At 40.8% G+C, this 288,358-nt stretch overlaps 2 protein-coding genes across 4 annotated transcripts; both read left to right on the top strand.

Annotated features, from left to right (window-relative positions):
* The first annotated feature begins 49,901 nt into the window (after positions 1-49,901).
* On the top strand, positions 49,902-180,607 carry MAMDC2 (MAM domain containing 2). Of its 2 annotated transcripts, XM_079790313.1 has the most exons (14): positions 49,903-50,552; positions 50,928-51,041; positions 116,927-117,198; positions 118,694-118,778; positions 121,932-122,069; positions 132,529-132,785; positions 135,507-135,600; positions 141,321-141,464; positions 144,182-144,447; positions 163,752-163,845; positions 165,844-165,996; positions 174,025-174,284; positions 178,889-178,973; positions 179,112-180,607. In XM_079790313.1, exons 1-14 carry the CDS (start codon positions 50,519-50,521, stop codon positions 179,174-179,176), a joined length of 2,061 nt encoding a protein of 686 aa, XP_079646439.1. In that variant the 5' UTR covers positions 49,903-50,518; the 3' UTR covers positions 179,177-180,607. The 2 variants fall into 2 exon arrangements, 1 of the variants encoding a protein (XP_079646439.1); XR_013814506.1 differs by lacking the exon at positions 179,112-180,607 and having other exon boundaries at positions 49,902-50,552; positions 165,844-165,992.
* Positions 180,608-194,315: 13,708 nt separating this feature from the next.
* SMC5 (structural maintenance of chromosomes 5) lies at positions 194,316-275,510 on the top strand. 2 transcript variants are annotated; one of them, XM_079790086.1, is made up of 25 exons: positions 194,316-194,591; positions 201,789-201,930; positions 205,922-205,974; positions 217,523-217,685; positions 220,744-220,878; positions 222,424-222,564; positions 224,485-224,646; positions 225,210-225,281; positions 236,564-236,819; positions 239,124-239,278; positions 243,273-243,386; positions 247,439-247,533; positions 248,147-248,279; positions 249,919-250,092; positions 250,194-250,363; positions 252,451-252,574; positions 252,983-253,105; positions 264,487-264,612; positions 267,362-267,406; positions 267,848-267,943; positions 268,370-268,474; positions 268,689-268,808; positions 271,567-271,746; positions 271,835-271,930; positions 273,010-275,510. In XM_079790086.1, the coding sequence occupies exons 1-25, from the start codon at positions 194,416-194,418 to the stop codon at positions 273,151-273,153; spliced, it is 3,300 nt and encodes a 1,099-aa protein (XP_079646212.1). In that variant the 5' UTR covers positions 194,316-194,415; the 3' UTR covers positions 273,154-275,510. The 2 variants fall into 2 exon arrangements, with proteins under 2 accessions (XP_079646212.1, XP_079646213.1); XM_079790087.1 differs by lacking the exon at positions 267,362-267,406.
* The last annotated feature ends 12,848 nt before the right edge of the window (positions 275,511-288,358 follow it).

Here is a 288,358-nt window from a genome sequence, read left to right as displayed (position 1 = left end):
GCAATTCAGTGATGTCATCAAGAACTTGATTTCTTTCATTTTGTCTATTTCTCCTTCCATGGTGTCAACTTCATGGAGTTGAGGCCCCAAGATGGCTAGAGCAGCATCTTGACCTAAAAACTTTCTGGGTCATCTCTACAGGCAAGAGAAAGCTCATCCCCACATCCCCAGCCAGAGTCCTGAGGTTTACTTTATTGGTCTGTTCACTTCTGACCAATCACTTTGGTTATGGAGTGAAATGTTATGTTGCCATAGCCTCAGTCACATGTTCTATCTATTCCTGCAGCTGGAGTGGAATTTTCTTTCCTGAAACCACATAACTATCCTAAACTAAAGCAGAGTGTTTGCCTTTTGCTTGTGTGCTTGCAGGGTCTATAGATTGGTTTGGACCTCACTTACTGACCCATCCCTAAATCTATGTCTGGTAGGTGCTCTAACCTCTCTTAAGCTCCAGCCCTCCCACTTAAGTCAGAGCACTAGCTGTTAACAAAATACCATGTGGAAAACTCCGGAACTATGTGTAGAACTCTGTGGGCAGAGATGAAAGGATGCAGAAAAGTGGTGAGGGGGTAGGAACCTCTTGGCCCTATAATAGTTATGTGGTGATGTCATGTCTTTAACTCTCCAAACATCTGTTGGGAGGCTCCTATTGCTAAAAGTGGAATAGCTGATTAGAGGACAAAGTGAATAGAACATCCACTGAATTCTGACCAGAAAGGAAAAGCCAGTTGGTGAAACAGAAGGTGTGGGAAACATGGGAGGAAGTGACTGAGTCACCTCGGAATTCATAATGGCAGAGAAAGGAACAAATGGGCATGTTCAGGCACATCCATTGGTTTGCTTGTGTTTTAATTATAGAAGGGTAAAATGAGGTCAGAGTCAATTCTAAAAGGGACTATCACTTAAGAAGAGTAGCTTTGAAAAAAGGAACACCTACTCTGTAATTTGGGGTTTTCCTAATGAGGACACTAAGGAGACATTAAAGAAAAGAGAATGTGCTCAAGGAATAATCCAAGTCTAGATTTAGAAAGAACATAAACAGAATCTTGGAGGCAGAACATGTAGTCAAAGATGAGTATAAAATGATGGCTGTGGCACAAATCTGCGCAAATGAAACATCTTGAAGACTAACTGAATAAACTGACATTGGGGGACATGTTAAGACCATCACGTTTGCAGGGCATTGTCTGCCTAGGACTGTACGTGGTTGCCGTGCTGCCTCAGGTCTTCCCATTAGTCCACACCATTTTGTTCTTACGTTGTACTTCCTTAATTACCTCTCCATATGCACACAAGTTCATATATAACCTTAATGGGGTCAGGAACTGTTTTATGTATTTCTTTTTATCTCCCACAACACCTAGTACAGTCTCTTGCATGTAGTGCATGCTCCAAAATGGAATATTATTGATAAAGAAATAGGTTAAGTTAATGAAAATTTCAATGTTGAAGCATTTGTAATGGTAAAAATGGTGTTGCCTGTGATGAAGCACAATAAGAAACTCAATTAGCTTCAGAAGTCAATGGGTTCATTCTTGGAGGTCTAGTAAGGTTGCAAAGTACTTGGGGTAAGGTTGCAAAGTACTTGGGATTAGGTTCCAACATCACTAAGGCAGAAATCTAGTGCAGACAAAATTGCCATTTAAATCTCTTAAATTCAGTGTTTCTCTAGAAGTGGTTTCAGTTACATGGGAACTTGTCAGTCTTAGGTTGAACACAGATGAAGATCTTGGTTTCTGTTTGGGGGACATGCTGCACCAAAAATTATGCTTTTCTGGGTGTATGAGGTGGTAATGATGATGCTGCCTGCATTTTTCCCAAGTGGGTATTGTGAAGTATGCATATTCACAGTATATATGATTGACCAATGTAATTATGTAGTATTCAGATATTGATGCCTAATGAATTTAGGTGAGTGATTTAATCCTTCATGGCTCCATAGCTGATAACCTTTTGGGGAAATTGCTTATCATTTGGCAAATTTAAACAAATGACATTGAAGATGCCTTTCACTAGGAGTTGGACTTGGAAGTCAGTGTGAAGACAGAGGGGAGAATGAGTCCCCTACACGCTTTATAATATTTCCTCTTCTTCTCCATAGTGGTGTCTCCACTTTCTACACTATCCAAAATACTCAGGCAGGCATATTTTGGAACTGCTCTTCATTCCTTTAACAGATGTGGACTACTGCATCAACCAACAGATAGGTAGACTGTTTGGGATGAAAACACTACTATCAGCCTAACTCTGTGTCATAATTCAGAGGTGACATTTAAAAACATTAGTTAGTTTTAGAGGGAAAAGTGCAATGTTTAACTTTGCTAGACTCAAGAAACAATTTTAATGATCCTGATGAATGTGGACACCAACAGTTGAATAAAACAACCCATTAGGCAGAAAATATAAGTCTCATCATAGGAACAATCTAGCCATTCAGTGATGGTCAATATGCAATAGTTGACTGAGAAATGAGCCGTGAGGTCAGCCTACATATGAACACCATGAGTTATTCACCTCAATTGCACAAGAAAGGTTGTCTTGTTTTGTTGATATTGCTGTTATGGAAAAAGAAAATCATGAATCTGGATATCCTCCCTCGTAATATTAACCATCTGCCCAAATGTAATCTACTTATTTCCTGGCTGACATTTGACTTTTGTGGTTCTTTCTTTTCATAGTGATTCTGAAAAGTGCCTAACAGTGACTGATGTTCACTTACATAACATAAGACAGTCATTGGAAGGCTGGCTTCCAAGTTCTTCAACTACAAGCCCCCTTCCTCCCTAATTCCTTAAATTCTAATATTAAAGCTCCAAGAGGGTGGCAAGGAAAACCCATGTTGCTTGTGAAAACCTCCCAAGGGAAATACGTTTTGAAATTCTTTTTAGGAGTTAACCTTCTAAGGGTAGAAGAAAGATGTAAGCCAAAGGATGCAAGGCCAAGGCCAACTAACTCAATTGAAGGGGAAGGGATGAAAGCCTGTTTTTCAGGGTCTCCCCAGGTGCAGAGAGGAATAGTTTCTCTGCTAATGGTGAGCAGCTGTTCAAACAGAGGTGTTAACCTCAACTATCATAACCACAAGTAGTTGGGAAAAAAATAGTGTTTAAAACAAGTGACAAGATGCTATCTATAAATTTGAAGGATTATACAGCAAAGGTTGGGTTAAAAAAATGGGAGACTCTCAAAGATACTCCTTAAACTTTAGCTATTTTCCTCAAACTTTGACTTTTATCTGGTCTATTGACTATATGGGGTTAGTCCCATTAGAGAGAGATAAGACCTGGCTTCCATGAGATCAAGTTTGTGCTACATAGCTAATTCTGGGGGAGACTCCATAATAATTTGGAGTGATACCCATAACTAATTACACACTTGGAAGTCTTCTCATCAGCCTGAAATCTGACTGAGCTTTAAATCATTGAACAGAAGGGAAGAAGAAGAGTTAATTTCTGTTGAGCCTTGTTTCCATATGTAAGAAAATTAAAAACAACAGCAATGAGAAGCCTGGTGAGGGTCCAGACAGAGATACATTCAGTTTGCCCCTACTTATCAATTAGTATTTTTCAGTTTCCTATCACCCTTTTTATTAATTCAGAATGCTCAGTTGGAGGCTTCTGGGGACAGAGATAGTGTTGCATCCTCTTTTGCACACACCCTGCACCCCCCCCCCCCCCCCGCCCCCGCCGCTACCTTTCCTTCAGTAGGTGGTTCATGTTGACCTGGGAGGATCTTGCGGACCTTTAAAAGCCCCACTGAGTCGAGAGTAAATGTAAGCAGAGGAAATGGAGAGACTAGCTTCGTCTCTCACTTGGCGGGTGATGACCTCTTGGAGATGGATGTGAAAGCCAATCGTCAGCAGAGAAAGGTGGAGCTGGAGCTGGAATTTCAGACTCTTCCACTGCAACCTCTGGGTGATGTTCAGGGTTGCTCCCGAAGGCGGAAAATGGTTCCGCTCCAAGTTCTCTGGCTTGTATTCTCAAGTGTGGACCATAATTTCAAGCCAGTTGAGATGGATGCCATATTAGTGGAATTTACATTGCATCACTTTAAAAATGTTTCTCTTTCCCTTGCCCTGAGCAGTGTGTTTCTCTCTTTTATTTCTTCCTCCTGCAGAGAGAAAATGCTGTGTGAGGGGTTAATGATTTTATGACCATGCAGCCGGCAATGGTAGATCACAGAGATCACAGTGCAGAAATCCAATTATTTCCTTTGAGATGAAAACCAATACTTGGGAGAAGGACCTCTGTGCTTCAGGGTTGCTTGATTTAAGATTTTGTTCTAGAAAAGATGGGTTCTCTGCTGCAGCTTGGCTCCTGAGTCATAGAAGCTTGCCTTTCTCTCCTGCTTGATGCTGGCCACCTGAATACACTTGGGGTGCAGGAGCTAGGACAAAAAGAACCATTAGTTTCAGTTTCTGGCTACTTTAGGGCATAGGATAAGTGTTAAACTAGCATTAAATACTGTAGGCTGATGATGGTGATTCCAGCAACTTACTATCAATGCAAGAAATACTTGGGGAGTAATTTGAAAAGAGAAGCTGCCACTGAGAACTAAATCTTGGTGAGCAAATGTAGAAAAAAAAATATAAACACACAGAGAGATAAGAGAGATAGCTAGAAAGGCCTGGGATTTTTCATTAGCTTAAAGTGGATAGGAGAATTTCAAACTCCAAACCAAAGATAGAATGTTTGTACTTATTTTCTTTTTTTAAAGTAGCAATTGCAAAATGCAAAAAGAATAGAAATAGCTGCATGGTTTCCCAGTTATCAGTAACCACTCTGGAACCTAACCCAATATTCTCATCTATTTCCCATCTACCTTGTCTTAGAAATCTTGTGGAAAGATAGAACGATGTACCTACAGAGAAGCCCAGAGAAGGGAGAGAATTAACCAAGGACACAAAAGACTTAGAGTTGGAAATTGAATCAGAAACCAGGCAGAAGGGGATAGGCCAGAGTGTGGACCTTGAAGTCAAAGAGATCTGGGTTTAATCCCAGTGCTGCAGCGTCAGAGTGCTGGCCTCCTATCTGAGCTTGCATTCTTCATCTATAAAATGGGAAAATAATGCTTACCTAGGTAATATGTTAAGAGGATTAGTGATCCTGTACACAAACATATTTTCCCCTAATAATCCTGTAGAGTAGGTGAAAGGGAACAGCAGGTAGTAAGACAGAAAGGAAGTGGGACTCAGATTATGGAGCAAGCAGAATTCACCAGCTGTGCCTATCAAGATGTTTGGTCACAGGGGAAGGAGATGGACTTCTTAACCAACAGTGATATGGTGTGGCCGAGCCTATTAGAGGCTCAGTGGAAGCCTATGGAATGATAACGCTGTGAAGTAGCAAAGCTTTTCTTGTACAGCCATAGTCAGACTCTTGAATACTGACTTGATCCTTACTCCAACATAAAGGTATATAAGACGGGATTCTCACTTCACATGGGATGTCCTGTCCTCTGAACCTCAGCAGTGCCTCTATGAAGGACCAGGACCCACTCACTCAAATGCATCCTTTCCTGGCATATACCATTTGCACTGCTTCTTGGCTGGTTTGGTGGTAAACTGAAGTGAAAGCATGCTAAAACCTTGTCCCAGGCATTGTTCTTGTCAATCCTAAACATGCGATCTAGTCTAGCTTACTGACTTAAGCCAAAGAATAATGAATTAAAAGGATACAATCAGGGTAGCTCAGGTGATGAAAGGAATTGATGAGCAACCAGACCTCAGCAGATGGGAGTCCAGGCTTGTTTGGAGATCTGTAGGAGGCAGGAATAAATGAGCAGTCTTTTGGGGGTGCCACTATTGGGATTGATTAGTTTCAATGATTTTCCCAAACTTGGGTCACTCCCCTGAAAATTAAAATTCCTAGAGGAAAGAATCTGACTGGTCCAGCTCAGGCCACATATTCATAGTCCCACCCAGACTCTATCAAATGGAGGAGAACATTTTCTTCAAGGAGAAGGAAGAAGGGAAGCTTAGTAGGTGAAAACATCAGCTGTCTCCCCTCTGGTTAGGACTCTTATAGAAAAGTTACGATCTCCTGATATTGTAGACCCACAGTCTCTCAGAGGGAAGCTGCCTTTGCAGAATACAGTGAGGAATTACTAACCAAGGTGAAGCCACATTTTGTATGTCACTCCTGAGCTAAGTACATCTATGGCAGTCGGTGAACAAGCTTCAGTATAAAGCTTGTTAATAAAACTGCTGCTGAACATCACAAGGTCCAAAATCGCAGGGCTGTGTTTTGAGCAAGAAGTCAGTATTTTAGAAATACACCTCCTACTGTGTGCCTAAGGAGCTTCTTCAATTCTAGGTCTTGTTGTTTAGAAAGGTGTATCTCCTAAACAGCCAGAAGATAGGGACTGCTTGGGATTGCAGCAAGTGTCACAGAAGGGCTGGTGTCTTGGTGCTCCAGGGCTGAGTTGAGCATGGCCATCTGAAATGGTTCTCTGGGGAATAGCGGACAAATCTCAGATGTTCTATCTGCAGCACAATGTGCAGGTTCATCCTGATTCAAAGCATTTAGAAACAGCTCTCCAACCCCCAACCCACCTCCCTGGCAAGGTGGCTTCATTCTGAGGCATGGATCTCCATCCCTGCCCCTCTCCCCACTCTCTCTGCCCCCAGGAGACTGACTTTCTATGAACCTAACAATGGGCTTCCTTGCCCATTGACTTCTTCTTGGGTTTGGCCAGTGCGGGTACCAGCAGGACAGAGGAGGGTGAGAAGAGAGGATGATCAAGGCTTTCTCTCTGGTGGACCAGGGATTGACAGTGTCTGTGTTTCACTTGGAAGGCCACAACTCCTGCTTATAGCCCTTTCTATAGCTACAGGTATAGCTTTCTCCTGTTTGTGAGAACTCTTATTTCTCCTTGTGCCTTCAGTTCTAGCAGTGATAAAGGACTCCCTGCTTTACCTCTCCCGAGTGCTTCAACATGACTTGTTAGTTTCTCTGAACCCTGAACTCAGCTTTGCACATTGTCCCTCATTAAACCCTCCTCAATTACCCTGTTTGAGTATATTTTGTATCTGCTGCTAGGACTCTCCCTATTATGGCTGTATTACTGTCCCTGTTTTATAGGTGAGAAAACGGTGGCCCAACAGAGCATGTTGAACCCTCATTGTCCATCTATAAAACTCAGGCTCTCTCTATAACCTAGTCTATTCAACCATCTTCATATTTAAGAGAGCTCTTGCCTTCAGCTAAAGAATTACACTCTGGCCTTTCAGACATTAACTTACATGTGGGGATGTATCTCTGGAACAGTGACCCTTCTTCCCATCAGGCGTAGGTCCCACTCTGTCCCACCCACCAAATGTGATCTGGGTCCTTGTTTTCAATTTTGAAGAACCTTTCTTTCTTTAGTTTAAAAAGAATTGCTCTGAATACTGTCTTTTCACCCAGGAATACCTCCTGAGAGTTTGATATTTGCAATCCTATTGAGTAGAACTCTTAAACTTATTTGAAAACAACCTTAATAAAATTTGACTCAAGGCATGTCCTGAAATACCAGATCAGAGAGGAACCCAATTAGCTATTTTTTCCTACTCAAAGCACATTTGAGCTAGAAAGGACCTTAGAGATTATCCAGGTTCTTAATCTCATTTTGATAACATAGACCCTCTTAAAATTTGAAAAAGCTATGAACCCTTACCCCAGAAAAATAAAAATTCTCTCTCTCTCTCTCTCTCTCTCTCTCTCTCTCTCTCTCTCTTTGCAATAATTGTGGGAATTCATTGTCATTTTGAAGCCCACTCCTCATGGACCCCCAGATTAAGCCTCCCTGCTCTAGGTTAATCCCTTAGATTTACACATAAGGAAGCTAATACCCAGCCAGGTAAAATGACCAGTTCTCATAGCTCATTAGTTGATATATCAATCAGATTGGGCTGAGTTATGCTACAGTAACAATCAACACATCTCAGTGGCTAAAACAACATATTTATTTTTTATTCATGCTGTGTTTCTATTGTGGGTGCTCTGCTCCATGTCATTTTTACTTAGGAATGCAGGGTGACGAATGCCTTCGAGAACATCATCAGTCATGGTGACAGAAGAGGAGAGAACATCTGTCATCATGACAGAAAAAGAGAACGGTGCAAACTACTCACTGATTCTAACACTTTTGCCTGTAAGGGGCACATCACTGCTGGTCATACTTCACTGGCCAAGCACGTCCTATGGCCATGCCTAACCTCGGGTGGCAGAAAAACATTTGGTGGTAGCATACATGACTAAGAAAGCTGGGAAAGCCGGAAGTAGGACCCAGCACTTTTATTTTTGTCTAGTGCTTGCTACTCTTCCAAAGCTACCATATCATAATCTAATTCATGTGGGTGTATCTCTAGAAGATTTGCCATCAGTTTAGGAAGTCTGTTTCATACTGGGTAGGTTGGTAGTAATTTTATACACACTCATTTTTCAAACCAAAATCTTTTTTTCCCTGCTGTCTGTATTGCTCTTCTGTTTTCAGTCCTCATTTACTTTTTTCTGGCTCTCCATAGCTTGGGACCACGGTGTTGCCAGTGCAAACACAGAGGGGTTTCTGGGTGTGTGTTTTGTTTTGTTTTGTTTTTGTTTTTTACTTTAGCAATTAGTGATAGGCATGGCTCTGTTTTTATCTTCAGTTGTTCATTTATTCCACAATTTACTGAAAACCTGCTTTGCTTGGTGGGTTGTAGTGAGGATTAAATTAGAAAATTCACAGAGCCCAGTGCAGAGTAGTTGCTCAAAACATGTTGGCTGAGGTGTGTATGTGTACGTGTGTTTATATTTTGAAATCAATATAGGATAATGATTGAGAGCACACATTTGCTATGAGGTTTAGATAATTTTATTAATCTCTCTGTGCCTCAGTTTTCTTTATTTGTTAAACAGGAATAATAATAATATTACCAAATTCTTAGGCTGTAGTGAGTATTAATTATAACACATGTAAAGCATCTACCCAGCACCTGGATCATAGAAACTTGTTGATGAAATTAACTACTATTCGTGTTATCGGCATAATTACTGGAAAATACGATGGCTGTTTGCCAGGTACACAGGGAGGAGGAAGGAGCACATGCTTGGGAATTAGGTCGACTTGGGTTTCAATCTTAGCCTTCGTGGTGCAGACGGAGGCCAGTCACTGCTCTGAGCTTCAGCCTCTTCTTGGGTGTGACATGCTAGCCCTACTCATTTTGCGGGGTGTTTGGGAGGATCCCATAAGGACACAACATTACAATGTCTCACGCAGAGCATGGCATTTTAGACAGTCAATTAATATTAGTTCTTTTGGATGTTGTGGGACACACAAAGATGAACAAAGGAAACAAGTCCTCTCTGTCACCTTCAGGGTGTGGTTCATATCTCACTGTGGAAATAAGGTGTGCCCACACATCACTACCTAAACGGTGAGCGCCTTGACAGAGCTACAGCTAATGGGCTGCAGAAGTTTACATTAGGTGCGTTCCCGTAAGGGGCATTTGAGCTGGGCTGTTGGCTTTGACTGAGAAGAAGCGCTCTTTACTAAAGCAATATTTTAATCTGCAGATCCTATTTGTCTTCCTTTCTCATCATCACCCCCTCCTTACCTCCTACTCCCTTATGCACCACTGGTAATTGTGTATGGAGAGGGGATTCATTACCGCCAGGCACTGCCAGCACAGTTTACTAATGCGCTCTGTTTTCTGGCTGTGATATTTACAGCAGCCAGTTAAGACTTAATTTTCTATTATTCCCTGAACTTTGCAGCCTTCATTTTTCATTTTCTGTCCGAGATTCATTGCACTAGCACCCTGGAACCACGGCCGGAAAGACTCACTTACCATCAGAATCGATGAGCAAATAGGAAAAACATTTTTACCAGAGATAGGCCATAAGTGATATGAGTTTATTTTTTATTCTTAGCAATAGTTTCATTCTCTCCTTTCTGCTTCCTGTGGCCAACTGCACTTCTCTACCAAATTATATTTTTAAAAAATGTCTTGGAGGTACCTGAACTTGGGTGTTCTTGCCTGGAAATGCTGCAGTCCAGGATCTGTCTGGGTATTATTATTATTTCCCTTTAATCTTGGCCTCTGGACTTGTTTGATATTGTAGGAATCCTTTTATTTTTTTCCCTCTCATGAGTCACTTGCTAGAATTGCCCTATGACACAACAACTTGTCTAAAGATATCTCAAGGCTAGCAGACCTTTTTCCTGCTCATTATCTGTGGATTCATTGGTTGGTCAGACAGGATTTTGATGAAAGTATTTTTCCGCTCGGAGCTCTCTGCTCCCTACACAACCCCACCCCCCTAACCTCATGAGAGCATAGATCAGGGATGGGGTGGTTGAATACTTTCTCATCCCATTGTCTTTCACTCTGCAGCCCGTTACTAAGGTGTTAGCAGGCTTACTGTCATCCTGGACCTATAACTGCCTGCCCTTCTCCAACACATTTACCAGTAGTCGCATCATTGTGCTGGGACCAGCCATTTTATACAATTTGGCTATGCCTTCCGAGCCTTATTTCATCTGCGGGATGGGAACTTAACAAAAATGTTCTTCCCTGGGACTTTGGATTTGGGACTGAGAGATAGTTAAGCCAGTCTCTTGATAGGGGCTGGAGCCACAGGTGTGAAGGTGAGGGGCATTAGATGCCAGTTTTCTCCCCCGTGAAGCCAGCACACAGGGGAAAAATGGAGGCAGGAGAGTGTGGGGGCCTAGAGATGGAGGTCCTGAGGGCCACTTGTTCCTACAGCCCAGTACTGCCTTCTTCACGTGAGGCCTAGACTGCACTGTGGAGGGTTTCCTGTGGGTTATGTTAGAGACAGGTAGCATCTCCTTCTGTGTGTTCGTTCTGTGGGCCCCTGCCTCTCAAGAGACTGTTAGACAAATAACCTGGGAGATGTTCCACACTCTGTCCCCTTCTTCAGTAGTTTGGGTACCCCTCACCATACAAAAGATTAGAACAATCCCAGCCTTTTCCAAATTTCTCTGACCATAGAACTTTCTTTGGTGTGTCCTTTAGTGGCAGGCCTACATTTTAAAGCATCACTTTGGAAAGTCTATGTTAAGGTTGAGACCCTGAAATATAGGACCCTGGAATATGGGTTTGTTATTAAGATGAGGGAATTTTACTGGGAGATGATCTCACATTCTTTGAGTATGTTCAAGACTCTATTTCCTTAACTGCCTTCCTCTGCTAACTCACAGATGGGGAGATGGCATGTAGGAGAAGGCTGTGATGTAAGGGGCAGCTGGACTTGGCATCCATGTACAAGTTCTGCCCCAGAGGAGTGCTTTACTTCCTCCTACAGAAGCAGGTCTCCGAGATGAGGGTTTAGGTGCAAGTAATTTATTTAGGAAGTGATCCCAGGAAACATTCATGGTGGAATGCAAAACTGAAGCAGGGAAGGTAAGACAGCCGATATGTAATGTGTTATCAAGCAATTTCCTACTGGGGCAACTGAGGCTTTGAGGGAGCTCTGAGAGGCAGTGTGGACTCTGCACCTCCAAGTTAGGTGAAGGACACAGGCATTTATCTATCAGCTCCTGCCGGTGATTGGTTAATGGCTGCTCTTTTTCATTCCCTGGCACTGCTGTCTGTCACACACAAGAGCAGAGCAGACTCTAGGGATAAGAGAAAGTCCACAGATGGAGGAGGCATGCAGGGACTGGTGTCTGAAGTCAGACTGACTGGCCAGGGCCCAGGGCAGTGATTCTCAACTGGTGTGCCACTAGGATTTCTAAAACATGCAACACCTGATGATTTAGTCAAGGACACTGAGCTCTTTTCCCTTAGATTGTCAAATGAAAAATAAATGACAACAGCCAACACAACAATAGCCATCCAGTGTGAATGAATCAAAATTATACCTATTTTTTTTGTCAGATTGGCAAAATATATATTTTTGGTATGCTGCAGAATTTTAGTAATTAGTTTATGTGTGCCTTGAGATGAAAAGGTTTGAAAATCGCTGGTCTAGGGGTAGGGGTAGGGGTGGGCACTGGAAGTGTTTGGTGTCACCTCAAAGCTAGAGAAGTGGGAGAGAGCATTACTATTTTAATCTCCTGTTTTTGTAGTGAAGGAGGAATTCCTGATAGTGTGGCAAGTTTCTGTTCATTGTTTCAAGATTCTAGACTTTTATCTGCAGTTTTTCTTTCTGACTTTTTAAAATTCTAGGTCCCAGATTTTTTTATTTGTGTGATTATTATTCCAAATCATATTAGCCCTTCTGAAGAGACCTGTGGGTACCGTCCAGCTATTGCTTTTGTTTTGGGCTGGAATCTCCTCTCTAAATTGCCTTTAACTTTGTCTGAAGCAAGGTTCGTCATACTCGCCTCTCTGGCTGTTGAATGGAAGATTAGGTAGGCCACTTTAGACTATGTCCCTAGATCAGTCCTTTCAGTTTGCTCTCAGCCCCAGACGAATCCACTTGGACATTCCAATCTCTGGACGTATCTTCATCATTAACCAACTCATGCTTCATTCCTATGGGTGTGTCATTGTTCATTCAACAAGAATTCATGGAACACCTATAGTGTGCAACAGGCACCACTGCAGATGATCTGGGAGTAGGTGAGAGGTGAGGACTCAGGGGACAGAGGCTCCAGTGAACAGATGTGGAATGAGAAGGACTTGAGTGTAAGGCTCATTTTGTCCTTGGGCAAGTCACTTGGCCTTTCTGAGGCTCAGATAACTCATCTATTAAATGAGACCTCTGTTATGGGCTGAATTGTGTCCCCCCAAATTCATATGTTAAAGTCTCAGTCTTTTTGTTTTGGGCTGGACTCTCCCAAAACATATTAGCCTTTTATTATATATGAAATCCATGGTCGTCAGAGGAGAAAGAGCTGGGAGGCTGAAGTGGTTTGATAAAGGGGTAGCTTTTGACCCAAGGTGGATAGACTTGGTACATGTAGACAGCAGTGCTAGTATGATAATTACATATATGTGAGTGTTTAATTATGTATAGTAGACATTAATATATGTGCATAAATATCTATGCTTAATTGACCTGAAAGAATATTCACTCATTATTCATTCCATCAATAGATATTTATTGGATGCGTACACGAAGGTACTGTTGTAGATGCTAAGGAAACAGCAAAACAAGCAAAGTCTTTACCCTCATCAAATTTATATTCGAGGGGGTGATGTTCATGACTGATAAGAATAGAAAGATTCTGAAATGGTATGTGCAGTATGATCCTATTTTAATCATAAATATGAAAATATAAATTTATATTTTATAAAAATGAGATCATGTGCATATAGTTATAAATAAAGAGAAAGTGAGGGAACTAGAGCAACAGAAATTTGGAAAGATGGTTACAAAACTGTTAGCTGGAATTACCTTTTCTCATTTTTCTTTATCTGTATTTTCCAAATTTGGGGGTAATAAACTTGTGCTTTATATATAATACTCGTTTTAAATTTTATTTTATTTCTTAAATTGTAGTTGACATTCAGTATTATTTTATATTTATTTCAGATGTACAGCATAGCAGTTACACATTTATATAATTTACAAAGTCATCCCCCCAGTAAGTTTAGTACCCACCTGGCATCATACATTGTTATTACAATACTAGAGACCCGGTGCACAAATTCGTGCACACGTGGGGTCTGGCCCACCCTGATCCATTGGGGCGATTGGGGTGATCGGAGTGGGGCTGGCTGGGGGGAGGGGCCAAGGGTGGTTGGCCATCCTCCTCCCCTGGTCGAACTTCTGGTTGAACTCCCTATTGAACTTCCAAGGGGACAATTTGCATATTAGCCTTTTATTATATAGGATGATTGACTACATTCCCTATGCTGTACTTTACATCCCCAGGACTATTTTGTGACTACCATTTTGTATTTCTGAATCCCTTCACCTTTTTCACCCATTCCCCAATGCCCCTGCCATCTGGCAACCATCAGTCTGTTCTCTGTATCTGTGAGTCTGTTTCTCTTTTGTTATTTTGTTCTTTAGATTCCACATATAAGTGAATTCCTATGGTATTTGTCTTTCTCTCTCTGACTTGTTTCACTTAGCATAGTACCATCTAGGTCCATCCATGTTGCAAATGGTAAGATTTCATTCTTTTTTATGAATAAGTAATATTCTACTGTATAGATGTACCTCCTCTTCTTTGTCTATTGATGGGCACTTGGATTACTTCCATATATTGGCTATTGTCAATAATGTTACAATGAACATAGGGGTGCATATGTCTTTCAAATTAGTAGTTTGGATTTTTTTGGAATAAATACCCAGAAGTGAAAATTCTGGGTCATAAGGCAGTTCCATTTTTAATTTTTGGAGGAGACCCATACTGTTTTCCATAGTGGCTGTACCGATTTGCAATCCCATCAACAAGGTATGAGGGTTTTCTTTTCTCCACATCCTTGCCAACACTTATTGTTTGTTGATTTATAGATAGCCATTATGACATGCTGTTTAATTTGTATTTCTCTGGTGATTAGTGATGTTGATCATCTTTTCATAGATATCTGTATTGGCCATCTGTATGTCCTCTTTTGATAAATGTTTATTCAGGTGCTCTGCCCATTTTTAAGGGATTGTTTATTTTTATAAATAATGTTTTAAATGGTGTGTATTATATATGCAATTAAACAACTAAGTGCTAAAAGTTAGAATTTAACAGAAGTTGCAAAGAGCCCTTGCCTACTGTCCTTATTCCCACCTCCCAGACAGTTGTCACATTTCTAACCCGAAGGATTCTTTTTGTTATTATTTTTCACATTTCCACTTGAACGCTTCTGGTGATCAGCTCTTTCCCCCACAGCTGCTACCATCCCCCTTGTTTGTGGTCCATCAGTTTTTGTATTTGAGTAAATGAAATATTTAGCTTGAAGGGAGTGCTTTTCCCAGAGAACATTGTGTCAACTTCTGAAGCTTTGAGCTTTTAAAAGGAAATATGCCCCATAACTGCAAGTGGTTGCTGTTCCTGTTTGTTTTATAGTTCTTAAGTGTGCAGACCATGTTCGAATAAAGCTGGCCAGAAATTAGTTCATGGGCTTTACAATGACAAAAAAACCAACGGAATTTGGCATTGCCTTGCTGATGTGTGTCTCTGGGTCACAGGAGGGTTTCTGATGTAAAAGCCCTGCCTGGCCTCAAAGAGCACAGGCGATGGGCCCTGACTCACCAGCCCTGGGACAGAACCTCAGCTGTTGGGTGCATTGGCAGAGCCAGATTCTAGGCTGAGGTTCAGGAAAAGTTTGCTGGTCATGGTATCACTTCTGGCAAACACAGTTTATCCTTTTTCCACCAAGGCCCCGTGTGCTGGGCATGACCCGGTTTATCTGGCAAAGCTCATCAGTGGTGCCCCAGCTTTCCAAAGCATTCCGCATCTTGCGAATAGACCGGGCTTGGTGGTTTTAATAGGCTCACGGTTTAGAGCATGATATTTTCACATTTCTTTTTGTTTGTTTGTTTATTTACTCTGGTTTCTTATCCTGGTCCTTCCTGTCTTTTCTTCTGAATTCAAATGCTGGAAATTTTTAAAACTTTGCAGTGCATGTATTTATTTCACAAATATTTTTTCAGCCCTACTGGTCACTTGTGATTGTGGGCCGTCCTGTCACTTTGACTAGAATTAGTCAACTTGCCTATGTAACTTTTAAAAAAATGAAGGTCCAGTGGGGTGGTTATAATTTGACTAATGATTTACATGGATGATGAACAAAAGAGAATGAGTTATTTAAAAACTGACATGAACATACATTGGTATGTTCATGCCGCTAAAAAAATTCAAAGTTAAGAAAAAACTCTGATGCCTCTTTGGAAAAGCCATTTATATTACTGTTTCACTTTGTAATTTAAAATTTTTCAGTTTTCTATTGCTGTTAGGATAAGTACATTAAACTGGCCTATCAGATCTGGCCTCAGCCTCTTCTACAGCCTCAAGCTGCATTCTAACCAGGGCATAATCAATTTCCTTCATTTCCCCCAGGGCATCAAACTCCTTTACCTCTAACTCTCACATTATATTTTTCTTCTTGGACCATTTCACCCATTGCTCTCAGTCTGGGTCACTCCTGCTTCTCTCTCAGGTCTCAGCTCCCAAGTGGCTTCCTCTGGAGAATCTTCCCCAGTCCTCTTGGTCTAGGTCAAGGTCCCCTCCTCTGTGTTTTGCGTCAGAACAGGTCATTGCCTGTCAACTTCTCTGTGTCTTCCATTAGTCTGTATAATTGCCGAGAGTAGAGACCCTGTCTTTATGCTACTCTTTTATCCCTTGTACCTAGCACAGTGTCTGGTGGGCACATGGTAGATGTTCAATAAATATTTCTTGACTGAATGGGTCCACTGGAATAATATTTTCCAGATAAGGCATCAGATTTAAAGTGGTTTTATGAGTCCTGTGCTGCCATTTACTTGGGTGCCTGGATTAGCCAGTCAATTCAGATTGAACAATTTTTTCCCTTTATTGATTAAGGTATTACATATGTGTCCTTATCTCCCCATTGCTCCCCCACCCCACTCCCGTTCATGCCCTCACCCCCCTGGTGTCTGTGTCCATTGGTTATGCTTATAAGATTGAACAATTATTGAACACCGTTCTGTGTCGCTGCTTCCACCTACACTATTTCATTGATCTTCTCCTTACCTTTCTGTTTTACAGAGGAGGACACTCAGGCTCAGCGAGGCTGAAAACTTCATCATGGCACCTGATGGTGAACAGAAAAAAACCCTCGGCTTCGGAGACCTAACTCATTGCTCTTGGCCCAGTATCAGGATGCTGCTGCCTCTTTAAACTTTTGACCTTTACTATGCTTTTTTGCTGCAACCATCTGGTAGGCCATTGCATTAGAACCCAGGAAGCCTTGAATTAACTATATAGAAGGTACAGCTTAGGCAGAAATCAAACTGGGACCCTAAAGGAGAATTGGGGGAGGAAGCCCTGGCCTGTGGGTCCAGACACCTGGGCTCTCTCCTTACCTTCGTTGCTAACTAGCTGTGTGACATGGGGCATGTCACTCAGTCTTTCTGGTCCTTAATTTTCTCATCCACGCAATGACCGGGAGGGACGGGATAATTTTTTGGGGCCCTCCAGCTTGAAATTCTACCATCTTAACCTTGAAAGCCGGTGTGAGGCAGCAGACGTGCACGATGATGAGTGCTGAAGGTATCAGCAAGTCTACCCGAAAGAGCTTACCTCTCAGGGGCTTTCCCGAAACTGCCTTCTGAGGTAAGCAATAAAGAGAATAAACAATTTCATATTGCCCTCTTATTTATGTTTTTGAACATACCAGATAACAAAATAATAACCACGAGTCATGGGGGGAATTGAATGAAAAGAATGAATCACTGGCAATCAGCCACCTGATCATCATCTGTCATGATTGGCCTTTGAATAAACCAGAATAAATGCTGGCCGTCTTCTGCACACCTTCTGGCATTCACAGAACAGGCTTCTTCTAACCCACACTTTTATGAAAATGGTTTATAGCTTTGTGCCTGTTGAAACTGTCTATGTATTTAAGCAATTAGCAATCAGACTTCACATCACATTGCAGCACAAGCAAATCTGAAATGCAGAAATGCAAATTGTAGGGAATGAAAATAGATTTTAAGTTGTTTGCATATAAGTTGATTTCCATGAACAATGAAAACTTATCACATTTGCAGTGATTTTTTTAGAGGTGCTAAAGTAAATAAAGTAATTATATTACCCACGTGTGAACTTAGTAAAAGCACAGGTAAACTGTTATTCTGAATTTTAGAAGAGCCAATTTTGGCTTTAATGTAGCTGAAAACAGCAGAGTAAATTTAAAATATATGTAACTTTAAAACTTCGAAGTTATCATAGAATGTATATCAGTAAGTAAGTTAAAACTCCTATTAAAAAATTGAAATAGTGGAGAGGGAAACAGAAAAGAAATTAAGACTAACAAGAGATTTGAATTTGAGGGTTCATCTGCATTAAAACAGCAGCCACAACCAAAATGATAGAAAGTTAAATGGAATATATTTACTTCTGTTTTCTCTGATTTATGTAACTTTGAAACTACATTTAAAAATTAGGAAATTCATTTTTTCCCTGTCACCAGCTGTCAATTTAGGCAAGTCACTTTATCTCCTTGGAGAGAAATTTTGCTGTGCATGGAGCTAACATTTCATAAAAACTGTTAAACCATAGCAACTTCAGGAAAATGCTAAAATGTCCTACTAGGTATGATACCACAGATTACAGCCTTATTACAAGTTAAATAAATTCTGGAAGTGGGTGTCTACTCTTCTTGGGAAAAATGATAAATGATGTATTTTGCTTTCATACTGAATCAACTTTCTGTCTTCAAATGGGATTTCCACTAAAACACACACACACACACACACACACACACACACACACACACACACACACAGAGGCCTGATCATTGACATTGTGGTATAGTCATGTAAAAGCCAGACCCCACAGGTCATAGGTGGGAAAATTCCTGAGATTATTAACCTGTGTGGCAAAAGGTAGAATATACTCCATTAAAAGCCAGATTTAGAATTGAGAGATTTATGTTGAGCAGGATTTTTGAAGCATTGCAACACCTCATGGAAAATGGAACTCTTTTCTTTCATAGGAATGCTGCACATTTTTGAGAAGTTAATTACAAACAGTATTGCTTTCTCGTTGACCAACAAATGAAGAACATCCTAGAGATTTACGGCACCTTTTTCAAAAGAATGTATTTTACTCCGGTGAGAAATTCTATTTTTCTTGTTCATAAAATTCCTAATTTGATTTGCCTCAGTGAAAATTAAAAATGCGTATCACTGGTGGATCATAGAGAGTGTTTATTTTATCGGTTGAAACTCAGAAGCAAGGAATAGGGTGAGCTTCTGTGTTAAATGGTGGTTTTGAAACCAATTGCATTTCAAAACAACTGAAACCACAACAATGTTGATTTAGGGAGCAGAGCTCATTTTATTTTATTTTTTATAATTTATGTGTTTAATTTTAGTTTGCAAAAGCATAGCTTATTAAATTTAAAGTTTGAGGTATATTAGGAAGAAAAAGGAAGGGTCTTTCTCATTGTTTTCATCAGACTATTGAATATTAAAAGATAAATAACCTGTGAAATAAATAACCATAACTAAATATCCCTCATCAATTTATTCTGTCCATGAAATTAACTCTGCTGCTGCTGGATTTTGGGATAGCAGTCTGCATCCTTAAATTCATCTACTTTTGAACTAAAAAGACTGCTGAGACTCCCTTCTCAATCTCATGGTACCATCTCACAATTGGCTAAGCATTGTGAAACCCATACTCAGGAATTTCTCCTCCTTGAAACATCAGTAGTTACAAGTCGTTGGTAGAATCTTCTGCATGAGGCTCCGAGATTGTCCTTTGCTGAACATAAAGTCTGTGGGCCTTCAAGTAAGCATCAGAGGAAAGCAGAAAATATTTGTGGATAAATTTAAATTATTCATGGCTTGTGTTGTTTTCATGTTGAGCTAGAAGGAGCTTGAACCAGGTATTCCAGAGTGAACTCTGTAGAATTCCAGGATGAGCTACAAGAGTCAGCTGACTCAGCTGAAGCAGGGGGGAAAGGTGATGAGCAATCCTATGTAATAAAACCCTAATATGCAAATCGACTGAACGGCAGAAAGACTGGTCGCTATGATGTGCACTGACCACCAGGGGGCAGATGCTCAACACAGGAGCTGCCCCCTGGTGGTCAGTGTGCTCCCACAGGGCGAGTGCCGCTCAGCCAGAAGCTGGGTTCACCGCTGGCGAGCGCAGTGGCTGTGGCAGGAGCCTCTCCTGCCTCTGCAGCAGCACTAAGGACCCATTGGGGGATGTCTGCCTGCCGGCTTAGGCCCACTCCCCAGAGCAGGCCAGGCTGAGGGACACCCCCCTAGTGCACGAATGCAAGAAAGAATGGTGCTGAGCTGTGTAGCTCAGAGGAAAGAATAGGGCTTACGAGGATTTGTGGATAATACATAATGATGGTGAGAGATTGCTAAGGCTAATAAACACGTCAGTGGGAGAGGCATAACAAACTTGACTGAGGTGACTATTGAGGGATACATTTGACTTTTCATCAAACATGGATTACTAAAAAGTCTTGTGAAAATCTAATTGTCATAAAGTAAAAATATATTACTAGTTAGCTATTTAAAGAAAATATATGCCTCTAAGGGAAAAGGGCACTTTTATAATACTAATATCAATACCCTAACTTCTTTGAAAATTCAAGGTTTTTGTTTATATTGAGTTTTCTTAAAGCAATGGATTCAGTTGAGAGAAAGATACATATTATTTTAGCTTTGGGTATGGCATCAAAAAAGGACAGAATGGTATGGCTGGTGTTGTTCAGTGGTTGATCGTTGACCTATGAACCAGGAGGTCACAGTTAGACTGTAGGTCAGGGCACATGCCGGGTTGCGGGCTGGATCCCTAGTGGGGGCCATGCAGGAGGCAGCTGATCAATGATTCTCTCTCATCATTGATGTTTCTATCTTTCCCTCTCCTTTACTCTCTCTGGAATCAATAAAAAACTATTTTTTTTTAAAAGACAATGTTTCCAACTGAAAGAGGCTCTTGCAATTATCTCATTCAACTTCATTCTCCAGATGAGAAAACTGAAGCTTAAATGCTTCCCTCAAGGTCAACCAGGAGTTCACTGAGAGTTAACCAAGTGTTAACTGATTTGTTTAGGGTCCTTTGCTAGCTGGCTAAAAAAATGAGAGCTAGACCCCAGAAGTCCTGCGTCCCCTTCAGGCCTCATTCTCTACATCACACTTGAGTTGGATAGATTACTCTGTACAAAGAAGGAGGCAGAGCCACAGTGCAGCTGCACACTTTTGTCCTTGGGGTCTCTTTCCAGCTTCCAAATTCTATGATTCTATATCATCACTGCATCTCTTATTTTTTAAGACCTATACCTAAAAGAATTCATTGTAAGATCAGGGACTGCTAAAAGAAGGAAGAAAGGAAATGAAAGGAAATGAAAGGAAAGGAAAGGAAAGGAAAGGAAAGGAAAGGAAAGGAAAGGAAAGGAAAGGAAAAAGAAAAGAAAAGAAAAGAAAAGAAAAGAAAAGAAAAGAAAAGAAAAGAAAAGAAAAGAAAAGAAGAGAAAAGGGGAGGGGAGGGGAGGGGAGGGGAGGGGAGGGGAGGGGAGGGGAGGGGAGGGGAGGGGAGGAGAAAGAGCTGTTATATTAGCTCCCAAATGTCCAGGGAGTATAGTAATATATCTTATAGAAGGAGAAAGATAATGTGAAAAGAATAAATTTATCTTCCAGAAAGCAATAAAGCTTTAAAAAATACCAACCCAGTTTCCCTTCTGTTCCCAGAATTTATCAAATATAGCACCTTAAATTGGTCCAGGTTTCACAGATCCCAGAAGACCACAAGTGTGATGTTTTTGGAGATGCCATACATCTCCCAAACCAAGTCACTTGGTTCCAGCTTTTCTTCTGTGCACACCATTTAACTTAGCTCCTTGTCATTTCTTCTTGGAGGTTCTGCATGTATCTGTAGTGCCATAAGTGAGCTCTTTATTTTCAACTGCAGAAAATGGATTATGTGAGAATTTGAGGGAGCGAGGGAGAGGGAGAGGGAGAGGGAGAGGAAGAGCGAGAGAGAGAGAGAGAGAGAGAGAGAGAGAGAGAGAGAGAGAGAGAACACCATTCTCAAGCACCCACTTTTCTATTCTCTGCAAACCACCAGAGATGATCCACAGATTAAGGACTCTAATTTTAATTTCAGGATTTGAAAAATATTTTATTTCTAAGTAGCAGCCTTACATCACCTATTTCTTATTTTGATATATATTTTTTTCTTATCTAACATGCACATTTCTTGCTAAAAATATTTTAGATCATTATGCATTCATATGAAGTGTTTAATGTAGCAACATTTTTAGTTGGATAACCCAAAGAAGAATAGGTATGAGCTGCAAAAGATATTAGAATTTCTGGGGAAGTTTCCTCATTTTACAGATGAGAAAACTGAAGCCTAACCCAAGTATATTAGAAGAGGGATAGCCAGGCATTGCCTCAGCTGCCAACCTATAAAGAATCCTAACACGTCATTAGGATAAATGAGAGATCAGAGCTAGATAACTCAGATTTTCATATAGAGCTAACAGTCTTCTAAAACATCTGGAACTGAAGAATGCGTGGCGTAGTATGTTAACCAAGAGTACGTGATTTATTTTTATTATCTAAATTTTAATTTCCTCAACATGCCTCCAAGCACACTAATTTTTAAAGTCACACAAAAAAAGAGAAGAAATACATAAGAGTGGGTGATATAGTCTTAGAGTTTTTAAAAACATTGATACTATTTTGGCCAATAGAAAATATATGTTACTTAAATTTATTTGTGAAAATAAACACTTTGTTATTCAAATTATCTCTGTTCCTACAAAATAATAAGAGTGAAAAAATAATGGTTGCTGGGATGCCAAAGCATTAGCTCATTTCAGATACTGCAATTTTTAAGAGAGGCAGACTTTACCAAGATCATGGAGCCATGGCAACATTCCTATCAGTGGATATAATTTAACAAATATTGATGCTGTGCCTGTGCCAGAAGGCTGGGACTACACAAAATGAAATAGTAACCCAGTCTCTTCCCCCAGGATCTGACATTCTAATCATGAGAAAGACTTGCAGACATAAACAATACCCCAACTAGCTTGCTGAGAGAGCAGGAGGTCCCTGGGAACATGAGTATGGAGAGCCTGTATCCACTCATGGAAACTGAAAGGCTTCACGGAGGAGGCCACATCTGGACTGATAATTGAGGGGTGAGTAGTAATTTGCCAAATGGAAGAAGGCAGGAGAGGGGAACCAAGGAATCACCTGGTCACTGGCAGCGTCAGCCTATGCAACAAGAGCCTAGAAGTCTGGGGAAATTATTTTGGCAAAAATGTTCAGCTAAAACATTAATGTTGTTCTTTAAAAGCATTAGCAAAAAAGTGGGGAGGTGTAATGGTTGTAATGATGCACACCCCAGGTCCCTGGACGTACAGGCTCTTCCTCCGACTCCTGAGAGCAACGCCGAGATGGCCCTGGGCTGTCAGGCTTCTCCAGGAAGACTCATCTGAAGAGTGTCCTCGCCTACGATCTCCTCTGCTTTGTGGGCACATCCAAGGACTGGCCAAGGTGGAGGTGCCCCAACCTGAGACAGTGCTGAAGGGCTCCCTCCTACTTCAGAGCTCCCCAAGGGACTGGCTGAGTCCATCTGCACCATAGTCCACTCCTCCCCTCCCCCCTGCCCAGTCTTGCTTCCATCTTTTTCTCTCCACGACTATCCATAATACATTTCCTGCATACTAATCTCCATCTCAGGAGACAGGGACGAGGGATGACTAAGTATTTTAATAGCACATTTCAACAAGCAAGAGCCACTGGTCTTACACTCCCTGAGGGTTTTGGGAATGAGAAACCAGATCGGTCACCAGCCTGTGGCTATCACATTTGAACTTTCCTCCTAGCACTCTTGTCTTAGAACAACCCTGCCCTTTAGGTCCCCTTTTCGACAGCCTCCAAACCCTTCTCCCATTTCTACTTTTGAGGTTCTAGGGGTTTCTTGGACTCCTGGTTCCAAATGACTTTTCTGTAAGCTTCTAGCCCAGCTGTATTTCCAGGAATCCTCCAGAAATTTCTTCCCCCACATGGAACGCTCTGATCAGTATTTCTCAAAATGTGGTCCTCAACCTGCCTTGAATCAGGTGCTTGTTTAAAATACAGATAATAGTCTCCACTCTAGTTCTACTGACCCAGTGAAGTTGGGCGATGGGGGTGCGATCTATATTAGAAATAAGCTCGGAAGAGTCTTGCGCCTACTGAAGTTTGAGAATCTCTTCCTCAGAATCCGGGGGATGTATGAAAAGGAAGCAATGAAAAGTGTTTCTGAACTGCCTGCTGAATCTGTTGCTATATGTAATTTAGTCAGCTTTGTAGTCCGGTGATGAAAACAGTGTTGACACTGGGTTTACTTTTGTTGGTGATGATATTGGGACTCCAGTTTGCTGTCCATAGGAAGGACAGAGCTGTCTAAATCTAACGAGGCTTCAGAAGCCAGACACCTCTGACTACATCTGGGATAGTTTGGGATATTGTTTGGATCTAGGGTGGGTTGTGGGGAGGTGTTTTTCAGAAAACATAGCAGCTTGCTGAAAGAGAGCTGGGTGGCTATCAGTAAGTTTTCCAAGATTTGGTTCCAGCTCATTCACAAGTTCTTCTTTTGCGGGATGATACAGAGATGAGTTTTAACTAAGGTGAAGCGACCAAGGATTTTCCAACGTATACTGAAATTTAGAGAGTGCTACAGTTATTGGAAGTATTTTCTTAAAACCAGCTTAATTCTTAATTGTGGTGTAAGTTAATTAAACAATTATTGAGTGTACAGTTCAATAATTTCCTGAGAAATATACAGCTGTGCAGCCATGACCATGACCAAGGTGAAGAGCATCTCCATCACTGGCAGGGATTCCATTGTACTTGCCTGGGACCCCCCTCCAGGCTGCTTTGCAGAAAATAATTCCAGACAGAAAGCCAGCACAATCATAAGACTCGCCTCATTGTTTCCTTTTCCCCAAAGATCACAGTCCTGTCCTGCCTGTTGTCCAATATCTAGAAATATTAGTTGGTATATTTTGCTAAATTTACAAGTTATGACGGGAGTATTAAGTCTAGTTCCAATTACTTCATCGTGGTTAGAAACAAAGTTTCCACTATTAAATCTTTTTCAATTTTGCAATCTTTCTCCCGCTGTGGTTGAGAGCTAATTCTAGTTGTGAGCCAGGCCCTTTGATAACTGGTGAGACACCTGGTCTGTGTTCTGGAACCTACACTTTAGAGGAACACAGAAACTCGTGCACAAATGAGTTTATTAGGGGCCCGTGGGCAGCTGACAGCTGACGTTCAGCACCGAAACAGCCGGATCCATAACCAAAACCATGTTCTTGTGACTTCCACTGTTCAGGCCCCACGGGACTGCTTCTTTGCTTCTCTTGGTTCTTGAATCAAAATGTCCCAAAATGTGGCTACATGTGAATGCCAGGAAGCTTTCTTGGTTGTGTCCCTGATGATGTCAGAAGCAGACTCTGTGTTGGGGTGCTAGGAAGATTTGAATGGCAGAAGCACTCAGTGAGAGGAAAGAGAGATGAACTTGTCAAATTCTTCCTCTCAGCTGAATACGATCAATTCTTATTTATCTTGCCAGTAGTGCCAAATGTTCATTTTCTTGCTTCTCTTTGTGTTTCAGTTTATTGTGCCAGAGATACACATTACTGTGAATATTTGCAACAGTTGCACCTGGCAGCTGAAGAATGCCTGGAAATAGTAAGAAAATGAATATTTCTGTTAAATTCGTATGAAGGTAGATGAAGACAGCATTGTGAATTGTGATGCTGATTCTTTACCTTACTGATCTGATATTGAATTCTATAATTTTAAATAGGTTAAATTTTATTAAAATATTTATTAAAATTTAAATAAAGTTTCAAAAAGGCAAATTTTGTAAATTCGGCCTTATTTTAAAACTTTTAGTTCAACATTTTCCTATCCTTTTTTTATAATTTGTATTTTGCCTTTTAATTTTGATAAATAACTGAATGTCAGGAGAAATAAAATTTCAAAAACATTAAATACTGAAATTTTAACATTTAATTTAAATGTTTGATAAAATATATTAAGATTGTGCACTTTTAATAAATTACGTTTTAATATTTTACACCATTGGGAATGAGTACAGGTTGAAATCATGATAAATGTAGAAAATACAAAAATTTAGTTCAGTTATACAGCTGAAGAGGTAAGAGTAAACACTGTCATAATGAAGGTGTATATTTATCAAGGCAGAAGGATAGAATGTATTTTATTTAGAAGTTAGTTAACTTGATTTGGAACTTTTAAATAGTTACACTGAGGATATGAGAGCCATCAATTGTATTTCTGCTCCGGACCCGTGAATATTAGGGGTGGGCCTGGATGAGGGATGGAGACAAAGGTCTGTCCCCAACTGAGAGGGGGCTGGGCGTGGCCATGTGTCCAGCCCGGGTGGGGTGAGGTGGGGCGTACAGGAAGATGGGTTTGAGAACATTTGTCCCCAGACTTGTTAGTTATGGCTCTGGCCTGGGGTTTGCTTTCACTCACCGGTTGTTCTGTGGTGGGGGCCGAGGGCAAAGTAAGCTGGGTTTGGGGGCAGCATCCCAGCCAGCAGAGAACTTAAGTGCAAACAGGGCCAGCGAGGTGGGCATCCATCCGTTCATATAGACAAGGTCAGAGGTGGTGGTTGGGCAGAGGGGACAGCAGGCAGGAAAGCCCTCCCCCCCTCCCTCCGGGGGTCCCGTGGCTACCAGCCTCCCTCGGCTCCAGACTCCCGTTGGCCAGTGGTGCCAAGACTCCCGAGATGCTGCCTGCACTGGTCACGCTTCGCCGTTCTCGGAGCTGGTGGGACACGTCGTTACCTCCTGCTCCAAGGGGTAGAAGGAGACAAAAAAGCAGAGGGCCGTTTTTATCTACCCCGGGTGACTAAGAATAGTATTTGCGGTGATGTTTTATAAACAGTTTAGTCATAACCACCTCACTCGGCATGCCTCCTGCGACAAAATTTATGTCCTGCGATCGCCTCTGCGGGCTTCCTCTGACGGAGCCAGACGGATGGTGTGTAGTCTGCGCGCCAGTTTCCGGGCTCGGCAGGGGAGACTTTGGGCAGGAGGGAAGGACTCTCGGTGTTTCATGGACTGCATCTGCCGGGAGAGGAGATTGTGCCTGTGAGAAAAGTCACTGGAACAAACCAGAGACATAGCAGACAGTGCCTATCGCTCACGACAGCGGCCTCTGTCCCGCACACACAGTGTCAGCAAAGCCCAAAACGATGGCCATACCCACGGTGAGACGTGAGTGCCTGTCACACATCAGCCAAACTCACGGGATGTGTTAGAGGGAGAGACTGTGCCACATTCGAGTCTGTACCTCGTGTACCCAGCTGGAGGGTGCTCCATCCTGGCTGCACATCGCCCACACCAGGGAGCGCTTACCAGCCCCGCCGCCCAATCCCGCTGCAGACCCAGGAAAGCGGAATCTCTCAGCAACTGGGCGCCGGCACGGGCTGGTTTCTAAAGCTCCCCGGGTCACCGCGCTGCGCAGTGGCGGCTGGTGTTTGCTAAGTTAGCTGTCGAGCAGGACGTACAGTAATTACTCGTGAACTGAACTTGGAGCAAGTGCCTTTTGCAGATACCACTTCAACTGAGAGAGAGAAAAGAATGAGGGAAGGGCTGTACCTTTCCTGTTAGCAAACTGCAAAAGCTGGAACAGTTTCTTGAGAGGTGCAGTCTCCTGGCTCTTAACAAGGTGTGTGTGTGTGTGTGTGTGTGTGTGTGTGTGTGTGTGTGTGTGTGTAGGGGGGGTAAATGGGGTGACTTCAGGCTCTTTTGGGAAGCAGTGAGGCGACAGCCTTTCTAAGACTGCCTCTTCTGGCCACAAGTCCAGGGATGTGGTGAAATCATCAGGATTTTAACGTTTTCCCACATCTGCTGCTTTCTGTGGAATAAATGACCTCTGTTTAGATTTTCCCATTTGCTCATGTGTCTAAGAGATGCAGCTTCCTCAGTACACGGTGGAAAATTTGGCCATTTGACCCTGGCAAAGGGACCAGAACGGCCATTCTCTGTGAGTATGAGATGTGCAGCCCCGAGCCACTCACTCCCGCGAGCTTTCCATTTGTGCCAAAATGGGAGTCTGGGCCCAAGGGGGTCCCTAGCCCATATATTTTGGAATTTGCCAAGCCCACAGAATGATGTACAAATTTCTGTACAACACAAATATTAAAACATGGAGCTAACATTTCTAATGAGAGAATTCATGAATATACTGAGGATTCATGAATATAACACAATAGTCCTCACTCTTTTTTTTTCTCTTCCTCCCTAGGAAGGGGGATTGTGGGTACCCAGGCACAGTAGACCACTTTAAGTAGGATTTTTATTTATACCTGGTTCTTTATGGGCATTTCCTCTGCCTTGACTTTTGACTACATATGGCTGGGTTCCCAGGCAGGCCGAGTGATGCCTGTCCAAAAGAAAGAAAGTGTACTAGTGTTGCAATGCTTTCCATTGTTACTTATATCTTCTGGTAACAGGTCTTCATAGCAAAGGACGTGCTTGGACATTTTGGGGGATTGCTTAATAACTTAGATAAGCGACCTTAAGTTATCAAAAAAGGGAAAAATGAATGAAAAGATGCATAAGCGGGTAGATAAATGAAGGCCCAACAGCAGCAACCTCTGAGATCCGTGGCTGCCCCGTGATTGCTCTGGGATGCAAAACTAGTGCGTTCAGGTTTGACTGTAGAGGAGCTGCATGTGCCAATTGACAATGAACCCAATGTTGATTTCACTTCAGGCCACGTTTTATGTTCTGCTGGTTACCAACCCACAGATCAGATGTGTCCTGTGTCCTCACGTCTGTAATTGATAGTGAGGGTATAATAAAATGAAATGTTTAGGGTACATCACAAGAAAAGAATTGGCTCTTTAAAATATGTCACTTTATCTTTTATTCTATTTATAACCTTATACATCGAATAAACAATGACAAGTTTCTTTGGAAGCTTGCTGCCACTTGTAAGATCAGAAAAAATGTTACTAAATCTTGGGAATTTTATAGCGAGCCCATTTTATAGATGAAGAAACTGAGACTCAGGGAGATTGATTTGTCTTAGATCACAAACAGCACATCCAGAACCAGGACCCAGATGAGATGTAACTGGTCAAACTGGGGGGGGGGGAAGCACCATCTTCCTGGGACCTGACGCCTGTAGACTTCACTGAGCATGCTCGTCACTGATCCACTTCTAAGACCTTCAAAGCCTTTCTTCCCAGCCATCGCCGCTCCACCCTCTAGCAAGGCAGAGTCCGGGTCAGTGATTCTCCCTTTCTGTGCTAAGCACCTAACACTAGCCTGTGGATGAAGCTGCAAAAGGAAATAGGTCACTCAGAGACCTGTTAATACAGCCTAATGAGATAAGCCGTACGTTTCTTTGGTGATGTGGGGATCGGAACCACAAAGGATAACTTTAAAAATACTCTTGAACTTTGGATGTCACTGTGGATTCCAAAAAGTATCAGCCACATGGGAATCTTTACTTGTGGAAGTGTCCCACATGTGATCAGCTATATTTCTGTTGATCTTTACTCCCTGTCGTTGGTTGAGCTTTCTTTGTAATGGGAGTTAATACACGGACATTCGTGGGTCCTAGAGGAAGCATTTTGCCCAGGAAATGAAAGTCTGCTGTTTTCTCCGACAACCTTTGTGTTTCTTTGGGATGGTTTCCTGAGTCATGTAAGCAGTGAACGATGCCAAGTTCTTTTATTAAAACCTCACTGAAGTCTGTGTGATCAACAAAGGATCAGAGCGTTAGAACATCATTTGACCTAAAAGAAACTGAATATTATCAAATCCGATTCTCTGTGTTTCCAAATAAGGAAAAAGGCTCAGAGAGGTGAAGGAACTTGTCTGAGGTCACACCACTTACAAGTAACACAGAATGAGAACTAGAACTTAGGTCTTCTAATTTCTGGCATAAATATTGAGGGGTGGGGTGTAGTAAATGAAACAAATATAGTCACCTTTTTGGTAACTTACTGTCTTAAGGAAGCCCATTTTTTAATTTTGTATTTTAAAGTTTTATCACTAAATTTGACATTTAAAATTTTCCCCCCAACATTATAAAATAACCATGATACTAATACACATTAGAAGAATATCTTTCTAGACCAGGTAGTAAATTCAAATGCCTCAGCAAACAGGCAGGTAATGGGGGACAAAGCCAATAGGATGGCAGGGTTTCTGGCAAACTGAAGCTACAAGCCCTGCCTCTAGGCCTTCAAGTCCTCTGTCCCTCCTCCCCCACCCTTTCCTCCACCTCCACCTCTTGGTCCCATTCTCCTCTGACATTTACAAAGCGTTGGACCAACAAAACAGCGCAGCCCAGGTGGCCAGTCTCCTCCCCTGGTGGAAGCTGTAGTTCCCTTACGGGAACATGAGCAGGGATTCGGTTTCCCTCACCATTTACTCTCCGGCACAGCATCTGTCATAGGGTAGGCAGTCCATCACTTCTTTTCAGTGGGTTAAGGATTAATATGTATTGAGATTTCGGTTTTAAATTCAATGTCATGATCTGCTTTGTAAAGATAAACTGATTCAGAGCCTGATGAAATTTTTTCTAACATTTACCATTTAGAGCAGGGGTGGGGGATGTCGGCCCGTGGGCTGTATGTATAAGGCCAGCGGAATCATTTGGTCTGGCCCTGCCAAGGCATTAGGGGTGAGTTAATACAGCAGGCTAATTTTTAAGTTGATAATTTTGTATGGCCCGTGAATGATGTTATAAATATCTAAATAGAGCTTAGCAGAAAAAAGGTTCCCCACCCCTCATACAGAGCATACTAGTTCTTAAACAGTGAGTATTTGGGGAAGGCCATCGGTCATTCACAACTGAATATGAATTAATGCCACTGAGTTTGCCTTTCTCCTGACTCTGGATTGAGATCAGTCATGTTTGGAGGGAGGATGAGGCAGAGGAAAAGAAGCATCATACGCCAGAGGGTGGGGCTGGGAGGTTGACCTCATTGTACAGTGAGGACAGGGAGATGGGGCTTCAGAGGTCAGAGCAAGAAGTAAAAAGTTGATGAAAGTAGCAATCAGTGCCTATCTCACAATTTTATTTAAGGCTGGTACTGTTATATTCCAATATGGAGGAAATGTGCTCACTTTTAGATGCATATGACTCATAAACAAACTCATCATAAATTCTTTGGAAGAAATTTGGCTCTGTATTCCGTTTATATGAGAATTCTCTCTCTCTCTCTCTCTCTCTCTCTCTCTCTCTCTCTCTCTCCTCTCTTTCTTCCCCCCTCTCTCTTTCTTCCCTCCCTATCTCTCCCTCCCTCCTTCCCACGCACCCTCTCCAAACCATTACACTGTATAGAAACATATTCTTCTGTCTTGGGGCCAGGTATTATCAGTTAAACTCTGATCATTTCAACAACAACATAGCCTGTAGCTCAACACACACCATGGGGCCTTCAGGCAACACGCCAAACACATGTCGTTGTTTAGGGGGAATCAGGAGCAGAAGTGCTCTAACTTGCACTTTTCAAAACCTGTTTACACTCATGCCAACAGAATGAGGAAAGTTTCCTTTCAGAGCTGCCATGAAGAGCATCCAGATGTTTTTACTGAGCTGAAGTGCACCTGCACCAGAGGCTGCTTGTTATAGCAGCTGCCAGGATCCTTCGGGAAAGCAAGCCATGTTTAGCTTCAAGTGGCGTCATGAATAACGTGGGGCCAAGAACTTTGCTGGGCTTAGCTGTTCTGAGTTTAGCTCCTAGGTCTGCCCTTTCTGCAGGTGATCCCGGGTGAGCCCTCCCCCCACCTCCCCAAGCTTCACCCTGCTTGTCTGTACACAAACTCCAGCCCCTGCTCTGTCCACCAATAGAGCTGTCACGTCTGTAGCTTCCACGTGATGCTGGGCACTCTTGTGCATCCAGAAGTGAATGTATTCCTCATTACAGCCCCGGGGGTGGTTAGACTCCGTTATTACCCTCACTTTAGAGATGCTAAAACCCCAGCTCGGAGTGTTTAAGAAAACTAAGGTAGCACGGCTAGGAAGGGGGAAAACTGAGGATTGAAACCAGGCTTGCTTCCAGAGTTATTGAAAAAAAACAAATGTTATGTTATTTATGGAAGGGCTTTGCAAATCATCACCTAGCATGTGCAAACAAGAGTGATTTAAGATATTGAATTTTACAGTAATAGATGGCCCTGGCTGTGGGCATTAGGAAAATTAGTCACCCTGTCCAAGCCTCAGTTTCCTCATCTGTGAAACGGAGATGAAATCAGTACCTACCTCTGGGCTTATAGTGGGGATGGAAGGAAAATTGTGCATGTAAAACACTGAGTTCAGCATTCCTTGTGTTTGCTGCTGTTACTGTTGTTGGAGGATGATATTAAGGTATTGATTACAAATTAGAGAATCATGTTCACAGCCTTTTTCTCCTCTTATACGTGTCATCTTCGATTCACTTCCTATTCCTGCTGAAAAGCCAAAGCTAAAAGGAAAGCTGATTACTAAATCAACTTTGAGCAAGAACATTTTTTAGAATGAGTAACACATGTGTTTAAATGCCTCTCTGTTCCTTAGCCTGCACTTGGTAGATAAACAATTAATGTCCAGCACCTTCCCCAGCATGTCCACCCCTGCTAGCCTTCAACAGTGTTCTTAGGACGCTCCCTCCCACCTCTCATCCCAACCGGCTCTTGCTTCTGGTCTGTTCTGGGCTCTGACCTCTCAACTCCTCTCCCACCCCTGCTCCTCTGGGCTGTTCATCCCCTTCCTCTCTCCCCTGGGCCCCAGCGCCCCCTTATCCCCTCGAGCAGCACCTCTGGCTCCCCGGTCACTGTGCACTCAGACCCTGACTTCGGATCCCCCCCAGCCACGGCCCTTGGAGCCTCACCCAGTCGTAACTGATGAGGGGGAGACCGGCTTTCCTCGGGCTGCGTTGCTTTGCCTTCTGTTACACCCTGTTTTAGCTCTCATGATTCATGCAGGGCACGTACCAAGCAAAATAGCAATTGAGGCTCAGACTGTTGTCTCTCAATGTCAGACCTCCAGATGTTTCCCAGAACCCAGAAGTTTTATCGTGTCGCTAAATTCCAGTTCCTGCGTGGATTGTTAACCCTTCCTCCTGGTGTGGCATCACGCAGGCGCAGCCTGGGACTCATGTGCGTCAAAAGCTTGTCTCTCAGTGCTCAGACCCCGGAACTGCCTCTGATGAATTACACCTTTGCTGAATAAGCAGCCAAAGAGGTCTTTTCAGGCTGACATCAAAACTGGGCCACGTAAGTTAGGTTTTAGTAATAGAGAAAGGTGGTGTAGGTTAATCTCTTCCATGCCAGCAAAGCTTTTTCGGATTCCTTCTTCCTCAGTGGCCCCTAAGATATCTCCAAGTTTTACTACTGCCCACTCCTCCCCAACTCACGTGGTTGAGTGGAAATTGCATGATCGGCAGAGGAGTTCCCAGACCTGGGACGGGAGCCCCGCTCAGTCACTGACACCCGTGTATGTCGAGCAAGTTCGTTAGCGTCTACAACTTCTGACAACAGAGGTGATAAAACCTAAAACCTATCTCTTGGGGGAGTTAGAAGAGTTAATATTTGCAACGTATTAGCATAAAGTAAAGCTGTGAGTGTGTGAAGTGTGTGTGGGGAACCATTGGAATGGTATGTGTCCTTGTGTCTATGTAGGTCTACATATTGCTGTCGCTTTACATCCTCCTCATTTTGATATAAAAATCTTCCTTTGACCACAGGGATCATGTGGAATTTCGTGCTTATCCCAGGAGGAATTCTGGAGTAAGTTGTCCATTAAAATGTTCCTGAAAGTGGCTTTCTTGTTCAGACATCACAGGGTTATTATAATGTACGTGCATGGGTGTGTGTCTCCTCGTTCTCCAGTTCTTTCCACTGTCGCAGTCTGTCTCCTGCAAGCCTCTGTTGGAAGTGGTCTTGGTGCCTGTCCAGTGGGCTGGCTGGTGGACCTGCTCCAAGTCCCTGCTTCCAGAATTTCCGCTGGTGTCTAACAGCCGCTCTCCTTCAAAGATGTCCTCTCTAGTTGGTACTAGATGGGCTGTTTGCTCTAACAAACACATCCAAGTGATCTCTTTTGCAAGAAAAAGCTTTACTAAGATCCTACCCTGTCCCATCCCCACCGCCCCGGCCCCCCAATACATCTCCCTGGTGTCTGAGAGCTGGAACTGTATGACTGATGCGTCCATGAGTAAATTCTCTAGGAGGAAATAAAGCCCTTTGGGAGGGTTGGCATTAACCCTTTGAGGGTACCACTGTGTGACTTAGTCATAATTTGAGATGCCATACAAATTAAATAAACTTCAAAGATGTCAGATATAGCTAAGAATTTAAAACAAGAGTTCAGAGTAGCACCTGGCCTCATATAGTTGCTATGCAGATGGCCAGTTTTTGTCAGATCTTCCCAGTCACCAAATCAAAGAGGGATATGCATTTTTAAGATCTATCCTCTCTAATAAAGAGGGCATATGCTAATTGACCTTCACATCATTGCAAAGATGGCAGTGCCCACAGCCAATAAAGAGGGAATATGCTAATTGACTGCCACGCCCTCAAAGATGGCGGCACCCAGTCACCTCAGCCCCACTGGGGTGGCAGGCGTGCAGCAAGGCCGGGCCCGCCCCCAGATGGGCCCGGCCGCTCCGCCCGCCTGCCTCTGGAGTTCCCCAGTCCCCTCAGCCCCCCAGCCACCCAGGGCTGGACTGAGGCACAGGCAAGCCTCGGATGGCAGCCGCCCAGCCGCCCAGGGCCAGCCCGAGGCTCAGGTAACCAGGGCTGGCCGAGGCTTGCGCTGCCAGCAGTGGCAGCAGCAGAGGTGTGGTTTTATTTGTTTTTCATTTATCTTTATTGTTTAAAGTATTATAGATGTCCTCCCTTTTTTCCCATTGACTCCCTTCACACTGCACCTACCCCCACCCCCTCCAGGCCTTCAGCCCACTATTGTTTGTGTCCATGGGCTATGCACCAAGGCATTCATGACCCTCACCTCTGGGGTGGGATTAGCAAATCTCTTATCTTCTCCTTGAGATGATATCTAAATTTTTATAATGCATGTATGACTGATAGTTCTAAAATATTAAAGTAATGTGTTCAATATTGTCCATTTATAACTCTCTGTGGAATAAAGTGTATTATTTAGTTTTGGCTTTTAAAGGATTTGGGACAAAAACATAAAGGTTTTTATAGTACAACAATGAATACCAAAGCCATTCAGAATTAAGTAAAGAACAAAGTCCTTCCAGGGAGAAGAGCCCTGACAGGGGGTGCTCCCTGTTCCAGTCCTTTCCCAGTGTGTGCACATTGTGTCTGCATGGGCACGTGTGTTCCCATGCTCATGTGTGCATGTGTGCGTATCTGTATTCCCAAGCTCATGTGTGCATGTGTGGGTGCCTGTGCACCTTCACCACCAGGCTGTCACTACCTTAAAACAATTCACAGCTTAGGTTCACTGAATATGAACCTTTGAAGAATCTCTCTTAGGTCCATCCCCTGACATCAAGTTTTCAGGATATATTTTTGTTAATTTCAGAGAGGAAGGAAGAGGGAGAGAGAGAGATAGAAACATCAATGATGAGAGAGAAATCATTGATCGGCTGCCTCCTAGAGATCAAGCCCACAACCCGAGCATGTGCCTTGACCGGGAATTAAAATGTGACCTCCTGGTTCATAGGTTGATTAACCCCTGAGCCATACCAGCTGGGCTGATATTTTTCGTTTAGTCTCCCAGCCTCCCATGTTCCATGGTGTGCCATGAGTGAGTAGGGATGGGAGAGACAGTGGTGCATTTATGTCTGGTTCATACATACTCTAATTAATGTGTCCCTTTGAGATCATATTTGATTCCTCATCTTGGGTTTGACACCTGTTCCTGTTGCAGGTGAGGCTTACAAATCCAAAAGACAATTACCTGGATCAGTAAATGTCCTCAGCACAAACATGGCTAATGATTTCAAGTGTTCTACTTTCCCTTGGTGTTTTTTTTCTTCCAGCACTCTTTTTCCCTTAGGTTTTTAACCTGTTTATTTCTAGTCTCTTGACAGTTCAATGCTTTGAGTTAATTTTTTTTAACTTTAATATTCCAGTTGTTTTCCACATGGAAGATTAGATTGAACAATGTAGCCTACCATAACAGATATAGAAGTCTGAAGAGTTTCTTTAAGGATAAACCTATAACAGTACTATCTGAAATCTTCTCTTATTATATACTAGAGGCCCGGTGCATGAAATTTGTGAACTCACGGAGGGGGGGTTTCCCCTCAGTCTGGCTTGCCCCATGGGGAGCAGGCCTAAGCCGTCAGTTGGACATCCTTAGCTCTGCCGCGGAGGCAGGAGAGGCTTCTGCCACCGTCACTGCGCTTGCCAGCCGTGAGCCCGGCTTCTGACTGAGCAGCACTCCTCCCCCTGTGGGAGCACACTGACCACCAGGGGGCAGCTCCTGTGTTGAGCATCTGCCCCCTGGTGGTCAGTGCACGTCATAGTGACTAGTCGTTCCGCCATTTGGTTGATTTGCATATTAGCCTTTTATTATATAGGATTGTAAGAGACAAAAGATTAGATGGAAAATTAGAAAGACATTTTTTAGATTTTTGAATTAATCACGAAAAGTGGTATCTATTGAATCACTTTTATAAAAGATGGGATGCTAGAAGGATACAAATCACAAATATTTTCATTTGGCAGCTTTTTATTCTAGTAAATTTTCATTTTTTAAAAAATATATCTTTATTGATTTCAGAGAGGGAGAGGGAGAGAGAGAGAAACATGATGAGAGAGAGAATCATTGATCGGCTGCCTCCTGCACACCCCCCACTGGGGATCAAGCCTGCAACCAGGGCATGTGCCCTTGACCAGTATCAAACCTGGCACCTTCAGTCCACAGGCCAATGCTCTATCCACTGATCCAAACCAGCTAGTAAATTTTCAAATTGTAGTGTTCCTTTAAATTGCCTTTTATATTCTCAGGAAAAATTATGCTATCTAATTTCCTTAAGATCTCAATGTGCCGGGCCTATTCTTACATAGAGATTTATGGCATAGGATTGCATAATTATACTTATTTAAACAGATTATTTTATTTAACAGTAGGTTATTAAACAGTATTAATTAATTGTTAAGTGGTAATTTATTTAAACTACTAGAGGCCCAGTGCACAGTCCCTAGGCCTGGCCTGCAATCAGAGCCATCTTCCCCAGCTGCCCACAGCCAGCCCCACCCCCCGCCACCACCCACACCCGGTTCCCCATTCACCATCGGGTGATCGGTGTCTGATGGCCCGGGGAAGGGACTGAGAGGTCAGCTGTTCCCGCCTGCTTGCCGGCCCCACCCCTGCATGGGTGACCATCAGGCGATTGGAGCCTGCTGGCCAGGGAAAGGGACCAAGAGGTGGTCAGTGTGCCTCATAGTGACTGGTCCAGTGGTTGTTCTGGTTATTCTGCCGTTAGGGTCAATTTGCATATTATCGTTTTATTATATAGGCTAGAGGCCTGGTGCATGAGAGGGGGCTGGCTGGCCTGCCCTGAAGGGGGCCCCGGATGGGGTGGGGGGGTCCCCACTGTGGGGCGGGACCAGCCTGGGTGAGGGGCTGCGGGTGGTTTGCAGGCCAGCCTGCCCCCAATTGGGGTGGGGGTCCCTGCTGGGGGATGGGGCCGGCCTGGGCAAGGGGCCATAGGCAGTTTGCAGGCTGGCCACACCCCCGGCTTTGTCAGGAAGGACGTCCAGAATGACGTCTGGAAGACTTCCAGTCTATCCGGTCTAATTAGCATGTTACCCTTTTATTAGTATAAACATGACAGCATATTTTATTTGCAGAAAGTCATTCTTAACACATGGGATCAGAAAAAAAACTTGGCCAATAAATTAATAATGTTTCTTTGCTGTATCATTTCATAAATATAAGCAATAAGTTAGCAACTACTAAATTGGGTCTATGTGTTATATATATGTTTTTTATGCCAATCTCTTCCCCTTCTTTCATCCAGTCCTCCTTCCCACCTCCCATCTGACAGCTATCAGTCTGTTCCATGTATCCACGCCTCTGTTTATATGAATCATCTTATTTCATCCTAGGAGACAGTGACTGTTACTCTCTCTCCTTTGTAGAAGAAATGGAAGTTCAGAGAAGTTAAGGGACTTGTCTCAACACAAAGCTGCTAAGTGATGGGGCTGAAATTTGAGCCCAGGCAGTCTGACCAAACCCCACACTCTTGAAACTATCTATAATCATAAAAGCGTAATACGCTAACTAGACTGGATGACCTTCCAGACGAAGCCGGCGCTGCCAGGGAAGCCCGGGTCCCGGGTATCAGAGGGAAGCCAGTGCCAGAAGCCAGGGAAAGGAAGGCCTACTCTTGCACGAATTTCATGCATCGGGCCTCTAGTAGTAGAATAACATCACCACTGTAGCTCCTGGCATGAAGTCTGCACCCTCACCACCAGGCTGAGCCAGAGGCAGTTGGGTATAATGAGCAAAGACTTGTTAATCATGAAAATTAACCACGTATTTCTAATAGGAACAGACTGGGCATTCAGATGTCTCTTTGTTTTCCTTCATTTCAGTTTTGGAGTGGCACTTTTGAAAGATATTTGGAACTGCTGAATGAAAAATACTTGGAAATTTGGCTCCATTTTTAGGAGAAAAAAAAGCAGGGTATTTCCTTTCTGTCATTACTGTTCCAATTCCTTTGGTCTGGAGTTTCCCTATGCATTCATTACTCAGACAGTTTTTTTGAGTTTGTCAGCACATTATCATGTTAATTTTGCTCATTTTCCTCTACCACAAAGACTGAATTTGTTTGGTTTGCCATCAATGTAAAACAAGTTTCCCCTCAATAGGGTAATATAATAAAAAACCACTTGACTATGAGAAAGTATGTGAAAAGTTAGATGTAGTCAGCACTAAATTCCTTCTTTCTGATTAATATTTTTAAATTAACTGTAGCTAATATAAGAAAGGTAAATCATTAATATAACCCAACGTCTAAGCAAACACATTGCTTTACAGTGTATTTATTTATTTTTAATGCTCATGTCTGTTTTTAAAGAATGACTTTGTAAAAATATGTAAACTACTTAAAACATTAACTACATGGTCTGCTATTCTATCATCTTGAGTTAAATGCAGAACCTAACTGGAGCTGTTCATTGTCTTGTCTTGTCTCTAATGCAATTCATTAATGATGGTGTATGTATAGCTCACAGGGAAAAGGTCTTCTTTCATATATTGTCCTCTTTTAATTAACTTCAAATCCTTGAAAAAGAATTTAAGCTTAAAAGTCCTTCCAATAGATTTATTTTTTTTCTCTCAAAGTAATAACGTCACTTGTATGTAAAGGACCAGGATGGCTTGCTTTGGTTCCAAAGCAGTCTTTGTAAATCACGCACATGAGAGGTTCTTGAGAACATGGACTTGGATTTAGGGTTTGGACTTCATTGCAGTAGGGTGAGCAAGATAGGAAATGAAGGGAGTGCTGGGAAGAGAGGGAAAGATTGTCCTCTTGCCCCTTTGAGGAACTGCTCCTCTCTGCAGCATGTGAGATAGCAAGTCATCAGGACGAGAGGCAAGAGATGGGGGTGGAATTGCCTTGCACCTGGCAACCAGTGTGCTTTGACTTCTGAAAGCCGTAACAATGAAAACTAATAGTTACACATAAAGTTTCTATTCTGTAATTGGGACCACTTTCTGTGCCCAAATGAACACTTGATGATTCTTGCTCAATATGCAGTTTTATAGATTTTCTATACATTTGAAAGGAACAAAATGTCTCCCCTGGCCTTTTGCATGCCATGGATTACCTGACAATGTGAATTCAGGGAGTTTCCCAACACCTGTGTGGGGAAACTATAGTTTTCAGGGTAGAGTCAGGAAGGCAGAAGAGCAGAGAGCTTCAATGTCTTGCTCCAAACTTCCTGTGCTAATTATTATTGATTATGGGTTTGTTTATAATTGGCTTTTCTTTAAAGCTAGAGAAAATGAGTTTAAGACCTTTTACAAAAGGAAACTAGCTTTTGATATTTTTGTTGTCAATAAGCAAATTCTGCTCTTCCTGATTCCAAGCCTTTCACATTTCTTTTCATTGCCCAAGGTCTGTCAGAGCTGTGGACTACCTCCGAACTGGAGACATGTGAACGTAGCTGTGTGTTAAGCTCATGCTCAGTTTTTCAATATGCTGCATTGACTATTTGCTGCAAGAGTGCCATTGTGTTTGTTGTCTAAATCCTTAGGGCTTTAAGTCCTAACATACAGAATTCATAACCCTTGTGTGGCCTGCCTGTTACTGAGTAAAGGGTCTCACACAAAAGATACAATAAAAATCATTTTATCTCCTTTTATTTTCTATCTTATATGAGTAAATGCCAAAGTACATTTATAGTAGGTGTTTTAGGTTCTTGGCCCTCAGCTATAACCAGGGACCACGGTAATTTCCTGTAGCCTCTAAAAACATAATCCTGTCCATATAGTCCATTCCATCTTGTTTGCTCCACCTCAAGTGTCATCAAACAAATATTTTTATTTTAATCCTGAAACAATTTTCTGCATTGCTATTTTAATGTCCTAGTTGTTAGTACTTAAAATGGTATCCACTCAATAGTTTAGATTTTTCTTCTATTCTTGTAGTGCATCAAAGGTGCAGTTTACCAATTGTCCAATTTGCATTTCTAGTTTCTGCACTTCCCCAACCCCTAAAGGCAGGCCACTGTATGAAAGGCTGTTTTGATGAATAGACTCCATCATCAATTTCTTTTTTAAAATTCTTTATTATTGAAAGTATTACATATGTCTCCTTTTCCTCCCATTGACCTCTCCCTGCCCACTCTCTTTTCAGCACTTGTCCCTGCCCCCCTACTGTCTGTGTCCATTGGTTATGCTTATATGCATGCGTACAAATCCTTTGATTGATCTCTTACTCCCCCTCCCTCCCATCCTCCAGTGCCTTCCCTCCGAGGCTAGAGGATCTGTTCCATGCTTCTATGTCTATGGATCTATTTTAATTCATCAGTTTATGTTGTTCATTATATTCCACAAATGAGTGAAATCATGTGATATTTATCTTTCTATGACTGGCTTATTATGGTTAGCATAATGCTTTCCAGTTCCATCCATGCTGTTGCAAATGGTAAGAATTCCTTCTTTTTTACCGCAGCATAGTATTCCATTGTGTAGATGTACCACAGTTTTTTAATCCACTCATCTGCTGATGGACACTTAGACTGTTTCCAAACTTAACTATGGTGAATTGTGCTGCTATGGACATAGGGGTGGCATATATCCTTTCTGGTTGGTGTGTCTGATTTTTTGGGATATTTTCCTAGAAGTGGGATTACTGGGTCAAATAGGAGTTCCATTTTTAGTTTTTTGAGGAAACGCCATACTGTTTGCCACAGTGGCTGCACCAGACTGCATTCCCACCAGCAGTGCATGAGGGTTTCTTTTTCTCCGCATCCTCGCCAGCACTTGTCATTTGTTGATTTGTTGATGATAGCCATTCTGACAGGTGTGAGATGGTACCGCATTGTCATTTTGATTTGCATCTCTCGGATGATTAATGATTTTGAGCATTTTTTCATATGTCTCTTGGCCTTCTGTATGTCCACTTTCAAAAAGTGTCTATTTAGATCCTTTGCCCATTTTGATTGTATTATCTTCCTTTTGTTAAGTTGTATGAGTTCCTGATAAATTTTGGAGATTAAACCCTTATAGCTGATAACATTGGCAAATGGTATGTTCTTGCATGCAGTGGGCTCTCTTGTTGTTTTGTTGATGGTTTCTTTTGCTGTGTAGAAGCTTTTTATTTTGATGTAGTCCATTTGTTTATTTTCTCCTTAATTTCCATTGTCTTAGGGCAGTGGTCAGCAAACCGCGGCTCTCGAGCCACATGAGGCTCTTTGGCCCCTTGAGTGTGGCTCTTCCACAAAATATCATGTGCGGGCACACACATACAGTGCGATTGAAACTTTGTGGCCCATGCGCAGAAGTCGGTTTTCGGTCTGAATGAGTCTATTTTGAAGAAGTGGCGTTAGATCACTCAAGGGGCCAAAGAGCCGGATGTGGCTTGCGAGCCGCGGTTTACCGACCACTGTCTTAGGAGATGTATCTGTAAACATATTGCTATGAGGTATGTCTTATGTTTTGCTGCCTATGGATTCTTCTAAGATTTTTATGGTTTCCTGTTCTTTATCCATTTAAGTTCTTTATCCATTTTGAGTTTATTTTTGTGTATGGTATAAGTTGGTGGTCTAGTTTTTGTTTTGTTTTGTTTTATTTTTGCATGTATCTGTCCAATTTCCCCAACACCATTTATTGAAGAGACTGTCTTTACTCCATTGTATGCTCTTGCCTCCTTTGTCAAATATTAAATGAGCATAATGGCTTGGGTTAATTTCTGGGTTCTCTGTGCTGTTCCATTGGTCTATATGTTCTTGTGCCAGTACCAGGCAGTTTTGAGAACAGTGGCTTTGTAATATACATTGAAATCTGGTATTGTGATCCCTCTATCTTTGTTCTTCTTTCTCAGGATTGCTATGGCTATTCGGAGTCTTTTTGTATTCCATATAAATTTTTGGAGCATTTGCTCTAGTTCTTTGAAATATGCCATTGGTATTTTAATGGGGATTGCATTGAATCTATAGATTGCTTTGGGTAGTATGGACATTTTAATGATGTTGATTCTACCAATCCATGAACACGGTATATTCTTCCACCTGTTTGTACCTTCCTCTATCTCTTTTTTCAACGTCCTGTAGTTTTCTGAGTACAGGTCTTTTACCTCCTTAGTTAAGTTTATTCCTAGGTATCTTCCATCATCAATTTCAACTACAATCCTGGACCTATGAAAAACTTGAGTTGGCATAAAAATAACATTAATATTTATGTAGTGCTTACAATAGGGCTGTTTGTGGCCCAGTGTTTGTGGAGACTTAGGTGAACAGGTCTTTCTGATTTTTCCAACAGCCCAGACTGTCTCCTGAACCCAGACGGGAGGCCATGAGCCTGAGCTGGGACAGGCTCAGGTGGCAAGATCCAGGCTGTTTCATCATCTCTGTTTCTCTCCCACACCCAAGGCCTGGTGCCTCCTTCCAGGGCCCGGTTCTCTCCCTGTAGTCTCTGCTCTGGCTCTCGTGAAAGTGGTCTTCCGAGAGCCTCCTGGCCCTCCCTCCCTCCCCACAGTTCACTGAATGTGCTGCTCTGTCTCCCTGTTCAGACTGTTGCTCCTCTTCAGACTGGCTCTGTGTTCCCAGAGTGCATCTGTGCAGTTCACTGGTTTCCGTATGTGCCCCTGGGTGACTTACAGTTTAGATTTAGCTTTTTTTCTTTCTTCTAATCATAGAGTTGCAGCATAGGCAGGCCTCTGGGAGGTGTTTGTCAATGAGGCTATGCTGTTGTTTAGCCTTCCCTTCAAGGACCATTGACCGAGCGCCTACCATTAGCCACACACAGAGGGCACCTGAGCAGATACACAGACAAGGCAGACTTGTTCTCTGCTTGATATCTCAGCTTCCACTGTAGATAACTAAGTCTTTGTAACACAGTAATACATGCTGCAGCTTAGGAAGACAATGAGGCACGTACATTTGGGGGGGACATTTGAACTGGGTCTTGAGAAATGAACAGGAGTGCGTTCGTTTCCTAAGGCTGCATACAAAGCACCGCAAACTGGGGGGCTTAAACAGCAGAAATGTCCGTTCTGAAGGCTGGAAGTACAAAATCAAGGTGTCGGCAGGGCTGGTTTCTTCTGAGGGCAATGGGAGTAAATCAGTTCCAGGCCCCCCCCTCCCCCCGCCCCTGCCTCCCTCTCCCCCTGCCCCCAGCTCCAGTGGTTTGCTGGCTATCTTCTGCATTCCGTGGCTTGTAGACACATCACCTCGGTCTCTGCCCTCATGTTCACATTTTCCCTGTGTGGTCTGCGTACCAATTTCCCCTTTTGATAAGGACACCAGTCATATTGGATTAGGAGCCCACTCTCCTCCAGGGTGACCTCATCTTAACTAATTACATCTGCAGTGACCCTGTCTCCAAATAAGGTTACCTTCTGAGATACTGGGGGCTAGGACTTCAACATATGAATTTGGGGGTTAGGAGGGACACAGTTCAACACCTTAAAAAGAGTTTACCAACCAGAGAAAAGGAAAAAGGCATTCTGATTGTGAACAGAAAGAAGAGCACGTGAGAACACAGGAGGACATCATTGGGGAAGGCAAATGGGCAGCGGGGAAGTGGGTGTTAGGGTGGGATGGATGTGGGATGGAGAGGTCCCACTCTGATTCAAAAGACTATCCCCATAGGACGCTGGGTACAAAAACTTCATTGGGACAGGGAGAAACTAGCCTTCCTGGTCTCAGTCCACTCTAGGGGTAGAGGAAGGAGGCAGGAGGATCTGAGAACAGGACTTTTTTCCTTTTTTTAAAAATTGATCTTAGAGAGAAGAAGGGAGGGGGAGGGAGAGAGTGGGAAAGGGAGAGGAGAAAGAGAGAGAGAGAGAGAGAGAGAGAGAGAGAGAGAGAGAGAGAGAGGCTGCCTCCTGCATGTGCCCTGACCAGGGATTGTACATAAAACCTGAGTATGTGCTCTGACCAGGAATCGAACCCACAAACTTCTGGTGTATGGGACTATGCTCCAACCAACCGAGCCACACCAGCCAGGGCAGAACAGGACATTCCAAAGTGTCTGCTCAACCCGCCTCACCACCCCGTGTTGGAAGTACAGAAGTTAAGAGGACTTTGGTAGTAGCTATAGTTGGGTTCACACCCCTGCCCTGTACCCTTGGGCAGATTGCTTAAATTCTTTGGGCCTAGTTTCTTCCCCCAGTAATTGACCATGAAACCATCTGGCACAGCACAAACACTCAGCAAAGGTGCCAGTAGTATTTCTGTGATGAGCCATCCCAGGGGATTTTGATTTTAAAGAAATCAAAAGGTTGCATTCAAACCATATTGAAGGATGTCTGACTCCAAGTTAGGATTCACAGTGAGCTGATAGAGGAAAGAACAATGGTAGAAAGTACCTATTGAAGTATCTATTTCCTTTTAAATGCTCACTCTAAAAGAAGCATCTACTTTACTGGTTCAGGTCATTTGAGGGTGGCAATTTGAACAGTGGGTCATACATTTTGTAATAAAGGGAGATTTGTAAGAACTGGTTAACCATGGGCCTTGGTCCTTCACAGAGGACGATTCAGATCCACGGCGAGCATGTGACTGTCCCTCGGGGTGAGAGGCAGCTGGTGCTGGGCAGGAACCAAGGTACACCACCCGCCAGCCCCAGGGCAGCGCCCCCTTCACCCCCTGCTAGAGTGCCACAAAGGTCCCTGGCCAGACAGGCCACAGAGCCTGGGATTATTTTACCATCTCATTTCAACCTGATAGTAGGCAGTGAGCAGGGGCACGTCGGTGTGCATGTGTGGAGAGAGAGATGACACGAAAGCAACACAGAGCACAGGCAGAGTGAAGAGTGAGAGGCAGAGAAGCCCAGCCCGTGTGCAGCTCAGAGATCCAGAGACAGAGAGACAGGGACAGAGAGACAGGGAGGCAAGAATCCACAGCAGAGACCATCTTGGCACAGATTAGAGGTTATGTCATAGGTTATCATTTTAAAACTTATAATGTACAATAGAAAGAAACACAAGTATAATTACTATAAAGGGAATTATGAACAGCCTTACATTTGTACAGGTCCTAGAGTATTACAAAGTCCTCCCCACGTGCCCAGAAACTGGCCAATGAGGAGGCCAGCTAATGACTTCTCATTCTGTCCCTGGCACTTGGAGACATGTGACCTTGGTTAAAAGTCAGCTAGATTCTGTCTGCCTGTTTCTCTTCTCTAGACTGGCACTGGTTTCGTATGCCAGGCTACCGCCTCTGGAGGGCTGGCGGGAAGCCTTCCCATCCATCTCCTTTCGTCTATCTTGATGCTGCAAACTCCAGCTTAAGAAGATAGATTTAAATATATTGTTTTCATTAATTGCCAGCATTTGTAAGTCAAGAGCTACTGTGTAAATCGGGACATTGGGTTTTCTTTGAAAAATGGGCAGAATGGGCAATGCTGGGCCTCTGTCCCAACCTGGCAGCTCCGCCTCAAGCTGGTGCCAGCAATGCCCTTAAGCTCACCACAGTCCCCATTGCCTCCCTGGCCCCTGGATTTTGTTGTTTGCAGCCCTTGTTCTATCTCACCAACATATCTTATTGAAATGAAGTTTTCACGGGTCAGTCTCCTGTTCGCCCCTGGACTCCCAGCCCTGGGCCCAGTGCCTGGCACATCAGAGCACTCAGGCAGGTTTGCTGAACTTACCAATGCGTGGCACCATGTGAGGGTGACGAGCAAGGAGAGAGAGCAAACCCAAGGGAAAGTGGGCGGAGAAGACAGCCTCAGCCTCCGAGTCTGGCCTACCATCCACGACGCGTGCCAGGTGCGTCCTCAACGCTGCACTTCTTTATTTCCTCCCCCAGGTGAGCTGCTCCCTCCAATGCATCACCTGGCTATGAGAGAGAAAGTGAAAAGAGGGCGGTAGGCTCCTGCAAGTGTTCCATCTTCCTTTCTCTTGGATGCCGACAGAGACAGCGGCTAAGTTTGCTTGCATGTGGTCCAGGCAGTCCTTGTGAGGAGAGACAAGCCTTTGTGAAGAGGAAGCTCTTAGGGGCAATGTAGCATATGTGATCAAATTCTGGCGACACACTGGCTAGACATGTGACCTTGAACAAGTAATAGACCCTTCTGGGCCTGTCTCCCCATCTGTAAAATAGAGTTAGTAATGGTATTCGTCTCATAGGGATGATGCATACATTGAATGAGATAACACATGCAAAGTGCCTGGCACATGTTTGCTTGGTGCATAACACTCCCTAGATTACCTTCCTCCGGCTGCCAGAACAAATCACCACGAGCTGGATGACGTAAAACAACAGGGAGTTACTCTCTCGCAGTTCTGAAGCCAGAGGTCCCAAATCCAGGTGGCGGGCTACCCTCCTCGGGAGCTCCAGAGAGAATCTGTTCTTTGCTCTGGATGTGGTTTCTTCCAGGCATCCCTTGGCTTGGGGCTGTGTCCTCCAACCTCTGTCTTCCTCCTTTCATGTGTCTGTTGCTTCTCTCCTGCCTCCTGGAAGGACACTTGCCATTGGTTTAGGGCCCATCCATCCCATAATCCAGGATGATCTCATCTCAAAACCCCTAACTTAATTACCTCTACATAGCTACTTTTTCCAAATAAGGTCACATTCACAAATTCCAGGCTGCAGATATATCTTTTGGAGAGGATACCATTCAACCCACTATAATACCTAATGTTTTTTGAGTGCTTTCTGTAAACTGAACTACACGTGCATTATTTGATCATCCGATTAAGTTAGATCCCAAAGAAGAGAGTCCCAGGTGATTCCTACCCTGGGGCCTGATGCTGTCTGCCCAAGTGATGAGGCTGAGCACAGCTCTGTGGCTCCATGATTAGTGACCAAAGGGAGTGGGTTGACACACATAATTTGTAGATTTTTCTGGATTCGCTCTCGGACCTCTCCATGTGCATTATCCTTTCCTTTCTCTGCAAAATGCCTGTGGTGGGCACTGATGTGCTGTCCAGATCCTCCTTAAGGACTTGTCCCAGCTGCTGGGAGTGCTGTCATCAAACAGTCTTTAGCGGTCAGCCCCTTTGGGTCGGCCTCAAATACAGAGAGCCCCTCATTGGAGATCACCTGTCCTAAGGTGGGCCACATCCAGCGACTGATGAAAGCAGCAATACATAGAATTCGGCCATTTCAGCCTACTATGGGGCAACTTTAACTCCAGAGTTCCCGGTGGGGTCAGAGAGGCTGTGAGAGGACTGTGTCGTGTCACTTCCCCCTTGGCCCAGTCCTGCTTCCACAGGAGTTGATCCCAAAGGCACCCCCCGCTAAACATCCTACATGATAAACGCCAGTCAGTCTGCTTCCCAGACACATCCACCTGTGCCAATGTTGAAGGACCATCTGCTCTTGGGATTGAGCAATTATATGTGAGATAGAAAGTTTACTCCAAGTAACTGTGTATTTATGTGTAATGATTCTGTGTCCCATAGGTGACCATAAATAATGTCATCTTGAAGTTTAAATCACATTTTTAAATTTTTTGGAGAGCTCTTTAAAGCTCTGAAGTTTTTCTTTTTCCTAAGACTTAGAACATGCAAATGAATCTAAGGCAATCCTAAAACTTGGAAACACTCCGCAGGTACCTGGAAAAAAGGAGCACCAGTTTGATAGTTGCTGAAATTTTGTTTATTTGAAAATAATATTTTGAGGTTTCAACTGGACTTACTGGCCTTTGAATTCAACTGGCCTTTTAATTTTTAATTAATTTGATGAAATTCATCATATATTTAGCACCATTTGTGAGCAAGAAATCAGAAAAGAATATAAGACAAGGGAGACAGTCTACTGTTCTGGTTGAGAAAATAGGCTTTTGGAATAAATTGGGTCTGGGCTTGATCTTGTCTCTCCCACTCGCTGTCACTGAACTCTGTGCCTCAGTTTCCCCACCTATCAAATGAGAGTACTAATGATATCTATCCCAGAGACCTGTAAAAGTTAAATGAGATTCTCTATATAAAACATGTATAATAGTAAACACAATAAATGCTATTTATCATTATTAACTACTACCTGAGGCAAAGCAAATAAATACATACACACAAAGTTCAGATCATTTGATCCTTTGCTTACAGAAAATTCATGAAAATTTGTCCAAATTTATTTTTAAAAGATACAATGGGCTTTTCTTTTTTCTTATTAGAGAGAAAACTATTGAGTTTTCTAATACTGAAGGTGACATTTGAGTAAAGACCTGAAGGCAGTGTAGGCTCTCCTGGGAAGAGCATTTCAAACAGAGGGAACAGACAGTGCAAAGTTCTGAGAGGTCAGCTAGACGTGCTTGAGCTCTGACCAAGAGGCCCATGTGGCTGGAGTGGACTAAGCAGAGCAGATGAGGTCAGAGATATAAGGGGGTGGGGACAGGTCTTGTAGGACCTGGCAGGTCATTGTGAAGAGTCTGGATTTTGCTAAATGATTTGGGAAGCTACTAGGAGTCTTGAGCCATGGAGTGACATGGCCCAATTTATGCATGAAAAGGATCCCCTGACTCCACATGAGGGTGGAGTGGAGGTGGGTAAGGCAGAAGAAGCGGGGAGACCGCCATTGGACGGATGCTAGTGCTGCTGCAGTAACCCTGGCTGCAACAATCGTGTTTAGATCAGGGCAGTCGCAGTGGGCACGGAGCATTCAGCACCGGCTGTATTCTGAACCCTGAACTGACAGGATGGTAATGTCTTGAGAAGGAGAGTTAAGGATAACTGTCAGTGGTGTTTTGTTTTTGTGTGTGTTTTTTTTGTTTGTTGTTGTTTGTCTTGAGCAACTGAAGAAAAACGGCTCCTTTAACTAGGAAGAGTACGATGCAGAGAAAGGCAGGGTTGGGAAGGAATGGGAGGTGTTCGTGTTGGGCCCCCTTAAGCATGCAGTAGCTCCTTAGCATCCAAATGAACATGTTGAAGTGGCAGTGAGAAGAGTCTGGAGTTGGCTGGCAGTCTGGGCTACAAGTATAGAGTTAGGAGTCATTGGGCTATAGTTGGTGTTTCAAACTATAAGGCTGGATGAAATCACCGAGGAAGTGAGTAGAAATGGAAACAGGAGATGTTCAGGGGTCAGAGAGGTAACAAGAAATAGCCACAGAGCCTGGGAAGGAGCTGCCGATGAAGGACAAGGAAAACCAGGAGGGTCTGCAAACAGGTGATGCCTGTGAGCAGGGCTTTGATGGGTGACCAGGAGTCTGTAAGGCCCGTGGTCCTCCAAGCGTGGTTGCAGACTAGCAGCATCAGTATCCGCATCTGGAAGTTTGTTAGGAATGTGCAGAACCTCCGGCCCACCCCCATCTACTGGGTCACAAACTCCGATGGTGGGGCCCTCCAGGGGATTCTGATGCACCCTCAAGGGCGAGAACCACTACCCTAGGCACCAAAGTGCCTGCACAGCATTATAACGAGGATTGAGAAGGGGAAAAACAACAAATAAGCTTTTCTTTACTGGAAGAGAACAATTTTAAAGACCCACTTAGTGCTCAAAGCAAATGTGTAGCACATGAGTATCTCCCAGTAAACCCTGGTGCCCACGTCCCAATTTAGAAACCGTCTGTTAATTTATCATGGCTCTCTGGAGAGGAGGAATGCCCCATTCACTGGACAGAGGGAATGCAGAGCACCAGGCATGCCAGACATTCCACTGCTAAAAACGGGGGGCCGAGGGGTTGGTATTTCAAGGTTAGCGTTACTGGGCCACGAGTGCTGAAACCCGTGAGATGGGAAGCTGTTCCACCCTCCAGTTTCCAAAATTTCCTCTGGATTTTCCCAGGAGGATCCCACCGTCTTCCATTCCGGGGAGAAGTAGTTAAAAAATTAAGGCCAGCCCTGCAGGACTGCCATGCCAGATGCGGAGAGGCTGTCCCCAGAAAGAAGCTGGCTCCCACCGCGGCGGGGCGGGGCGGGGCGGAGCGCCTCCTGGAGCGCCAGTCCAAGTGCAAGGGATCTGGTCCCAAACTTTGAAATCTTGCGCGGAGGCGCTGCATCCCGACCTCTCCTTTCCCAGCCACTCCTGGCGAGCCTTTCAAAAAAAAAAAAAAAAAAAGTGTGCAGTTGTCTCCTCCCCGCCCAGCCCTACCCTCGCCCGGGACCAGCTGTGCGGCGGGGACGCGGTCAGACCCGCGGCTGCAGCAGACCAAGCTGCGCTCTCCATTTAGGCACCTTCAGCTTTCCGCCCGGCTCCGGGAGCACTGGGCAAAGTTGAGCAGCTCTTAAGTGCACGCTTGGCCTCTCGACTTCTCCCGCCCCGTCCCAGGCGCCCCCGCCTCCCACGCTCCCTCCCCTGGGAGCAGCTCGTCCCAGCCGCTGGCAGCTGACACCACTCTCCGGTCCTCCGCCCCGAAGCGCGACCATGCTGTTAAGGGGCATCCTGCTGGCAGTGCAAGGTAAGGCCTGGACCCGGTGTGTGTGTGAGTTTGGGGGAGCAGGGGGCCAGGGGACGCTCTCGTGACCCTCTCCCACTCCTGCTGCTCCCGTGGCCGGGCTCGCTGTCCTGGGCAGAGCCATCCAAGGGCGCCTCCGGATACTTCTCCGCAGCGGCTATCTCGCTCCCCTAGGCAAGCCTGGGGTGGTGATGAGGATGCGCGGAGGGTTCGCGGAACGGAAGCGCCGGTGTGGGAGTGCCCTAGTGCATCCCCTCACCTGCCCCCTCCGGCACGCCTTCCCCTCACTTCCACCAGGTAGTTTCCCAGGGGGCGCCCAGAGTCGGTGCAAAGGCTCCCCGGCTCGAGCCCGAACTGAAACTCGCTTTGTGCCCGCAGCCCTGCTGCTTGTGCGTGCCGTGGACCTGCCCGCTGGGTCCTGCGCCTTCGAAGAGAACACCTGTGGCTTTGACTCCGTGTTTGCGTTCCGGCCGTGGATTTTAAATGAGGAAGGTAAGGAGACTCGGTGCACCGGGGCCCGAGGTGAACTGCCCCGCTGGTTGGCTCTTTCACGTGGGAAATGCTCTCTTGGGGTTAAATCCCCTTGGAAGGAAAAGTGTGCGTCACGGATCCTCCTTCCAAACCTCAGCGGTGCTGCCTAGATGGCCAAGGAAGAGATGGGGGTGGAGCGGGGTGTCCTTTGTTTACCTGGCCTGGGGTAGAAGCGCTGAGATTTTGCCCCTCCCCCCAGCACTTAGTAATGGAAGGGAGAAAGGGGGCATAGCTGATGACTGGTCATCCTCTCTGTCCGCTGTGGACACCTTTGCGAGCTGGGGAAGTCAGATGGGGCATTCTCTTCCCACCCTGCTGGAGGGGTTCCATAATCCCGAGATGAGACTTCTGTGTTTTGCTGCGTGACATCACCATCGTATTCCTGTTGTATTTATAATCCAGCACTTGGCAAAAGAGGAAACCAAGTCCCTGACCTTGTGCCCGAGGTCACTAAGCTGGTGGGTGTTGGTCGTGGTCTCACCACTACATACCACTTGGGTTCTCACTAGTTTAAATGTGGGGTCTTCAGAGGTATCTTCTTACCCTTCATTTAGTGAAAATAGTAGTTCTCCAGTGCCCAAAGCAGGCACTGGGAGTCCCTGCTCCTTCCTCTCTCCCTCACTGTGTCACCCTTTAGAAGATTGATGCCCCGGCCATTGGGACTGGGAAAGAGCCTCCTTTAAAAAACACTGCAGCCTAAAGGAGGCCAGTGGACCTCCTTCCCCTTTCCAATTGTCCTCAGGTCTCCAATCACCCAACCTGGAGGAGGGTGGAGCCCAGAAGCTCTGGTTGGAACCTAGGAACTGTCAATCACAGTTTATTCTGCCCCAGGCGTCTATTTGGGGCTTTGCATACATTAGCTTCTCTGATACTCACTGGAGGGTGGTGTTAGCCCCATTTTCACAGAAGGGAATCTCAGTCTTCGAATATTCAAATGGATGGTCCAAGTCACATGGCATTGGCCAGCTCTGACCTGTCTAGTTAGGGGAGGGAACTCGCTCAGTAGTAATCTGGGCCTAAGGTCAAAGAGCCACTTGCATGACCTTGAGAGTGAAAACCTTCAATATTGCGCCCTAGGCACCTCTCTAGTCCTGGCCCTCAGAAAAGGAAGTGAGCATCACCCCTTAATCCAGGAGCCCCAGTCCTCTGGCAGGATGGTGGTCCCTCCACAGCAGGCTGCTGCCTGGGTCGGTGGCATGCCACAGCCTGCCCAACTCCACCGCCTCCCAGGCCCACAGGAAGTGCTCTCCGCTGAGTTGGCACCTCTGCACAGTGGCAGTTAAACCGTGCAAACAGGAAGATGCTTTAGGAAAAGGTGATTAAGGTTTAATAGTATAATGAAGGTACTGTTGCTTTCCCGTTTCCTTTCTTTCTAACTTCTAACGGCCACTGCTTTCTGGCTCAGTACTAGGACTTCTGGTTTGGCTGGGGGAAGTGAATTCATGCTCCTTCGAGCACTCCAGGTGGGGCAGGTTAGGCTTCCGTGGTTACAGATGGCGTTTTTCAAAGACCAGAACTTGGACTTAACAGTCCACTCCGGAGGGGTAAAGAGTTCGTTCGTTGTGTGCCAGCTGCTGTGGCTGCCTGCTGAGAAGCCATCGCTAAGAATTTCTGTTATAAACCCATTTCTAGGTTGGTAACTTACAGATAATAAAATCGCCCTGGGCTGAAATTTGGCAAGCTGTTCACAAGTTTCTCTGCAAATTTCCTTCATCTGGTTGCAAAAACCCTTTGAAGCTGATTCCATCAGTGCATTTGTATCCACCAAAGAAAAGTTGTAGGTTATAGAGACTTTTGCCCACAGTGTTTGGAACACAAATGGCATTTCTATATGTCCTTAGTCAGTAGATTGATTTCCAAGGGAAAGAACAATGCTAAAGGCCAGTGAAGGGAGAAATTGGAATTTCATCACAGGAGATTCAAATCTGGGATGATTGTCTTAAAATATCTCCCCAGCTGCCCGAAATTATATTTGAGGTCCAACGCTTTAGTTTATTTCAAGTATTAGTTCTCTACACATCTCCGGTTACAATTCCAATGTCTCTAGTTCATGGCCATTTTGAACTATGCTTGATCTCCACTGGACACAGGCTGGGCGAGTTCGGGCAGGGCAGTGTGCTGGCTTTGGTTGTGTACCTCCATGGGGGCACCCCGGGGACAGGGTGTGACACCAGTGCAGGGGGCCAGGCCCTGCAGTCTAGCCTCCTCTACTTTCTACTTTTGCCAATGGTGGCCTTGGTGGGTGTTTGGGGTTCCCCCCCCCCCCCCGCTCTATTTTTATTTTTAAATATATTTTATTGATTTTAGAGAGGAAGGGAAAGGGAGCGATAGAAACATTAATGATGAGAATCATTGATCGGCTGCCTCCTGCACGCCCCCTACTGGGGACCAAGCCCGTAACTTAGGCATGTGCCCTGGGCCGGAATCGAACCTGGAACCCTTCAGTCCGCAGGCTGACTATCCATTGAGCCAATCCAGCTAGGGCCCCTCTATTTTTTATTTTTTTATTTTTTTTTGGTAGAATTTTTTTATCTTCCCTAACTTGTCAAGGCAAGTGAGATTATGTCAGACTCAAATTTGAACTCATTTCTATGTTTTAGTTTTGAATTAAATCCAGGAAAGAAGAGATCTATTTTATCCTATAAAAATCTTTATTCATTTACTCCTTTACACAGTGGTCCTCAGCTGAAATCCAAACCATTGGTTCCATTTCCGCACGTCAGCCGTTCCTCGGAGGATTCTTAGAGAACAGAAAGTTGACCTTTCTTCCAGAGTCACAATTCAAATTAGTCATCAGGTGGATGTTGGCTTCACTCTGAGTTTTGGATATTTTGGCGCTTAGTACCTCTAACGGTTAGAGTCTAACCTAACGCCCTCAGAGGAACTGAGGAAGAGGGACGGGTAAAATCCAAATCCGGGCACTGCTCTTTAATTGGGAGTTTCAAAAACAAAGCCACCCAAGTAGGGGAAGACAGATACTGAAATGTGTCAGGTTAAGAGAAGGTAGAAAAATGAAATTCAAAGCATTTTTTTTTGTAGAAAAAGCATTTTTTATTTTTCTATAGCAGTGGGGGGTCAGGAGTCGAGAAATTGCCTAATCCAGGAAGAGTTTGGACGATATCCTGGAGCAAGTGCTGATATCCGAGGCAGGACCCGGCTAGAGGTTTGGTATAACAAGGGGTGGGCGTGGGGGTGGGGGTGTGACCACGGCAGAGGTGCCCAAATCCCATTGTGAGCACATGCATGGGTCTCTTTCTGACACCTCCTTTCTTCACCCAAACCCCTTCCTTCTATTTTGAGGACACTTCCGGTCACTTGGCCCTCTGAGTTTCAGTTCTGCACTCAGTCATGTGCCGGTTATTATAAATAGTGATAATCCGCCTGATATTTCTTGAAGCCCAGCTAGAGCCAAAAGTCTGGCAAGGGACCCAGAGGCCTTCCTGGAACAGGAGGAGCAGTCCTCCCTTACTGCAGATTACAGCTCTCTTTTCCTAACCCTGGGGGGCCCACTCTGCATCTCACCCTAAAATGAGGGGTTCACTAGGCAGTTCCTGCCCCCGGGCCTGCTTGAACCTGCATTTCCTCTGCTTATGGGTCTCCTGGTGCCCTCTAAGCAGAAACACAACCCCACGTTGTGTTGAGACCGGAGTGCAGCCCACATTCAGGGTGTCCCTTGGATGTCTCTCGGAGAGACGGTCAATGCCATAGTATCACCTGGCATTCTCCCGGCCGCCCTGGCTATGCTGCTGTTGAGTGTGGCTGTTGTGCCCTGTGCCTGCGCATGGCATTGGATCTGCTCTGGCTCTGCAAGGGCTCCTAGGTCCTAGCGGTGGGCCTTGGGGGTCATCCAGTGCAATGTCCTCATTTTATGGAGGAGCGCACTGGGCCCAGACAGGCTGCCAGTCATGGTCACGGCCCAGGCAGTGGCAACCTCTCATTTCCTCTGTTCTTCACCACTTCTTCCCTCCAGTATCACTGCCTCATCCCAGTCTCCACTGGGTCCTGGGCCCTGGAGCTTTGTGTTAATTACAACAGTTTGGGAACTCTTCATAAGAGATATAGTTACAGTTCATACATGTGATAGAACACAGGTTCCAAAGGTGTGGGCCTACCAGAGTCACACAACACTACACTCTTGGCCATACAGTGAATTTATTCACTCTTCCAGATGTCTGGGTATCCCACCTGTCGGCAATCTTCAGCATATAGAAAAGGGTCTGGCATGTAGTAGATGCTCAATAAAGATTAATTGAGTGAATTAATTTGCTGAATGAATAAATGAAGTATTGGATGATTAAAAAGTCCTTAAGCATGTTCATTTGTGCTCTTGGTTGATGCTGTACCTTCAAAGGTAATTCCTTATCATAAAAAACCACGTAAGCCTAGTGGTTAGTATAACCTCTAAGCTAGATAGCTTGAATCCAGGCTCTGCCCTTTCATACTGTGCGGCCTTGAACAAGTTATATATCCTTTCTGTGTCAGTTTCCTCAGCTGTAAAATGGAGATAATAAAAGTGCCTATCTCTTAAGATTGTTGTGAAGATTGAACACATTAATACATGTAACGCATAGTGAGCACTTTAGACATGTAACCTGTTGTTATTCTTACTCGCACTAGATTTGTATTTTATCAATCATGATTTCTTCTAATTCAAACAGCTTTCCAACACAGCTTCTGAGAAGCTACACAGAGTCTCATTTTCTTTTGATTATAGTTTTGCCATTTGCTCTATTTTTAGCACCCATGAGCCTCTCAGGCCATCTGACTTTTGTATATCTGAATGAGGTATGGAGATAAATTATTAAAACCAAGTTCACATTTGGCTGGTAGTCTCTCCAAATGACTTAACACCTTTTCTCCATAAATTTGTGGTTTGGGTCAGGAGACCTTTGCATCCTGCACCATCATTCTCCCCCCCCCCCCCCCCCCCCCTAGGCTGCTCTTCCCTACGTATCTATCCACAGAGCTGGTGCCTCAGCATCAGTCATGCTCCATGGTTGGTGGTGCTGGTGCCGTCCATGACATGCCTAGCCAAACTCATCTCTCATCTCCTCAGCTCTTTGGCAGGTCCCTAACCCTTGGCCTCCCTGTCAGTCAGTCTAGGGTCTTGAGTTCTCTTGTCTGCACCCTCCACTTGGGATTTTAACTGCCTGGACTAGTCATATCTGCCTGCTCTGCCTTGCCTGACTGACTTCTCTGGCCATAGGTTCTGTCTGGTCAAACTCCCTCTTATCAAGGCCAGCACCCAGTCTGAGTTCCTCCCTGCTCGAGTTAGAGTTGCTCAATGGGAAGCCACCACCCAGCTCCTGGTCTAATCCCCAACAAGGTGCCCTGGGATTTTTAGGAGGTTCCCTTTCTCATAATTGCAGAAGTCAGCTGTGGTCACAATGTATGGGGAGGAAAATGTAATTTCTTGTCATAGGACTTCCTGTCTTCATTGCCATTTTCAATCTCTTAGCCTGCAGTTAGCATGTTTTGTGAGTCGCCTCTTGGGCTACAGTACTCATGAAAGATCCTGGTTCTTAAAATAGCAGAATCTCTTTGGTAGGTCACCCAGCAGTAGTCCCACTTTTCTTACAAACAATATTTGATTTTTAAGAATTTGAGTGAAATCCAGTTTTGTTCAGAAGGGATGGATATCTCAAAAAGTAGGGCCAGCAGGTGGTGGAACATGTTTTAGGCATCTTGGCCGGTCAACCCTGATTTTCATATCTGCCAGTTTTCCCACTGCAGATAGAAGGAGTGCTTAACACAGAAAAATATATTACAAGTGATAAATGAAAAGGTTATTTAAGGGCAAGAAACTTTCACAGCATATCAGAAATGTCTATTATATCCATTAGGCCATACCTAAGTAAGCAAAGCATAATGTCATACTTAATGGCTGCAAAGCATTCCCGACCAAAACTAAAAATTTATAAATAAATTCTTATACCTATGCATTAGGCTAGTGGTACTTAACTTTGACTGGACATTAAAAACACCTAAGTAGTTATTTTAAAAGAGTCATGTCCAGGCCCTCCACCAAGAGATTCTGATTTATTTGGCCCAAAATGGAGCCAGACTTGGCATTGTTCACAAAAAAAGCCAACACGACAAATAAACTCCCTAGTTTTTCCAATATACAGCCAGGGTTGAGGACAGTGCCTTAGAATGACGGCCAACTCCCCACCCCTCCAGAAGTAAGAAAGAAGAAATGCCCTCTTGTCCAGGGGTTGTTAAAAATGCCTTGATAATTATCAGTTACCCTCAGGGTAAAGTGCAAAATGCCTAGCTTGGCACTCAAGATGCTTCATGATTTGCCCCAAATTATATTTCTACTCTGCCCTCTCATTAATTCCTAATGTGCGACTCACTCAACACACCCTTGACTTTAAGGCCTCCTTGCTCTAGTTGCATTGTTTTCAACACCTGTATTATTCTGCCCCATCTTAGCCTATTCAAATCCTATTCATGCTTTAAGATCCAGCTCTTTGTTAAAGCATTCCCTGAGTTGCCCAAGTCAATGAACCTCTCCCTTCTCTTACTTCTCTGCCTTCCCTTACTTCTCTGCCTTCCCTTGTCTCTCTTATTGGTAAATCTTATTGGTGTCTCCTTATCGGAGTCCCCACCCCTTTACTTCATCAGTGTGTTGCATCTTTCAGAATAGGAACCACCTCCTCCCCACCACCACACCTGACAAACAATATGTGGTATCAACAAACACTTTGGATTTAATCAATGTCTAAAGCTCTTGAAAAGCCTTGACATTTTTTCGCTGTAGTGAAAGAGGTTGTGTTTCATAATCCTTCCTACCATAGGACTTCAAAGACTTTGGAGGCTAATGTTGTAATTTCTAGATATAATGGTGAAGCAGTATTTCAGCTTGTCTCGCCAATATGTGGTCTGTGTCATCGCTGACATACCAGGGACAAATAGCCCTTGGGTTATTTAGCTGTGAGGCTTGCCTGAGTCCCTTGATCCTCTGCCATCACAAACAGTCACAAAGCAACCTCGAGAGTGACACTGCTTGATCTGAAAAGCATTTTTGGCAACAGACTATTACACTTTGAACTAGCTTTTGAGAGCTGTTAGTTTCCAAGAACTCGAGTGTGAGGCCTCAGCGGTACCCACCTTGATGGGTAAAAGCCAGTGGAGATATTTGTCTGCTCCTAAAAGAATCTCTTGCACACTCATGTGATTGATGCACAGACTAATGGATTGGGTTTGTGACTGAGTGAGATCGGCCAGAATATTTGCTTTCTCTACTTTGTGAAAAAGTTTTTTGTGTTTTTGGGTATTCTGAGGCTAAGAATAAGATGAGAAAGCAAAGCAAGTAATACCATGTCATAACTTCATAGAATCCAGAATGAATCACATCCTTTACAGAAAAAGCTCCTACTATTCATCTATCAACAAGCATTTGAGCGCTTGATATCCGTCAGGCACTATATTAGTGGTTGAAGTGAATAGGTAACAGGAAGTACATAGGTGGTCATGGTCCGTGTCCTTGGTGGCAGCAGAAGACCAATAAGAGGAAACACAAATCAGTAATTATGGTGGGAGCACATGGAACTGTATGCTACTCAAAGATCTTCACAGCAAACACCATAAGCTGGCTGTTCCAGCAGAAAAAGGAGTTTATAAGAAGGGTGCCAGTTAGCTTTCAGAATCAATAGGAAGTCCAGAGAGCTATACATTGGGCAATAATAAAGAGATGCAAAGTGTAGGCAAGATTCTACTGGAGGAACCATTTGTGTGACTTTGCCGCTGGACATTTGTCACTGAACTCCTGGACCTCCTGTTCATTATCTTGCAGACCATGAGTAGTATGTGGCCTGCTATCCAGACCAGCAGCTGTGAGGAGGGTCGGTGTGAGGGGGATGAGATTGGCACTGGGAGGCTAGTTAGGGGACTATCCAGTGAGAGATGATGAGGACTTAAAACAGGACGGATGAAATAGGAGGGGTGAAAGGGAGGGAGTAAATAAAACACCAAAAGGGAACTAAATTGGCAGGATTTGGTGACTGATTAGGTGGGAGCAATGAGTCAGTGAGTGGAGAGAGACTCCCAAATTTTTAATTTGAGTACCTGTTTGTTGCGTGGTGCCAAAAGTTGAGAAAATGTCAAATTTCTGTTACAGGAATAGTTCACAATGAGAAGTGTGAAGTGCAGCCTAATGAGATAGTTCCACAATCGCTTCCTACGCAGCCAGGGTCTGTGATCCACAGGTAGCCTTTCATGGTGCCTGCCACATACATTTACTGTCTTTTGTTAGGGTAGAAGATGTGTCCCGTTCTGAGTTGCCTGAGAAACGTCCAGGTGGAGGTGTCCAGCAGGCCTTTGATATAAGAATCTGAAGGTCAAATACAGTCGGGGTGGGACTATGGCTGCAGGAATCTTCAGCATAAAGACAGTGGTTGAAATTTTGAGCCGAGATAAGATCACCCAAGAGGAATGTATGAAGTGATAACAGTAGGAGGTTCAGGGCAGAGCCTTAAACTCACGTTTAAGGATTAGATAGAGGATGGGACTGGTGGAATGAGAGAAGCAGAAGGAACCAGACTTGTATGGGGAGAATTAGGAAAGTGCAGGGCCACAGCCCGAAAGCATGAGGAGTTTCCGAAGCAGGACGTGATCCACAGGATGCAGAGCAGCAGAGAGATGGACACCGTGAGCCTTGTTGGTTGGAAATGAATGAGTGCAGTTTCAGTGGAATGATGAGGGCAAATGTAGACAGTTGGCAAGGAATTCTCAGCAAAGAAGTTTGGATGTTCTTCCTTAGAGAGAGGTTCGACCTTATCTACAAAGAAACATGAGAAGAAGGGTTTCTGTTTTTATTTTGTTTTGCTTTGCTTTTTTTTTAAAAAAAAATTAAATTCTTTACTGTTGAAAGTATTACATATGTCTCCTTTTCCCCCCATTGACCTCTCCCCACCCGCTCCCGCCCCCCAGCACATACCCTCACCCTCCTACTGTCTGTGTCCATTGGTTATGCTTATATGCATGCATACAAGTCCTTTGGTTGATCTCTTACCACCCTCCCCACTTGCTTTGCTTTTTAAGAAGGGGAGACTTGAGCTAGTTTATAAAATGAGGGGAAGGGACCTGTAAAGAAAGGAAACTTAGTAGAGAAGGGGGCTTCCTCATGCACTCTGTCTTAGACCCAATTTCCACACTGGCAATTCAGAAACCCCTAGAACATGCAAATTTCTTTGGCCCACATAACCCAAGAGCTCTGCCCAAAATGGTTCAATAATACTTGAGTGTCATACAGATGGCCAAGAGACATATGAAAAAATGCTCAAAGTCACTGGTCATCAGAGAGATGCAAATTAAAATGACAATGAGGTATCACCTTACACCTGCAAGAATGGCTACTGTCAACAAATGACAAGTGCTGGCGAGGATGTGGAGAAGAGGGAACCCTAGTACACTGCTGGTGGGAATGCAGCCTGGTGCAACTATTATGGAAAACTAGGGGCCCAGTGCACGAATTCGTGCACCTTGAAAGGAACTGTGGACCATGAGGCTACGGGGGGCACAGGGGCGGGTCTCCCACCATGGCCCCCGTCTCCTGTCTGCCAGCAGCCCAGCTTCCGCCACCACTCCCACGTGCTGATGGCGCCGGACCCGCTCATACCCGCTGACAGCACAGAGCAATTGGGGCCGGCACCAGCAGCAGGTGCGAGTGCCCGGTGGGACTGTGGTGCATGGGAGCAAACAATTTTCAGTAACCACCAGAGGCTCGCCCTGGTGACAGTGACTGGCACCCACTTTGGTCTGGCGCCCCTGCTCACCTGCTCCACCATCCTGCAGTGGCCGATGCCCACCATGTTCTGCGCTCTGCCACCTGCTGCCAACACCCACCATGTTCCACACGCGCCCCCTTGTGATCAGCACACGTCATAGTGACCGGTTGTTCGGTTGTTCCGCCATTTGGTCTATTTGCATACTAGGGTTTTATATATATAGATAGTATGGACTGTCCTTAAAAAATTAAATATGGTCCTGCCATTTGACCCAGTGATCCCATTTCTAGGAATATATCCTAAGAAACATGAAACACCAATCAGAAAGAATGTATGCATCCCTATGTTCATTGCAGCACAATTTACAATAGCTAAGATCTGGAAACAGCCCAAGTGCCCATCAGTAGATGAGTGGATAAAAAGATGTGGTACATTTATACCATGGAATAATATGCAGAAATGCAAGTATCACATGATCTCAGTCATATGTGGAATCTAATGAACAAAATAAACTGATGAACAAAGATAGATCTAGAGGCATAGAAGCATGGAACAGACTGTAGAATCTCAGAGGGAAGGCGTGAGAGGGTGTGTGGGTGGGAAGTGGTCATCCAAAGATCTTGTATGCATGTATGCATAACCCATGGACACAGACAATAGTGTGGTGAAGCCTGGAGTGGGAGGCAGAGGCAGGCTAGGGGGGGTCAATGAAGGGAAAAAAACACTTGAGTGTCAACATCAAAATGTGCAAAATTTTATTTCTACTATAAATGCAGAAGATGTGGGAGATTGGGCTGAATCTGTGGTAATTATGATACATCCTGGAACATAGTTATTAAAAAACCTCTATAAGTTCTAGGAGAATGTTTGGGGTATAAGGAAATTGTAATAGCATTTCTGTTATAGGAATAGTTCCCAATGAGAAATGTGAAGTGAAACCTAATGAAATAGTAGCATAATAACTTCCTACGCAGCCAGGGTCTGTGCACCACAGGTAGCATTTTTTAAAATGTTTTTATTGATTTCAGAGAAGAAAAGAGAGGGAAGAGAGATAGGAACATCAATGATGAGAGAGAATCATTGATCGGCAGCCTCCTGCATGCCCCCTACTGGGGATTGAGCCCACAATCCGGGCATGTGCCCTTGACTGGAATCGAACCTGGGACCCTTCAGTCCGCAGGCCCACGCTCTATCCACTGAGCCAAACCAGCCAGGGCCACAGGTAGCCTTTTATGGTACCTGCCACCTATGTGTATTATCATCATGTCTAACCTTCACAGTGGTCCTGGAGGTGGTTATTCTCAGCATTTTACAGATGAGGAAGGATGAGACACACAGAGATGAAGATAGCATGCTCCAGGCAACACGGCGTCAGGGTTCCTACCCACGCCCACCTGGCTTCACAGACTTGAGCTGCACTTGGCCATAGACTCCCTCCTATCAGTGAGTAGGACGACCCTTTTGTTACTTCCAGAGGTCAACACCAAGGAAGACAGACCTGCAAGATTTATGCCACTGTAGGGTTAGTGGGAACCCGCTGCCAAATATTTGATGTCCCAACACTCCGGCTCCTTCCCTGTGTTCTAGGCCTCGGCTGCAACTAGTGTGCCTCCATGCGGTGCTGAGCCTTGGGAATCAAACAGGCATCACGCACAGACGGGGCAATGTAATTTTACTTATTTTTTTTCCATAACAGATTAAAGTTTACTCTTGGAAACATTGGAAGGATTCTCTCCTCAGTGTTCAGCGTAATTTTGGCAGAGAACTTCAGGGAAAATTTACAGTTTGACCCAACATACTTTGGCAGTCTTAAGGAATACTCCTAAACTTCGAATTCATCCATTCTTACTGTGAACCAATTAAAAGAGAAGTGAGATAAATGTGTTTTTGCAAGCTGGTTGCCCTACTAGACAAGCATTGCGGTACTTCTTTATTGTTACTCTTAACAGAATGGCAATATTGCTATACAGCAAAGAGATATGTAACTTAGCTTGATGCTGGGAGGAATTTCCAGTCCTTATTTGAAAAACTTTTGCCTGACTGCCAAGGAGAGCTGAAGTGTTATTTGGGGCCATGCTTATAACGAAGATGACTTTAATATGCTTTAACTCCACTGTAAAACTGCCTTCTTTGCTTACCAATATTTTCTGACTAAGACCATTTACTCTGAAACTATAACTTAAGAACTTTTTTTAAAGCTTCTACAGATTTCTTCTATTTTGTTACTTTATTAAAAATGGATAATAGACTGTTGGGGAATTTTCTTTTTTAAGTCTGCATTGACCCTGCATTAGCCATTTTAACAATATAAGCTTTATGGAAACTCTGGTTTTCCATTACAAATTTTGAAAATCTGGAATTAGCCTCTGAATGATATCATTGTTTCTGCAAACTTTTTTCCTTTTCCACAGATTCTGCTGAAGAAAATGTGAGTTGAACATGGGTATCTTTTTATTATTTTTTAAAGAATCAACATGGAAGAGCAGACTCCTTTTGAACTCACATTTAACACTTAGAAATAACTGGGGGGAAAACCCCCAATATATTCTGGGTTGTGTAGTATTAGCCCTACCGATTTCCATCTTTGTTGTCAACATAAAAACTCAACAAACTACCTGCACATAGTTCTCTACTAAATGTGGTCTAATAAAAGAGAACTGATGTCAGAGATGACTCATTCTTAATCTTGGGCTTGTGGACTGGGACTTATCTGCTTTCCATGCACAGATGCTTTAAAGAGGATTACACTCAAAAGGAAATTCTGTTAAATGTAGAACACAAATCTCAAGTGTTTAGATCACCCCCCACTTAAAGAACATATCAATAATTACCAACAGTGTCCTGCTCAAGTTTAATCCCAGTGGCCTTGTAGTTTGTCAAGCAGGCTATTGAGCCATTTTGGAGAGAGGAGGAGGGTGGCCGTTTTGTGTAACCATTGAGACAGCTGAAATGCTGAGACGTTTCTCTGTCCCTCCGCATATCCCTCCAGCCTCTTGCCTCTCCACAACTCAGCTACTCACAACAAAAACTGCTTGAAGATGAAAAGGGTGCAAAATGGTTTATATTTTAATTAACTCCATTTATTCCTCATTTTGATTATCAGGAAGTCATTCGTACTTTCTTGACTATATTCCTGTCATAAAATAAGTTTGGAGACATTTATGAGCGATCTCCTGCTGAGCATAATATTAGCCTAGTAGTCTAAGAATTCTTAGAAAATGTAACGGGTCTTGGAAAAATAGATAATATTCACCATCATTCTCTCCAAATGGGCAGTGAATCACGGTCATGCACCAAAGATGCTGCGTTTGAGACTCATGACTTAAGAACTTTTCCTTGGAAACATTTGATAAAAGGAGAAGGCTGCAGGGGGAACTGCAGGGTTTCTGTTTCTGTCTCCTTTTAGTCTCCATCACCAGCCGCCAGGTGCGTCTCAGAATGACACGCCATCAAAGTGCCCTCCGCTGGAAGCCGAGGCTGACGCCTGGCATGTTTTATTTAAATATCTCAAGAATAGACACATCAGTGATCATGTTTTATGTTCATCCTTTTATTGTTTTTTAATGAATCAAGATCTCATTTCAGATCTTGATTTTAAAGATCTCATTTCAGGGTTGCTAAAACAAACTCAAAGACCAGAGTGGCATTTGCAAGCTTTTATTGAACACTGTGTGATTATGTTGGCCCTGAGCCAGAAAAACTTGTAGAAAAATGAATAGTAACAATTCTTTTTATGTAACATTTATTGAGCAATTACTATATGCCAAGCACTGTGCTAGATACCTTGCATGTATAATCCTTACAGTGACCTAATGAGGTAGACGCTCATTACAGATGAAAAAGCTGAGGTTTAGAGATTTTTTTTAACAGTCCCAAAATGATGGAGCAAGTAATTAATGGAGCCTGGATTTTAACCTACATTTGTCTCCAAAGACTAAGAAAATAACCACTCTGTTATTTTACCTCTTTTTTCCTACTCTCCCTTAACACGGGGTCTCAAAGGATCTTTGTGATAGAAATAATAATAGCCGTTATAATAATAGCTAACTCTTATGGAGCGATTTCTCTGGTCTGCATACTGTTCTGTGTGTGTGATGTTATTAACTAATTTAATCCTCCCAGCAGCTTGGGGAGGTGATCCTATCTTCGTCCTCATTTGGGAGTTAAGGAAGGTGAGGCCTGCAGAGCTAGGTCACGGGGGTCCTAGGAGGCAGGACTGTCTTTTGTAAGAGGCTTCTGGCTCCCATCCGTGTTCCGTGAGGACGGGGGCAGTCCATTTGCTAGGCCTGGAACCCTCCTCCCCCACACCTTCCCGTAGCCGTCTCCTCCTCCTCATTTCAGGCTCCGCTGAAATGGTACCTCCTTCCCTGAACAGTTTGACCTTTCCCATGGTCACTACCACTTGGCCCAAGTTTCATTCTCTCCAGAGCACATTAGCTCTCTGGTATTTTTGTTTGTTTGTTTAAGTGGGTGTTTATTGTCTGTCACCTCTGTTAAACTGTAAGCTTCATGAGAACAAGGGGCCCGTCTCCCATGTGTCACTGTGGGTTCTCCCAGGTCCAGCACAGTGTCCTCACCTGACAGACACGGTCAGTGTTGGAAGGACAGATGACTAAATCTTAGTCCCTGTGGTGATGCTGACCTCAAAATGTATGAAGGCTGAAACATTGTTACATGAAAACAAATACCAGAGGAGCCGAGCATCACAGAGACGTTCTGGGTCAGTGTTGCGTTTCCCCGGGGGCGTGTGGGGCAGGAGCATCAGACAGGAACGGCGGATCTTCCAGTCACGCTGTGGTCCTGCTGTTAGGTGCGCCAGCTCTCCCTGTCTGCTGGTGTGAGCGAGCGGTCCGCTGGGGTAGCAGAGACTTATTACCCAGCGCAGGATAGTGTTTCCTTCTTTTGACAAATGTAGACAGCAATTCTACAGCAAAGGAAAGATGTATAATATTTAGAACCCAAGTTGTAAGACACTGCCTGGTGCTGAATAAGGAAGTGTGTGTGCGTGTGCTTGTGTGCCTGTGTGTCTGTGTGTGTGAAGGATAAATTTGGGGTCTGAGAGCGTTTTTGTTTGTTTGTTTGTTTTTCAGAAAACTGGCTAGTTCCTCCCAGTCCTGATGGCATGTGAATTGTTCAAACAATTGTCTTAATTTTCTTTTCTCTGCCCAAGATGAGCCAAGCTGATTCCTGAAATCCATCATAGTAATCAAACCCCAGATCATGTGGAAAACATTCTCCCTGGTCATGACAAGTGTTTAAGATCCCAGTGACATAGTGTGGAGCCTTAGAAGCAGTTTGAAAAGAAATGGTCAAGTACTAGGTGTCTGGCCACATTTCTCATGCATTCTTATAAAAATGTACATAGCGTGTTGCATTTCTATACCCTTCTCTCTATGGAGGTATTGATAGCCAGTATCATAACTGAGATTGTGGATCTGTGTTCTCTGGAACCACTTAGAACCACAACTACTAATCACTGCCACTGACCGTGGGCCCTGCATCTCACAGCCACCCTCTAAAGTGGGTGACAGTCCCTCGAGTTCACCAGTGAGGAAACGGAAGTCACTGGTGGTTAAGTGGTCTGCCTGATGTCACCACTAGAAGTGGCTGAGCTGGGGTGTGAAGGCTTGTCTTGCTATCTATCCTGCCTCATCACTCCCAGAGCACTGCCATTATTTCTGAACCTCTCCAAAAACACCACTCTTTTATTTTATTGGCCTTATTTAAGGACGTATCTTTTCCTTCCTATTATGCTGTTATGATTCTAGAAGTTAGCATCCACATCTCTTCCTTCTCTTAACCTTTTGCACTAGGATGTTGAGTGTGACTCAACACGGTTAGCATTAGAATAAAGGAATCGAGAAAAAGGCAAGAGTGCAAAGGGTTAATCCCTTATATGCCATAGTGAAATGCCTTTTTCAAAATAAACCAGGGCTGAGACTAGGGTAGGGCAAGTGAGGCACTCACCTTGGGTGGAAAATTTGAGGGGACACCAAAAAAATTCTCAGTGATCACGATACAGAATATTTGAATGCACTATTTAAAAACACAAACGAATGCCAAAATTCTGTGATGTCAAAATATCAAAATTTTAAATAAAGATAGGCTCTAACCCTGCACTTGGCCTCCCTTGCCTATTCCCGGTCTGTAAGAGCACTTAGAATGTGTTGAATGAATGGGCTGTAGAATTGGTGTTTGGCTCAAGGTGAGCTAAATGTGCCATTAATGATCCAGTGAAATGTTACCATTCAGTCGTCATTGATGAATCAGGTGGACTAATGCTCTTGGCCTTTTTTGCTGTCCGTCTGTCCATGACGATGTTGATTCAGCTGGTCACATCCACCCAAGGCTGGACAAGCCACCAGAGTCCAACTTCCCAACCAGCCTCAGCAGCAGTCTGCCCAACAGGGGCGTTTTCTTAGCAGAAGTTCAACTCTAAATTGAAAAATGACCTTTGATTGTCTAAGATCCTGACGTTTCTGGGATTGCTCTTTTATTTTGTTGTTTTTCCCATCTTTATTATTGCTATTTTAAGAAATCAGAATAATTGTTTGGATGCGTGAGATATATAAATGTGTACATATACCTACATATGTCACTCTCTCCCCCACTGTCCCCACCCCTCCACCAGGGCTAGGTAGATAGTAAGAAGCGCAGTAAATATTTGTGAAGGTATTAATTGGATGGTAGGAGATGGGCTGTAGGAACAAGAATAGTTGGATTTTGAGCATATTAAATTTATATCTAAAGTCAACATATGCTTTTTAGCCATAAAAAGCTTTATACCAAACTTAAAACACTAGCCCTTCCGTGTAAAAGGACTAGTGCTTTAAGTTAAGCTTTATTAAGTTAAGCCTACTTTTTCCATGCTGCTTTCACTGTTTGTATTTGGAAGAGAGCCAAATGAGGAATCTATAAGTGGAATGCCATTGCACCGCTGTTCGCAGTAACAATAAGACAGAAACCTGGGGCCTACGTGTGCATTGGGCAGCCCCTCCTTTCAGCAACCAGGCTCTGGGCATAGCCCTCTCATGGCAACTCTAGTTTCTCTCCAATGGCATGTCTCCCCAAAGGCAATAGAATTAGAATGTGGAAAGCAGGTTTCAAGTCTACAAATGGTCAGGCTGATTACAAGCTGAAATTTCGGAGGAAAGAGGCACCCTGCTACTGTGGCAACAGGGACTGGGCCACGGAGTCTTCTTTCCTACAGGCGAGGCCTTCTTCACTGGAGCACAGGTGTTGTTGCTGTGGGCCCACATGTTGAAAAGAATGAGCAGTTTCCATCAGCATAAATCTTTCTACTGCTTAGGTATAATCTACCTAGACAGGCCCAATCTAGAAAGACTTAGCAGTTTTTAGCAAGAACATGTTGTTCATTCATTCAACACATATCTACTGAGGACCTCCATATGCCAGGTGATGGGCATTCAACAGTGACCAAACTAATAGTCCATCTCTATGGACATGTGTGTGGAGAGTGGGTTAAGATAAATGATGTAACAAACAACAGTATGGCGTGACCGGTGGTATACGTGTGATGCAGAGAAATGGACAGAGGGGGCAGGCTGTTTGGCTCAGGTGGGCAGGAAAAGAATCTTTGGAGAGGAAACGTTTGACCAGAGGCTGGAATGAGAGGGAGGATGAGTGCTGCACGTGATGTGTTTGGGGAATGGCAGGGACGTCAGTGTGGTTGTAGCTGCGTGAGAGAGGGTGACAATGAGAGGAGAAGAGGTCCCTGGGGCCGGATCGAGTCAGCCCAGTGCAGGCCATGGGAAGCACTTTAGACATTGTTCTGGGAGAGATTGGAAGCCTCTGGCAGTCTTGAGCGAACACTGACCTGACATGACTTCTGTTTTGAAAAGGTCACTCTGACTTCTGTGTGTAGAAGGACTAGTGCTTTCAGCCTTGGGAACCCAGAAGACAGGTATAGCCCTGCCCTTGAGGAGCTTAAAATTTGGTGGGAAATTTTGGCAATGAACACAAACAAAGAAATAAAGTCAAATTCAGGTACATTATGAATAAAATGAAAAGAGGGTGATGGGAGAGGAAGAGAGATGGGACTGACTCTTAATGGTTGGAGAGTTTCTCTGGAGAGTTGACATTGAACTGAGAATGCAGTGAAGAGGAAGAGCAGCCATCCACCAGTGAGCCAGAGTGGAGAGTATTGCAGGTGGGCAGTAGGCAGTGCAAAGGCCCTGAGGTAGGGATGAGCTGCATGTGATGGAGAAACAACAGGAAGGCCAGTGTGGCCAGAGCATAGTGAGCTAAGGAGAGAGGTTGAGAGGCAGACAGGACCAGGCTTGGGGAGATGTTCAGGCCATGGTGAGGACTTGGTTTTTTAATCTAGTTAAAATGGGCAGCCATTGAAGGGATTTAAGTATGAATTCTATTTCAAAGGATCACCCTGCTGCTTTGTGGAGAATAAATTTGAACACGATTTCTGTGTGGAATTTCTTTTCAGACCTGGCATATGAAAATTTACTCCAAAAAGACATACTAGCCCGGCTGGCGTGGCTCAGTGGTTGAGCATCGACCTATGAACCAGGAGGTCGTGATTTGATTCCCGGTCAGGGCACATGCCCCGGTTGCGGGCTCCATCCCCAGTGTGGGGCGTGCAGGAGGTGGCTAATCAATGATATTCTCTCATCATTGATGTTTCTATCTCTCTCCCCCTCTCCCTGCCTCTCTGAAATTAAAAAAAAAAAAATGTTTTTTTTAAAAAACATACTAATAAATACTTCATTTTAAAAAAGAATAGAAGAGTGAATGAGGCTGGAAGTTAGGAAACCAGCCTTTGCAGTAGGTAGGCAAGAGATTTTTGTGGTTTTGATTCTGGTAGAGGTTGTGGACTTGAAGAATGGACTTGAGATACATTCTGGACGTAAGCCAAAAGGATTTACTAATGTAATGGGTATGGGAAGTAAGGAGAATCAAGAATGATTTCTAGGTAATTGATTCAGGCAACTGGATGGATAGTGGTGCCATTTAGAGGGATGGAGAAGACTGGGAGAGGAACAGAGGAAGGAGGGCCATTGTGGGGGCAGGGAAATCCAGTGTTCTGAATGGACATGTTAGGTGTGAGGCCATCGATAGAACTTTAAATGCAAATGTCCAGTAGAGGACTCAATATGGAGTTCAGAGTAGATGTCTGGGGGTGAGAGATAAATTTGGGGATTATCAGCAGGCAACTAGTATTTAATGTCCAGGTCTGGATGATCAGCTCGGAAGATAGTATAGATAAAGAAGAGAGAGAGGATAGCAGTACAAGCCCTGGGGATATTCCAGGAGTTAGAGTGGAGGAAGAGGCCAGGTAGGTAGAAGGCAAGTCAAGACAGAGGGATGCCGTAGAAGCCAAAAGAACAGAGTGTATTTAGGTGGGAGTGTCCATCTGTGTTGAATGCAGCTGAGAAATAAGATAAAGACAAAGAGAAACCAAAGGTTTTTGGTGATTTTGGCAAGAAAAGAGCATTTTGAGCAGTTTCCCTTTGGCTGAGGGAGCCAAGTTTCATGACTCTCCATGAAGTCATCTGTGAATGTTTATCTCTAGGAGCACAAAGTAATATGCCAATGTCCATCCGCTGCTGAGAAGACTGAAAACGGTTGCATTTTTGGGCATAGAATTAACCAATGTTTTTTGTATTCTCGGTTTCAGTAAAAACATACCAGAGTCCAGTTTCTTTTCTTGTATTTACTGCCTTGGTTTTTTTTGTTTATTACTTTTGAAATGTTTGAGATCATAGACTGGTCCAGATGGAGAGATGTTGGTGGTCATCTTTACAATCCCTTCATTTCTATGGATGAGGAGACAAAAGCCTGGGAATGTAGAGTTATAGAGGCAGGCTAAAATGCAGGAATCTTGTAACTATATCATATTTAGGGTTGATTACTCTTTCCCTCATCCCAAAATATATTCCCTTGAATAAGAAATGTGGTCCCAGGTGGCTTGAAGTAAAGGGGTTCTACCTTCCAGACTGCTTCTGGTCTGAGACTATACCTGTAAGATGGGATCAGCTTCATTGATTAGGTAACTTTTTAGGCTATTACAGAAGACACTATTTGTTGATAAAGGTCTGAAAACCCACATCCCTCATTGATGGCTTGCTCAGACACAGCCTCCAGCAGATTCCCGCGCACCTACCAACAATCATTTCCTGTGGTTGTGCAATGAAACCTATTTGCCTTACACGCTTTAGAAAGAAAATGCTCATGCCCCTAGCCTCAGCGAGCTTAGAACATACAGGGCAAAATCCGTACATAGAGCTAAGGAGTCAGAGATTCAGAGGGCTTTGATCCGACTAGACGTTCAGGTGTTCCTAGGGGCTAGTCATTGCCTGGTGTGGTCTTTATCTAAAGATAGAATCTTTCAGTTTGGAAAGTGATACAAGTGGAAAAGTCCAATGGGAGACAGCTCTTCTAGATAACTTAAGAAAATGACATTGTTTATGAGAAAATCACCTCTTAGACTCTTTTCTGTGGCTCTAATACACGTGCCTGGCTGTGTGGCTCATCAGTATGGTGTCACCATGGCAATAGCTCCTCAGCAAGAAGCTGGATCAGAGAACCAGATCTCAACCCATCACCATGCATGATCACACTGTCGCATCTGGGGTCTGAATGTGCTGAACTATGTGGTCTTACATAGTTCCGGGTTTATCCTAGGTCTCATTTTCAGCATCTGTAAAATGAGGAGAGTTCCCATAAAGAGTGCTGTGCGCTCTCATGAACTGCTTGAGTGGATGCACATTATAATCTGGAAAGCACTGTGCAATTGGGAGCCGTTACAAGACTTACAAAGTGAATTCGGAGCTGAGTTAAGCTTGACAGGTTGACATCTTAAAAGTATGAGAGACTATAAACCTAAGGAAAATATTTATTTTAGTTGACTTGTGAATTAGGCAAAGGGTTGTTTTATGAATATTCAGGGCACACATGCTACTTCTAAAAGGCACAACAATGACCCAGCATCTAGGGCAGCCTGTATTCCAAGGCCCCGCCTGGAGCTTTGGATCAAGCAAAACAGCATTAACTGTGCATCTCTTCTGCAGAGTGGGGAGCTGTGGACTGGGTAGGATTTGGATGGAGACAGCGATCTTTCCCTCGAGAGGTTTCAAGCCAATAGAGAAAAGGAGGCAAATGTCCAAATCCCAGGACAGAATGTAATGTGTGTAGCAGGAGAGATATCGAGGTCTCACAGTGTCCAAAGAGTGGAGGAGATTTATTAGGGGAGGAGGGGCGGGGGAAGAGGTTTCTTAAAGAGGTAGAATTTACAATTTGCTACAATCAATGGGTAGGATTCTGAGGTAGTTTACAAATTTTATTCCAGATAAAGAGTGGTCCAATGTGCCCTAGCCAGTTTGGCTCAGTGGATAGAGCGTCGGCCTGTGGACCGAAGGGTTCTGGGTTTGATTCCGGTCACGGGCATGTATCTCAATTGCAGGCTCCTCTCAGCCCAGGCAACCAATCAATGTGTTTCTCTCACATCGATAATAGTATTTCTCTCTGTCTTTCCCTCTCTCTTCCACTCTCTCTAAAAATCAATGGGAAAATACCCTCGGGTAAGGATTACCAACAAACAAACAAAACAAAACAAGACAGAGTGGTCAATGTGATTGGAGCAAAGGTCAAAGTGAGAAAATTATCATAGCTAACAACTTGTTGAGTGTTTACTGCCTACTAAGCACTGTCCTAAAGGATTATTGATGCCATTGTATGGATGGGCAAAGTGGGACACAGAGATGTTGACTAAATTCCACCAGGTCACCCAGCTAGTAAGTGATTGAGGCAAGAGTTGAACTGAGTGTTATTCAAGAGTCAGTACTTTAAAGTCTTGTGCTCTGTTGCATTCCCAGGGTCTAAGAGGCAACGAGCTGAGATGAGGTGAATTTCTCCTTTGGGACTACACTACTGTGGAGATGTTAAGGAGCAAATTCCAGTGTTCTCTTAATTCAGTAGACCAGTGTTCCCCCAAACTGGCTACCAGTGAGAGAGTAGGTATTTCTGATAATGTATTGACCACCAATTTTTTAAAGTTATCAATTTTAATATGTATTAGAAAATTTATATTTCACATATCAAACCCTTGAACTTGGAAATTTTAACATAAGATGCTGCTACATATTGAAATGTGTGTCAGATTAATTAAAACTTTAGTAAAGAAATTTGTTAAAGAAAAATGAAATCATAGTACATTTGGAATAAAAATTTGTCAACTACCATGAGAGTAGCCCTCGAATGCCTAAGTTTTAGAATGTACCAGATGGATAATGGAAAGCAATATTGTTGGTTAGAAAAGGGAGGGGCATGTTCAGACAGGGAAAATTAATCTTGTCTCAACATTTAGAATGGATTAGGGGGTCCTGCAGGGAGATAGGTATGGACTGTATTAGTCAATGTTCAACCCAGAAAACAGAAGTCCCTTTAAGTCTTTGTAACAAGGTGATTTAGTGGAGAAAATGCACAGGTTGTGTAGGTGATGGAAGAACTGAGGAGCCAGAGTGGGCATATTGAGGCAGCCAGGACGATGCTTCTGCCCCTAGGCTGGAGGGACAACGGGGAAAGGTCACGTTGGAGCCCAGGTGCGAAGGTCACTGGCAAAAGCAGGGATCACACTGGAGCTGTGGAGTCATGCTGGAGACATGCAGTTGCTAATACGGCAGAGAGGGATGGGGAGAAATAGTCAAGCTTCTCCCTCCATCCAGCTCCCCAAAACTCTTCCTCCAGCACCTCCCATTGTCTGAAGCCCACCTAGGAAATGCAGCCCCCTGCAATGCAGAGCAGGGAAGGGGGAGGGGCAACATATAGATCTGAGCCAGAGGCCCCCGGCCAGTCCTGGGGCTCTAGCCCTATCTGCCTAAAAGTAAGTATGGGGGGGCCAGTGGCACCAGGATGCCTCCTAGAGACAGCTATGGACTGAAAGGATGGGATAAGGGGCAGGGCGTGATAGAAGGATAGTGTGTGAGAGAGAAAGAGGGGTAAGCTTCAGTAGATCCAGGATTCAGCCTGTGGTTATGAGTCTCCTGCATATCATCTTCTCTCTTTTTCACATGTGTTTCATCCATCTCATTGGTGACATTTCATTTCTATGCACACTGGAAAAATCTTTATGCTTGTTCCTGTGGAGTCTTTTTTTTTTTTTCTTTTCTTTCTGTTACTGTAGTTGTTATTTTACTGGTCAAGTGAAAAACCCATATAATTACTGAATTACAGCCACAGGCGTTTTTAAAAAAAATCTTTATTGTTGAAAGTATTACATATGTCTCCCTTTCCCCCCATGGGCATTTTTTGTTTGTTTGTTGGTTGGTTTTTTGTCAATCCTCACCTGAGGATATTTTTCCATTGATTTTTAGAGAGACTGGAAGGAAGGGAAAGGGACAGAGAGAGAGAAACATCGATGTGAGAGAGACATTGTTTGGTTGCCTCCCGCATGTGCCTGACCAGAGCCAGGGTCGCACCTGCAACTGAGGTACATGCCCTTGACCGGAATGGAACCCAGGACCCTTCAGTCCTTGGGCTGACACTATCCACTGAGTCAAACCGGCTAGGGCTACCCACAGGCATTTTTAATGTGATTTTTCCAATTACAGCACAACTTTCTTGTGCAGCTATTATTCCAGCCTGCGTTGGTGGGTAATGTATGCTAACATAGCCTCAGAATCCTCAGTACTCTTGTAGGTCAAGCAGCCAGGGCTTGTCTTTGTAAACATTTCATACACGATGGGGTCAGAAACAAGTTGTAAATTTACACAGCCTCTCACAGTTTGTTTAGGATACCTGACCAGTTTTAAATTGAAAGCTACTTTGTACCCTATTGGCAGGCAGAGGCTGAAGTAAATCCAAACTTTTGTTTCAAGGAAGAAAACTGAGATGGGGAACTTTTTGAAGATGATCGAGCGTATTTAGCCTTCGCCCTGGTCCACACCACAGCACCTGCAAGGGAACTATTTTGCTTTCTGGAACTTCTTGTTCCTGTAGAGTTACAGGAAAAGTTGAAGCATTTCAGCCAGAAACATTTATTCTTTTGGTTGCTTTCCCCTCGTTTCCTAGTACATCATTTTCATATCAGCATGATCTTGGCTAAAGAAGTATTTATTCCTTTTAACATTTTATTCAACTAAGAATAACAGCCGTCATGGGCCTTTTCGAAGCCCTGTCTGAGCCTGTTGTGCTATCCCTCACAGGCAGAGTTGGTTTCAGAAGGGACTAGCTGAACTTTGAATGAGTGAAAGCTGCTGATAAGCTATATTTTCATTGTGTGTTGTTAGAAAAGGGCATACTATTTGGGAGGATCCACCAATACCCAAACCCTTCCTTGTTCAGTGACCCCTTAATTTCTTGAGGTTCCTGAGAAACATGCATCACAAAGTGGACATGGCCTTGCTGCTCCTTGGGAGGAGAGAAAGCAAAACCTAGCCTCATCCTCTGGAAGAGTGGGACTGGACTTCACCACGACAGGCATGTGGAAGAAAAAGAAGAAAGAATAAACCTGTATGGGTGTACGGACTTTGAAAAGCTCCACTGTTTAAAAAAAAAAAAAAAAATCTAGTCATTATCATCAATTTGAGGAGTTGCCCTCTTTTTTTTTTTTTTTTTTTTTGGAGAGTGGTTTATTTATCTTAATTTTAATTAAGCCTCTGGAATAAGTAAGGTAAGAGGTGGGAGATTGAGCATCAGATAGAAAACCCACTTACTGTTAGTGTAGTATACACTGAGTGGCCAAATTATTATGATCTCTGAATGCATAATAATCTGGCCACTCAGTGTATGTAGCTTAAGTGTTGAGTGATATTGAGGATTTGTGTCACTCAAAGTACAGGGCTGAGTATATAGATGTTCAGTGACTTTTGCCTGATTGAATATTTGATTCATTTGAGAGACAAGAAGATCTTATAGCAATATATTTCATAAATAACATGCTCTTGTGGTCAAAACTTGAGTAAATTATATTGAAACTGTAGACCATTCCTTGACCTTTTTAAAAAATATATATTTTTATTGATTTCAGACAGGAAGGGAGAGGGAGAGAGAGATAGAAACATCAATGATGAGAGAGACTCATTGATTGACTTCCTCTTGCATGCCCCACACTGGGGATTGAGCCCACAATCTAGGCATGTGACCTGTTAATTGAACCATGACCTCCTGGTTCGTAGGTCAATGCTCAACCACTGAGCCACGCCAGCTGGGCTCCTTGACCTTCTTTATAAGCATTTATTTGCCATAGATTCTTGACCAATATACTCCCTGTCATATCCCATTTTTTATTTTCCTATCTTAGCAGAATATACTCTTCTGCTATTTCTACACTCAATTGCCCTCGCCCCATTTTAAGGTAAATATTCTGAGATTTGATATGTAATGCCAATAAGAAATCCTATATAATAAAGGGGTAATATGCAAATTGACCATCACTCCAACACACAAGATGGCCGCCCCCATGTGGTCAAAGATGGCCACCACAAGATGGCTGGCAGGGGAGGGCAGTTGGGGGTGACCAGACCTGCAGGGGAAGGCAGTTGGGGGGGACCAGGCCTGCAGGGGAGGGCAGTTGGGGGGACCAGGCCTGCAGGGGAGGGCAGTTGGGGGGGACCAGGCCAGAAGGGGAGGGCAGTTAGGGGCAACCAGTCTGGCAAGGGAGGGCAATTAGGGATGACTGGGCCAGCAGGGGAGGACAGTTAGGGGTGAACAGGTTGGCAGGGGAGGGCAGTTAGGAGCAACTGGGCTGGCAGGGGAGCAGTTAGGCATTGATCAGGCTGGCAGGGGAGTGGTTAGGGGGTGATCAGGCTGGCAAGGATCGGGTCTAAACGGGCAGTTGGACATCCTTTGAGGGGTCCCAGATTGGAGAGGGTGCGGGCTGGGCTGAGGGACACACACACACACACACACACACACACACACACACGTGCATGAATTTCATGCACCGGGCCTCTAGTATTTTAATAAATAGTGATACTATATGCAAGGTGTTAAAAAAAATCATGATCAATTAAATATTTAAATATTAGTGGTCATTTCTGTTCACTTCTTAATGCCAAATATTCCAAGTCTAGAACTCTATAAAACTGCAGGTGGAATCCCAGGTAATTTTCAGAAGGTCAGAAGGAGATCACTGGTCTACCAGAGTGGAAGGGCCTTATTGGTGCTGGTTTTAATAGACTTAACTTGGGTTATGTTGGGTTGATAATGTGTGTTCTACCATACACTTTGAGCCATTTTTCCTTGTAAAGGAGACCAACTGTGAGATGAAGGAAGACTTGAAAGGAATACTTGATTTGCCTAATATGTCCGTTTGTTTTTATGAACCAGGCTACCTCCCAGGGTTCAAGAATTAAGAGATTACTCTATTTTTCTTTCCATTCAAGTAGAAATAGTTAACAAAGGAACCTAATGTGAGTCATAAGTCTAGGGGTTTTGGTGAAAATGTTCTTTTAATGATCTCAAATTTCATAAGATCAAAGTATCTGCCTGTTTAATTCTTCTGAGCTGAACTGTCATATTTCCTCCCTCCCTCCCAGGATTATTGTGAGATGGAGACAGTGGAAATATAAAATGTTTTGTAAATCTTAAAGGTCTATATACACTTAAAGGATTATTATTTCTGTGATAATAAAATAATAAAGAATTTGCAGCATACAGACTTTGGGTAATTTTTAGCTTTAGCTCTGGTTGAAAGAATTTCCACTTGGAAAGTGACTCATGGGGAGAGAACTAAGAGTCAGCAATTCTAGAAAGAAAGCAAAGTGATGATATTAAAAAAACTAATGACTTGGGGAGCAGAGAGGTAGCACCTGGACTTGATGAGATCAGTTACAAAGAGATGGACAAAGGCTGAAGGAAAGGGCCAAAATGAGACTGACATTTTACTTTCCCAAAAAGTTCTCGGGAATACATTACAAAGTGAACTTATGCAGTGTAAAGGAGGCACATTGGGAGGCTGAATTTAAAAGTATGAGTGTGGGATATTTAACAGAGCCCTCATTTTGTCTATTTTAGGAACTCCTCAAAGTTTATTAAAGATTGGTTGCCCATTAAGGAGGTGCCATCAATATTATGACTGATCATAACTTAAGAACCACTGATTATTAGACATTATTATTATTTAGTGGTTTGGTAAGGTCAGGAGGGTGAAGGTTGCTGAGCCTCACTGAGTTTATCTTGCTTTTAATTCTCTTATAAAGAACAAGGTATCAAGTTTTCCTGCACAGCAGCACCATTTCCATTTAAAACCCAGTCTCAAAGAAATGTGGTTCATAATTATACTGACTTGTGTGACTTGTCTGCATCGAGCCCAGGTTCCCAAGGAGTAAACATCTGGTTCCAGCTGTGGCCCCCTTTCCTCAGCATGAGTATTTAATAAGCCGTCCTGAATTCTAATCCCTTCCAAAGTAAATTATAAATCCTCTTAATTTTAGAAGTATGATACTGTATGTGGTAGAATCACAATAGTAGCTTCATACTCATCAGACATTTTCAATATACCAAACTCATTTAATTCTCACAACATATCTATGAGCTAGATATTGGTGCTATTATTATTCCCACTTTACAGATGAGGAAACTGAGGCACAGTGAAAACTTTTGTAACTTGCCCAAGTCATACTCAGCTGGATTTGAATCTGGGCAAACTAGGTTCTTAACCACTAGACTGTATTGTCTCTCTAAATACTTGCCTTTCAAAACTTTATAAAAATCAGAAGATTAATATATATTATCTCTATTTCTGCCATATTAAAGAGAAGTCTGAGATAAAGAAATACATCAAAAATTAAAGTCGAGAGAGGCACATTTGAAGAGGAAATATATTGTTATTACTTTCACTTAAGATGCAACAGAGATTTGTGTAAGGAAATGAAAAATAGGCTGCAAATGAATAAAGCTCTCATTTCCATGCTTAAGTATCTACAAATATGTGGTTTAAGAGGGAGAAGGCTTTCCCTTCTGAGCCTCCAAGTTTGTTTTAATGTGCAGTACTTGTACATCTTGTACCTGAAGAGTACTGAATATTTGTAATAAAGTGTCGGAGATGGTGTAAAAACCAAAATAAAACCAAGAGCTGGTATAAGGGCTGATTCCTCCCAAAGGGAAGGCTCCCATCCAGGCAACAGAAACGTCTCCAAATGTCAGTGTGGTCTCGACAGCTCAGATACCTCCCCTGGAGCCTAAAGGAGTATGAACTGGGTCTTTGGCCAAGGCCACTGAAGAGACTGGTTGGAGAGAACCACTGCTCTGTGGTGATTTATGGATGGTGTGCGCAGCTTTTGAATAATGTGAATTATATACAGGGTCCTAGCAGCTTTTGAATCATGATTAAGTATAGGTCCTTTATATTTCTTTTTAAAAAAATCTTTATTGTTGAAAGTATTACATAAGTCCTCTTTTCCCCCCATTGACCTCTCCCAGCCTGCTCCCGTCCCCCCACCCCCCCACCCCTCAGGTTCTCACCACCCCATTGTCTGTGTCCATGGGTTATGCATATATGCATATAAGTTTATTGGTTGATCTCTTCCCACCCACCCACCCCTGCCTTCAACAGTCTATTCATGCTTCTATGTCTCTGGGTCTATTTTTGTTCATCATTTTATTTTGTTCATTATGTTCCACATATAGTGACATCATGTGATACTTATCTTTCCTTGATTGGCTTATTTTGCTCAGCATGATACCCTCCTGTTCATCCATGCTGTTGGTTCTTTATATTGCTGATTTAAACCTTGAATCTCATCTCATCAAGACAGTGATTGGGAATGAAATGGTTTGAATCCCTCTCCTGGCCTGGCCTCGGTCCCCTTCTTGCATCATTCCAGCCGCTCATGTCTTATCCATGTTGTTTGCTTCTACATCTCACATTGCTCTGGTCAGTGCCTGATGTTACTGCAACATGTAAACAGCCAAGGAGAACTCTGTCTGCAGCTGCTTGAAGCTCAGTCCTTAAACTCTCAGGGTCAGGGACCCCTTTGAGAATGTGATGAAAGCCATGGATGCTCTCCTAGCAAAATATTCAGACACATAAGGGTTTGTCTACAGTGTCACGAACATCTGACACCAGCCTTGGTCCCAGGGTAAGAACCCCGGCCCTAAGAGCTTTAAGTGAAAGGATGTTGTTTGGGATCCAGGCTCCTTCTAGCTCCTGTTCCATTCCCTGGTGTGGCACTTACCTCCTGGTCTCAGATAGTGGCCAATACTCCAGCCATTACAGATGTGTTTCAGACAGGAGAATGGCAGGAAAAGATCATTGTTAAGGGGGTCTCCCAAAAGTTGCATGTAAAACTGATGCTGATGTGCGGGCCTGGCTCTGTGGGCATGCCACCCATGCAGTTACACCAGCCCTCTCACTTTGGGTTTAGTGCTCTGTAGTCACCATCTTGAAATTCTTCATAAATTCAGGTTTGAATTTGTGTTCTGTAAGTGAAGTTCAGTAGAACAATGTAGAATGTGCTGGGCTCATGCAGGGTGTGTTACCCCCCACACCCAGGACTAATTCACTGCTGGTCCTTCTCCCCTGACTCCTGGGGCCTTCCCAGCCTCCCCATCTCTATCCCCACCTAGCAGTTGCTATGACCTTCTACCCTGGGCATGTGGGCCTGGGCAGGTGGGCTCAGGGAGGGACCATGTCAGATGAGGTGTCCCAAGCTATTTGGGAGCTGGGCATGGCAATGGTGGTCCCCATCCTGAGCTTCCAGCATCAAAGTGCACAAGGCAGAGGGCAAGTGGCTCGCTCACTTTCTGTACACATGCCTGGATCATCCCAGGACGTGCAGGGTGTAATATATTTGGGGGTCACCCATCTGCAGTAGGTTGGGGCACCTGGACTATGGAAAGTGGAGATGCCTGGCTTGACTTTCCAGCCCTTGCCCAGGGCACACTGCCCACAGGTCTGGCATTTGGAAGGAGGGGCACCCAGTAGCCCTATGGGCTGTCCTCCTGGCATCTGCAAGTGTCTCCACTTCCCCATGAGTACCTATGTGCCCAGGGAAAAAATGTCAAACAGCAAATAAAAATCATCATAACAGGTCAAGAGAGAAATCCCAAAAGAAATGAAAAAGCTTTATATTTGACTCTTTTAATAGCACCTTTTTGCTTGTTTTTCAACAAGAGGCTCTGCATTTTCATTTTTCACCAAGCCCCACAAATTATGTAGTCAGTCCCACTCTGTCTCACTGGCCAGCCACAAGGAGAGACTGCAAAATACTTTATTCCGGAGCGGGGGAGGGGCTGTGCTCAGCCCCAAATCAGGAGTTCTGTTACCACGCAAGATGAAGACCATGGATGCTGGGGTCAATAACTAGCCTTTTCTACCATACTAGCGGCCAGTGCATTAAAATTCATGCACTTAGAGGGGAGGTTCCTCAGCCCAGCCTGCCCCCTCTCACAGTCTGGGAACCCTCAGGGGTGGGAGGTGACCTGGCAATCAGGGGAAGGCAATACCCCATTACACCTCTGCTGCTGCCACTGTTTATTGGCTGTGGGCGCTGACATCTTTGAGGGCAGGGCAGTCAATTAGCATATTCCCTCCTTATTGGCTGTGGGTGCTGCCATCTTTGCTATAGCATGAGGGTCAATTAGCATATTCCCTCTTTATTAGATAGGATTATTAGATAGGATAAGGTAACACTTTAAAAATAATTACAAGGGAGTAAGCATTATTGGAAGTGTTTAGAACTTTTAGCTCATTTAATCCTAAAAGCAATGGTATCATTAGCCCCAGTTGAGATAAAACAGCAGCATACAGAACACGCATCTCGCAGGCAATGAAGGCAGGATTCACACCTGAGCCATCTGGAGTTGGAGTCCAGGATACCTGCATGGCACCACCTTTGCAGCTCAGCCTGCAAAAGCTGTCGTCTGTGCTTCTAGCTCTCTAAGACAGTGTCTTAAAAAGCTGGGCCATGGGATCACCTGGATCGGAATGGCTGCGGTATTTGTTTGCAGTGCAGCTTCCTGGGCTCCAAGCCAGACTGCTGAATCTGCATGTCTGAGGGTGGGTCACAAGAACCTCCATTGTAAACAGATTCCTGCAGGTTTCTTAAGAACTTCGAGAAATATTGCTCCAAAGGTTTAAGGTTCAGGAGACTTCCTGGGATGAGTCTTGTGTGAGAAGCTGTGAGGAAGCTGATGCTCATATTAATGCATTGGTGGCAGGAAAGCAAACGGCTACACCCAGTGAAGGGGATCTGGCAGTGCCTGCCAAGGAAGGTTACAGATGTGTTGGCCCCATGAGGCAGCAGTCCCACTTCCAGAAACTTATCCTACCAATAGACCTGTACATGTATGAAATGGCACGTGTACAAGATTTTTCGTGGTGGCACTGTTGATAATAGCAAAATATTGGAGGCTGCCCAGGCACCCAGCAGTGGCCTGTTGTACTGTGTTCAGAGAACAAGGCGATCACAAAGTCCTGGTGTGGGGAAATCTCCAGGACATGCTGGGAAGTGAAGGAAGGAGGCACGCACAGTGTGCGTACCTAACAGTGTGCACAGTACAGGCAAGAGGATCACCTCTTACCAGGAATCACGAGCTCCCAAAATGCCTCTCTTTATGGACTCTGAGTCGCAGGGCTGGGATGGAGGGTGGGGCAGTGGAGTCAGCTCCGGCCCCTGCTAGGAAACCCTTGGCTGTTGAAAGCTCCCTGTCTTTAGAATGAATGGAGGTACTTGGGCCTTTTGCCCTAGGCCAGTGGTCGGCAAACTCATTAGTCAACAGAGCCAAATATCAACAGTACAACAATTGAAATTTCCTTTGAGAGCCAAATTTTTTAAACTTAAACTTCTTCTAACGCCACTTCTTCAAAATAGACTCGCCCAGGCCGTGGTATCTTGTGGAAGAGCCACACTCAAGGGGCCAAAGAGCCGCATGTGGCTCGCGAGCCGCAGTTTGCCGACCACGGCCCTAGGCTGTGGGCCCTGTTCACCAGTTCCACAGCAAAGAAAAACATCCCATTGCATCTCTTTGGAAAGAGTAAACCTGGCCCTTGCGAGTAGCATGGGTCTGAGGTTGCATTACCTTTCCGCTTGGAAGGCTGCTGCCTCAGGCCTGGCCTGGATTTGGAAGGACAGACTATGTAGGAGCATTTGGATGACTGTGCTCCTCCAGCTCCGTGCGATGCCTCTTGGATTGCATCTCTCGCTCCTGGTCGGGTGTTTTCTTCTGCATCTAAGAGAATGTTTACACTCTTGAGTGGAAGGAGTTGCAATAACAGATTGTTCTCTAAAAATAGGCCCTTCAGCTTGTCCCATTAAACTAGGTGTCGAGGCTCAGAGTGAGCAGAGTGGTTTGTTGGAGAAAAAGCAGCCCGAGCGTTCCCTGGGAGATTGTTGTATATGGCTGTAAACCCCAGGCTGGCACACCTTGGGATTCTTCTGAGCTAGAGGAGAGAAGCCCACATGTCTGGGCTTAAATAAGGATTGAAAAGTACTGTGGCATCAGGAAGTCGGTTAAATAGTAGATGATCTGTTAGCACAATAAAAATGTTGCCACTTCCTGTGTTTTGGTCCTGGAATAATTTATTCTGGGTTCTGTCGTGGTCGGTAGTTAGTAGTTGCAGAATGTAGGGTGGTGGGGCTTGAAGCTGCATTTTCATGGCCCTTTGTGTAAGATCGAAGGATTGTAAATTGACCATGTCCAAGAAGGAAGGGGTAGCTGATGCACAGTAGAGGGAAAGCTCTCCTCTCTACCCCCTCAGCCTCAGGTTGGCACTTTAATTGCTCTAACTTCATAGATGGTCCTCATAACAAAGGCCCGAGGTGATGGCCAGGGTAATCTGGACCAGCGATGTCCAATAGCACTTTCTGCAATGACGGGAATGTTGTGTACCTGTGCTCGCCAATAGCCACTGGTCAAATGTAGCTGTTGAGCAGTTGGAATGTAGCTAGCGGGACCGGGGAACTAAACTTGTAATTGTATTGATGTCAACTAAGTTAAACTTAAATAGCCACATTTAAATGGCTACCACCTACCATTTGAACAGCATGGCTCCCCACGCTTGGGATGTGAGTCAGAAATTATGATTTGCAAACTCTGTCATGTCAAATAAGATGACAGTAATGTCAGATTAGTGCTGTATGCTTAAATGCCCATCTTATAGCCCTAGCCGCTTTGGCTCAGTGGATAGAGCATCAGCCTGCAGACCAAATGGTCCCAGGTTCGATTCCAGTCAAGGGCATATTCCTCGGTTGCAGGCTCCTCCCCAGCCTGGGTTCTGGTCAGGACTTGTGCGGGAGGCAACCAAGCGATATGTTTTTCTCACATCAATGTTTCTCTCTGTCTTTCCCTCTCTCTTCCACTCACTCTCTAAAAATCAATGGGAAAATACCCTCGGGTAAGGGTAAAATAAATAAATTAAATAAATATCCATCTTACAGAACATAATTTATCCTTGCCTCCCCTTTGGATGTTCTGAGAGGTGTGGGCCATCCAGACTTCCTTATTGGGTTCCATGAACCAGGGATTCAGTCCCTAGAGAGGCAGGCCGGTGTGAAAGCCCTGCCCAAACAACAGGTGTGAAATCACAACTCTGCACTATGGATGAGAAAGGGGCCACAAACTCAACCTGACCAGCTCAAGGGAGGCCTGCATGGTGATCCCTACAAACTCTGAGGCCTAGAGTAACCACACAGGATGGTCTGAACATAAAAATTCCTAACTAAGAGCAGGTCAACGTGGGTAGTCATATCCTAGGCCAGTGATGGGCAACCTTTTGAGCTTGGTATGTCAAACTTCGCCAAAAAACCGAGCATAACTCGGGTAGTGTGTCACTTTGAGGAAAAAACATTATTTCATGATATTTATAGTTTAAATAACATAAATGTTTCATCCTCGGCATGTGGCTGCCTCAGCGGCCGCGTGTCATCAGAAATGGCACTGACACGCGTGTCAGAGGTTCGCCATCACTGTCCTAGGCCTTAGCTTCCTTGACAAAGATCAGTCTTTACCTTAAGTGAGCCTGTCTATTTTCTTTTTGCAGCTAAGATAACATACCTTTGGAATGTGAGGAATCTCCTTTTACAGACCCCTCGGTACACAATCTCCCACCAGAGTATGGAGACCACAGAACCCCTGCTTGTTATCTTGTTCCCCGAATACCATCTCCATGTTCTGTAAATGTTAATTGTTAGAAGAAATGTAGAAGAAATGTGTGTCTGTCCGTTCTACTCTTTATCCATTCTCAGAGATTTCTCCGCTTTGCTTTCTCCTGCCTCTCTAACCTACCACCAATGAACTTTATGAAATCCCCTTTACATCTCCTCCTTTGATTCTAATGTATAAAACACACTGTGAAATAGCCATTCTCAGGAGCAATTTTTCAATCCATTGGGATTCTGCTTCCTGGTAATTGTCATTAGTTTGGCTCAAATGAACTCATAAAAATTCTCTAAGGTTTAGAAATATCTTCTTTTGACAGCACCTGATATTCACAAGTAAGAAAACTTCGTGTGTGTGTGTGTGTTGGAGTTGATTGATTAATTTCAGGGACTTTACTCACATAAAACCCAACTGTTTATAATATTTACTAGAAAGTAGAAAAGACCTAATAGCTATAGTGCAATTTGTGGGATTGTGGCAATTATGGGCTAATTTATTCTTACAAAATCTTGAATTCGGTACAGATACCTAAGGCAGCTTTTACATTAGTCCCCTTCATTGCTGTTTTTCAAATCACCCCCTCCTAATATTTTATGTTGTTGATAGAGAAACAATGTATAGTTGAGCCTCCCATCATGCAACCCTGCCCAGAAAATTTCTCATCCCCAGCCCTCACACACTCACATCTCTAGGTCTGGGAGAGAGCTCCAGATCTTTAGGAGATGTGTCTAGTCCCCCTTTCTTTAGGAAGTCTACCTCCTTAGTTGGATGGCCCAGGGCAAGTCTAGCCTGCATCAGGCCCCCAGATCCAGTTGATCTTTACTCCTAAGACTGTCCAGCTGGGATTCCCAAGACTTTCAGGGTTAGCACTGAAGGAGCCATCTTCCAGAATAGTCTTCTCTCCAGCCTCCACTTAGCTGCTGTGCTTTGTGGTCAAGTCGTAGAGCTGGGTCACCATCTCTCCATTTCTGATGCATACCCATTAGTAATAACCCAGGCTTTGCTTGACCCCCTAAGGAGAAGCAAATGCCATAGACAGGTGACCGTTGGTCCACTCACCCTCCATTGTTTGCAAAACTCCTGAAAGAGTGACTTCTCTTGGCAAAGACTCATGGATCTAAGATGATTTCGTGATACTGGGACATAGAAGCTCTCCAAAGGACTTATTCACAAATTTATAACACATTACAAGTTGCTATAAGAATGACATGAATTACTCTTCTCCCCTATTGAGTGAGCCGCCCAGCAGAAGGCCATGAATATAAACAGCCCTGCAATTTCAGATCTTATTGTTTTGTTGATGAGCACACATAGTCCTTGAGCGTACAGTGTGGGTGGTCTACTGGGGGTTATGAATCAAAGCCAAGGGGTTTTGTTCTCTGGTCAGCCTCCGCATGTTATTTATGACCACTTGACTAATTGCTCCTAAACTGAACACTTAATGGCCACTTCTGGGTTTTTGTCAGGAAAATGGCTACTTGTTTATTCTCACATGTCATAGTACATCTGCCCTTTACAAGCCTGAGCCCCAGGATGGATACGTGAATGGGCTCTGGGCTGAGATTCAGAGAACCTCCCATGGGTCCACAGCCCTGAGCGACCTGAGAAAGTCCTTTGGCAGGTGTGCCTTCAGCCTACCGCCAACACAAGCAAAACACACCTGCCTTATCTGGCTGAGTGGGAAACGTGTGCAGCTGCAATAGATTAAAACCAATGGAAGTTTGCCTGCACACGGAGCTTCTTGGTGGTTAGATGTTATGTAACTACAAGTGTATTGCTCAATTGTATTCTTATTTACTTTGTATATGTTGAAGCATTTAAAATTTATCATTCATTTTGTAGGCCAGAATATTTCCCCAGTCTTCTGTTTTTTATTTACTACACTATTGATTATGTTAACTGACCAAAACATTCATGCTTTTATGACAATTCAAGTAATATAGGCATGTATAAATTACTATATAAGTCTTCTTCATCTGCTTATCCCATCCCTTCGAAGTAACCAGTGTTATCAATGTGGTACACTGCATGTACCTTTCCACCATTCCTGTGGGTGTGCAGAAACAAATTATTTTTATAGTTTATAAAAGCCTTTCACACACGCACATTTATACATATGTATTCAAACATATGACATTTTTTCAAGTTATTCTTTTTAAGAGTTGCCTACCAACCGATATTCTGAACCAGAGTCTATTCAGTCATTTCCCAAATGCTGGCTACTGTAGTTTTCCCTCTGTTTTTAAGAGATGAGAACAAAAGCAATGGTTGTTGCTTGGCTTTATGGTTTTGTTTACATATGATTAATCTTGACCTTCACTGTCTTTTCAGTGCTTCTCAATTAGATTTGTTGTCCTTCACATGTCAGGTGATTTTTAAATATATATTTATATATATTCATCTGAAGCCCTTTATTAAGAAAACAGGAAGAGAAAAGTGCCTTGCTTTATGGTGGTAGGGCTTGCAGGGGTGGTTGGTTTGGTTGCGTGAGCATTTGGGAGTATTATTTGTTTACATGGTTAGTTTCCTAGGTTTCCGAGTGTCACTGCCAATCTTTGTGACTTGGCAGCCAACAGCTCTTCCTAAACTGTGTCTTGTGGCCAAATGCAAGCTGAACGTCGAGGAATGGAAAATATTGCAAAGTTTCTAAACAGGAAAGTTTTAATTCCAAGATGGGTCTAGTTCCTAGTTTGTGCAAAAGTATGGAAACACCTAATTTTTAAAAATTCTCTTAAGTATTTACATTGCACACAAGGAATGAGAATTTTTTTTACTTGATATTTAATGAGGAGATTTGGGGTTACTGGTTTGATTAGGTACCCCGATGCTGGGCCTGCCTGTGACATGGTGCTTCTGCCCTGGACTGTGAGCTCCTGAGCTGCGCCTCTACCTATGTTTGTATTACGGCCGGCAGAAAATAGGTACTCGGTAAATGTTTACTGAGCCAAATGCATTTACATAGAGCTGAAGAGTACTGTATTTTTTATGAGTCTTACTGAAGAGAGATTATTGGATACTTGCAAAGAAGAGGGCTTGGGGAGACAGAGTGGGGGAAGGACTGAGTTTGGGAGTAGGAGGAGACCAGGAGAATGAGGTAATGTGGTTTGCCCTAGTGATAGATGCTAAGTCAGATCTTGAGGATGTTTATCTTGGGCTTGAGAGCAATGGAAAGCTGCAAGAACCTTTCTGTAGAGGGGAAAGAATGGCCAAATCAGTGAGTGGAGGAGCTGACTCAGACGTCTTATGTGTCATTGTGACTGATGACCTGGGAGGGACTGTCCTCTCCTGCCCCTCGCATGGGATGAGTTTGTTATACCTTATTTTTACAGTTTCTTCTGCCAGGTTTCTATGCATCAAAGAGTATTCGGAAAAACAGTAACAAAACTCCACTTTTTCATATTGGGGGTTTGTCAGTGGTATGATTTTTGTGTGTGTATACACACACCACACATTTCCACAGATCAGTCAACAAAAATATAATCGGGGGAACAATGCAAAAACCCTTCAAAAACACTGAAACTTCCTTTCTAGTCCTTAGTCCTCCCGAGTTCCTTGGTGGCCTCCAAGACTTCAGCCTGTAGAAGTTTGTGGATGTAAATTGGAGGTCCCATAGTCTCCTGAGCTGGCCCCAAGCCCAATCCACTCAAAAACAAAACAAACAAACAAAAAAACAAGTTTCCAAAGATCATCGTTTTGGGGAGGTCTTTAGATGGCAGAACTTCCTCCCAAGAATACCTAAATGGGTTGACCAACTAAAACTGATTCTCCTAACTTGCCTGTTGCTGATTGTGCCTGTGTTGGATGTTTTTATTTGTGTTGATCACATTTCCAAGCAAAATAAGAGATATCCTGCCAGGAAATACCAGACTGCCCCAGCTCTGGTGAGACCCATGGGATTGGTGTGGTTTAGGTCTAAGTGGTGGGGGAAAATGCAAAAGAGAAGGATAAATGGTTATAGGGACCATAAAGTGTTAAGTTATACCATGGAGTAATAATGCCAACTTCAAACAATTGTTGCAAAGCTCAAATAAGATAGTGTGGGTAGCAGCTCTATATAAACTGCAGCAAGTGCTATGAAGTAAAAGTTGTTATTTGTTCCAGAATGCAAAATTTATTAGGTAAAAAAATTATTTTAAACCTGTCTTCAACAGCTGAGCCTCAATCTATTGTCATTTTCCCATGGAAGTTAGTCTGTAATTCAGATATTAGACACATTGGTAAAAAGTATGTTTTTTCATCTAATGTCACTGGTTTTTTTATGCTTTTGCCTCAGTTGTTTGTGATTTGAAGTGTTACTATATTTTAACCTCAAAAAATATCAGGGCATATTTTTTTCTTTATATACTAGAAGCCTGGTGCACGAAATTCGTGCACGGCGGGGGGTTGTCCCTCAGCCCAGCCTGTACCCTCTCCAATATGGGACTCCTGGAGGGATGTCCGACTGCCCGTTTAGGCCCAATCCTGGTGGGATCGGGCCTAAACGGGCAGTCGGACATCCCTCTCACAATCCAGGACTGCTGGCTCCCAACTGCTTGCCTGCCTGCCTTCCTGATTGCCCCTAACCGCTTCTGCCTGCCAGCCTGATCACCCCCTAACCACTCCGCTGCCAGCCTGCTTGATGCTTAACTGCTCCCCTGCCAGCCTGTTTGCCCCCAACTTCCCTCCTCTGCCGGCCTGGTCACCCCTAACTGCCCTCTCCTGCAGGGTTGATCACCTCCAACTGCCCTCCCTTGCAAGCCTGGTCCCTCTCAACTGCCCTCCCTTGCAGGCCTGGTCCCTCACAACTGCCCTCCCTTGCAGGCCAGGTGCCTCCCAACTGCCCTCTCCTGCTGGCCGTCTTGTAGTGGCCATCTTGTGTCCACATGGGGGCAGGATCTTTGACCACATGGGGGCAGCTATATTGTGTATTGCAGTGATGATCAATCTGCATATTACTCTTTTATTAGATAGGATAGAGGCCTGGTACAGGGGCGGGGGCCAGCTGGTTTGCCCTGAAGGGTGTCCTGGGTCACGGTGGGGTTCCCTTGGGGTGTGGGGCAGCCTGAATGATGGGCCTGTGGTGGTTTGCAGGCCGGCCACGCCCCCTGGCAACCCAAGGGGAGGCCCTGGTATCTGGAATTTATTTTCCTTCTACAATTGAAACTTTGTAGCCTTAAGCGGGTGAGCCCAGCCAGGGTGTGCAGAAAGCTTTGCTTCCCCTGTTGCCGCCGGCAACCCTAGCCTGCTCTCTCAAGCTCCATTCTGCCGCCATTTGTTTGAATTTGTTTACCTTCTACAATTGAAACTTTGTAGCTTGAGTGGAGGCTTAGGCCTGCAACGGCTATGGAAAGCTTGGCTTCCTCTGTTACCTGGGAAACCTTGCTCACTGTGGCTGTAGCCATCTTGGATTGGGGTTAATTTGCATACTCGCCCTGATTGGCTGGTGGGCGTGGCTTGGCTGGTGGGCGTGGCTTGTGTAGCGGAGTGATGGTTAATTTGCATATTACCATTTTATTAGAGAGGATATCCTCTGTCTTTTAATCTAAGAATTCAAGTTGATGGCCGGGCTTCTCTTTCTCTGAAAGGCAAGCCAACAGCTCCTGCAGCCTTCCATCTAAAGAGCCTGCAACAGGTGGCTTAAGCCCAGGTGTGGGCCTGCCTCTGGCATGATTATTGTAGGAGAGCTGGATAGGAAACAGTGCCAATCAGGAAAGTTACTTTTCTTTGAAGAGTGGCAATTCCCTGTTCTTTCAGACCCACAAGCTTAAGAAACAATTTCCTTTACCTGATTCATTCTTGGCACTTAATATAGCCACCTGCAAATTGGAACTTACTAATAAATTCCAACTCCTCGTACTATAGGGAACACCAGCTGTCATCAGTGAAATTTCAAAGCATGTTTATGTTAGCTTGTAGTATCTCTCACCAAAGATGAAATTAATAAAAACAAGGAAACAACCCTGGCTGGATATGTTAGTTGGTTGGAGCATCATCCTGTGTACCAAAAGGTACATCCTGTGCCCTGATGACCTGGGTTCAATTCCAGGTCATCAGGGCACATACCTAGGTTGTGGATTTGAGCCCCACTTGGGGCATGTGCAGGAAGCAATTGATCAGTGTTTCTCTCTCTCTCTCTCTCTCTCTCTCTCTCTCTCTCTCTCTCTCTCCCCTCCCCATCCCCCTCTCCCTCCCTCCCTTCCCCCTTCTTCTCTTCCTCTGTGTCTAAAAATCAATAAACATATCCTTGGGTGAGAATAAATAAATAAGAAACATAGGACATTTTCTTTATATTATGAGTAAAATCAGAACAGAAATGGTCAACATGACCAAGCTTTGAAAACTGTGGACAGGAGCAGTGGCTTGTCTTTTTCCCAGAATGAGAGCAATTTTCAGAAATGAATGGGTCATTTGTCCACTATTACCCTCCCCCCTTTATATTCATGTTGCACCATTGATGATTTAGCAGTAAAGAATATGATTTAATATTTCCATCTTAAAATGTATATCTAAGAGATTCTCTAATTTTAGTTTACAGTTATATTTGTTTTGGACTAAATTTTGGAAAAGAGTTCACATTTCAGTATTTTGGGTTTGGGTTGTTCTATAATCAAAGCAGTAAAGGGCTTCACAGTTCAGTGAACTTTTTCGTGCATGGATATAATGTGTCTCCAAAGCCAAAGCAAAGTCCTGCCTGATCCATCACTGATGACAGGCTATTCTATTAAAGAGCAACAACAATCACCAGGCCAGGAGGGAGCTGTAACTGAAGATGAGGATGATATTTCTCACTGACAGAAGCCAGCGAGCACCAGGTCAGGCCTAGCATTCCATTTCCTTGGCTTCATTCCTCTTTCCCTCCTTACCCATGATTTCCTCTTTCTTATATCCCTCAGCACAAGCCAAAGCCTGGCCTCTCAGGGACCTGAAAAACATCTGGGACAGCTGCCCAGTAGTCCCTGGAGTTTATATGTATTAATAGGGATTCAGTTATTAAGGATATTCTTTAACCAGGCACATTTAAAGCGTGAAGTTGCACAGAGAAACATCTTGCTTCCATTCCTGTAATGATGACCATGTTTTTGCTTTTTATAGTAATTAGCTGACAGGCTTAAGAAGAGTTGAGAGGGGGTTGAACTCAATGAGTTCTCTAATATTAATATTTTGTGATCTCAATGAAACCGTACAGAGAAACCCAACTAGGTATCACCTAAGTTTCCTCCAATATGTCAAGTCCTCCTTGGCTTCAAAATACAACCAGAACTCTCTTCCCTTCTTCTGGCATGCTCTCAAGTTATCTCTCACTGAGGTCCTTCATGTGCCCTCACTGCTGTATCTGACATCCCACCACGTATTTGTCACCTCCTTGTGTTACATCTTAGCCATAGTCTTTGAAGAGTTACCATCCATGGTAACAGTTCTCACTCATGGTGACCTGACTTAAGGTCACCAGACAAGGAGTAAATAATGTCTGGTTTATTTATAGCTCTATCTCCAGAGCCTGAGGACAGTGCCTGGATATGGAGAAGATGCTTAATAAATGTTGTTGAACTCTGAGCTGGCACCATCTTCACATCTTGGACTCCCCACAGTCACAATCTCACACTGGATAGGTGTCCCCAGTTACTCTCTTCTCTGTTACCACCCCACCCCATGCCCAACCATTGCTCACAAGTTGCTTTTCTTTCTTCTGCCTGATTCCTTTCATAGGTTAATATATAAACAGTTCATATTCACTTAATTAATAATCTAAATGTCATGTTTTTACTTAGTGAATAAGCCATTTGGAATGAGGTTGGTTTTTCAATTATTCTCATGATTCACTGAAACCGTAAGGCAAATGCAGCCAAAGAACTTCGAGATAAATGATGTTGCTTATCTCTGACCCCAAGAAACTCTTGGCTCTACCAGTGAGTAGTCAACTGAAGCAAACTTTGCTCCACTATTAACAGTACTTAGTTGGAGGGAAATAAAGGCTGGCAACATGCCTGCATGGGAGTCACTCCCAGGGATTTTTATTATCTCTGAAGTTGTAATAATGGGAAAATAAACTTGTCTTAATGTAGGACTTTATTACATCTAGCGAATGCATAATTCACTCTATCCCATTTCCTCTAATTTACAAATATAGATACCCAAAGGGACACTATGAAATCAAAGGTGACCATTAACACATTAAACTGCACTTCAGAGTCCCTTATCATTCACAGCAATGTTCATCCTTGGATGAACCTCTGTTCTCAAATTAGGAAGAGTAAGCCTTTTGGAAAACAAATTATCTGAAGTTTGGAGAACAATACTCTTCCCCCCTCTTGCCTCCCACCACCATCACCAAATAATCTATTACCAAGGGGCATGGACATCATTCCTAGGGCTTTAGGTCAAACCCTCCAGTGGAATATTTCTCTTGGTTCCCATAGGCTCCAAGGACCAAGTTTATCCCATCAGGGGTAGTATTAAGTGGGAAGTCTGGGTCTTCACTGATAGATTGTTTCTTAGGGTCTTGATTTTGTCAGAACACCTCTTGCCCAAGGAGCTATCCAAGGTGCTGTCTGAAACTCCCTGTCATCCAGTAGATCTGAATCTTTGGTCCCAGTGTTGACATACATTTCTGCCTATTTTGAGTCTCACCCTTCTGCATTTGTCTAATCCTGAAGCCATTTGTTTTTCCCAATCTGGGTTCTTCCTGACCACCACTTGCTTCCAAATTCTGAGATGTTTGGTGACGCATTTGTAGATTGCCCTCAAATAACCCTTTGCCTGCATCTTGTTTCGACTCTGCCTAGTCTTATTTAACTCTTGTCCTCTCTTAGCCTGTCCCTCATCTGGGCTTTGTGTATCTATAGTACATGTCAGCAAAGGGATATAAATTAGAAGTTAATTAACAAGAGCAATTAAAGCTCAAGTTATATATAATTTTATTTTGTATTAATATAAATTGCATCTTATATACTGTTAAAAATAGTTCTCTAATGAGAAAACTTCTAATTATACAGAGACTAGAAGGACAAATAGAAAAATAATTCTAATGTATAATTTATTATCTTTGTTAAAGTAAATATTCAACTAAGGTTGGCAAGATCAATATTACTATTGGAACATACATTTGTTATACAGACTTTAGTCACATTCACAATCTTTACCTGAAATAACATAAAGAAAATTGTTTTGACTATAGTAGTAGATGACTCATTTTGGCAATTAGTGCTAAAATGTGTTTTTCAAGATAAATGTTTTAAAGGAATTGGAACACTCCAAATTTACATACAGTGTCAAATTTGCCTTGAAGTTAATATCTTTTTAATACAACCATAATAATTTATGTTCCCACAAAGTGCTTTTATGTGTCTTCATAAAAATTATCACCTCATCTAATTTCCATTCCAATGTGTATGTTGTCTCTATAAGGAAAAGCAAGTCTGTATTAGAGCACTGTGGATACACATCAGGTGTTGTGCAATTGATTGTGTAACAAGTGCTCTCAGTTTTTCAGCTTCTACAATAACCACACTGTCTTGAGAAAGGAAAACACACACACACAAAACAAACCTCCAAGCACATCACCCTCTGTCTTCTAACTATGTAGAAATTGCCTGCCTTGAGTCTTACCAGTGGTGTTCATATTGTCATTTAAGGCAGAGCTAGTGACTGTATGGGATCATCCTATTCCTTTTCCCAGCCCTTTGTATGACCAATGTCCCACATCTCTAAGACAGTTAGTTCTCAAGATTAGGGATGCGGATCATTGCCATTAACAAATTTTTTCTGTTTGTGGAAGGCTAATAAACTCTTCAGAGATTAAATTCTTGACCTTGGCTCCTGACCAACTGCTAGCATAGAGGCACCATGTTCTTACTGGCCCCAGCTGAGCCTTGATTCAATTTAGACTTCAGTATAAATAGAAATGGAGTGGTCAGCTAATCCATTTTAGCAGCAGAACCCATTCTTCCAACAAAACCTTGTAAAGAGTAATGGCAAATTATATAGATAAAAGAAGAGCAAGTCCCACAGAATGAAAGTCTAGGAACCTGGGTCCCCATTACCCTCCCATCGCCTGAGGCCTTCCAGGCTCCACAGAGCTCTGTTTAATTTCTTTACAGATGGGGAAACTGAGGCTTAGAGAAGTTGAGGCAAGACACTGGTCTTCTGACCACCTTCTACTGTCCAGTTCACAGCATCAGCCTTCTCTCTTTCTTTTTCCTTGTTTCCTCGTGACTGCAACCAACACACTGTGCACTCACTATGACTTCTATATTGATAAGGCTTTTTTTTGTCCCCAGGTAAAATATACTGTAATTCAAACTGGCTTAAACTAAAGGCCGTTATCACCTAATGTAAATAAAAAGTTCAGGATACCTGGCGTCAGGTGCAACGCAGTGCCTAAAACATGCCATCAGTTCAATCTCCCTCTCTTCATAGCTCTTCGTTCTGGCTTCTGTTGTGTTAGCTTCATTTTCAGGGAGTCTTCTCATGGACTCCAGCAGGTGGAGGCATCCAGCATTCACATAGCTGATCATTCCTAAGGAAAGAAGGCTTCTTTTTCCCAATAACGCTCATAAAATTCTCATAATTGAGCCTATATGCCTGTGTTAGACCATGTGCTCATCCCTGAACCAATCACTGTGGCCAAAGGGTTTGAATGATTGGATTGGTCAAGCCTGGGTCATGTGGCTGCCCCTGGAAGACGGGGTTGAGCTCAGTCCTACTCAAACCATTTGATTTGAAAATAAGGAAGGGTGGTTTACCCAAGGAAAAACCAGGGTATTGTTAACCAGAATTGTGAGGGAATGGATGCTGGGAAGGGAAAAAGGTGCATCTACACAGCATCCTTAACTCCTAGTTGGCCTTTGAGGCTATTACTTACAAACCGAGGAGAGAGGGCTCACCACAGAGCTGCCTGAACTCTTCTGGAGGCCCCCAGAGTCCTCTCTATTAGGGACTCTTTCATTTTATTATTGCTCAATTAGGAAGTACATAGGATTTCGTTATCTTTTTATTTAAAGCATTGAATTTAAACATATTCTATATTTTAGGGGTAATTTGTAGAAATTTCCAGATCAGATACATTAGAAAACTTGGTACATTTGAGAGTATTTGGTTGGGAGTAGATGAACTAAGGTCAGATAACTACAGAGAAGTCTTTAAATAGTACATAGTGTTGAAAACCCCAAATTGGCCCTAGCCAGTTTGGCTCAGCGGATAGAGCATCAGCCTGCAGACTGAAGGGTCCCAGGTTTAGATTCCAGTCAAGGGCATGTACTTCGGTTGCAGGCTCCTCCCTGGCCGAGGCCCTGGTTGGGACTCATGCAGGAGGCAACCAATTGATGTGCTTCTCTTATATCGATGTTTCTCTCTGTCTTTCCCTCTCTCTTCCACTCTCTCTAAAAATCAATTGAAAAATATCCTCGGGTAAGGATTAAAAAAAGAAAGAAAAGAGAATCCCAAATTGCTCTGTCCTCCTTCATTCCATTTCCCCCCGGGGTGGTGTACTTTTATATACGAAGCAAGGATGATAACTAGGTCAGTTCAGGTGTGGGCTCTCAGGCATGTTATGGAGGTGAAGGCTGCCTTTTAGGTTTCCTAGGTGAAGAAATAATAACAGCAGTGGCTGAAGAACAAGATTGGTTTAGGACAGCGGTCGGCAAACTCATTAGTCAACAGAGCCAAATATCAACAGTACAACGATTGAAATTTCTTTTGAGAGCCAAAAACCGACTTTTGCGCATGGGCCACGAAGTTTCAATCGCACTGTATGTGCGCGCCCGCATGTGGTATTTTGTGGAAGAGCCACACTCAAGGGGCCCAAGAGCCACATGTGGCTCGCAAGTCGTAGTTTGCCGACCACTGGCCTCTGGTTATCAGATAAAATACAGAAAGCCCAACCAATTTGTATTTCAGGTTAACAGCATATTTAGTATAAATATATCCCATGCAATATTTAGGACATACTTGAGTATTTTTCATTGCTTAATCTGGCAATCCAGTGGGATCCAGACCCCAGCTGCTCAGCAGGCAGCATGTACGCTGAAAGCCTGGCCTTCCCGATCTGTGAAGTGAAGGATAGTAACTCCCCAGCTTCATGGTGGGTTGCCATGAGGCTTCAGTACACCCTGCTGCTTTGTGAATCACACAGCTCTAAAATTGCGAGGAATGAACACAGTTACATTCCATGTTTTTGTGATCAAAACCCTAGTCTCTGTAGCAAACAATTGACTGAAATCCACTGTCTTGTTTTCTACCAACTTTGCTGTGATTTCTTATAATCCCTAGACACATAGTCATCCATTTGTTTTCATATTTAAGGAGGATTTCTAAAATATATTAACAGGGACTTCATTGTCAGTGTTTATTGTACTTGGACCTAAATTTGTTGCCTTTATTTTAAGCCATCTTTACCTTAGGTCAAGGAATGGCAGGGAATACTGCTCATTTAGTCTATAGTTATTGAACACCTAGTATGTACCCAGGCATTGGAGATAAAGGAGTGAGTAAAATGAACTCAGATCCTGCCATCCCTGAGTGCATGGTCTGGCTGAGATTCGGCAGTTATAGAACTGAAGCAGAGTAAACAGATATGAGTGCTTCTCAAGCCTGACTTGACTTTGAAATCATGTAGGGAGATTCTAAAAGTTCTGTTGTTAGAAGGGTGACCCACCAACCCAATGTGCCCAGGATGAAGAGGTTTCCCAGGAGGTGGACCGAAGTCTAGGCTGTTGAAGACCAGTGAGCCCTTCTTCGGTGATTCTCGGGGACACCTAAGGTTGAGAACTTCTGGATCAGTGTAGAGCATGTTGTCTCTCAAACTCAGTGAAGACTACTTAGCAAATGAGGACTTCTCAGCCAGTGTAATTGTGGTTACTTACACAGACATGTAGAGAGAGAGTCCATATACTAGACCAGTGGTCAGCAAACTCACTAGTCAACAGAGCCAAATATCAACAGTACAACGATAGAAATTTCTTTTGAGAGCCGAAAACCGACTTCTGCGCATGGGCCACGAAGTTTCAATTGCACTGTACGTGCGCACCTGCACGTGGTATTTTGTGGAAGAGCCACACTCAAGGGGCCAAAGAGCCGCAGGCGGCTCGCGAGCCACGGTTTGCTGACCACTGTACTAGACCAAGCACTCAGCTCATTAGGTACAACAGGCATGGAAGCAGCAGGAGTCCAGCTTGGAGTGTGCAGGACAGGGAATGGCTCTGGCTTGTATAACAGACTGCCACACTGGAGAGCCCCAAGGCCATCTAAGTCAGGGGCTTCCAAACCATCCCCGGATCCACAGGACAAGCCTCAGGGGACCCTGTAAAGGAAGTTGATTGGGAGAGAACAGACTTTGTAGGCAAAATTGCCCTGGATAACAAGTGGCTGAATAAAACTATTTAGAGAACGTGACAGTCACAGATACTCTTTTTGCTCTGTTAATAGATGAACTTCTGTGTTCAATTATGTTTGAAAAACAAAATGTTTTAAAACCATGAATCTAGATCAGATCACTCATTTTACAGATATTATGAAGTTTGTTTTCATTTAAACTCATCTTCCAGCCTGGCTGGTGTGGCTCAGCATTTGAGCATCAACCCATGAACCAAGAGGTTACCCATTTGATTCCAGGTCAGGGTACATGCCCGGGTTTTAGGCTTGATCCCTAGTAGGGGACATACAGGAGGCAGCCAATCGATGTTTCTCTCTCATTGATGTTTCTATCTCTCTATTCCTCTCCCTTCCTCTTTCTCTAAAAAAAGCAATAAAAAACATATTTTAAGAATAAATAAACAAAAGTAAACTCATCTTCTAATTATTATGCTTACACCATTGTAAGTTATATCTTCTCTAAGGCAACAAAATGAAATGTGTGTACCGCAATGGCAGTATTTTCTTTTGAAATTGAGTATTCTTGCCCCTACTTGCTTTTATACTTTATAATGAGCATAAAATGCAGAATTTAAAATGAGAAAGTACAAATAAAAGTAAATATATATCCATTTACATATAAAAGCATATATTTAAATTTAGATTTATGTACCTGTACCATGGTGAAATTTTCACAGGCACTCTTATTTTATTTTGGTTTGAATGAAGCTGAAGTGTGGATCACTCTTTTTTGTCTGACGAAATTGCCTTGCATAATGCATGAGCAAGAATCTTCAGCTGTGCTATCAGCAGTGGTACTAGCGAAACTGGTACTATAAAGAGTTAGTCTCTTGTAAGTCAAAATAAGAAAATGTCCTTGTAAGTGAGCACCTATTCCATGGAAGACTACTTTGTTCCTTCTAGGTCAGCAGTCACCAACCTTTTGGACATCACGGAGCACCAGTGGTCCATGGACCTCTGGTTGGCGACCACTGTTCTAGGTACACCCAGGGAGCCTAAACTGTGAATTCAGTCACCCATGATACTCTGATGTCACGCCGTCCACATTTCTTTTATCTTAAACTAGTGGCCTGGTGCACAAATTCATGCACATTGAAAGGAAATTAATTAAAGAAATATTTTAATATTGATATTCGCCATTTCTCTATAATAGAAGTGTCAACCAAATTCACGATCGACAATGACAGATGGAAACACACGCATGTGATTGGTGCCAGTGAGAGCTTTATATGTATCGCACATGTGTGAGTCAACTTAGCCTTTTATAGATAAAGAATAAACTTGTTTAATTAGATTTGTTTTCTGATGTAGCTAAACTTTTTCCAGCCCAGTGAAGCAACCCAACTTCTCTTTCAGGTAATTGTCAGCAACACAGCAGTAAATACCAACACGAAGCACATTATTATTGTAGATCACGCAGGGAGAACAAAGGGTAAAATATTTAACTGCAGCGGTGTTTGACTATATTCTGCACAGGGAGAAAACCTAAAGTCATTTTCAAAGTACACCTTTCTTTTTTTCAGTCATGTCATTTCTAAGCTTTCTAAATCTCCGTTTTCTGGCTAATGAAAAGAAAATAGGATTCCACAGAGTCTCCTATTGACCTACTTCAGAACTTCTGTGAGGATCAAATGAGATGAGGCAAGGGAAAACGCTTCACAGACATTTGTTTACAATGTGAAATGTTTCCACCTGGCTATAAAGCAAGTTGTGTTCCTGGGCTGAAGAAACTGCAAGGAGGCTAGTCACTAGGGAGTGGAAGCCGGGCGTTGCTACATGACGTCTTTACCCAGATGGTCGGACACTTAGCATATTAGCCTTTTATAAATATAGATAGAGAAACTTTCTAGTTTCTAAGGAAGATCTTCCCCACCTGACAAGCCATGTAGTGAAAATGTGTTCTGAGAACTGAACTTGGATAAAAAACAAACACTGCCTGTAATACAGCCTTTTCTTGTATTTTTATACTCCTTTGTTAAATACTATGGGAGGTGAAAGCGGCAGGAAAAGAGGAAGGCCACATATGAGATGGATGGACTCCATACAAGAGGCCATAGTCAGGAGTCTGCAGGAGCTGAGCAGGGCTGCTGAGGACAGGGTATTGTGGACATCACTCATTCATAGAGCCACCAGGAGTCAGAGACTCAACAGCACGAAACACACACGAGGTGAAGCTCCCTTTTAAATATCCCATGACCTCTCGTGGTGGGTTCATCCCTGGTGTTCTGTTGGGAGTTGATCCCTGGTGTTCTGTTGGGAGTTGCTGAGGTAAACTTCTCTTCCAAAACCACCACTGGGGCCGGCAGGGTTTAGAGCTACACCCTTCCTAGTTCCTATGAAAAGGGTAGAACAAACATCTGTGGCAGTGGTTCCAAATGTTGGCAGATTATTTACACTGGAGGTTGCTTCCTGGCTTTGTTTGCCTTTTGCCAGGCTTAAGGCTTTTTAATCTCCAAAGACTACTTCTGCAGACTTAGGCATGAAATGTGAATAATTTCCCTGTTGTCAGGGGGAACCAAGGGGGCATTCAAGACCTCTCAGCAATGCTGACCTCATCACTTCTCGATGTATTGCTGATCTCTGCACTTTGGAGCTCCTCAAAATTTGAGGCTGATGAAACTATAGCTCTCTTTAATCTAGAAATGCCACACGCTGAAACATTTTCTGAATGCTTCCCACAAACTCTGCATTCCAGAAAGGCGAAGAATTGTGCACTTTAACAGTCCCTTGTATATCCTGACATAATGGGAATTTGTGTTTCCATGTTAACAGTGGGAGAATATGTGAAAATACTAAGCGTGGTGTGAGTTACCAGTGGAGTTACAGCTCTCATTAAATGTATTTCCTAAATTAAGAGTATATTGAGTAATTGTATGAAATTTAAAACTAATGAGAACTCTTTATAGTAAAAGAATTTTCATGTATCCTTTATAGCAAACAGAAAGTAAATCTATCATCAGGAAGAAGTCTACTCATTTATTTTAAAACTAGAGGCCTGGTGCACGAAAATCATGCATGGATGGGGTCCCTAGGCCAGGTCTGCGATCAGGGCCAATCGGGGCCAGGCCGATCAGGACTGGGCCAGAGAGGAGGTAACAGTCGACAGCCTGGGCATGGAAGGAACAGATGCTGGCCGCCGCCGCCATCATTGGTGCTCTGCCACTGCGCGGTTCGCCACCTCTCCCGCTCCTCTTTCCCTTGCCGCGCCACCACTGCAGTGGGCGGGCAGCGGGCCAATCAGGGCCCGCCGGCCAGGGGGAAGGATGAGGCACAGGAGGTTGGACGCCGGCCCCAAGGTGGGAGCCAGCCCTCAGCCTCCCTGGGAAAGGAGCCGTGTCTGCCACCACCCACCCCGGGTTCCCTGTCCCAGCTCTGGGGCTGTGGGGAGGGACCAGGGGAGGTTGGCTGGCTGGGGGGAGGGACTGAGGGAGGTTGGCCGGCGGAGGGAGGTTGGCTGTCGGAGCACACTGACCACTAGGGGGCAGCTCCTGCATTGAGCATCTGCCCCCTGGTGGCCAGTGTGCATCATAATAACTGGTTGTTCCAGTTCCAGTCACTTAGGCTTTTATACTATATATAGATGTAGAATACCCCACCAGGTGGCAGGTAGATGTGAAGGGTGACCCACCAATCCAGTGTGCCCAGGATGAATCTGTGCCCTTATATGCTTAAAACCTAGTGAGAAACACTTCACGAATCCTGCCGGGAAAAAGCAGCATCTTAGCAGGACCACCTGTGTACAGCTGTCTAGGTTTTGCACTGCACAACTGTACTTAGTAGCTCTATTAAGCTAAGACCTTAATGAAGTGCAGGAGTGGAGGAGCTAGGAACGGAGGCAGGAGGTCACAGTGGAACATAGGAAGAAAAGGAGATGACAGAGTATCCTAGATCAGAGAAATAGCATGTGAGAAGGCTTGGACACGAGAGGGTGAGGTGCCATAGTTTAGAGGAACTAAAATTCTGTGGGTGCTGATTAGACTTTGAAAAGGGTGTGGTGGTTACAAATGACGGCCAGAACACCAGAGCCTTCTATTTTGAGGACAGTGGAGATCCCCTTAGTGGGGACCTCAAGTGTTTTAGGATGGGAAGTAATAGGATCAGTTTGGCATGGTAGGACTAACACTCTGGGTACAGTGTGGAGATCAGATTAGAGTGGGGCAAGACTACGGCGGAAAGACCTATTGTGAGACTATTACAGTAATCCTGACAAAAGATGGCGTTCTAAACTGGAGCAGTGGGGGGCACTTGGTGGAATGGATGGCTTTGAAAGAAATTTAGGACATTGAGGTATCAAGGTTGATAGAATTTTGGAGAAGGAGGGATCGATGAAGTTGTTGAGATTCCCTGAATGGTCATTAGACAGTCAGGGTCACATTCACTCAGATTGGAGCGCAGAGGACGAGCAGGATCTGGGGACAGAGAATGAGTTTAAGTGTCTACGGCATCCAAGTGAAGATGCCCAACAGGAAGTTAGATGCATGGGTCTGCAGGTTAATAGGGCATCAGGCCTGTGATTCAGAAGTGGGTCTCACCTGTATAAAAATGAGGCTGGAAGTCATAGACCCCTAAGTGAATCTGTACTAGAAAATACTGAATAGTGGTGGTTGAAACTGGGATTTGTTTTTCTCTTTTGTAATGAAAAATGCAGACGTGGAAATCCAGATTGGCCAGAAGACTTCACCACACAGGCAGGAATCCCGATCTGTCAGTGTTTCTGCCGTGCCCACAGTGATGCTTCCAATCCTTACCGTCACCTGCTAGGGTGACCAGCTGTGTCAGTTTGCTGGGGCTGAGGTGTTTCCCAGAACATGGGGTTTTCCATTTAAAACCAAAACATTCCAGGCTAACTGGGATGAGTTGGTTACCTTGTCACCTCCTGGTTTTAAGATGCAACTCCAGCCCATTACATCCACACCTCAGATGGGAAGAAAGAGGAAGGGAGAAGAACCAAAGAGGCATGCCCACTGAGTCAGGCATCTTTAAAGAGCTTTCTTAGAAGCCACATCCAACAACTTTCTCTTATATCTCTATCTAGACTTTAGCCATAGACCACCTCTACATGAAAGGGCGTCATGACAATGGCAGTATCTTTGCTGAGTACATCACCAGCCCCAATCAAATGATGGGGCGGGAAGAGCAAGAGAGAATGGATATTGGGTAGGCATTTAGCAGTTCTGCCTCAGTGAGGAAGACTGGTCAGATTAGAGAAACCAGACCCAGACCCAGTGAAATACAAACACCGAAGAGACAAAGTAGAAAATTTCACAGAGAAGACTGACAAGCAGCAGGTGGAAGGTTGGAGCAAAATCATGAGAGTGGGCCCAGCTGGTGTGGCTCGGTGGCTGAGTGTCGACCTATGAACCAGGAGGTCACAGTTCGATTCTCGAACAGGGCACATGCCCAGGATGCAGGCTCGATCCCCAGTGGGGGGAGTGCAGGAGGCAGCTGATCAATGATTCTCTCTCATCATTGATGTTTCTATCTCTCTCTCCCTCTCTCTTCCTCTGTGAAATCAGTAAAAATTAAAAATAAAAATAAACCCATGAGAGTGGGTGATCAAGGTGCCCAGAGAAAGAGCTCATTTTAAGATCAGGGGGTGGGTGGGTGGGAAGAGATCAACCAAAGAACTTGTATGCATATGTATAACCCTTGGACTCAGACAATAGGGTGGTGAAGGCCTGGGGCGGTCAGGGGTAGGGTAGAAGAGATCAACGGGAGAAAAAGGGGGACATATGTAATACTTTCAACAATAAAGATTTTTTTTTTGAAGATCAAGGGGGAGTCAGAGAGGTTAGTGTTGTTCCCGTGTGATTTTATAAATAAGGGCCACCTCTAAGGTGGAAAGTGCCACAGACTTCCTGTGAAAATTTCCCTCATTCCCCAAAGGCCAATACCTCAGATGTGGGAGAAGGTGCCAAGTCAATTAGAGCAGCGGTCGCCAACCTTTTGGACCTCACAAACCACCAGTGGTCCGCAGACCACCGGTTGGCAACCGCTGAATTAGAGGAAGGAGTTGGACCCTATCTGCCTGCATGGCCTTCTCCCAGGACCAGGACAGTGCTAATCAATGGTGACACTGTTCAGTGAATCTACTCTGGGCCCCACAATTTTCTCCAACTTTAATCTGAAGTGACACTAGAGGGAAAAACCTCCTCTGGCGCCATTGAACATCATGGTTCCTTCCCGCCCTGACATGTTTCTATGGAAGTTCTCCAGTCACAGGCAAAGCTCTGGCTCCATTGGTGAGAGGAGCAATGTCTTACCTATAAATGGACACAAGGACAACCGAACAATTGGTTCCCACCTGTGTGCTGGGTTGGCACTGAAGCTCCCACGTGGCCCTTTTATGCTGCTCTTTGGAGGCAGGCTTTCCTTTTTCCTTAAGCAAAGCTGCATTTTAAATTCTCCTCCAAACTAGAGCCTCTTTGCTAAACGAGGGAACGTTTCATTCTGGGAGGGGTTTCTTATCACTTGGGACAAAGGCAGGAATACAAATGCTGGCACTTCTCAATTAGAGATCGTTTTGCCATCACATATTTCAGAAGTGGGCCTTGACTATAAAGCACTGCAAATTAATCATTCTCGGTACATTGATTTCTGGGAGATTTAGATTTAAGCTCATCTCTTAAATCTCATCACCTCCTTCGCCAAGGAAGTTACCCATGAGTCAAGACTTTCATGCAATTTGATTGCATGGGAATGAGGAATTTCTTGAACTTGTTACTGAGGACTTCGTATGCAAGGAAAAGGAAGAAAAGCCATTTCTATCAAAAACATTTATTGAAAAGAGATGTGCCTTGAAGACCCCTTTCTAATCCAGCAGGGAGACTGGGAGGCTGGTGGGTGTGTTTATGTTGAATAGCAGGAAGCCTCCTGTTGTTTGTCAGCTAGAGGTCCAAATCCAGCCTAGAAATGGATCACTCATAGTGCCTCTGCTCAATGCACATGAGTAAATATTTATGAAGACCCTGGGCTGAAACTCTGGGTTGTGCCTTGCACAGTAGGCTGATACTCATGGATGTCTGTGCTGCCACTGTTGCCCTCATGCTGAGTGGCTCCATAACCCTTCAACTCCACAATGCCCTACTCTCCAGAAGTATCTACAGGGGACAATGCCTGGGATACTCTGAGCCCAAGACTGGGGATTGGGAGGGTAGGAGGGGGGTGGTCTCTCTGTCCACTGTCACTAACCAAAGTACAGGTGCAAATATGTTATTCTATATCGACTGGTTCTAACAATTTATTAACATCCTTTTGGAGGTTAGAGATACTTGTACTGCTCTAGATCAGTTATAAGGCATATCCTAATGTTAGAAAGCTTGATATGTTTAAAAACCTTTCAGATTGGAGGCAATGCAGTAGAAAAGTTAATCTTGTTCCTGTATTATCAACAGGAAAGATACCTGTAGAACAGCCTACGTGAATGAGCTTTCATATAGGAACTTGTAGTTCATCAGCTTCCCAGTATAAGGAGAAAGAAGACAACTTTGCTTTCCTGCTATAGGAAGGTAAATACAATTATGAAACGATAAATTAAGAGACATACAAGGAAATATTTGGAAGTAGCATGGTACAGGGGAAATGCATGGACTTGGAACCACACCTTGGTTAACTAGCTGTGACCTTGGATTGCTGAATTAACCTTCACGAGTCTCTGTTTCTTCCCTTGTAACATGGTAATCCCCACCTGATAGGATCATTCATCAGTTTTAAGAGGGGAGAACACATGTCAAAAATCCAGTGCCTGCAGCACAAGGAATGTTCATTCCCTTTGAATCTTTGTTTCTTAACAGATGATTTTAGATGAATTCTTAAAGTCTTTGTTTATTTTCATATGATTAAAATTATATTCATATAGAGATTTATTAATAAACCCAGAGGATAATAGTGAAGTTGGAAACTTCAAACAGAAGTTAAGAATACTTAATGCATGTCATAGAAATTTCAGAACAGAATATTCTTCTGCCAGAGGTAATCAGTACATTTATAAACAATCGTGAGTCTTATTGATTGAGAAAATAAAATCAGGTCTTTTCAGTCCCAAATGTTTAATACTGTTTTTGGCACATCAGGAATGCTACATCATTTATTCTCTAATAACTCAATCAACTGTTTTTGAGAATCTTTATGCCCATTGCATTTCTACATATATTTAGAAATTTGACATTTTAATTTTTGGAAAGTCTTTGATGTGCAAAGAAAGCACGATTTCTTCAAAACATAAGCTGATGGCTTATACATAATTGAGGATGCAGCTCCATGGAGACATCCTCTGGTTCTTTGCAAAAAAACCTTTATGAACATTTGCTAGTTGCTTCGCATGCATTATTGTGCAGGCTGATTTAATCACATGATTGATCCCAAATATGACTGTCATAGCTGAGAGCACAGTTGGACAATAGGATGGAACAGCCTATAAGGCTCTGGGGTTTAGAGAAAGATGTGCCCATAGCAGTAAAGGGGGCACTCAGGAGAACGGATTCTTATTCAGGGGCCAGAAGTTGGTGTCAGAAGGGCAGGGCAAAGGGCAACAAGTACAAGTAGCAGCTAGTATTGAGGAGGTCCAGTATGAATGAGATGATGAGATAGGCTAACCATCAGGAAGAGCATGTTGATGGGATAGAAGGAAAAATAAGAGCCAACATTTTTGTTTTGTTTTGTTTTTAACATATTTTTATTGATTTCAGAGAGGAGGGGAGAGGGAAAGAGGGATGGAAACATCAATGATGAGAGAGAAGCATTGATCGGCTGCCTCCTGCACACACCCCCCCACTGGGGACCGAGCCTGTAACCCGGGCATGTGCCCTTGACCCGAATTGAACCCGGGACCCTTCAGTCTGCAGGCCGACACTCTATCCACTAAGCCAAACCAGCTACGGCCATAAAGATTCTTTTTACTGAATTATATTCTAACACTTGGATAAGAGCCAACATTTATTAAGAGCTTACCCTGTGCCCTTGGGCACTGTGCAAAGTGCTCTCCTTACATGTTCTTATTTGATCTTTTTAAAAACTCTGCAGCATGAGTATTTAGCATCCCCATCTTACCAATGAAGAACCTGAGTCTCAGATAGTATAAGTAACTTGCCCTAAGTGACATGATTTGTAAATGTAAATGGTGTGACTGGGATTGGAACCAACATCTGGCTGACATAATACATGCACTTTTAACTATTCTACTGCACGGCTTCCACGGGCAGGACCCAATCCTGAGAGGCAGGCAGGAGGCATTCAGGAAATCTGGTGAGAAGACCCTCACCTGAGTTCAGGGGATGAACTTCACCCTGGGAAGGAAGCTGACCTGCCCCCCTAAAAGCAGTGTCATTGTCTTAGACATGTGAGGCACTAAAAGCTAAACAAAATAGAGACATAAGCATCATTATTAGACCTGGGTTATGAGGTTTCAGCTGGAATCACACCAAGGATAAAAATGCTGAATTCCACTTTAGATGATGATTAATCCTGGGTGAGAGCCAGGGGCTTAGCTGTGAGGAAGTAAACCACTGAGGAGGGGCAGCCAGGAGGAACCCAGCCCTAACAAGGATAAAGGTGTAGATTTCAGCACCACAGGGTCAGTTAAGAAATGAATGAAGACTGTTCTCACATCAGCATTGAAAATGTGCTGCTGATCTGCTACCTGAGCAAATAACAGCTCTGAACCCTATTGGAGAAAGAGGAAGGCAATATAAATTCCTTACTGTCTGTGGGACAACTAAAGGACTCCTCCGCCTGATGATGAGAAACAATTAACAATTAACATTACCATAACAAAGCATGTATGTATATACTAGAGGCCTGGTGCACAAAATTTGTGCAAGGGGCTCAGGCCTCACAGCCGCAGCAGCTGCCTCTGCCCTCGCAGCCCCAGCTTCGTCCGGAAGGTCGTTTGGCTGTCTGGTCTAATTAGCATATTACCCTTTTATTATTATAGATATATCTTCATTTTATTGGGTTCTCACAATAATCCCAGGTATATGAAGTCATATCTCACTTGAGCTTTACCTTCTAAATCCAGCACAAAAGGATACCATCAAAATTGCCATTGAAAGCTCCTAATTACACACTGTACAGCAAGCATGTTAAACGGCTGCGAGTTTGACATGCTTGTGTGTATAGTACACAGAATTTTCTACATATTATACTATTTCTATGTACAACACAGCCAATTTTCTTCTATGTGTTGAAATATATAAAGTAGATTTCATTTAGTGACTACTTATATGAAATTTTTTTCATATGTGTGTGTGTGTGTATATATACACACACACATATATATATATGTGTATATATATATACACATATATATATGTATGTGTGTGTGTCTATATATATATAGACACACACACATACATACATACTAGAGGCCTGTTGCACGAAGAGATTCGTGCAATAGGCCTTCCTTCCCTTGGCTTCCAGCACTGGTTTTCCTCCGGCACCCGGGACCCAGGCCTTCACTCCGGCCAGAGTCTGCCTTCTTCATCTTTGCTACAGACTCAAGCCAGAGTCTGTCATCTTCGTCTTCACTGCAGACTCCGGCTGGAGTCTGCCATCTTCGTCTTCGCTGCAGACTCTGGAGTCTGCATTCTTGCCTTCACTGCGGCACTCCGCTCCTGTAGATCCCTTCCCCGCCCTCCCTCTCATAGCAGGTGTCCTACCCTGCCTGGCCACTCTGCGCCTGGAATTGAGAGTGCAAAAATAAACTCTTCCACACCATCTTTGCCCTTCTAATTTGCATACTCACTCTGATTGGCTGTGGGCGTAGCGGAGGTACAGTCAATTTAAATGTTTGACTATTATTAGGTAAGATATATATATATATTGCAGAGGTCAGATTATTTTCAGTTGGTTTGTTTTTTACAATGAGTGACTTCCTAAATACTGAATGTATATATAACAGGACACCACTGTTTTATTATTCCTACTAGAAGCCCGGTGCACAAAATTCATGCACGGCGGGGGGTTGTCCCTCAGCCCAGCCTGTACCCTCTCCAATCTGGGACTCCTGGAGGGATGTCCGACTGCCCGTTTAGGCCCGATCCTGGTGGGATCGGGCCTAAACAGGCAGTCGGACATTCCTCTCACAATCCAGGACTGCTGGCTCCCAACTGCTTGCCTGCCTGCCTTCCTGATTGCCCCTAACCGCTTCTGCCTGCCAGCCTGATTACCCCTAACCACTCTGCTGCCAGCCTAATTGATGCCTAACTGCTCCCCTGCCAGCCTGTTTGCCCCTAACTTCCCTCCACTGCAGGCCTGGTCACCCCTAACTGCCCTCTCCTGCAGGGTTGATCACCTCCAACTGCCCTCCCTTGCAAGCCTGGTCCCTCTCAACTGCCCTCCTTTGCAGGCCTGGTCCCTCACAACTGCCCTCCCTTGCAGGCCAGGTGCCTCCCAACTGCCCTCTCCTGCTGGCCATCTTGTGTCCACATGGGGGCAGGATCTTTGACCACATGGGGGCAGCTATATTGTGTGTTGCAGTGATGATCAATCTGTATATTACTCTTTTATTAGATAGGATAGAGGCCTGGTGCACGGGTGGGGGCCAGCTGGTTTGCCCTGAAGGGTGTCCTGGGTCACGGTGGGGTTCCCTTGGGGTGTGGGGCAGCCTGAATGATGGGCCTGTGGTGGTTTGCAGGCCGGCCACGCCCCCTGGCAACCCAAGGGGAGGCCCTGGTATCTGGAATTTATTTTCCTTCTACAATTGAAACTTTGTAGCCTTAAGCAGAGGCCTGGGCCCGGCCAGGGTGTGCGGAAAGCTTTGCTTCCCCTGTTGCCGCCGGCAACCCTGGCCTGCTCTCTCAAGCTCCATTCTGCCACCATTTGTTTGAATTTGTTTACCTTCTACAATTGAAACTTTGTAGCTTGAGTGGAGGCTTAGGCCTGCAACGGCTATGGAAAGCTTGGCTTACTCTGTTACCTGGGAAACCTTGCTCTCTGTGGCTGTAGCCATCTTGGATTGGGGTTAATTTGCATACTCGCCCTGATTGGCTGGTGGGCGTGGCTTGGCTGGTGGGTGTGGCTTATGTAGCAGAGTGATGGTTAATTTGCATATTACCATTTTATTAGAGAGGATTTTGCAGGTAAGGAAATTGATCATACAGTTAGCCTATGCCTGATGAAGTTTTTTAAATATGTTTTTATTGAGTTGAGAGAGAGAGGGAGAGGGTGAGAGAGAGAGAGAGAAACATCAATCATTTGCCTCTTGCAGGCCCCCTACTGGGGTTGAAGCCTGCAACCTGGGCCTGTGCCCTGATGGAATCTAACCACTGACTCTTGGTGCATAGGATGTCACTCAAACAATCAAGCCATTCCAGCAGGGCTTGCATGATTATATTTTGCAAATCCTGAATGGGGTCCACTGCCCCACACAGTGAACCCACACAATCATCACACCTGAAGGACAGTACATTCATTAGCAAACAGAATTGCAGGGATGCCAAGAAGTCCCCCACGACTCATGCCCTGATCACACTGCCACAGTGACGGCTTGGGATTTAGAGCTGTCACGCTGTGCCTTGGCTACTGAAAGCCACTGATACATTGAGCTCTAGCTGTGCACATGTGTCCAGCAATTAAGTGTGACCTCAAAACTCACTTCTTTATGGCTGCCTTCATTAAACAGAAAAGCCTTGTCTGTTACTGTCTTCTCATGCCTGCATGTGACTAGCAGACATGTTCAGACCCTGAGGCACCTGGAGCCTGACCTTTTGGCAGGGTGGTTTAATTATTGGTTTTGATTGTCGACTTACTTAAAAAATATATCTGTTTGGAAGTTTATGGCTCTTTTCTGAACCCTTTAGAAAGATTTTATCTTTTCCAATAAATGTCTCTTAAATCAGTTCAAATTGCCTAAGCAGCAGTATCTGGAGAAGATTCTGTCCTCCCCCTGTCATCATGTCTCCAACACTGTGCCTAGTAAATCTCCCCAGACCCTTGGGCTGATGTGTCATAGAGAACAACCCATTCCACGTGTGATTTCTGCTATTCTTTGCCTTTATTTGTTTGTGTCTGCTTTAACATCTCTGAACCATTGTTTGCTGTTCTTACTGGTTTAAAAATATGTGGAAAGTGAGTGGTGTCAGCAGGAATGGTGGATTAAACACTTCAGGAAATTCTGTCCCCATAAAATCAATGAAAATACTGCCAACAGTTGTCAAAATCAACTTTTTAAGAACTTGAAATTAACCAAAGACTCACAACATTTGGGAGCATTTACTCAAGAAAAAGACTGAATACATTAAGAACAGTGAGCTTTGTGTTATTTTAACTTACCCTGTTCCCATCTTGATCTTTAAATTCATATGGAAATTAAAAGGACCCAGATAATGTAAACAGTCTTGAAAAAGACTATGATGTGGGAGAGCTCACATTTTCCAGTTTAAAAACTTACTAGAAAGCTATGGTAAGCAAGACGTGTAATACTGATGTAAAGACAGACCTGGAACTACGAAATAGAATTGAGAGTTCAAAAATAAACTCTTATATCTATGCTCAATTGATTTTAATCAAGGGTACCAAGAGAATTTAATGGACAAAAATTAACTCAAAATAGATCAAAAACCTAAATGTAAGAGCTAAAACTATAAAACTCTTAGAAGAAAACATAGGCATAAACCGTCATGACCTTAAATTAGATAATGGTTTCTTAGCTATTACACCAATAGACAATTGGACTTCATCAAAATTAAAAACTTATGTAATTTAGAGGACACACCATCAAGAAAGTGACAAGGCAACCAATAGAATGGGAACAAAAATAATTGCAAATCGTGTATCTATTAAGAATACATAGAATTTCTTATAACTCAAAAAGAGAAATAACCCAATTTTAAAATGCGCAATAGACTTATACATTTCTTCAAAGAAGATGACAAATGGCCAATAAGCACATGAAACAATGTTATACAGAATTAATCATTAAAGAAATGCAATCAAAAGCACAATTAGATACCACTTCACATCTACTAGGATGGCTCTAATTAAAAAGAAGATGGACAATAACAAGTGTCACTAAATGTGTAGAGTTATAGGAACTCTCATACATATGGACTAGTGGACATGTAAATGTGTTGCCACTTTAGAAAACAGTTTGGTAGCATCTCAAAAATGTAAATACAGAGTTACTGTATGATCTAACAATTCCACTCTTAGACATATACCTAAGAGAATGGAAACTTACGTCTGCATAAGAACTTTTACACAAATGGTTATAATAGAATTATTCATAATAGCCAAAAAGTGAAAACAACCCAAATGTCCATCAACTGATGAGTGGATAAATAAAAATAAAATCTGGCATAACCATAAAATGGAATATTATTTAGCCTCAAAAAAGAATGAAATTCTGATACATGCTACAACATGATGAACCTTGGGAGCATTGTGCTAAGTGAAAGAAGCCAGTAACAAAAGAGCACATCTATCTATCTATCTATCTATCTATCTATCTATCTATATATATATATATATAAGCCTAAGCAACTGAACAATTGAACAACTGGTCGACCAGTCGCTATGATGCGCACTGACCACCAGGGGGCAGATGCTCAACGCAGGAGCTACCCCCTGGTGGTCAGTGCACTCCCACAGCTGGAGCGCAGCTCAGTTGACTGACAGGCGCCAGATGCCGGGGCTCACGGCTGATGAGCACTGCTGCTGCTGCGGCAGTGTGAGCCTCTTGGTAGTGTGAGCCTCTCCCGATCAGGGCTGAGTGGGCGCGAGCCCACAGAAGGCTCAATGGGGCCGGAATGAGCAGGAGCAGCAGGCAGGAACAGCAGTTGGACTGCCAATTTTGGCCGATCCCCACAGGCCACGCTGAGGAACCCCACCAGTGCATGAATTCATGCACCGGGCCTCTAGTATTACATGATTCCATTCATATGAAATTTTCAGAATAGACAAATCCATATAGACAGAAAGTACATTCATGGTTTCCAGAGGCTAGAGGGAAGGAAAAATAAGGAATGACTAATAATGGATGTGGGATTTCCTTTTGGGATGATGAAAGATTCTAGAAATAGATAATGGTAATAGTTGCACAACTTTGTGACTGTGCTAGAAACTTGAGTTGTACTAAAAGGGTGAATTTTATTATATGTAAATTATGTCCAAGATTAACTTTCAGATATCATTCTCAATAGAATGGAATAAATGAAATATTTCACATACCAAGAAAACCTCATTAACTCACTCAGTGGTAAAATGATTCTTTAAAAAAAAATTTATTGTTGAAAGTATTACAGATGTCCCTTTTTACCCCCATTAGTCTCCTCCACATCACCCATGCTCCATCCTCCTTTCACCTTCACTACACTTTTGTCTGTGTCCATGGGTTATGCATATATGCATGTAAGTGGTTTGGTTAACCACTCTCCCCTTCCCACTCTTACCCCCTACCCCCTGCTTCCCCCTGAAATTCGTCAGTCTGTTCTATGCTTCTATGTCTCTGGATCTATTTTGCTCATCAGTTTATTTTGTTCCTTAGATTTCACATATGCATGAGAGCATGTGATACTTTATTTCTCTAATTGAAACAACTCCCCCAAAATGTTACTGATTAGTTCTAGAACAGCAATTTTATTAGTGACAGTCTAAGGTAAGGCACCATCCCTGATATCAATATCTCTCATTCTTTCTTCATTTTCTAAAACTTCTTTAAAACATACCATGTTCCTTCTGGTTCAATTCAGCTCTAACATGACCACAAAATATACTCTGACACGGAAGCTACAAGCAAGGGTAACAAAGAGTTTCAACTCAACTGCCAACTCAGATTGATTAGTTGAGTTTAGAGAGACCCTGAGGCTGTGTCCACACTGGGCAGAGAAGGAAATGTGATTAATAAAATCTGTCTTGAGCTTGGCAGTAGCAGTAGAGGTGCGCACCACTTGGGCTAGTCATTTTATCTAGGAAAAAGTGTTATTCTGCCGGTAGATGCAAAATCAGTTGGGCAGATAAATCTTTGGATGGATCATAATGCAGCTAGTAGGCACATTCACACAGCATGACCTAAAAATGAATTTGAGACCTGTAATTTACATGCAAAGTCCCAAAATTTGGAAATAGTCAACATTTGTGGCTGAGATGTCAAAAGCACTCAATAAATAGCACTAACTTTCTTATTGTATAATATCAAGGTATTTTAAATAACATGTTTTATACAGTGTTTGCTCTCAAAGGTTCTTAACATGAGAGCATTAGCATATCCTTATAATAAAATCTGATATAGTGAGAGAGAATGTCAAGAGAGTTTTTTTTATGTCATTCACTGAAAACTCAAGATAGTCACCAGAAGATGGACTCTGTAAGCCTGCTATAGCACACATTAACTTGAGCATTGCCTCCTGGTAGAACTGTCTCCTCCTTCCTTTACTTGCAATAGAAGCCTGCTCTTTCTTTGACAGGTAAGAGGTGTCTAGAAAATAGTTTGGCAGCTCCTCAAAAACGTAAATACAGAGTTACCGTATGAGCTAACAATTCCACTCTTAGACATATACCTATGAGTCCTGTTCCTCTGTCACATATGGTAAAACAATGGTTCTCAAATTGTGGTCCCAGACCAGCAGCATCTGCGTCACCTTCTCAGAAATGCAGTCTGTTAGAAATGCAGCATCACTGCACACCTGCACTCCAGCAGTGTGCCCAGCAATCTGTGTTTGTCCAGTGACTCTGGGCTCTAGCTTGAAAGCCGCTGCTGTGAGTTGTTCCCTTCTAGAATGGGAAAAGGCAGAAGGGAAGAGAACAAGAGAAGTTGGGGATGTGGGCCTCGGTTGGCAGCAAAGTTGGCATGTGATGTGAACCTCCAAGGACCTCTCCTATACCCCATGTACCAACTCCATATTTACTCAGTAAAGGTTTGAGGTGCTCCAAGGATCTCCCCTAATCCTCATCCCCACCCCACCCCACCACCAGACTGCTCAGAATCCCTTCTTTGGATTAGTAGGGGAGTGGGAAAGGAGGATGGCACTTCTACATTCCCTCATGTTAAAATGAAGCAGTATCATTCAAAAAAGGATTGGCATCAACACCCTGTAGCTAGTAAACACGTGTGAAGACACAGAACAGTACCTGGTTCCTAGTGACTGTTCACTGTATATAGGAGGTAATGGTGTTGGTGACGATTAGGGCAAGGGCCAAACTTCTCCACAGAGGGTGCCTGGGTTGGCATCTAGAAGTAGTTGCTATTTGCACCCAGTGGGTGGTTGTTACGTTAAGAAGACTGCCAGCTAGAGGTAGATCTTGATCTGGAAACCCTTCAGAGGCAAGTGAGGCTTCCTGAAGACAATGCCCTCACAGTGCTCCAACTGTGAGGATGGTCATTAGCTGAAGGGCTGCTGGCCTATTGGTCCTTGCCACAGAGACAAGGATCCTGGCTGGGATCAGCATTTTGGGCAACAAGCATTGTAGGAGGGACTGAAGAACATCAAGCGAAGCAATGAGACATTTCAGGGCCTTTGTAATAAGAGTTTAGTGTTATGAATCCCAAGGGGTGGAGTAGATGGTCACATGACAGCAGGCAGCAGTTTAGATGCTGACCACCAAATGTGGAACCTCTGAGTAAGCTTGGGAGTCTGCAGGCCAGAAAGGCAGTGGGTCCCTGAGACCCACAGGCAGATCAGATCACGGCTATAGGGAGCTGATGACCAGAGTTGGATTTGGAAGGTTCAAGTTAGGGTTCTTGGTTCCAGTCCTTTTTTTTTTTTTTTTTACCCCCCATGGAAATGCTGTTCAATATCCTGGTGTAGCCAGGAGAGCACCACTTGTCACTATTAGGAATATAGGGGGAGGAGGGAAGTGAGATGGAGAGTAGAAAGGGAAAGGTGAAGGGGGAGGAACGGGAAGAGGAAAAGGAAAGGAGAAGACAGAGAGAAGAGGAGACAGGGAAAAGGAAAAAGGAGGGAGTGAGGAAGGGGTAGAAGGGATGGAGGAGAAGGAAATAATGATCGCTAGTCCCAGAATGCCCACTGCTTTCCTTGCCGTGTCTTACATGTTTTACATGTGCTTCTCATTTGGTTATCAGAACTATGACACTGAGTAATGGAAAAGCCTAGAGACTCTTAAGGAGAGTCGTATTTCTAAAGAAAAATAGGTTACAATGAACTTTTTCTGCTCAGGCCCCAACACCTGAGGGAACCAAGTCCATTCAGTCTACGAAAACGATGCACGTTAAACGGAGTTGAATCATTAGGAACGAGGGGAAGCTATGGAAGAAGAAGGCTGAGTTTAAAATGGTCTTGGGTATTTTCCTTACTCGTGCTATTCCTCCTGATTCTGAAGCCCCTTTGCCTGGGTTCTCAAACTCATATGCATATGGGCACCAGGAAGATGAATGAAGTGTGTGAAGTGAGCCTGGTATAGGATGATTACAGGAAAAAGACACTTGGCCTAAATATCAGGAGGTAATAGGGAGTAGTAGGAATTACGACAAAATGGAGCCTATGTGTCACACTCTGTAGAGGCAGCACCACGCAGCTCCAGCCTGTTGCTGTCACGTGCCATGTGTAAGTGGGCACAGTGTTGCTGGACCTTCTAATTTTCACAAGAAGGCAGAGATCTGTGGACCAGGCAACATTCAGGGGGCTAAGGAAATGCACCTGAAGGCTATATCTGTCCTCAGATAGACTGGTCCACGGTTGTGTATTTTCCTGAGTTGGCAACAGAAGCTTGATCCCTTCCCTATGTTCCTTTCTCTTCTAGGCCATTACATTTATGTGGACACCTCCTTCGCCAAGCAGGGGGATAAAGCCCTGCTGCTAAGTTCTGACTTACAGGCTGAGGAATGGAGCTGCCTCCGGTTGGTCTACCAGATAGCCACGTCTTCAGGGTCTCCATCAGATCCCAGCCAGCTGAACCTCTACGTGAGATTTGAAGATGAAAGCTTTGATCGCTTGCTTTGGTCAGCTAATGAACCTTCGGACAGCTGGCTTATAGCCAGCCTGGATTTGCAAAACACTTCCAAGAAATTCAAGGCAGGTGGAATTGAGGAGGAAGGTGCAGGGCTTCTCCGTGGCTTCGTGCTATTCTGAGGTCTTCTGAAACTGCCACCATTGAACTTAGTTTTCTTCTGTGTCAGTATGTGATGTTTTATAGGAGATGCATCAGAGAAGAATGGTAGAAATGGAAATTAATGTTTTGTTTGTTCCTTAAAGGAGCTTCTTTCTAGATTTCTTTTCTATTTAAATGGGACTTCAGCCAAATATAAAGGAAGCTTAAACCAAGTTCTTTAATGGAAATTTGTCTTCTAATGGCCTTTAAGAGCACATTCTCATTTCTTATCATTTTGTTTCATTCTTCTAAGTTGAGTGTGGTATATGTTTATGTTTTCTTTCCCTAATGCTTTGTTTGCTATAAATTTTAAGCAAAGCATTAACCATCATAAAAGGAAAACTGAAAATACTTTGAAAGAGGAAAACTACTTAAAGGACATGTTCTGATTCCTTCTTAAAAATGTAAGTTATTCCATCAGAACAACTTGGAAAAGAGAAGTAAGTAGAAAATGTAAGATAAAGTTGGATGTGCATTGAAGTAGGGAAGGAGGATGGGATCTTGATTCACTTAGCCATAAAGTGTTCTGTTTGGTGAGAATATGTCATGGAGGATGCAAAGGAAGCTTCATGAAAATGCCCTCCATTTCTAATCCCCTTTTCAATGTCCTGTCCCTTCCACTTCTTCAAAGAGGTTTGAAATACTATGCTCTCCTCTACTCTCTGTCTGCTGGTGCCTCTCCATCGGGCAATAGGGCGGTCGAGGGAAGGAGTATTGAAGTTCTCAGTTCCCTATTTCACAACATCTTCCTAACAGTATATCAGACCCTAAATCTACCAACATAGTTGCAAAATATTGGCTAAAATCACCTAAGGAAAAGCAAATGTGAACCCATAACAGTGCTTAAAATCAGCCTCATAAATTGCCATGCTTTGTCTGTTCTTTGTGTGAAATTTTCAAGTTTTTCAGCAATAGAGAAATGACAAGTTCATTGATTTGAGCCTCCTCTATCTCATGCAGAGATCTCCCATCACTAAGCAGGTTATGCTTCCGACCTCCTTCTCCAGGGTCTTTTCTCCTCTGAATGACTCCCCTGGTCATTCTCAGAATGGAGTTCCCCGGAGACGTAAGCTCTCCTTTCCATCTACAGCCAGTTGGTGTAACCACAAGCACTGGCATGGGAAAACAGTGGGAGACAGCCAACTCTGAGGTTTTATTGGACATCTTGCTCCCCTCAAAGTTCTGAGTATATATGTACACATACACACACACGCACACACACACACACACACACACACACACACACACATACAGTTTTAATAAAGTCCATCATGAAATTGGTATCCAATATCAATTAGCTGAGACAAGCAATCTCATTTTGCCATGAATTGCTGAAAGCTTTCGACTAATAGCTGAAATACTGACCCAAGGGAACATGGCATTTTGAAGTCTAACTCCCTTTCCCCGTATGTTGTGCAGATTTTAATAGAAGGTGTGCTGGGACTGGGCAGCACAGCCAGCATTGCACTCTTTGAAATCAAGATGACAACTGGCTACTGTATTGGTAAGTGGGTTTCATTTTCATTGTATCAGAACGTGGATCTTTTCTAAAATCCCCTCTTGCCAGAGGGAATTGGATCCATCCTAAAGGCACTGAATTATGCATAGTAGTTAAAATTCTTTGCTAGTTCACTAGAATGGTCTATTTTGTTTCTCTGTCTTGAGCATGGGACAGCTCATTAGAGTTTGCCTGGACTGGCTGGATTAATGAAAGACAAGGAGATGCAGCAAATGTAACCTGAGTTGCTGCCTTAACCTCAACACGTTCTAAGAAAAATAATTTCCAGTTTGCTGCGAACTCAGCTTTTGTTGCATTTGCCAGAAAAGCAGGCATCGTATTACCTCCTTTCCTCACTTTACTCGGTTGCTCTTCCTGCACCCCATTGCCTGTCTTTATAATCACAATTGTCCCTTTGATTCCGCTTGAGCTGGGTTGGCTAGGTGCCTCTTATGTGCCAGTTCTGAGAGGGTGTAAAGAGAAGACATAGTCCATGTCCTGTGGTCGCCCACCTTCTACTTGCCTGCCCCTGAAGCTATTGCTACATTCGATAAGTACTGCCGGAGAAAGGCAAGCTGTGCTGCAGAGGTGCAGGGCGGAGGAGAGGAAATCTGAGAGGACTGAATTCAGTAGAGATGCATTTGAGCTGGGGTTTCAAGAAGAAGTGGAACTTAGTCAAGTAAAGGTGCTGGATAGGAAGACTCCAGTAGGAGAAAGCACAGGGCCTGCTCGGGCAGAGGCAGGAAACGAAGTAGGGCGTTTGAAGCGAGAATCAGGACTGCTAAGGGAGTTTGTTACGGAAGAGTCTGGATCCAGGCTGTGGAGTTTGGATTAATGAATTACGTGGTTGGGAGGTGCTAAATCTCAGTCTGCAGGGGAGGAGTCTCCAACTGTGGTTTGCAGATGATGACTCTGGCTGCCACATGGAAAATTGAGTTAGAAGCAAGGAAAATACAGAAGTAGGAAAACCCCTAAAAGTGATTGTGACATTACGGGGGCGGGAGGGGGGGGCATAACGAGGGTCTCAAATTGGGGTTGACAATGGAACAGGAAAACAATGGTAGATTTGAGCGATTTTTCAGCACTGACAATACTTGGAGGTTGATTGGCTGTGGAGAGGAAGAGAAAGGAAACTCAAAACCCATTTTGAACACAAAAGAGACTTTGCTAATTCTCTGAATCTTACTTCTCTTTTGACTTTCCAATGATGATGCTAATGCAAGTAAAGAAAACAAACTGAGAATGTTACCATTATCTGAAGACAGTACGTTTAGACCCAAGCTCCCTTCCTTGGACCTCCCTGTAGCTCTCATCTGGTGGCTGCATGGGTCTTAGACAGCCAGCTGGCTCCTCAGACACTCCTGGCGGAGCACCGCCTGCTGAGCCCCACAGCCTCTGTTTTATCACCTGTAAAATGGGGATAAAATGCTTCTCTCAGGATTATTGTGAGGACTAATGAGATCATGGATATGAAGGTGATTTGTGTTGGTGCTGGACACTCAAAAAATGTTCATTTACGTTCTTCAAGTCACTTGATGGCTTGTACTTTGTTTAAAACACAAAAGGAGAGCCAGTACTTTGATCTTGTTAAACTTATGCACACACTCTCACCTCTTGTTTCTTTTTATGCCCTCTCTTTGCTTCTCACAGTTCCTCATCTGGAAAATGAGGTTAATAATAGTGTCTACCTCATGGGCTTGTTTTGGGGATTCAATAAGTCAACTCATATAAAGTGCTTAGAAAAATGCCTGGCACATTGAGGAATATTTTGCTTTTTATTTTACTCTGCGTCAGTCTTTGGCACTGAATGTTGAGTGTTGGTTAGCAGATGCTGCAGTGGAAATGTTGCTAATGAAAATCTTAAATTTTTTCGTGCCTGCATATGTAAAAACACATTGATAACTATATCAGTCAAGGTCATGGCAGGAAAGTGGAAACAGACAGTATATTCAACCTGAGTAATTTGAGGAAAGTTCAGCAAGGAACTACAGAAGTATGAGTGGGTAAAGGAAACCAGCAAGGGAGGGTGCGGTAATCCAAGACCAGTAACAATGATGACTCAGGAGCTGTTACCAGCTTTAGATCTGAAGGGCTAGCAGCACCGGAAACAGTAGCTCTGTGGTGAGACCTGCTTGAGAAGAGCAGATCCTCCAGTAGAGGCCACAACCAACCCACGGAGGCCTGGCAGGCAGGGAGGGCACTGGAGAAATAAACAGTCCCAACCTCATTCTCCTCCTACCTTCCATTGGTTGAATCCAACAGGAAGCCAGAAGGCAGGGGATCCCATGGATACAATCCATACAAATCAACCTCTGGAGGCCGGAATAGAGTGCAAAAAAAGGGTGTGGATCTGAAGGAACCAATAGGAGGTGACCAGCACAATCACACTTCATATTTTTAATTGATGATTAGTGGAGTCAGTGGAAGCACTGGCTTGTGAGTTTCTTGTTCTTACTAAAGGAGTCTGTTGACTGGCAACAATGCAAACATGTCAGTGCCACTAAGAGGGGGGAGAGGGTCTCTTTATCTTGTGTCTCTTCTCAGTAGCTTCAGAAGGACACAAAGCCTCGGATATGCCTGTCCTGCCTGTTTTATCTGACTAGGTTCTTGTTTACAAAAAAAGAAGAGGATTTTAGCATTAGGAAAGATGCCCCTGAGCTCTGGGTATTTTGTCCACCATCATGAGAGAAGTAAATAGAAGATTGGGCTACCAGGTGCAAGAAAAAGTAGACAATAAAATTTCTGGAGCTAAGAGCATAGCCCTAAACAGTGCTTTGAAACAGGATGGCTGATATAAATGTCTGGCTTGTACCAAGCCCTAGCCAGGAGTGTGGCACTGTGCTGGGAGCTGTCCCACCTACAACAGCCCAATAAGGTGGGAACGCTGCTCCCCTTTCACATATGAAGAAACGTTGGCTAAGGGGGCAGTGAGTCACTTTGCATGCAAGAAGGTTAGTAAGTGGAAGAACCACAGTCCAAAGGGGCAATGATAAATGGCAGTCACAATTCATTACAGGATCTCTCTTCTTGACTGGTATTGTCCAGGGATCCTGATACAAAATTCCAGTAGACAAAGGGAGTGGGAAACATACTTTGATATCTAAGAGAAAAGTTTGCAGTACATCTCCATGAGGCATGTTTTTATTTCTCTTCTGCCAGAATGTGATTTTGAAGAAAATCATCTCTGTGGCTTTGTGAACCGCTGGAACCCCAACGTGAACTGGTTTGTTGGAGGAGGCACTAGTCGGAATTCCCACTCCGTTCTTCCCCAGGATCACACATTCAAGAATGAGCTGGGTGAGCTGGGGACATGGACTCCTTTCCCCATGATAACTTTCTGCCATCTCTTCCCACCCCCTGTATTGACCTAACTGTGGCTCTGTCAACAGAGGAGAGAGGAGAGAGGAAGGTGAGTAGGGTCCAGGAAACCTGGTAGAATAGTAGGGAAGCACAAGCTGTACGATAAAGACAAACTGCAGACATGAGAACTGTAGCTAAGAGGAAGGCCACCCAGTTAAAGGCTTTTCTTCACCTATGACCTGGTCTTGCTATTTTCACATTTCCATACATATTATGCTTTACGTTCTTATCTATTTGTTTGTTCCGTACTTCTTATTTCTAAAGACCATGTTGGAATAATCATAGGTGACTTTTCACTAAAAATAGATCGAGTAATGGGAGCAAGTCCTTAAGAACATTTCCAGTGGCAGTGAGATGAGCTAAGACCCATGATTAATCCTGAATGTGGTGTGCAGCAGGGCCCCCTAGTGGCCACGTTGACTGGTTCTCTGTAGGGAAAATTCGACCTTGAAGAGAAAGCTTCCACTGAAGGGAGTCAAGGTCAAGGTAGAACAATAGAACAGAAAAATGCCCCGGAAACTATTTATTTAGCTATATCTAGGATCACTTACATAAGGAGTTAAGATTAGAAAGAGACAAAATATTTTCACTTCCTTCTTTAATAGTAAGGCAAGTTTAGCACTTTTGGAAATGACAAAAGATTGGGGTTTCCATGTGTATCTGTAAATTGGCCCTGAAGATCCACAGCCCAGCTCCACTATGGCCATTGTAGGAACCACACTACTAGTATAAATGAGTGTTATGTGTAGAGTGAATAACTAGTTGTGAAACATTAATCCATGAATCTGCATGAGTATTTTAAAAGACAATTGAATTCAAAACAAGAAAATGCCACTGCCTCTTGACATCTTTGTTTAAATGAATAAAGCAACTAGCAATCTCTTGGAGTTTCAGAAAGAAACTTTTTCTTAATTTATGGGAGTATGCTAATTTTGAGGTTGTTTTCTGCCATATTTAGAATCTAGTACAAGGAATACAAAGAATCTTGAAGGACTGATGTTTTAAAATTGCAATAATTCTTGGTGTCCTTATCTCAGAGGTATGAACTTAAGTATGGGGAAGTGTTCAAGAACTTTTTCCAATCACTTAAAAATTAGTTCCAAGGTCAGATCATCTGGGTACCAATGTCATGATCTAATGATTATTTATTCAATGCATCATTTTTGAGGACTGCTGTCTGGGGAGCACACATATTTTTTGGGAGAGGCAACAGACCAGTAGACTAGTGTCAAATCACTTATTTGACTATGTTACCTGAATGTAATCCATCCTTTGAAGGCTACAGCACCCCTGGTCCTCGCTCACTCTCACTTGTGACCACAGACATTTTGACCATATTTGTGTCAACAGGGATAGAGGAGGAAGACGAGGCTAGGAGCCGTGACGCCTGTACTCCAGACCAGTTACCAGAGTGCTGCCTTACTCCGGGCATTACTGTTTTTCTGTTACCCTTCACTTCTCAGAGGCTTCATTGGCCTGTCTGCAAATGAGAAATTTGAATTCCATGATCTCGAAGATGTCTTTGAGGTCTAACAGTTTACTGTTCTCTCTTTACCTAATGCTATCCATCAAAATCTCCAAATTCATCATCCCCTGAGATCCATCTTAAAATGTTTTGGGTCCCTCCTGAATACTTATAAGCACACTGTATTTGACCTTAGAAAAAAGAAAAAAAAAAGAAAAAGAAAAAAGGAGGTTGAAGGGGCCTAAGGACTAAGAAAATAGGATCTGTCTTTTCTACTATCTAAACCAGAGATTTTTAAATAGTTATATCTAGAGATAAACATAATGATGTGGTCATCCCTGAGGAGACTAAGACTTGGTGGAAGGACACTGTCATCCCTGCCATAGGCACACGCCTCTCTCTCTTCTCTCCCATCCCATTTTTCCCTTTCCATTTTCTTATCTTTCATCTTTTTTCTTAGCTATCCTAAAACCCCTTCCCAAGACAGGCAACTGTGCCTACTATCATTGCTTAGTCCCCCAATGTCAATACAAAGGCCTAAAAAAATAGCTGACCCTGGGCCTGAAGGGAAGAAATCTATGGAGAACTTTTACCTCCCTTCAGCAATCCACCGGATTATATAGTCAGTCCAATTAGAGCCTGAACATCAGAATGAGGCTTCTTCATTCATCACTCATTCATTCACTTATTCAGTCATTCAGTTATTCAACAAACAAACACATAATAAGCACTTTTTATGTGTCAGGCATTCTTGCATACCCTGGTAATGAATTCGAGATCATGGAATTCAAATTTCCTCAAAAAGATCACAGGAAACAACTTTCCAAAATGCTGTTTCCTATACCAGTGATTGAGAAGAAGAATCTTTATATGAGGGAAGAAGGGCTATATATGGTCAAATAAACTGGGAGCTAAAGAAAAATAATCAGTTTTCTTTATGTTAGGACTTCTTAGAGCTTTAATATGGTTCTGTATTAATATATATTATAGCATTTCTCATATTATTCAAATACAAAAATTCCATGTAAACATGCAGTGATTCATGACTAACAGAGGTACAAAACAAGTGATAAGTGGCCAGAAAAGTGTGAAAGGCCGCCTTGAATTTGGGGTTCAGGGAAGGTTTTCTAAACGAAGTGGTTTCAGAACTAGAATTTGCCAGATGAATAGAAAATAAGTGCAACATATGCAGAGGTGTGTAGGTGTGAGAGTGGAGGGTGTATTAGATGGTCGGAGAGTATTTGAGAATGCTGGGATGTATGATGATGGCACAGTAGTCCCTAGCTCCAAGATTATGTTCCTGCTAATGTTAAGTAAGACGCCTGGATGCCTACATTCCACATACTTCTTCCAGCTCTTTTATGCTATTTCACTTCAGTTTCTCTTCAGCTTTTGGACTAATGTTTTGCCCAAACATTAGCCAAACTGCCCTCTCATTCCCACCCAATGCACACACATATGTGTGCACACACACACACACACACTCTCTCATACTCATTCACACTCCTTGCACCTGGACTCCTAGGTAAGACTTTCCCCTATATGTGATGGAGCTAAAAAAGATGAGTTCTATAGATTTTTAAATATTTTATTTGAAAAACACTCTGCCCCTGTGACTCAAAGGTTTGACCACAATCACTCTTGAAAACAAAAAACCCTCCAATGCTTTGCATAAGAGAGAGGTTGCCTTCCTTATTGCATTTACCTTCTACTGGGTTTATTGATTTCCCCTGATCTCTATCTATTTGGGTGGCAAAGTAAAGATTAAATGGTTCAGATCTGCCCGAGGCAGCAGATTTTGCAGTAGATAAATTCACCTCCTGTTCATTTGTATACTGGAAGCAGTTTTTACCTTTGCTTTCAGGTGAAAACTGGAGAGGCTAACAGCAAGGGGCCAGGGAAGCTGTGTGCCGGCTGGCTCAGAAACTTTAGTGCTTCAGGGGGGTTGAAGGACATCTTCCCAGGAGGATTCTGACCTTTATGTTGTAGAAAAGGGAACAGTGAATGTAATATCTGAAAAATATGATGTGGATATGAATTTTCCTATATTCGGCTGTGTGTTTATAACAGTGAGTCAGATTTTTCAAACGAGCACTGTGTCTCCGAATTCTTGTCTAGTGATGAAAATGGCTGAAGGGCGCAGTACGGATTGTGGTGGGACATCTTCGGAATACTGGAGGCGATGGGATATTGTCAGCTTTTCCTTATTCAATTCTGATTCATCACATATGGATTTTTTCTTTTTGAATATTTTATGAAGTGCAATAAAATCTTTCAGGAGGGAACCTACTGACATCTCAGATCATTACTGTTTTCCACCTGCCTTAGCAAAAAGAAGATAATTGCTGGAAAAATAAGGAGGGAAATCCATTTCTTTGCTGAGATTCGTTTAAATCCAATCTGCTTAGGGTGCCACTCTAGAAGGAACTGACCAAGGTTTCAAAACCTAAAATAAGGCCAGAATTATTGTGTTCCATCGAACACCCTGAGATGGAGGGATCACTCTTCCATAACTCATGACATTCTTTTCTCATTTCAGTTCAGATTGAGCTCAAGCGTCATCTTAACAGCACCTATTCATTTGCCCTCTGCATTGATCTGCCTGGTTCAGTGCTGAGCACTCAGTAGGGAGGCAGCCTTATTAATTTTCTTCCCTTTGCCTTTGTGCAAGCTCTGCTGGATCTCCTTTCCCTGTCCTTAGATGACTTACCATTTCCGGTATTCGCAGCTTCCTCTTAAATAATTAAGTTCCGTGAAGTCAAAATTCGAAAATCTCACTCAAGTGAAATCTTCCCCCAGTCAGAGCACAATCAAGCAGTAGAGAGAGCATTTGTGCTTTATTTCTTCATACTTCTCCCCTTTGCCCTTCTCCCATTGGATCTGCTGCTCCTGGCTTCTCCAGGGTTGGGGGAGGCGTGCTGAGGGTGGGGCAGAAAGGGAAGGGAAGCAGACTAAAAGTTTTATGTGATCAGAGCTGTTTAATCTGGACTTGATGCCCTTTATCCTGCAGGCAGCCAAATGCTGGCCATTTCTCTCATGGCCAACGGAGAATCCCGCTCCACTATTCCCAGACAGGGGTGATGCACTCTCTAGGAATCCCCTTTAGCATCTATAAGTAATGGTATACCCAGCCAGCCCTTTCTGCTGGAGTTACCACCACACATGCCATCCTTTTGAGAAGAGTCCTTTAAGGCCCTCTAGCCCAGCTACCATCTGAGTTGCCCACTTAAGCTAAGGGAAAACTGAAATCTTTGCCCCATCAAACTCCAGAGGTACAGCTCACTGGCAACAAAATGCTTTCTGTCCTCTCTGCCGCCACCGGTCCCTCCTACAGCCTTTAGATCTATGTAGTTAAGAGTCAGACACCAGTCTCTGTACCCCACAAACTCCAGTTATCACTCATCAAGTTCCCCTGGTAACTCTGGCCACCCTCCTCTCATGGCCCAAGGCAATCGCAGAACTCGGAATTGCTGCAAGCGTGGGTGGGGATGAGGTTAGATGGAGTTTCCCTCTCCCACCCTCTCTGCAAGTGGCTCCCTTAAGTCTCCTCCCTTGGATCAGGCAAGAATGGGGAAGCATTCCCTCCCTTTCCCTTGGCGGGGCAGGGGCGGTGGGGGCAAAAGGAAACACATGGCAGGTCAGCTCCATGACAACTCTCTTCAAAGAAACTCTGTCTCCAATCTCTCTGATCCCTCTCTGGCCTTGCCATATATATACAGGCTGGGTGGAGAGGTAAGCTAAATCTGGTGGAGCTGGCTTAGCTGCCAAGTCTGCCACAAAGTAGTGCGTTATACATTGATGGTCTGTACTACTCTTTAGAAAATAAACCTACTTATCACCCATTGTTTTTGACATTGAGGTCTTAGCAGAGACAAAATGTTCCACTTCACATTCATTTATACTTATGATATCCCTGCAAACTATTGTGGTCTATATGATCCCCAGTGATTGGTTGATTATAGGAATCTGACTCTATTATAGTAAAATTCACCCAAACCCACAGAACTAAAGATTCATGAAGGAAACTGTCTGATTCATAGACTAGGAGAGCAGGCATGATGACTGGCTATCTTTGGGTGCTGTCTCCTCACAATGCCAGCAGACCAGGGGGTGTTTCCAACTGGCACACGATTCTGCAGACCAAACTTGCTCCTCACCTGGGAGACAGCTTGTCCAGACAACCATGACACGGACGCAGGCGTCACAACCAGAGCACAACCGTGGCCAGCGGGGCGGAATCACAGCTGAGTCAGAGGACGCCTTTGGCCTGGCAGCCAAGCCAAGGGCAATCTTTGTGGAATGCTGGTTAGCCAGACTGTTTGAAAATCAAAGTTCAGGGACTTCCCTCAAAGTTCTTTTCCTAATTCAAGGGAAAATGGTGAACTAGCAGGGGCCATGGATTCCATATGAAAAGTTGAGCTAATCCACGGGCTGCTCTAGAAAGGGAGAAGTTCCTCTTCAGAGGCAAGCGCACATGCGTGGTCACTGCAGACATGGTCGGGGAGGGGCGGGGGGACCTTGGCTTTGGCTGGCACCGTTGAGAGTTTTTATCTTTCAACAGAACTGGGAATTGTTGGGGTTTTTCTCCCCCTTGAAACTGCAGGCTTTTAGCGTATAATCCAGAATGAGGAGGAAATAGACCAGCTCCCAGTCTGAGCATGGCAAAGCAGCTCAGACTTAGAGGAGTGGCAACAAACTTCTCACTTTTTAATCTTATCGGGCAACCCTTGTCCCCTTCATAGGTTCTTTTATTTCCAGTTTAAAATGTAATACTTACAAGTCTTTGTGGTCTACAGGATTCCCGATGATTCAGTTGATTATAGGATCCTGTCCACATAGGGTCCATCTATACCTAGTTTCATCCTATTCAAACTTAAAGGATCTGATAAAACTTGCCTCTCACAGAAATTTTGGAGGCTCTAGAACCAGATAAGAGGGTTGGCCTCATTGAACTGGGCAGGAAAAGTCTCATAATACCAGACACTAGACATAATTCCCCAAGAACTCCAGTACCTTCTCCATTCCCCTTGGCAAGGTACACAAAATGGTGCCGGCACCCACCCAGCCAATTGCTCAGAGCAGAGTGTGCCCAACAATGACACACACGCAGCCTGGGCAGACACCTGGGGATTTCTGAATCATCCCCACCCCTTCAACTGAGATGATAAACTTATGACGAGCTACCTTTTGTTTTCCAGTGAAAAACTTAGTCTTATTCAGACGCTCAGTAAATAGTACCCAACATTGGCAGCGAATGAATGATGTGGTCTAGTCTAGTGGTTCCATATGAGACTTGTCAGCAGTCCTGTTCTTATTCCCAGAAGCCTCTCTGACTCACTTTGGGCAGGTCACGTTGTGTTTGCTGGGTGCTTTTTTGGATCAGAAATGTGATTGTGGCTCAGTTGGCCTAGTGTCTTGAGCATGTGTTGATAATGAGGGACTTTAACTGCAAATTCAGGGATTAAAATATTATTCACACAGCAGGTGAGTAACTAGCCTCTAAAGAAGGTGGTCAGGAAGATAATTCAGAATGGGACAGGGTCTGAGACATTTCTCTAAGCACAGTTATCATGCACTCTAAGAGTAGAATGAATAATTTCAAGTGAATATGTGAGGTCTCCCCCAGACTCTCCCCCAGAGAGTCTCCGAGAGTCTTTGGAGGTATTCCTCAGCCTGGGTAGAATGGTCCTCCAAGAAGCAGACACTAAGATGGGATCGGGTGTGAAAGAAACTAATTGGGGGAAATGAATATGAAGGATAAAGGAGGAGAGAACTGGAGTAGCTGGGCCAGGTTAATATATCCATTAGGCATAGTGGTCACATGCCTAGTAGCCAGGACATTTTTCAGGATCTATGAGAATGTTTATTTTTTTATTTATTTATACTAATAAAAGGGTAATATGCTAATTAGGCCAAAAGTCTTCCTGATGTCCATCCAGAAATCCATCTGGACAAGGCCACAGCGGCTGCGAGGCCCAGGGCTCAGGCAGCTGTGAGCCCCAGCGGGTGTGGTGGCCGGCAGTGGCAGTAGCAGTGGGGTGATGGGGGCAGCGCCCGCAGAGGGAGGCCAGACTGCAGCTTAGGCCCGCTCCTGTGAGGAGCGGGCCTAAGCTGTCAGTAGGACATCCCCTGAGGGCTCCTGGACTATGAGAGGGGGCAGACCAGGCTGAGGGACCCCCCCCACCCCAATGCATGAATTTTTGTGCACCAGGCCTCTAGTTTTAAAAGAAAAAGAAAAAAATGAATGCAATAATAAATATATAAGTCCTGCATGGATTATATTAATCTTCATCCAATGCAGTCATAAAATATAATGTTAGTATGTTTTATGGAGAAAGGGGCCCATGGCGGTGAGAATGTCTTGGTTCCACACAAGTCATAATGCAACCATGGGAGAGCCTTCGGCACAGGCTGGAAGGCCGCCGCCTGTGAAAGAGGGGCCAGGCCGATGGGGAGTTGTTGAAGAGGCCGTGTCACACAGACTGGCCCTGCTCTGGTCCCCCTGCTGTGCTTGGTCACTGGCTGAGAACAGCCCAGTGTGGTGTGGCCATTGTAGACCCACACGTGAGATAGCTGGAGGCTGTCAGTCAGTTGTGGTCCATGAAGCAAATTCACTTGAAGGAAATGTCAGCAGCCCACCTCCATGGTAGCTCTTCTACCCAGTTTCCCCAGTGGCATGTCTTGAAAGAGATTGTTTCATTGGTAAGACATATTATTAGGAAGTGCATTAAAAACTTCCTCTCTGAAAACAAACAAACAAACAAAAAACTTGATCTCTGGAGAACTGGTAGTTGTCCAAGGGAAGGGGTTTGGGGGACTAAGTAAAGATGAGAGGGGGGGGTTGGAGGGATGGATGAAAAAGGTGAAGGAATTAATAAGCACAAATTGTAATTACAGAATAGTCACAGGGATATAAAGTACAGCACAGGGAATATAGTCAAAAATATTGTAATAACTATGTATGGTATCTTCTTCCCTGACCCAATCTACTTCAGTCATATACCTGACCTAGCTGGCTCCTCTGAGCAGCAGAATTTGTGATCTCCATGTATTCACAGTTGCATGGCTTGGCGAGATGACTTAAGAAATTATCTTTAAACAAGAAAGGTTATTCAGGAATTGGACAATTTGCTATCAGGAGAAAGAAAGCTTTGATTTGTCCATCTTTCTCCTCTTCCTTGTTGACATGAGGACCTTTCTGAGACCATATTTATGCTTTGAATAACTATTGGTTGAGGGCACACCACATACTGTGCAGTGTGGGAACCCCTTTCACATCCCGCGTGTTTCAGGGTTCCCGTTCAGGTCCGGTTTCTGGAGAAGGCCGCAATCAAAATGAAAAGAGACTGGAAAAGAGTTAATTTGGGTAAATGGGGGGCCAGGCGGGAGTCCACCTCTAGTGGGAGAACTACTCCCTGCTCTGGCCTTTGCTATCCCTTTTATTGAGGTTCTGAGATACACCCATATCCTTTAGGCAGGTAATTCCAGTAACAGGCAGATTATCTTATCAATAAGGATTTACATGATTATTTGGTAGGGAAGTTGCCTCAGTTACCATTGTCTCAATTAGATAGGGAGTGGTTGACTCTGACCTTTAGCTTCAAGGTTGACCAGCCTTCCCGGGTTCCCTTTTCACATAACTACCAAGTGATAATGTTCGGTTTCCGGCAGTGCAGTGTGCTAGATCAAAGTAAGTATCCAGTGTGTGAATGCACATATTCTTCCTAATATCCTTACCACTATTTTGCCAAGGATAAAAGGAATCGTTATTAAGCAGGCATAATGTAATAAAGACAAAGATATTATTAGGCTGTAGTTGTTCTGAGCTTGTAAATAGAAGGGCCATTCAGTGGAAGCTGCATTGCATAGCATTCCTTTGTCATTGCAGCTTAAATAAATTCAGACAGAATTGCTAATAATAATAGCTCCTCTTTACATAAAACATACCGTGGGGAAAGCATGGTGCTAGAATCATTAGTGACCTTATTTTCTTTCATTATAATTATGTTAGGCAATTACCATGTGCCAGGCACATGCCAAGGACTTCACATACATAATCTCATTTCATACTCATACCAATCCAATGAGAGAACTATTTGATTCTCATTCTAGAGATTAAGGAATTGAAGCCCAGAGAGATTCAGTAACTTGCTTGAGGTCACAGGGCTAGTAAGAGATAGAGCAGGATTCAAACTTAGTTCTTTCATTGCCAAATCCAGGCTCTCCCTATTCTGCCTCATCGTTTCTCAGTTTCACCAAAATGCCTCCCATGGAGGTCAGCCTCTGAGTCCAGAGCCCACCAAGGCCTTCCTAAGGGTGCATCACAAGTTCAACCTTCCAAATCCTAATCCTGTCTGCAGTGTTGAATGACCTACATGTTCTATTAAAGAGGTACAACTTGTCATCCAGTATGAATTGTGAATCTTAGTTTCTCCAAGAATATACAGTGACATTTGTACATATTGTAAAGACGTATAGGAGGGCCCCCTATGCCTTTTTAGAAACAGATGGTACGCTTGGCATGTTCTTAGAATCCTTATAACTCAAAGAAGGCTTTGGGGGGTGGGGGGCGGGTTTCCCCTGGGGTAATGTTCTGTTTTCTTTCCACAGCTGTGTTCAGCTTGGGAAAACTCAAACACTTTACCGATGATATATCTACCTTTCTATATGGATGTTTACTTCAGTCAAATGTAAGGAAAAGAAAAAGAATGATTCTTGTCTTGTATTTAGCAGAGCACAGTGAACTCCATGTATTTATCTCCCAGGTGCACCCTTCATCAACCCATAGCCAAACTTCTTGCATCGGTAACTCATTCACTTCCTCTCCATCACTCCCACTGGATGATTCCGAGTGAATCCCAGGATCCCACCATTTCATCTGAAAATCCCAGCCTGTCTGATGCCGTGTTTTCTTTTCTCTGTGGTCTCCAGGCCATTACATGTACGTGGACTCGGTTTACATCAAGCACTTCCAGGAGGTGGCACAGCTCATCTCGCCCATGACCACAGCCCCCATGTCTGGCTGCCTGTCGTTTTATTACCAACTCCAGCAGGGGAATGACAATGTCTTCTCCCTGTATTCTCGGGATGTGACCGGCCTTTATGAGGAGATCTGGAAAACCAATAGCCCAGGGAATCCTGCCTGGAACCTCGCTGAAGTGGAGTTCAGTGCCCCGTACCCCATGGAGGTAGGTGTTCCCCTGGGTCCTGTCCTGGCCACAATGCAGGGTACTGCCCACACAGAGATGGAGGTCAGGAGGTGCTACAGTCTCACACTCATTCTTCTCGGCTGTATCTCAGTCTTTTTTCTCTCTTCCCTTTCTCGGCCCCCTCCACTTCTCTCCCTTCTTTGTATTCCTGTCTGCCTTCCTCCTTTATCACCTTCATTTTCTAACACGACTATTTTTTCTAAGGATGGATATGGAAAAGTCTGTCACCAACTAGATTTGGGGGGGGGGGGGGAGGGATTATCCTCTGGGTGCTTTTTGGTGGTGCCATCTGCTCGCCTGATGTGGAGCTTCAGAGAGGGTGGGGTTGGGTCTTGGTTTCTGTCATGTCATGTCTACTGATGGCCTGCCACTCCCCTGACCCTCTTCAGGACCCCCTTTTCCCCCAATACAGCCCAGAAAGAGCACGGTGCCCCTCCCAAAGGCTGACCCGGCCGTGGTTTGCTCTTGCAGCTCAGTGGAAAGTGCTGTGTGAGCTTGGGTTACTTGGAGAAAGAGAAATGCACATACTGCTTCAGAAATAATTTTTCCTTCTGTTAAAATCAAATGAGTCACACACATGCTCTCTTTTACTCTCTCTCTCTCTCTCTCTCTCTCTCTCTCTCTCTCTCTCTCACACACACACACACACACACACACACACACACACACACAGCATTTTCTTTGTGAACTCTTTCCCTCCAACCATAAACTCCCTTAGGCAACATTTGTTGGATGCGATGTTGCCAATTTTTTAAAAAAATCAAAGCTGGGCATTACTAAACTTCACTATATATCCTTTTGATTCACATGTGTAATTTGCTCTAGTAGTCTGAACTCATTATGCTTGCATTATTTGCTCTCAGTAATTGCCAGGAAGAGAAACGTATCCTGCAGAAAACAGTGAATTTAATGTCACCGTATTAACCAATGAATTTTAAAGAGGAAAACAAGCATTTGAGACCTCTTTCTGAGCAAGAGAGTGGCACATGAGCTGTGATGAACATATGAGCATATTCTGATCTGAAATAATCATTCTCATTTGGCCTGCTCTGTAAGATAAGTTCTGCCATTCGCGTCCTTTATCGGCTTTCATGGACCAGTGCTAAGTGTGTAAACTTCATCTGCCTCTTCTCATTTGCCCACATCTGTCCCTTTGTCCTCAGTGCTTCTTGCCTTGCCAGAGATAAACTTCCAGGCCCCTCTTGGATTCTCCTGAGTCCAGGTCCCAGGCCTCTGCAGGACCGCTGTTGTTAAGCTGAAAGGGACCTTAGGAACCATCTTGTCCAAACTCTTTTTTTTTTTTTTTTCAAAAATGGAGAAACTGAGACCCAGAGGAGAGAAGGGGCCTGCTCAAGCTAATTAGTGGCTAACGGGGCTCAGGGTCAACCCAAGAAAAAGGCATGAGTTTAATTCAGAGCTCATTGTGCACCTGACTGCATGCTCTGATCTTTATGTACATCTTCTCATTAAATCTCAACAGCCATACAAGGTCGGTGTTAATTATGCTTATTTTATAAATAAGAAAAGTGAGGCCCCAGGAGGTTTAGCAATGTACCAAGGTCACCGAGCTTTTAACCAATGGAAATGGGATTTGAACTCTGGTCTTTCTGCCTCCAAGACACTATTCTGTTCAGAAGAGGCTGAAACTGGAAGCCTATGGGTCAAATCTAATCCACAATGATTTTCCTAGCTGCTGTAGAGGTGTTTGTTTTTGCTTGTTTGTTTTTTGCTTCTTTTGATTTTTAAATTAATTACCAACATTAAAAAATATCCAAAGATTTCAAGTAAAAATCTAGAGATCCGGGTCCTCTGACAGTTTGGTAGATCCAGACACATTAGGACTGAATTCCCACATGACAGCAACTGACAAAGTAGTAGCCAAAGCCTTTTCACCACCGTCTGCACCCTTTCTTACTCCATCACCCCCGGTCATGACCTGCCTGGTTTTTGTAGGCATTTGAGTTTCAGCTCGTACTCAACACTGTTATCAATTCACAAGAGTGGACTTCACACTTGGATGGTTTTCCCAATACAGGTGAATGCTGTACTCAGCACACCTGATCCCCCTGGTCACGGGCAGAATGTGGTTGATTGAACTCAGAGTTGGTGTCAAAGGGAAGAGCAAAATTAAAGGGGATAATGCATTAACCCCATGTTCTTTCTAGCCATTCAGACATTCCTGGAATTCTAACATCTATGTATAGAATTTCTGGGCCTTATCATGTCTTATCTATCAGGAGAATTGATTGCATCATCTTTGTCCAGGACCCTCACATAGAATTTCATGTATGAAAAAGGCAGAGGCCTTAGAGGGGCTTAGTTCTCTGTGAATTGCAGGGAGAGAACCTAACCTACTTTCTGCAAGTAGCCTGTTGGTCTTTAGCTGAAGTTCATAATGCAAACTGTCACTTCTGTAATTCTCTCGGAAAGTGACATCGGTACTTTAGCTGATGCTCAAGGGAGGGGGCAAAGTTCACCAATAAAATTCAACTTTGGGCTTAGGATTTACTCTTCTTAAAAGAGACTGTGGGTGAGGAGGGAGCTGCCCAAACTCCTCTATTTAGGGACATGATTCCTTAAGTACCTATAACTTGGCATCTCCTGGCTTATAGACACATCATTTTACATCATGGTTAAGAGCACTTAAACCTAAGAGAATATATGTGGAGCTGGAGCACACCCTGTCATTTTCCTCTGCAGCTAATTTTTGAAGTTGCTTTCAATGGTCCCAAAGGAGGATATGTTGCCCTGGATGATATTTCTTTCTCTCCCGTCCACTGCCAAAATCAGACAGGTAAGCATTCTTTTCCTTTACATTTGGAATTTTCCTTCTCAATAGATGCCTATGGTCAGGACTTGTCTTAATTCTTTCTCATTTCCTTACCTTTTCTATGATCTCATCCTTTAAAAAATTATTTAACTGAATAGTCACTTTACTGGTTATATTACTCTTTATTTCTTCTCACAGAGTGAATCTAATTTTTCTGACACCACAGGCCCTTGTCAGGTACTAAGGAGCTTTCATCTTCCTACCTATTAGGAAATGAAAAGTATATAATATTCATTCTTTCCACATCTTTCTCTTTAATGGATATCTGGAGTTCATAGACAGGTGGATGGATAGGTAGGAAATATCTCAAAATCTACTGAGTAGAATTATGGAAACTCTTTCCAGTGTTATGTATCCAAGACCTATAAATGTCCTCATGTTTAAAGATATTAGTATATGATGGTTTTTTGTTAAATATTATGTACTCAATTTAAATTCTCTTTCTAAGTGAACCCTCAGGTTACTTTCTCATGGCTAATTTTGTAATTTCTATAATCTTGGTGATTGGAAAAGAAGAAATGTTTACTTTTTGGAAAAATAGGTAAGCAAACCATTTCAATGTGAATTAGAAATGAGAATAGGTAAGCAAACCATTTCAATGTGAATTAGAATATGAAGTCTGACACTGTATTAATGATAACCCAGATAAATGCAATTGATCTTACATTTTAGTGATTTTGTTTCCTTGAGGGGCCCCAAGAAGATACTGTAGTCTTCCCATTTTATTTTTGAGTCCTTCTTTTGGGTTATGGACTATGGAAAGTAAATTTTTAAATTTAAGAATTTCCTAAAGATAGAGTTCATATCTAACTTAATATGGTTTCAGATATATTAAACAAGCAAGGGGACTTTCAAGAAAAATAATATTTTCTACTCAGGCTAAACTGTTATCCCCGAGTTAGAGAGAAACATATGAATTTGATGAAACCAAATATTATTTTTACTGATTCTAATTTTTAAATAAAAGCTAGTGAAATGGAAAGAACTAGACTGAATTTATGTATGTTCATTAAAATTATTGAATCTAAACTGTAATAAAAGGCTAAAAGAGTCTCTTAATTTAGCAGAACACAGAAGGCAAAATTGTTTACTTCTCTAAATCTGATTGCTCCCTAATCCCACCTCCAGCTAGTATCTCAATGATATTGATAGTAGTTTTACAACCTCATTATCATTATGTTTAGAAAATTTTTCTTTGTCACTAGGCATTTACATTGAACGTTTATATTTCCAAGTGCCATGTGTGCAAAAGGAGGTGTTTATTCATTATCTGTACTGGCTAGAGGGTGGAGTGAAGAGGCAGCTGGGAGGTCACAGAATCTACTGAGCCACTTTTGAAGTAATGTTTGGAAATACTTTCCCTTTTAAAAAGATACAGAATATACGTATGCGTGTTCCTTCCTACTGACTGGTGACCGGAAGAGAAAGATCCCAACATTATTTCAAATAAGGACCATGTATTAATAGGGCTGGTGGCCCCTCAGTCTGTAAAATCCAGCCCCCATAAAGACCCTTCCTCCACATTTTTATATACAGGGTATCCCGAATAAATGTATACACACTTTGAATAAGTATTAACTCCAATGGGTTAAATTTGAAAAGAAAGAAACATCAATTGAGCTATCCATTGATGTGTTCACATTTTGGAGGGACACCCTATAGTTAGGTTCACCAAGACTCCAAATTGGCCTTCAGAACCTCCCAACATACCAACTTTGCTTTAAAATGGTTTAAACACGTGATCATCGTGGTTATGCTCGAGAGCCAGGACTTTGGATTCACATCCCTACGCTGCCAATAACAAGCTGTGTGACCTTGGGCTTGTTAATTAACCTCTCTGCGACTCTTTCCACATTTATACGACGAGGATGAAAGAATCTGTTCCATAGTGTTGTCAGAAAGACTGCTGAGTTAATATCTATGAAGGCCTCAGCAGACGGTGGCACACAGAAACTGCTTGGTCATGAACCTTAATGTAATTTACTTAATTTTCAAAATACTCCCATCCATTCCCTAGAGAGCAGGGGCTCAGATTGAAACTGAAGAGAACCAGCAAAGGCCACGCTGCCTTGATGGATGTGGGAGCCGGAGCCTGCTTGTGCCTTTCATTAAGCAGCTGTGAGCCAGATTCCGAGTCTTAGAAGCTGAGCCCTTTAGTTTTCATACCTCATCTTACATTTTTCAAATAGTTTATGCCCTTCTGTTTCATAACAGGTGCCAACATTTTTTTTTCTTTATCTTGGTTAGCTCCAGACTTATTGTCTGTGCTTCTCCCAGCTGGATCTAGCATCTCCCCTCACCTCCCTAGTAGGCCGAGACAGGAATTAATTCCACACATGAAACGTCTGCTCTCCACCATCTGGTTGGGCTTAGATTTAATCCAGTTCCCCTGACCTGAAACCCATCGCAGAGTCACAGGGGTGACACACCAATGTCGTGTTGCTCCCCGAGTATTTCCGGGGTGCTCCAGAGGACAGTGAGACCACCCTACTCCTCCCACCGTGAGTTCCAGCACTTGCCTTTCCCACCCACGGACTCCCTCCCTTCCACCATTAGATCTAGAGTCTGGATCGTAGGAAGAAGCTCTCCTTTTAGGTCGTAAATCTTGAATGCCTGACAGGTGATTCCATTCACTTCTAGGAATCCTGCCTGAATGCTCAGCCTCAAACTGAACGTTTCACTATTCTGCCCCCTGCAGGCCCAGCCTCCTTTCTGAGGTTGGGTCCACCCCATACCAAGGCCAGGGTTTGGGAGGGGCCTAACTGGGCCTAACTCCCAATCGTGAGCAATCTTGTTATTCACCAATAACAACACACTACCCAGATCTCTTGTTCAATTGGAAACCTGGCTCCAGTTGTTGCCTTGGTTACAGCTGAAGTTGCCATGGCCATCCTTAGCTCAGAGGCCCTCGAGCGCATCCCCAGCCTGGTCACTGGCCCAGCCTCTGCTCTGTCATGATTCCTTGTTCTGGTGCCAGGTCCCACTCACTCTCTTCCCCAAGCCAGCTAAATAAAATTACTGAGCTAATTCAGCAGCCTAGAGAGCACATGGCACCCAAATCCCTCTAGCTGCACAGGGGCTGGCGAGCTTTTAAATCTCTAGGACTGTGTTCATCACCATGAACTCCAAGGAGCAGAGCAAAAGATGAGAAACACTCACACCAATTCTTCTCAAACTGCAGTAACCCTCCAACTGATTAGATTATCTTCAAAGCCTCTCATTTCTAAAACGTTCAAATGTCAGAAGGCAAGGGATTAACGAAAACTTACATTTTAATGCTTATTGGTGCCTTGCTAGGGACTTGGTTTTCTGATCAGCTACTGCTCGGGGGGCTTCCAGCTGCCTGATCCTTCCTATGCTTCAAATATGTCATGAACGCTCCCCAGCAGCTCAGTTGTGACCACCACCTGACCAGGTGCTTCTGAAACAAGCCTGAAGCAAAGGCGTTTGCCCACCTCAGAGCTCTGAGGAGCTCATGTTAGGCCACAAGCAGGCCCTCTGGCCCCATCTTCAGGAATTAGACACTATCTCGTGGTTGAAAAAGCATTCTGGGTGGAAAGGACTTAGGCTCTGAATTATGCTTTTGAGATTTTTGTTTTATCAGACCTTCTCAGGGTCCTGGACAAATCCATTTCTAGGACTAAATATTTAGCAAAAGAATATAATCTCATCCTCAGAAAAATATTTTCTGTATGACTCAGTTGGTGACCATGGAGAGAGGTGATCCTTACTTCCTTTGAAGTTTTAATACCACCTCCCACTCTCCCCTAAATACCGAATAAATGGGCTATGGTTCTCTTGTGGCCTCCCAGGGCATGTTCCGTGCTATATATTCCTGATGAGTAATTTCACTGACCTGCCGTTCTCATTGAGCATGGCTTTGCGGAATGCCATGCCATTTTCTGTAGATTTTACTTTATTTTATTTTTTTCATTACTAGGTAGCAGAGGGATGACTAAGACTGGAGACCATCATGGGGTTTCCCATGGCACCAAATCTCCATGGGGGGATGTCAAAGGGTCCTTGTTTGTATGACATCATTTTCATTTTTGGAAGACTGTCTTCATGGCCTAAAGATACTCCCTGATGCTGACAGGCAGGCCGAGCAGTGTGGGGTAACCTACCGGTCCCGGAGCGGAGGCCTCCCGTCACTTCCTTTTCTCCTGCCTGGCTCATCGGGCGCTCTTTCTCTGCACCTGTACAGTTCCAGAGACACTGTCAGGTTCCCGATGCAGGGGAACATTCCTATCCTTTTCTTTGTAATGTTTGTCACTGTGTTTTTTTTCTAATTTAGTGTTTTTAGAACTGGGTGTTCTTGTATCATTTCAAACTCAGACAAAATTTGCAAGAATACTATCAAGAACTCCTGTATACTCTTCACCCAGATCTACAGATTGTTAACATTTAGCCACATCTGCTTTATCAACCATTTAAGAGTAGGTTGTGGACATTATGCCCCTTTACCCTTAAATACTTCGATGTATGTTTTCTAAAACCAAACATGTTCTCCAACATGATTCACTTCAGGAAACTTAATGCTGATAGAATATTATCAACGAAACTATAGCCCATATAATAATTTGCCAATGGCCCCAATAATGTCATTTATAACTGTTGGTTTCCTGGACCAAGTTGTCCTGCCTCTTTTGTCCCTTTAATCTGGGCCAGTTCCTCAGTCCACTTGAATGTTTTCTTGCTTTGAAAATTGATAAATTGAGAGTATACTAGCCTTTGTCCCTAAACAGCTCCCTGTTTCATTAGATCACTGCTCCAAGAACTCCAGTGTTCCTCTAAGGGTGGTTTCCCAGGTGTTCAGAACAGTGCCCCCTCTCTCTTGCCCTAAAAGATTGGAACAGTACTGGGATGTCAGCATGCAGCACAGGATCCCGCTCAGCTGCATTGAATGTGTCCCAAAGTCTGCTTCACAGTGAGGTCTGCAATAATTTGTTGCTAGGACTAAGTTATTCTTAAAAGAACAGAAATAATTTATATGCCATTCCCTCCGGCAATCTGGAATGAGAGAGCATTTATAAACCAAGGTAAATGATACTGGAACTCAGAAAAAAAAAAAAAGAAGAAGAAGAAGAAGAAGAATAGCAGTATCAGTGACAGAATTGGTATATCTTTTTGCTCAGTGTGATTTATACTAAGTAATGATTTTCTCCCAGAAGATCAGCTTCTACTAAGAATGTCAATTATAAATAGACGGTGGCTGCGCTTCTGCCACAGGGATTCATCAACAAAAGAAAATTCTTTCTGGAAAATATTATTTCTAAAGTATCTGTCTTAAAGTGAAAGTAAGGATTTCCTAAAATCCCTGTCTTTTCTCTTTCCTTTTAATTTTGTATGAATGAATTTTGAATTGCAAAGAAGTGTATGAATAAATGTTCACACTCTTTACAGCATGAAAAGAAATGTCTCTTGAAGTCTGGCACTTCTCTATTTTTGTATAGAATGTGAAAGGAGCGTCTTCCTTCCATCCCTTTAGGGAGGAAAAGAGCAATTTTCCTGCCATGCTGACATGTTGATCCGATGCTAACCTGTCAGCGTGCCATTAGGTTAAAAACATTTTGATGTGTTTTACTTCTCCTGGTACAAATGTGTACGTATTTGTCAATCCGTTGGTGAAGTCCTTTGGAAGCCTTGGGTTAAGTGCACATTAACTTTGGTTCTGCTTTGCTTAGAGCTTCCTTTCAGTGCCATAGAAGCCAGCTGCAATTTTGAGGAGGATCTCTGCAACTTTTACCAAGATAAAGAAGGTCCGGGCTGGGCCCGAGTGAAAGTGAAGCCAAACATGTATCGGGCTGGTGACCACACTTCAGGCTTAGGTAAACCAGGAATCATCCCTGTGGGGACTTTTGGGGAGGGGGATGGAGGAGATGGGCAAGGTGGGGGTACTGTTCATGCTCCATTCTCCATTCTTAACCCACATCTACCAAGACTTCAAAAAAAGAAGAAGAAGAAGGCAGCTGTAAAGAGGCAAAGACAATTGCTAATCTTGCATTTGACCATTTTTTTTTAAACTGGAATTCAAGTTGCTGGGCTTGTGATACTTTTTGCCAATTAATTAATGCCAAACCTTTGGAAATTATCTTGCTCTTCACTTTAAATGGAGAAGTACCTCTAAAAAGCTACCAGAGTCCAATTATATGAAATATTCAGAATAGGCAAACTTATAGACAAAATGATTAGTGGTTGCCACGGGCTGAGAGGAGGAAATGGAGAGTTGCTGTTTCACGGGTATAGAATTTCCTTTGCGGGTGATGAAAATGTTCTGGGATTAAATAACGATGGTAGTTGTACAGCATAGGGAATGAACTAGATGCCACCAAATTGTACACTTGAAAATAATCGAAATGGTAAATTTTGTGCTATGGATATTTCACTGTGAGAAAAAATATATATTGTGGGGGAATAAAAGCTGTTGGAAATGTTGGTGGGCATTGATGGATTATCTACAAGGGACTCTTAGAAAGCAGTTGGAGCTCCCTGTATCGGGATTACATATCGCTTTAATGGCTCCCTTGTGAAGCTCACCCCAGTAGACACTGGTGGAAAGGGCTGGTTCTCAAGGGGTTAGTGTCTCAGTTATTTATTCGACAATGACTTGCACACTGGGCACTGGGGAGAATTGCCTTGAAGGGGGCCTTTGCAATATTATACTTGTAATTTTGTATTTTTTTCTCAGAGGTTGCTTAACTTGTACAAGCACAGGCTCTGCAAAAACCTATTCTGATCTTGGCCAGACTAACTCCTGGGGGATACAATAGTGAGCAAGTCAGGTATGAAGCTTGTCTATGTGGCTGACATTTCAATAGACAGGAGAAACATTAGACAAATATAGACACAGATAAACTCATAATTATAACCTGTGGTAAGTGCAATAAAAGAAATGAAGAGTGAGCCCTCAGAGAGAATAGAGGGGGAAAAACCTAATATTGGTTGGGGATTCAGGGAGTCCCTTTCTGAGGGAAGTGGGAATTAGCCAGGATAGTGGAGGTCACCCAGCAGAGGGGACAGCATCTGTGGGGACCTCGAGTTTGAAAAGAGCTGGACTCTCCAAGGTATTGGAGGTTAGTAAGGCGGCACCATAGGGAGGAGAATGAAGTTAGAGAGGGAGATGGATCGTGGGTGTAGCAGGCCAGAGTAAGCATTTGGGATTTTATTATAAAGGAAATGGGAAGCCTTTGAAAGGTGTTAAGCAGAGAAGAGAGTGATTAAATTCAGATTTCAAAAAGATTGCTGGCTATTGTGTGGTCCCCTGGATTAGTCTGCTTGGGTGGCCATTACAAAATACCACAGACTGAGTGACTTAAACAACATAAATGTATTTCTCACAGTTCTGGAGGCTGGAAGTCCAAGATCAAGGTGTTGTCAGGATTGGTTTCTTGTGGGCCCTCCCTTCCTGGCATGTAGATTGCATCTTCTCAGTGTGCCCTCGCGTGGCCTTTCCTCTGCGTGTACACGTGGAGAGAGATCTCTGGGGTCTCTTCCTCTTCTGATGACGTCAGTCCTCTAGGATTAAGGCCCCACCCTTGTAGCCTCATTTAACCTTAATTACCTCCTTAAAGGCCCTGTCTCCAAATACAGTCACCTTGGGGGTTAGAGCTTCGACATATGCATATACAATTCAGTTCATAATCTCACTCCTGTGAAATAGAACTTTTTCCCAAGCGAGTTAAATAATTTGGTAAAACTATATAGCAAAGACTGAGACACCCCTCTCCGCCCCCCCCCAAAAAAAAACCACCAAAAACAACAACAACATAATGGGAGAGGAGCAGAGAAGGAAAAGAAAAAATGTAGAGTACAGCAGGTCCTCAAGTGACTCATTTTATTCAATGCCTATTGTTTAATGTTGGTGAGATGCTGTAGGAACCTAATTCTTGTTGCATCAATTAGCCTTTGGTAAAATTGGTTTCATTATATGTCTTTTCACTTAAGTCGCAGAACCTATCAACGACTTTAGGTGAGGACTTTCTGTGTTATTTTTTACTATGGGGGTGGAGAAGCAGGTGGGAGGGAAGGTCCATCTGATTCAAAACCTGCTCGTCAGGGGCAGGTTTAACATATGAGCGAGAGAGTACTGGGCTCTGCCCAGACACACCAACCCTCCCTCGCCCAGGACTGCCAGGTCAGCCTGCAACCTCTCCATCTCCAATGCTCACTGCAGAGAGAATGGAAAATCGGCCCTGGGCTTTATGCTCACTGTGACTCAGCACTGGTGCTCAGTCTAAGGCAGCTGGTTGACCCGTGGTCAACAATTATAAATCCTAATTGATGACCAGAATCTGGGCATATGCAGTTGGAAATCTATACTTGCTTATGAAGTTTACTTAGAATTGGAGAAGGTTTATTGGCAATATAGTATAAGACTGTTCTTTCATCAAGCCAGATATTAGAAAATGCTTTACCATGTAAAGCCTGTGGAAATAGTCTCTTGACTAATTCCATGACTTTAACCAAATTTTCCCACTTCATAATCTGAGCTACATTATTTAAACTTGTCCTGGCTGATACACTGACTGCTTTGTCCCGTTCACAGGGTATTACTTGCTGGCCAACACAAAGTTTACATCTCAGCCTGGCTACATTGGAAGGCTCTACGGTCCCTCCCTGCCGGGAAACTTGCAGTATTGTCTGCGTTTTTATTACGCCATCTATGGGTTCTTAAAAATGAGTGACACTCTAGCTGTTTATATCTTTGAAGAGAACCACGTGGTTCAAGAGAAGATCTGGTCTGTACTGGAGACTCCAAGAGGCGTTTGGATGCAAGCGGAGATCGCCTTTAAGAAGCCCATGCCTACCAAGGTACAGGAATCTGCACAACCCTTTTTTCACTTGCTGTTCCTGGACTGCACAAGTGAATTTCTGTTTAATTATTTTCAACTGGTGATGTGTTATTTCCCTTCTGTTCCAGCTGACAGCCCACACTCACACGCGGTCCCCAGCCAGGGCCAATTATATCCTTCAGTTCTTTCCAGTTGTCTGTCTCTCAGAATCATGGCCACCTAGGGAGCTTGCTTGTCATTTATTTCTCAGGTTCCCTGAGAATAGTCAAAAGAAAGGGAATATGTTAACAGTCCAAGTTTAACAGCTAAACTTTAGTTTGAAGCCACAACACACACACACACACACACACACACACACACACACACACACACACACACAGACTTGCACCAGATTGACACAATCAGGGATGTACCAGAAATTAATGGAATTTTTGTTGTACTCCACACTCTGTTTTGCTATTGTTTTCAAAAGGGGCTATAGTAAGCATTTCATTCATTCATTCATTTGACTTTCATTCATTCATTCATTCATCCATTTGTTTATTTCTTGATTCAACCAGCATTTATTAAGTATATGCTCAGGACAGGGGATATAAAGATGAATGAGGTTCAGATTCACCCTTAAGGAGGTCACAGATGACAGAAAAGTGAGATACAGATATATAAGGAACTAACAGCATACTATCTCACTATCTCACAGAAAGGCAGTGGAGAAAAACAGGAGTGATTCTACCAGTTGGACATATGAAAAAGAGTGACAAATTGAGGCCCCACTGCGCTGGTATTTGGAGGGCTAAGGTTCAGACCATGCTGGATTCTAGTTCTTGCCCCCACACACCCAACTCCACCCTTTCCCCCCATATCCTGTACTCACATGGCTTGTTTAGGGACCTGCCCACCTCTTTAGAGCGAGCCCCGCTCTTACCCTCCAGCAAATAAGGATGCCCTCCAGCAAATAAGGATGCCTCAGAGGATCTTCCCGTGTCTTCTGAGGCTGACCTCCATCCCTCCCAGCAACAAATCCTCCCCAATCACTTAAGGAAAAAATGGATGGAGACCCAGTGGGGGCAGGGAGGTTCTCACAGCCTCGGGAGGAACTCCCCATGCCTGTGAGGAGATGGTACACTACAAAACTCTGGACATGTGTCTGGAGGTAGCCCCCAGTTTCCACAGGTCCCTGCGAAAGAGAACCAGCTCCTCGGAGAGGCCATTTGACATCCATCATCGAGGCGGGCCTTAAGAAAGGCAGGAGACTAAAGTTCACTGATGTTAACGTATACAGATGGGAATAACATACAAACAGTATTTCAGAGAAGGGATAAAATCAAAAGTCAGACTCTCCCTGACCATTTCCTATCCTCGAACTCAAACTTTGATTCCACTTCTTTTTCTGATGGTTTTCTCCCTGGTTTTCTGGTGGTTTCCTCTATAATTCTAAGTACTGTATTTCTGCCTCCATTTCTTGATTCATTAACCTTAAGTATTTGCTGGCTCCCTGCTATGAAAGATAAAGAATTTAGCTTATTTATACCATTTCTTCTCCCTTTCTCTCTCCTCCTCTTTTACTTTTCTCTCAATTTCCTTTATAGCTTTAATCCACTTAACCATCTATTTTTGGACCCATACATTTAGATAGTGCCTCTTAACAAACACTATGTAAGATGAATAAATTTTCGCTCTGACATTTCCCTTCACCTCTTTGGCCCCCTCCATTCCTCAGAGTCTCTCAGCTATACGATTGCTTTTGCATTATCATGGCTTATAACACTTATATTCCAGCAGGGATCCCTCTGGCTTTCCCCATAGCTGGATTTCCCAGTGGGGGGCCCCCTTGGCATTTGGAAGATGGCCTTTGTGTTTGGGGGGGGGAGGGGCATCCCTCACATTACTGGATTTTTAACATCTGCAATTAGTGCAGCAACCCAAATTATTTCCACACATTCTCAAATGGCCCAGAGGTGCCATACCATCCCGGATGGGAACCATTATTCTGCAAATTGATTCTGAAAGATGAAATTAAAAAGCCCAGCCCTCCTGCAGTCCAATCTGGGTTCCCCAGGCAGCAGAGTTCTCATGAGGAAGCCCTCCCCTGTAAGAACCCTGAGTCTTCCTATTGCTCTGACATCAGTCCCCTTTCCAGCTCACCTCTTGTTCTCTCCATTCAAACTGCATTGCACCATGAATTCCTGCTGCATTCTCTGCTCTCTCTCACCTTGAGGCTTCGCACACCATTTCCCCTGCCTAGATGCCTCTTAATTCAATCACAGCTTAAATCTCACCTCCACAGAGAATCCTTCTCTGGCCCCAGAGATGGGTTAGAGTTCGGTGCACCCCAGGCCTCCCATTATCGTCTAGGAGACAGTATAACACAGTGACTAGGAGCATAGCTTCAAATCCCCATTCCACCATTTACTGGTTTTTCAATCTTAGTTTGTGTTTTTTTTTTAATATATTTTATTGATTTTTTTATAGAGAAGAAATGAAAGGGATAGAGAGCCAGAAACATCGATGAGAGAGAAACATCGATTCAGCTGCCTCCTGCACACTCCCCACCGGGGATGTGCCCGCAACCAAGGTACATGCCCTTGACCAGAATCGAACCCGGGACCCTTCAGTCAGCAGGCCGACGCTCCATCCACCGAGCCAAACCGGTTAGGGCTCAATCTTAGTTTTTTAAAAATTAAGATGTAATTGACCTTAACATCCTATATAATAAAGAGCTAATATGCAAATGGTCATCACGCCCTTGTGCCCTCGCGCCCTTACTCCCTCGCGCTGGGGCCGAGGGACCTGAGGCCACAACCCCGCTGAGCACCGGGCCGGGGGACCTGAGGCTGCGCCCCCCAGCCCAGTGGGGCTTGACAGGAGACCTAAGGCTGCGCCTGGTGTTGGGCCGGGAGAACTGAGGCTGCACCCCCCACCCTGTGGGGCTTGACAGGGGTGGGGCCAGCCGGGTCTGGGTCTCGCACGATTTCGAGGCATGCACAGGTGGGCAGGGACTTGACTCTGGGTCCCGAGGCATGCCCCAGACTCTGATAGGAGGGAGATTTTCATATACATTTTACTAATTTTCTTTCATCTCTGACACTTCTATTATAGAGAAAGGGCAAATAGCTATATTAAAATATTTCCTCTAATTAATTCCCTTTTAATGTGCATGAATTTCATGCACCAGGCCACTAGTATTAATATAACAAAATAATCTAATCTAATAATAGACAAATATGCAAATTGACCGCACCTTCGCTATGTCCAAGCCACGCCCACCAGCCAAGCCATGCCCACCAACCAATCAGGATGAATATGCAAATTATCAAAACAAAGATGGCGGCTAATTTGCATATCGCGACAGCATAGAAAGAAGCCAAGAAGGGAGCAGAAGGGAGCAAAGCTGCAGAGAAGCAAGCAAGCGGGAGGGGGGGAGGGGGGGAGAAGGGAGGAGTGGAGGCGGGGCCGGGGGAGAAGGAAGTTGAGCAGGCAGGGCCGGGGGAGAAGGGGCGGGGCCGGGGGAGAAGGGAGGAGCGGAGGCGGGGCCAGGGGAGAAGGGAGGAGCGGAGGCGGGGCCGGGGGAGAAGGAAGTTGAGCAGGCAGGGCGGGGGAGAAGGAAGGAGCGGAGGCGGGGCCAGGGGAGAAGGGAAGAGCGGAGGCGGGCCGGGGCAGAAGGGAAAAACAGGCGGGCTGGCAGAGAAGGCGGGCCGGGGGAGAAGGGAGGAGTGGAGGCGGGGCCAGGGAAGAAGGAAGGAGAGCAGGCTGGCGGAGAAGTTACAAAAGCAGGGGGGCTGGCAGAGATCGCGGGGCGGGGGACAAGGGAGGAGAGCAGGCAGGGTGGGGTAGAGTGCAGCAGGAAACCCTATTGCAGGATTTTTCCTGCAATGGGAACGCTAGTATTAATATAATATCATATATTCTATATAATATAATAGTGTAATTATAACATATTATTTATATAGCTTATAATCTATACTAATAAAAGGCTAATATGCTAATTAGACCAGGTCGACTGGACACCTTCCAGTCATCTGGTCCTCCTTCCGAACAAAGCCACGATGGCGGGGGCTGAGAGAGAGGTGGTTAGGGGTGATCAGGCCAGCTGGAGAGAGCAGTTAGGGGTGATCAGGCTGGCAGGGGAGGGCAGTTAGGGGTGATCAGGCCAGCAGGCAGAGGGGTTAAGAGTGATCAGGCAGGCAGGCAGGTGAGCAGTTAGGGGCGATCAGGTAAGCAGGCAGAGGGGTTAGGTGTGGTCAGGCAGGCAGGCAGAGTGGTTAGGAGCGATAAGGCAGGCAGGCAAGTGAACGGTTAGGAACCAGTGGTCCCAGATTGCGAGAGGGATGTCCGACTGCTGGTTTAGGCTCATTCCCTGTGGGATCAGGCCTAAACCAGAAGTCAGACATCCCCGAGGAATCCTGGATTGGAGAGGGTGCAGGTCGGGCTGAGGGACCCCCCCGCACCCTGGTGTACGAATTTTGTGCACCAGGCCTCTAGTACAATTATAATAATGTAATATGACTAACATTTTATTAGTTTCAGGTATATAACATAATGATTCAATATTTGTATATATTGTGAAATCACCACATAAAGTCTAGTTGACATCCATCACCTTACATAGTAACAAAAATTATTTTCTTATGATAAGAACTCTTAAGATCTACTCTCTTAGCAACTTTTAAATATGTAATACAGTATTACTGACTATAGTCACTATGCTGTACATTACATCCCCAGGACTTATTTATTTTATAATTGGAAGTTTGTACCTTTTGATCCTCTTCATCCACCCTCGCCCCACATTCTTACCTCTGGCAACCATCAAATCATTCTCTTGGATTTTTGTTCTGTTTTGTTTTGCTTTTTTATATTTCATATAAATGAGATCATCCAGTATTTCTCTTTCTTTGTCTGACCTATTTTACTTGGCATAATGCCCTTAGCACAGTTGTAAGATTTAATTCCTCTTTTTTTTTTATAGCTGAATAATATTCTCTTAGTTTTTTAAATCTCTTTCTTCCTTACTTTTCTTGTTGGAACCCAAAACCTAAAAGATACTTGGCACACAGTCGATGCTCAATAATTATCTGTGGAATGACTGTCGGGCTCTGACTTTGGAGCAGTGGTTGTTGACCCTCATTCTAATCATTTTGGAGGCCTTTAAAACGTTGATGCTCAAGATGTTCATTGTCCATTTCTCTTCTCCCATAAAAATATAACCTTCATAAGGACAGAAACCTTGTTAGTCTTATTCATTTCTGTATCTACAGCACTGTGCCTGGTACAAAGTAGATCATCAGTAACATTTTGTTTAATAAATTTGGTTTGGTACTTATGTACTGAATGAATAAATAGAAGAATAATGAAAAATGAATAAATAAAATAACAAATGAGTAAATGGCTGGTAAGTGGCAGAGCTAGGATTTGAACCATGGTCTGTCCAACTCTGAAGCTTGCCCTGTGGAACGGGTTTTCTTTGGTGCTCAAAGTTTTTAGCCTTGGGGAATGCTTGTTCTTGTGCAGCTGTAGAAAGTAAGGCTCCCCTCTTGCCTTGGGGTACAGATACCTTCTGTTATTTTATTTAATTCTTACAGCATTCCTGCAGGGAGAGCAATGTATCTTCTTTTAGTGCCCTTGGCATCCTAGAATGCGGAGTAAGACTAACCCAAGATCATGTTCCACTAGAAATGAATGTCTAAGCTCAGAGCTTATTGCACGGTTGTGGGGAGAACCTTCCTTGCCTCTGTTTTACATCCTCACCACCCCATCCCCAAAGCCAGTCAAGTGTGATTAGTCAGGGCCCAACCCAAAGAGAGCGAAGGCCTGTATTTCACACTTGTCCTGTAGCTCAAAGCCATGTGTTTGAATTTTGACTGCACCTAGCCTAATCCTGGTGCTAATTTTCACTAGTGGAAGTGTTTGGTGGATATGTCTGAGTATGCTACACAGTCAAAGTAATAACAACAATCCCTTCCATTGGAGTTTGTGAGTATAACCTCCCTGAATAAAGGTGAACATTATTTTCACCTTTCAGTGAGGTGCCATCTCAAACCAGAGCTGAGCTGAGTGAGGGGTAGCCTGGACAGAACTGGAAGGAAGTCAGAACTTTCAGCCTGTCTCCCTTCCTCAGCCTGTTCCTCCTTCCTCACTCCTAACTCACACGCTACCCCATCTGTGCCTCCCCAGATGCCTTCACTCCGGCTGTTTCTTCACCTTTCCCCCTCTTAGTTCTTACCCAACTTGTTTTAAAAACAATGGGCTGGTTCAGTGAACAACTCCCTTGCTAGAGTGTCTGCTATTCAATGGAAACTGTAATATAGAGCTCTATTTAAGGAATGATAGCAGTGGTAAGAATTTCCCTGAGACCCTTTTAGCAAAGTATCTGTATGATGGATTCAGTGTAATGTTGTCACACCTACAAACAACAGTAACTTTTATTGAACACTTTCCCTGTGCCAGGCACCATACTAAGCATTCATTTGATGCTATAGCACCCTCGGAAGGAAAGCATTATAGCCTCATTTAACAGATGAAAAAAGCTTGGGCAGAAAATTAAAGACATTGTTTAATAGCACACAGCTATTAAGTGGCAAAGCTGAGAGGTAAATCCAGGTCTTTTTGACTCCAGAATCCATGCTTTAAAAAAAAATTACAGTTGATATTCAATATTAGTTTCAGGTATACAGCATCATGGATAGACATTTATATAATTTACGAGGTGATTCCCCCATTAAGTCTAGTGCCCACTTGGCAGCCATATATAGGTATTACAATAATATTGACTATGTTCCCTATGTACTACTTTACATCCTCATGACTATACTGGTATTGCAGCTGCCAATTTGTATGTCTTAATCCCTTCACCTTTTCACCCAGCTTTTTATATTATGCCTTTATGCCTCCCACATCTCTCCTAACATGGAAAGTATAGAATCAGGTGAAAATGGGAGCCCTAACTCAAGATTCCTAAAAATGTCTGGGGTTTTATTACTAGTGATGAGTTGTTCTATTTTAGAAGTAACTTTGGCTCCTAGGAGAGGTCAGAATTCAAGGTGGTTCAATACAGACAGGGAGAGCAGTGGCATAGAGGGAAATACAGCACAATGCATCAGGGACTGGGCTGTGGGTTCTGTGCCACTTATGCCTAATAGTTTGGGTTAGTTATGTAATCTTCCTGAGCCTCGATTTTCCTCATAGGTAAAATGGGTGACTAGTATTGCCTACCTCACGGGATTATGGTGAAGATCAGATGAGATGCATCATGGAAAGCCTTTAGCATGCACCTGGCACTGTAGTTAGCATTTATTAAATGCAGCTGAAAGGAGGCAGGGAAGGAGAGAGAGAGAGAGAGAGAGAGAGAGAGAGAGAGAGAGAGAGAGAGAGAGAGAGAATGAATGACAAATATTAGGGGAATTTTTTTCTTGGTCCTGATCCTCATAAGGTTTCATAGGCAATGCCTCTATAGCACATGGATATTTCTGCACATTGATTTAATATGACTATACTTTCTTAATGAAATGGCTGCTTTTACACAATCCTGAACAACCCAAAATAAATTTTGTAATGTTTTAGAAACATTTTGAAAGGGCAGGAATCGTGAAATGGTTTTCTTGATTGGTTTTTCTCCAGCATGTTACTAAGTGGAGAGCAGGTAATCAATAATTACCCTGAGACTTCAGCACACCAGAGAGGGCAATGAGGAGAGGCAACATTTCACTCCAAAATGCTTTCCTTAAAAGCCAGATGTCGGGAGAGACTAGAGAGTCCTTGTCAGAAATTCCCTAAGGATGGAGCACAAGCACCAGTCATGTGCTTAAACCCTCAGTTTAACATTATGCCTGTCACTGCAGCGCACATATCAGGCCCTGCAGTATCTCCTGGCCTGGAGCTAGTTGTCCCTTTAGCAAAGACCGTTGAGTAGTCTGTTCATTAGAAGCACTGAGAGGAACTCAATATTTTGTTCATTAAATATTTCTTTTGGAAAACAGTGCTAAGTAGCCCATAAATGAGAGAACGGGCAGGCCTTCTGTTTCATCAGGTCTGGCTTAATGGTCAGCTCAGCAGTCAGTAAAATCTTCATGGTAAACTCCTCTAAGTCTACATCTTTACTCTGTTATAGGATTAGAAAACAAACAAAGTTCCAAAGTCGTTTATGGATTTAGAGAAAACCCCCATCTGGCCAATCTGAAAAAAATTTTAACACTTTTTTGTTTTCACCAGGCAAGAACCTATGTCAGCACTTCTCGGGGTGTGTGCTATGGGATAGAAATTTCTTGAGTTGTTCTATTGAAAGAGGGTTCTGTGATCAAATGAGTTGGGGAAATTTTACTTACTAGATCTCTATTCTTACACACATAAAGATTCACAATATGCAGAGTAACATATTAGAAACTCTGGTAAGCGCTACATGGAAAAATCCTGTTTAAGGTACCAGTTCCTGCAAAGTACTTGACAGAGAACCCTTGTCTTATGTAGCCCTTTTAGCACCACCCTACTATCATAGCATGTGATCCATTACATTGAGGCTGCTATTTCCCTGCCTAGCTACATTAATCTGACTGTAAGCTTCTGAAGAAGATATCCATGTCTTAGTTCTTTTTTATTTAATCATTTATTTTAATCCTTACTCGACATTTTTTGCATTGATTTTTAGAGAGAGATTAGAAGGGAGGGAGAGAGAGAGAGAAACATCAATGTGAGAGACACACATCCACTGGTTGCCTCCCGCACGTACCACCGAGCCAAACCAGCCAGGGCTAATTTTTATTTCTAATTCAAACACAATTTCTGGGACAGAGTGGGTACTCATTAAATAAGAAAGAGAACTAAACTCTCAAAAATGATGTGTTCTCATGGCAAGGAAGAGTAACATAAATCCATCAAAGGAAGAAGGAATATTAAATGTTTCTGCCCTTGGACCATATAAAACTTAAGCCCTGTAGCCCAACAGCTGAGCAGTTTGTTCTGTAGGAAATTCCATTGTGAACACTTAAATGCAAGACTATTCTGCTGGCATGGGTATAAAGACACACATTAACATACACATGCTAAGTCTGGTTTGGGGCTTTTTATGATTATATTTATTAAAACCCCAAACTCTTCTCTTTGGAAAAACTTTCCATCCTTACATCGCACCATCTTTGTATACCCAAAGATGGATGTGAGATTTTACAAGATCCTTTCTCAATTTTCCAGATCCTTTCTCTGTCCCCGCAGCCTCCATTCTGTGCTTGTGGTCACTGATAGGCTCACTTCCACATCACACTCTCTCACCCCCAGGCCCTTCTGGCTTCTACCACCTTGGTCCTCTGAACCCTTGGCAGCTCCTTTCATCTCCCCCCCCCCCCCCCCCCCCCCCGCCCTCCAGGCCCTTCTCAGCACAGCTGAAGAAAACCAGGCTAATGAACCTCCTCCATTCCCTCAAGCTGCTGGGAAAACCTTTACATTCATCTCGCCTCCAGTTGACCTCCCTTCTCATTCCCCACCCAGATGTTCAGATCCACTTTCATTCACAAGTTTTCAACTTGATTCTCCCTGCCTCCTTCTTAGGATGTGACCCTTGGGCTCATCTCCCAAAAGGATGAAGGCATTCGGCACAAGCCCCTTCAGTTCTGTTCCGCTCTGAATCCTCACCTGTCTTTCTTTGTCACCCGATGAATTTGACAAAACCAACGGATCCATCTACACATTTTATCTCACTTTCCTTCCTCCTCTGGGGCCTTATTTCATAAATTATTGCCTCTCTTGTAAATCTTCATTAGTCCTTTGCAACATATGTTGTTCACACAAATGAACAAACCTTCCTTTCACCTTCATACCTATTTAAGCGGCCACCCTATTCCATTCCTGTTATCTTCAAACTTCTTGAAAAATGCATCTTCAATTACTGTCTGTGCTCCAGTGCATTTTCTCACTCCCCTATTCCTTGCCTTCTGACCTTGGCCTTCTACCCTCACAGGGCTTATCCCATTGATCTTGCTGCAGGAATCATCATGCCTGAGAAAATCAATCCCCTCCTTCTCTCAAAGTCCACCTCAAGTGCCCCTTCCTCGGAATCTATTATCCCTCATTAACTTGTGTTTCACTTGTTAGAATGAGATTTGTATAATAAAGGATCCTATGTCTGGAATAGGAAGACTTGGCTTCAAGTCTCAACTCTGGCATTAACTATGTAGATCGGAATGCCACGTCACCTCTCTTGAAATAAGGACCTGTTTTAAGAGAACTGCTAAGTCTCTTCTACCTCCTATTTTATTTTTGGGCACCTTCACATCAGGAATTGACCTTTAACGTTGTGCAGCACAATCCTCATGAATAGCTTTCTTTATTTCCTCATACAAAAATCTCCTTTTAGAAAAAAAAAAATCAGTGAAGTTTAAGTCTTTGATTTGGATTTCTGCTTTTAAAATCTTTCTTTAAAAGCAGAAATCTAAGGGTTTTGACATTTTTAAAGGTAATACTTGGAAGTTCATCAAATAGAAGAGCAGGTGTAGTAAGTTTCTGGAAAGATGTATAAGTAGGTGACTATTTAATAACAAGATACCTGGTTATAAAAGGATTGAGGAACCAGAAAAACAATGTGTAGACAAGATACATGAGAGGAGATACATTTCCTATCACATTTCACGATGTCTTGGGAAAGAATTGCTCCCGAACACTAACGCCCCAGCATAAGGAAAGTAGGGCAACCGTGTACAATGTAGAAATAGCAAGATCATTACTCACAAGATAATCAGTACATATAGAACAGATTATAACGGTTCCATACACAGGGCAAATTATACTGTTAAGTGGAGTAAGTTTTAACATGGAAATGAATGGAGGGGCCAAGTATGGAAAAGGAGCCAACTCTTGAGTTTTTTTTCAAGCTACACACAGTGTCTGTTGTCAGTCCAAGAATTCTACCTTAAATATGAATAAGGCAGGATTGAGGTATTCTGGGTTGTGTTCTCTTTCATTTCCTTCCAGGTATTTGTTGAGGGCTTGTGCGTTTCATGTCAGCTTATGGGGAAAGGACTGGAAAGACTGATTAGCACAACTGGTAGCCGCTAACACAGCCGACAGGGATGTAGTGTTTATGTCACGGCATTCTTTCATGACTTTCCCAAGGAATTAATTTCATGGAATATTGCTAATTACCACCGTTTGTCCTCACAGTACCATGGAGGTATCTGAAAAGACAGACTAGGCATTCTTTCCCAATATTTTTATTAATAAGCTTAAGTAAGCTAACATTTATTCCAAGGATTGCTTAAAACCTGAAAAACACTACCTTCCACCACACTTCTAAATTTCTAATCTTGTTATTTCACAGCCTTAAAATGGCTGCATTTTAGGGATTCTTTTCCCAAGTATTCTGGATGAGGCAATGTTAGTTTTTGATACTCACATTGAGCATCTTTAGGGGTCTTCTGGTTTTCTGAGCTCATATATTAGGTGAGTATTTCTGAGCTCATGGACCAGGGAGCTAACTGTAAGCTGAAATCACTTACTGGAAATTTGCAATTTAGACATAAATAAAAACTCTCTACTTTCACTTGGGGAAGAATGCCTTACTTCCTTTTGCATAGATATCCCTGTCCTTTTCTCCTCCTCCTGTAAGATTTTCTCTGGCTATTTTCTGCTCTATCTTTTCAGTGTCTACCTGTAGTAGAGGTCTCTCTCCAAATGGTCCACAAGCCACTTCTCTATGGCATCTCCCACCACACCACAGATGGGCCGTGAGCTTCTATTTTCTGTTCAATGTCAGATTACACGTGTATCTATACATTGCTCAAGGAGGCATTACTATTTGTGGCCTGCCGGTTCATCTCAGTCTTCAAACCAAGACATTTGATCCTCCTTCTGTTATTGGTGTCCCCATCTGTTACCGGCAGAAGTAGAGTTCTTGCAGGGAAAATAATTTTCTGAGGCCCGCACAGCAGGATGAGGTATTGTGGAAGGTTTTATTGATGATATAAAATTAAGAGGGTTTCCTTACAAGGTCCCATCTCCCTCCATCTCACCATGGACAAAGTCCAGTCTTGTTTTCAGCAGTAGTCTCTACTCCATAGTAAAGCACAGTCCAATATAGCATCTGGCTAGCTTAGCCTGTGCTCCCAGCTGCAGTCTATTGCGTGTCAGGTCCACGTGGTGATGGGTCATGCGGCTGCTTAAGGCCACATGGCAATCTAGTGTATGGGCAAGTGTGGGTCTTTCTTGCTCTGTGACCTATACTCACCTCCATAGCCATGTGCCTTAAGCATGTACCCTCCCTGGGAATCAAACCGTGACCTCCTAGTTCATAGGTCGATGCTCAACCATGAAGCCACACCGGCTGGGCAGATATATTTTTAGATGGCATTTCAATTATGTTCATCAAAAAGAAAGCCTCCAAACATACAAAACTTTGGCCATAACAATTGTACTTGTAGGGGTTTATCATCAGGAAATAACGGTTATGCACGAAGATTTAGCTACCAAAATGCATCTCAGAAATAGTTGTAAAAAGTTGAGAAATTGGAAAATGCTCAATTATATATCAGTAGGGGTTGATTTAATAAGTTGTGGCATAGTTTAAAAGGGTTTAGTGTTATGTGAGCTTTAGCCACAGCTCTTCATCAAGTCAAGGATCTATACTTTGCCTTGGAGATCAATGAAAATAAGGCCAACAACTGTCTCCATGTCTCAGACATGAGTAGGGCAAAGCCAGTATTTCTGCTAGAGTGTCTGCTGTCTCTCCTGATCCTGGAAAAGTTTGTCCAGGGCAGGAATGAGCTCTTGAAGGTCAAGACAAAGACCTAGAATCCTCCTTTTGTGCTATTTATTGATTGCTCTCTGCCTGTCTTCTGGGAGGACTGATATTTTTTATATCTCCATCCAAGTGAGCCACAACAATAGTTCTGTATTATGATGTCCATCCTTGGACTTGACAATTAAATTGGTCAATACATTACATTACATTACATTACATTACATTACATTACATTACTCGGGAATGTATTTGGCCAGGGGTCTTCCCTAAGGGAGGTGGGCCAGAGATAAACATTGTATGTCCACCCAACATTGTTTTGTTCAGGCCCCATGCCCCCTGAAGAGAGTATGTAAAAAAAGATGGAAGGCATTTGTATCTAATTTCCTTCAATGATGATGTAAGGTTTATGAAATAATTAGATTTAATAATGTCCTCATTATTAGAGTGTGGAATTAGGCTCTAAAACACTAAAAATGATACCATCTTACTTTTGTCTCATGTTCATTTATCAGAGACTTTTCATGTATATTTTCCATTAGAATCCTCAATATTAATTGAGTAGGATTAGGTATCTTTGTCCCACAATGAGAAGAGCATGAACTTGGCAATCAAACAGACCTTGCCCCCAAAACAAAGAAAAGGAAGTAAAAATGGGTACAAATATAGATAAGGTTGTAGGTGTGGATATGGGGATTTGAGGAGATGCTTTTGTATGGACTTAAATTTTCAGTATGGAGCATCAGCTAAGGGAGAGAAGGACATCACTGAGGTGAGGGAACACCTGCTACAGAGAGGAGAGGTTGCTGACTGAGAGGAGAGGTTGAAATATGCTGTATATTTCATGCCTGGGGATGTAGCTGGCTGTTGTGTGACCTTGAGCTTATGTCACAGGGGCCTTTTCCTCATTCTAAAATAATGACTGATTCTGATGTCTCTTCTGGAATCTCTCCTCCCTTTACAGTGACCAAAATATTTAAAAATAATGTAGATTTCTTAAATCGGTGAGCTGAGAGATCTGGATATTAACCAGAATTTAATCTGGATATTAACCAGCAAAATAGCAAGTAAAACTTTTATTGCAAATCTGCAAGTGTACCACAGCATGTCCTCCACCCCAGAATAGAAGGCTCCTGTGAGCAGAGAGACTTATGCTGGGAGAAGTGGGAAGCTGCTCAACCTTTATTGCTTGTCAAAGCCAAAAGTTGAATTAAATCAGATGAGACTTTAAAAAAGAAAAAACAAAACAGATGGCTCATGTAAGGAAAAAAAAAGTGTTGGTCAGCTAAAGACATTTAAAAACACATGTCATTCTGCCTTTTGTGGGTTCTGAAGACTAAATATAGTATCTGCAGGAGGCATGCTATTACAATTTAGCAACTATTTCCCAAAACATGGCTGTGATTCTAAAAATGCTAACGTTTCATACTCATTTTTCTAGATAGAGCTACACTCACCCTGTCTTTGGGGATTTGTGAAAATTAGTCAAGTGTCTTAACATTTGAATTTTTGTTTTGCTTTGTGTTTTTGTATTTTTAAAATTATATTACAACTTATTGTCAAATAGTTGAATGAATGCAATTTCATTATATAGCATATCCTACAATTGTGTCAATAGCATCTTTTATGAAAAGCTCTGGGATTTCACTGACTAGATTACAGTCATTTTGTGAATAATTATTCCATCTACTCTGTAGTTGCCATATCCAAATTTATCTGTGCAAGGGATTCCAAAGGATTTTAACCTCATCAGACAAAAAGTTAAATTTAACCCAGAATCAACTCTCTGGTAAATTGTTGAGGTCCACCATGTATAATAAACGCCTAACTAGGTTTGTTTTGTGAACATGGGTAATTTATGGTATTGGCATAGGATTGAAATGCTCCTATGTGAAGATAGAAGGCCATTTCTGGAAGCTATCATTCACATGCTAATTATAAGCCTAACTGGGGCTATTCAGTTGGTAAAGTAGATGGTGGACCAACCCAACAACCTGGCCATGGCCAACTATGTCTATCCAGCCGACCATGGAAACTACTATAAAGACAGTGGGGGTGAATATAGTGAAAAACCAGTTACTATAGCCTGTGTTTAATTCTTTAATACAGACAGTCCTTTTTAACTGTACAACAAAGGTTTGCGGTTGTATATTCCACATCTCCCAGCAAAGCTTGATTTTCTCCCTCCCTTAACAAAATCCTATTCATTGTGTTGGGTCGTCCTTAAACTATGAGACTTCATAAAGTTAAGATCAGTAACCCTAATACTTTTAAAAATCCAATCTGACTTGGTTTGGAAAATAAGCTCCTGACATATCTGTTTCTCTACTTTTTCTTTCCTAGGTGCTTTAACCAGGAACTTTTATGGACTTTTACTGATCTAGGGGCAATCTAGCCCCTCTGACTAACACAATCTTGTGGTTGGGTTTCTATACAGGCCCTCTCTCCACCCCACTGCTTCTCCCACACTTCAAAAAACTTTAGGAAATAGTTAAAGACTTTGCTCAGTTACTTTTTAGGATTATGTTGTTTTGAGGGAGTAGATCATTCTTTTTCAAAAGAGAGAAGGTTGAAAACAAAGAAGAGATTCCATTGCCCTTGGACAATGTGCAGTTCTGTGAACAGGAAATTGGAGCAGTAAAGCCCTGCTAATCTCAGGGATGATGATTCAGTTCGAGTGTTAGTACATCTCCGTTGCTTTTATACTCCTTTGACTTTTGTTTCCAGGGCTTGGAGATATTTCATTCCTTATTCGAACCACTCCCCAGTGATGTGCAGGAGAGAAAACCAACTCAATCTAGTCCACTTTTAAAGTAGAAACAACTGTTCTGTTCTGACCTGGGAGAAGAAATAGGTTGAAAATAACAGTGAATCAGATAATGAGGTAACAGACCCCAAAGTGCCAGCACAGGGAGGACACAGAATAGGAATTTAGTAAATGGGCTTTTATAATCCCTACAGCAGTGTCTACCACCCTGGACCAGAGGAGATTTTGTCCCCGCCCCAAAGGTATTTGCCAGTGTCTGGAGACATTTTTGATTGCCATGACTTGGGGGTGATACTGGCATCTAGCAATATTGGTATCAGCTTACTATGTCACAAACTACCCTAAATTAACCTCTCCACCTCAAGTAGCCCTCACAATGTAACATGGCAGCACAAGAAAAGGAGCTGACATTATCAACATTATTAATAGCAGGGGGCAAACCCAATGTGATAACCAAACAGAGACCAGGGGTGCTGCTTAACATTCTACAATGCATAAGGGAATGCCCTACAACAAAGAGTTATCTGAACCTGCAAAAGTGCTGAGATTAGAACACCTTACTATACGTAAGTGAGCATGTACAATGTCTGCTTAAGAAGTAAGTAGTAGTGTTGATCCTTACTTGATTATATTTAAAAGTAATTGCAGATATGTTTCTGTAGCTCTCCATTCATTGCTTGTTTCCAAAGTTAGTCTAGGTAAGATTCCTCAACAATGAATATACTCTATCAAACAAAAATGTTAAAGTATCACCAGTGCCCAAAACTGGAACCTTTAGTACACTAAAACAAAGTGATTTACACAAATCTAATGTGCCTCTAACTTTTAAGAGATTTGCATAAAATCAGAAACACCTATCTACGAAATATCATTTTCCTTCATCCCTCTTCTTCTCTCCTCTCAAATAGATATTAATATACACGCAAGTTGCCTAGGGTTTTCCCCCTAGTCTTTAGAAATATCCCACTTGCTTTGAAATACTGCCTCAAATGAAATAAACACTCTTTTTTTAAAAAAGATCTAAAAATAAAAAGGGGTTGATTCCTCAAGAATTTGGGCCAATTCCATTCTTGTCACATTCTTAACTGGACCCAGAGACAGAGTTCTTAAGAACAGACCAGGATGTTTGGCTTTCCCTTTGTCCTGTGGCAGCCAGACCCCACCATCTGCTTGCTGTGTCACGAATTACCTAAAATAACCTCTCCACCTCAAGAAGCCCTCACAGTGTAAGATGGTGGCTCAAGAATGGGAGCTGACATTATCAGCATTATTAATAGCAGGTGGAAAATCCAGTGTGTTAAACCAAATAAGCTGATCTTGTCGTGTGTCTTTTGTGTGTGTTGGGATGCTGATAGACAACTGCCAAACAGATTTGGGGTTTGAGACCATAGTTTGAGTCTAATCCTTAGCTAGCTGACTGTGGGCCTTTTATCAGACAGAACAGCATGCGGTATGGCTAGTAATCTCTGTGCGGAAAGAGTTCTAAGAACAACCCAGTACAGTTCCAGAACATCTTTAGCATTTCACTTAACCCACTGTGGCAGATCACAGATTGCTTGGAATGCCCAAAAGGAGCCAGGCAGTTCTCGCCAATGGGACGTTCTGCAGTGAGGACATGTTATGTATCTGCTGTGTCCAGTTCAGTTGGCCACTAGTGCTATGTGGCTATTAAGCACTTGACATGTGACTGAAGAAATGCATTTTTAATTTTACTTAGTCCTAGCCATTATCAGAATAAACAATGCCAATCTAGGACACACAGACTCATTTTTCCACATCTTAATTACAGATATCCCGATTCCTTTTTCTATATATATAAAAAATTATAGAATGTTTAGAAAATAAGGGGGAATTCTGTTTACTCCTCCTAAATTCATGAGCCTAAGATAATTGTTATGAATTTGGTCAGTTTTCAAGGTTTTTTTCTATGTATTTTTATATGAGCTAGCTATTTTGTCTTTATTTCCTGTAACCAGCTTTTTCTACTTAACATTATGAAAGGGATATATTTTTGTATTACTAAATAATATTTACAAACTATCAAAGCTAACAACTACTTGTTTCTTAGATTGTGGAGCACATTTTATTTCCTCTATTTTTAAAATGTTTGGATTGTTTCATTTTTTTTTGGTTTTATGGTCACTATAAAATAAAGCTGTAGTAAACATATGAAAGCATGCTAATATTTCTTCATTTTAGAATGCATTTACATGCTAAATGTTTGACTCTTAGGCAGGTAATGATGAATCATTTCCCTCCCACAGATTCAATTTACAAAAGTACTTTTCACTATTCTTGTGAAATTTCACTATTCTTGTAAAGCTTCTACAAGGGTAGAAAGCCAAGACTTTTCTCTCTGCAGCATAGTAATTGAATAAATTGTGAGACGATTAGTATTCCTTCCCATATAACAAAAAAACTCCTAATACAATATAACTATACTCAGGGTTGATGGCACAGATCTTTGCTTTGCTAATAAGTTTCCAGGCATAAATCCTGCAAATAAAATATTTCACATGTTCAGATAATTTGCAGACTCTATAGAATCTCTAAAGATGAGAAAATTAACAAGGTTAAAAATTTGTTTTTATGTTGTTCCCTGTAAATTTACGTAGTTATAGTGTACCATCTCCAAACTAATTTTTTTATCATTTAAAGCAATATAAATATAATCCAAGTAAACTTGCACACATCTTACAATTAGTAATTATGCTGAAGATCTTGGCTGAAGACATTATATTTTGCATACTGGAAAATTGTCATATGGCTTTTAAAAAATTTCTTTTTAAATAAATTATATATTCTGATGGCAATGATCATCAAACAACAAAGGGATCCTACTGATAACACAGATGAATTTAATATATAACACACTGAATATTATAAGCCAAAAAACCAAATGTTCTCATTATTTATGATTTTGGTTTCAGCTTCTGTTATATCTCCCTTTGTCTTTGAGTTAAGATTTGTATTTGAGAGACTGAATGTGGATTGAATGAACTTGTGCTAATTAAACATCAGATTATACATGCGAAGCAGCTTTGTAAACCATGAAATACAGTACAGTGGAAATCTAAATGACTTGAAAAGTGCTCTTTGCTCATCCTATATATGAAAAGTAGACTTTAAAATTGGCCTAATGGAAACAAATCTAAGATATTTCTCTCTCTCTCTCTCTCTCTCTCTCTCTCTCTCTCTCTCTCTCAGAATGAATTTAATAATTTATGGTATAGATTTTTTTTCCTTCACATGCAACAGTAAAAAATGTTTGGTCTGATAAAATAACTGCATTTAGGGCTTTTATTAGTGAAACATCCCAGGGACATAGATCTTTTTTGGGGGCAGTGCGGGAATGGAACATAAGACCCCAGATTATAAATCACTGGGACTTTGTTCACAATATGAATGAAGCACAGTGCCAGAAAGTCATTTCCCAAAAATCAATAGTGTTTGTACTGGAAATGTTTGTAAAAATTCTTGGAATACCATCAACTCTGCATGCACTTTGCGGGTTATCTGAGGAAAGTATTTAAAACTTGATGGTTTTTCCTTTGCCTCACAGTTAATCTCTTACTTTCCCCCATCAATTCTTTAAGAACACAAACTAATTTAGCATTATACACAATATAACATTATGAGCTTCAGTCTGCTTTAAAAAAATAATAGAAGTAATTCCAATGTCCTACATAAATGGTTCGCCATTACTCATACCACTGTGGTCTGTTGTTCATATGTACAGTGAAGAGGTGTCTGCTGTTTGTTTTTTGTGCACCTGCTGTGCTAAGAGTTTCTCGTTTTTAGTTAACAGAATTCATAGACTTATTTTTATAAATTGCAGGTGGTTTTCATGAGCCTATGCAAAAGTTTTTGGGACTGTGGACTTGTAGCCCTGGATGACATTACAATAGAATTGGGAAGCTGCCGGTCTCCAGGTAAGACGGCCATCTCTTCAGCTCTCTTTGTCTCCCTGGCCTATACGAGACATTCCTTATTTCTCTAAGAACATACAACATACATTTAATCTGTGCTAGTCCATCCTTTGCTTTGCTTTCCAGAAGTGCCTTTCTACAGAGAGGTGGGATTTAGAAATGAAGACTCAAATGCAATGTGAGACTTTGTCCAATAACTTTGTCCCCCATATCCTCATCTGTAAGAGAGGTAGTAATACTTACCTGAATATTGGGGATAATGCCTCAAAATTCTCTAACATAGGACCTGGCACAAAGCGGTGCTTTAAAAACAAATACCTCCTGTTATAGTTAATATTGATATTTGTATTATCATTGCCTTACAGGAATGCAGATTTTCAAGCAATATGGATGAAATTTTTTAAGAACTAAATTTTTTAAGAACACAAATAATTTAGCATTATACACAATATAACATTATGAGCTTCACTCTACTTTAAAAAAATAATAGAAGTAATTCCAATGTCATATATAAATGGTTCGCCATTACTCACGCCACCGTAGTGTATCCTATCCTATTTACAGATAGGATACTAAACATATACAAGGTTGGGGGAAAGTGGGTACAGTTGTTTGTATGGAGAATAATACAATAAATAATAAACAAGAATACAAGAATAAACTCTGTGTTTCATATACTCACAGCTGTAAACCTACCTTTGTTCCACTCTGTAATTTTAAAGTGATAATGTCATAAATATTTTCAAAGTGAATTCAATGACAGCAGAACAATGGGCCAAGCCTTGACGATAGTGACAAAATAAAGATGGCGGCTATGCGTTGAGCATTATGTGTAATGAGAAAAGGGATGGATGCTTCAACCCAGATCACTGGTCTGTATCTACTAATTACCACTGCATCCTAAATCATGGGGTATCCATTTCTTTAACAAACAGGCAAAACATGGTAGCAATCTGGCACTGTAGAATAATCTCCATGTTTATTTAATTAAAAGACTATTTGTTTTTAGTCCCTTGACTTGGCAGGGCATTGCAAAGACAAGACAAAGAAGAACAAGATAAAAATCTCCACACGCATGCTGCAGAGAAGGAAATGAGGCTTCATTAGCTTCTACCATATGCAAAATAAAATAAAGTAAAATAGTTATCATGCGAGAGATATGAAATACAGCCTATTTACTAGAGAAATGTGCTAAGAATCTGAATATAGAAGTCCCCAGTAAGTTGAGAGGTGGCACCATTCTAATAATGATAATTAATAAAATTATTGAAGATGGCATCTAAAGACATAAAATTTGTTTTTAGAAATAGAAAATAAGGCTTCAAGTAGCAAATCACCAAATTTTAATATTCATTTAGCTAATATGTATTGAGAACCCCATATTCTAAAAACTTTACATACATCATCTCATTTAATCCTCATAACCCATGAGGTGGATAATTAACATCCCCACATTACGGGTATCAATGGCGATGCACACAAAAACTGGAATCATCTGTTCCACACAAATTAAGCGATGCCTAGATTTCAGAGTCTAGAAGCACATTTAGTTCTCTTGCATTCTTCCCCTCCTCCAAAGCAACTCAGAACTGTTCCGAGGACTCCCTTCACTCATCCTGGATTTTGAAGATAGCTCCTGCATTATGCATTTTATTATTTTCCACATTTCCATAAAGGCAACATACCTCCAATGTTCAGAGCTTTGTAAACTTATTCACATGAATAAATTCACAATCCAGAAAAAGTTTCCTTCTCAAAGTAGCCCCATCGTTTTGAATAGGGATCTCTATTGTTCGCTGCCTCTGATGGCAGGGCCCACGGTGGAGTTCAGGCTCTAACTGGAGGCAACAGGTGGTGGGCTGCCAGTTTGGGGTGAAGGGACTCCCTCTTCATCAGCAAGGCATATGGCCAGGCGACACTCAGACACGCAGAGTGGGCTAGCCTGTGGGAGAGCCAGGGCCTACGTATTCACTGAAAGTGCCTCCTGCTGTTTTCTTGCAGAGAAGCTTCCCCCTCCGCCTGGAGAATGTACCTTCGAACAAGACGAATGTGCATTTACTCAGGAGAGGAGAAACCGGAGCAGCTGGCACAGGAGGCGGGGAGAAACTCCCACCTCCTACACAGGCCCAAAGGGAGATCACACTACTGGGGTAGGTGAGTTACGCCACAGGGTGCTGTTTCCTGAGGAAACCTAGAATAGCGTTCTCGGGTAGTCACTGCGTTTTGATGTGCAAATTTACGTCTTGTGTTTAGAATGCACTACAAACGTCATTCAACGCACATGGGATAGATCATTCAGCATGTGCATTTAAAATTGCTCTTTCCATTTATTACGTGGCTTATGTATCCTGCTGCAAAGAGGAGATAAATGGGCTTACAAAGGTACGCACATGGAGGTAATTTGATCAGAGGTAGGTTTAAAGGGGGAATGACAAACGTTTTCTTAAAAAAATGGCGATCTCAGCTGGAGCCAGGACTGAAGTTGGTTAGAAAATGTACTGGCAGATGGGGGAGAGGAGACTTGCGTGTTCGACTCCACCCTTTCTAGCAGCTGAAACAAAGATGGAAAGCCCATCTTCCCTTCACGATTTCAATCCTTTGCAGTTTGTTGAGGTACTTTGTTACCCACCGTATAGTCAATTTAGGTAAATGTTTCATGTATATTAGAAAATCATGTATACTTTGTTGTTGTTGGATGGAATGGTCTATATACATGTTGATTGAATCTAGCTCCTAATTTTTACTGATTTTTTTTTTTATCTTGTTCAGTTCAGAGGTATATTAGTTTCCCATGATGACTGTGGATACATTTGTTTCTCCTTTTAGTTCCATGAATTCATGCATGCCTATACTTTTGGACCTATGTTTTAGGCACATGCAAGTTTATAATCCTTATACATTCTAGTGAATAAGCCATTTTATTATTATGAAATGTCCCCTTATCTCTGTCATGCTTCTTATTTTAAAGTCTACATTGCCTGATATTAGCATTGCTTCACCAGCTCTATGTTACTAAGTGTTTATGTTTCTTTCTCTATCCTTTAACTTTCAAATGTTCTGTAAACTTATTTTAGTATGGCTCTTGTATGTGGCAATAGTTAAGTTTTATACTGTATCCAGTCCCACAATCTTGTATTTTAATTGCAGTATTTGGATCATAAACATTTAATGTAATTAATGAAACATTTGGATTTATATTTACTTTCTTAGTATTCTAATCTCTCCTCTATTTGCCTGTTTATACACTATTTTACTAGTCTTATTCTTTTAATGGTTTCTATACTATTTGTCTTGTATTTTATTTCTATATATTTTAAATCCCAGAAAATATTATTGGGTTGGTATTCTTTTATATTTATTCACATATTTCCCCCATTACATTAGTCTTTATTCCTTTCTGCATTTCCATGTTTCTCTCTTGAGTTACTTTATTTTGTAGAAAATGTTTTTCTTCTGCCAAAAGAATTTTCTTCTGCATCTAGTTTTTGTTTTAGTGTTGATTCTGGGCGGGGGCAGGGAGGGGGGGTTGGTGCAAATCTGCTAATGATGAATTCTCTCAGTTTTTTGTGGTTTTTTTTTTTTTTTTGGTCTGGGAATGTCTTTATTTTTTTCTCTACATCTGAGAATAGAATTCTAACTTGACTATTACCTATAATTGTAGAATGCATTTTACCTTTTCACTCCCCATCCCTAAAGCCTATCAATTTATACTTGGAAAACATACACAAGAAGAAAATAAAAAGAGGAGAGGCATTCAAAGCTGTTTTATAGACAAGTGCATTAGATGGTCAGTAAATATGGGCCCTTTAAATAAAAGGAGAAACTCAGAAAAGCCACCATTTAGATATGACAGTTTACTGTGTGTCTACCAAAATCAACCGAAGCTCACGTGTAGCAACTCCAGGGGAACTATAGTTTCCTACTTACTAACTGGAGATGCAATACAGCTTTCCAAATCTAAGGCGTAGCCTGGTGTCGTCTAGTGTAAAGACCATGGATGAAGAGGGAGCTGGCTCTGCCCCTCGCTGCCTGCACAACCTGGGTTTGTTCACATACCTTTTCTGAGCTTTGGTTTCCTCATATGTAAAATAAAGAGTACAATGGATGTCCTGCTAATCTCTTAGGGTTGCTCTGATGATTAACTGAGATTATATTTGTGAAAAGGCTTGATACTATAAAAGCTCCATTGAAATGAATGGTATTACTATTTTTATAATTGGAAGTCTTTTATAAACTAGCATGTTCATCTCTGGGATACTTTCTTGGACTCATTGTTCTGTGTCATTTGTGCTTTTATAAATAGAAAACCACAGCCTATGACTACAAGTAAGATGGCTTCATAGTTTGGTAGACCTTAAACTAATGTGTTCCAAACTACCACTGGGTAACTCAAGTGGTAGGTGAATAAACATTATTTTTAATTGATAGTAATATCCATGTAAAAGAAAAATATACAGAAGGCCTGGCTGGGTAGCTTAGTTAGTTAGAGGGTTGTATCGACATGCCAAGGTTATGGGTTCGATCCCTAGTCAGGGCACAAAAAAGAATCAACTAATGTATGCAAAAATAAGTAGAACAACAAATTTCTACCTCTCCCTATCTCTCTCTCTCTCCCTCTCAAAGTCAATCAATCAATAATTTTTTAAAAAAAAATATATAATCAATACATCAAAACCATTATTTCATGACTAGAGGCCTGGTGCATGAAATTCATGCACTGGGGGGGGGGGGGTCCCTCAGCCCTGCCTGCGCCCTCTCACAGTCCAGGATCCCTTGGGGGATGTCTGATGCGAGGAGCGGGCTAAGCCAGCAGTCGGACTTCCTTAGTGCTGCCGTGGAGGCAGGGGAGGCTCCTGCCACTGTGGCTGCACTTGCCAGTCATGAGCTCAGCTCAGAGCTTCTGGCTGAGCGGTACTCCTCCTGCAGGAGTGCACCAACCACCAGGGGGCAGCTCCTGCATTGAGCATCTGCCCTCTGGTGTTCAGTGAGCATCATCTCTGGTGGTCAGTGCGTGTCATAGTGACGGGTTGTTCTGCAGTTCAGTCGATTTGCATATTATCCTTTTATTATATAGGATTTATAACTTATTTTCTGTTTTCATGCTACTAAGTTTCCTATTTGAATAAATGTATTTAAGTAATAAAAATGAAGTCTATTTAAAGAAAATGATGAGATGAATAATAGTGTAGGTAGTATGAGGACAGCCAAAAACAATATCTTGAAGATGGTATTTGTATGACTAAACTTTGGGAAACATTTCCAATGCTTAAGTAAGTCATCGCGTAGGACAAGTCATTGTAGTAGAATGACAAAGACCAAATAAAAGAAAAATTCTAGCCCCATCATTTGGCTCCTTCTTTAATAAAATAATAAAGGCATTTGTGAAAGATGGATCTTGACTTGCATCAAGATGGGATGGACTCTGCGAGATTTGTCTCTCCATTTCCTGCCACCATCTACTTGAGTGGCTCTCTCCTGGCAGAATCAGCAAGTTTTCTGAAACAGTTGCTGTTTCTTTATAAGACATAAAGACCAGTCTTAACAAATTTCCCAGGTTTTTATTGGCTATTGCAATTTTATTAACATTTATTTGATGGCATGCTGTCAGAATTTTTTTTAAACAATTGCTTTAGTTGTCCTGGAATTTACAGAAATTGTCTGACCAAGAGATAATATAATACATAAATCAACAGATAACTATGCAGGTTAGTAAGAAAATAACTTCTATGTAACATTTCCTAGCTCACTGAGTTCACCAGTAAATAGATTAAAAGTGGAGTCCTCCCTTTCTCCTCCCCTCAACTACATCCTAGAAAAACAGCTATTCATCATTTGCTTCACAATTTCCTGAGAAAAAGACACCATCCATTTCTTTTCTGGCACTGTTTAGTGCTTTACTACATCTCCTGTATTTCTGGCGATTAAATTCTCTTCCAACAAGCTGCTAAGGTAGAAGTCATTTCTATGGACACTCCCTTCTTGTGTGATAGAAATAACAAGGTTGCATTAAGTGCAAATGACATTTACTTATAAAATTGTGCTGTCGAACAAAAGAAAACCAGAACTATATTATATTTACCATGTTATATAGCAGAAATTTTAGCAGTGTAATTCAAGTCCTTGTTCTTTAAGAATTTTGGTAAACTTGTAATGATGCTACCCAATTATTCTGTAAACATCTGATCAGTTCCAGATGATCAAAATCTCCAAGTCCTTCAATCTTTCAGTGACTTATCTCACTAGTTTCTGATCATGTCATATCCTACTTACACAGAGAAGGCTTCTATGACAAGCTTTTTAAAAAATTATAATAAAATATGCATAATATAAAACTTACCATTTTAATTATCTTTAAGTGTATAATAGTTCAGTAGCATTAAATCCATGCACATAGTTGTACAAGCATCACCACTATACTACACCTTCAGACTTTTTCATTTTTCCAAACTGAAACTTCTCCCCTTAAACAATAACTTCTCATTTATGATAAGCTTTAAAAGTCATTTAAAAGGTCTGATAAGCCCAGCCGGTGTGGCTCAGAGGTTGAGCGTCGACCTATGAACCAGAAGGTCACGGTTTGATTCCCGGTCAGGGGTCAGGGCATATGCCTGGGTTTCAGGCCCCATCTTCAGTGTGGGGCATGCAGGAGGCAGCCAATTAGTGATTCTATGTCATCATTGATGCTTCTCTCTCTCCCTCTTCCTTCCTCTCAAAATCAATAAAAATATTTAAAATAAATAAATGGGATGATAAAAAGCAATTTTAGAGACACATCTAGCTGTTGTTCTTCCCAAAGATGTTTCTTTTCCCGGGTTGTTTAGAATCCTCTTCCAGCTCGATGAGTGCAGCTAGCTGTTCATTCCACAGGGCCTCGCACAGGCCGCCAGGCTCCCTCCCAGCCCTGGAGCAGGGGCTGCAAGGCTGGAGGAACAGCTGCGTGGCTGTTCCGGATTATGAATGTGGTGTGTGTCTCCACATCACAATTGCTGGGCAAAGAACATATGGGACCCTGATCTCCCAATCAACCCATTGGAACCCTTCCTGGATGTTAAACAATGACCCACGGAAAGAAAGTGATTTGTTTTCTCCAGTTAATAATCCCTTCCACAGACTGGAGTCCCTCACGTGCAGGAACACGTGAGCTGGTCTGAGGTTTGCACGCTGGGGCTCTCTGGCTTCCACCCAGAGCTTTTGTTTGCTGAGACGGGCAGCATTTGGAGTAGTAATGTGGCAAAGCTTGTCAACACACGGCGCTTTTCTCTGCCTTCCGAGCACATGTGAGGCAGACTGGCTCTCCAGGAAGCTCTGATCTTTCCTGGGGAAAGGAAGTGTCACATGCAAGTCAAAAAGAAAAACAGATTCGGACTCAGAGAAATAATTGGTTTGTGTATCAGAGGGGCAAATTCTGGTCAGCTGACAAATAGGTTACAGTTATTTGTAGGAATAGATGTTGGTCCAGAATGGTCTAAATCAGTATTGCCTTACGGAATATGCATATGGGCTTAAAATAGAAATTATATCCCTGAAGGGTTTTTGGAAAGACCACTGTTACTCAAGAAAAGCAGGCTGGTGTCAATGCCCGGGAAAGGCAATTGTACTTACTTTCCCCTGCGTGGTCCCCCTCCCCCAAAAGCAGCACAATTAACACAGATCAAACAGCTTAGGAAATTCCTTTCATGTTTCATGGTCCTAAACACAGAGATCTCTGGAACTGGAAACCTTAGGTTGTGGCTTCAGCCACATACCTGAGACCCAGAGGTGAAGTAATGCTTCATGCATTTGGGACTAAGTGGTCAGTGCACTGTACTCATGAAAGAAAGAATTCCATTGGATAATCCTAGAGGTGATTAGGGCTTCTCCTCCCTCCTCCAAGACCTCAGACCAATTGTGGCTGGGACTCGTATTGTTATCACGAGACAAAAGATACTTCTTGGGTCATCTCTCCTCCTGATAGATCCATTGCTTTCTTTGCATTGTGGAAAACAAAACAAAAACAACTTTGTTTCAGGCCCCAGTAGTCCCTACTTTCCATTTTCCCAGTGATAGCATCTTTCAAAGGGTCCTTCCCCTCCCCACCCTCATTGAGTGTTTCATCTTTAGCCAAAATTCTTTACTTAGGATTCCTAAAGCCAGACATTATTTCCTTAAAAATTACTTTTTGGAGAAAATGTTTTTTAGGTTAAACATTCATTAAGATAGGATCTCGATCCATGTGTCACTAACTTATGTATAGAATAGAAAGGGGGGAAAAGAATAGAATGGGATATCTTCAACATAGCTAGATGATAAACCATGGTCATTTCATGCTTTGGTCTTATTTTCCATGGAATTAAATTAAATGTACCCCTCTATTAGGATAATGTATATATGTACTTGTTTACATCTAGCCTAGCTTTTGTGAGGAAGTCATAAAGAAAAGAACAATAGCCCTAACTGGTTTGGCTCTGTGGATAGAGCGTCGGCCTGTGGACTCAAGGGTCCCAGGTTCGATTCCAGTCAAGGGCATGTACCTTGGTTGTAGGCACATCCCCATTAGGGGGTGTGCAGGAGGCAGCTGATTGATGTTTCTCTCTCATCGATGTTTCTAACTCTCTCTCCCTCTCCCTTCCTGTCTGTAAAAAAATCAATAAAATATATTTTTTAAAAAAAGAAAAGAACAATAACAGTGTCTTTCCTTGCTGAAGTGCAATGACTGGATTCTAGGCATATTTTGAAGGTAGAGCCAACAGGAACTCTGACAGCCTGGAGTGAGAGGAGGCCTAGGTTTGGGCCTGGCCAACTAGAAAGGCTGGAGTGGGTTTTAAGGTAAAGCTGTTAGGAGTTTAGTTTTGAACATGTTTCAGCTGAGATGTCTATTTGACAATAATACATGAAGATATCCATCAGGCCGTTTGAGTAAACAAGTCTGGATTTCAGCAAAGAATTTGGAAATTTAAATTTGAGAAATGACAACATATATAACATTTAAAGCCATGAAACCAGATGCAATCAATGAATGAGAATAGAGAAGTTCAAGAACGGGGCCTTAGAGCACCCCCAGGTCACAGGTCAGAGAGGAAAGGTTAACTAGCAAAGGAGTGACCAGTGAAATGGGAGAAAAACCAGGAGAGTACAGTGTCCTGCAAGCCAAGTCAGAAAGTACTTCTAGGAGGCGGACGTGACCTACTTTGTCCAGTGTTACTGGTGGCATAAGAATGGCAAGGACCGCAAATTGACCATTGGTTTTAGTAATGAGGATGTGACCGGTGAGCACTCCAGAAACGTGGACAGTATTTTTCCTAATATTTTATTTTATTTATTTATTTAAATATATTTTATTGATTTTTTACAGAGAGGAAGAGAGAGGGATAGAGAGTTAGAAACATCGATGAGAGAGAAACATCAATCAGCTGCCTCTTGCACACCCCCTACTGGGGATGTGCCCGCAACCAAGGTACATGCCCTTGACCGGAATCGAACCTGGGACCCTTGAGTCCGCAGGCCGACGCTCTATCCACTGAGCCAAACCGGTTTCGGCTTTCCTAATATTTTAAATCAGATCATGGGAATGACTGGTGACAATGAAGGCCACATCCCAGGGCTCTACTGGTCCAGTGTGCCATGTGATAACTGTACTGGGGGAAAGTGTTGCACGGTGCATACAATCTATAAGACCGAATTGGGCAGGCCTCCCACCCTTTTAATAGCCTATAGGATTGCTCAGATCTGTGTTTGTGGAAATGATGAATATAGGTTCAGAGAGCATAATTCATTAGACCAGGATCGCAGAGATAATATGAGAGTGAAGACTTGAACCCAGATCTACCTGACTGCAAAATCTGTGCTCTCTCCCCTAAACCAATGCCTAGGAGCTCCACAATGTTGTCCGTGAATTTAGTAGACCAAATTCTGATATGTTAATCACCATATCAGTGGTATAATACTAGTATATTAACTAACTCCCATATATGATACTGAAGTATAAATTATTAAATGGAAAAAAATTATTTCAATGGTCTAAATTTTGTAGCATATTTATTCTCCTTGGATTATACATATTCTCCAAAATGATGATATCCTTTATCAGTACTATAGTCAAGCCATTCATTTACTCTAATTTGTTTCCAGGAACACTACTCAAAAGAGAAAGAGAATATAATCTGTGTCCTTTTTAACAATACCTGCTTTTGCATTGCTCTCAAGGCTACTACATGTACATCGAGGCCTCCCATATGGTGTATGGACAAAAGGCACACCTCTCATCCGGGCCTCTGCGAGGAGTCACTGGAAAACACTGCTTGGCCTTTTTCTACCACATGTATGGAGCAGGGACCGGCCTGCTCAGTGTTTATTTGAAAAAAGAAGGTGACAGTGAAGAGTCCCTCTTATGGAGAAGAAGAGGCGAACAGAGCATTTCCTGGCTCCGAGCGCTGATTGAATACAGCTGTGAGAGGCAGCACCAGGTAAGCCAAGAGATAAGACTCCAGTAATGGAAAACATTCCTGTAAGCGTCTGATGTTCTTTCTATTTCTTGCTACCAGAGAGAATGTTTTGTTCTCTTTCAGGGTCATAGATAAAGGCAGTGCTTGTTTAAGAGTAAACATAGTTAGTCTATATTGATTAAATCTAAGCAGTGAATGGAAAATTAGGCTTTGGGTATTTGTGCCTGAAGTGATTTTTGCAGCTCAACAATGACAGTTTATCTATTTTTGTCTTGGTATATTATGAGCGTCGAGTACATTCTATGAGTCCTGCGAATCTATAAAACAGAGTTTCCCTTTCTTCTAAACATGCCATTATCTCATTAGCTGTTGCAGCTGCATCATTCACGCCTCTTTACCCACATACAAGGGCTGTGTTGTAAGCCTACATTTACCAGAGTACATGGTCCAGAGTAGATTTTTAAGTGTCTGTCCACCTGGGTGCAGAAGAAACCACGAGCTTTGATGCTAAGTCCTGGGTCTCTCCCTGAATCTCCTCGTGTACTGCAGAAGACCTTCGTCCTGAGGATCCCGATGGTACGGGAATCTGAGCAGTGACGGGAATGAGCCTTTTACGTTCCAATCGATGAGGATGAGCAGCCAGTCTAGTCTAGATCAGCAGGGGCCTCCTGACACCACTGACTTCACCTGCCCCCATGCGCCAAAGCTTCAGAAAGCTCTGGGGAGATGACCTTCAGACCCCTGGCTGCTCCTGAACTTGCTCTGAGCGGTTCTCAGGTGTGACCTTCAACTGAAAGCCCTTGCTTCCTCCTCATCCTTGCTTCTGGCTGATAGCCCTCCTGGACCAGTGCCTCTCAACGGTAACCACAGGCAGCTTGGTCTAAGCCTAAGTCTTCCTGGGAAAAGGTATCAAACGCAAGGACTTCATTTTATATCACCTACAACCACAATAACTTTTCTACAGATCTAAATGGGGAGGAATTGCAGAAGCTCAGGTGGCCAGGTGGCAGTGCCATCTCGGGTGCAGCATTGCTAAAGGCAAATGACAGAGGGAAGATGTGCCATTATCCAGGGGTGGCCATTACCTCAGCATGGATAAAACTGCCTAGAAATTTAGTAAAGAATAGCAGATGGCCCCAAGGATTATTTTGATAGTGACTTAATGTGTGTTTACAGAAGGAAAGTGGATCACTCAGGAACTTGCTAGTATAATCGATCACCATTCAGAGGTGATGGATTGATTTTGTTAGGCTTTTAGGGCACCAAACCCTGTTCTGATGTTTTCAAAGTGTGGTCCTGAGACCAGCAGCAACACCTGAAGTGCAAATTCACCTAAAAATGAAACTCACCTGAAATGCACATTCTCAGGCTCCACTCAGACAGAAACTCTGGGGGTGGGGCCCAGAAATGTGTGTTTTAACAAGCCCTCCGGGTGACTCTGATTTATGCTAACGATGGAGAATCTCTGTCTCTCGGGTGGAGCCTGAGTGTTGATGTTTTTTAAAACCCCCAAATGATGCTGATGCACAAGAGTAAGGGAATCTGAGTTGAGTTCTGGGGAATGGGTGACTTCTCAGCATCTACGCCCAGGGGGTCGGGTACAGGGCCTTGCATCTATGAGACTTGCTGGGTGGCTGGTTCTCTGAAATGTTTTTTGAGCACAGAGTAGTGAGGCATCTGGGCTGGCACCTCGGGGTGCTCAAGTTCAAAGGCCTGAGAGATTTATAGCTCACAATCTAGAAGAGTCCATTCTCTTTGGCTTAGGATGAAACAGATATGAGTCTGCCTGAGGGGCTTTCTTCTGGATTTAGTGATTCCCTCAGGTTTCCCAAACGACTGTGTGGAGACTGAACCAATTTCCTCAAAACATCCTAGTGTCTAATAACACAGACACACGCCCATGTGCAAGTAGAATGGCCATCTTCTATGTGCCAGGCACTTACAGCGCTCAGAGTCATACGTAAGTTCTTCCCATTGATCTTAGAGCTCTTTCTTACAGATGAGGAAACCGGGTGTCCGGCTGGTAAGTGGCAGGGGGAGAATTTGATCCCAGATCTGACTGGTTCCAAAGTTTGTATCTCTATACCACTGTTCTACACTCACTCCCACCATAGAAGTTCCAGATTACTCTCATTCCCCTGGATGTCACCAGCACTGGGCGACCTTGGAGAAATCTCATCCCCTCTGGGGTAGCTTATATATTTTCAAAATGGGGCAATGATTCCTGCCAGGATGATACCACCCGAGTCAGAGTGAGGGTCCGATAAGATTATGTATGTGAAAGGGTTTTACAAACTTTAAAGTACCAAAATAGTAAAAGATGAATTATTGTTTCTAGAAATAACATGCCCTCTAAACCTCTCTGATCTCTAATTTATATCACCATGACAGACCTGGTATTCTCAATAGCTACATCAGGCAGCCAGACCGAGCTCCTGTAGGACAAGGCCAAACTCGCTCATTTTAACAAATACTTATTGACCACTTGCTGACCTGGTAAATGCGTACATCATCAGTAAGGGTAGGCAGGTGGGGATGATTTTTAGAATGCTGTAGTACTGCTGTGACTTGAGACTCATCCTATAGGGAAAACATATGGGTGTCCTCTGATGACATTCCAATCATCAGGTTATCCTATAGAGGAAATGTTATCAAGTAGCAACATTTTAAACATACTCCTTCCTAAGGGATTTATTAAAGTGCTAAGCAGAATCTGACTTGGCTATTGATCAAAAACACAAAATGATTTTACTTCCTTTGGGTTTTTGGCTTACCCTTCCTTCCTCAGCTGCTCTCGGGTGTTTTCCTCTCTGGTTTCTTATATTTTGCTGCAAGTGAAAGAAAGTATTCAACAGATTCTCAGCTCACTGAAATATGTACATCATTCATGTTTATTAGCCTAACATTTACTAGGAATCATTATGTGCCAGGGTACTCAGCTAAGCCCAGGCGCCCAAATTTTCTTGTTCATGGTACCCTTTGTCTCAGTTCATTGTTTTCTGGTGTCTCTCGACCAAAAGAAAGACCTAACAGTTCCATTTATTAAGTAATTGGATTCAAACAACTTAATAAGTATTTATGTCCTCATGACTTAGTAGCCATCTCAAAAAATAATACTTAAATTAAAAGAAAAAAGTAATATTTTTATCTTATTCTTAAATAACCACAATTATTTACTGATAGGATGTATATCCATAATACAAGGGGGAAATCATAATGCTATAAAATAGTTATTACTCTGCCCTAACCGGTTTGGCTCAGTGGATAGAGCGTCGGCCTGCAGACTGAACAGTCCCAGGTTCGATTCTGGTAAAGGGCATGTACCTTGGTTGTGGGCACATCCCCAGTTGGGGGTGTGCAGGAGGCAGCTGATCGATGTTTCTCTCTCATTGATGTTTCTAACTCTCTATCCCTCTCCCTTCCTCTCTGTAAAAAAAAATCAATAAAATATATATTTTAAAAATAGTTATTACTCAAGTATTAAGGAAATTCAAAGAAGTTTTATAAAATTAAGTGTTTTAGCCCAACCACAGACTGTTAAGAATATAATTCCATCAAGCAATTTGTCTATTGTGTTTTATATTGTAGACTTGGTGGTCAAAAACCAGGTTTTATTGTTTTTCAGGAAACCAAAATGCTTATTAACTACACTCATATACCCTCCTATATAGATTTGTTAGGACATTTTTTAAAACTCTTCTTGACAATGATTTGGATCTTTATTTAGGGTTGTATCCTTAGAATTTCTATTAATGTTATTTTGCCACATTTTTTGTTATTAAAGCTTCTTTGAGTCATTAATTTCAAGATCATTTCATATGTTTATTAATTATCCACTTTATATGCTTTGATTTACTTTGAATCATAAACTAGTCCACTGGGGAGTCATTTGCTCATTAAATGAATAGAGAAACTGTGTCTTCTGGATACTTTTTATTACCCATAGCCTCCCTTGAGTACTCAGTGGTTTATTAACCATAGTTGGGCTGCCTTAGAGATTATAATGTAATTGATTTACCCTAGAACCTGAATATTGGATTAGTTATTTTCTTCTCAGGATCTAAAGTCATAAAACTGGCTTCCTCTTCATTCTGGGCTTTCTTGGATGTCATGGTCTGTAACACGATAAGTGAAACATTGCCTTTTTTATAAATTTAATGATTGTGCTTTGCTGTTCATACATGGGTCTCATCAGTTATATTAAGTTCTTCCACCTAGCGTCAGGATCAAAGGCAGATTTACGGAGAGCCTGCACTTCTGGGCCCATCACCCTCATAGGCCCTGAGTGCTAGGAGGGGAATGTTCTAGGAGGGGAAGGGAAGCCAGGTCCTCACCAGGAAGCATTGCAAGGTGAGCGTTTCTAGGAAATTACCTAAAGGTATTTTCTCAGGAGAAAGGGCTCTGAATTTCCCCGGCTCCAGTAATTTGTTGTGAATTTCTTTACATTAGAAATAAGTATTCTCTTTAGTACCTAAATTGGAAGTTGTGATTTTGTATTCTCTTTCTTAAAGGGAGCCCTAAGAACAGGCTAAGCTTCTAGTCCCATATAACCTGGATCCGTCCCTGATCGGTCTTGTTTTATCAGGATGACTCTATTTCTAAATTCAAACTTTCTTACTTTTCAGATAATTTTTGAGGCCATTCGGGGAATGTCAATAAGAAGTGATATTGCCATTGATGATGTTAAATTCCAAGCAGGACCCTGTGCAGGTAACAGTATTTTTCCCAATTATATAACCTTGATTGAAAAGGGATTTTGCAACAGTCTCAAATGATAAGAATGCAAATTCGGTATTTTTCTACAATAAAAATGGAGGGAACTATTATTGTCTATTTATCTCCTGACAGAAATAGAAGATATAACTCAGCAGTCATCAGGATATTCTGAGGATTTAAATGAAATTGAATATTAAGAAATAACCTGAATTGGATTAACTAAACAAAAGCATTACCTCTTCAATCAAAATGAAAACAACACAAATGAATACTGGACAGTCTTAACTATTTTATAAGTTATAAAATGACGTCAGAATACTCTTCTTCATTACTTTTGCAAAAAATACTGACTCAGGGCTTTTCTTTTTTTTTCTTTTTTTTCATATGACAACTGTTACTAGAAGTACAGGCGGCTGGTTTTGCATAGATCACTCATCTTAATTCTGGTACCAGTTAAAAACACAAATGTACTATACTGTAGTCATTTTTAAAGCACACAAGTAAAAGGCACAATCAAAATGAGATGTGCTCACTTAAATCTGCATTCAGTGAATGTATTGGGAGGAGGAGAAGTCTGTGGGTTTCCATTTGAATTTCAAATATAGTAATATGTTTAAAGAAATAATGTGGGTGTCAGTAATATCTGCAAAATGAATGCAGTTTTTATGGTAACAAGTTAGCCTAAGAATGTAAAGTCTTATTTTCTATGTTTTATTCATGGAAATGGAGTTTTGATTTTTAAATATTTTTACTACATGTTAGTTAACAAAGGATCTTTTATGAGTGTCCCAGGTTAAGTCAGTATTAATTAATGCTGTATTACAAGGCAATGCTACCTTCTTCCCCCCACCCCTTAAACTACTTTTGAAAGTCACTATGAACACATGGATAGAAATTGCACTCTTTTTTTATAAAGCAAGCTTGAAAATAATTATGTACACATGCCCCAAATTTTTTTAAGTGTGTCAAACAATTTTATTGATTTTTATAACATGTTTTTGGTAAGGTTTTGAGTAATATAAATGCCAGCAGAAATAATAAACTACTGCTTTTCATGTTTAGAAAATTGTATATACTTGTTTATATACCTAAACAGCTGTTATGAAATTATAAGATTACCTAATAAAAGGTAATTTGAAAATCTTTTCACTGGCAATTAACTCATTTCTACATTATTTTTTGTTGTCAGAATATCTTTACTACTTAATTGCAGATTCCAATTTGAATTTCTACTCTGCCATAACTAACTGCTTCTCTTTTTTTTATATCAGACATTTTATTTTATTTTTTTTCTTTATTGATTAAGGTATTGCATATGTGTCCTTATCCCCCTCATTGACCTCTCCTCGCCCACTCTCCCCCCCCCACTCAAGCCCTCACCCCCTGGTGTCTGTGTCCATTTGTTAGGCTTATATGCATGCATACAAGTCCTTTGGTTGATCTCTCCCCCTTACCCCTGCCCTCCACAACCTGCCCTCTGAGGTTTGATGGTCTGATCGATGCTTCTCTGTCTCTGTCTCTGGATCTGTTTTTGTTCATCAGTTTATGTTGTTCATTATATTCCACAAATGAGTGAGATCATGTTATATTTATCTTTCTCTGACTGGCTTATTTCACTTAGCATAATGCTCTCCATCCATGCTGTTGCAAATGGTAAGAATTCCTTCTTTTTTACCGCAGCGTAGTATTCCATTGTGTAGATGTACCACAGTTTTTTAATCCACTCATCTGCTGATGGGCACTTAAGCTGTTTCCAAATCTTAGCTGTGGTAAATTGTGATGCTATGAACATAGGGGTGCATATATCCTTTCTGACTGGTGTTTCTAGTTTCTTGGGATATATTCCTAGAAGTGGGATTACTGGATCAAATGGGAGTTCCATTTTTAGTTTTTTGAGGAAACTCCATACTGTTCTTCACAGTGGCTGCACCAGCCTGCATTCCCACCAGCAGTGCACAAGGGTTCCTTTTTCTCCACATCCTCGCCAGCACTTGTCATTTGTTGATTTGTTGATGATAGCCATTCTGACAGGTGTGAGATGGTACCTCATTGTTGTTTTGATTTGCATCTCTCAGATAATTAGTGACTTTGAGCATGTTTTCATATGTCTCCTGGCCTTCCTTATGTCCTCTTTCAAAAAGTATCTATTTAGATCCGTTGCCCATTTTTTGATTGGGTTGTTTATCTTCCCTTTGTTAAGTTGTATGAGTTCCCTGTAAATGTTGGAGATTAAACCCTTATCAGTGATAACATTGGCAAATATGTTCTCCCATGCAGTGGGCTTTCTTGTTGTTTTGTTGATGGTTTCTTTTGCTGTGAAAAAGCTTTTTATTTTGATGTGGTCCCATTTGTTTATTTTCTCTTTAATGTCCATTGCTCTAGGAGCTGTATCGGTGAAGATATTGCTTCGGCATATGTCTGAGATTTTGCTGCCTGTGGGTATCTCTAATAGTTTTATGGTTTCCTGTCTTACGTTTAAGAACTTTATTCATTTTGAGCTTATTTTTGTGTATGATGTAAGTTGGTGGTCTAATTTCATTTTTTTGCATGTATCTGTCCAATTTTCCCAACACCATTTATTGAAGAGACTATCTTGACTCCATTGTATGTTCTTGCCTCCTTTGTCAAATATTAATTGAGCATAGTGGTTTGGGTCGATTTCTGGGTTCTCTATTCTATTCCATTGGTCTATATACTAACTGCTTCTTAAGCCTTTTACTAGTGACATAGCACTGCATACATTGATGGAATAATTGATTTTTAAGTATTTTATTTCACATAAACAATCTCAATGTCCCCCCAAACTTTATCTTTTTAGAATATAAACTGTATGAGGATAAGGACTCTGGCTTGTTTTGTTTACCTTTGTAGTCTCAGTACCCAGAAGAATGTCTAGTATATAATAGGTGCTCAATCAATACTTGCATGAATGGATGGAAGGATGGATAGGTGGGTGCATGGATGGATGGATGGATGAATTTAATCCCTTCAACATCCTTGTAGCTGGAGATATTATTATCCCTTTTCAAAGATAAGAAAACCAAGGCTCAGAAGAATGAAAAATAATATAGCTGTTAAGTGAAGGAACTCGGCATCAGGTCTCTCTGCCCCCAAAGCCCATACCTCTTACTGCTTTGTGTACCCCCAAATACATTGTTCTGATAGAGGATTTCCCATCAAAATTCATAAATTAATCTATAAAGAACATTATATCTCCCTGAACACCACATTACTTAGAAAAAGAAAATATTCAACTATGCAAAATAAACACTCTGAGATTTATGGAGAAAATAAAATAAACTTTCATAGTAAAGCAAAATTTTGTAAACCAAATCCATTCCAGTCATGATGATTAATTATCAGAGCAGGGAAATCCCTAGAGTTGAATCACTGGGAAAGGAAGATTTCAAGATGTTGACCAATTCAACAGCAAACTAGACTGTTTAATTTCCTCAAAATGTAGCTCCTGTCCAGAGCTTAGTTATATCTGCTGAATAAAGAAATGAAGATTGTGTCTCTAGGACCTAGTATCTAGTGCATAGTAAGGGGTTTTTAATAGTGGTGAATGAATGAATTCATTCACTAGCCTCCTTGCTTATGGATTACATAAATCCATAGTAATCTAGCTAACATTTATTGAATACTTAACTATTTTTAGGCATTGTGCAAAGAGCTTTACACGAATTCACTCATATTATCATTCTGATAGCCCATGAAATAGATCTAGGGATATTTCCATTATAAATAGGGAAAGTGATACTGTTCAAGTACAGCTGCTAGTGCAGGGCCTAGATTTTTTGTTTGTTTGTTTGTTTTTAAAATAGTTTTTATTGATTTCAGATAGGAAGGGAGAGGGAGAGAGAGATAGAAACATCAATGATGAGAGAGAATCATTGATCGACTGCGTCCTGCTCGCCCCCTACTGGCGATTGAGCCTGCAACACAGACATGTGACCTGACCGGGAATCGAACCATGACCTCCTGGTTCATAGGTCGATGCTCAACCACTGAGCCACACCAGCTGGACAGGGCCTAATTTTGCACCTGAGTCTGTTTCACTGCCAAACTTGTGTTTTAATCCTCATCAGACTGCCTTCTGAACCTAACTCTCCTGACAGCTCCATCCACAGTATTAATTTAAACTCTAGCAAAAGGTTCCGAGTTTCCCTCACTCAAGAGGATTTATTGGCTACCAAAATTGCCCCAAAGATTGCAGAGTCAGGAATACTACTTGGGACACCAGCTTTGGGACTTGTGGGGTGAGGGGGAGTTGGGAACTAGTTACTGACTTAGGCAGAAAGGAAGGAGGTCATTATTGCCATTTGTTGTGCAGAAACAATCTGAAGTTCCTGTAAGAGGAGAGAGGAGGTGGAAGGTGAGCAGATTCATTTACCCTCCCTCATGGGAGGATTTTGCAGGATTTGCTTTTTGGATGCTTCTCTTCCTTTTCCAGGTTGCCTTTGGCATTCATTTGAACTAAATTTCACCTGGATGGGAAATATGGAAGGATAGTAAACATGGTATAGTTTTCTCGGGTTTAGAAATATCCTGGGAGGAAGGCATACTAACTTTAACAGGTAGCACTTAACATTTATCCCCAGTGTTTGCATTTATTCCAGTTTTCACCTAAACACACAAGTGTTTCCGATAGAAACTTTTTTTTCACACAATTGTCTTCTCTCCTATAATTTGCTGTCTAGGTGTGAAGGTAGTGAAAAAGGGGAGGCTGAGAAAATAATGGCTGTGATGCAAGGGCTGGTTTAATGTGGAAGAAGAAAAGGTTCAGCAAAGACTTGAGAAATCTATGCCGCAGGCATTATACCAAGCATGGGGGTTACAAAGATGCTCACATATCAGTGAGCAAAGCAGAGATCTAAACCTGTCGGCACAGTTCAGAGTGCTAAGCACCAAAACATCATATGCTTAGGGTGCTATGAGAGGGCCTAGGGGGGAGCATCTGACCAGGGACGACAGGCCAGCTTCTTGGTTGAAGTCTGGGCAGAGCAACCAATGGAAACCTACTAACATGGACTCTGACTTATTGCCAGACGGGGACATGTTTTCCTGTGTGATTTAACTAGAACTGGGAGAACTAACGAGTTTTAGTAACTGATCATGCTAATGTGGTGGCATTTTTATCATGTGGATTACTATAAAGAGGTGATACAGCATAGTGATTAAGTGCACGGTTCCAGATTCAGGCTGTTTCCGTTTAAATCCAGGTTTTGCTTTTACAGGCTTTCTGACTGAGGACAAGTCACTTCCACCCTCTCCGACTTCTATTTCTGGTCTGCAAAATGGGGCAAATACTTGACTCTGCTTCTTTAGGTTGCTGTAAAGATTAAATGCAAATATCACATGGAAGCATTTAGTATCTTACACACAAGTGCCATTCAAGTTTATAAGGTTTGAGTGAAATTTTTGGATAAATCACAGTTATTTGTATTCTTTCTCTACAAAGGAATTGTGAGTTTATAGTGCCATCTTAAGGATAAAGCAACCATATAATCTTGTCCTTTTATCAATTTTTTCTTATTACTGACAATACACGGCCCATTTTAACCAGTACCTGGGCAACGCCTTCCCCTTTGTTCTTCCTAATCCAGCCACTATTAATGCTGCTTCTGGGCTACTTACCCTGTACATATGCTCCTAGCAAAATTTATCATGCTAAACCTAACTTCTTGTTTTCATGTCCATCTCCTCAACAATGCTCAGTCAGTGGTGGTGCTCTCACAGCCTAGCATGCTCGACAAATGTGGATTAAGTAAACAAAAGCTCAGTGAAAGCATTTAGTTTAGTACAAATATGTATGTGGATTTTTTTAAAAAATCACAAAGGATATAATCTCTTTGGTCCATCAAAATTTCATGGTCTATAAATCCACAAACTCACACTTTAACATGAAAATATGTCCCTGGCCTGTGATACGCGTAGAGTACCTGGAAAAAAACAAATAAAAACCTCCTTTAGAGAGCCATGCACCGAACCCAGACTGTACAAGTTCCCCACATGTAAAACTGCATGGAAAAAGGACACACAATCCAAAATTACAAAACATTTAGTGAAATAGTCCACTAGAAGCAAAAATCAACCATCAATGAACAGCAGAATTAGATACCCAAGACTTCATAGGATGAAATTTTTAAAAATATATTTTTATTGATTTCAGAAAGAGAGAGAGAATCATTGATCGGCTGCCTCCTGTACGCCCCACAATGGGGGGTCGAGCCCACAACCCAGGCATGTGCCATGACCGGGAACCAAACCGGGACCTCCTGCTTCGTGGGTCGACGCTCAACCACTGGGCCACGCTGGCCAGGCAATAGAATGAAACATTTTGACAGACACTTTAACTATTTTTTAAATAATTAGACCCCCCCCCCAATAAAAGCATTGAAAACATAACAGAACAAAACAGTACTCTATGAAAAATAAGCAGGTAGATTTTAAAGGGAACCAAACAGAACTTCTAACATGAAAAATACAGTCATTAAAATGAAAGAGTCCATGGAAAAGACAAATATTTAGTTAGCTGCATAAAATAGAAGAGACATGGTGAGCTAGAATATAAGATAATAAACCAGAATGTAATATATAGAAAGATAAAAAAGTGAAAAAATATAAAGGATACAATGAATGAGACTATCATTCATTCTGTCTTTCATACTAGTGTATTAATATATACATATGTACTAGTGTATTAATATATACATACTAGTATATTAAAATAAGAGCTCCAGAAAGACAGAATGGAGGGAGGGTATATTCAAAGGGAGAATATTTGAGACTATTTAAGAATTGGACATGCCTAAAAATGCTCAAAATCAAGAAGTTCAACAAATTCTGAGCAATATAAGTCAAAATAAATCCATTCCTAGATACATCATTATGAAATTATGGAATGCCAAAGGCAAAGAGATTGAAATATAACTAGAATGAAAAGACAGATGAACTACAGAGGAATGAAAATTTAAAATCAATCATGAGGAAAGTGTGAAGACAGTGTAATATTTTTAACATGTTGAGAGAAAATAAATGTCAACTGAGAATTTTATCATTCAAAAGGGCAAAATAATATTTTCAGATAAACAAGGAAGAAATCATGTTTTATATGGTTATATGTATATATACACACATTTATATCTATCAATGATAGTAAAATGAATTTATACATATTCATGAATCAATGATAATAAATGAATATATATATCAATGATAGTAAAAGTACCACATATAAAAATTCACTATATATATATATATATATATATAGTCATGTATAATTTGCCTTTTTGCTCAAAATTATGTTTTGGGGATTCAGCCATGTTGCATTTCTAGCTGTAGTTCATTTCTCTATGGTATGGTTTTCCATTACATGATTATACTTGTAATTAACCCATTCTATCATTGATGGATACCTGGGTTTTTCTTAGTGCTTTGCTATTGTGAATAGTGCTGCTAAAATATTCTCATACAAATAGCCAGGTACCCATGGGAAAATAATTCCTTATTGTTATATAGCTAATACATAAATTGCAGGTTTGTATGATATGTACACTTAACTCAATGATGAAAAACTGCTTCCCAAGTGGTTACACTAACCTACACTATCCTTACCAGTATAGATGATGCCAAAACTTGCTAGTGTCAGACTTTAATTTTTGCCAGTCTAATAATTATGAAATTGTATTTCATTGAGGTTTTAATTTGCATTTTTCTAATTATGAGTTAAATTGAGCATCTTATATGTCCTATGTCTATTCATGTAAAATGCCTATTTTGCCCATTTGTTTAATTGAACTATGTATCATTTTCTTGCTCTCTTTTTAAATTGTTTATTTATTTATTTATTTTTAGAATTTAATATTAAAGAGAGTTTATTAGTGAAGCAGTGAGGCAGAGTGGCTACTCCACCGACAGAGCAGCCCCTCCCTAGTGGGATTTACTTCTTTCATTGAGGCTCATTTCATCGAAGGGTAAGGCATTCAAGAAGGGGGAAGAATATTCAGGATTTTTCTGGGGGGAAGGGGTGGAGACTTCTTGGACGAGCCCCCTAGATATCACCTTGTGTCCTTAGCTTTCTGTTTTGATTATGGTGATGTCATGTAGTATGCTAATATTACATTGAGTGTATAGTGAGACTAGAGGTTCCCACAAGGTGAAATTAGTCACCATGTTGAATCGAACTGGTCTTCTGCAGGTGCTAAGCCATAAATCCATGAGGGAGGGGGGGTTGCCTCACTATCTCCTTGATAGCCCTTATAGCCCTTATCGATTAAAGCCCTTTGGCCACATACCCTATCTCACTCCCCCCTCAGAGATTTTGTTCCTCCTGATTCTTAAAGGGTTGTTGGGGAGGAGGGTATGTATCATATTCGTATATTTTTGTAGGGATTCTCTAATATTCCAGATATTAAGCTTCTGTTTGTATTAAAGGTTGCAAGTGTCTTTTTTTCTTTTTTAGCTGTGACTCCCCCCTCCCCTTTGGTGCATGGGATGATACTCCAGCCCACTGAGCCACCCGGACAGGGCAGCCATTTCCAGCTTTTAGAGGCTTCCCACATTCCTTAGCCCCACTCATGAAAGACCATAGTTTTTATTATATATTAACTAATAATCTTTTAATTTTATTAATGATTTATGTATATTTTGTCTTATTTAAGAAACTCTTCCTTACCTTGTGTTTTGAAAGATGTTCCCATGTGGTTTCTTCTAAAAAATTAAATGTTTGCCTATCACCTTTAAGTCTTTGATTCATCTGGGATTATATCCAGTAAAATTGCCAAGTTCTCCCATCACTTATTGAAATAGACTCTATATTTGCATTCATTTCCTGTTGTGGCTGTAACAAATTACTACACTCTGCTACACTATTTGTGTCACAAAACAGCACATTTATTATCTTACACGTCTGGAAGTTAGAATTCTGAAAATGGAATGCATGAGGCTAAAGTCAATGTGTTGGCAGGGTTGTGTGTTCCTTTAAGGGAAGCAATGTTTGTAAAAATGAAAAATTGGAAGCAATCCATATGTCAGATCTGTAGAGTAATGGATAAAGTATGATATATACATATAAAACTCTAGAAAAGTTCAAAGAAAACCAGATTTATATGAGTCTACATGGATATATCTCAAAATTAGATTTTTGAATGAAAAACCAAGTTGTATAACTACTCTTATTATATGTTAATAATGTATACATGTAATACATTGTGTGTTTATGTAATACATTTATGTGATATATTCAGACTCAAAATATTACTATGTATCTTCTCTAGTTCAAATGCTTGTAAAATATTAAAATTGCCTTAAAGGACATTACAATACACAATGAATACGTGTGTAAGAGTAGTTAACTAGGGGATAAGGAGTGCAGGAACAAAACTGAGAAAAAATGTCAAATACACACTAATTTTATCTGCATTGTTTTAACTTTTAAAAGGACAATAGATTTATATGCTTCATGTATAAATTTTAAAAGTAGATAATAGAAAAAAAAACTAGATGAAATCAAATTGTAAGCAGTGTTAATTCTTTATTATAGACTAGAGGCCCAGTGCATGAAATTCGTGCACAGGAGGGGGGGTCCCTCAGCCCAGCCTTCACCTCTTATAATCCGGGACCGCTTGGGGGATGTCTGACTGCCAGTTTAGGCCCTGCGGGTTCGGGCTTAAACTGGCAGTCAGACATCCCTCTCGCAATCTGGGACCACTGGCTCCTAACCGCTCACCTGCCTGTCTGCCTGTCCGCTCCTAACCACTTGCCTGCCTGCCTCATCACCCCTAACTACTCGCCTGCCTGCCTCATCACCCCTAACTGCTCGCCTGCCTGCCTCATTGTCTCTAACTGCTCACCTGCCTGCCTGATCGCCCCTAATGGCTCGCTTGCCTGCCTCATCACCCCTAACCATCTCTGCCTGTCTGCCTCATCACCCCTAACTGCTCGCCTGCCTGCCTGCCTGATCGTCCATAACCACTTTGACTGTCTGCCTGATCACCCCTAACCACTCTGACTGCCTGATTGCCCCTAACTGCTCGCCTGCCTGCCTGATCGCCCCTAATCGCCTCTGCCTCAGCCCCTGCTGCCATGGCTTTGTCTGGAAGGACATCCGGAATGACGTCCAGAAGGTGGTTTGGCTGTCTGGTCTAATTAGCATATTATGCTTTTATTATTATAGATATATGGATGAATGGATGTTAGTTTCTGTTTAGTGCTCTTTTGGATTTTCAAACTTCCAAAAACACAACTTTAATTATTAAAAAAGAGTTTTATTATTACCAATCAAAGCTATGGAAGTGAGAAATTAAAACCACCAAGTTTATCGGAGAGTTCAGCAATACCCCAGCTTGTTGAGATGCCTGGATGAAATGTCACTCTTGGTGACCAATACCACAGAACTGAATTTAATAATTCATATAACTAATTTCAACAGATTCTCCACAGTTCTAACAATTGCCCACTTTCTTTCCTTTGGGAAGTAACAAGGAGTGAGAAGAAACCCTTGCTCTCACCCCAGATGCTCCTGACCTAGCCTGGGCAAGAAGGACTATCAATTCACTTTGCAAGGACTTGCAGAGGGGATTGCACATGGTGCTTTAGCACCTTATTCATGAAGGAATTAAAGGTAAATTCCTTCTGGAGCAAGTTAATACTGTTCTCCAATTTTATATTCTCAAAAGAAATGAAGGCCGGTTTAGCTCTAGGCTTTCTATCATGACACATCACAAAGAACCTCTGAAATCTAATATTAATTCCTAATGATTTTTTTAGTCTTTCAGTTGGTTTTTGTATCCAAGAGATGGAAATTTTGGAAAGGGGCAAATCTGTTGAGACACTGGTACAGAATATAAAATGAATTATGAAAAAGTGCTTAGAACAGTAGTTTGGTGTATGGTAAGTGCTGTTGGTTTTAGCTATTACTACTAATACTATAGCTATTACTACAAACAACTCTAATACTAATATGACGGCAGTATAAGTAGGTATTTTGTTTTGTATTATGTTAGAAACAAATTATCTCTAGCAGAAGCTTGCTCTATGGGGTTTTAGGTCCCTTGGGGAAGGGTGCTCGGAACGCCTCATCCCTGCCTAGATCTTCCCCAGGAGTTCTTTAACTAGGTCAGTTAGAAAGTGTACATGGCAGGAAGGTGGAGGGAGTGCGAGAAGGTTTGTTCCTGGGTGCCAAGGACTCAGGTTTTAGCATCTGACTGCTTCCCTCTCTTTCAAGCCATGAGGGTTCACTTTTTCACTTTAAGAATTTGCCAAAAGCAAACATAATATGTCCTCTTACTTGGTATATAAAGCAGAGGAGATTATTCCTGTTAACCTGTGAGGGTTCTTGTTAGAATAGTAAAATGTCTCGAGACGTCTCAGTGGAGTCCCACTCCATGCATCTTGTCCACCTCCTTGCTACTGTGGCACCATTATCAAGGGCTTGAAGTGAAGCCCAGAAAGAGAACAAACACTGAAGATGGTATTTCGATGGTGAGATGAAGTGTGTAATCCTTGACCCTGCCCCTTTCTGCCGGCTTTCTGTTTGTGTCAGTTTTCAAGTTTCTGCAGAATGAAAGGCCATCACTCAAAATGACCACTGGTGCCCTAGCTGGTTTGGCTCAGTGGATAGAGTGTCAGCCTGTAGACCAGAGGGTCCCAGGTTCGATTCCAGTCAAGGGCTCATACTTCGGTTCCAGGCTCTTCCTTGGGCTGGGCCCTGGTCAGGGTGCATGTTGAAGGCAACCAATAGATGTGTTTCCTCACATTGATATTTCTGTCTTTCCCTCTTTCTTCCACTCTCTCTAAAAATCAATGGAAAAATATCCTCAATGATTAAAAAAATATATATAAAAGCCCCCTGGTCACTTACTCCTTGGTCTGTAGAATGTTAAATGCAATTATTTTGCCATATCTATTAGCTAGCAAGGATGGGGTAATGAATTCAGCTGATGACTGGACTTTTAACCCTAGGAAGTGTAGGATTAGCTATTGTGTCTCACTCACTCATCAACACATTCTTGTTAATTTATAATCTTTCTAAAGACTTTATCCCTCTGCCTCTTTAACCACCACTCTTTGCAATGCAGACAGTTTTCATCAGTGGAATGAAAGAATCCAGATGTGGCAAGGTAAGTGTGCATAATTTTATGGGTGCATGAAATTTTTAAAGAATGTTAGGTAGCACTGAGCCATTATAGTCTGCAGAGTATCCTTGGTTCATGCTAAATTCCAGTTATACAAAGCCCAACAAAAGACATTTAAATCAATTATGGTACATCTATATAGTTACTTAAAATTATGTCATAGAAATTAATGTCATGGAAAGATATTCATAATATATTCAGTGAGAAAAGGAGGTCAAGTAATACTATATATAATTTGTGTAGTGTCATCATTTTTTTTTTCCTAATGAAAGGAGCAAACCATACATGAACAAGTAAAAAATATGTCAAAAAATACAGCAAAATCTTAACAGTGACTTGTCTGGGTAAAGGAATTATGAGTAATTATTCCCTTTGTGTGTTTGGTTTTTTGTGTGTTCCCAAATTATCTGCATTTAGCCCTGGCAGGTTGCTCAGTGGTTAGAGCATCAGCCTGCAGACCCGAAGGGGCCTGGATTTGACCCTCTCAAGGGCAGGTACTTCGGTTGCAGGTTCCCCAACCTGGGTTGTGCAGGAGGTAACCAATCCATGTGTCTCTCTCATGTCACTTCAATGTTTCTCTCTCTCCTCCCACTCCTCCCTCACTTGCATTCTCTCTAGAAAGCAATGGGAAAAATATCCTCAGTATTTTTTAAAAAGAGATTTAAACCAATTATGGTACATCTATATAGTTACTTTAAAATTTTTTTTTAAATTACTGCATTTAGCATATGTTGCTTTTGTAATTAGAAGCAGAATTTTCCTTTTTAAAGTATGATGGTAGAGTATAACTGGCTGGCTGATTAAACAAGAACTCATAGTGTAGTGCACTTGTGGGGTCATCACAAGTTCAGGGGCTCATTCTTAAATTTCAAGTTTATAAGCACCATTTGATTCACTATAGAAATGATGATGGTACACAAATGATCAGACTGGTTCTCTTCCCTCAATTCTCATTACCACTGTCTATATTATTTTCCCATTAGGATAGAGTCCCCCAGATGTAATCATTTCTTCAAAGAATTTGACTCTCCTAAGGCTCTTAAAGCAGGGTAACAAATTCATTTTTTTTTTTTTTGTATTAGCAATGTAAGGAATGATAGTGCTATTGAACTCAAGGGGTTCCCTGGCTGGGATATTATATTCAAGGACAAGATGTGGTTGTCCTCAGGTAGTTTTATTTGCAACAAGTAAAGGAGACAGGGGATTCATATCCAAAGTTCTGTCTCCCAGAATGGAGGTTTAGCCATTGCTGTTATGCACTATTTAGTTAATTGTTTTTCTTCTTTGCAGCTGGCTAAACTTCAGGTCAAGCTCACCAAGTTGCAGCTGAGTCTTCAAAATACTGTGCTACCTTTTAGCATCTAGCAAGACAGCATTTAGTAAAAACTGCCCAGACCCTGAGACCTTTGTCTTATCTAACAATAGTATAATGGTGCCCTTTCATAAGCACTGAGTATTTTTATTATTTTTCTGCCATTGGATAGTTTTCAAATTATTCTTTATTTTAATTTGCTTTTTAAAAAATTTTTAGTAACCATGACAAGTTCACGTGCTTTTTACTCATTCTTTTTTCTTCGGTTATAACTTTGAAGAGAATGCAGGTTCTACTTGCATAAGAGGAGAAAGCAGAGACCAGGGAAAGGAGCACTGGGGTTCTACTGCAATTGCTTTCTATTTTATTTATTTAAGTGCTGTTAATCTTCGCCCAAGAATATTTATCCATTGATTTTTATTTATTTTTAGAAAGAGTGGAAGAGAGGGAGTGAGACGACGAGAGAGAGAGAGAGAGAGAGAGAGAGCGAGCGAGCGAGAGAGAGAGACATGGATGTGAGAGAGACGCATATCAATTGGTCGCCTTCTGCATGCGCTCCTTGGGCCGGCCGGGGCTCCAGCCTGCAACCAAAGTCAGCAGGCCCTTGATGGGAATCGAACCTGGGACCCTTCAGTCTGCTGGCCAAAGCTGTGACTACTGAGCCAAATCGGCTAGGGCTGCAATAGCTTTTTAAATCGCCTACCCACTTCTACCTTGACCGCCTCCAAACAGCAACCAGAGAAGTCACTTTAAAACTTGAACCAAATCCTGTCCCCCTCCTGCTTAAAACCATCCAGCGGCTTCCCATTGCTTTTCAGATAAAATTCAGCTGTGCCATGATGGGCACAGGTGTGCCATGAAGTCTTGTTTACTGCACTGCAGCCACACCGGCCTTTGCTCCTCAAACACCCCACTGGCTGGCCCATTAGTCTTCGTCCTTGCCTGTAATAATGGTCTGTGCTCATTTAGGCACTGGGCTCCTTCTCCTTGGCTTTTAGCTCAGGCATCACCTCCTCAGACAGGCCTTCCCTGCCTCCCCCATCACAGTCCTTGTTTTAGTTTCTTGTAGCACCTACCACAGCCTGAAATTACCCTTCGTTTGTTGGTTCGCTTGTTCTTTTTCGCTCTCCCACACCACAAAGGTAGGTAGGAGCTAGGCTGCCCAAGCCTCTTGATTAAACAGTTAGTTGAGTGAAGATCATCTTTAATGAAGGGGTTAACCGGACGAACGCGAGCAGGTTTAAGTGGAAGCACCCTCTCAGGAAGCCAGGGCATTCTCCTTCCTGCATTACTAGAAACTTCGGGAGGAGGAGGTCTTAATAAGGCCTTGGGGAGCGAGAGCAGGGAATAAATAGGAAGAGTCTGGGCGACGCAGTCTTTTCACAAGCCGGAGAGCGCGGGAGACTTCGCACGACACTTTAAGGCAGCCACTGGGCACGGAGCCATTTGGAAGTTTTCTTTTAAGACACCGGGACCTGAGTGAAAGCAAACGGAAGCACACGGAGAAGAGGAAGAGCCCAAGACCTGCGAGTCCCGGCAAACTTGGGCGGAATCCACGCAAGACCGGTCTCGCGTCGCCCGCCTTGGTCCTCCTGCAAACGCCTCCCTCCGTCCCCTCGCGGGTCGGCTTCCCCAGAGCGCTGCAAGGGCTTTCAAAATACTAAATGGACATCTTTTTCTAAATTAAAACAATAATAACGACCATCTGGAAATGGCAGGAATGTACAGAAAAGAAAGTCCGGTAGCCAAATTCCACTAATCTTCCAGCCACCCCCACGCACCGCACATTAGGCTTCCCAGGGACCGGGGCGGGGCGGGGCGGGGCGGGGCGTGCCCACGGACGCCGCCGGGCTGGACTGCGCAGGCGCGGGGCGGGCTCACGGGCAGTGTCGCGCGCCGCGCAGTTCGCGCGGGAGCGGGACGTCAGGGCGCCGAGTGCGCTGGTCGGTGGGAACGGAAGCCGCCGTGGGGCCGAGGGGAAGCCAGGATGGCGACTCCGAGCGGGAAGACCTCGACCCCAACGCCCCTGGCCTCCAAGAGACCTCTTCCGAAAGATCCCTCGTCGGAGGTCCCGAGCAAGAAAAAGAGTTCGGCGCCGCCCCTGTCGTTGTCCGGACATTTTGTGGAAGGCTCCATCGTCCGCATCGCGATGGAGAACTTCCTGTGAGTGGCCCGCGGCCGCGGGGAAGGCGAGCGGGCCTGGGGGCGCACGCTGCGTGCGGGTGCGCGCGTGGGTGCGTGGGTGGGTGGACGTGTGCCTGGCTGGTCGGTCCGGCCGTGGTCACCGGCACAAATATTCGTAGGCTGTGGGGATTGATGTGTGTGCTGGTGTGCGAGGTGTGTGTCTTGTGTGATGCGTTTTTGTTTTGGTTTTATTCGTTCTTACCATGGTGTTTTTTGAAGGCGTCATTGGCCGGACAGGGGACGTAGTAGGGATTAGATCTCTGCTCGCTGCAAGTCACGGCCTACAGAGGGAGGACATAATCTGGAATTCACAGAACTATGGGCCCGTGGGACTCCCTGGCAGCAACAGTTAAATCAGAGCGGTAGTGATGATGTGGCAGTGCCCAGGTAGATAAAAATGGTGAAGGTGGTACGGGGTGGAGGTTGCAAAGTACAAGAAAATTAATCCCGTACTCTCAGTTGTTGAGCCTCCCAACAGACCCTTGACCCTTACAAATCCACTTTTCTGCCCTGGTTCCTTTCTGTCCCTCCAGACAACTAATCATAATCATTTTAGAATTTAATAATATGTTTAAATACACATACCGTGTTAGTGTAGCACCTTACAGTTCATTTGACCAAGATTTTTTTTTTTTTAAGCTTGTACAGAGTAGGGAAAACAATTGCAATGACAGCAACTTTTTTTTTTTTTTCAAGCATCTATCATGCTAGTTATGGAAGAAGGTGCTTTATTTATACAGTGCTCTCTCATTCTTTCTTCACAACGATTCTTTGAATTACTATTTGAATCCAGATCCGGAAAGATCATCAAATGAATTACCTACCATAATAATGTATACATGGGGATGGCATGGGGGCACAAAGGATGAAGTGGTTACTGTCTTCCACAACTGTGAGAAAGGGCTTTGTACGGACGTTATAAAAGTCTTAAAAGAAGGGAACAGGACTGTAGACAGAAGGAACTGCCTGCAACAGTTTGTTATATTTAGGTATTTTAGTAAACCATAGGATGTGAGTGAATATGTGAACATATGTGATACTGCAGAGGTAGTTACATAGGTGATACTGAGGGTCTGTTACATACTGTGTAAGGAATTCCAGCTTCATTCTAGGAAATGGCAGTGATTTATATTACTCTGGAAGCAGTGCAAAGGATGAATTAGAAGGTGCAAGATTGGAGGCAAGAAGACTCGCAATATGAAAGCAAGAGATGATCAGGATTTGAACTTGTTGAGTAGCACTGGGGAGGTAGGAGTGGAAATACAAGAAATTTGACAGAATCTGGCAACAGATTTTATTTTTAACCCTTTGCACTCACTTGCTTTTTTCTCGGTTCCTTTATTCTACTCGGGTTTTAATTTTTTAAATACCCCAGATTTTACAAAGCGTGGGAGTAGAATAAAAAACTGGAGTTTCTTTTCATACAAACTTATTTATTTGGATTTTTTAATATTTAAAAGTATTGATACATTCAAAGAGTAATTTTAATCTCGGCATCTGAGTGCAAAAGGTTAATAAATCTTTATTGTTCAAATTATTACAATTGTTCCTCTTCCCCCCCCCCATAATTACCCTCCACCCGGTTCCCACCCCACCCTCTGCCCGTACTCCCACCCACTGTCCTCATCCATGTATGATTTTTGTCCAGTCTCTTCCCACACCCCCCACATCCCTTCCCCCCCGCCCCCAGAATTGTCAGTCCACTCGCTTTCTATGCTCCTGATTCTATTATATTCACCAGTTTATTCTGTTCATCAGACTTTTTATTCACTTGATTTTTAGATTCACTTGTTGATAGGTATGTATTTGTTGTTCATAATTTTTATCTTTACCATTTTCTTCTTCTTCCTCTTCTTAAAGAATACCTTTCAGCATTTCATATACTGGTTTGGCGGTGATGAACTCCTTTAGCTTTTTCTTATCTGTGAAGCTCTTTATCTGACCTTCAATTCTGAATGATAGCTTTGCTGGGTTGTAGGTTCTTGCTCTTCATCACTTTGAATATATTTCTTGCCACTCCCTTTTGGCCTGCATAGTTTCTGTTGAGAAATCAGCTGACAATCGTATGGGTGCTCCCTTGTAGGTAACTGTTTTTCTCTTGCTGCTTTTAATATTCTCTCTCTGTCTTTTGCTCTTGGCATTTTAATTATGATGTGTCTTTTTGTGGTCCTCTTTGGATTTCTTTTGTTTGGGGTTCTGTGCGCTTCCTGTACTTGTAAGTCTATTTCTTTCACAAGGTGGGAGAAGTTTTCTGTCATTATTTCTTCAAATAGATTTTCAGTATCTTGCTCTCTCTCTTCTCTGGCACCCCCATAATTCTGATGTTGGTACACTTGAAGTTGTCTCAGATGCTCCTTACACTATCTTCATATTTTTGGATTCTTTTTTCTTTTTGTTTTTCCGGTTGGGTGTTTTTTGCTTCTTTGTATTTCAAATCTTTGACTTGATTCTTGTGATCCTCTAGTTTGCTGTTGGATCTCTGTATAATATTTTTTATTTCAGTCAGTGTATGTTTAATTTCTAGTTGGTCCTTTTTCATATCCTCGAGGGTCTTGCTAAATTTATCGGCCTTTTCTAGAAAATTCTTGAAAAAACCTTATAACCGTAGTTTTAGACTCTATATCCATTCGTTTGCTTTCCTCCATTTCTTTCATTTGTGATCTGTTTCTTTGTCTCCTCATTTTGGCTGCTTCCCTGAGTTGATAGAGTGGCTTTGTGTGCTAGGTGTCCTATAGGGCGCAGTGGCTCAGCCTCCCCAGTTACCTGAGGTGGACACTCTTGGTGCACCCCTTTGTGGGCTGTGTGCACAGTCTTGTTGTAGTTAAGCCTTGATTGTTGTTGGTATCACTTGGAGGAATTGACTTTCAGGCCATTTATTTGGCTGTGAGGATCAGCTGTGTCTACAATGGGAGAACTTCTGTGCTGGAGACACCCTTATGAGACAAGACTTGCAAAAGCCTTTGTGCTCAGCTTGGATGGGGCGGAGTCTCAGGGTGGAGCAGACAGCAATGGCTTCCCGTCAGCCCTGCCCTAAGAGGCCCCTGGGTCTCAGTGTCCCGTGGTAATCGCTGCAAGCACCTCTGAGAGAAAGCCGCCCTTGAGTTTCGCCCGCTGCCAAACAATCCAGTTTCTCCCCAAATGAGTCTGGGTTTCCAGAGTCTCGCCCGGAACTGGAGTTCAGAGCAGTCGGGAGCTTTTGTCTCCCTCCCGATTGAGAAAGCCAGCCACGTACTCAGTTGCCAACCCTCTTCGTGTGCGCGCGCGCCTCTGTACATCTGCCTTCTGCAGCTCCTCTGAGTCTCAGTGTGCTTTTCTCTTTCCTTCTAGTTGTAGAATTTCCACTCAGCCAGCCTTCCTGTGGTTCTGGATGATGTCCATTTTGTCTTTTAGTTGTAGTTTTGAAATTGTTGTGCGAGGCAGCCGTTTAGGTGTTTACCTATGCCGCCATCTTGGTTTCTCCTCTACTATCTGGCAACAGATTAATTGGGAAACATTAGGGTAAAGGAGAATTGAAGCATTGGCTAATTGGTCAAATATGGCATTATTCAGAACTGGGAACACTTTGGAGAGAATAATAATAAGCGCCTTTTGGATCCTGTGACTTCAAGTTTCTTGCGGGCGGGGGGCGGGGTCTTCCATAGACAGTATTTTAAGTGCCTGAGTTTATAGAAAAGTGTGAACACATGAGAGATTTGGGAATCATGCATATAAGTAATTGTTGAAGTTGCAGAAATGGTTGAGATTGCCCAAAAGGAAATATAAATAGGAGAAATAGAAGGCCAAGTATAAAGTCCTGGAGGAATGCCAACATTTAAGGGTGAGCTGAAGAGGAATTCACAGGCTGAGAAGGAACTATTCAGGGAGGTGAGAGAAGAACTGTGGGAGAGTATTATCAAAGAAGCCAAGGAAAAAGAGTGTTTCAAAACTTTCTGCTACACTGAAGTCAGATAACAGGAGTGAAAAAGAGCCCACTGCTTTAAGAATTCGGAAATCTTTGACCCTTTGATGGAGCAGTGGAAGATGAATACCCTTGCAGATCAGAGAAGAATGAATGAGTGTTGAGGAAGTAAAACTTCGATATGAAGAGAAGGAAAAATCTGGCTGGAAAAGGCAGAACTAGAACTAGGGGAGGTTTTATTTTCACAGTGAAAGGACTTCTGAGTTTTAGGAAAGAAGTGAGAGAAAGAAGCTTAGAGAAAAATGTTCTGGAAAAGAATGGTCAAGGGAAGGTTTCCTATGCGTGAACCAAGTCAATGGGGTTGGGAGTGGAGGGCAAGATTTCTAGGTAGCAGGAACAGCATGTGCAAAGGCTCCATTGGAGAAAGGAAGGGAGCCTAAAATAAGTCAAGAAACTGAAGGAAATCCATCATAGATATGATTTAGAGGTCTGATTAGAGAAGAGGGGAAGGAGATAGAAAGGAGAAAAAGTGGAAGCTAGAGAGAGCTAAATTATTAAGGATCCTATTTATTTTTCTTATTTTTCTTTATTTTTTTAACAAGTGACATCAGATTTGCACGTCTACCAACATGATTTGGTGATTGATGGAGTGTTGTGGGTAGAGGTTAAGGAAATGGTAGAATCAAAGATAATTCAAAACTAATGCCTAGGTTTCTGAATGATACCATTTACTAAGAGATCACAAGAGTGGTTTTGGATGACAAAGATGGTGGCTTTCGTTTTGAATGTGTTAAGTTTGAGTGACAGTTGTGGGACTCCCAAATAAAGTTATTGAGGTGGTAATTTCATTTATAGGTCATCTGAGCTGACTTTCAGCATGTAGATGCTCTCTGAGGCCATAGAGAATACATGGGATACCAGGCAAAGTATATAAATGAGAAGAGGTGGGCCTTTGACAATAGCTGTTTCTGGGGAGCTTAGATGAAAGGGAACTCACAGAAAGGGAATTCCCAATAAACATAATGTAGAGTCAGAACAATTCATTATTTTAAATGCAAAGGCTTTGTTTTGCTTTTGGCAACTCTTCCTGTTTATAATATATGTGTGTATTGTATAGACCATAAATTCTCATGCTTTTTTCTGTTGTCTCTATTGTTTTCTTAAATACCAATTGCAACACTATTTAATAAGAGTTGTGCAGAGATTTCACAGGAGAATATTCAAGTGTCAAAAGAATAGGGCTTGTGTGTTGGGATTAAGAAATTCCACCTCAGGTAATTTTCCAGATGTGTGAAGTTCCCCAAAGAGTTTTACTTTAATTAACCATTATAAAGAGTTCCTTTAAGACCCAGCTGCTAACAGAATAAAGCATCTGAAAAAGGTAGATAGATGCTGTGTAGAAATGTGGGGTTGGAAACTTGCCAGAAAATACTTCTCTTTTACTACCTGTTTTTGTTTTTATTACCACCTGGCATTTCAAAATTATTCATTTTTTTAGTATTAAAGTTGAATGTGTTTGGTTGTTATTTATGTGTAGGGTGTGGCAAAAATAGGTATACAGTTGTGAGTATGCAAAACACAGTTTATTCTTGTATAATTATTGTTTTCCATAAGAACAACTGTAAACCTACTTTTGCCCCACACTATATTTAGTAGATTAGTAGGAGGTAAAACATTTATTCTTGGAGAATTAGTTGTGGGAACAGGATGTTATTTATGGGGTTTAATTCAGGGTATTCAGAGATAAGCTAGGAAAATATCTGAGTCAGAGTTAGCTTCACATTTTGCCATAGCTGTCCCTGGCCACTAATAAGGATTAGATGCTATAGATGTAGGTAGAGTGCTGGAAAGCATGCAGCTTTCTGGTACAAGGGAATATTACAGAAGTACTTGGTGTTGATGCATTCTTGTTTCCTCCCATAGGAATAAGTTCTATTTGAACATGGACTATGCATCCTTGGGTGAATCTCTGGCAGCATATTCAAGGAAAATGGATGTAATTTTTTAAAATTAATAATAAAATGAAACCATAAGGTTGATATATATCTTCAGTTTTCTAATAAGAATAAAAACAATTTGATTGGATTATTTCAAATATTAGGATATATAAAGTTACTGTTAAGCATTTTAGTTTAAAACAAATGAAATGTAAAATCTACAGCTTACATATGAGCCATAGCTTCTCTTACATAACATTTTTAAAAATTATTTGTATAGTAGCTTTGATGTATTCTTTCATGTATTATAATTGTTAAAAAATAAATAATATCAAGCTTTGCTTTACTCAAACAGAATTATAGTTGAAACAGGCATACGAAATCTATTTTCCTAATGATATTTTCATTTTATTTAGTTTTTAAATTTTATTATTCAATTACATTCAGTATTATTTTATACTAGAGGCCACGAAATTTGTGCAAGAGTAGGCCTTCCTTCCCCCAGCTGCTGGCACTGGCTTCCCTCTGACACCCAGGACTTGGGCTTCCCTCCGGCCACCGGCAGGCACTCAAGACCTGGGCTTCCCTCACAGACCCGGCTTCGGACGTCTGGTCTAATTAGCATATAATGCTTTTATTATTATAGATTAGTTTCAGATGTATAGTATAGTGGTTAGACCAGGCGTCCTCAAACTACGGTCCGCGGGCCACATGCGGGTGTTTTTGCCGTTTTGTTTTTTTTACTTCAAAATAAGATATGTGCAGTGTGCATAGGAATTTGTTCATAGTTTCTTTTAAACTATAGTCCGGCCCTCCAACGGTCTGAGGGACAGTGAACTGGGTCCCTGTTTAAAAAGTTTGAGGACCCCTGGGTTAGACAGTCATAGACTTTACAAAGGGGTCCTCGATATTTCATGTACCCATCTGGCACCATTACATAGTTATTACAATATTGATTATATTCCATATTCTGTACTTGACATCCCTATGACTGTTCTGTAACTACCAATTGTATTCTTATTCCCTTCACCTTTTTCACCAAGCCTCCAACCCAACACTCAGTCTGGCAACCATCAGTTTGTTCTCTGTATCTGTGTCTTTCTGTTTTGTTTGTTTGTTTATGTTGTTTAGATTGGCTTTTTCATTTTTTTTCCCATTAATAGATTTTTTCCCTCTAGTTTATTAACAGCCTATAAATAACATTAAATTTGTAAGATTAGCTGGCTTTAAAGGAATTTAAACCTATAGATGATGATAATGTAAAGCAAGAAAAAATGCTTTTGCAAAGAAAATATTCTTCACTTCTTCTCTGCTTAGTAATTTCACCTCTTTATAATTTAGAACATATGATATCTGTGAAGTGTGCCCTGGACCCCACTTGAATATGATTATTGGAGCTAATGGAACGGGGAAGTCCAGCATTGTGTGTGCCATTTGCCTTGGATTAGCAGGCAAACCTGCTTTCATGGGACGGGCTGATAAGGTGAGTTAACATAAGTACTTTTTAAAAAATTTCAAAGTGGTGACTTGCTTTAGTAAGAAATTCATTTCTACATTTCAGTTTCTTGGGTGTAGCAAAAGTGTAGTGCTTAAATTTAAAGAATGAAGTTGGCAGGTAGAGAAGCTGGAAGGATATTGCCATTTCTAGAAATATTTTAGGCTATCGATGGAGAAAATTCTCCAAGTATACAATACTTGCAATTCTTAGATAGTGTTAAAAAAAATTTTTTTTAAATGTATTCCTGGGCTTGTAGAAAGGTGAGGTAATTTACCAGGGCGAAACAAAATAGTATGGATCTGCAAACTTAAGCAAGCTCTAGAAGTGTTTCCCTAGGGTTATTTGCTTACCTTCTACCTTAAAGCCTGGCTTTGAATTAGATCCATGGGATAGGGAGCCCTGAAGGTGGTGGGAAAGGGCTAGAAGATAAAACTAGAAGCCGAGTACTATGTGTAGCACAGAAAACACACTGTCAGAATGGGACAGTGGGGTTGCTTACTCTTCTCATTGTTAACTCTGAATATACTAGAGAGAAAAACTCTTCCAATGAATTCTTAACCATAGGCCTTAATACATGTTTGGGGCCAGAATTCATATAACCTATATGGCCTAAATATCATAAATTGTAATTTTAGTTTAGAGTGGTCACAGTTAATAATATCTCCAGGCATATGAGCGTTTAGCAAATCATAGTATTTTTGGCATAGATAGACTTGCTCAACACAGGGTTGCCACAGAACTTCAGTTTGTTAAAAAAATAATAAAATGCATTATCTGCAGTGTAATAAAATGCCGTACCCCTGTAGAGATCAATAATTAAGCTTTAATCAGTGGTCATGTTATAAATGCTATACTCAACAATTGGAAAGGGTACGTTCTTTTTTTTTTAAGTACAAATAGTACATTTCTAAAAACCATCTACTGAGCCATAAAGCAAATATCAAAAATATCAAGTAATTTTTACCACACAGACCATATTCTCTGACCACAATGCTATTAAGAGAGAAACAATAATAAGATAATTAAATTTTTTCAATTTGTTTGGAATTAAAAAATAATACACAGGTCAAAGAAAATTATTAATGGTAATTGAAAAATAAGAGCAAATTAATAAAAGATGAACAATGATATAAGTACCACAAAACCAAAACCTGGTTTCAAAAGACTAATGAAATTAGTAACTTTTGAGAAAGTAAAGTGGAGGGGGTAGGTAAAGAACAAAATATAAAGGAATGAATAAAAGTAATAGTTGGTATATAACATTGTGATCCAAACAACCCCCAAATTTAAGTGGCTTGAAAATACAAAAGGTTAATTCTTGCCCTTACTATTTGTAGGCTCTTTGTGGTCACTCAGGTACCTAGGCTAAGAAGTCAAAAAGCCACAACTTGTATCAGAAAAAATGAGCAAAAGCAATTCTACCATGGGCTTGGAGAACCAGAATATTCATGAACTGCCCTGATAATTACCACTGGGGCATTATCAGAATGCAGCAGAGAGTTAAAAGATTATAAGAGAATATTGACAATTTTATGCCAATAGATGTTAAATTTTTAAAAAGTGAATATGTAGGTTTCTACAACTAAATAAATTACCGAAGCTGACTCTAACTAGAAAAAATAAATGAGCTGTTGCATTTTTCTCAGAACACCAGATATTTATGGGTTAGTTCAACAGCAATAATTTCTTATGTATAGTATACTAGAAGCCCGGTGCACGAAATTCGTGCATGGCGGGGGGTTGTCCCTCAGCCCAACCTGTACCCTCTCCAATCTGGGACTCCTGGAGGGATGTCTGACTGCCCGTTTAGGCCCGATCCGGGCAGTCGGACATTCCTCTCACAATCCAGGACTGCTGGCTCCCAACTGCTTGCCTGCCTGCCTTCCTGATTGCCCCTAACCGCTTCTGCCTGCCAGCCTGATCACCCCCTAACCACTCCGCTGCCAGCCTGGTTGATGCTTAACTGCTCCCCTGCCAGCCTGTTTGCCCCCAACTTCCCTCCTCTGCCAGCCTGGTCACCCCTAACTGCCCTCTCCTGCAGGGTTGATCACCTCCAACTGCCCTCCCTTGCAGGCCGGGTGCCTCCCAACTGCCCTCCCCTGCTGGCCATCTTGTGGTGGCCATCTTGTGTCCACATGGGGGCAGGATCTTTGACCACATGGGGGCAGCTATATTGTGTGTTGCAGTGATGATCAATCTGTATATTACTCTTTTATTAGATAGGATAGAGGCCTGGTACAGGGGTGGGGGCCAGCTGGTTTGCCCTGAAGGGTGTCCTGGATCAGGGTGGGGTTCCCTTGGGGCGTGGGGCGGCCTGAGCGAGGGGCCTGTGGTGGTTTGCAGGCCGGCCACGCCCCCTGGCAACCCAAGCAGAGGCACTGGTATCTGGAATTTATTTTCCTTCTACAATTGAAACTTTGTAGCCTGGAGCGGAGCCAAGCCTGCTGTTCCCTCCGGGGCGGCAGCCATTTCTCTGGCAGTTAATTCACCTTCTACAATTGAAACTTTGTAGCCTTAAGCGGGTGAGCCCGGCCAGGGTGTGCGGAAAGCTTTGCTTCCCCTGTTGCCGCCGGCAACCCTGGCCTGCTCTCTCAAGCTCCATTCTGCTGCCATTTGTTTGAATTTGTTTACCTTCTATAATTGAAACTTTATAGCTTGAGTGGAGGCTTAGGCCTGCAACAGCTATCGGAAAGCTTGGCTTGCTCTGTTACCTGGGAAACCTTGCTCTCTGTGGCTGTAGCCATGTTGGATGAGGTTAATTTGCATACTCGCCCTGATTGGCTGGTGGGCGTGGCTTGGCTGGTGGGCATGGCTTATGTAGCAGAGTGATGGTTAATTTGCATATTACCATTTTATTAGAGAGGATGACTCTAGGTACCAAAATCAGTCAAGGAAAGAATAAAAATATTGTAAGCCTGTCTCACGCATGAATATAGAGGCAAAAATCTCAAAAAAGGAGAGAGAGAGAGAAACTTTAGCCTGCTGAATTGAATACATAAAATGCATAATACATTATGACCAAATTGAATTTATTTAACACATGGGAGATTGATTGAACATTAGAAAAATTAACGTAATATATCATGTTTTAAAGAACTGCATGATCATCTCAATTGATGGAGAAAAAGTATTCAGTTAAATTCCACAGTAATTTATGAGTTAAAAACTCTTAGCAATAGATGGGATCTTAATTTCATAAAAGAAACCCTGGGTATGTGCTCCTACCAGGAATTGAAACCCGAGACCCTGTGGTGCACAGGACAATGCTCCAACTAACTGAGCTGCACTGGCCAGTGCAAACAAGTTTTTTTTTTCATCTTCCTGGGACTCAGTTGTAAAGATAATTGTTTGCAATGTGTCTTATTGTCTGATGTAAGAACCAATTTGATTTTTTTTTTAGGCCCAAGGTCTGTTTTCATGATTATGCTCATATACATATAGAAACTAGCTCAAATAGTCTATGTACATTGTACTTAAGTTTTTTTTATTCTGTATATTGCTCTTTTTTCAAAAAAATACTTAGTGACACTTATGCCCTGACTAATAACAGGATAAGTAATATTGGAGTGGTTGTTAATAATATTTAATCCGTGCAGCTCCTTTGAAGTTTCCAATGGTAATGAGATTGGGTATATATTTCTTTGTGATTATTCTATAGAAACTGTTTTCCCACTGGCTTGCTTTCTTCTCTCTGAGAGTGTGTTTGTTATAGTGGCTAAGGACACTGGTTCTGGAGCCAGATTATCTGGGTTTAGATCCTTGCTCTGTACCACTTAGGAGCTTTGTAAGAGGCTGCCAATAAATGGTAACTAATATTATTATTGCTTTTTGTGAGTGGGAACAATGAAGGGGCTTTTCGTACAGAAAAGCTATTGAATGAATGTTGATCTGACAAATAATAATGACATTTCTAGATCTCCTGACCTGGGAATGTCATCATACAGTTCACTTTGTTTGTTTGTTTTTTATTTCTTAGGTTGGCTTTTTTGTGAAGAGAGGATGTTCCAAAGGCATGGTTGAAATTGAATTGTAAGTGTTAAAAGTGCTAAAATCACTTTTTTCCCTATAATTTTTTTATTTTATGTTCATTCTCTCCTGAAGACTTTAGAAAAGAATAGTCCTAATATATAAAAAGTCAGGGGCTGTCATGACCGAAATAACTGGATGGACGACTGAACAGCAGGCTGCGTGGGGTGACAAGGCCAGCAGGGGGGTTAGTAAGGGACAACTAAATGACTGAACAGCAGGCTGCATGGGGCGACCAGGCCGGCAGGGTGGTTATTGAAGGACGACCAAACGACTGAACAGCAAGCTGCGTGGGGTGACCAGGCTGGCAGGGGGCGGGGGGGAGTTAGTGAGGGACAACCAAACGACTGAACAGCAGACTGTGTGGGGCAACCAGGCCAGCAGGGGGGGGCAGTTGGGGGCGACCAGGCTGGCGGGAGGGGGGCAGTTGGGGGCAAACAGGCCAGCAGGGAGGGGTATTTGGGAGTGACCAGACCAGCAGGGGTGCAGTGAGGGGCGACCAGGCTGGCAGAGGGGGGGGCAGTTGGGAGCGACCAGGCTGGCGGGGGGTGGGGAGGGGGACAGTTGGGGGCAACCAGGCCAGCAGATGGGGGCATTTGGGGGTGACCAGGCTTGCAGGGGTGCAGTGAGGGGCGACCAGGCTGGCAGAGGGGAGAAGTTGAGGGCAACCAGGCTGGCGGGGGGACAGTAAGGGGTGACCAGGAGGGGGGGCAGTGAGGGGCGACTAGGCCAGCAGGGGGGGCAAGTTAGGGACGACCAGGCTGGCAGAGGGGGGCAGTTGGGGGCAACCAGGCCGGCGGGCGGGGGGCAGTTCGGGGCGATCAGGCAGGCAGGCAGGTGAGCAGTTAGGAGCCAGCGATCCTGGATTGTGAGAGGGATGTCTGACTGCTGGTTTCACACATCCCCCAAAGTGTCCCAGATTGGAGAGGGTGCAGGCTGGGCTGAGGCAACCCCTCCTCCCGTGCATGAATTTCGTGCACCGGGCCTCTAGTAATATAATATTATGATATAAATATTGGAAAATTTCAAGAATACTTAATCCCGATAAGGTTTTTTAATGCATCTTTAAAACCTGAATTATAAGAATTTCCTTTTGGAAAAGTAGTTAAGGAAATTATAAGTTTATGGGAGATAATGAAATAGAAATATATCATTGTTAAACATTTAATATGAAGTTGCAGTATTTTTTACAAATTTAAGATGTCTGTGTGTGCATGCTGATTTTGAAAGTAACGCTTGTTAAATGCAATATAAAAGTGTATAAAGTTGAAAATGAAGGCCGCCTTGATATAATTTTACTTCTAGAAATAACCGCTGTTAATAATTAGGTGAATCTCATGCATAGCAAGTATTTGGCACCTCAGTCTCCATTTTCCATATCCTTCTTCATGACAGAGATCAATTATTCATTATAGTATTCTTTTTCCTCGAGCTTAGATGTTATCAGTTTACCACACTTGGCAGCCATTTCTTTTTTCTTTTTTTTAATTTTAGAGAGAGGAAGGGAGAGGGAGAGAGAGATAGAAACATCAATGATGAGAGAGAATCATTGATCATCTGTCTCCTGCATGCCCCCCACTGGGGATTGAGCCCTCAACCCAGGCATGTGCCCTGACTGGGAATCAAACTGTGATCTTCTAGAAGGTTGATCCTCAATCACTGAGTCATGCCAACTGGGCCAATTGTTTCTGTCTTATATAATTGTTTTCTATTTCATTAATTTCTATCATCTTTACTAATTTTTCTTTAAACCTTTGGTTCCTTTGCTCTTTTACTGATTTCTTCCAATGGATATTTATTGTACTAATTTTTAGTCTTTTGTTAAGGTTAAAATTTTCCTCTCAGTATTTAGTTCCATCTCCCAAATACTTTTTTTTAAAATTTAAGTTAGGTTTATTTGGCTCACTGCAGCAAGAGAGGAGAGACTCCAGAGAAACCCAGGGCATCCCAGTACTAGGAGTTGAGAGGGACTTCTTAGAAGATCTGGGCTTGTGCTGGTGAGACTAAGAAAGGGTTTGGGAAGAAGGGGCTGTTCTGGATTGCAGTCTGTTGAAAGAAGGGGGTGGGCAATTAGATGATCAGGTCTCTATAATTTGATAGTTAATTATTCATTCATTATTGGTTAGTTTTATCCATAATGATCTAGCAGGCAGGAAGATGAAAGTGGGTCTGTAGATAGCATTAATATGGAAGCAGGACTCCTGTGAGTTGGAAAGGGAAATGTTTAGTCTCATTTTTGGTTTCAGAGTGGCTTCCTCTCTGTCTTGTTGAAACGTAGATGGATATGGAGGATCCTTGTAGCACATTGTTTCTATTCAATAGGCATTGTCTGTGTTCAGTTGAATACATCATAGTCTGGCTGCCAGCAAGGCTGGTTTTTGTTGTCATCTTTTGTTTTCATTTTTTTTGTTGTTTTTTAAATATATTTTATTGATTTTTTTTACAGAGAGGAAGGGAGAGGGATAGAGAGTTAGAAACATCGATGAGAGAGAAACATCGATCAGCTGCATCCTACACACTCCCTACTGGGGATATGCCTGCAACCAAGGTACATGCCCTTGACCGGAATCGAACCTGGGACCCTTGAGTCCGCAGGCCGTCTCTATCCACTGAGCCAAACCGGTTCGGGCTGTTTTCATTTTTTCACACACCAAGAAACTGGTAATGTCTTGGAGGTATCTCTGTACCTTGGCGCTGGCTGCATGGCTTTGGCTGACTGCCTTTACTTCCTCTGTCTCTTGATTTCCCGCAAGTAGGGAGCATTGGATTTCTTTCCACACTAACATCTTGGGTATCAACAAGGCTCATTGAGAGGTCAGTGCAGTGCCCTGAGACCTTCAGTGGTTGCCTCATCTGGTGTCATCTATCTAAACATTAACAAGGCAGAGAAATAAGAAAGCACAGTTTTATCCATTTTAAACATGAGACATTGCCCCCTCCCTTAACTCTCGTGTGACTCAATTTCCTTGAGCGATTCAGAGATTCACAGATATCACAATTCTGTTTGCATTTCTATAAGAATAGTATAAGCAGTAAATGACCATTAGACCATCCCCCCCCCCCCCATGCTCTTTTATGCAGGGACACATTATCAAAGTTTGATCAAGTATTAACAATGAAAACATACATTTCGTGCTTTTTGGAAAGAAACTCTTGCTTTGAGTAGAACCAAGATGTATGAAATAATAGCAGCTGTTATTTTTCTTTGTTTGTGTTTGTTTGCTTGTTTTAGCAGCTGTTATTTTTAAGACCTTTGAAATGTGTCAAATGCTTTGGATATTTTTTTTCACTTAATCCATGCAGCCACAGTGTGAAATTAGTATCATTATCTCCATTTTATAAATGAGGAAGTTGTCACTCAGAGATTTGAAATAACTTGCTCTAGCCCTCTCAACCAGAGAGTAACAAAGCAAGAGTCACAACCAGGCCTGTCTGACTTAAGCCCACTACTCCCTGGCAAGCCAGAGAAATTGGGTACTTCAGCCTTCAGAGGTATCCCACTGTGGATATCTGTGCCATGGGAGCTTCGGACATACTTTGAGCCCCTCTGGGCCTGGCCACTTCTAACTCACCTTACCCATGATGAGTGATCGCCACCTTAGTGGCCAGGAAAAAACCCATCCCTAGTCAAAGACCTTGTCCCCTCACTCCTCAGCCTCCCTCATAGCTCCTGCCTCCTGATAGTCAAGCTCAGAAACTGTGTGAACACAAACTCAGGCAGCCCTACAAAAAAAAAAAAAAAGGAGTGGTCCCATGATGTCAAGCCTGAAAACCGGGGCCAATCTGAGGTAACCAGAGGTACTTCAAAAAGGCTAAAATGTTTTTCTTCACCCAAGAATCCTCTAGGTCAGGGTTTTTTCACACACTGAGCTGGATCCTACATGGCTTCTGTGTGGCTTGGTGATATCATCAAGACAACATCTGAGAAATCTGCCTTCATGAAACTCCCTCCTGCCTGTTACACAGGTCTTGCAATTGTTCCATGACTAGATCCTCCTGGTGTGTTGTTCATGTCCTGGCCACCACCTTTATGCCACTTAGAGGAACTCCCATCCCTGGGATTCATAAGGATAAGTGATATTGTAGCAGGAAGAGCTGGAGAAGAGACTCAGGAGGGAGGGTGGAGGTCAGCTCACAGGGGACACCTCCAAATGACCAAGACATGTGGAGCATGGTACCTGGGGCATGGATTTACTCACAGTTGTACCTATACACAAGCTTTGTGCCAGGTCTTGTGGTTGGACTGCAACACATTCAAAATTCTTCCAGTGAATTAATTGGCTAGGGCTGCCATAGGACCACAGAATGGCTCAAACAACAGAAATTTATTTTCTCAAAATTCTGGAGGTTAGAGTCCCAAGATCAAGGTGTCAACTGGGTTGACTTCTGATGTTAGTTGTGTATTTGTCAAATATGGCCTTTATTATGTTAAGGTATGTTTCCTCTATTCCCAGTTTGCTGGGAGTTTTTGTCATAAATGTATGTTGGATTTTGTCAAATGCCTTTTCTTCATCTATTGATATCAAATTATTTTTATTCATTTTGTTTATGTGGTGTATCACATTATAATTGATTTGCGGATATTGAGCCAATCTTGTATCCAGGGAATAAATTTTACTTGATCATGGTGTGGATCTTTTTAATGTATTGCTGAATTTGGTTAGCTAATATTTTGTTGAGGAGTTTTACATCTTTGTTCATTAGGGATATTGGCCTATAATTTTCCTCTTTTTTATAGTGTCTTTGATTTTGGTATCATGGTAATGTTGGCCTTGTAAAATGAGTTTGCAGCCTTCTCTCCACTTCGATTTTTTTGGAATAGTTTGAGAAGGATAGATAGATATTCATTCTTTGAATATTTGGTAAAATTCACCTGTGAAGCCATCTGGTTCATAGCTTTTGTTTGTTGGGAGTTTTTTTTATTACTGTTTTAATTTCATAAGTAGTTATCAGTCTGTTCAGGTTTTCTGTTTCTACCTGATTCAGCTTTGGAAGATCGTATGTTTCTAGAAATTTAATTAATTTCTTTTAGGTTATTCACTTTGTTTATCTTTTCAAAGAACCAGCAAGCTCATCGATCTTTTGTATTTTTTTAGACTATTTTATTTATTTCCACTCTGATCTTTATTATTTCCTTCCTCCTACTCATGTTGGGCTTTGTTGTTGTTTTTCTAGTTCCTTTAGGTATAAGGTTAGATTGTTTATTTGAGATATATTTGCTTTCTTGAGGTAGGCTGTATTGCTATAAATTTCCCTTTTAGAACTGCTTTAGCTCTGTCCTACACATTTTTGGGTCATGTTTTAATTTTCATTTGCCTCAAGGCATCTTTTGTTTTTTTCTTTGATCTCCTTGTTATCCCCATTCATTGTTTAGTAGCACATTATTTAGCCTCCATGTATTTGTGTGTGTTTTTTTTTTTGTTTGTTTTCTTTTTCTTTTTAATATATCTTTATTGATTTCAGAGAGGAAGGGAGAGGAAAAGAAAGATAGAAACATCAATAATGAGAGCGAATAATTGACTGCCTCCTGCACATCCCCTACTGGGGATCAAGCCCGAAACCCAGGGATGTGCCCTTGACCAGAATCGAACCTGGGACCCTTCAGTCTGCAGGCTGATGCTCTATCCACTGAGCTAAACAAGTTAAGGCTAGTTTTCTTCTTGTAATTGATTTCTAGTTTCATTCTATGTGATCAGAAAAGATGCTTGATGTGATTTTACTTTTAAATTTATTGAAACTTGATTTTGGGCCTAACATGGTCCTGAAAATTTTTCCATGTGCACTTGAAAAGAATGTATAGTCTACTGCTTTTGAGTGAAATGTTCTAAAAATATCAATTAAATCCATCTGGTCTAGTGTGTCATTGAAGGCTGTTGTTTCCTTTTTGATCCAGACAGAAGTCTGGATAATCTATCCTTGGGTGTCAATGGGGTGTTAAAGTCCCCTACTATGACTGTATAGCTATTGATCTCTCCCTTTATGTCTGTCAATATTTGCTTTATATATTTAGGTGCTCTTACATTAGGAGCATGGATGTTTACTAGAGTTATATCCTCTTCTTGGGTTGACTCCTTTATCATTATGAAATGCCCTTCTTTGTCTTTCACAGGCCTTGTTTTAAAATCTGTTTTATCTGATACAAGTATTGCTATCCCAGCCTATTTTTCATTTACACTTGCACAAAGCATCTTTTTTACATCCCTTTACTTTTAGTCTATGTATGTCTTTCAATCTGAAGTGTGTCTCATTAAGGAAGCATATGTACAGGTCTTGGTTTTTTTGTTTGGTTTTCTTAATCTGTTCAGCAACCCTGTGTCTGTTGATTGGAGTATTTAGTCCGTTTACATTTGAAATAATTTGTTGATAGGTTTGTAGTTATTGCCATTTGGATGTTTTTAAGTTGATGGTAGCTTAATTTTGAACATATTCTAAAGTTACTAAAATTTTGTATTCATTCTGCCCAGATTTATGTTTTATCATTGTTTGTTGGTTTTTTTTTTACTTCTTTTGTGTGTTTGTGTATCTGTTAACTTATTGTAATTATACATGATCTTTCTACTTTTGCCTTTTAACCTTTGTAGTAGGTTTATAGTTGGTTGATCTACTGCCTTTACTATGAATTTAACGTTTTCAATGATTTTTTTCTTATATTTTTTAATCATATTTTTTATCTTTTCTGCTTAAAGAAGTCCCTTCAACATTTTCTGTAATACTGGTTCAGTGGTAATGAACTCCTTTTTTCTTTTCCTTATCTGGGAATCTCTTTTCTCTCCTTCAATTCCAATGATATCTTTGCTGAGTAATCTTTGTTGTAGGTTTTTGCAGCTGATAGTCTTATGTGAGCTCCCTTTTATGTAGCTAATTGCTTTTCTCTTGATAGTTTTATGATTCTCTCTTTGTCTTCAGTTTTGGGGATTTTAATTGTGATGTGTCTTGGTGTGGACTTCTTTGAGTTCATCTTGTTTGGGACTCTGTGCTTTCTGGACTTGTAAGTCTGTTTCCTTTGTCAGAATAGGGAAGTTTTCTACCTTCCTTAACTCCATTTCATTTCTTTCTCATTATTTGTTCAAATAGGTTTTCAATCCCTTGCTCTCTCTCATCTCCTCCTGGTTCTCCTATGATGCAACTGCTGTAACATTTGATGTTGTCCTAGAGGTCCTTTAAACTGTCCTTATTTTTAAAAATTCTTGTATCTTTCTGCTATTTTGGTTTGGTGTTTTCTGCTACCTTGTCTTTCAGATCCCTGATTCAGTCCTCTGCTTCATGTAATCTGCTGTTTATTCCCTCTAATGTATTCTTAATAGCTTCTATATCTTTGTTGAGGTTCTCACTGAGTTCATCTATTTCCCCCCTAAGTTTATTGAGCATCCTTATAAACAGTTTTGTTTTGTTTTTAACTCTGTATCTGGTAGATTGTTTGACTCCATTTCATTTAGTTCTTCTTCTGCAGTTTTGTCTGTTCTTTCATTTGGATATGTTTCTTTGTCTCCTCATTTTGGCTGATTCCCTGTGTGTGTTTGTATGTGTTAGGTAGATCTACATTTCCCAGTCTGTGTAGAGGTCTTATGTTGTAGGTGTCCTATGAGGCCCAGTGGCACAGTCTCCCTGTTCATGTGAGCCCTTTGCTCCAGGAGTGTCCCTTGTATATGTGTGTCTTCCTTTTGTAGTTGAGCCTTGATTGCTGTTGGCACATCAGTGGGTGGGATTGTCCATGCTGACTGGTTCTGACAGTTCACCTTGACTACAGCAGACAAGCTGTTGTGTGGGGGCTCACTCCATGGAGTGGGAGTTACTTTACTGGGGTTCTGGTGCCAGCTGAATCCACCTTCAGGTGTTGTTGTTTGTGGACCTCGTTGGTGTGGTGTGAAACTTGCCACTGGGTTTGTTGGTTCTAGAGCAGTGGTTCTCAACCTTTTTAATGCCGCAACCCTTTAACCCTTTGCACTCGCTTGCTTTTTTCTCAATTCCTGCTACCGATGCTAACCGTGTCGAGTCACACTCGACATCCGAGTGCAAAAGGTTAATACAGTTCCTCATGTTGTGGTGACCCCCAACCATAAAATTATTTTCGTTGCTACTTCATAACTGTAATTTTGCTACTGTCAATGAATCGTAATGTAAATATCTGTGTTTTCCGATGGTCTTAGGCAACCCTGCTAGCGGTTCTCAACCTGTGGGTCATGACCCACAGGTTGAGAACCAATGCTGTAGAGCCTAAGACCATCGGAAAAGACCACAGCCAAACTCAAGCACCAGCCCAAGCCACTTCCAACAGCTTTTCCACCAAATCTGTGATCTCCATAAATCTGGTTAACACCAGGCAGGGAAAATGGTGTTAACCAGATTTATGGAGATCACAGATTTGGTGCCTGCCTGCACTTGCTGGCTGGGTGAAGAAGGGGTTAACAGAGGAGTAATGGTATCTGCCAGCATTTACATCCTAGGAAAGATATACCCTTACTCCAATCCCCACTCCTGGCCCTCTCCCTGAAGCCAGTCAATTTTGTTTCTCCCCATATGTCCCTGGTGCTCTTCAAGCTACTGCCCCTCACTGGACTGCAGAGCAAGTCAGTCTGTGAGTGAGCAAGTCTGTTCATGGGTCCCACGAGAGGAAGGCCTGGGACTCCAGTAGATCTCTGTCTCACTCAGATGCAGTCCATGTTGGTTTTCACAGCCAGCTGTTATGGAGACTTCTCTTCCTGGCACTTGTGCCCAGGTTGAGGACCTGAGTGTGGAACTGGGACCCTATGTGCTCCTCGGGGAATCTCTACAGCCAAGATAACATCTATGAACTAATGCTGTTTTAATTCTGTCTTATTAAACCCTTCAAAGACATACCTATTATTAGTTTATACTGTCTGTGTTTGTCTAGAATTACCCCACACATTTTCTCTTTGCCTTGCTTTTCACTCTTTCTTGCATTTTTATTCTTCCCTTTGGGATCTTTTTCTGCTAGAGGGCATTCTTCAAAGTTCCTTTTAATGAGGATCTTCTAGTGGAACACTTAGTTTTTGTCTGAAAATGATGTAATTTTGCTTTATCTTGAAAGCTGTATTTGCTAGATATAAAATTTTACATTGATAGGTTCTTTCTTAGCCCATGCTAATTTTATTGTCTTCTCATATGAGCCTAATTGTAGTTTCTTTGATAGGAATTCTCTTTTTGTCAGGAGGTTTTTGAAATTATATCTGTTTTTGGTATTTTGTAGTTTTACATTATATATTTAGGTGTGGGTTTATTTTTTATTTATTTTGTTTGGGATTTAATGAGATTCTTCAGCCTGTGATTTGAAAAATTTATCTGTTTATAAAATCTTCAAATATTGCCTATGACCCATTCTGTCTTCCCTCACTTTTAGAACTCATTAAACAGATGTTAGACTTTTTTACTCAGTTTCAGTCATCCATGTCTCTTAACAGCTTTCACATTTTTCTTCTTTTTATGTCTTTGTGTGGCATTCTAAGTCCATTTCTCTTTGGATTTTGTGTGGGTTTTTTCTCCGATCTTCTTGTTTACTGCTTATATTTTTAATATTTTCTTAAAATACTGTAAACCTATGTATTTTATTCTGGAGTTCATTAATTCCAATGTAATTCTACTTTCTACTATTTCTGCTAGTTCTTACTCTTGATGCTTTGGTATGTGTGTGTGTTTCCAGTGAGCCAGTGAGTTGCCCCTTTATCTTTGAACTTTATCTGTGTTAATTCTTTGAGGATTCAGGTAGATTCCTACAGAAAGAATTTTTATTAACTTCTGTCACAGACCATTGGACACTTTCAATCAATATATAGTATTTTCAGTGTGAGGGTTTTTTAACCTTCGTAGGCATGTCATTTAACTTCAAGGTGCATCTCTGTTTGAGACTGACTTGTTAGTAACTTTTGGTGGAGGTTTTTTTTTTTTTGCTTGTTTCACAGTTCAAGCCATAGTTTAAGACAGGCAATTTACCTTGCTGTCCGTGTGGTAGTGAAGGTGTATTTCTAGTTTGCGCTTACACTGAGGGTATATAGCCTTTGGGGATGGTTTTAATTAGACTGTCTACCTTTGTAGCTCTGGGCTATATTTGCAATACCCCTTTACTGTGAGATCATGAATGTGCAAGATTACTCTTTTGCCAAATGCCCTCAGGGTGAAAACCCACTTCATTTTTTTTCACTCCTGGGTTCCTACTTGGGATTTTGACCAGAACTCATTTCTTTCATGCTAACTCATAAGTGCATTTATGAAGGTATTTTAGTATTTTATCTATCAATTTTTGTTGTGTTTGTAGCAAGATGATTTTATAAAGTCTAATTTATTATTCATTCTGCTGGAAGTGGAAGTTTAAAACAACATTTTTTAAGTCCTAAAATCTTACTATTTAGAGAGTTCTGATTATAGTATAATCTATACATACAATGTTTATAAATTGTCATATAGCTATTGGATACCAATAATTTATCTTTCTACCACATGCTGCTGATTCCCAGTGAAGAAGATGAATGAATAGATGGGAAGTATGGTGCAGTAGTACTCCTAAAAGCAAGAAATAAGTAAATACCCTTCTTTTAGGTTCTTTATCATTTAATGTCCTTGTATAGCCATGTGATATAGTGCCCTCTGAATTCATAGTGTAGTACATAATGAGGAGAAGCCATGGACCCAGGCTAGTTTTGATATCTGGAAATGCATACGCAAGAATTGGTTTCATTCATACATTTCCCAAGTAGAGGGATTTTCAAGGTTTGACTGTTACATGCTTTTATATACCAACCCATTTTGAATTGCAATCTGATTGGAGAATAGCATAATGATTAAAGGATAAATAACTTCAGATAGTGAATCCTCTGGCAGTGTTTGGGAATTAATATTGGAATTTATTTCAATTTTATTTTGTTTAAATAATTTTGAATGTTGAAAAGAGTACTAAATTATGTGTTAATACTAATAAAATGTCAAAGTTTTCTTCTCTAGATAGAATACTAATAAATGTCAAAGTTTTCTTCTCTAGATAGACAAAAATATCAAAAGGAATAAAAATCCTACCTAATAAAATGGTAACATGTAAATTACCATCACTCCGCTACGCCCAGGATTGGGCCAGAGGGAGGCGCAGGGGGCGGGACTCGGGGTGGCCGGGGTAGCCGATTGGGCCGGCGGGACGCTGAGCTCATGTCGCCAGTGGCGGTGCGAGCTCAGCGTCTGCGCCATGGCTGTGCTGCGGAACAGAAGGGGCCTCTGGGGCAGCGAGCTTACGTCCCGCTGCGGACCATCAAAAGCGGGGGAGCTGGGTGCCTGTCCGCTCCGGCACCAGGCCTTTCGGAAGCCTCCGCCCCGCCGGAGGCTTCTGAAAGGCCTGGTGCACCAGTGGACAGGCACCCAGCTTCACTGCGATCGAAAGCGAAAGCGTGTAGAGGACTCTACACGTGCATGATTCAATCATGCACTGGGCCTCTAGTTATTATAATAACCCTGTTCGGCAACCTTTGGTGCAAGAGTATTTTGAAAATTTTATTTCTGAAATAATGTATGTATTTTGAATATAAATGTTTTTAAATTATTTTTTAACTAGGTTCAGGAGTTCTGGAAATCTTGTAATTACTCGTGAGATTGATGTGGCAAAAAATCAGTCCTTTTGGTTCATCAACAAAAAATCGACAACCCAGAAAGTAGTAGAAGAGCAAGTTGCGGCCTTAAATATTCAAGTGGGCAATCTTTGCCAGTTTCTACCTCAGGTATGAGAGAATTCAATGTAAAGATAGGAAAGCTTTGTATATAATGTTTCCTTTTTATGCTATGTTAGAGGCCTGGTGCACAGATTTGTGCACCAGTGGGGTCCCTCAGCCTGGCCTGCGCCCTCTCGCAATCCGGGGCCCCTCGGGGGATGTAGTAGTGTGCGAAGCAGCAGGTGGCCGGGGAGGAGCCTGAGCCTGGGCTGGTGCCGCACCACTCGGCTCCTGCTCATCCCAGCCCCACCGTGCCTACCACGGCTGCCGTTCAGTAGTGCTGCTGCGGAGGCAGGAGAAGCTCATGCTGCTGCAGCTGCACTTACTAGCCATGAGCCTGGTGTCTGGCACCCATCAGTCAACTGAGCAGTGCTCCCACTGTGGGAGTGCACTGACCACCAGGGGGCAACTCCTGCATTGAGCATCTTCCCCCTGGTCGTCAGTGCGCATCATAGCGACCGGTTGACCAGTTGTTCAGTCGCTTGGGCTTTTATATATATATATATATATATATATATATATATATAGAGAGAGAGAGAGAGAGAGAGAGAGAGAGAGAGAGAGAGAGAGAGAGATAAGAATGTAAAGATTACTGTTTAAACTGAGCATAGCAGTCTTAATGCTAACAGTTCTTTGTAAGAAAGGTAGCATCTAGTTTCTTACAGCAGCGATTTTCAACCTTTTTCCTCTCAAGACACATAAATTAATTACTAAAATTCTGTGGCACACCAAAAAATATATTTTTTGCCAATCTGACAACAAAAATAGAGAAAATTTTGATTCATTCACACTGTGTGGCTATTGTTGTGTTGGCTGTTGTCATTTTTTTGACAGTCTAGGGGGAAAGAGGTAAGTACTCCTGACTTAGTCAGATATTACATGTTTAAAAATTCTTGCAGTACACCAGTGGGGCACACTGATTGAAAATCACTGTTTTAAGGTATAATCTTATTTCTAGTAATTTGGAAAATTTCAATTAATAAATAGTCTAAGTTATGGAGCATTGTACAGGAAGTAAAGTTGTATTATTTTCAAGTACAAAGAGTAGCTTGAATTGCTATAGGCTTCTGTTTAATTTTTATTAAACAATTTAATCATTGGTTTTATATAAAATATTTGATAAACTAAAATTCTGAAATCTTTAGGCATGCCTTGTAATACCTTTATATATTTTATTTTCTTTAGTAAAAATAAAACATCTTGCTAATGCATGTTAAATGCTAAAATGAGATGCCTTTTAACTTTATCTTTACTGCTGCCTGGTAATAGTAACTAGATTATAGTTCATTTTTTCTTTAAAAACAATGATGATTTGATTACATGTTTATATCAAGTAAAAATTAAAATTTGAAAGCATTTATCAGCTGATGTCAGGTGATTTCCAAAAGTAGATGTTTAAAATTGCCTCTTTTTTTTACCTTCTAACCTTCCAATTGATGTGTGGTAGATGATCATTTTGACTATTTTCTCTTATCCCAAACTGCTTATTATATGTATAAAAACCTCTGAAACTGGAGATAATGACATAGAATTTTTTAAATTTTTTACTTAATTTATTGGGGTGACATTGGTTAATAAAATAGTATAGGTTTCAAAGAGTACAATTCTGTAATATGTCATCTGTATATTATATTGTGCGTTCACAAACCCAAGTCAAGTCTCCTTCCATCACCATTTATCCCCCCTTCCCCTCTTTTACCTCCTCCCCCACCCTTTTCCCTCTGGTAATCACCTTACTGTTGCCTGTGTCTATGAGTTTGTGTTTTTTGTTTCTTAATCCCTTCACCTTTTTTGCCATTCTCCCAACTCCCTCTCCCTCTGACAGCTGTCTGTCTTTTCTCTGTGTCTATGAGTATTTCTTTTTTGTTAATTTATTTCATTAGATTCTACATATAAGTGAAATCATATGGTACTTGTCTTTCTCTGTCTGGCTTATTTCACTTAGCATAATAATCTCTAGGTCCAGTCATCTTATTTCAGAAGGTAAGAATTCCTTCTTTTTTATGGCCAAGTAATATTCCATTCTGTAAACATACCACAAATTTTTTTATCCACTCATCTACTGATGGCCCCTTGGGCTACTTCCAAATCTTGGCTGTTGTAAATAACGCTGTAATGAACTAAGTGTGCATATATTCGTTCAAATTAGTGTTTCAGATTTCTTTGGATATATTCCCAGAAGTGGAGTAGCTGGGTCAAAAGGCAGTTTGATCTTTAATTTTTTGTGGTAGCTCCATACTGCTTTCCACCAACTGCATTCTCACCAACAATACAAGAAGGTTCCCTTTTCTCCACATCCTCGCCAACACTTGTTGTTTGTTGATTTAATGATGAAAGCCATTCTTATAGGTGTGAGGTGATATCTCATTGTAGTTTTAATTTTCATTTCTCTGATTATTAGCGATGTTGAGCATCTTTTCATATGTGTCTATTGGCCTTCTATATGTCCTCTTTGGAGAAATGTCTATTCAGGTCGTTTGCCCATTTTTACTTGGATTGTTTGTTTTTTTGGTTGAGTTTTATAAGTTCTTTATAAATTTTGGATATTAAGCCCTTATCATATGTATCATTGAATATGTTCTCCCATTCAGTGGGTTGTCTTTTCATTTTGTTGATGGTTTCTTTTGCTGTGCAAAAACTTTTTAGTTTAATTTAGTCCCATTTGTTTATTTTTTCTTTTGTTTCCCTTGCCAGAGGAGATATATCAAAAAAATGTTGCTGCAAGAAATGTCCAAGATTTTACTGCCTATATTTTCTTCTAGGATTTTTATGGTTTTGAGTTCAACATTTAAGTCTTTAATCCATTTTGAGTTTATTCTTGTGTAGGGTATAAGAAGGTGTTCACAGAAAATTTTAAAGGTTCTCAAAAAGATGATAGTTTATACCCTAAATTTATTTCTGTTATTTTAAAGAATAGTATATGAAAGGACATAGTTTATATTAAGAGCACATCTCAAAATATTTTTTTCTTTTATTTCATCTTGACAAGTGTGATCATTGAGTGAAAAATATTTTGGAGATATTTATAAATGATAATAGTTGCTGATATTTAAGTTTTGTGCTCTAGGATAAAGTTGGAGAATTTGCAAAACTCAGTAAAATTGAACTACTTGAAGCTACTGAGAAGTCAATTGGTCCTCCAGAAATGCATAGATATCACTGTGAACTCAAAAACTTCAGGGAGAAAGAAAAACAACTAGAGGTATTTATAAATGGACAACTCATTTTAATTGCCCTTCGTTGATTTCTATGTCTCAAAATGTGAAAAAGTGAGTTCTGATCCATTGAGTAAATTCATATATTTGTGATTTTTTTCATGCAGGATTGTATTGCTAACATTAATTAAGTTACAAAAAGTGAGAATAGACTTGATAAATGTAAAGTTAGAAATTTTTTACTGTCATTTCATCAAATATATGTTATTGAATTTCTAAGGAACTAATAATAGTATTACAAAGCATTTTTGTCTCAGAAGTTTCAGTATTATTCTCTTACTTAATATTTATTAAATACCTACTATGTGCCAGGCATTTTGTAAGGCTTTGGATAAGTGCAGCAAATACCATACAGTTTTTAATATAGTGTCTCTGTTCAGCCAGTTTTGATATTATTTCAGTTGTATGAGGGTAGACTTTGTAAGAAAACTATACATTTAGTAGAAGTGTTGATTTTTTCGTCTTTAATAAAACATAAATTAAAATGTCTCTTTTTGCATATTGTTTGTAAAGGTGTTTTATTTAATGAATCATTTCTCAGGGCCCAGAAACTAAAATAATTCTGTAAGTTTTTGTAATAAGATATCTTATAAATGCTTTTTCTTATACTGTAACTGTCTATACTTTATAATATGTTTTTGTTATAATTTAGTATTATTTTTATTATTACACTTATTCAGAGTGAATGACCAAAGGAGTTGTAATTATTTTACCTTCAGACCTCTGTTTACCGTCCCCACATCAAACAATCTAATATTTCCATCTGAAACACTCACTGAAATTACCTACTGTCATGTGAAAGAAAAAAAGCATATATTATACTAAATTCTAAGTACATCTTTGTATTTGTTATTTTGCAGTAGCTTTTCTTCATCTCATTTCTAAATCCTTACATCATGGGTGTTCATAACATTAATATTTTCATTTGTATATCACATTATAGTTTATGAGCTTTTACCCAAAGCAAGTGAACTGCTTCTACCCTTGAGATGAATGAGGCAGTTAACTTTCTCCTCTTTAAGCGAAAAGAGTCCAGGCTCAGTGAAGTGGCAGGGCTTCCTCAGAGTCACATGACTAATAAATTATAGTGCCTAGACCAGAGCTTACATGTGCATGTTTTCCATAGTTTTGGGGTTTTTTGTTGTTGTTTTGTTTGTTAATCCTCACCTGAGGATATTTTCCCATTGATTTTTAGTGAGAGTGGAAGAGAGAGGGAAAGACAGAAACATGGATGTGAGAGAGACACATTGATTGGTTGCCTCCTGCACATAACCCAACTAGGGCCCAGGCTGAGGAGGAGCCTGCAACCAAGGTACATGCCTTTGACCAGAATAGAACCCTGGTCTGCAGGCTGACGCTTTATCCACTGAGCAAAACTGGCTAGGACTGTTTTATATAGTTTTTAAGAACTTCTGTGGAATTCTTCACTGTAAAATTTTGTTAAATAAAATACATTTTTTATTATTAAAAAATTTGACCTGTTGTCTTTTTTTTTCAGTTAAACTAATAGTTTAAACAAATATTTCTTTTAGACCTCATGCAAAGAGAAAACGGAATATCTAGAGAAAATGGTTCAGAGGAATGAAAGATATAAACAAGATGTGGAGAGGTTCTATGAACGTAAACGACATTTAGATTTGATTGAGATGCTTGAAGCTAAAAGGCCATGGGTGGTAAGTTCTTAGTTATTAGAGGCAAAAATAGTGATTCTTGAAGTAAGTTAGAAAGGAGGACTCAAATTCCAATTAGGTGTTTTTGTTCATTTTTGCTTTTATAATCCTAATATATAAAGAGCCAAGGCCGTCACGCCCTAAACGTCCGGACCACTGAACACCAGGCTAGGGTCCCGGCCGGTGCGGTAGAAGTCAGTCCTGGGTCCCAGTTGCGCAGCGGAAGTCAGTCCTGGGTCCTGGCTGCCCACAGTGTGATGGCGGGAGGGAGCTGTGGGAACCGAGCCATGCTGCCATCGGACTGGCCTCTGGGTCCCTCCCCCCGCCCGCAGTTCCAGGGAACCAGGGCCATGCTGCCATCAGACTGGCCTCTGGGTCCCTCTCCCCGCCTGCAGTTCCGGGGAACCAGGGCCATGCTGCCATCAGACTGGCCTCTTGGTCCCTACCCCCTCCTGAAGGCTCTGGGGACCAGAGCCGTGCTGCAATCTGGGAATCTTGGTCCCTCCTCCTGCCCGCATGCTGCAATTGGACTGGCCTCTTGCTTCCGGCCCGCAGGCCTGGGGAACCAGAGCCATGCTGCGATGGGACTGGACCCTACCAAGGGGTCCCGGATTGTGAGAGCATGCAGGCTGGGCTGAGAGACTCCCCCATCCCAGGGCACGAATTTTCATGCACTGGGCCTCTAGTATATAATAAAATGTATCTGTCTCTATGTTATTATATAGCTGTGTGCTATGTTATTAACATAGTAACAAGTGACAATTTACTAAGTCTAAGGACTCAAATCTGGGATTTCTTCCAAATTTTTGTCCTTAACAGATTAGCTTTATTTTATAAAATGGTAATGATATAAAAATGTTTACACATAGTAAAAATTAAATTCTTGAGTGGCCTCTGGTCACGAAAAATTTACTTGGAGTGTGCTATTAATATCAAATTCAGCTATAGACAGGTAGCTGAAGGATATAAGTTGTAATCTTCGACTCACGTACTTCATAAGTTTTTTGAGGCTACTGTTTCTAATCACTGTGTGATGTATATTTTATTATTTATGACTGCAGTTTGAGCTAAAGATTCAATTCCCTCATTGCATTCCTTTACAGTGGGTGAAAAGAAATAAGAAAGTTTTATAATGTTTGTTCCAGGGTTAGGATGGAAATATTTGTTACTAGATTAGAAAAATATGTGCCTCTATTTTTGTCCTCACCCCCTGCCATTACTTCACCCTACCCTGTCTCATAATTCCATTATTAAACTTTTTCCATTCTTCCACTCATTTTTATTAAATTTTTCTATATCCATTAGTACTTTTACACTTTATCTTTGTTTTGCGAAGTCTTCAGTTTCTCTTTTATTTTCTGATATTGACATCAGTCTTTTTTTTCTTTTTTGCTTTACTCTAACATTTACTTATGTTCTTTTTAACTTCATCTTAGTGCTCCACTTATTTTTATTAATTCCTGTGACATAACAAGCATCGTTTTCACCTGCATGCTTCTTTTTGTTTTGTTTTTTTACTCATTTTCCTTTTGTCTGACACTTTTTTTCATTTTTATTTTTCATAACTGAGTTTCTTTTGCTTCTTTATACATTCCTGTATCCCTTCTCTATTGAGAGAATAGAGGAGAACCTCATTTTACTAGCCATTAGGATATCAGAAACAGGAAGAGATGGATATCAGAGTCCAAACTACTGATGGAGATAAATGCTCAAAGTTTCAAGACTCTTAGTAAATCACCGTGTTCGTATTCACCATTTCTGAAGTTGTTTCAGAGGGCAAATGTTATATTAATAGACCTGTCAAATGGATATCAAAACAGTCTTTTCATAGATTTAGTTTCTGCTTCTACCTTGATGTTAGTATATGTATTAGTTTAAGCTAGTAGTGCATTAACTTATGATTTTTTTTTAAATAATTGCAAGGAATATGAAAATGTTCGTCAGGAATATGAAGAAGTAAAACAAGCTCGTGACCGAGTAAAGGATGAAGTAAGAAAACTTAAAGATGGGCAGATTCCTATAACACGTCGAATTGAAGAAATAGAAATGCAGCGTCACAATTTGGAGGCTCAAATCAAAGCGAAGGTACTTTCCTGGCTCAATATTGGACTTCTGTATTTTATTTTAGCACATACAAAAAATATTTTGCAAGACATGTAGCGTTGGTTTCTTAAGTTTTTTAACTAGAAATTGTACCACCATAGGGCTTGCAACGTTCTAATCATCACTGTTGGAAGGTTGCTACTTTATAGCAATATCAAGATATAAAAAGAGGAAAACAAAATGTGATTAATTATAAGAGTATTCAAGTAATATTCCTGAGAATAGTTTAAACTATGGACTCTGCTATCCTATAGGATTGTTTTTAGGATCAGATGAAAGAACATGAGAAAATAAATGTGAAGAGACTAAACAACATGTCTGTGTATTGCTACAGTTGTTTTTAATACCCATAGGAATAACCTCCTATAGATTTGCAGATAACGTGTGTTGTTTTTTTGTGTGATAATGATATATTTGGTTTGAAAGAAATCATGGAAAAGCATTGTAGGTTAACTTACATAACAATTAATATTTGGATGGGTGAAGCACATAATTTATTTTGCTTGAGTTTCTAACATCTTTCCCCTTCTGGTTCAATCTTACAGGCAACAGATATTAAGGAGACATCTCAAAAATGCAAACAAAAGCAAGATGTTATAGAAAGGAAAGATAAACATGTAAGATTTTGTATTGAAGTTTTTATTATACTAATTTGCTCTAACGTTTGTGTTCAGGTCTGGATTTTGGGATCACCTTTTGTTTGGGAATTGTCTTAACATCTTCCTTATTTATTTCTTAAAATATATGAGGGAACTAATGTTGGAAGTATAACGGTTGCACAGAGGATAATTAGGAAAAATTGCTCAAAACTAATCATAGATATGCATTATCATCTTTATAGCTGTGTGGCTGTACTTTTTTTTTAATAGGGTAATGATAAAATTGGATTCAGTTACCTTAATAGCAAAAAATTATAAGAAATTTATTTTGTTTATTTCAAGAGTGGGGCATTAAAAAGCTGATTACAAAGTATTTTTTATGGATAGGGCTTCAGGCAAAATTATTTTAGAATGTTGGGCAAGAAAGTGGGGTTTTTAGCTAACAAATCCCCAAATGTAAGTGGGGTTCTATTTTCTAGGACCATTCAACAACTAAATTTTAAATTATGTCTTGGGGGTAGATATTCAGCCTCACCCCTTTTCCTGTGCCTTTATCTTCACGTCCAAGGCTTCTTTTATTTATTTCCCTAGAGAATAAACCTCAGATTTTCATGGCAGAAGCTTTGGCTGCCAGTGTTATGTGCTCAAGGTATGTGTACGGGTACATTTGGGTAGGAGGTAGTGCTGGAGTAATTATGTTCTACATGATGTCTGTACTTGACATTTCCTTGTTCTAAGAGTCTCTGGAAATTTTTTCTTTTTTTTTCAGAATTGTCAGCTCTTTTATTGTTCCTATCTCTTTCACTCTTTTTTTTTTTTTAAAAATAGCATTATATTAGTTTTAGGTATACAACATAATGATTTGATATTTGTATACTAGAGGTCCTGTGCACGAAATTCGTGCACAGGAGGGGGGGTGTCCCTCAGCCCAGCCTGCACCCTCTCCAATCTGGGATCCCTCTCACAATCCAGGACTGCTGGCTCCCAACCGCTCGCCTGCCTGCCTGCCTGATTGCCCCTAACTGTTTCTGCATGCCAGCCTGATTACCCCTTAACCACTCCCCTGCCAGCCAGATCTATGCCTAACTGCTCCCCTTGCAGGCCTGATTGCCCCCAACTGCCCTCCCCTGCTGGCCCGGTCACCCCTAACTGCCCTCCCTTGCCATCCTGGTCACCCCTAACTGCCCTCCCCTGCTGGCCCAATTGCCCCTAACTGCCCTCCCCTGCAGGCCTGGTTCCCCCCAACTGCCCTCCCCTGCAGGGCTGGTCTCCCAAAACTGCCCTCCCCTGCAGGCCTGGGTCCCCCCCAACTGCCTTCCCCTGCAGGCCTGGTCACCCCTAACTGCCTTCCCCTGCAGGCCTGATCTCCCAAACTGCCCTCCCTTTCAGGCCTGGTTCCCCTCAACTGCCCTCCTTTGCAGGGCTGGTCCCCCGCAACTTCCCTCCCCTGCAGGCCTGGTTCCCCCCAACTGCCCTCCCCTGCAGGGCTGGTCCCCTGCAACTGCCCTCCCCTGCAGGCCTGGGTCCTCCCAACTGTCCTTCCCTGCAGGCCTAGTCACACCTAACTGCTCTCCCCTGCAGGCCTGATCTCCCCAACTGCCCTCCCTTTTAGGCCTGGTTCCCCCCCAACTGCCCTCCCCTACAGGGCTGGTCCCCCCCTACTGTCCTCTCCTGCAGGCCTGTATCCCCCCCCAACTTCCCTCCCCTGCAGACCTGGTCACCCCTAACTGCCCTCCCCTGCAGGCCTGACCTCCCCCAACTGCCCTCCCTTTCAGGCCTGGTCCCTCCCAACTGCCCTCCCCTGCTGGCCATCTTGTGGTGGCCATCTTTGACCACATGGGGGCAGCCATCTTGTGTGTTGGAGTGATGGTCAATTTGCATATTAGGCTTTTATTATATAGGATGTTGTGAAATGATCACACAATAAGTCTAGTTAACATTCCTACTGTATATAGTTACAAATTTTTTTAACTGGATGTTTGTACCTTCTGACCCTCCAACACCCATTTCACCCATCCATTAACACCTCCTATCTCTGGCAACTATCAATCTATTCTCTGTGTCTGTGAGCTTATTTCACTTTGAATAGCCCTCAGGTTTCTTCCATGTTGTTGCAAGTGACAGGATTTACTTCTTTTTTTATGGCTGCATAATATTCCATTGTGTATATATCATATTTTCCATTTATCCATTGATGAACACTTAGATTTCTGTTTCCATATCTTGACTATTAGAAATAATAGTGCAGTGAACATGGAATTACATATGTATTTCTAAGTTAGGTGTTTTTGTTTTCTTCAGATAAATACCCAGAAATGAAATTGCTAGATCATACTAGTTCTATTTTTAATTTTTTGAAGAACCTCCAAACATGCCCCCAACCCAGGCATGTACCCTGACCAGGAATCAACCATGACCTCTTGGTTCGTAGGTCAATGCTCAACCACTGAGCCACACTGGCCTGACAATAATTGTGGTCTTTATAACTTTGTTTTAGAATTTTTTAAGACCTCTTTGGACTTTTATATTTAGTTGTTTACATGTTTTATGTATATTTTAAAAGAATGTGTAGTTTGTCTTTAGGTCTGGAGATATATGTTAGAATAGGCTTACTATAATTATATTTACACAAATGTCCTACTTTCTTAATACCTATCTGATTTATTCATTTTTATTATTTTATTATTTTATATATATATATATTTTATTGACTTTTACAGAGAGGAAGGGAGAGGGATAGAGAGTTAGAAACATCAATGAGAGAGAAACATTGATCAGCTGCCTCCTGCACACCCCCTACTGGGGATGTGCCCGCAACCAAGGTACATGCCCTTGACCACCGGAATCGAACCTGGGACCCTTCAGTCCGCAGGCCGATGCTCTATCCACCAAGCCAAACCGGTTAGGACTGATTTATTCATTTTTAAAGTGTCAGTACCTATGAGTGTAGATTTATCTATTTATTTATTTATTTTAAATTATATTTTTGCTTCCTAGATTTTAAAGCATCATTTTGTTCTTTCTATATCATGTTTTGATTCATTTTATTTACTGTAAATAATATATAGTGGGCTTTATTTTGAGGGTTTTTTTCTATTTAGTGTGAGACACTTCATATAGTAAAGGAGTTTAGCCAATTCACATTTACTGTTGTTTACTACTTACTTTGCATGGTTTGATTCCCCCTGTGCCCCTTTCTACTTTGTTGCTATTGATCAAAATTTTCTTAATCCATTTTTTCTGAAGTTATATATTTTAAACCTATTCTACTCATTACTCTTAAAGCTTAAATTAAACATTTTTTTTCTTTAATATATTTTTCTTGATTTCAGAGAGAGAGAAACATCAATGATGAGAATCATTGATCGGCTGCCTCCTGCATACCCCCTACTAATCAAGCTTGCAACCTGGGCATGTGCCCTCATCTGTTATTGAACCACAACCTCCTGGTTCATAGGTCAATGCTCAACCACTGAGCCATATTGTCTGGGCTTCTTCCATATCTTTCTATCTCTTTCTCTAACCCTCCCCATTTTAATAGATTCCATGGCATTTTCTACATAGGCAGTCATGTCATCTACAAATGAGGACAGCTTTATTTCGTCCTTTCTGATTTGTATGCCTTTTATTTCTGTTTTTTCTTCCTTATGCACTGGCTAAAACTTCCATCACTGTGTTAAATAAGAATGGTAAGCTTAGGCATTTTTGCCATTTTCCTGATCTTAGGAAGAAAGCATTGAGTTTTGCACCATCCTATATAATAAAAGGCTAATATGTAAATCAACCAAATGGCAGAACGACCAGTCGCTATGATGCACACTGACCACCAGGGGGGCAGACACTCAATGCAGGAGCTGCCCCCTGGTGGTCAGTACGCTCCCACAGGGCGAGCATTGCTCAGCCAGAGCTGGGCTTACGGCTGGCAAACACAGCGGCGGTGGCAGGAGCCTCTCCTGCCACTGTGGCAGTGCTAAGGATGTCCAACTGACATCCTAAGCCAGTGGTTGGCAAACTCATTAGTCAACAGAGCGGCAAACCACAGCTTGTGAGCCTCATGTGGCTCGCAAGCCGCAGTTTGCGGACCACTGTCCTAAGCCATTAGTTGGACATCCCCTGAGGGCTCCTGGACTGTGAGAGGGCACAGGCCGGGCTGAGGGACCTCCCCCCCACCCAGACGCCATGAATTCCATACACTGGGCCTCTAGTTAACTATAATACTAGCTATAATTTTTTATAGGTATTCTTTATCAAGTTCAAAAATTCTATTCCTGTGTTTCTGAGAATGAATGAGTTTCCTCTTCTGTTTTTTCGGGCAGATTGTGTGCAATTGGCAATTCTCCTTTAAATATTCTGAATAATTATCAAATGATACTGCCTGGATCTGGATATTTTGAGGTGGAGTTTAACCCTTTGCACTCACTTGCTTTTTTCTCGATTCCTGCTACCGATGCTAACCATGTTGAGACATACTCGACATCCGAGTGCAAAAGGTTAAAGTTATGAATTTAACTTAATAGTTAAAGCTATTCAAATAATCTATTTCAAATTAGATGAGTTGTGTGTTTATTGAGGAATTGGTCCATTCTGTCTTAAGTTGTTAAATTTATGTGTTTATAGATTCTCCAGTTATCCTTTTTTTTTTAAATTTAATAAATCTTTATTGTTCAGATTATTACAATTGTTCCTCTTTTTTCCCCCATAGATCACCTCCACCCGGTTCCCACCTCACCCTCTGCCCTTACCCCCCCACCACTGTCCTCATCCATAGGTGTATGATTTTTGTCCATCCTCTTCCCACACCCCCACAGCCTTTTCCCCCGAGAATTGTCAGTCCACTCCCTTTCTATGCCCCTGATTCTATTATATTCACCAGTTTATTTTGTTCATCAGATTTTTTTATTCACTTGACTTTTAGATTCACTTGTTGATAGATATGTATTCGTTATTCATAATTTTTATCTTTACCTTTTTCTTCTTCCTCTTCTTAGAGAATACCTTTCAGCATTCTCTCTCATATAATACTGGTTTGGTGGTGATGAACTCCTTTAACTTTTTCTTATCTGTGAAGCTCTTTATCTGCCCTTCAATTCTGAATGATAGCTTTGCTGGGTAGAGTAATCTTGGTTGTAGGTTCTTGCTCTTCATCACTTTGAATATTTCTTGCCACTCCCATCTGGCCTGCATTGTTTCTGTTGAGAAACCAGCTGACAATCGTGTAGGTAACTGTTTTTCTCTTGCTGCTTTTAATATTCTCTCTTTGTCTTTTGCTCTTGGCATTTTAATTATGATGTGTCTTTTTGTGGTCCTCTTTGGATTTCTTTTGTTAGGGGTTCTCTGTGCTTCCTGGACTTGTAAGTCTATTTCTTTCACCAGGTGGGGGAAGTTCTCTGTCATTATTTCTTCAAGTAGGTTTTCAGTATCTTCCTCTCTTCTTCTGGCACCCCCATAATTCGGATGTTGGTACGCTTGAAGTTGTCCCAGAGGCTCCTTACACTATCTTCATATTTTTGGATTATTTTTTCTTTTTGCTTTCCTGGTTGGGCGTTTTTTGCTTCTTTGTATTTCAAATCTTTGACTTGATTCTTGCGATCCTCTAGTCTGCTGTTGGATCTCTATATAATATTTTTCAGTCAGTGTATGCTTAATTTCTAATTGGTCCTTTTTCATATCCTTGAGGGTCTCACTAAATTTATCGGCCTTTTCTAGAAAATTGAAAAATCTTATAACCGTGGTTTTGAACTCTATATCCAGTCGTTTGCTTTCTTCCATTTCTTTCATTTGTGACCTCTTTCTTTGTCTCCTCATTTTGGCTGCTTCCCTGAGTTGATAGAGTGGCCTTGTGTGCTAGATGTCCTATAGGGCACAGTGGCTCAGCCTCCCCAGTTACCTGAGGTGGACACTCTTGGTGCACCCCTTTGTGGGCTGTGTGCACAGTCTTGTTGTAGTTGTAGTTAAGCCTTGATTGTTGTTGGTATCACTGGGAGGAATTGACCTCCAGGCCAATTGGCTGTGAGGATCAGCTGTGTCTACTATGGGAGAACTTCTGTGCTGGAGACACCCTTATGAGACAAGACTTGCAAAAGCCTTTGTGCTCAGCTTGGATGGGGCGGAGTCTCAGGGCGGAGCAGACAGCATTGGTTTCCTGTCAGCCCTGCCCTAATAGGCTCCTGTGTCTCAGTGTCCTGTGGTAATCGCTGTAAGCACCTCTGAGAGAAAACCACCCTTGAGTTCCGCCTGCTGCCGGACAGTCCAGTTTCTCCCCGAATGAGTCTCGCCCAGAACTGGAGTTCAGAGCTTTAGTCTCCCTCCCGCTTGAGAAAGCCAACTGCGCACTCAGTTGCCAGTCCTCTCCACGCGTGCATCTCAGTACCTCTGCCTCCTGCAGCTCCTCTGAGTCTCAGTGTGCTTTTCTCTTTCCTTCTAGTTGTAGAATTTCCACTCAGCCAGCCTTCCTGTGGTTCTGGATGATGTCCGTTTTGACTTTTAGTTGTAGTTTTGAAATTGTTGTGCAAGGCAGCACTTTAGGTGTTTACCTATGCCACCATCTTGGTTTCCTCCAGTTATCCTTTTGATGTCTGTAAGGTCTGTAATGATACAGTGATACCCCTGTTCCATTCATGATATTGGTAATTTGTTTCTTCTGGGATTGTTTTTTGTTTTGTCAATCTTGTGAGAGTTTTGTTAAATTTAATATTGTTGTTTTTTTTTTAAAGAACCAGCCTTTTGTTTCATTGATTTTTCTCTTTTCAGTTTCATTGATATTGTTCATATTTTTATTATTTCCTTTCCTCTGCGTAAGTAGGTATATTTTGCTCTTTTTTTTTTTAGGCTCTTAAGGTAGAAGCTCAGATTGAGACTTTTCATCTTGTGTATGAACTTATTAGTATAAATTTTCCTCATTGCTCTTTTAGACTTGTCCACAAATTCTGATATGTTGTATTTTTTGGTTGGTTTGTTTGTATTTTCATTTATCTTGAAATCACAATTTGTTTATTCATTTGCCATTGGTGGACATTTAGGTTGTTTTTGCTTTAGGGATATAATCAATAAAGCTGCCATAAATATTTCATATACATTTATTTATGAACATGTATTTTTGTTTCTCTGATAATATTCTAGAAGTAGAATATCATAGGCCAAATAGTTTCCCAAAATGATTGTTAGTAATTTATTGTAATTAATTAAAGTTGACTGTGATGGCTTGAAATTTTTTTATAAATTGTTCTTCATAAATAATTTGAGAAACACTGCTTAGAGTAGCCTTGCAGGATTAGATTTAGTTAGGTAGCTATGAGAACTCCCCTTACATTATACAAGATAAAGCAGCGTGAGTACTGCTGGAAGTTAGGGTGATAAGAAAATGGAAAAAAGCACTCTGATCAGAGTACTCTGATTTTGAGTATGCCATTAGAAGTGTAAGACAAGAACATTAGCTGAGTGATGAGAGAGCCTATAGCAATAAAGAATTGAGGAAGGAGGGTAAGATGTGAACTCCTCTCAGAATGTAACAAATTACAACTACATTTGTTAGAGAAATGCAATAGGTTGTTTGAAGTGCCTATTTAAGTTTTGTGGCCATAGATTTAAAGTGTGGCTGATTTTAGAGAGTTTCTCCAGTTAGTTTAATTGCTTACATACAGATAGATAGAAGGTATATAGTTAAGTTTAAAAAGAACTAGGCTTTCTCCTGGCCTGTGTGATAATAGGATTAGTGGTGTGTCCATAGGTCTTTGCAAGGGAGTGGTTATAGTGGAGGGTTCTGGAACCTCAGCAGGTTAAGGAAAGAAATGATGGATTTTTTAAAAGGTAGTAAGGTCAATGGATTGCAGAACCCTATGGGGGTCAAAGGATGGTTGGAATAGGAATACTATAGCAAATAAAATGGAAGGAAAGGAAATGGTGATCAAAGAGTAGTATTGTGGATATAGAGTTTTCAGAAGTATGATTTAAGGGAGATTTACATGATCTACAATGTAACAGTAAGAGAAGTTGGATGAGGAAGGAGGGTTTTAGGTAAAGATGGGTGAAGTTGCCCTAGCCAGTTTGGCTCAGTGGATAGAGCGTTGGCCTGTGGACTGAAGGGTCCCGGGTTTGATTCCGGTCAAGGGCATATGCCAGGGTTGCGGGCTCGATCCCTGGTAGGGGGCGTGCAGGAGGCAATCAATCAACGGTTCTCTCTCATCATTGATGTTTCTATCTCTCTCCCCCTCTCCCTTCCTCTCTGAAATCAATAAAATATATACATATGTGTGTGTGTGTGTGTGTGTGTGTGTGTGTGTGTGTGTGTATATTTATTTATTTTAAAAATTAAAAAAAAAAGATGGGTGAAGTTGAAGAAGTCAAGGAACACAGAGGCCAAAGAGTTAAATTTATTTTTCTGTATGTATGTTTAAGTCTCATGATGACAGACATAATGATGGAGAGGACAGCATTGAGTCAGTCTGGTATTAAAGTCATCACTGAGTGAAGAGGGTAAGGAAGAATTTTGAGGGAGGTAGGTAATAACCTAGCGACAAAGATGATGGTGGTAAAGTCTGATCACATGGTCTTCAAAGGAACTGAAGTGGGGCTGTTAATGGAGGAAGTAGTATAGTGGGGATTAATCAGGATACCTTCCTCACCTCTGAGTCCTAAAGTGCTCTGAAGGATTATGGAAGGAAAAGGTCACACTTCAGAGGGCTCTAGGGAGAAGCATGTCAGGAATAGCCAAATTTTAGTTAGTACAAGAAGAGAAATGAAAGATAGCAGAAATGGTATCCTAGTGAAGATTGGTGATCTAGGAGGCTTGGACTTACTGTGCCAGAGCTAATAAACACGGGTATGATGGCATTAGTCATCATAGTTTCTTGGATGATTTTTTGGTACCTAAGATGTGTCTTCATTTTGCTGAGAGGGCAAGATTATTTTAAATTTCTTTTTATTGTTTAAGGTATTGTTTAAGGTATTACAAATAGTAGTACATATGTCTCCTTTTTATTTTAAATTTCTTGTTGTTTTTCATGGACTTGGACTTCCTCATGTGTTTGGTGATTCTTAATTCTATGCCTGTCTTCTATGACATGCCTATTTATTCTCTTGAATGGCTTGGACTCTCCTGGCTAAACTCTATGGCTTCTTGTTTGCTTTCTTCTTTTAGACCCATTGAATATTGTTAATTTTCAGATATATAACTCAATTTTTCAAATATTTTTTTTCTCCTGTGTATTGGTACAGGTGAAGGGATTTTGGCATATGTTTCGTTTACTATCTTAACATTTCCAAAGCTAAGTTTTTAGGAAGAAATTGGTACCAACCCATTCCAACAATAGAGAATGGGTAAAATGTAGTATGTCCATATAACAGGACATTATGCAGGTATTAGAATTTTATTTTGCAAGGACATATGAGGATAATGAGAAACTGCTCTCAATACGTTTTTAGTCATGCCATTTAGTAAAATATGTTCTATAGATAGGCAATAAAATGTAAATATGTAAGCGCATTAAGATTATAGATTTTAAAAGTATGTATTGATTTCAAAGAGGAAGAGAGAGAGAGAGAGAAAGAGAGAGAGAAAAACATCAGTGATGAGAGAGATCATTGATTGGTTGCCTCTTTCACGTCCCCTACTGGGGATCAAGCCCACAACATGGGCATGTGCCCTGAAGGAAACCGAATCCTGACCTCCTGGTTAATAGGTTGATACTTAACCACTGAGCCATGCCAGCCAGGCAAGATTATAGAATTCAGTATGTTGTTTCTTTTATAATGAGGAGAGAATAAATGTGACTTGGAAAAGAAAGTGAGCGAATAGGCAAATTATGAGATGTGTTAGCCTTGTCTGTCTATACTATTAAAGGAGAAATATGTAAAATGACCATCACTTTGCGACATCCACAGCCAATCAGGAGTGATTATGCAAATTAACCCAACAAATATGGCAGCCCTGCCCTCTGGCCACTCCGGGCCTCTGGGCAGCACGCCTCCTTAGGGCCTCCCTGCGGCGCTCCACACCTGTCAACCGTCCTTGTAGCCTCCCTGTGGCCCAGCCCCCGGCCTCAGAGGCAACCCTCTGGTGCCTGAGGTCATAGCTCCCAGTGTCTGGCGTCTCCCTCTACCCCACCCCTGCCCTGCTGCTCTGATAAACAAAACCCTAGCATTGGAGCAGCCCCATGGGCATGTACGTGTGTGGGAGCTCACTCGGTGCACAGTTAGCGCACCCCGGGATCCCCAGGCCAGCCACGGGGCGATGGTGGTGGCCATGGCGGCAGCGACAGGTGGCTCAGCTTTGTTTTGAATAGATGGAAGAGGCCACCTACACAGTAACCCAAATGATCAGATCTCCCTCCTCCTATCTCGGCAAATCGGGAGTGGCGATGGGCGTGGAGGTGGAGGGCGGAGGAGGAAGGGGGCCAGTTGCATCCCACTTTCACAATGGGAAAGTGAAATACAATAGTGTACCCAACCTCGCCAGCCCTCCCCACCTGCCTCCCCCCACCTCTTCTCCTCTGCGCCTCCCCGAGAGCACCAGTGCTGCACAGAGGGACTCTCCGGAGAAGGAGGGTGAGGAGGAAGCACCGCCGCCACTGCACAGGCTGCCAGAGCGAGCCCGCCGTGTGCTGGCAGCCAGGGGAAGGAAGGCCTATTCTTGCACGAATCTTCGTGCATTGGGCTTCTATTTTTGATAGAAAATTCTATTTTATTTAATAAAGTGGGTGCTGTCTGTTTTGACAAAAATTTCACTGACAACTTATATGTAGGAGTTTTTAAAAAAATAATTTACCCTGAATATAAGTTAACAAATGTAAACGTATAGGTTGATGTTTAAAAATCTCACAGTTAATTTGAAGTGTTAGGAAATAATTTTGTTGGAAGAAAATAGTTTAGTTTAAAATTAATAGGGTAAAATAATCATCATTTCTATTATTAACTTTATTCAAAGTATCATACTGTGTGACTTTTAATTTCAGTGTTATGATATGAATGAAGCATGTATTTACTTCCTGTAAATATCTAGAAAGTAAATACATGCTTTCTAGATACTTGGTTGGCTTTATAAAGAATTTGTTTATTCAGCAAATACTTAATGAGCGTTAACTATATTTCAAACACTGCTCTAGGTACTTAAGATGTATTAGTGAACAAGTAAAGATATAGGTAACCTGGTAAGAGTAACAGTCTAATTCTAGCAGGATAAGTTTTAGTGAGGAAAACAATCATGTTCTTAGATTTTTGCATTTTTAAAACTATATTACTATGAAAACCTTATAAACTAGGAGAAAAAAAAAATCTCCAGTACTAACCGTCTTTTGTTTTATTAGATTGAGGAACTTCAGCAGGCTTTAACAGTAAAACAAAATGCAGAGCTTGACCGACAGAGGAGAATAAGTAATACCCGAAAAATGATAGAAGATTTGCAAAATGAACTGAGGACCACAGAAAACTGTGTGAATCTTCAACCCCAAATCGATGACATTACAAATGATCTGAGACGAGTTCAAGATGAAAAGGAATCATGTGAAAGCGAGATAATTGATAAGCTTAAAGAGAGGGAAACCCTAGAGAAGGAGAAAAAGAGTAAGTTTTATTAAACTTAGGATGAAGAGATGTTTATAAAATGGAGCTACATCTCTGACGATGGGCTTTCTTTTTCCCCCCTGATACCGTGTCTTTAAATATTCAGATCTCCCAGTTGAGGAAGCTCAGCTCATTTCTTCCAACTTGGTGCCTTAATTACCTATGGCTATCATGTATCATGATTTGCCAATGGCTGGCCATTGTCTTCAATCAAATTATGTCAATTTATTTAATTCTCTAAAAATGCTTTGCTTTCTTTACAGAGTCACTCACTATTAGTTCTCATGTCAAATTTAAGCTTTTTATTCTAGCCTTCATAAACTTTCCATTTACTTTGTTCCTTGAAGCCTATCCAGTTATATCTTTTCTTTCCTTCTAAGCATGTCAAACTCGCGATAAATGAGGCACGTGGCCCTTTGGCCAGAAGTTTGACATGCTTGCGTATAGACCATGTGGATAGATCTATAGCATTATTCAAATAGAGGATATGCCATATTTGTTTTTCTCTGTATATATAAGATCAATTTTTTAAAAAGCACCCATTTTTATATATTTATCAAAGTACTCGATGTGTATAGTTAAAAAACAAAGAAAACTAGAACAGAAGGGAGGCCCAACGTGTTGCTAACCTCCAGACCCCCTCTCAAGAGTAAGCACTTTTAACTATTTCAACACTTTTTTCTAATAGTTCTTCCTGTATTTTCAGCATATTCTTTTTTCACCATAGCTTAATTTGTCAATTTTAGACTTATTTTTATTATTGACATTATTACAGCTATTCCCCATCCCCTCCCTTTACCCTCCTCCACCCAGCCCTGCCCCACCCCAGGCCTTCACCACATTATTGTCTGTGTTCATAGGCTATGCAAATCCTATATAATAAAAGGCTAATATGCAAAATGTCCCCTCGGGAGTTCGACCGCTTGCTATGACGTGCGCTGACCACCAGGGGGCAGCATGGAATGAAGGAAGGCCCTGGCCAGCAGCCAGGGGAAGGCAGGTCCTATGGGCCCTGATTGCTGACCAGGCCTAGGGACCCTACCCATGCATGAATTTTGTACACTGGGCCTCTAGTATGTATATAAGTTCTTTGGTTAATCTCTTCCTACTTCCCCACCCTACTCCCCTCTGGGATCTATCTGTCCCATGCATCCATGCCTTTGGACCTATTTTGTTTGTCAGTTTATTATACTCATTAGATTTCACATATAAGTGAGATCATGTGATATATAGACATCTTTTAATATTTTGTTACTTTAGATGTAGCTTAAACTCATAAACCCCTCCCTATTATTGTAGTTCCTCAAATGAGATTATTAGTTATTAATTATTAAAATTTATTAATATAATGAATAATTTTTCTTTGTCATTTAACAGTTGTCACTATTTCTTGAATGTATACTGTAAGCTAAAAATACTAGTACTCCCATCCTTTCTTTTTACTTTCCTCCCTTCTTACATTCTAAATTCTCTAATTGTACTCTGGTTTTTATATTGTTAAGGCTGAAAACATTTTGTTGAGAATCATAATCAAGTTTTATGTGCTTTATTTAAGGGTTAACTCTTAAGCTAGAAATATTAAGTATTATTCATATTATTTCAATGAAACTTGTTCATAGTATTGTATTATCATTTAATTTCCTTTCATTGATAGCTTTTTTAAAGGTTATAATTTACCCTTTTTTTTAGCACCATTTTTACCATTTTCTTAAATTGAAAAAAACAACAACAACAACCTATCTTATCTGGCATTCTCTTGAGTTCTGGAGCCTGCCATCCTTGTCCTTTCTAAACTGATTGTTTTCAAGACCTTCTGCATGGCAGTCATCTGGAATTTTTCTCAGATCCTTTTCTGTGTTGGATAAAGCTATTTCTGAATTCCTTGTCACCTGGGGTTTTTTTCCCTACATTATTCCCTCATTTTGTTAGAATACATCTTTAGGTAACCTCCTAAGAAGGGGTACTAGGGAATTAATTTTAGAGTCTTGACATCCTAGAAAATATCTTTATTTCATTATCCCTTTTTTTCAATGTTGTATATATAATGGTAAGTTAAAAATAATTTTTCTCAGAATTTTGAATGCCTATTGTCATTCTTTTTTATCTGACCTATTTTTATTTTTAATTTTGATAGCTTAATCGCCTTTTATTTCAAGTGTTTGGAAATTTGAGAATGTTTTGTTGTGGATGGGTACTTGCTAAGTAGTGTTTGTAACTTGTGGATCTAAGATTTTTTTTTTTGTATTAATAGATTATTTTACTAATGAAAAATTTCAGAGAAACAATATTTTTTTTCAATTTTAGGTGTGAATGATCAAATTGTACAATTTGACAATCTTATGAATCAAAAGGAAGATAAGCTGAGACAGAGATATCGTGATACATATGATGCTGTTTTATGGCTGAGAAATAACAGAGACAAATTTAAGCAAAGAGTCTATGAGCCCATAATGCTCATGGTAAGAGATTTTGTTTATGTAGAATCTGTTATTTTTTTATTGTAATCATTATAGACTTTTGTTGTTTTAAGAATTCTTAGTCTTATTTATACCCCCTGGTTTTTCATTGTCAGACTCGCAGCAACTGGTATACTGCTAAATCCATACATGGGCTTTTTAAAGGGCCCTTGATGAATACACCTGTGAACTTCTTTAGAAAGAAATATGAAAATGGCACTTTATTGACTAAGAACCGTGTATAAAGTTAGCGTGGTTAGCTGGTTCCTTCTACAATTGCTATTCTTAGGTCATAGCAGGCAATAGATTAAATGCTGCCAAAGGGGTAAAAAACTGCTGTAAATACATGTTGATATAAGGTACCTGACAAAGGTAGACAAGAAAATCACTTGCTACAGAAACAGAGCATTATAAGGATTCTGAGACTGAAACCAACAGTTTGACCTCATAAACATTTCATAGCATTTTTTAAAAATATTTATTGTTGAAAGTATTACAAATGTTCCCTTTTTTCCCCCATTGACCCCTCCAGCCCGCCCCCGGCCCTTTGTCCATGGGTTATGCATACAAGGTCTTTGGTTGATTACTTTCCATCCACCCTCCCTCCCCAGGCTTCCCTCCCGAGATTCCATACTCTGTTCCATGCTTCCATTTCTCTGGATCCACTCCTTTTGATAGCTCTTATTGATGATCATGGATCATCAAGAATAGGATAAGCTATATTTAGTAAATCATCTAATGAAGTGTGGCCATGGATTTAACAGGAAGATGTATATGTGAAATACTTTAAAAGTTTGGTCACAAAAAGTAAAAAACATATTCTTTGGTAATGATAGCTGTACATACATAATATTAACTTAGGGTTGTTTTAGTTAGATAATTTCTTGTACTTTAGAAAAGAATGTAGTATAGATTCTTGCAGGATTCATGAAAAATTCTATATTTTCCAAAACTCATGATTGCGTTATACTTCATTAAAAATCATTTCATAGTTTTTAAAATTACATCTTATAGTATTACATTAGCAAAATTAATATGCATAATACTGTATTCTATTCTTGCTAAGATGTATATCATTTAGACTATTTTTGGCAGGTCAAAAAGGGAATATCTATTTTGGACCCAGGCATGGTTGTTTTGATTGATTTGGTAAGGTCTGGGAGAAAATACAAGAAAAAATATCGTGCCTGGCCCATGTGCCTCAGTGGTTGAGCTTTGACCCATGCACCAAGATGTCACTGGTTGGATTCCTGGTCAGGACACATGCCCGGGTTGTGGGCTCGATCTCCAGTAGAGGGTGTGCAGGAGGCAGCCGACCCATGTTGATGTTTCTCTCATCAATGTATCTCTTTCCCTCTCCCTTCCTCTCTCTCTAAAATCAATAAAAACATATTTTTTTAAAAGGAAAAATATTGTATAAAAAAATTAAAAGGAAAAATATTGTGATCCTTAGTATAAGTTACAGTCAAGTGTGATTGCAACATATTTTTATTAAAATGCCAATTTCAAAATAATACTTTAGAACTTTATTAGATATTTTATCCTCTTTTCACTTGGTTTTTTTAATAGTGGCCTATCACTAACTTGGATGACTAGCTGGCATATATTGTCATTTTACAAATCTTTGAGATACAATGATAGACTCTGCTTTTTTACCCTTCCTGGAATAACCCTTCACCTTTTCTACTACTTCCTTCCAAATATATTCCCATACACACTTAACTCTTAATTTGGTTAAGTTCAGATTTAGTTTGAAATGCAGCCATCTTCATAAGCAAGTTAACATTATGTAAACTTAAAATTTTAGTCATATAACTTGTCAATTAGCAATCCGTTTTCATGAGTTATTTCTAACAATTTCAATACCGAATTGGAGAAATGTGGGAAAATGTTTTTACACTTATACTCCACAGTAGTGTTTATAATAGCAGAATGATGGGGCAAAAGAACAAAGTTTTCAAAGATATTGTTAGTTATGTAAATTACTCTAGGTCCTTATATTGGAATACTGTGCGGCCATTAAAAATGTTGTTGTAGGTTCTATTTATATAAAAGGATATTTGTGACATGTTAATGAATTATTAAAAAGACTACAGAATAGGATGTTTAGAAAGATTTCATTTTTAAAAATTGTCAAACAGAATGCTGTCATTAACCACCAGATCATCTTGGAGTACTACATACACTTCCTATGTCTACCTGTCTGTCTTACTACTGTGACTAAGAAGATGTGGCTTTGGAGAACTTTACCAAATATTTTCTTCACCAATCTTATGAGAAGGAGCATGCTAAGAAACTGATAAGCTGCAAAGCCAACAAGGTGGCCAAATCTTCCTTCTGGATATCAGGAAACCAGATCATGAATGCAGTGGGAGTATGCATTACACTTGAAAAAAAGTGCAAATCAGTCTCTACTGGAAGTGAACAAACTGGCCAGTGAATAATCCCCCCCTCCCCACTTCTGTGACTTCCTTTAGAAGTATTACCTAAATTAGCAAGTGAAACCCATCAAAGATTTGAATGACCATGTAACCAACTTACACAAGAAGAGGGCTCCAGAATCTGACATAACAAAGTATCTCTGACAAGTACACCCTGGGAGAGAATGATAATGAGAGCTAAATTCTAGGTGGCTTATTCATAGCTATAAAAAAAATTATTTCTACTTCCTATAGTCATATTGGGGTTACTGTTGCATACTCTTTCTATAAGTTGGGTCAAATATCCACATTTTCTTTCAATTGTGCTATTCCTTCCAATAAAGTAATGTGGTGCCCTCTTCCCCCCTCCCCCCAAATGTGAAGAAATAGATACTAAATGTTTATAGTGTTTATGTCCAGGTAATAGTATTTTATGTGGTTTTCATTTTATTTTGTTTGATTGTATATCTTTCTCCATTTTTCTATACTGATTGATATTCTGTAATTTAAAATAGAGAGTAATGTTGGACAGCATTTACGTAACAAGTGCTGTACTAATTTTTTTCATTGTAACTCTTAATTCACGTTTATTCCTATGAGGTATAGACTGATTTACTTTACCCATTTATAGGATGAAATAAGTAAACTTTTCAGAGATTTTAGTTCAAGGTTACACACAGGATTTGAAGTGACATCTGTCTGACCCCAGAGTCCTAGCTTTTAACTAGTGTGCTGCATTTTATATTTTTATAAAGTTTTTGTTTTTGTTTTTCAAGAAAGCTGATTTCCATCTGCTGGAGCTAATCTCTCCCTTTAAATTTCCTAGAGAGCATTTTTATATACCTCTGTTATGGAGATTTATTGTACTGTACTTTTTATCATATTTATCATTTGCGATAAATAATAGATTGAACTCTTGAAAATTTTTCCTGACCTCTTTGTATCATCAAATACCAGTGAGTCTCAGCATGCAGAGATGTCTAATTAGCTGGTATTTTTAAGCAAATCGTTACGTTTTTATGCTCTAGTGGTACTAGCCTTGGGTTTCTCCTGAAGACACTAATAGTACAATTCATAGCTAGTTTTTTCCATTCATTTCATAATTTTATTCAGGTATTTGTGTTTTTGTACCAGTTAGTTATTGCATGTATAATATTAATTCCTCTTAAAGATTAAGAAGAAAAAAGTTTGGGGACAGATGAGAAATGTTTTTACTTACAGGTCACAATCTAAGACTGTTTCAGTGTTTTCAATGAGTTGACCAGAAAGGAACTTTATTATTACATAATACCAAAACCACTATGCATCAGGTACTATTCAAGTCTTAGCTTTCATTTTATGATGTATTGGATGTTTCTGGGTAATAATTTAGATTAAGTAGATGTTTTATAATGTTGACCCTTCAATAACAAGTTGTTTTGTTTTTTGGGGTTTTGTATTTTTGTTTGTTTTTTGGTCTCCCTTTTTTTCGGCCATCAAATTTAATCTGATTAAATCTACATTAAATATGATTGTTTTCTAGTACTCTGTTTGAATTCCAAGAAAATCAACTTATTTTTTCTCTTTGTTTTCTTTAGATCAATATGAAAGATAATAAAAATGCCAAATATATTGAAAACCATATTCCATCAAATGACTTGAGAGCCTTTGTATTTGAGAGTCAAGAAGATATGGAGGTTTTCCTCAAAGAGGCAAGTATAAACAATCATATTTTGACTCACTTGGCACTTCCAGTGAATTTTAAAATTCAAACTAGAGCAAAAAGTGTTAATGACTAATTTTACCAGCTGTAACTCTGGTGTTAGCAACTCTTTTAATAATTTCTGTCCTATCTATGCTATTATTGGGAAATGAATTTGTTTTATAAGAGGAAAAACAGCCTATACTCCCCTCTGTAACATACAATTTTGAAATTAACATTTGAAATTAATATGAATAGTAATTCTGTGACATTGTCTAAAAAGATAGAAACATAATGATGGACTTTTGGTCTTGAACATCCTTTTGGGAACTATATTAGAATGAACTTAGTTTATCTTTGGATGGGAAATCTGATGTTATTGTTTGATATAAATTAATCTTCAAAAAAGGAGAATCCTGTATCTGGCTAGAAAACACCACTAACCAAGAAGCTAAGCCTCTGAAAGGTAGCTTAGATTGGGAGTTAAGAACATAGGCTGCCAGAATTTGAATTCTGACTTTGATACTAACTTGGGCATGTTGCCTAAATGTTGTGAGACTCAGTTTCCTCAACTCTAAAATGAAGATAATACTATCTACTTCATAATATTTTTGTGAGGATTAAATGAAAAAGTATTAGCTAGTGCTTGTTAGCTATTGTATTTATTATGTCTATATTGTTATATAGCTATATAATATATAGTATATATTAGCTTTATATGCTATTATTAGCTATATATGCTATATATCCTGTCAGTAAGATTTTTTTTCCCTTTGCATATGCCATCTACTTCTTTTAAAGCCCAGAAAGATTTTGTTTATTTAAACCTTTGTAAGTCTAAGTGAGGACAAGATCCTAAATCAGCTCAAGTGGGCCTCTATTTGTCTGGTACACAAGTGATTAGATTAGAAAATTTTCTTGCTTTGGCTATTACCATATTGTCCTCCATCTCGTTTGGGAGTTGGTAGGGAATATGAATATATGGTGACTGCATAAAAAGATTGAATGTATGAAATTATAAAATGGACTTCAAAAAATTAAACATTTGTGTATTTTAGGTCTAATTTAAGCCTAACCAGTGAGTTAGTGATCTAGTATCAGAGCTCATTCAAGAAGTAGGTTGCTTGGGTTACAAGTCTGTGATATACCACATATTGTGAAGGGTGTTCAGTCAGGTGTTATTAAGATGATTTCTATTTTGAAAGTCACCAGCTTAGCCTATATTGAGTACCCTGCTTTGCCTCAAAAACACATGCTTCCTCTGTGCTAAGTATTTGAACTGTGTATTGATATGATTTAAGTTCCTAAAAATTAGACCTTTATTATTTTTTTCTTGTGCTGTTAGCAATGAACTTTTCAAAGGGTCTCATCAGTAAGACCAGAACTTCCTCTTACATATATGACTTTTTATGTATTTTTTAAAGTATGTTTTGTTGATTTGAGAGAGGAAGGGAGAGGGAAAGAGAGATAGAAACATCAATGATGAGAAAGAACCATTTATTAGCTGCCTCCTGCACGCCCTCTACTGGGGGTCAAGCCCACAACCTGGGCATGTGCCCTTGACCGGAATTGAACCTGGGATTCAGTCCACAGGCCGACACTCTATCCACTGAGCCAAACCAGTTAGGGCTTTTATGTATTTTTAATTGTGAAATTTATTGTATGAACTAGAGTACATTTTCCATCTTTTTAGTAACTTACAAACCATCTTCACATTTTTTGCCATTTCATATACTACTGTGCACACCATCCCGTGTAGTGCTACTTTTTTAAAAAAGATTTCTCTCTTTAATTTCAAGAAAGAGGGGGAGAGAGAGAGAGGAACATCAGTGTGAGATCGAGACATCAGTTGGTTGCCTCCTGCACACTCCATGCATGGGATGATGCCCACTGGCCAGGGCGAACTATAGTATTATTTAAATTTTTTTATTTAAATCACTTTTTTAAAAAATATATCTTATTGATTTTTAGAGAGAGAAACATTGATGTGAGAACAAGACATTGATCAGCTGCCTCCTTCATGTCCTCTAATGGGATTGAACCTGCAACCGGGACATATGCTTTGACGGAATCAAACCGACAACCTTTTCAGTGCTTGCGACAACATCCAACCAACTAACTCACACTGGCCAGGGCTAAATCACTTCACTTTTTATTACTCAAACAAAATATTCTGAAAGGGAGTTTAATATTACTGCAAAATTAGAAAACAGTTTGCACAACAATAAAGATAAAAACAATGTTAGTGCTAGATCTGTACTGTTCCTTATTGAAAGCAGAGAACATGATTCTTTTTAAAAAGGGAGGGGGAGATCATTTTAAAAAGGGAGGGGGAGATAATAAGGAATTATATAGCAGTTTTCTCCCTGTGATTAGAAATATTGAAAGAGAATTGAAAAGGAAATTATTTTCTCATTGTAGAATTCTTTTATTTAGAGTAACCACTAAAGTAATATATTTTACAAACATAAAAAGAAACAGGAGGTATAGATTAAACAATACTGATTCTCATTTAATAAATTTTCATTTTGATATAACTTTAAACTTACAGAAAATATGCAAGAGTATCCATGGAAATAAATTCTGTATACCTTTTACCCAGATTCACCAATTATTTGCATTTTCCCTATTTGCTTTATTTCTCCATTGCAAAGTAGTCAGTTTTGCTATTACCCAATACATACGTTCCTAAAAATCATTATGCTATGCAAAATTATACAATAGAAACCCATCGGGCCTATGGGGAGAAAAATGACAGCATAGTTACACATTTAAGATTGTCAAGAAATATACAAATACAATAAATATGGTACTTTGTTTTTAGAAAGACCCGAAGTTAGCTTGTGGAAGGAGGCATTGGAAGGGTTCAGTTTGTGAATTGTGTAGTGGGTCAAACAATTGAAAGTGCTTATCTAAAATTGGATAGAAAGCTGCAACACCAGATGTGGTTGGATAGGGCTCATAATACATGTGGTGACCTGAGGTAGCTGGTAGATGTTTGAGAGGAGTATATGTGTTTCTGTATTTGTGCACAAATTACATGTATTTCTCAGCAGCTAGGTTGAGTTGGGTGCAGTTTTCTGCATTCACCTAGATAAAAACCTCATTTTTTATAGATGGAATTGCATGTAAGCAAATGTGAAATCCACGTATTTCTTAAATTGTCTCCTAATATATCAATTGCTCGGAACAAATTTGTCTTCAAAACAAGTATTATACAAAACTATTTTTCTCCTTGTAATTATGTATGTGAAGATACTTTGAGACTATGTTGTATCCTATTCTTTTTTTTTTTTTTTTTTTTTTTAATATATTTTATTGATTTTTTACAGAGAGGAAGAGAGAGGGATAGAGAGTTAGAAACATCGATCAGCTGCCTCTTGCACACCCCCTATTGGGGATGTGCCCGCAACCAAGGTACATGCCCTTGACCGGAATCGAACCTGGGACCCTTGAGTCCGCAGGCCGACGCTCTATCCACTGAGCCAAACCGGTTTCGGCTGTATCCTATTCTTCATGAAACTAGGTTTAAGAATCAATGATTCTGCCCTAGCTGGTTTAGCTCAGTGGATAGAGTGTCAGCCTGAAGAATGAAGGGTCTGATTCCGATCAAGAGCACATGCCCTGGTTGCGGGCTCGATCCCCAGTAGGGGGCATGCAGGAGGCAGCCATTCAATGATTCTCTCTCATCATTGATGTTTCTACCTCTTTCCTTTTTGAAATCAATAAAAAAATATTTAATTAAAAAATAAGATTTTGCTGGTATCATAAAATGACTTGGGAAATCTCCCTCCTATTTTCTGAAAAAGAGTTCTGGTATTACTGCTTTTTTAACTGTTTCATAGAATTTATCAGTAAAAATTATAAAAGGAATGGACTCTTTGTAAAAACACAACTACAATATCAATATCACTAAAAATTTTTCTTGTACTATTAAATACCCTGTCAGTGTTCAAATTTCTGATCATCCCATGAATGCCAGTAGGAATATGTTAACTTTAAAAATCATTTTGATTGAGCATAGATGATTATTTAAATAATATTTTCCTTTTTTATATTCAGGTTCGTGACAATAAGAAATTAAGAGTGAATGCTGTTATTGCTCCCAGGAGTTCATATGCAGACAGAGCACCTTCAAGATCTCTAAATGAACTAAAGTAAGTCTTGAAAATATTAGAAAATATTAATAGAACTAACCTGTACCTTTTAAATATTGAGTAGCCATTTATCTTTTTAAAATATTTTAATTATCTTTTTGTCACATGTTTGTTATAGGCTGTATTATTTCACTTTAGGATCTCTACTTAAGTCTAAAATAAGGAAAAATCCTAAGTTAATATATGATGATGATGTTTTAAATCATTGGAATAATATTGGACTATTTAATTAAAAATACCAAAATGCTTGGTTAATTGGAAAATAAAGTGATAAAACATCACTTAATCAAAAATAATTTCCAGAGGACTAAATGGAAAAATTGCAATTATAAAACAGCAATAAGTAAATATCCTAGCTCTGAATGATGTAAGTAGACATTCTAAATATAAAATCAGTGGAAGAAATGTCAAAAAAACACATTAATAGTTTGTAATCATACATATACAAAAATTAAAGCTTGACAAGGAAATAAATCTCAATATTAACCACTTAAGTGATTTTCAAATATACAAAGAAAAGACACTTGTTTTATTTATTGGCTACTTGTCAACCATCAGATTTTTTTAAATGATATTTTAAGAAGAAAAATCTAATAGGTGTTTTTTCTTTCAGACAATATGGATTTTTCTCTTACTTACGAGAGTTATTTGATGCACCTGCTCCTGTCATGAGTTACCTTTGCAGCCAGTATCATATTCATGAAGTTCCTGTAGGAACTGAAAGGACCAGAGAAAGAATTGAACGGGTAAAAAAGTACTAAATCAGTAGTTTCATTAAATTTTCTTAGCTTACACTCAAGGAAAAAATGTAAGAAATTTAAAGAAACTTTATCATTCTGTTGTTTTTAACCACACAGAAATTATCTTTGTATTTTTAACATAACATAAAACAGTGACTATTGACTAATACTTTATGACAGGAGTTATGTGGAGTTACCTAGAGTAAATAAATAATACCTATAGGGTCATTAAGTTAAAGCTTGAAAAAAAATACCTGGCATTCTTACCTGATTCTATTCTGCCTTGTTTGATGTACCTATGTTTAAACATTACATTAATGATTTAATCATTTAGATTCTTGTATTCTGGATTATCTTTCAGACAAATTATAGTTCAGGATGGTAGGCTTCGATATAGTAAAACCTCCCCGTCTTAAATCTTCCACTAAAGATTACCTCATATATCAGTGACCATCCTTACTTACTAGTGTCTCATTTTCCTGGCTTATTGTAGTACTTAGGCTTTTTTTTTTTTTAATCCATTGGATTCTTTAAAAAAAATTATTTTATTTTTTAATTACAGTTGACATTCAATATTATATTAGTTACTGTGTACAACATCGTGGATTTTTATATAACTTACAACAAAGTGATCCCCCTGATAAGCCATTCTTTTTTTTTCTATAATTCTTTATTGTTGAAAGTATTACATATGTCCCCCTTTTACCCAATTGACCACCCCAAGCCTTCAACACCCTATTGTCTGTGGCCATGGGTTATGCATATATGCATACAAGGTTTTTGGTTGATTATCTCCCACCCTCCCCCACCTTCCAGGCTTTTTTTTTTAATATACTAATTGCAATTTTATTTATTTGGGTGACATTGGTTGATAAGATCATACAAGTTTCTCAAGGAACTCTTAGCGCCTATATTCTGCTAACACGGCTTAGAATTGTCTTCTTACAAGTTAACTCCAAGAATCCAAACTACATGTGTTGTTTGTATCCCAGGCAGAAACAGGGAAGAAATCTCTTCTAAAACAGGTTTTTCCATAACACCAAGTTGCTCTATTAATACCACTTGTAAGCATCTAGGACCCAATTACAGATAAATAAAGCTAGCAGTTTATTCTTTATTCTACTCCTTGTATAAGTTCTTGAGAAAAAAGATTCCCCCAAAATGCAAAAATAAAGTCTCAATGTGAAATCCTTAAAAAGTGTTTCCATTAAGTATTCTCTCAAATATACAGGAATTGAATATAAGATTATGTATCTTTGAACAGTATAACTGAGGGGAAGGAAGAGTAAGTGACTTACCTGAAATAATAACAGTTCAATGTATGGACACCTGGGTCCTGGTATCTTTTCGGTAGATACAATAAAGCTTCAAAAGTACACTTAGTTGGGAGAGATTGTATAGCGAAGTAGAATATAGCTAGCTTTGCTAGTTGTTTTGTTTTCTCCTAATTTTCTTAATGTTATCTAAAATAACATAAAATGTGTCAGCTACCTTTTTAGAGATATTGTTGGGTAAATTTTTAAAAAACAACTATACCTACTATATTTTGATCTTCTAAAATTCATTTGATCTGTATTTTTAATACTTTGGTCTTTTTAAATATATCAATTATTAGATGTGCACTGATACTTATTTTACATTGTAGGTAATACAAGAAACCCGATTAAAACAAATGTATACAGCAGAAGAAAAGTATGTGGTGAAAACTTCTTTTTATTCAAATAAAGTTATTTCTAGTAACACATCCCTAAAAGTAGCCCAGTTTCTCACAGTCACTGTGGATCTAGAGCAAAGAAGACACCTAGAAGAACATCTAAAGGTTGGTTTTTTAAAATTTATTAGAAAAAAAATATTAATTGGATTTATAATACTTTAACTAGGGCTCTTTAAAATATATTAACAATTTTGAATTTCCCATAGGAAATTAATAGAAAATTGCAAGCAGTGGAATCAGGGTTGATTGCTTTGCGTGAGAAGAACAAACATCTAGAACACAAAGATAATGAACTCAGACAACGAAAGAAGGAGCTTCTTGAAAGAAAAAACAAGAAAAGACAACTGGAACAAAAAATTAGTTCCAAACTAGGAAGGTATTTTGTATCCAGTTTCATGGGGTGTGGTCGGGGGCCCAAAGCAGTATGGGATATTATTAGTTTACCCTGGAATGACACCATAATTCCCTCAAGCACATTTTGTAATAATTTCTTTCTCAAACTTTAATCCTACTACCAGGGGAAATGAATATTGGCTTTTAGTTTCAAGGTTTTTCCCATATCTTACTACATCGTAGCTCAGATCTTTTTGTTGTTGTTCTAAAATGCTTCTTGCCTATAGAATAAAGATATAGATATTAATGACATAATCAGCCTTTAATAATAAATGATGGCTCATTGGCTTGAGTAAGATGTAAGTTTAACTTGACCTAATATAATATAGTATGTGTTTCTAAACACATTCAGAAATTGAATCATATTTGAGATGCATTAAGAAAATTTTTTTGTTTTTTAAGCAAACAAATGTTACTAACTTTTATTTTAAAAGTTAATAATGTACCTTGGTTGCTTAAGATAAGATCTTTTTAGTCTAACTGCTTAGAATTTTTTTTTTTTTTTTTACTTTAAGCCTTTTTTCAACTTTAACCCTTCGCTTCATTCAAGCACCTGCAAACGCTTAACCTTTACTCTGCAGCTGCTATATTGGACTGCTGTGTTGTCTAAAACTTCTCATAAAGTTTCTCCTCATAATGTTGATTTTCATAGTGAAATGACCTTTCATATGTACAGTTATGCACTTTGGAATACTACAGTGGTGGCCTGACTAGTCCCCACTCGCTTCAGTGCCTCCAGAATACTGTAGTTAAATTTCTCTTTTTATGTCCTTACCCCCATGTAAGAGTATCTGTTGTGATTTTCTGCCATTACATGAAATTTACTTAAATACTACTTTCCCTTAGACTGGCTTTCAAGTTTTTCAAAATCTTGTTTCACTCTACCCATTCCAACTCATCACCCTCCCCCATGTACCATTCAGGACACTTTATAACTCCACCGAACTAGTTTATTCTTGTTTGTTATTACTCCTATCTTTTGTTCTTGCTTTATTTCCTAACGGCAACATAGTGTAGTGGAAAGAATTTAGACTTGAGTGCATATCATACCACTTCATATCTGTGATCTTAGGTAACTTAATTAACTTCTGAGCCTTACTTTCTTCATCTTAAAGAGCAAAGTATTAACTTTCAATATTGTTGTATTATGTTTTCATTATGGGGCTTTTAAAATATATATATATATTTTTTAAATTAATTTCAGAGAGGAAGGGAAAGGGAAAGAGAGAGAAACATCAATGATAAGAGAGAATCATTGATTGGCTGCCTCTGCATGTCCCCTACAGGGATTGAGCCCACAACCCAGGCTTGTGCCCTGACTTGGAATTGAACTGTGACCTCCTGGTTCATAGGTCAACGCACAACCACTGAGCCATGGGGTGTGTTGTTTGTTTATTTTTAAGCTATTAAGTAAGTCCCCCATCACCACCCCTCCCCCCCCCAGTTAAGCTCCTTAAGGGGAGGGAGGGGACTGTGTTTATAAACAATATTAAAAACAAGAGTAACAACTAGTATGTATCAATTGGTTATGAGCCTGGCAGTATACTAAGTGTGTTACATAGTTTACATCTTCACCACAGTCCTGTAGGAGGGGTACTCTTATGATTTTTAATTTTTAGGTGAAGAAACTGAAGTCCAGAAGAGTAACTTGTCCAGTTATGCAGCAAGGAGCAAATTCAGATCCATATTTGTAACTCCAGACCCTATACCGTGTTAGCACTAGCATTAATTGCCTAGATAGATTACACTGGGCACATAATGCGGGGTGTGGTAAAAGTAAGTTTATAGTTGTGAGTACACAAAACAATGTTTATTACTGAAATATTATTTATTATTGCATTATTTTCCATACAAACAACTGTAAACCTGCTTTTGCCTCACCCTATACATATCTCAACAAATACTTTTTGATCCTGCATAGTTGCATAAAATGATTGTTTAATCTAGAAGCTAGTTTAGACATCTGGGTAACATTGCTAAATAGTTCATAAAACAGCAGGGAACCAAGGATTTGGGCTCCATCCTTGTGTAGAACTGATTTCTACATCATTATATGTTTCATCATTACAGTTTAAAGCTGATGGAGCAGGATACTTGCAATCTTGAAGAGGAAGAGCGAAAAGCAAATACCAAAATCAAAGAAATAAATGTTCAAAAAGCAAAACTTGTTACCGAATTAACAAACCTAATAAAGGTAAGGCATTTTCTTTATATTAGGTAGATAAGACAAGATAGTTAAATCTTACAGATTTTTAACTTTATTATTTGACATTTTTATTGTCTATAATAATATAAGCATAATATGCTAATTAGACCAGATGAAGCCGGGACTTCAAGGGAAGCCCAGATCCCGGGGGAAGGAAAGCCTACTCTTGCATGAATTTTGTGCAATGGGCCTCTAGTAAGATAATAAATTGGTTAAAAGCACTCATTAGGCTAAATGATAAATACACAGGAAAAGTTTTTAAAATTCTCTTTTAAGAAATAGTTATAAAAAGTGAGAAAGTCACATCAGATGAAAAATATTTTTATGGTTTATAATGTTACAATTAAGAAAATACATTAAAAAACAAATTAAACTTTTATGGGTTTTTGTTCTTAGATTTGCACTTCTTTGCATATACAAAAAGTAGATTTAATTCTTCAAAATACTACAGTGATCTCCGAGAAGAACAAATTAGAATCAGATTATATGGCTGCATCATCACAACTACGTGTCAAAGAGGTAAAATTTTTGCTTCTATTTTTTTTTTTTTGGGGGGGGGGGGGTTCTAGCCTCAGAGCTGTTTGAAAACAATATATGTCAATATATCCAGTATGCAGTTTGTGTTCTGTTTAATTTACAAATTTAATGCATTCTGCTGATATGGAAGCAATATTTGAAATACTTTATACTATGCATTTGTTAATTTGATGGTGGTAATATTCATAAAAGAGAAATCAGAATATTGGATTTGGTTCCTTGAAAACTAAAGCCCCCAGTCTGCTTTCTTATTAACTCATAAATTATAGTCATGACTATAGTAGCTTTAATTGACATTTGCACATTTCACAGAGTACACTGCAGATGAGTTCTAATTAACAGTAAGAGTAATGTATAGTCGTGGCAGTTTAATCTTCTGTAATTATCTGTGAAATGATAAAAATTGAAATAGTGTGCAGGGGAGAAAATGTGATATACTAAGTTAACATACAATACAAAGAAAGGCTGGTAACAAAATGGTAGTGACCTGGCATAGTTTTTGAGTCTCAAATCCACATGATAACAAACCCATGGACATCATATACAACAAAGCTAAATTTCAGGGTACCCTATTTGGTATACTACAATGTATTCTCACATTAACCATCCCAAGTTGGCATCAGACTGTACAAGTTTAGGGCACAGTCCCCAACAAGACTGCCCTTACTTTAGACACCAGCTGCAAGTTCCAGGAGTCCTTGGGCCACCTGAAGTTTTGACCACCTGGCTACAAATTTGAGGGTTCCCATGATCTCATCAGGTTCAGTAGTTTACTAGAATGACACACAGAACTCAAGAAATTGTCATACTTATGATTGTAGTTTTATTATAAAGGATACAAATCACTACTAGTCAAATGAAGAGACATGGGATGAAACAAACTTAGCAAAAGTTAAATGAAACTAAGGAATCTAACTTTATTTTCTCACCGAAGGAGATGTTTATTGATTTATTTTTTTAGAGAAACATTGATCGGTTGCCTCTCATACTTGCCCCATCTGGGGATCGAACCCACAACCTAGGTAGGTGTCCTGGGAATCAAACCTGCTACTTTTTGGTATACTGTATATCGCTCCAACCAAGCCACCCAGTCAGAGCTCTAACTTTGTTTTGACTTCCCAATAACCTCACAGAGAAAAGGTATTTCAATTGACTTTAAAACACAGAAATTTGATATTAAGAACAAAAAGAACTTGTATTATTTCAGTTATATAATGTTAGCAATATTATTCTGAAAATATTATGTTATAGGATAAAGCAAATAAGAGATTATGTTATGTCATTAGGATTTTCAGCATAAGAGAATAAAGATTCAGATATAAAGCAAAGGAGTATTCAAAACCTTGAAATATTTACGTTGAATTAATGAACTCAGTGTTATTTTCTCCAAAAGAAAAAAAATTTCCCAGATCTGTGTACTGAAAAGACCCAGATTTTGGCCTCAAAATACTTTTTGAAACTAAAATCCTCCATTGGAGAAATGGCTGATTCCTGAGCAGGGAAAGAAATGTCTGAGATTAACCTCAATTATATTGTCACACCAGAAAGCAGAGAAGTTATTAAAAGATGACTTGACTCAGAGCTAACATGAAGAATCTCCTCCGGCCATAGATGAAGTGGTAATAGATTGAAACACATTAAATATCTTAATCTATGAATTCATAATGATACTTTTAAAAAATAACATTGGTCACCTTTAGAGGATATTAGGGAACCAGCTCATTTTGAAAAATGGCAAAGAAAGAATTTAGCATTTATCCTTCCTTTCCTGTGTGAACTGTTATTTAGTATAAACAAGTAATTCAAATAATACAAAGGGAATTGGCATATAGAATATTGTCACTTTGCAACTGCACTGCTGACATCACAAAAGAAATAGCCAGATATGTATGTGGATCCTAATGGAAGGACATAACACCACCTATGAAATAATATTGTGAAAAATTATATGTCATTTTGATTAAGCTTCTAAAACAGGGTTTCTCAACCTCAGCACGATCAACATTTTGGACTAGGTAATTCTTTTTGTGAGAGGTCTTTTTGCATTGAAGGATGTTTAGCAGTATCCCTGGTCTCTACTTGCTAAGTGCCAGTAGTACTCTTTCCCTCAAACCCCAGCTATGACAATTAAAAATTGTCTATGGACATTGCCAGATGTACCCTGGGGAGGAAGAATGTCCCCATTTCAGAACAGCTGCTGTAAAACTCTGTTTCCAGAAAGTACAGTGAATTTAGCAAGGTTGCAAAATTGAAGTTCAATATATAAAAATCAGTTGTGGCTCCATATATTCGCAATGAATAATTGGAAATTGTAATTTAAAAAAACAATACTGTATATAACAACATAAAAAATATGAAATACTTAGGGACATATTTACAAGACCTGTACACTGAACACTATAAAACTTCGCTGACAGAAGTTAAAATAGGATTGTATTCATAGATCAAACATTCGGGATTTGTTCAAATGTTGATTCTCCCCTAAATCTATAGATTGGTTAAAATTCCCAGCAGGGTTTTTAGAAAATTGCAAACTCATTCTAAATACAATGAACTTAGAAAAACTGAAAAAGCATTTGAATGACAACACCTAATTTTAAGATGTATTATAAAGCTACAGTAATGAATACATTATTGTATTGCTGTAAGAATAGACATGGGTTAGTGGAACAGAATAGATAATCCAGAGATATAAGTCACATATCAGTTGTTGTTTTGCAAAGATACCAAGACAATTTAATGGAGAAAGAATAATCTTATAGATAGTAATGGAACAATGGAATAGTCATCTACAAAAATGAACCACAACCCTTACCTCATACTACACAAATGGGCATAGACTTAAATGTAAGAACTAAACCTATAAAACTTCTTGAAAAAACATAAGAGAAAATCTTATAATGACCTTAGATTTGGCAAAATAGGACACAAAAGGAATCAGAGGTTGTACTTTATCAAAATTTAAAACTTTATATTTAATAGATGCTGTTAAGAAAAGGCAGGCTACTAATTGGGAGAATATATTTGCAAAACATACACCTGACAAAGGACTTGTATCTAGATTAGGAGCTACTACTGTGGGCTAAATCTAAACTAAGATCTGTTTAAAGTTTCCTGCAAGCTAAGAATAGTTTTGACATTTTTAAAGGGTTAAAACAGAAGAATATGTGACAGACTATACGTGGACCTCAAAACCTAAAATATTTCCTTACTGGCTCTGTATAGAAAAAGTTTGCTAACCCCTGATGAATACTACAAAAAGAATTCTGCCCTGGCTGGTGGTTAGAGCAGGGGGGTCCTCAAACTTTTTAAACAGGGGGCCAGTTCACTGTCCCTCAGACCGTTGGAGGGCCGGACTATAGTTTAAAAAAAAACTATGAACAAATTCCTATGCACACTGCACATATCTTAATTTGAAGTAAAAAAACAAAACGTCAAAAACACCCGCATGTGGCCCGTGGGCCGTAGTTTGAGGACACCTGGGTTAGAGTGTCAGCCTGGTCAAGGGCAAATACCTAGGTTGCAGGTTGGATGTGTGCAGGAGGCAACCAGTTGATGTTTCTCTCTCACATTGATGTTTTTCTTTTATTTTTTTAAGTCCCCCCCGCCTTTTCAGTCGTTGTTTGAAAGTATTACATATGTCCCCTATTTTCCCCCATTGATCAGTGTTTTTTTCTCTCTCTCTTCCCCTTCCTCCCACTCTAAAAATCACCAGAAAAAAATATCCTCAGGTGATGATTAACAAAAACAGCAACACTAAACCTCTTACATTTATCAATACAAATAAGACAAAACCCAATCCAAAATATGGGCAAAAGTTTTAAGCATGCTCTTCACTAAACAAAGTATACAGATAGCCAATAAGCACGTGAAAAGATTCTCAATCTTATTAGTCAGTGGGAAGTGTGGGTTAAAGCAATAATAATGAGCTAACACCACAGACCCTCTAAAGCAGCAGTCGCCAACCTTTCGGACCTCATGGACCACTGGTTGGCGACCACTGCTCTAAAGTGACTAAAATTTTAAGACTGAGATTACCAAAGTGCTGGGGAGGATGTGCAGCAAAGCCAGACTAAAAAACTAGATGATCTATTTACATGAAATTCTATGAACTACAGAATGCCTATTGACAAATCCATGATTGCCTGTGGAGGGTACAGTGGGATGGATTACAGAGGGGTACAGAACTGCTGCAGGTGATAGAAGATACATTCATTATCTTGGTGGTGATTGCTTCACTGATGATGTATATTTTTGTCAAAACTCAGCGGTTGTACACTTTAAAAATGGACAGTTTATTCATCAATTACGCTTCAAAATTTAAGAAAAACTTACATGATGATTTTTATCGCTTCATTTATATCTTTTATAACTCTAAGTATGAAATTTTAATTATATATACTAGTAAGAATAGGAAGAGTAACATAACATACAAGTGTCTACTATTCCTGTTAAACAGATGTTATACTTTGCCATATTTGTTGCAGATTTTTAAAACTTTTCATGTACTCAAAGTCCCCTTGTATCCTTCCCCATCAATTCTACTTTCTCAGATTCTGCTCCTTTCGTGCTTTCGTGCAGTATGTGATTCGCTTTACACTTAGCTTTTCACAAACATACCTGTTGTGTAAAAGTAAACTTTAGTAGTATCTTTTGTGGAAAGAGTCACTAGAGGACAGATTTTTGGAAATAAAAACAGGACTGTACAGGTGAATGGAAAGAGTAAATGAAAGTGGAATAGGAGCTTCATTATTCTGAAGCCAGCTTCTTCAAAGTCTCCTGAAAAAGCTTATGACTAGAAGAAACTGGAGGAAAAAACAATTTTGCTAGCAAATAAGCATAGGCAAACATAAACACACCTAGCCAAAAGGAGCTCAAGGTCAGGTTTGATGAGCAAAGCCAGATACTTGGAAGATGAAAAGTTCCTTCCCTCTCTTCTCCCCGCCAAAAAAAGCAGGGGCCATAGCAGTAGTCATTCTGAATACTTATATAGAAGGGATATAGCAAATAAAAGAAAACAAAGCTATAAAACCCAAACTGGAAGGGGATAGGGGGAGGGTCGGCTGGATATGAAACTAGCTACCAAAGGAGGGCCTCATCAGTGTTCGTTTCGTGAGAATGTGGAGGAAGTCATCTGCCCGTTGTGCATTCTGTTGGTAAATATTTGTAGAGCCCATGCTTTATTGATTGAGCCTATGAACCTGGTTGTTCAGTATAAAGAGATTTCATGAAGAAATTGAACCATTGTGCAGATACTATATGGAGCTTTAAGTCAAATCTCACAAGACAATATTTGATCCTGGTGCCCAGAGTTTTGTTTTTGAATCAAATTTTAATTAAGAACTTAAAGTTTTGGGTTTGTATTATGTTTACAGAAGTATCATGAAATCATGATGGCTTTATAGTAAGCATTCTCCGAAACTTAACCCCCTCTTGGCATAGTGAGAAATATTTTTCCAATAGCCATTGTTCACATAGATATATTAAGATTAGATGCAGAATAATGGAGTATTCTCTTATCCATTTTATTAGTAGTAGCAGAAATATTTATATTTCCAATAGAGCTGACTACTCTAGAGAATAGGAAAGTTTCTTGGGAGAAGGTTTTGTTTTTAATCTTTGAGTCACTAATTTTTTACAAAATGGCCACATTATACTGTCCAGAAAACAAACCTCTGATTAGCTGCTTGTTCCTCTAGATTTTGTTACCTAGAAATAATACCCACTTAGGTGTAATAATACCAATCTTACTTGGTACGACCCCTGACTTTTCTCAGCAATATTTTGCACCATTCTGCTTCCCTTTTTCATGTGTTGATCTGAAAATCATTTAATGCTATTTATAACTGTTTTGCCAACCCTGTTGTAAGGTTCCTCTATTTTTATACAGTGTGCACTTGACAGATTTGTTGCTGACTAACCACAGTTTAAATAGCCAGGAATGATAGTGAAAGAATACATAGTAGAGTAGGTGTATGGTAGTTCTCTTTCTCTCCTACTTGTTTTTTTTTTTTTTTCTTCTCATGTTTGCTGTCATTTACCTATACATATTCTCACCCTTCTTCTTACTCTCCTACATTATTTGAAACAAGGAGAAATCATTTATTTTCCTTCTTGTTCCTCTCAATACCTGGCAGATTGCACTAAGGAACCATTATTACTACTTCTGTTTTTGTCCTTTATTTATTCTGATTCTGGAAACAAGTTCACAAAAGAAGATTGACACAAAATTTCAGAAGGGGTTATCATCCTTGATGGAACTTGGGGATAGCTAACCACCACCCTCAAGTTTAATACTTTCCCAAATTGTTGGAAAGCAAATAGGGAAACAGGATTACAGACCTACAAAACCTCCCCCAGAGAAAGGCAAATGGTTGTGAACCTCTGTCTGGCAATTATGTCACTACCTTCTGGAATATTTTCAGAACAAATTAGTAAGGTGACTGCTTGTGAATCCAGATACGGAGATGGGCAGATGGATGGATATACCTAGAACTTGGTTTTTTACCATGGGCAGATTTCCTAATGACTCCAAGCCTGTAATCTTCAGCCATAGGTATTATGATAAATACCTGACTTGCAGGGATATTGTGATATTTAATAATACATATTAAGGTGCTTAGTGTACACCAATGTTTCCTTTAAATTATCTATTCACATCAGGATCAATATAAGTTAAAGAATTAGAAATTAGTTTGTTAATCCTAATACTAAATCCTGTGCTTTTATATAATGTTCTCTCCTCTGCCTACCTGTTTAGCACTCTCCCACCCCCCAAAAAAAAATTTTCAGAGGAGACATTTTTAAAATGAGATACATTTGGGGGCAGGACGATTATTTAACAAGTAAATAGTATTATTGCCATTACTTTATTATAATATGTATTCTATCTTATATGTATGGGTATCATTTGAATTCTAGACCATTTAAATTGGAATGAAATTTTGTGCTTGTATTAAAGAAAAATGGAAGAAGAAATGTTTTAATTTACAGCTAGTGTTTTAGTAAAAGTTCAGAGTTCATGCTACCTATAACTTAGTTTGGTTCCTTTCATATGGAAAAAAGTTTTCATTCTGTTTGACTCTTATTTTAATAAGTTGTTAGAATTACTGTGTTAAATAATTTCACGTGTACCTGCTATTTAATAAGAAATTATGTGACCAATTCTGATTTCTTCCACTAGAGGGCCCTCTTATAGAACTTTTTCCTTGATTAAGTTATTTCTGTACACCTTTCATGCCAGTTGAACTTTCTCAAAAAGAATTTCAGAGAAAAGATAATACTAATTTCCTCTCAGCATATATCCTACAAACTAATCTTTTCTGAGATGTTGATGGGAGGTATTTTGTAAACTTTTTCTTTGTCTTACATAGATGAAACATTTCTCTTGTCTACTAATATTAAGGGCTAGACTCTTAAAGTAGAAATGTATATAAAGCTCTTTTTACTAGCCTAACTGTACAACATTATCTTACATAATTCTATACTCCCTTTCTTTTCACCCCTTACCCTCCCCCCAAAACAAATCTCGACAATTGTAGGGGTGGGGGACAGATGTTATATGAAGAGGTATGTCACAAAAATGTATGTATAGACCTGGCTGGTGTGGTTCAGTTGGTTGAAGCATTGTCTCATATACCCGTGGTCGGCAAACTGCAGCTCGCGAGCCACATGCGGCTCTTTGGCCCCCTGAATGTGGCTCTTCCACAAAATACCACGGCCTGGGCGAATCTATTTTGAAGAAGTGGCGTTAGAAGAAGTTTAAGTTTAAAAAATTTGGCTCTCAAAAGAAATTTCAATCATTGTACTGTTGATATTTGGCTCTGTTGACTAATGAGTTTGCCTACCACTGTCATATACCAAACGGTTGAGGTTTTGATTCCTGGTCAGGGCACATTCCCAGGTTGCAGGTTCAATCCCCTATCGGGGCTTATGCAGGAGGCAGCTTATTAATGTTTCTCTCTCTCTCTGATTTTTTAAAAATATATATTTTTGTTGATTTCAGAGAGGGAGGGAAAGGGAGAGAGATAGAAACATCAATGATGAGAGAGAATCATTGATCGGCTGCCTCCTGCATGCCCCACACTAGGGATCAAGTCTGCAACCCAGGCATGTGCCCTGACTGGGAATTGAACTGTGACCTCCTAGTACATAGGCCAAAGCTCAACCACTGAGCCATGCTGGCCAGGCTATCTCAGATTATTTATTTATTTGCTTGTTTGTTTGTTTATTTACTTATTTATTTATGTGTACCTATAAAAAGAAAATCTTCTCTGGTAAAGATTTTATTAGACATATGCCACCAAAGAGAAGGAAATTTTTGAATGAGATTTTTGTCCCCTAAGCACAGAGCCCCGAGTGTTCAACTCAAGGATTTCTTTCCCATAGTGTTCTAACATTTCATTTAGCAAGGTCCAGAGGATTAGGAAGCAGGAATAGAAGACTTTAGGAGTGTTTAGATTCTATTTAGCTGTCCCTTGTTTTACGTTTGCCTGAGTGTGATTGTCCCTAGAGAGCAGAGCAGGGATGATTGGGAAACTTTAACTTCTATTTTTTATTTTTCTCAGGGTGTAGGGACTGAGGAATTTATTCAAGGAAACTATAGTACTGAGTGATTAGTATAAAGGCCTGCTTGTGTTTTCAGTTCAGTCTGGTATATATCCCTTTACTTTTTATAACGTTTTGTCTTGGTTTAGTTTATTTGCTATCATATTTGTGGGTTTAAAAATTACCCGAGGACCTTGTTAATACACAGATGTCCAGGCCTCAGCGCCAGAGAACTTAAAGAGGTCTGGCATATGGTTGGTATATCATTACTGTTTTAATAATCTTTACCACCCCAGGTATTTTTTGTGCACACTGAAGTTAGAGATTTAATGGAAAGAGTAAGCTAGACCTGTTTTCTTAGAAACCTGCTGACCTATTTCTGTAATCTTAACAAGTTTCTTAATATCTCTGAGCCACATCTAGAAAAGGAGATAATATATATTTTTTTAGATTGTGAGGATTAGATTAATTAACATATATGATAGTGGTTATAACAAAGCTTGGGCCACAGAAGGTATTCCATGATGCCCTTCTCGTTAGACATGAAACTTCTGCCATCTGGCTCTCGCCACTCTGATCTTTTATATCCTTACCTCTCCTCCACACGTTAGATCTTGTTACATAAATAAGTGGGTCTTTGAGGCTTCCTTGCCTTTTACTTGTGTAATCACCTATCCTGAAAATGCCTGCTGCCACTTGCTTTTTAGTAATTTCATACTTGTCCTTTAAGATCATTCACTTATCATAACTTCTGTGACTACTCTGACCTTTCTGCATCCCCTACCACCATGTATATGCTAGGTGTACTAGTTAATAATGAGGATTTTTTTCAATAGATGGAGTTACACATATGTATACTATTTTGTTGTATTGACAGTAAACTTCAAAACTTCATATGTCAATTTTGCTGTAGGTGTTAACATCATAGATACTTTTATGCTTAAAAATGTCGAATTTCTTGCCAAAAAAAGAGCATTTGCGGGAAGTTTTAATTCATTATTTTGAAGAAAAAGTTATCGTATACTTCGGGAAGCTTATGGTGAACATGCTCCATCTCAAGATACTTGTGAACGCTGGTTGAAACACTTTAAAAGTGATGATTTCTATGTGAAAGACAAAGAATGTCCAGGTCAACCGAAAAAGTTTTAAGACCAAAAATTACAAGCATTATTGGATGAAGATGCATGTCAAAACTCAAAGACAACTTGCAAAAAGATTAAACGTTGCTCAGCAAACAATTTCCGGTCGTTTACAAGCAATGGGAAAGATTTTAAAGGAAGGAAAATGGGTGCCACATCAACTGAATGAAAGACAAATGGAAAACCAAAAAGTCATCAGTAAAATGTTGCTTCAATGGCACGGAAGAAAGTCTTTTTTGCATCGAATTATGACTGGTGATAAAAAGTGGATTTATTTTGAGAACGCCAAATGCACAAAATCATGAGTTGATCCAAGTCAACCATCAACATCGACTGCAAGGCCAAATCGCTTCAGAAAGAAGTCAATGCTCTGTGTTTGGTGGGATCAGGAAGGTGTGTATTATGAGCTTCTAAAACCAGGTGAAACCGTTAATACTGATCGCTCCCGACAACAAATAATCAATTTGAACCACGCTTTGATCGTGAAATGACCAGAATGTGCCAGAAGACACAGCAAAGTAATTTTGCTTCATGATAACGCACCATCACACACTTGAAAACCAGTTAAAGATACGTTAAAAGATCTTGCCTGGAAAGTATTAACCCACCTGCTGTATTCACCAGACCTTGCTCCTTCAGATGACCACTTGTTCCGATCGATGACACATGCACTTTCTGAGCAGCATTTCAAAATGTACAAAGAAGTAGAAAATTGGGTCTCTGAATGGTTTGCCTCAAAACAAGAAAAGTTCTATTGGGACGGTATCCACAAATTACCTGAAAGATGGGGGAAATGTGTAGCTAGCGATGGACATTACTTTGAATAAAGCACTTTTGATGTTTCTTGAAATTATCATGTTTTCTTTGATTACAAAATCCGCATTATTAAAGGTACACCTAGTACTTTCTTCTGCTTTCCTCTGTTCAGTCTTTCCCACAGAGAGGATGTAATGAAAAGAGCATGAGTTCTATAAGCAGGCATAGATGTGAATCCTGACAGCCTCTAATTGTGTGAGATTGAACAAGTTGCTTTAATTTCTCTCTTTTTTTTTTTAATGTGCAAAGTGGGGACAATATTACTGTTCAGTGTTATGAGAAATAAGGGAATAATGTGTGTGAAGCATCTAGCACATAAGCTTTAAGTAAATAATAGCTGTTTATTTTACAGTGGTTTTATGTATCTTTCCCCCTTAACGTTTCTCTGCTCAGTGCATAATAAAAACTGACATTTAATAGATTCTCAATAATTATTTGGTGAAGGAATGAATGTGTCCATGGATAAATGATAATTACATGGAAAGGCATTTGGAAAACTATCAAACACTATTTAAAGGTTCTACTTACATTTGAGTGCTAAGTTTTCTGATATGAAGCCAGTATACTGTGTATTTCAAATTTCATTAGAGTAAAATTATATGTAGCTAAATTAAACGGAGGGAAAGGTAATTAAATTTTAAGTTCTTACGGATTAGAGAAATGTTGTACCTGCTGATATACTTTTAAGTTCAGATTTAACCTTTACAATAAAAGCAGTCATTTGAGATACGGTTTTCTGATTATTTGCTTATCACAATCAAAATTTAATAATTAATTTGATATGTAATGTAATGTAATTTTATAATTTTATAAAATAGCCCTCTGTTCAAATTTCCAAAATATTTATTTTTCTTATAATAGCAACATTTCATTGAGTTGGATGAAAATAGACAGCGATTATTGCAGAAATGTAAGGAACTTATGAGGAGAGCTAGGCAAGTATGTAACCTGGGTGCAGAGCAGACCGTTCCTCAAGAATATCAAACAGTAAGTATAAAAAGTATATAATGCCACAAGTTAACATTATTTGTACGCTTAAAATGTGTTAGGCATTGTAATGGCCCATGAAAAATACGATGTTCCATAAAAATTAGGGGGTTTTCAACCGAGTATGTAATTTTGCTAAACAAATTTTCTTTACTGTACTCAAACTTGCACCAATAACTCGTGTTCCTTAATACTAACATTTTTAAAACATGGGTATCACCTTGCAAAATATTAGTACCATAACATTCATTTTTCCAATAAAAGATCCCTCCCCAAGCCACCTTTCAGGAGTAGGATTGGGAAATGGGATGTGGTTTTTCATGGAAACATAGTACCAGTAATTGGTACCGTATTTTCCGGCGTATAAAACGACTGGGCGTATAAGATTTTCCTGGGTTAAAACGTCGTCTTATACGCCGGAAAATACAGTAGTCCAATATATCTAATCCATTATATCTAATCCCATCAATATAGTCCAATATACCGTATTTTCCAGCGTATAAAACGACTTTTTTATAGGAAAATCTTATACGCCCAGTTGTCTTATACACCGGAAAGTACAGTATATAAGAAACAGTAAGTAGAGGTGATATTTAGAAAAGCAGGCAAGATGAAAATGTTTTTCTGGACATTGGGTTTTTATTTGTAGTTCAATGGGAACTGAATCGTTAGGGCAAACATTTATTGGTAAGGAAAGGAGAAAAGAGCCTTTCTTTCCATTATATGCTGATATATCACTAACATGAGGAGATGCTGCCCTTTAGTTCAAATTCCACCAGTTCTATGGCCTGTGACCCTAAGCTTTGTCCTACAAGGAGCGACAATACCTTGGCTACATACCTATCCTCTTAGAATAATGTCACAATGAGAAAATGAATAGAAAATAAATTAAGATATCTGATATTTGTATGGATTTTTTTTATCCTTAAATTTCAAATGTTACTTATTTCAATAGATAATGAAATATCTATAAGGATATAAATAAAACTGGAAAAATTAATTGAATTATAATTTTCAAATTCTCAAATGTTTTACTCTATGATATCAGACATAGAAACCAGAGAGACTAGGCTGGGTACATAATAAGAATTTAGTAGATTTTTAAAGATAAGGAGCTATTATTTCTAAAAATATGCTAGAACTTCTTCAAGATACATTGGGTTATCATAAAATAAGTAAATGTTAATGTAATATCTATAGTAATTTTTCTTTCAGAAAGTAGCATGATTCTATCCTTGTTAAGTCATACTGCTTTTGAAAGGAACAAAATTAGGAGATAATTCATATATTCATTAAAAATGTGTGTGTGTGTGTATTGAACAAGACAGACTTCTCTACTGAAATTTATATTCTAGTCTGAATCATGTGGCAGACAAAAAAACAAAAAGGCAAATAGATGTTGGGTAGGAAGAGGTGCTAAAAATAAAACAAGGTAAGAGGATAGAGTGTCAAGGAAGGTTCCTTTGAAAAGATACTATTTTAGATGAGTCCTGAGTGAAGAGGAGAAGTCAGTCTTGGGAAGATTTGAGGGGAAAAGTCACAGGCAGAGAAAACGTTCATACAAAGCCCCCAGGACAGAAGAATATTTGACATGTTTTAGAATAACAGGAATCTCAATGGGGCTAGTCCAAACAAAAAGGAAGCAACGTCAGGTCATATATGGCCTTATATTCCATAGAAGGAGTTTGGGTTTCATTTTGAGATGGAATATACTAGAGGATTTTAAAGGAGTGATATGACTAACTACTGGAAATATCAGGGGGAACACTTTATAAAATACATGATTGTTTAATCACTATGCTATATACCTAAAACCAATACAAAGTAATAAAAGTAAACTGTAATTGAAAAAAATTGTCTTAGTAAAAAAATGTTTTAGTAAAATAAAATGAACTTCAAAGAACTTTCTTATCCCATCAAAATTGGCAGAATTTTCTGTTCGTATTACTTAATGAACTTTAAACTAGTAATTGAAAAAATAAGTAAAAGAGCACTCCTAACTGCTATATGGAGAATAAAGTAAGGATATAAGACTGGAAGTAAGGGAACAGAAGATTATTGCTTTGGACCAGACAAGAGAATATAGTGACATGGATTAGGGAGGAAACCCTGGAGACAGAAGTTTATAGATTTGAGGAATTGTTTAAAGACAGAGCCAGCAGGACATGCTAATGGATTTGAGGTGAAGGGTGAGAGAGAACCCCTAAATTTTGCCATGAACTGGAATGATGACTGAAGAGGAGAAATAGGTTTGCTTAAATTGGTGAGTGAAATAAAGATTTCTGTTTTACCATCTTGCATTTAAGATGCCTTATTAGAGTTAAATGAAGATACTAAATAAGTGTTGAGCACATGAATTCAAATCTCAGTGGATAGTCAGATTCAGCAAAATATATTTGACAAATATCTGAAGTCCAATAGAAGTTGAACTGCTTTCTAAAAAGTTAAAAAAAACTTAAGATATTAGATTAATGTAATGTCAGGATCTTTTTCAGAGTTCCAAAATTCATTTTGTCCCCTGTAGTATAAGAACTTTGCAGGTTGTGCTGGAAAAACAAACAGTGTACTGCTTGCTTCCCCTCATAGGAAAGTATTTGTTCTGATTTGTCTCTATGGCATGGATAGTTCTGTGGTGAAATTCTGTCAAATTAATTAGATTCTTAGGATGCTTTTTCAGTACAGTATAAAGTTCTAACTTCTTGCTCTCTTTCAATGCCCCACATATTCTGGACCCATTCTACCAATTCAGCAAGTACCCAACATTCCAAATGGACACAACTCCTCACCCCCCATGGTATGCAGTGCTCATTCTTTTTTCCAAGCTCCTGTCTCCCCTCTGCCTTGCTTTTTCTTAGCCATTTGCTTTAAGGCCCAGAGATGAATTACGGGCCTCTGAATTCTCTTACTCTCTTGTAGCTCCTGTAGTATGAACTGATACTTCCTTCTCTAAATTCCATAGCCTATATGATATGTACTGCTTATTTTAATACTCAGCATCGGTACACTGCCTTAAGGTATTATCCAGTGTAAGTGTATATATTTTATTTCCTTTTAAAGGTGTAAGCTTTTTGAAAGCAAAAACCCTGTTTATAATTTCTTTGATTCCTTCTGTGTTAGCATGCTGTTGAACACATGGTAGTAGAGTAGTAGATACTCGGCCGAATATTTTAACTATTTGAATTTAACTCTTTTCACTGTACTATCTACAATGATGGATAATTTTTTTCTTCTTTAGGCTTTCCAAGACCTTCCAAACACACTGGATGAAATTGATGCTTTATTAACCGAAGAAAGATCAAGAGCTTCTTGCTTCACAGGACTGAATCCTACAGTATGATTCTTTCCCTATTACCTACTGCAGCCGCCACCACCACCCTCTCCCTACACACACACACACACACAGAGTTTCCTCCAGTACTTGCCTCCCACTCTGTACTAGAGCTCTTGGTAATAATAAGCTAGACAGCAGGAACAATGTGCTTTAAATGCCAGATTTCTGAATCTATTAGAATTTTAAATAGATTCTTCCTAAGGAACACAGTGTTCTGTGCCTTTTCTTTATAAAAAGAATAGTTGGGCTAACCTGAAATACTGCAGTGTTTATTTTTTTCAGAATAAAAAATGGCATTTTCAGTATGTTATAAGAACATACAAACAATGCAACACATTGGCATTTTCAATTAATGTTTTAATTAATGCAAATTGTCTGTAATTTTATCCATTGATAGATTTGTCTTAAATTATTTTTCCCTGCTAGGTTGTTGAGGAATACACAAAAAGAGAAGAAGAAATTGAGCAATTAACTGAGGAACTAAAGATAAAGAAAGTTGAACTGGATAAATATAGGGAAAGCATTTCACAGGTAATTGTTTTCTTTATCTTTTCTTTTTGTTGTGTTCTTACCATTAATCATATGGACATGTAGAATAATACAAAATGAAATGATATGTTTCTAAGAAAAAGTGCAGTATTTGTTCTTGTGACTAGATTAATACTGATATTAAATTTATATAAAGTATATCAGAATATAATAACACTTCTTTTAAATTGTGTTTTTATATTACCTTTATTTGCAGGTAAAAGAAAGGTGGCTTAATCCTTTAAAAGAGCTGGTAGAAAAAATTAATGAAAAATTCAGCAATTTTTTTAGTTCCATGCAGTGTGCCGGTGAAGTTGATCTCCATATAGAAAATGAGGTAAAATAGCTTTTGAAATATTTCCTTGCAAGTAATTGTAATTGTATGAACATTGTTACTTACCCTAGAGTTATATATGAAAATTCTGCTTACTAAGAAATTGTTCAAAGGAATGAAAGGACCACCAGTGGAATTTCATCAGGGTCACTTATGTGTGTATCTGACATTTGAGATTGGTGACTAAGTAATGGTTATTCAGCTGTGATGAGTAAATGCATTGCATTGCCTTATAAATCTACCACTATCCAAGTTAGAAGAATCACAACTGGCAAACATAACTGAAATAAAGTATAATGTCAGTGGTTCCCTTTTGATCAGAATTTAACAGTTCATAAGAATGAAAATATTTGAAAATTTGCTGCTAATTCCTTGAGCTATAAGTTTATACATTGCAATTGTGGGTAAAATAAAATTACCATTAAGAAATGTGTAAGGAGCCCTAGCTGCTTTGGCTCAGTGGATAGAGCTTCGGCCTGCGGACCAAAGGGTCCTGGGTTCAATTCTGGTCAAGGGCACGTACCTCAGTTGCAGGCTCGATCCCATCAGGGCATGTGCCGGAGGCAACCAGTCAATGTGTCTTATATAAATGTTTCTCTCTGTCTCTTCCTCTCCCTTCTATTCTCTAAAAATCAATGGGAAAAATATCCTTGGGTGAGGATTAACAAAAAAAACAACAACAAAAAAATCAAACCCCAGATCTGATCCCAGAGCCGAAGCTCTTAACTCTGTTTCTTCAGTGGATGTGGTATAGTTTTTATGGGATGAAAATTTGATTACTAAGAGCTTTATCCAACCTCTTGACCAGATATAAGGCATAATTACGATCAAGTAAGCATAGGGAAACCAATGGTTAGAACTATAATAGAAATCCCAACCTTTAATCTAAATCCTATTGCATGGTACCGTTTCTTCTGGATAGTTTTTCTGTGTTTTAAGTGATAACTCGCTACCATAGAAGTGATTCTTAGTCTTTTCAGTTCAATAGTCCTACCTAGCCATGGGTCCTGGAAAATGGACATTCTTATCTCTTCTCAGCCTCCCCCTTGGAATGTTACTATTCTGGGCTCCTCAGTCATAATTCTAGAACTGCCTCCTTTAGCCAGAGCTTTCAGTGAGATGAAGGAAGGACGCTAGAATGAGCAAAAAGAGTGGGTGGCGGAGCCCAAAACAAAACTAACAATTAGAGCTGTTATAGTTAATAGTGTAGTTAATAAATTTGTTGTGGAATAAAAGGAATGTATAAATTTAAAAAGTGAATCAAAACTATTAAAACTTATTATTTATTTGCTTTTGTAGGGCAAAGGGATTGAAGGTGGCATATTTCTAAAATTTGATAGCTATAAGGATTTTTATTTATAATTAAGATTTGTATTTTTATAGAAGTTATTACTGTTAATTGTATTTTTATAGAAGTTATTACTGTTCATCTTAGATCTCTGCTGTCCATTATGGTAGCCACTAACTACAGATGGCTATTGAGCACTGACATGTGTAAAATGTGCTATAAATGTACAATACATAAATGTTAAAGACTTAGTATGAAAAGAGAATGTAAAATATCTTAAACATTTTATATTAATTACATGTTAAAGATATTTTGGGTATATTGAATTAAATAAAATATTAAAATTAATCTCACATATTTTTACTTTAATGTGTCTGCTAGAACATTTTAAATGCATGCATGGCTTGCATTATAGCTCTTGGTCAGTGCTCTCTTAGACCTTAAAAGCTCTATTCATTAACTAGTTATTAACCTTTAATTATCAAGTTGCATTCTCATTTTTAGGGTAAATCTGAATCTGACTGGTCTAGAAATGACTAATAAGAACAGTAAACAAGCAGCCTCATTTTGGGCAAAATATAAAGAACACTAAGTGCATTCATTACTACAGATATTTAATGAGCACTTATTATGTGCCAGGTTTTTGCTAAGTATTGTGTGTATATACACTGAGTGGCCAGATTTTTATGATCTCTGAACGCATAATAATCTGGCCACTCAGTGTATATCCTATGTAATAAAAGGCTAATATGCAAATTGTCTCAACCAGGAGTTTGACCAGCAGGCAGGCCGGCCAACCGCCCATGTCCCCTCCCCCACCCATGCACAAATTCATGCACCAGGCCTCATATATATATATATATGTATGTATGTATGTATATATATACACACACACACAGAGTGGCCAGATTATTATGAATAGAGATCATAATAATCTGGCCACTCAGTGTATTTGATTTAATATAAGTATCTTTTAAAGTATGCATATATTCTCTGCCTACATTTTTCTAAACTTGCTGAAGAAGGGGAGGACTCTGAGCCCTCTGTAGTGACATACACAGCTGCTTCTAAGAGAAAATGGCATGATACTCCACTGTTCTAATTATTTGCACCAATAGCTTTAAAACCTAGCACTTAAGGAGCTAGAATAGAGAGTGACTTTCCATGATGGGGCTCTTCACTCAGTAATTTCTAAAACCCTTGGGAAAAACTACTAAACTTGAAAGGAATGGTATGAGACAAGGAAAAAAAAAAAAGTCACTCTTAATCTGATTATTTTTCTTACCGAAATAGATCCTTAGAGACTCACTAAAGCTTGTAAATAGCAACTGGTTCTTTAATATTTTATTGGTTTACTTTAAACTGTCATTAAATTTTAAGTTCTTCTTATAATTGATTTATTCAGTCTATTTTTATGTAATATGAAATTATCAAAGATCTCTCATCTTTTATTAACTTTTTAATGGCTTATAGGAAGACTATGATAAATATGGAATTCGAATTAGAGTCAAATTTCGAAGTAGTACTCAACTGCATGAATTAACTCCTCATCATCAAAGCGGAGGTGAAAGAAGTGTTTCTACCATGTTATACTTGATGGCACTTCAGGAGCTAAATAGATGTCCATTCCGAGTAGTTGATGAAATCAATCAGGTACAGTGATTATTCTTGTACTTGAGTTTTATTTTATCTTATATCTTATAATAAATTTAATGTAATCATTATTATTGTCATGGTTTAGGGAATGGACCCAATCAATGAACGCAGAGTGTTTGAAATGGTTGTAAATACTGCTTGTAAAGAAAACACTTCTCAGTACTTCTTTATTACGCCAAAGGTAGGTAATAAGTAACCTGAAAGTGGCTTCGTCATGTAGCAGATTTGGGCCTAATATGTACATTTGAGCAGGAACACCCAGGAAAGGAACTAGAAAGAGTACAGTAATATTTATATTACTAAAGGGGACAAGTTCCAGTGACACCTTAATCAGAAATCTCATTATAGGAGACAGAAACATAGACATGGCATTATGTTCTAGGACAGATTTCTTCCTGCTTTGGGCACTTACTCCTCCTCTAGAGAAGTACCTTTTTTAGCACTCACAAGAGTATGCAAAATCCTAGAACTTTGTGGGCTTCCTTATTTCCTGGAAAGGCCTGTCTTTGGCAACACTTACATCACCACTGCCTCTCCCCTGGCCCAGAGAAAACCATAAGTATCCCAGCATCTATTCACAAATTAACTATGATAAAAACAAAAGTATCTTCATCAAGAATCTTCTATACGCTAGAACCATTACAATGGGAAATTTTCTTTGGTTAGGCCGTATACTGTGGGTAAATTATAAAACTGATGTATTCAAAGATGTATTGATGTAATCAGATTTTTTCACATATTCACACACAAAAAACATCATTGGTGAGACCATCCTAAATTCAGATTTTTAGTGAATAGTATACTCTCTCTCCTTGTTCCAGCAGACACTCTGTGGAATAGCCAGATCTGTTAATACCCTATTGTTTACCAAACACCTTAGCCTATAAACCAAACCTTTCCTGGTATATACTTGTATCACAATGCCTGACCACAAAAGTTGCTTGAGACGCGCTTGTGGGAATAATGAGTAAAAGTGTCTACCCTATGAAAATTCTGGAGGACACACTTCTCCAAGGTCTTATCTAAGAAGTTGTCTGATCCCTTTCGGCCTGTGAATGTAGAAGGTTCCCTAAGCATGTTGATCATTCCTTAGGCCAGGCTTCAGATATATTAATTCAGGTAAGGATCGCAGTCTGACAGGGTATATATTGAGTTGTTTCATTAATATTACAAATAATATCTTCTTACATATGTAAGGTTGGAAAATTATACTTCTTAGTATATATAGCATTATATGACAGCTTGTTTTAACATTTACAGCTCCTACAAAATCTCCCTTATTCTGAAAAGATGACAGTATTGTTTGTCTACAATGGTCCTCATATGCTGGAACCAAACAGATGGAATTTAAAGGCTTTCCAAAGACGGCGGCGCCGTATAACATTCACTCAACCTTCTCAATAAAGTAAAAGAAGAGACCTTTGGGATTTTTGTTAAATTCTATCTATAACTATGGCTCAACTGAATAAAGGGAGATTCATTAAGACTAAAAGATCAGTTTTTTTGGAAACCTGCTGTTAACTACAAATGGGTTGATGAATAGAAACCATAATAACTTCTTTCTGTGGAATAGCATCTTCCAGTAGTAAAAATTAAGTCTTTTTCAGTCTTTGTTGACTTGAATCCTTACCACTCTAACCACAAGTCATTGGGTTCCCATGCTAAAAGTATGTACCATTTCCAATCAAAAGTACAGTAGAAGGGGTTGACATGGTAACCCTGAGCTTTAATTGCAGAGTAACTTTAATTACTTTAGTCTAAAGATGACTATAGAGCTTAAGTCATACTTTCCTCCCAGTATTATATTTAATTTTTTAAAAATTGATATGGAAATGTCTTATGTACAGTAAATAATTTATGACAAATCTATTCATTTATTACTATTAAAAATTACCTTATCACCACTAGGAAATGGAATTTTATGGACCTTTAAAAAAAGTTTTATGAAATTTGATATTATAATTGTATTGGCATCTCAAAGGGGAAAAGTACTGGTTAAAAATGGTAGTGGGACTTTTTTGAAATGCCACAAGGTGGCCACTAGATGATGCAAAAATGCAACCAAAAGACTGACAGAATATAAAATCAAGTGACAAGGGTTTTTAAGGAATAACTGTAAAGTGTGTGGGATTTTTTTTTTTAATTTAAAGTCAACTGTATTTTACATCTTAAATTTCTAAGAGCATTTTTATAATTATTTTTAGTAAGATTTTTCTTAAGATTTCATATACTGGTTTCTACAATTTATATTTGAAATTTTTAAGTGTTATGTAAAGAGCGAAGGAAAACATTGACTTGTTTAAAACCATAATTTTTCTAGAACTTAACCTTATGGGTCCTTCCTTACAGTGCTGTCCTACCCCATTATCTTAGGAAATCTAGTCTTAACTGTTTTTGTTTTTGTTTCCAGTATGAAAGAATAGAGGAGAAAATCATTTGTTTATCTCTGAGTTGTGCCAATTAACAGTGCCAAACAAATTCTATTCTTTTAAAAAATAAAACTTGTAAGCTAATGGACTAATCCAAGGGCGAGTCTTTGCACAGTGGATTGGATTTGTGCCAGTAATGACAAAATTAATTTTTTTGACTTGGTAGGCTGAATAAATTGAAAAATCGCATTCAGTTTTGGTTTTGTATATTCTTAAGTAGCCATTGAAATTTATATTCTTATGTCAAAAAATAATGAACCATAGTTTATGTCCTCTCACTTGGACATTTCCACTTTAAAATGTTGTCTTTATAAAAATTTTAAAAGGGCCTTCTCCTCTCCTCTTAAACTAAGTCTAATGCATGTACTATGAAAAATATTTTCAAGTAGCATTTTTCCTAGTATGAACAAGATATATAAACATTGAAAAACTTGCTAAAGTGATATTGTTACCAAAAATGTTTGTTGTTTAATACTTTGTTTTCCAACAAACTATCTTCACTAATATGTGCTTGGTGTCGTTTGTTTATTGTCTAAGTTAGTGCCAGTCATCCGATTTCTGCAAAATGAATATCAGTGTGACAGAGAAGCTTAAATTTTATGTGCATTTGAAAATAAAATGTAATGGTCAATTTTATTTCACTTAGCATATCTCAACAATTATTCCATAACTTGTTTGTTAGCATTTACATTTTTTTACTGGGCAAGGTTAGTATTTGTTTTTGCATTGAATTTTGAGCTGTGAAGGATAGATTACATATCATTTTAACATATTAATAGAAGAATAATGTCTAGCACATTGGAGTATCAGCCACTTAAAATTTCATATATTTTTTTGCAAAAGCTTATTTTTTGTTTCCTTCAAATAGTAAAAACTTTAGGTAACAGTCTGACTTGATGAATAAAATATATAAAACCTTAAGGTGACAAGCAAGTACTTTTAATGACAAAATCTTCATTGATCTGCCTGAGGAAAGTCCATTGAAAAGTTTTTAGTATTCAAAGTAAGAGGAAAGATCTGCTACTGCTTTCTACTTGTCTTTAACATGTGCTTATTTTCTTTGGAGTATGAATCTTTAGTATGTAGAAAATATAATTTTGTCCTATTATATGTGTGTAATTAAAAAAACCTCTGTGGGAAATACTACTTTGTTGGTAATAAATGCATATTTTCATATTCTTTTGGTGTATGTTATTTTAAATGAGAACTTTTATATATTTTAAAATATTAAATACTTAATTTTTTAAAATATTTTAAAAATATTTTTATTGATTTTAGAGAAGAAGGAAGAGAGAGAGATAGAAACATCAATGATGAAAATCATTCATCGGCTGCCTCCTGCATGCCCCCCACTGGAGATCGAGCCTGCAACCGGGCATGTGCCTTGATCAGGAATCGAACCATGACCTCCTGGTTCATAGGTCCACACTGAGCCACTCTGGATTATTTTGAACCTTTTTAAGGGTCATTTTGGTTTCAGGTTTATGGAAAAACAAGTCTATTGAATGCCTGCCTTTACAGAACAGTGTTTGGCAGTCCATGTATGTTCCAGAGGATGGAAAATTTAGTCCCTGTCTGCCTGAAAGGAAATTAGTCTAATAGAAGCAATGAACACATGAAAAAGGTTGAAATCATCTAAAGAAACCAAGTTACAAGGCAAGTAGAAATATTTTTAGGTTGAAAGCCTAGATTTGCTAAAAACATTCCCAATAGTCAATTTGTCTTATTTCTTACATTAACCTACTAAAGTAATTTTTTTTAAATATATTTTTTTAGTCAGGCAGTCTTTATCACTTGATTATGACAAGGTACCTCATCTCATTTCCTCATTAGTAAAATGAGGATAATGTCTTGAGAGAATCATATGAGATCAGGGGCCTAATAGGGCACCTAGCCTCACAGTCGGAAGCTTATAAATGTTTCCTTCTCTTTATATATATTTTTTTTTCAGCTTTATTGAGATTGGATATTTTAAATCTTGAAAATATGATATACTATGCATTTTATACATAAAGGTCTGAAAATTCTGTTCATGTGTAGATTTTTATTCTATTTCATTGATAGTGTCAATTGATCAAAGGATGTAGACACCTTTGAGTGATTTTCAGGCAGTATAGCTGGAAGATTTGGGTATTTTTTTAAAAGGCAGCTTTTTTTTTTTTTTAACCCCAAAGAGAAAGCCCGGCTACTCTATTTAGGTTCTTCATAAGAACTGTGCTTAAGAGGACTTGTTGAAGCCAAGAGTGGCCTAAAATCAGCTCCGGCTCTGTGCTCTCTGCCTTCCTCCGAGAGTCTGTAACAGGCTGGCTGTTGTTAGGCAAGTTAGAAACGTATGCAAGGTGTGCTCCTTCCGCAGATATTACCTACCACCTTACCTTTCAGACTGTCCTTGAGTTAGTAAACCTTCATTTTACCTTTCAGGAGCATGCTTACATACTCTTGGCATTTGGGTCCATGTGTTGGAAATTGACGGGGACAAGGGTAGGTCTGGGGTCACTTAGTCATTCCTGGCAAATACTCAACAAGGAGTAGGTTGAAACAAATCATCCCAGTGGAAAGATTTGGGATAAACTGTCCAATGAATGTTATAAATTTAAATTATTTTCATATTTAAAATCTTAATGTAGCCCCGGAGATTGTGACATGTTATATTCTTTATCTTCATATACTTAAGACTTGGGAAGGATCTTTCAGGTGGCTTACACTCAGTCATAAATCATGAAAGGAACCATTTGAATGATTAAGGTTGGCTCTGATAAGCCTAAATAAGTTATTTTGTAAACCAAATGCTATAATCATTTGTTGATAAGCTGTATTATGCTTTCAGAGTGTTTCCATGTAATTATACACAACAACCCTATTCTGTAGGTGGAAAAGAGGAACTTTTTCAAGCTTTTCTATTGTTAAAGGGCAGAGGTGGGGCTGAAAAAACAGGATTAATTAATTTTCTTTTCCTAGAATATTATGCCTTTTTATCCTGGCCTTTTGAATTGTTGGAGCTATACCCATAAACACTTCTGGTTATGTAATTAACTTCCTAGTGGGTAAGATATTTCTTCTCCAATATGCCTCTGAACTAGGATACAAGCTACTTCTGTTGTAACAAAAACCCAAACATAGTTTATATAAGATAGAAGTGTATTCCTTAACTACATAAGCAGTCTGGGGTGATGTACCAAACTCCTATTGTGTTGCTCTGCCATCCTCAACCAGTGGGTCCTTTACAGTACAAGATGGCTGCTTCAGCTTCTGCCCACCTATCTGTAACCAAACAATAAAGGGAGAGAGGCACAAGGGGAAAAGGACAGGACACTCCTTTTAAGAGCATGATTCTTGCCCTAACCGGTTTGGCTCAGTGGATAGAGCATTGGCCTGTAGACTGAAGGGCCCCAGGTTTGATTCCGGTCAAGGGCACATGCCCGGGTTGTGGGCTCGATCCCCAGGTGGTGTGCAGGAAGCAGTCAATCAGTGACTCTCATCATTGATGTTTCTGTCTCTCCTTTCCTCTGAAGTCAATAAAAATTATAGGTTTTTTTTCTAAAAAAAAGCATGATCTGCAAGAGGTACCAATTACTTTTGCTCTTGTTCTGAACATCATAGTCCCATGGCTTGCAAGTGAGGCTTGACTGTGTCATCCCCACCTGTGTCTTGTACCTGGTTAGACTCCAGCCCCTGTTACTCAAGAAGGGGAGGGGGAGTATTTGGAGACAAGTAGGAGTATCCACAGACCAAGAGATAGCCAATCTCCCTATGGCCTATGGGCAATGCTTTTAAAGAAGAGACCAGGTTTCCCTTCACAAAAATCAGTTACCACAGCCTTCAAGATTCCTACACATCTCCCCACTCTACCCTCTTCTAAAATAGCAACCTCGAGCCACTGCTATTCTCTTAACTGGTTTTTTCCTCATAGCTTTTGTCACTAATTTTATCCTTAGTTTGTTGTCTTTTCCACTCGAATGTGAGTTTTCTGCAGGCAGACTGTTGTGTTTGCTGCCAACCCAGAGCCTAGAAAAATGCTTAGTATATAGTAAGCACTCAATAATTGTAGCATTAATGAATGCCCTCTCTCCCAACACTGGGCAATTTGAGCATATTTATTCCATTAGTCACCTATTCAATCCTAATTTACATGTACTGAGGGAAACACTGTATGACATAGTTAGAGAATAAAAAATACAGCCTATATGTGATTCCACTAAAAAAAAAACAAAAAACTTAAGCTACCAAGTGCTATAAAGTGGACCACAAGGACAGATTTTAAGTACAGTAAGTGGTACTCAGGTTGAATACTGCTGGAATTGACAGGGATGGGATCTACCTGAGATCTGGGGGAAGACTTGAAGATACAGAACTTGGGTATTCACAGTGGGCCTTCCAGAAAGTGGGAAAGCATGCAGGCAAAGTGTTTTATAGGAAGTGGGAAAGTGTTCAGGTCATTAAAACTGTCCAATTATTCCTAGCTGATCGAAGACAGTTTGGTCATGTCCAACTCTTGGGGATTTTGAGGTTTAATATGGGTGAGAGTTAGCTATTCCCCCCAAAGAATACAATGAAAGTTAAGTCTTAGATCAACTTCTACCACTCAGACATTGGTTAAGCATTTATTATAACCAAGCACAAAACTGTTCCTATAATTTGTAAGCAAATGGTGAAGTTCTAGTTCTTTATCATTTGGGGTGATTTGATCACACTTTGTATGGAAAATTGACTCATATGCTTTAAATGGGCATGAAAGAACCAGAAATCCTTAAACCCAGTATCTAGCCATAGAACTGTTGGTTCAAGGTTTGGGAACCACCTTTAAGGGCAAAGTATATCGTACTTGCTGGATCTTATACCCAGTTGATGAAATAATGGAGAATGTCTGAACATTTTAGCCTATTTAATATATATTTGAACACCTTTAATTTCTCAGAACCCATTTCAAATATGCATCATACTAATTACACACCATCAATATAATAAAAAGCCACTATGACATTCACTCTGCAAATTAAGCAAGCATCTGGCTGGTATGAATACATGGATAGTAGATGGTACTTGTGATAGCCACCTCTCTAATAGGGGTTTTTCATCTAGAGCACAGAGTGTAAACTTTATGTTGTTAATCTTCACCCAAGCATATTTTCCCATTGATTTCTTAGAATGGAAGGGATGCAGGGAGGGAGAAGAGAAATGTGGACGTAAGAGAAACACATTGATCCGTTGCCTCCGGCATGTGCCTCAACCGGTGTCAGGGACCAAGCCTATAACAGATACGTGCCCTTGACCGGAATCGAACCCACAACCCTTCAGTCCGAGGGCTGACACTCTACCCACTGAGGCAAACCACTAGGCCTGAAGTGTAAACTTAGGGCAACTGATTGACGGCACTAATTTAACCTAGCACATATCACTCTGTGCAGGGATATTTCAAAGGAATTATAACAATGGTCAAAAGCAGTAATGAAACATCACAGGAAGGTAGGGTGGGGCTGGGGCTAGAACATGGAAAATAAGGTACAGAACTTCCTTTAAGATATAGAGCGGTTTTGTCTGTCAGAAGCAGGAGAGTAACAACTAGAACTTGAATTCAGTAAGATTCATTTGACCATCAGATTGGGGGGCAGAGGGGAAGGACATGTGAATAAGATGTGGAAAGCAAGTAGATGCATGATAAAGCCTGAACAGTTACTGTGCAAAGAATAAAAGTAGAAAGTGGAAGGAAAGTACAAGAGCTATTTATATGTAGAAAATATAAAAATATTAATCTGTCTACTATTTATATAATAGTTTGCCTTTCCCATATATCCTTTAATTTTGACCAAAAAAAAAAAAAAACTATAGAAAAATGAACATTACTTCCATTAAAGAAGGTTCAGAGAGATTAAATGGACTTACCCAAAGTCACAAACCAAGTAAAGACTGAAATTGGTAGTAACCTATTTTGAAAAGAGCATAGAGAATGGCAAAACTCAGGAAGCAGGCAAACTTATGATAAAGATACCTATGCGTGGTTGTTGGCGACAATGTAAATAAGGACCCCCTGTGACCTAGCACATTCACTTACAGGAAGTTATCCTACCATGTTCTCTCACATGTATTTTTAAGTATGTGTGTGAGAATATTAAGTTCAATATTGTTTGAAATAGCAATAGTTTGAGAACTGGTTAATAAGTTATGATGCAAACATCTACTTAATAGAATATTGTACCGTTATTTAAAAAAAAAGGTTTGTTATCTACTGATATGGTCAGATCTCTAGGCTATTATCAACTAAAACAGCAAAATACTGAAGAGTGTGCGTGTGTGTTTACCATCTGTGTTTAAAAATTTTAAATATCCCGGGTTTCAGCACACACACCAAAAAATAAATATTCAGGTGGGGGGATGAACAGGATTAATGGGGTCAAATATGTGATGACAGAAAGAAAGTAGACTTTGGCTGGTGAGCGCACAATTGGGATACAGATACCATACTATAATGCACCTGAAATTATAAAATGGCATTAACCTATGTTACCCCAATTAATTTTTGTTTCTAAAAAGTCACACACAAACATTTTTACATTTTCTGACTCTTGAAGAATACAGAGAAACTAACCGTGGTTGCCTCTGGAAAGGAACTAGATAATTTAATTATGTGCTTTTTTTACTTTTTAAGAGAAAAGGATATGGCGTTTGGACTCAAAAAAAGCATTGTTTCTATGACTTACTAGCTCTGTGACCAGGGCCAAGTTATTGTTTTCTAATTTAATGTGACCGCATCAAAGAACACATGAAAAACAGAGAAAGTCTGTTGTGAAGCCAACGCGCAGACACAATCACTGTACAACTTCGGTGTAATTCTTTCTAGTCTTTAAAAAAATATATGTACTTCCTTCACATTCCAAAGTAAATAATTTAATTTTAAAATGTCTTACTGTTATAAGTGCACCATATTTTCCTGTCGAGGCCTAGGAATTATCTTTGTGTTATTGTCAAATGCAAATGCACCCTTCTTGATTAACATCATATCCCACCCAGAGAAAAAAGAAACAGTTGTTACTTCAAATACCATAGTTCTTGGAAATTTCTATTGAAACAATATAGGTTATCTTGCCTATGCAGGCCCCTAGTATTATTTATTTTAATGCTGGTTATATTACGACTCCCAAGAGTACATTCTCCAATAACTTCCAACGACTGTCAGAGATTATACTGTGCTTCACTGATGATGAAGACAAATACAAGTCCTTCCCAGACTAGGCAGGAAAATATGAACCATAATTCATTTTCTAGCCATGTGAAATTTGCCATTCAAAATTTATAGCATAAATGCAAAACAACACATTTTTCAACAGTACCTTCTTTTGAGCTCTTTAGGCCATAATCACTGCAAATTTAGACCAGCCTCATTCTCTGATGACCACACACTACAAGGAGAGAGAAGGCTAAGCAAGGACACATGTACAAAGTGAGAATAGTAGCCCCATTCATACAAGAAATGTCTGTCCCTTGTTGGGCATGATGTAAGGCCAGCCTGAGAGAGAACAATATAGCCACATCGATCGGAGGTAAGACAGGACAAATTGGAAGGGCCTGCTGGCATCTTGGAACAAGTCTCAGAAGTCCTCAGAGGAGGAAGACAGCCACCAACCCCACTTTCCCTCCCTCTCCCCCTGCCCGCACCCCCACATGCACACACACACAACCTGACTGGAGCTCAGAGCTTGTGAAAAGAGGCTGAGTCACAGGGCCCAGGGCAAGATCCCCATTTGCGAAGCTGTCCCAATTGACCTGGACCATTCACACAGGGAGTATGGAATAGAAATGAGCATCTTCGTTAAGCCACTTTACAGTAGTGAAGTCTTATAATTAATATGCTCCCATGTATTAAATATTGCACATCTTTATTTTCCCCATAAAAATGATAGGTAGAAAAGGATTTTATGTTTGCTTATTTTATTTTTGCTTTAATTTGAACTTCCATTATATTAGTAAGGTTGAGCCTATGTTTATATATCTCAACCATTTGTATTTCTTCTTTGAATTACCTGTTCATGTCTGCACCCATTATTTTCTACTAGTGGCTTTTTCATGTTGATTTTAGGAGATGTATATATGGCTAGCCATTTGCCTTAGATAAAAATTATATTTTTCCCAATGTATCTTGATTTTGTTTACAGTGTGTGTTTGCTGCTGTTGTAGCTAATATTTGTTGGATTTATGTTTATTTTAACTGTTGTTTTAGTTAGATTTTTCAATAGGTGTTTTATGTCATTTTCAGAAAGGTCTTCCTACTCTTAGTTGATATGAATAATTTACTCATTTTCCTCAGTATTTTTATAGTTTTGTTTTTACATTTAAATCTTTGTTTTGTCTATAACTGATTTTGATATAAGAATGAGGCATTAACAAGCAATTCTACAAATGCCATATACTGAATAATCCATCTCTTCATTGCTTTGAAGTTCCATCTTTATCATATATTAAAATCCAGTCTGTGTTGGACTACATTGGCCTATTACCCCGTTTTAAAAATCACTATTGATTCATAGTACAGTCTGACGCTAGAAGTAGTCTACTTTTCTTTCTCAGATTTCCCCTATTTCTCAGAATTCCCCTATTTCCCTATGATTTTTATTTCCAGGTAAGCTTTAGAGTCATTTGGGCATACTAAAAAAGCCTATTGAGATTTTGCTTCTGATTGTATTGATTTATAGATTAAATATTTTAAAAACTAACATTTATATAATATTGGAACTTCTCATCCAATACTAAGATGTCTCATATGAGACATGAGTGAGATATATCTCTCTCCATTTAGTGATATTTCCTATATCCCATGGAGATTTATGTTTTCTTCACAAAAGTACTGCATATTTCTTATCAAGTGCATTTTATCAATTTTGGTGTCATGGTGGCTTTTACAAAAGGCAAAATATCAAGATTATATTTTTTCTAACTATTTTTTAAGTCAATAGGAAACCTCTTTTCTTTCCCCCTCAAATTATTAGTTGCTCACTGACTCATTTTCTTAACTTGATAATATACACTGGAGCATATAATAATAATAAAAAACCTAATTTATGAGCTCATTTCCAGTAGTCTATTCTACTTAAAAGCAGTCAGGAGGAAGAAGACACATCACATTCAGAGGAACAAAAGTAAGGTTTCACAGCAGATTCCTCATTGGATATAATGCAAGTAAGAGGACAGTGGAATAGCATATTTATAGTATTGAAAGAAGAAAACTAGAATTCTATATGAAGCAAGAATATCTTTCTTTTTTAAAACATATTTTTATTGCCAAAACCGGTTTGGCTCAGTGGATAGAGCGTCGGCCTGCAGACTGAAAGGTCCCGTGTTCGATTCCGGTCAAGGGCATGTACATTGGTTGCGGGCACATCCCTGGTGGTGGGTGTGCAGGAGGCAGCTGGTCGATGTTTCTCTCTCATCGATGTTTCTAGCTCTCTATCCTTCTCCCTTCCTCTCTGTAAGAAATCAATAAATATATATATATTTAAAAAAATAAAATAAAATAAAACATATTTTTATTGATTTCAGAGAGGGCGGGGGAGGAAAAGATATAGAAACATCAATGATGATGAAAAAGAATCATTAATTGGCTGCCTTCTGCACGCCCCCTACCTGGGGATGGAGTCCGCAACCCTGGCATATGCCCTGACCAGGAGTCAACTATGACCTCCTCGTTCATAAGTCCACACTCAACTACTGATCACCACTGGTTGGACAAGAATATCTTTCTAAAACAAGGCCAAATAAAGACATTTTTATACATACAGCAGCCAGGAAATTCATCAGCAGCACACTGTAACCATAATAAAAGTTAAAGAAATTCCTTCCACCAGGAAGGAAATTATATCAGATAGAAATCTAGATCTACAAAAGACATTAAAAAATGGAAATGATAACTATTTGAGTAAATATGTAAGATTTTTTTAAATTTACATTTCTTTAAAAGACAATTGATCATTTAAACAATAGTAACAATAGTGTGAAGTTCATAACATGTAAAAGTAAAATATAGAATAGTAGTACAAATGTTGGATTATGAGAAATGATATTGTAAGGTTCTAATGTATGTGAAGTTCTATAATATCATTTCAAAGTAGACTGATGAGTTATAGATGTAAACTGAAAGGCCTAAGGCAATCACTAATATAACTACACCAAGAATTTATAGCCAATAAGCCATAAATGCCACTGATCATCAGAGAGATGCAAATTAAAATGACAATGAGGTATCACCTCATACCTGTCAGAATGGCTATCATCAATAAATCAAATGACAAGTGCTGGCCAGGATGTGGAGAAAAGGGAACCCTACTACACTGCTGGTGGGAATGCAGACTGGTGCAGCCACTGTGGAGAACAGTATGGAGTTTCCTCAAAAAACTAAAAATGGAACTCTCTTTTGACCCAGTGATCCCACTTCTAGAAATGTATCCTAAGAAACCCGAAACACCAATCAGAAAGAATGTATGCACCCCTATGTTCATAGCAGCACAATTTACCATAGCTAAGATATGGAAACAGCCCAAGTCCCCATCAGCGGATGAGTGGATTAAAAAGCTGTGGTACATGTATACCATAGAATACAATGCAACAGTAAAAAAGAAGGATCTCTTATCCTCTGAGGCAGCATGGAGGGACCTATAGAGTATTATGCTAAGCAAAATAAGCCAGTCAGAGAAAGACAAGTATAACATGATCTCACTCATATGTGGAATCTAACGAGCAAAAACTGTTGAACAAAATGGATCCAGAGACATCGAAGCATGGAACAGACTGTTGAATCTCAGAGGGGAGGGGGAATGGGTGGGGAGGTGGGAAGAGATCAACCAAAGAACTTGTATGCATATATGGACACAGACAATAGGGTGGTGGAGGCCTGGAGCAGAGGAGCAGGGGTGGGCTATAAGGGGTCAAAAGGAGAAAAAAGGGGATATATGTAATACTTTAACAATAAAGATGTTTAAAAAAATAAACATCTGACTGGCTCAGTGGTTGAGCTTCGACCTATGAACCAGGAGATTGCAGTTAGATTCCTGGTTGGGGCACATGACCAGGTTGCGAGCTCGATACCCAGTATGGGGCATGCAGAAGGCAGCTGATGAATGATTCTCTCTCATCATTAATGTTTCTATCTTTCCCTCTCCCTTTCGCTCTGAAATCAATAAAAATATATTTTAGAAAATAAATAAAATTAAGCACATAAAAAAGCCAAAAAAAATAAATTCATTAAAAATATTAATCTAGCCCTAGCCAGTTTTGCTCACTGGCTAGAGCGTTGGCCTGTGAACTAAAGGGTCCTGGGTTTGATTCCAATCAAGGGCACATGCCCAGGTTGTGGGCTCGATCCCCAGTGGGGGGCATGCAGGAGGCAGCCAATCAATGATTTTCATCATTGATGTTTCTAACTCTCCCTCTCCCTTCCTCTATGAAATCAATAAAAATATATATTTTAAAATATACATATATTATATATACATATATTATATTATATGTGTATATATATATATATTGGCAATAAAGGCAAAACACAAATAGCATATGAGACCAAAAAATAAAAGTATCAATTAGACATAACAATCCTGTATAGTTATGTAGTATATAATAACAGAATGTTAAAGTTTATGAAACAAAAGCTGATAGAAACTTCTAGAAGAAATAGAAAAATTCACAATTAAAGATGTCATCACCCAGCTCTCAACTGATAGAACACATGAACAGTCAGTAAAGAGATAGGAGACTTGAGCAACACTATGAACTCACTGGATCTATTTGATATTTGTAGGACACTTCACCCAACAACTAGGACACTTCTCCCAACAATAGAATATATATATTTTTCACAAGTGCACATGGAACATTTACCAAGCTAGGTCATATTGTGGGTGATAAAATAACTCAATAAATTTTTAAAAGATCCAAGTCATACAAACTATCTTCTCTAACCACAATGAAATAAATTAGACATTAATAACAATCCACAAATACATATGAGTTGAATAAAACACTTTTAAGTAACACATGGGTAAAGAAAAAAAAACAAAAGGGAAATTAGAAAGTATTTGGCAATGAATTAAAATAGAAACACAACATATCAAAATTTGGGGAATGCCTATAAAGCAAATTTGGGAAAATTTATAGCAATAAACAGCCATATGAAATACAAGAAAGATTGCAAATCAATTACCTGAGCTTTTACCTTAAGAAGCTAGAGAAATAAGAGCAAATTAAGCCTGAGTAAGAAGAAGGGAAATAATAAAGATCAGAGTGGAAATCAATGAAATAAAAGCCTGAAACAATAGATAAAAATCAATGAAACTAAAAGCGCGTCGGACTGATTAGGAAAGAATGCAAGAATACACCAGTAACTACTATCAGGAATGAGAAGAAGAACATTACTACAGATTTCACGGGTATTAAAAGGAAATATTGTGAACTTTATGCTTATAAATTCAACAACTTAGATGAAATGTACAAATTTCTTGAAAGACACAAATTACCAAAGCTTACCCACAAAGAAATACATATATAGCCTAACTAGCCCTGATTCTATTGAAGAAACTGAATTTAGAGTTCAAAACTTTCCCACAAGAAAAAACTCCAGGCCCACAGAGCAGCACTGGTGAATTCTAAATATTTACCCATTCTTCACAAACTCTTCTAGAAAAGTCGAAAAGGTGGCAATACTTCCCAACACATTCTATGACTCCAGGGTTACCGTGAGGCCAAAACCAGACAAAGACATTAAAAGAAATTGCAGACCAATATATCCCTGTTTTATAAACAGAGATGACAAAAATCCAAACAAAATTTTAAAAAACTGGATTCAAAATATATAGAAAGAACAATATGTTTTGAGCAAGTAAACTTTATCCCAAGAACGCAATGTTGTTTTAACATTTGAAAATGTATTAGTATAATTGATCATATTAACAAACTAAAAAATATATACAACAAAATTGCCAAGACAATTCAGTGGAAAACTGATAGCCATTTCACCTGAAACAATGGCTATCTGTATACAAATTCAACCAACAAAAAATACCGATCCATATTTTGCAACATATAAAAAATTAACTCAAAATGAACCATAGACCTAAATGTAAAAACCTCAAACCATAAAACTTCCAGAAGGAAACGGGAAAACTTTTGCGATCTTGAGTTAGGCAAAGAAATTCTTAGATTTAACACGTAAAGCACAATTCATAAAATAATATTGTTCAGACTTAATCAAAATTTTAGACTTCTTGAAAGATACTGATAAGAGGATAAAAAATAAAAGCCACAAATTGGTAGAAAATAATTTCAGAGTATATATCTGTTAAGGAACTTGTATCCAGAATAAAGTACTCTCAAAACTCAATAGCTAGAAGGTAACACAATTTTTTAAGTGGGCAAAAATTGTTAATAGAAAATTCACCAAACAAGATATATGAATGACAGAAAAGCAATTGAAGCAGCACTCAACATCACTAGTCATTAGGGAAATGCAAATTAAAACCATAATGTGATACCACCACACACTCACTAAAACGGCTAAAATTTAAAAGATATTTAGTACCGCCCTAGCCAGTTTGGCTCAGTATATACAGCATCAGCCTGTGGACTCAAGGGTCCCAGGTTCGATTCTGGTCAAGGGCACATGCCCGGGTTTCGGGCTTGGTCCCCAGTGGGGAGCGTGCAGGAGGCAGCCAATCAATAACTCCCTTTCATCATTGATGTTTCTATCTCTCTCTTCCCTCCCGTCCTCTCTGAAATCAATAAAAATATATTTTTAAAAAATAAAATAAAAAGATATTTAGTACCAAGTGTTGACAGACATGGAGGAACTGGAACTCTCATACGAGGCTGGTGGGAATGTAGAATGATACAACTACTTGAGAAAACACCTTACCAGTTTCTGGAAAAGTTAAGCATACATATACCACATGATATGGCTATTCTACCCCTAAATATTTACCCAGGGAAATTGAAAGCATATGTCCATGCCAAGATTTTTTACTTGAATGTTTATAGAAGCTTTGTTTGTAATAGCCTCAAACTGCAAACACAAATGCTCATCAGTTGATGAATGGATAAGCAAGTTATGGTGCGCCCGTGCAATGGAATACTACACTGATAAAACTCAATGCAATTATGCTGAGCAAGAGAAGCCAGACACCTTGCCTCCCCTGAAATAAGAC

This window comes from Cnephaeus nilssonii (genome assembly GCF_951640355.1).
Source record: "Cnephaeus nilssonii genome assembly, chromosome: 14".
Taxonomy (NCBI): Eukaryota; Metazoa; Chordata; class Mammalia; order Chiroptera; family Vespertilionidae; genus Cnephaeus; species Cnephaeus nilssonii.
Note: the sequence above shows the minus strand (reverse complement) of the source record. Positions and strands in the feature narration are given on the sequence as shown.

Coding starts and splice junctions, on each gene's coding strand:
- MAMDC2 (XM_079790313.1), top strand. CDS start 50,519: ATGCTGTTAAGGGGCATCCTGCTGGCAGTGCAAG. Junction 51,042..116,926: donor GTGGATTTTAAATGAGGAAG/GTAAGGAGACTC, acceptor TTTCTCTTCTAG/GCCATTACATTTATGTGGAC. Junction 117,199..118,693: donor ACACTTCCAAGAAATTCAAG/GCAGGTGGAATT, acceptor TATGTTGTGCAG/ATTTTAATAGAAGGTGTGCT.
- SMC5 (XM_079790086.1), top strand. CDS start 194,416: ATGGCGACTCCGAGCGGGAAGACCTCGACCCCAACGCCCCTGGCCTCC. Junction 194,592..201,788: donor ATCGCGATGGAGAACTTCCT/GTGAGTGGCCCG, acceptor TTTATAATTTAG/AACATATGATATCTGTGAAG. Junction 268,809..271,566: donor ATCTCCATATAGAAAATGAG/GTAAAATAGCTT, acceptor AATGGCTTATAG/GAAGACTATGATAAATATGG.